This window comes from Nelumbo lutea, chromosome 7, assembly GCF_056320005.1.
Source record: "Nelumbo lutea isolate HS-2025 chromosome 7, American lotus-T2T, whole genome shotgun sequence".
Lineage (NCBI taxonomy): Eukaryota > Viridiplantae > Streptophyta > Magnoliopsida > Proteales > Nelumbonaceae > Nelumbo > Nelumbo lutea.
In genome coordinates this window covers 4,335,465-4,623,822 of record NC_142690.1, presented here as the reverse complement: position 1 = coordinate 4,623,822, position 288,358 = coordinate 4,335,465, and the positions used below count along the sequence as shown (strand labels likewise).

Here is a 288,358-nt window from a genome sequence, read left to right as displayed (position 1 = left end):
ATTGCTGAAATCTCCCCTTAAGTTTTTTACTGTTGCTGAAACTACTCCTGAAAGGGTGGTATTTGCAATCACCTCCCTTAAATTTCTAATAAGTTGCAAGTAGGTCCATTATGTTAGAGTTTTCTAACAAGAGGCATGAAAGTGTCTAAAATACCCCTACAGTTACTATTGAGGCTGGTTTCTACAAAAAAAAACAATACAAACTTCATGAATAACAACAAGAGAGAGAGAGAGAGAGAGAATTTAAAGTTGCAATTTGACCTTGAGGCTGAGTTTGGAAGGAGTACAAATGCAAATATGTAGAGTGTAAAACTTTATATTTTGTATGTATTTACGCTGTATATATTTGCATTTGTACTGCTTCCAAAGTAAGCCTGAGCAATTGATATGAAAGGCAATTTTGGGGTAACAATTCATATGAAGAGAAAATTTGAAAAATAAACATTTTGGCCAAAAATATCCATGTGAATATTTTGGAGATTTTTATACATCTTTATAGAAGATTCTAATAGAGAAGGTCTACTTGCAATTATACCAAGAAGTTTTAGGGCGCTGATTGCAATTATTAAACTTGAAGAGTGGTTTCAGCAATTTACCCAAAAACAACCCTCCACTTCAAGGAGGCATAAATTTAATTAGGTTGTATTTGGTACCAAATTGCAATTTCTTCATGGAACGTTTTGAGATTGATCAATAAAAAATTAAAAAGTTGATGAAAAATATAAATTGTCATGTTAACAATGTAGTCACTTCAACCGAAAAAGGTAAATTGGGGACTAATCATTGTTGTTTAGAGTTAAAACATCAAGCGTCTGTTTGGAAAAAATGGTGCTTCATAAAAAGTCAATATGTTTGGAATCGTTTTTCCATAAAAATTGTGCTCCAAGCTATGCCTTTGAAATTGAGAAAGTGTGGTTTGGAGCAACACCGAATATACATTTTTTCATATTAGATATTGTTGCCGCCAACAAGAACATGATGTGACAATGACGTTGACTTCCCATAATGGGTACCAGTGCTGAAAACACATATGGAGCACTGGTACCAAACAGAAGATGTTGTTGTTGCTCTAGGAAACGTCCAACCTAGCAGCAATGTTTCCAAACAAAAGAAAGACGTTGTTTTTTCATTGTTTCTACAGCACCGATGCCAAACATAGATCAAATTTGATATTTCAAGTAACAACAACAATTTGTATTGATAACCCAAAACATTTTTTGTTGTGTGACATGACTAATGTTTTCGAGCTGTCATTGACCTGGACAATTGGATCGGGAACTATTTAGACAACCGGTTCCGTTTTACCCCAAATTTAGTCCCCAACCAAAAACCGTTAAATTGATCAACAACCCGTTGGCCAAAACAATTCCAGTTCTGACGGTTTTTATAACATTGGACATGACAACTCATATTTTAACTCTTATTTCTATTAATCAACCTCAAACATTTTATAAAAAAACAACAATCATACCAAATACAACCTTAAATTAGCATATAAGGATCGGATGAGCTCTCTAGGTCAGTGGGCTAATACATTACATGATATATCCCCGCTACTATCAATACAGTAATACACTAACCTTCCCAACTTCTCTAGCATATGGCACCCCATCACTATGAGGACCGAAGCGCATCACATATTCACATGTAGCTAAAAAAGCCTGATTAAAACTTTTGTGGGATGCTATGTGTCCACGTAGGAGAGATTTTTTTCCATTTTTTTTATAATTCATTTAGGAGGAATTTCAAAGCAGAGGCTTCTGGTTCTGGCTTTTCAAGGTGGGGCTCCTATGAAAAGCCCATAAGCTATATCTGATAAAAAACCTGATTGAAACTTTAATTTAAGTAGCTTCTTCAAAGCAAGCTTATCTCCCGAACGGGGCTTTATTCTTAGGAACTTTGAGGCTTTATAAATGGTAGGTTTTAATAAAATCGACACGGTTTACTTGGGCTGATCTGGTCTAATTGGTGCAACTGGATTTATTTATTTAATTGCCTCTTTTAACAAGGTAGAACTAAATTTGGGTAATTAGGTTTGGCCCAGATCTTGCATATTATTAATTAAAAAAAATGAGACAATCCTTGGTTGGGCCACGGTTGACCCATTTAGAATCTGGTCCAAGTACATATGGTCATGAGATCACAAAACTTTACTGGTGAAGGGTCCCACTCCTTCCCCACCTATGAGCTCACAGAACTGGACTCCCACAGTTCCGAGTGACCGAGGCATAATCCTTCAACAGTTCATCCATATCCCAAAATACATGCATCCTGCATACAGTCTTAATTAAGTGCCAACCCGATTTTTTGGAGTCTAGAGTTGACAACAGCGACGACTGGAAGCTGATTTGATATACAAAACATTATACAATAAAAACCGGTCTAATGGTTCCAAATCCGCCAGCGTCAACAGTTTTTGGAACGTTGAGTGCAAAGACCACGGTCGCGAGAATCATTCTTCAATATTTTATCCCGTTGGAATTCGAATCAGCGCCCAACTTGCGCCCAGCATCTCATCACAACCGTCTATTGAGAACATCTATGAGACTGTGAACCCTCCACGGAATCATTGACGTTATCATGTGAATGACATTTCCAACCATGTCTATCCCACAGTAGACCCGAGTCATCAGCAATCAATTTCACAATAAATGCCGAGTATTTTTTTCCCTTCTCTTCCCTTTCACCCGACTCATATACCCGCCCGTCACCTATCTTTTCTCTTCTCATGGAGCAAGTTGGCTATGTTTGATTTGGAGGAGAAAGGAAGGAAAAAATATGAAAACTTATACAACGTTTATAAAGGTTTCTTTGACTTTCCCTTTTTTTTCTCTAATTTTTCCTTCAAATCAAACACAACCTGAGTCTATTTAGTTCGGAGGGATAGGGATTGGAATGAGAAGCGAAATGGTGCCATTTAGTTGGGAGAATGGAAAATCAGATCCCATTGTGCGCCCAATTATAAGAATTCCATTCCAATTACCGAAAAAAAAAAATCCTTCCTCCCTCCACCTTTGTACACGCCTCCCTCCTCCCACGAGGTAAATCGCCATCGAGCCACCAAATATAATCTCATTTGATTTTCAATTTCAATTCCAATTTCTGTATAGGCCAAACAGGTGAAAGAATAGATCATATCGATTTTAATTTCATGGGATTTTGATTCTAATTTCCAATCTAACTGCAAAACCAAACAGACCCTTGAAAAACATATATCTTTGACATATGGTAGGATATGGATATCCTTCTATCCATCCAGTTAGGATTTCCTATCCACACCTATTTAAGTGTCACAGCAAATGTACATTAAGAATATCTCCCATATTTACATATTATTGGGGAGTTCGGCTTTAATCAGTGTAATAACCATTGGGTATATCTCTCCATACTTATGTACTTCATTAAGAAATATTCTCAATGCAAAATTGTAAGAAACTGTTCCAACTGTATAAATATAGATTTGCACTGAAAAAACCATGGGTAGGATTATTGTGGATAGGATCTGAATTCATATCCATATGCCCACCCGTCCATAACCAATATTTTCTCCTTTCTTCCCAAACTATTTGGCATTGCTCTTTTCGAGTTTGACCCTAATTCATCTTTAAAATCCGATTACCGATCACGACCCATGTAATACCCACCTTACATTGAAAATGAAAATTACGCAAATTTTAATAGTAAAAAATTGCCACTGTTAATTCTATTTTACTGCACAAGTGTCACTCTTAATCTTTCTTTGAACAGCACAAACCTCACTCTTAAATTCTAAAAAACTACACAAATACTCAAAATAGTATAAAGACGACTTTAACAAATTACCATAAACACCCGACTTGTCTTTCTTGTTCAACGATAGCCCTATTAATTAAAAAAAATTATGAAGGGGGGCAACTATTCTTTTATATGAATTTGCTGTCTTTGATTCTGTTTTTCACGTGCATGCAAACCCTCTTTTTGGTCTGTCGTCTGCTCACTCTACACGTCACGACATAGTTTTTAAATCTATTACAGTTAACTATTACATAACACAGAGAGGTAGCTAATAGCTTCCAACCGAAACCGATACCGGTACCAATATTTACTTTTCCGTGTGCTGGGCGAAACATCAGCAGGGTTTGAGCGGAGACCCGCAGAGACAGTCGTTGTTAACAAATGAAGCTGCTTCAAGGTGGTCGAACGGAGCACCTGACGGAATTCTGCCGCACAGGTGGTTGTGACTGAGATCCATGTGGCCGATGTAAGCCGCAGACGTTATGGATTTCGGTATCGGGCCTCTCAAGTTGTTGAACGACAGGTCAAGCGCCGTGAAGTACGATCTCGGCCCGAAAGCATCCGGTATGTACCCTTCGAGCAAGTTTCGGCTCAAGTTCAGAATATTTAAGCCCGAACCACTCAACAGGCTCGTCGGGATTTCGCCGGATATTTTGTTGCCGTCTAGATTCAGCGTCGAGAGGACCGGCATTCTCCCGATGGATTCCGGGATCGTGCCGGAGATCTGGTTCATTGACAGATCCAAGTCCGCGAGACGGTAAATTTTAGAGATAGAACTGGGGATGGGGCCGTAAATCTGGTTACGGCTCAGAAGAGCTCTACTGAGCATTCGAAGCTTGCCAAAGTCACTAGGGATCTCACCGGTTATACGGTTGTTGCGGAGGTCGAGATGCATAAGAGTGGCAAGGTTCACGATAGATGCTGGAATCCTCCCTGTGATTTGATTATCGGCGACGTTCAAAACGGTGAGGTGCTTGAGCTTGCCTATACCAGAAGGAATACTGCCAGAGAGCTTGTTACCAATGAGATCGAGGACTCGAAGGTATGGTATCGAAGTGATGCAAGCAGGAATCGGGCCGGTGATTCCTTTCCAGTCGGCAATAATAAGGTTGGTGAGTCGGTCGAGCTTACAGATTGCCGGCGAGATAGTTCCGGTCATGTAACCGGTCCGCCCTGCTTTCTCGAAGATGGGGTCTTCCGACTCGCCGCGCAGTGTTAGATCGGCGACTCGGTGGACGGTTGGGTCGCAGTGAACGCCGTACCAGTTGTTGCAACAGTCGGTTCCCTTCCAAGTGTTGAAGATGCCCAAGTAAGACTCGTTGAGTGCAGCTTTGAAGGCGAGAAGAGCTGCCCGGTCTGACGGTGGGCAGGAGTTAACGGAAGAAGTAACGGCCAGTAGGAGGACTGAGACGAAGAAGACGATGCCCATCTTCTCTCTCTCGCTCGCTCTCAGTACTGTTCCTCTTTCTCTGTAAAACTGAAACGTTATCTACTCCTACGTTGGGGACTCAGCCGAGCTCTGAATAATGACGACTGGCACTGCATTTATACATCTTTTCTGACATTTATGTCCCTAAATTAGTTCGTAATTTACAAATATCATAAATTATTGGGGACAAAGCTTGTGGAATTTGATGTGATCTTTGGACCGTTCATCTGGGATATACCTACGAGGAATGAGAGACGATAAAGTGTTTACAAGGGAGACATGGGGCTACGGGCTACGGCGTGGCAGATTTATATCCAGATTCTTCTACTCAGGCTCCCTTTGGGAAGCCAGTACAAAAATGCTGAAATTGTTTGCTTTTGCACTCTTGCCCAACCTAAGTTGGGTTTAGTAAAAGTGCAAACACAAATCCAAGCAAATTTGTACTCTCATTCATTTTTACTGTGTTTTGATAAAAATATTCCCGGTAAATTAAAAAGTAAGGCAAAAGATAACAAATACAAATTTGTAGAGTACAAAACTTTATATTTTGTATATTTTGTATGAATTTGCACTGTATATATTTATATTTGTACTCCTTCCAAATTGAGCATAAGACTCAGATTAGAAGGAGGCCAAATACAAATATGTAGAACTGAAAATCTTGTATTTTGTATTATTTTGTAGGGATGTTCAAATTCGGTTATCAAATAAAAAATTAAGTCAAATTGAACCAATTAAGTCAATTCAGCTTCATTGTTTCAGTTTTTTATTTATTCGATTTTAAGATTTTAGAAATTTTGGATTTCAATTTGGTTATTCAAATTACAATGCATTCATTAATATTGACTACATGTTTAATTCAGATCTCAACCAATCACATTAAGTATAATTAAGTTTCACTGGTTCACATTTCATAAAATATACTTTTATATTTAATAATATGTATTTACCACCATGTTCAATCGATCATATCGTTTGATGCATAGAGGAGCAAATGCACCATAGATTTGTATAAAGTTCTATTTACATTTTTAAAATTTTTATAAATATTTCAAATAAGTATATTTATAAAGTAATTTTTATTCTATTAATTTGAATTGAAACTTCAATTGAAAGTACAAGAAATTTAAGGGTAGTTTCAAAATCTTTTCAATTCGAAACCAGATTTTTAGTTTTCATCTACCTAATAAAGGAAAAAGTCATAAAATTATTCATGAGATTCAATGAAATTAAAAATCTTGGCCATTTGATGCTTGTATGTATACCAATATTTAATTTCATTGGATGTGGTTTTGATGATTTAACATGATTTATGTAGATCAAATCAAATTTGATATCTGAATATGTAATAGAATCAAATTCAGATATATATGTTTCAAATATCCATTAAATCAAATTGAATTTAGATGTCTCGAATTCTTATTGGATTGAATTCAAATACACCCCTATACTATCCAAATTCAATCTATTTGTACCCTAAATACATTAAATTCGTTCTGCTATAGCTTGTGAACTCGGTCAAGTTGAATTACCCAACTCATGCTATGCATGGGCTGGTGTTAAAAGATGCCCCTATTAGAAGGGATGCATTACATTCAGTTCTCGAGACTAATAAAAAGTAAACTGATTCAGTTACCCCTGTTTGATTTTTTTTTTATTAATTCAACAAAAAACCACAAAATTCTGAAGAGGTTGGAAAGGAAAAAGAAAGTGAACTGACGTTGGTAATTACATTTTTGAATATATATCTGTTAATTTAGAGTCGGCCAGAATTTCTACCCACGGCAACTCTACCCAAACTTACCACATGAGATTGCAGTCATACAGGAGGAACATCTCATGTTATTACATGTTATTATGCATGGAAAATGTTGGCACGACATGGAGGTAGTGATTTGTGGGTAGGGATGGATAGAGTTCTTCTGGATAAGAGATCTGGAGTTATTAATTTATTGACTTTCAAATTTTAGGGTCCACCCTATAGTATAGGGTAGGTGTCAGTTCGGAATTGATGCTAATTCACAGATAAATATGAGTGTTATAATTGAAGCTATTTATAATTTTGAATTATTGTAGGTCTACAGTTCAAATTAGAATTGGAGTACAATCTAAAAATCCCTAAAATAATATTTCCTAATGCATTGTATGTAAGGATAATGAATTATTCACGTCTCATCTTATTTTTATGAGCAAGAGTTCATTGCTCATTGAAAAGATAGAGTTTAGGGCTTCGTTTATAGCTTTTGATTTGTTTTATTATATGATGCCGATATTGCCTTGGCTGGCTTTACGTCCAGACGACCATGTGCGAAAGAAGCCAAGTAAAGGGGGCCTAGGGTTGGCAAGTCGAATCCATTTGTTCAAATTTGGATAGGGGCCGGCCGGGCACAACTTGGGTCGAGTTGGGTTAAGCATTTGTCAAAGTTTTGAATGGGTCTGAGCCTCAACATGAGCACGACGAGATCTGGTTGAATATTTTCAATTTGGACAACTCAACTTAAAAAAGCAATCACCTAATATGCCAATATTGATACCAGCTATTTGGGATCTTTGTGATGAGGAATAAATTTGGGACGTTCTTCATAATCTTTCGAATCGGGATTACTCCTCATACAAGGCGCCTCACGACGACCTCATCACAGTCACATTCCACCATGTATTGAGAATATCTATCGTAAATAATAATACATAATTTTAAGTATGGGAGATGTTCTTAACAAGGTTTAAAATTTTGATATAATACAACCGATGCAAGGTGTATTGTATCATATCTTTTAAAAATAGATACAGAATATGCATAGAAATCGTGTGTATCGTATTCTTTTTATACGTATCAGACCTGTATCAGGGGCATATCGAAAGCGTATCAGAGGTGTATTGGGGGCGTATCAGTAGCATATCGATAAAAAAGATACGGCCAAAAACTGAAAAAATATAAAGGAGAAAATTAAGCTTCTTTCCCCTAAAATAAGCATTCTTTCACCCCCCAAATGACTCTAAAACTCAAAACCTCATTCCTAGAGTACTAGATTTGAAAAAAAAAATTGCAAGAAACAAGTGTGAATCGTTTATATTTTTTAAAGATTTTCAAAATTTTGAAAAAAAAAGTAAAAATAGGTAAAATTTTTCAATATTTTTATAATATCTTATAATTTATTTTTTTCTTGAATGTATAAATTTATGTTAATCTACATTTCTTACATTCCAAATCATATTTTTTTTGTGTGTTATTGGTAGATTTATGGAAATTTCATGAAGATATTTGGGGAAAATATAAATTAACAAAAAAATTGAAAATGTAATTTTTTCTTTGCCTATAAAGACTAAATATGTTTTATATCTATGGATTTATCTATCATATCCATAGAGCAATTGAAATTTCTTCTTTAATATATATATATATATATATATATATATATTTAGAATTAAAAAATAAAGAATAATTAATTATATTTTATCATTTGATCACAATAACTGAATATATTATAATTCTATGGATGATTTATCATATCCAAATACCAATTGAAATTTCTTCTTTAATAATTACTATTTTTTATTTTTATATTTATAGAATTAATAAATAAATAATTATATTATATCATTTGATTACAATGATTGAATATATTATAATTCTATGGATAATCTATCATATCCACAAAGAAATTGAAATTTCTTCTTTAATAACTATTTTTTGAATATATTATATAATGTTTATTTATTTTATTTATTTTTTGAAAATAAATAATTATTATTTAAATAATAATTTTTTATTAATTATATTTTCACTTAGAAGTTGTGCCAATGCATATTTTATGGTTGGATAGGAGAGTTGGGTTTTTCCCATACCATAAAACATTAAAACTTAAGAATTATAATTTATAAATTATAGTAAAGCATACGATTTTCAATAAAATTATAATTAACTACAATATATGTCTTCATAAAACTATTAAAATATATTAATTTAATGAATATACACCTCATTGAAGTCTTATATTTAGTGTTGTTGATGTATTTTTATGATTTATTAAAGTATTTATAGTGTTTCCAAGTGTATCTATGCGTATCTTAGTTTTTCTCTAATACACACGCATATCCAAGGCATAACTCAATACATCTCTTAAATTGTTTTTCCCGATACACTTGGCATTTCCGATACTTTGAATCTTGGTTCTCAATACATGGTGGGATGTGTCTGTACGGTCGGTGTGAGATGCCATATGTAAGGAACAGATCCGGTCTCTAATCTTTGGCATTTTTTTTTATGAAGTAATTGCTGTCAGATGAATCAGTATTCTCACATTTATCGTCATGAGATTTTACTTGGTACACCCCAATGTGCTGGAAGGGATTGGTGCATTGATACTTTGAACCTTGTACATGGAGCATTTTTTTATGTTATTTAATCATTATAAAAAAGACCTTAATAATACCTTAAAATTGATGCACCACTAAGCAAAAGATATGATACAATACATCCGATACAAAGTATAGTGTATCCAAATTTTAAACCTTGCACCACTAAATTCGAGTCTAATCCAACACATATGATTCAAATTCAAGCTGTTTAAGTGTTTATTAATTGGACCAAATATGGAACATGGAGCTACCCCAATTCAATCCACTAAAAAATAACCATCAAACTAACTTGTATTTATTTTTAAATCAAGTTCAATGATACCGGAAAGGCATGATGATGTCTAAAACAAACTTATTCATGAGGTGGGGTTTGATTGGTCAAAGTTCTTCCAATATCATATATTTTTCCAAAAATGATAGCATGTTTTTTTCATGATATATAATAAGGTTTTAAAAATCAATTCAGAACCAAAACCACTTTGACCACTGGTTTCTAGGTCAACAGTTCAATTTTATAGTTAAAACGGATGGCCCATTCAAATTTAAAAAATAATAAAATAATTAATGGTCAAAACCATTATCTGAGTTGAACGAGTCAATAGTTCGACCACTTGGGTCAATTGGTCACTGATCAAGTCAACAATTTTTTACCAAAGATCAAGTTCTGGGTAAAACAGAACCGGTTGCCTGAACAGTTCCTAAGCCAAATAATCTGACTATTTGGATCAATAACGGCTCAAAAACACTAATATACAATATATACAAAATCATTTTCAATTGATTGTTTTTTTACAATATCCAAATATAATTGAATCCCACCGATAAGATTGGATTGAAATGTGAATATCAACAGATCATATTCGGATCTAGTAGGTATGCCATAAGTGTGAGTCTAAATGGGACATCTCAATGAGATCTTGCTGGTTATCTGCATGGGGCTGCTAGAGTGACAGGGACCCTAGCTAGAAAGGAGAAGGTGATATGTTTGTTAAGGTGTCAGTCAGTCGCCCATGGATATCCATATCCATTGATCCATCCCCTCTTCGCACACCCATCACGAGTCACGACTCCTTTGAAAACTCTTCTTTGGCCATATCTGCAACATCCCATTAATTATTTCCAATTGCTAACATGTGCAGAGCTGTTGCTCAAGGGAAGCACTGGTCTAAATCACATCGGAAATGAACAGCTAACTAGCTTAGCTAGCTATACTAATTACTATAGAAGGGGATGTGATGTAATGCCTTTATATATGTAGTAGAATCAATAACAGAGATATCACAAACTCATCATTTGCAAATTGGGTGAGTTTTTTTACGACCATCATCATCATGGATACATGAATAGATGCTCACATGCAGGGGGTTATATATACGATACACCAAATCATTTTGGTTTTGACCGGTTTGACTTTTGTATTTTAAAATTTATTTTTAAATGTTTTCTTTTTTTTTTGTGTCTCTTTGAATAGGTGCATTGTTCTGAAGAAATATCTCTCTGAAAGGATATTTTTGTGTTCATTCGGGTGACTAAGAACATACGATAAAAGAAGTGTTGGTCGACCAAGAAACATAAATCAATGCACACAACACAGCTTTCTCTCTCTGTCGAATGTCGATTTTCTGAGCATCATCCTTGGTGGTTCGCGGAGGTCTGGTAAGCAAGTGCATGCTTACCAGTTGCCTATGGGCTATTTTATCTTGACAACTGATTTACAATCATGTGACTGCACTATAGGGGGCAAATGCGATTATAAGGAGAGTGACCAAGTGGCACGACTCAACTTTCATTCTCTTTGCAATTTATCAGTTTTACAGTTCTACAACACTATAGTTCCGCAAGTGGTCGGTTTGAAAAGCAATTACCGATAAATTCCATTATATCTATTGTTTGTATTCAATTCTTGTTGATTGTAATTGAGATTTGAGATCGAATTCCTCCTGCACTTGGATTGGGGGTTATGGGTTGGGATGGACTACCCGTGATGTATAGCCCTTCAAAATAAATTATAATAAAGAAAACATTTCCATTTTAAGCGAATAAGCATTAGTAAAGAGAAAGTCTCTATCACTTGTTCACATCTTGACAGCTCCTCTCCCACCACCCTTTCCGGGTTAAGGCAAATTCTAGCATCTTCTACTGAGTACTGGAATAGAAAACACGTGCCCACAGTACATGCACATGGATACATACCAAAATCTTTATAGGTGCCCAGCTTGACAAGGGTGAAAGGAGTTCACTGTAGCTCTTCTCCACAAAGACTCATGGATCATCCATGTTATCATGTCATCGATTCGACGCCGATAGCAGGCTTTTCTCTATTTGTTTGTTCGATTTTTGACATGATTGAGAATTTTTCCTTTTTTTCGATATTTCTTCAAAATTGAAAAAACTTTTTCCCCTTTTCCAAGGGTTGCCGATCTATTATGTCGCAAGAACTTCCAACTATAAATAAAAAACAGATTGGAGCAGTTAGATCTCTACAGAACAAAAGATTCTCTTAAATATGACAGCTTCGCTTTGATATGCACCGCCAGAAATAGAAATAGGAATGGCAACGGGACGGGGCGGGGCGGATTCGGGAGGCCTCGCCCCATCCCCGTCTTTGCAAAAATCTTCATCCCCGTACCGTTTCCATCCTCGCTAACGGGGACAACGTTATCCCCATGCCCATGGGGATCTTTTTCCCCGTAGGAACCCTCATTCCCTATGATTCTTTATAATGCTAAATGTTTTGTTTTTGTTTTTTATTTTATTTAAAAAAATAAAAATAAAATAATTAATATTTATAATTGTATTAGAAAATATTCAAATATATTTTTAAAAATATTAATAGATAGATGTATGTTTATATATTTACATATATAACGTATGCATATATATATACATATATATTAGTGGGGATCCCACGAAGCAGGGATTGGGGTCTCTGCGGGGCGGGGAGTGCTCTCCCCTTCTCCACCTCGTCTCCACTAACGGAGATAAACACAGGGGGAAAATCATCCCCATCTTTGCCCCATTCGGAGCGAATCCCCACGGAGATCGAAGAAATGGAGAAAATTGCCATCCCTAGCAAGAAAAGAGCCTACCTTGAAGAAAAAACATTTGTTGGATTACAGGTTTTTGATGAGTGGGGGTCGAGCAGGTGGCCTACAATAAGTCCAAGATCCTATCAACTGAGCCACCATTAGTTTGTGCACAATCAGATAGACATTAATTAAGCAAAATTTGGTTGAACATGATGGCCTATTCTTAGGGTCTATTTGGTTTGCAGTCGAAATCGGAATCGGAATTAAAATTCTTTGAAATTGGAATCGGAATGATCTATTTTCATAGTCTATTTGGTTTGGACAGGAATGAAAATGAAAATTGGAATAGTATAAATAAGATTTCATCCCAAACCCATTCCCTCAAATGGAGGAATGCCATTCCAATAGGAATCGGAATGGGATTCCGACTCCGCCCAACCAAACAATTGGAATTGGAATAGCCCATTTCGATTCCAATTCTGAACCCCTATTCCTGCAAAACAAACGAGCCTTAGTCTTTTAGTGAATAATTATATATGGATGAAACTGAAGTTGGGTTGATTACTTCACACTTGAATATCATTTTATTATTTAACTATATCATCTACTTAAAAACAATTCAATAAGTCATTCAGTTTAAGTACTTCAGTTGTTATGAGACAACCTCAATTTGCTTCCGTTTCACATTCAGTTTTTAACTGAATTAGTTGTGGGTGAGTTTAAATAGCCACATATTTAATTTTTTTATTTTAAAATTCAAACACACACACACACTCAATTGTAAAGGGGCGAGGAAGAAATTTGAGGAATCTGGCGTGGATGACTGCATTATAGTATTGATAAATTTCTTTGAAGGTTTAGAGGAAATTTCATTCGTAAAAAATTATTGGTATAAAAATTCTGGCTTAAAACATTTTGCAAGAATAAATCAGATGTCATTAACCACATAAAAACTCTTAGGCTATGTTTTAGTTAGATAGAAAATAGGAGAGAAACAGAAAGTTGAGGGAAAGTTTTTTAAGGAATTTTGTGAAATTTTGTAAAATTTTTTAAGAATCTTCCCTCAACTTAACTTTTTCTCTCATATCTTCTATCAAACCAAACACAACATTTGGGAAGAAAAACAGATTTTCCCAAAGAGTGAGCAGCCATGCAATTACTCATTTGTGGATTGGATTTTTCTAATGATTTGCAATTTTCCACCAACAAGAGAGATGTGATGACACACATATCATCAGGTCATGGCTTCTTCAGTGAGAACTCCTTTTGTTTGACCCATAAGTAAGTGATCATAAAGCTTTGTAACCTGAATTGCCCGAATTCACAAACTAAAGTTGTGTTTGGATGTGCTTCAAAATTTATGCTCTTAAAGCCTATAAACATAACACCCTATTTTTAGACTTTGTATTTATACCATAATGCTTTTGGAATATATATATATATATTTCAGACTGCATTCTGTTTGAGCCCAGATTTACTACTCACTTTTCCTACCCACTCTCTACCCACCGTGAATTACAGCCACACCTCTATCCAAGTGATTTCGTTTCTCATAGCCCAAGCTCAAAAGCAAAATCTTATCCACACAAAGTCTAAAAGACAACCAATAATTATCAGACTTTGTATTCTGCTTTGTTTATATTGATAAGATGGTGAAGGAAAATGACAACAACACAATACACATTTGACAAACCTTATTCCTCTATTTTTCTCCTCTTTACTCTCCTTGATCATGGGCCGAGTGAAAACCCTATGAATCTGGGGCGGCTGAATGCTATCGAACCTGTGTAACCCTAGTTGTCTTGGATGGTGTGATCCTGTTGATGTGTTATGACAACTGTAGGTCATAACAATCTGGTTAGCGGCTGTTATTACCTCAGTTTTGTCTAGAATTTGGTACGGTTTGTGCACAATCTGGTTGGTAAACCCTTGTGTGTGGGTGTGAACTGAGTGGAGCATTGCTTTGTGGAGTAAGGAGGGGTCCTAAATCCGGTGTGTGGGACTGAGTAACTGCTTGACCATGTCGACTGAGAATTCTGCTACTTCAGAAATCTCAGGGAGCCACAATGGAGTAAGTGGGGGAATGGATATGAGCTTTCCCATGGCTGTCATTCCCTTTGATGGTCTGAATTACCTTGAGTGGTCTAGGGGGATAAAACTCTACATCACTGCTAGGGGGCGAATAGGATACATCAATGGGAGAGTAAAGGAACCGAAGTATGGAAGTGTTGAGCATGATAGGTGGGACCAAGAGAACAGTATGGTGATGTCTTGGCTCTTGGTTTCAATGCTGCCACAAGTAAGGAAGACCTTTATGTGGGCTGAAACTGCTTGTGAGATATGGGAACAAGCGAAGTCCACTTATTCAGAACAGAAACACTATGCCAAGATATATCAACTACAAGCAGAATCTTCTACTTGCAAGCAGAGGGAGAGGAGTCTCTCAATGTACTATTCTGATTTGACATCAATATGGAAAGAACTTGATCACTATCAGAATGTGAATTGGAAGTGTGATGAAGATGCAAAAGCCTATAAGTCACTTGTATCACAGCAACGTGTGTTTACCTTTCTCCTAGGGCTGAATCAGTCATATGAGTCCATCAGGGTACAGATCTTGGGTAGTAAAGACTTGCCATCAGTCCAGGAGGTGTATGCCTTGGTGCAATCAGAAGAAAGCAGAAGAAGTGTGATGAATGGTGTAGAAGGGGAGTCAGTAGCCCTAGCGGTCCGGGGAAATTCAAATACAAATGTCGGAGGTGGTTTTAAAAGGGGTGACACTCAGAAAAAAACAGAAGATAAAAGCAAATTTTGGTGCACTCACTGCCAGAAGACACGACACACTAAAGATACATGCTGGAATCTCCATGGAAAACCTAAATGGGCACAGGTATTGGGTAAGAAGTCAGCACCGGATCAGGGCAAGAAACCAGGCCAACAGAATCAAAGAAGGTATAACTCAGCTAATCTGGCATCGACAGAGACTAGTCCTTTCGTAACTCAGGAGAGACATCCCGGTTCTGACCCTAAGGAAGATATTATCAATTCCTTCCGTGAACATTTGGAATTGTATGGTAGGACTCTCCGCCAGGTGGATTCTGGGCCTACTCCTTCTACCTCATTTGCATCTACATCAGGTAATGCCACAGCCTTCCATGTGTCATCTCATACTACTGATTCACCTTGGATTATTGACTCCGGAGCCTCAAATCACATGACCGGTAAGTCAAATTTGTTCCAGACATATAACATTCTCTCTAGGAGAGATAAGGTAAGACTGGCTGATGGTTCCTTTTCTACCATAGTTGGTCGAGGCACCATATCTCTCCCACTTGGCCTTACTCTACCAAATGTCCTGCATGTTCCGAAATTACCTATTAATTTGTTGTCCATTAGTAGTATTACTCACTCTTTGAACTGCTCAGTCACCTTTTTTCCGTCTTCATGTGTATTTCAGGATTTGACCTCGGGGAAGACAATTGGTAGAGGAAGCATGGTGGATGGTCTCTATGTGTTGGAGAATAATGCTGGTCTAGTGGCAACTGAGTCCACAAGTTCGGTGAGAGTCAGGCCTATTTATGGCATAGTTGTTTAGGTCATCTTTCATTTGAGTCGTTAAAAGTTGTGTTCCCAAAGATTTTTGAGTCATTGTTAGTGAGTCAATTACAGTGTCAAACTTGTCAGTTGAGTAAGCATTGTAGAAGCTCTTTACCTTTAAGAAATAAAAGATCTGAATTTCCATTTCATATTGCTTATTTTGATGTTTGGGGCCCTGTTACTCTACCTACTGCGGCTGTCTATAAGTATTTTGTTACGTTGATTGATGATTATTCTCGATACACTTGGATTTATCCTATGCGATCTCGAGATGAAGTGCCACAAATTGTGAAAGATTTCCAACGCATGGTGTTCACTCAGTTCCAAACGGAAATTCATATTTTCCAGCCGGACAATGCAAATGAATATTTCCATAGTGATCTCACGAAGTTCTTTGCTTCGAGTGGGTCACTTCAGCGAAGCTCTTGTGCCAAGACACCCCAACAAAATGGTGTGGCTGAACGGAAAAATCGTCATTTACTCGAAGTTGCTCGTGGCTTGCTGATTGATATGAATGTGCCGAAACAGTTCTGGATGGATGCAGTATTGTGTGCGACATATATCATCAATCGCATGCTCTCTCGGCTACTAGAGTATAAGGCCCCACATCAGCTCCTGTTCCCTACAGCCCCGCTGTCCACCATTCCGATGCGTGTCTTTGGGTGTCGTTGTTTTGTCCACAACCTATCACCTACTCGTGGTAAATTTGACCATCGGGCTATTCTTTGTGTTTTTCTTGGTTACCCTTCATCTCAAAAGGGATATCGTTGCTATGATCTCATTGCCCGTAAGTACTATGTTTCCATTGATGTCTCATTCTTTGAGAGTCAACCGTTCTTCTCGGTTTCTCCTCAGGAGGAGAGTAGGGTTGAGGAGAAACAGGCGATGACTCAGATTCAACTACCTCCTTTACCCGATCCTCCTCCATTCTGGGTTTTCCATCGTCGTCATAAGAGCCAGTAGAGTTCAAGAGCCGTGGAGCCGGACACTATGCAACCAACATCATCGGATTCACCCGAGGCAAATCCGTCTCATCAGCCAGGTACACTTGCTCCCATTGCTCATTTAAATGTTGATTCACATGTCCCCAATGATCTTAATATTCCTATTGCTAAGAGAAAGGGTGTTAGATCTTGTACAACTAATCATCTTATCTCTAACTTTGTGTCCTATGAGCATGTTTCACCCTCGTACCGTGCCTTCCTCTCCTCTATGGACAGTGTTCCCATCCCTAAGACCGTGGTAGAAGCTTTGTCAAAACCTGAATGGACAGATGCAATGCGGGAAGAAATTGATGCCTTACATAAAAATGGTACGTGGGAGTTGGTAGATCTTCCTGAGGGGAAGGAACCAGTGGGGTGCAAGTGGGTGTTCACAGTGAAACACAAAGCTGATGGAACTATTGAAAGGTACAAGGCTAGACTGGTAGCAAGAGGCTTCACACAGGTATATGAAGTGGACTATGTAGAGACTTTTGCCCCTGTAGCGAAGATGAACTCCATCCGGATTCTCCTTTCCTTGGCAGCAAATCTTGACTGAGATCTTCACCAATTGGACATCAAGAATGCCTTCTTGAATGGTGACTTGGAAGAGGAGGTGTACATGACCCAACCCCTAGGGTTCTGTGCCATAGGCAATGAACAAAAGGTGTGCAGGTTGAAAAAGTCCCTATATGGATTGAAACAATCACCTCGGGCTTGGTTTAGTAAGTTCCATGTAGCAGTCAAACAAATGGGATTCAAACAATGCCAATCAGATCATACCTTGTTTGTAAAAAGAGTGTGAAGGTAAAATTGTAGCTCTTATTGTGTATGTGGATGACATAGTGATCACAGGAGATTGGGAGGCTGAAATCCAAAGACTAAAAAAATTATTAGCCACTAAATTTGAGGTGAAGGATCTAGGCTCCTTACGGTACTTCCTTGGAATTGAAGTTGCCCGCTCTCACAAGGGCATCTTTATTTCCCAACGGAAGTATGTACTAGATCTACTAGAAGATACAGGCAAGTTGGGGGTAAAACCATCTGATTCACCTATTGAACCTAATCACCATCTGGGAGACAGTCAGGGAGAGTTTTTGAAAGATGTAAAGATGTTCCAGAGACTTGTGGGGAGACTTCTGTATTTGTCTATGACTAGGCCTGATATTGCCTATGCAGTGGGTGTCCTTAGTCAATTCATGCACAACCCGATGACAACTCACTTTGAAGCTGCAGAGAGGATCTTGATATATCTCAAGAAGTTTCCTGGGGCTGGTTTGTTGTTCCAGAAACACAGTCACTTAAAAGTGGAAGTATATACTGATGCAGATTGGGCAGGAGCAGTCAATGACCGAAAGTCCACCAGTGGTTATTGTGCCTTTGCAGGAGGAAACCTTATCACATGGAGAAGCAAAAAACAAAGTGTGGTGGCTAGTTCCAGTGCTGAAGCAGAATATAGAGCGATGGCTCATGGGGTTGCGGAAATCATGTGGATAAGAAATCTGCTAGGTGAACTGGGTTTTGCAGTAAACAATCCTACTTCACTCTACTGTGACAATAAAGCAGCCATCAATATTGCTGCTAATCCAGTTCTGCATGATAGGACGAAACACATTGAAGTGGACAAACATTTTATCAGAGAGAAACTTGAAAGTGGAGAAGTGTGCACACCATATGTCAACTCGGAAGAACAACTTGCAGATATCTTCACCAAAGGTCTTCATCATGTGTGGCACAAAGATTTGTGTGACAAGTTGGGCATGATTGACATCTATGCTCCAACTTGAGGGGGAGTGTTGGAATAATGTTAGAATAACTTAGTTGCAGTTGTTATGTCTGTTATTGTACTCAGGGGCACAAGGGTCTTTTCCCTTGTTATTTCTGTCGCCCTATATATATTAAATAAACACTGGCGCCGCCAGCACTGTTGCATTGCAAATTCTCTCTTTTCTCTTCTCTTCTCTCCTCTTCCACCTATCTCTGGCCGGCTACACTGCCAAGACCCTTCACGTTGTTAAGAATTCAGAATGTGTCCAAACGTTAGTTTCACAAAGAAGATTTTCTATACCATTCCAACCCTATCATTTTCAATGTTTCACTCCTTTTTCTTCTCTATGACTTCCTCGAGAGCCCAGTAATACAGCATACTATGTAAGGAGGTCGGCCAATTTTGTTATTACTAAATACAGATTAATGTCAAAAGGAAAAAACCTAGATATTGATTTCAAAGACAAAATTGCTAAGCGAATTTTCCTGCATCTTTTTACTTCTCTTAAAAAACCAAATATATTAAGGCCCCATTTGGTTCACGGGAATAGGAGTCTGGAATTGGAATTGAAATGGGTTATTCAGATTCCAACTATTTGGTTGGACAGAATCGGAATTCAATTCCTGCTGATACCAATTCTTATTTTCATTACTGTCTGAACCAAACAGACTGAAAATAGACCATTATGATTTTGATTCTAATTCCAATGGCAAACCAAATTGATCCTAAGTTCTGATTCTGAAGTACTACTACCACTCCAAATAATTATTTTCTTTGCAACACATTTATATACATGAAGAATATGACAAATAAAGTTTGGCACCATAAAAGTGACAAAAAAATCTAAGAAGAAAGAGAACAGATACATTTTTATTAAATAAAAAATAAAATAGGATCTAGAATTACCTAATAAACAGCATATAGGCTGTGGTATATATTGCAGTCCGCATCTCCTACATTTAGGGTTTTATGTTAAGTCATGCACTAACCAATGAGCATTAATTCATCAAAATTCACGAGGATGGTTTTGATTGGGAGTCTGGATCTGCTGCTCACAGTGGCTCCAAGTCGCATATCTGGAACATCTCTCGTATTTTATATTATTATTCATAGGAAGATATTTCCAATACATGGTAGGATAGGATTGTGAGGTCAGTGTGAAGTATGTTATGTGAGGAACAAATCCCTATTCTTTGATTGATTAAACTCTGGAGTGTGAGAGTGGATGGGTATCTCACCTTGGAAATTTAAATGGACCCCCGAGTTGAAACACACAAGTTTGCTCCTTGTTTAAAGTTTAAACCCAACTAACGTCTGGATTGAAGGAGACTCCAAGGTCACAATCGACTGCTTAAAGGGGACTGATCAAGCGCTGTAGAGACGTTGAAGGCTTAATTCAAGAGTGTCTTGCCGTTGGTCAGGACTCGAACGTGTGGAGAGAAGCAAACAGAACCGCAGATTGAGTAGCCAGTGCAGGGTCACTCCATCGCTTTGTCCCAAGACAGATTTTCCTTGGGCCTTGCTTTTTGGCTGTGTTTGGTTTGAAGAAAAAAAAGTAAAGAAAGAGAAAAAGTAAAAAAACCTTTACAAATCTTGTATAAGTTTCCCTACTTTTCCTTTCTTTTTCTTACTTTTTCCTTCAAACCAAACATAGCCTTCTTTTGCCTTACTTGGAAGATATTTTATTTTGAAAAGTAAAGCCCATTTGACTAGTTTTCACCATGAAAACTGTCAATTGTCAATAACCGGAACCCAGAATGGTTATTGCAGTAGATCACCGGTTCAACCATCTGGTCTGATAGTCTAACAACACTGGGGCAAGTCAAGAATTACCTTATTTTATTCTAATAATATGATATTAACATTTATCTATATCTATATTTTATTTATAACCCAGATGCTTGCCTTGGTTTCTGTGGAGACCATAAGAGCTAAATCACAATGTTTGCATTTATACAGTAAAATCAAAACGTGGAGAAACATGGAAGTCTTGTTAATTATTAGTTGATAGAAATCATTTTACTTATTTATTGTCACTTGACTAAAGATATATTCATATATCTCACATCAGCACCTCATAATTACATTCCATCATGTATTAAAAACATTTCCCATGAATAATGACATATAAGTACAAGAGATGTTCCTGATGTGTGGCTGGAACATGCTGTGAGGTTAGTGTAAAGAACAGATCTGGAATGATGGGCTACCCCTTGTATAGTCCAAATAAAAGAAAAAAGGTATAACATACGTAGAATAGTTCTCATTCTCTATAGCAGCCCCAAATTCAACACACCAAGTGTGGTAGATTTTGAAGCAAAACCAGGGAAACAACCATGTGCAGTTAGCAACGATATTTTACTGTTAAGACATACTAGTTCAGACCAAAATTCAGATGGAATTATGGTGTAAGATATAGGGGGTGTTTTACAATGTGAATTACTTTTCTTGTTGCCAGTTCTTAAAACAAATTGAAACAATTTTGTTTGAATTAAAACAAATTGTTTCTTGAAACAAAAACACAAGAAATATGTTATTGGTTGTGTACATGTTTTTTGCTTTCAAGACTGGAAGCAAAAACATGTTTTCATTTGATTATTCAACATCATGTTCTACAAACAATACATCTTCTATACTAGAAATTTTGTTTTTGTTTTAAAAACCAACATTTTGTTGGTTTCAAAAACATGTATTATTTTTTGAAACAAAACAAATTTGTTTTTCGCTTTGAAAACAAAAACAAGGTTTAATATATTTTTGTTTTTTTGCTGATGTGACAATTCCGAAGACAAATGAAAACAAAAGCATTCATTTTGTAGAAGCCCTCATAAATTATCATTAATAAGGTACCTGCTGATCAATCTAAATCTAGAGCTATTGGTCATTTCCAACAACTTTAAGAGGAACTATTTCTTGGGAGGTGGTGGGTTTTGCAGCCTTTAGAGTCGTGAGTCGTTCAGACAATGCATCTTAGATCCACCCTTTTTTCTCTTTTCTGGTTTTTTATTCATGGCTTTCTGCTTTAATTTGGTGATTTGGGGAGGAGCTACTAGATGCAAGAGGTACCTCAAATCTAATTCACAAAAATCACCAAACGATACTCAAAGTAATAGGGGGTGCAAGTCGGATATTCAATTTGATGATTTTATATACAGTCATTGGTCCTGGTCTTCTAGGTCGGATCGATTCAAATTTTCATAAAAGTCCAACCCATATCTGCCCAAGTTGCTATGCTAGCAAGGAAAGTCCTCGGCCAAAATTGGGTGGGATTACACCGATGATCCAGTAGTTAGATTAGGGGTGCCAATGGATAGGTTTTTGGTTGAACCTGTTCAAATCAAAATCAATTTGGATGAATTGAACGGACCAAAAAGACATATTGAAGTTGATCAATCCAGACTTAATGGTCTAAAGTATTTATTGGATTGGACTCGACCTGACCTATCTATAATAGATTTATATTGCATCGGGTCAGATTAAACTAATATTCAGTCCATTGATAGAAGATAAAAATACAAGTGTCAATGGACTAAATTAAAACCAATTTAAATATATTAGATAATCCAAACATTAAATTGGACTGATCCAAAATGGTCCAAATATTCATCTGATTGGATTGGACCAGGTCCATCTGTAATAATATCATATTGGACCGGTGGTCCAATTGACACCCCTAATTGAGTTGGTTATCATTTTTCATCACTCCAAAAGACGAGACATAAGATCAATATCTTACATAATAGAGATGTGTGACTCCATTTCACGGTGAGAGAGTGGATAAGAAATCCCGAGTGCTTTATCAGTCCCTCTATTGTAATTAAAAAATAAATAAATTCGAGTGGGTTGGGGTTCCAACAATGAGCTAAGTATGCTAGCCAACTAAATAGGTGCTTAATTAGCCATAGTATGAATGCATTTAAAATCCAGGTTGGAGGACTATACAATGATGGCGAAAGTACTTTTGCTAAGGTCAAGAAATTTGCCCTTGAATCGCTTGGATTACGATTAAAAGAACCATGCTTGATGATGCCTTGTTTTGCTCTACACTTTTCTTAACCTTATTAACTCATCTTATACCACACTTTTGACATCTTTATAAAATCATTCAATCTAAAAACTTAAGCTATTAGATGAGATTCATTGTTGGGAAGTGGGGTCATTGTAACTTTGGAAGATAAGCTTTGAGGCACGTCTGAAGACATTGTCTTTAAAACGTTATTTGTCCTCACTCTGTTTTACTGAGTTTGTTGTTGAGTTACAAGCAAATCCATTCCTAGGATACAACAGAGTATTGGGCAAGAATCTACAACCAGTAAAGTTGAAGAATCTCTGAAGAAACCTTCTGCGAAACTGTAGTAGACCAGACTGAGAGAGAGAGAGAAAGTGAATTTTGAAAAAATGTGTGTTTTTTGAAGTCTAATTCATGCTCCTTAAATAGTTTATGAAGAGGTATGAAGAAAATGTAAGTGATGGTTTAGAGAAGACACATTGAACTGTCACAATTTCAAACATTATGACTATTTAAAAGGTAGTTAACAGTTAATGACTGTTAACTTTGAATTATGCCTTTTGATCACACCCGATCGAATGGTGACTGTTGATCTCATCAACGGTGATCAACGATCAACATTGCACCAAAACCAAAGTCGCCTTTCGCGAGCCATGTAGGTGCGAGTAAAGTGCGTCTCATTGCACCGCACACACACATGCGAGCGTTGCACAGTATCAAACCCCCATTCTCCTCTACTATTTTTAAAAAGTGTAAATCAACTCCTATTAAAATATTGAAAACAAAGCTTATAATTTTTCAATGTGGGACAAATTCAAAACTGAGTTTTATAAAAGAAAAGCTAATTTTCCAAACAAGTGTGCAGGTGCAATTTCTCATGTAATTGACCGATCAAACCCATTAGATTTAATCTCTTATGAGATTAAAATCCAACATTCATGACAAGATTTTATTCTTTAACATGCCCTCTTATACAAATTCATCAAAACTTGAAGAGTGGACAAGCACAAGTACATTCAGACCTTATGCTGAATTTAATTGAACTATAATATAGGCAATAAAGATGGAATACTAAACCACTTGATAAAATGCTAAAGGTCTAATACCATTTCAAGAAACCATTCAACCTAAAGCTTAAGCCATTAGGTAAGGTCCATGACTATGTTTTTATTCTATAATAGAGATATTATATGGTGTACTGTGAATTTGTATGATTTCCATGAAAACAAATTTACATGCTTAATCTGCATTTGACATTCTTTATTTTAAGGATTTATCTCTTTTTTATAGTTAAAAACTTAGTGTTTATAGCAACATTTTAACTGCACAATATAGAAAAAAATTGTCATTCATCTTTAACAAGTATCTGCCATGCCACATCTGTTTGATGCTATTTTCTACCTTCATACTGTGTCAGTGTGTCTTCTTGCCACTTAAACAGAACAGCTAATGAAGTAATTAATGCATACTATTTCGCAGCAATCAAAGACTTTTTCTTATGGATTATTATTACCCACAAAATTGATCACCAAAGGCTATGTTGATGCATCTATGTATTACATTTATCATGGTATGTATTTTCAGAACTGAAGAATGAAGCAGTAGTTTATGTTAATTTGCATAGACAGAAAAGCAAAAAAAGGAACCACACAACAACACTCAATGTCATCAACCTCTTAATAAACCTACCCATTTCGGTTTTACATTTTCTGATTCATTTTTAAATATTTGCTACAGGTTGAAGAAGCTAAAAGACGTAGGGACAGAGATGATTCTCTGATTCTCTTTTTTCTTATTTTATGTTTATTAATTCCTTGAGAGAATTATTTGATATTGATGAGCTCATGAGAGGCACAATTATTAACCCACTACAGCTCCTCTGGGGCTCACCATATTCAATTACAAGGGTCCATAACTCCATATATATTGACTCTGGTCTCCACCTTCCATTAATTTGCTGTATAATCCTTCCCCAGATGAAAACGTTGCTGACAATAAGTATTTGTATTATTTTTCTATTTAATAGATTCAATTGATAAATGTTTCCAAGGCAGAAAGATCGATCGAGTAATGCGGAGGAAACATGGGACCTGTAATTTCGATTAGAGTTAGAGGCAGACTGGATAAGCTCCCCACCATGGGCGTGAAAATCAAAGGCTCGCCCCACCCTCAAAAGAGAAACAAAAGAAAATATTGCCAGGTGGCAAGATGTGAAGTTATGACGGTCCAACCACCGACACTCCTTCTGATCTCAGTCCTCAAGAACGTGGGGGTTTGTTCATTCGAAGACATCGTTCAAACTCCTCACGTGGGAGCCCCATGAAATGGAATTTCATGAATGACACAGCTGCTGCCACGAGGAAATACATGGCATTATCTCATGTCGAGTGTAAGCATCTATCCGTTGCTTTCAATTATTTAATTCTTTATAGAGCTACGCAGATAATCTGAACGCACAAGGATGTTTGACCCCTATTCCCCGTGAACCAAACGAGGCCTTAAGTGAAAAGTTTATTGCTTTGTATTTTAGTGAATAAGATTTCTTCAAGGAGGTTGTAGGTTTTTTTTGGTAATCGGTGCTATGCACCATTAATAACTTCTCCTGACCCTTTTTCCACAAGATTGCAGGATTTGATTTCGCGTCAATACTGGAATAAACCGATTAATATACTAACGAGCCAGCCCTCAATTGGTTACAGCATCACAAATTGAGAAAAGTGAAGTGGTTGAGAAAAAAATTATGATTTTCAAAATTGGAATGGACCGGATAGTTGGATCAGAAAACCGGGAACTGGTCCATTTTTCCCCCAAAATCATTGACTTTGGTCAGCAAACCGCTGAACTGACTGATTAACCACTCCAACGGTTTTGACCGTTGTTCAAAATTTGTAATTTTTTTGTCAGAACGGACCGGCCATTCAGGTCAAACGGTCAGATCGTTTGAACCGGTAACCGGATCCCTGACTGGTTCAATTTTAAAAACCATGGACAAAATAGAACAAGAAAAGGAAATAAATATTAGAGAATTGGGCTCTTTTGCTTTCTTGTTGTCTATTATTTTCTTTTATTTTCTCTACTCTTTTTGAAGAGAAGACAGAAATCATCAAATAGAAAATCCACGTTCTTAAATTCTTTTCCCACTTCTCTTTTGTTGAATATGAATCATAATATCTCCAGCATTTCAGTACTCCTTGATAGAAAATACTTTGCCTAGGCTCTGTTTGGCTTGATAGAAAATAAGTTAGAAACAGATATAAAGTTGAGGAAAAGCTCTCATGAGGACTTTTGTGAGAGTTCATAACAATTTTTCCCTTTGACCTTTTTCTCTCTCTTATTTTCTATAAAATCAAACATAGCCCAAGTGTTTCCTTGATTCACAGTCAGAAAAGGAATTTGAATGATCTATTTCATAGTCTGTTTGATTTAAATAGAAATCGAAATTGGAATCAGTTGGAATGGGATTTCATTCCCAAAAGAAGGAGAGGGAATGACTATGCACTCAAATGGGGGAATGCCTTCCACCAGGAATTGAAACAGGATTCTGATTTCACCCAACCAGACAGTTGGAATCAGAATTGCCCATTCCAATTCCAATTCCAGACCCCGGTGAACTAAAAAGACCCTTAAGATTACTTTATTTTGAGAAAACATACACTAAAAAACACTCTTTTTTTAAAGTGTCATTAAAAAAAACAAGAAAACATAAACATAAACATTCGAGTTGGAGAACAACCCTGAGAAGTTGTGGAAAAGAGATGCTTTGAGGGAATCCAGCATTAGCACCAACCGTTACTAAGAGAACCTATATTGCTATAGGTCCAGCCTCCAGATGATACAGCCAATGAAAAAACCAGAAAATGAGAGACAGGCAAAGATTCAATTAATAAGAAAAGATGAATTAACTTGGTTGTTAGAAGAATTCATGGTCTTTAATTTCTATTGTTCAAAGAAAATAAAAGAAAGAATTTATTATCTCTGAAGAGCAGTATCTGCATTACCAACTCTTGAAAGTTGTCCAATCCAATCCAATAAAAAGAAGAAATATTTCTTTGGATAATAATAGGCCCATAATTTCATCCCAGTGGATCAATGGAAAACCCAATCCAGATCACATACTGATGACACAAACAATCCTCTGGATTACCTTTGGAAAACAAAAATAGTTCACAAACCTAATATTTAAAGCCAGAAGACACCCCTAGATGACCATATCCCAAGAACATTCGTTTCACCAAACATAACTCCAAGTCAGGCTGGTTTCCCCAAGTCTCAACTGATGGTAATCTCATTATTTTTCACTCTAAGAAAGCCCAGTCATGAGACTATGGGCCTTACAGTCCATATTTGTGTCTCGCATTCAATTGGGCGCATTCTATCAATTTTAACTAATTCAAGTGGAGCCTGTGGGAAGTTCTCTCAATCAAATCAATCAAAGATTTTGGTAAGAGATTGAGAAAAAATTTCAGATTTATATATGTTTCAATATTTCATAAAAACTCTTTCTAGAATTAATGGATGAATGAAAGTTGAATTCTTATGGATGCTCCCTTCTAGAGAAACCTAATGGTGTTGATTCCATTAGGACTTATTTTTAATTTACTACAAGTAGCTCATTCATTTGTTTAAGACTTGTTTATTGAATCACTAAGTTATTTTTTTAGGTTTATTTTTCTTAATCTTCTATTTTCTTTGTACATTTTTAAATTATATATCTTCAAGTTCTTCATTGCTCTTATTATCTTTCTATCCCTTTTCCTTGTCTCTCCATTCACATTTCTTACCACCAATTTTGTTAATCCTAAGTAGTATACAACCATCCCAATCATCCCTCTCTATTACTCAATAAACCCCTTATGCTGTATGAAAGCTCATATGTACACCTGGCTACCCGAGGCCTTAGGAGTAGGGCTATCAATGGAGCCCAAATCCGATTCAATTATTTTAGATTATCTGTTTTCCTAATTCTATTTGAACTAATTTGCATTCAATTTTTTGCACTCTTACCAAACACGACCTAAATTGCGGGGTTTAATTGAAGATTAGGGTTTCCATATTAGGTTAACTCTTCAATCTTCATTATCTTTCCTTTTTTTAGCTTCTCTAATTTTCTTTGAAATTTAAAAGCAAAAGTAAAACTAACCTAAGTGGCTTGTTAAAAACCCAAGAAATCTGAAGGAATTCGAATTCAATTTTTTTTTTTTTTTTTGTTTTGGTTATAGAATTCGAATTCAATTTGATACCTCATAAGTCTGATTGAATTTTGATTGAATTCAGTAGGGTTCTTTCCCTCATCATATTCAGCTCAAATATTCAAATCTAAATCCAATTGAATTACAGCCCCTACCTGAGAGGGGTGGATTAGATTGAACCCAATTTCCTTGCAAAGAGGCTGTCTCGGACCTGAATTTATGTTCTTATGCTTGTCAGCCCAAGAATTTAATATTGGACCAAGCAGTGGGCCCTCACCCCAGAACCTTAGCCCCTGCCATGGTCAGACGAAGCGTCAGACCACCTCCTGAAGCACTAAACCTTAGAATTAAACTCTAAGCTCTTAATCCTAAACCCTAAATCATGAAATCAATGGCTATCTTAGAATGCATGTCATCCTAACCTGTAGGAGCCAAGTATTTGGACACCTAATACTAATAGATTTGAAGCCCATAAAAGCCTATAACACAAGTTCAATTTTGTTTCTGTTTCTCGGCCCATATCAAAGGTCAAGCCCAACCCGAACTTAGGCCCGTGCATTATATATACCCCTGGTTCCCTACTAACAGATTGGAATCGGGTTGAATGGTCTAATAAGTTGTATTGAATTAGACCTGATGGAGCGCAATTCGGCCGGTCTTAGCTGTCAACGATTTTGTCTCTAACTAGAGCAACGGGGAGTCTGAAATGGAGAAGATGAGAGAACTCCGAGGGGAACCTGGTGAGATAACTCCGAAGCTCAAGTTAGTATTCTCTCAAAGGAAAAGTAAAGACCAGATGGTGCAAAGTTCACATACCTTGTTGTTGGGGGTAGGGAGCCTTTTATAACCACTTCGCGCACTCACTCCAAGTCCTCTGTCAGGTCGGGTATGATTATCTCTATTTTTTCCAGTTCGGGTGTCATCCTTTCTACTGGAACAGAACCGCCACTACTCCTTATCGGAGCCGTCTCTGTAACTAGAGATGGCGGTGTCAGGTGGCGGTGGCAAGTGGCCGTTTGAAGTGCGGCCGTCAAGCATCAGATCCCAAGTCAGTCAGGTGCGCCACCCTTGGGTACGAACTTCCTTGGTATCAGGCATGGTACGGTTTGTTCAGTTTGGCGTCCTGGAGGTGAAGTATTGGAGTGGTGAGTGAGGTGAAGTCTTGAGTTCGGAAGTATGTTTAGTGAGGTGAGTCTTGAACTGTTATAGGGCAGGCCAGTTCGGTGAGGTGTGTCCCGAACTGCTATAAGGTAGGCCTGTTTGGTGGTGTGTCCCCACTGCTATAAGGTAGGCCAGGTCGGTGAGGTGTGTCCCGAACTGCTATAAGGCAGGCCAGTTCGGTGAGGTGTTCCGAACTGCTATAAGGCAGGCCAGTTCGGTGATGTGTGTCCTGAACTGCAATAAGGCAGGCCAGTTCGGGTTACTATCCTTTGAGTGGCTTGGGGCCCAAGAGAGAGTTCGGGCTCCTAGTAGGGAGTTCGGACTGCTGGTAGGGAGTTCGGACTACTGGTTCCTCCCCTTGGTGCTCGCGCCTTAGGCGTGCTTTTGTGTCGAGCTATTGCCTTTGCCATGTGTTGTGTAATTACGAGGTCAGGCCAAATCTTCCTTCATCAATTGCCCCCCACTCCTCGTGCCAAGGGTCCTACCCTGGCGCGGGGAGTTTCGCGAGGTGGTAGGTGGATTTGTGCCATACTTTGGATCTTGATAGCGTGAGGTGCGTTGCCGGGGCTCTTCGATTTTCTCGAGTGTCCCAAAAGGTGGGAGATGCGCCTACCTGCTTACGAATGCTGATAGACGTGGCGGTGCGCACTTATTTCAAATTTCAAAAAAGTGCGCCATTAGGTCTTTTGCTTTTGAAAAAAGCATGCCGTTGCCATTTGAAAGGCAAGGAGATGTGCGCTGGCAGTTGTTAGTTACAGAAAGACGTGCGCGGTGCATCATCAGTTTTGGAAAGACGTGCGTCGGTGCATCGTTAGTTTTAGAAAGACATGCGCCGACGTTTCGTCAATTTCAGAAAGACGTGCACCAATCACGTCTCGATCTCAGGGGACGTGCGGTCAGCGCGAATGCGGGCCGTCAGATTGGCTCTGATCCGCATTGTTGATTCTCGGTTACTGTGGGTATAAATAGTAGGGGACCTCAGTCGATTTGTCACTTCTACGTTTTGCTTCTTGAGCTCGCATCCAACTTTTCAGCTCGCGTCCAAGCCTTTCAGTTCGTGTCTAGGCTTGTTATTTCGCCTTCAAGGTTTTTTGCTTGTTCCAGTTTCTGAAGCCTTCAAAACTTTTTTCGGGTGAGTACTTTCCTGAATCCACTTATTCTCCACGATGTCTAACTTGGATAGCTCAGACAATTCTTCAAGTAGGTCCGATGTAGGTTCTATGAACCGAGTTGCATCCTCCGATGGCCTTAGTGATCCTGAGGTGGAACTTGAGGACGACTTCGAACCCGTAGGTCGAACCGCTTCGGGCAATTTGGCGTCTACCTCTCGTCGAGGTCGGATGCTAGATAGGTTTGGTCCTTCGACCATGACGCCCGAGGGGCTCCAATCTCTTACAATTTTCCTGGGGGGTACGCCTATTTCATTCATTCGGGTAGCTTTCCTTGGGAACACGGTCTTGAAGAGATCGTGATATTTCGGGAGCAGCTCGCTGCGGGGCTGCAATTACCTTTCCACCCCCTTCTATCGAGGTCATAAACCACTTTGGCGTTACTGTTGGCCAGTTTCATCCGAACTCTATTCGTAACTTGGTGGGGACAATCTCCCTTTTTTGCGAACAGGGCTTCCCTTTAGAGTTGGAGATATTCTCCTCCATTTTAATGCTCAAGAAACAAGCGGGTTCTCTTCCCGGGGGTAGGCGGGCATATTACCTGTCTCATCGCCCCGGTTTTAAGCTCTTGCATGAACTTCCCAACAAGGTCCCAACATGGAAGCGGGACTACTTCGGGGTGGGAAGTGCACAAGGGTGGCCTTTTTAGACCGGGTGGGGGAAGGCCGCCCCTGATTCTGGTGTCACTCTCGATAAAGAGACGGTGAAGGGCCTCCAGCAATGGGCATGGCTAAGGCTAAAATGCCATCAGTATCTAACGGAGGGCAAGCTTATTGCGGCCGGCCTGAGTTCGGGTAGGTTCCTTGCTCAGAGGTTTCTTGTTCGCTTTGTTCTTTCATCTTTTCTTATGCCAAACTCTTTTTTGCAGGTGTGATGGACTTAGAGAGGACTCGCGGCGGGCGCCTGTTCCAAGGCATGAAGAGGAGGAAGCGGGTCGCCAAGCGCACTCGTACCGTGCTGCCCCAGGATGCGGAGTCTCAAGTTCCAGACTACATGTCATATGCCCCAGGATGCGGAGCCTCAATCTTCATTATGTCGAGACAACTCACACGGTGCTCCCGCCTACTCTAGTGCTCCTGCTTACTTAGGGTCCGCTCATATGCGAGCTGGGCCCTCGGGCTTAGGAGCTCAAGGGGAGTTCAGGAGCATGCTGTCGCCGAACTACGCTCCTCAGAAGAGTAGGGAGGCCACTTTCCCCGAGGAGATCACGGCATGGACCGATCTTCCCTTGAACCAGATCGCCTGTCGTGCCGCAACTCATGCTATGGTGGTGAGTCAAAATTTCTTGTCGGTCCTCTTTGATTTTATCCTTCTTTGTTGTCGTTCTCTTGATCACTTGTCCTTTTGGTAGGTGAACTCTTCTATTCACGCCTTAGCGGCCCAGGTGGAGAGGAGCTCGAGGTAGGCGTGAGCTGCTGAAGAGGCTTTTTGTGTCATCGAGGCAAATACCCGAGCTGCTGAGGCAGCGACTCATGCTGCCGAGGAGGCTGCTTGTGTTGCTATGGCCAGGCAGGCGAGGTCTCAGAGGGATGCCGATGTCATGGGGGTGGTTTTGAAGCATATGGCGGACCTGAGGCTGGATCTGCAGCATCAGGTCGAATACCTTTAAGAGGACATAAGGGAGAAAACGCAGATCTTTTCCCAAGGCATCGAAGATGCTAAGAAGAAGGTTGTTGATGACTACATCGCCTCACCGCGCTTTGACGACTTGATGGTGGATTCTTACAGAAGGGGATTCAAACTGAGCCGGTGGATGATTCGGAACACGTACCCCGAGCTCGATATTAGTGCAATATCCACTTCGCGTATAACTCAGGAGATGGCCAACGCTGCTGACGGCGAGCCGGATTCCGAGGGCAAGGCAGGACCTTCGGGTGTCATTGAAGTGCCTTCTGATGAGGAAGAAGTAGCTCTGAGCTTGTGAATATCTCTTTTTTTTATGTACTCTTCCTTATCTTGCAATGGAATAGACAATCTTTTGGTTAAGTGTTGTTCTTTCTCCCGAACTGATAATATGCCCGATCTGTTTCTTGCCCGGGTTATGGCACTTGTGCAACTTGTTTCGGTGTTTAATAATTGGTCTCCGCTTCGCCTTAGTCTTTTGGCTCTTTTCTTTGCTTACCTATGTCGGGGTTCCTCCATTAGCTCGGCATCCTGGCCCTTAGGCTCTTGTAGTGATTTCGTCCACTTCGCTTAGCGGTCTATAGGTAGTATCACCTTAAGTTAATGATGTTCCATGCTCAGGGCACTTGTTTGCCTTCTAAGGTTTCGAGCTCGTATGCCCCTTCGAGTGCTCTCTTTACTATGTAAGGCCCTTCCCAATTTGGTCCAAGTTTGCCCACGTCGGGTTCGGGCACCATAATCTTACGGAGAACCAGGTCATCGACTCGGAAGCTTCGCTTCTTTACTCTAGCATTGTAGTACCGAGCTACTTGTTGCTGGTAGGCTGCTGTCCGAATGTGCGCGAGGTCTCTTACCTCATCCAATAGGTCGAGGTTGGTATGTAACTCATCTCCGTTTGTCTTATCGCCATATGCTTCTAGTCGTAGTGTAGGTATTTCGATTTCCGTTGGGATTACCGTTTCAGTGCCGTAGGTGAGGTTGAAGGAGGTCTCTCCCATGGCAGTTTTTTCTGTAGTCTGGTGAGCCCATAAAACACTTGGCAGCTCGTCCGCCCACAACCCTTTAGCTCGGTCTAGGCATGCTTTCAGTCCGCACAGGATGGCTCTGTTCAATACTTCTGTCTGACCGTTTGCCTGCGGGTGTGCGACCGATGTGAAGTTCTGACGAATTCCCATATTTTGGCACCATTCTTGGAACTTGATATCCTTGAACTGCTTGCCGTTGTCGAAGATCAGTACCCTAGGTAACCCGAAGCGACATACTATGTTCTTCCAAAAGAAGTTTTGTATGCTTCGGGCCGTAACTATTGCCAAAGGTTCAGCTTCTATCCACTTTATGAAGTAATCTACTGCCACCACTAGGAACTCTCCCACCTGTTGTCATGTCGGTGTAGTCGACGCACATGCGTCACTTGCCGTTTGCTTTTTTCACCAGCACTGGGTTGGCTACCCAACTCGGGTAATGAACTTCCCTTATGAAGTTCGTTGCGAGGAGCTTTTCGACTTCTTCGTCGACCGCCCTCCAGTGCTCCGGGGCTATGTTGCGTTTCTTCTGTCTAATGGGTCTGACTACAGGGTCAGTGTTAAGTTTGTGAGTTATAAGGCCAGGGTCAATACCGGGCATATCGGCCGTGGACCATGCAAAAATATCTAAATTTTGAAATAAGAAACTCACCGGTTCAGTTCGAAGAGGCTCCTTGACGGAAGCACCGATCTGTAGCGTTCGTGCCGGATCTGTAGCCGAAGTCGGGATCACAACCATTTCCTCAGTGGGCGAAGCTCGTTCCTCGCCCTGCTCGGTAGGCCGCTCCAGTTCAAGGTCGTCGGCTGCCTTGGTTTTTCCCTTTAGGGCGGCAACATAACATTTGCGAGACTCAAGCTGGTCGCCCCACGCTACCCCCACACCGAAGTCCGTGGGGAACTTCATTGCCAGATAGTAGGTGGAGACCACTGCTCGTAGAATATGCATAATTGGCCGCCCTATTATGGCATTGTATGGGGAGGGGGTCGCGACCACCAACAAATCGTGGTTGAGTCTTACCGCGTAAGACCATGTGCTGACTTCCACATGTACTGTTATCTTCCCTAGGGACCTGACTTCCTCTCCGCTGAAGCCCACCAGAGGAGTGTGTGCGGACTTCAACTCGCTTGTCTGCAACTGTAGTTGGTCGAACACCGATTTGAAGAGGATGTCCGCCGAACTACCTGAGTCCACAAGTACGCACCGGACTTCGAAGTCGCTGATCCTTAGTTTTATGACAAGCGTGTCATCGTGGGGATAGTGAAACCTCGCGCGTCGTCTTCTGTGAAAAAGATTGGTACTTCCGTCTTCGGCCTCTTTGGAGGGTTCTGCTCTTCTCAGGCCACCTCGCGAACTGACGTTCGTGTTGCTGCCGAAGTGCAACCTGCTACCACCGAACCACCCACTATCACGTTTATGGTTCCCCGAACTGGCCTCTCTTCTGGAGGAGGTCGCTGCAAGGCTTTGGTTGGTCTGCTACTGGACTCGGGGGCATCCTTTTCGTGCTCCCCTTTCTGACCCGCTTTATTATTATTGTCATTATGTACAAAATTTCTCAAGTATCCGTGATGGATGAGTCCCTCTATCTCGTCCCGGAGATTATTACATTGTTCGGTACTATGATCGTGATTTTTATGAAAACTACAATATAGATTTTTATTTCTCTCGTTTGGATTACTCTTTAGGCGAGGTGACCACTTTATGTAGGGGGCGCCCTTGATCGTCATCAAGATCTCGGTCCGCCTTGTGTTCAATGGCGTGTAATCCGTCCAAACTGCTAAGGGAGCTCGGGACGGCTGGCTTGGCTTCGCCTCTCGGGCCTGGCTTCTTCTGTCGCCTGGGTTGGAGGGCTCACCTTCTTTTTTTCTTTTCTCGACCCCGCCTTCGGTTCTTTGGTTGATTTCTTCCTCTATTCTCATGAAATTATCTGCGAGCTTGAGGAAATCGGCTACGGTTGCTGGCTAGCTGGCCACCATGTGCCATTTGAACTCTTTGTGCATTACCCCTCTTTTGGCTACCGTGAGCTGTACCGTGGGGTCTAATCGCGGTATCTGCAAGTATGCTTCATTGAATCGCTTGATGTAGCTCCGGATGGATTCTCCTTCCCTCTGGATTACCCCGAAGATACTTTCCTCAGTTCTGGGGCACCATTTGCTGGTAACAAAGTGTGCGGTGAAGATCTGCACGAACTGGGCCCAGCTTCTTATTGACCCGGGAGCTAGGTTTCGGTACCAGGTGCGGGCCACCCCCTTGAAGGTGGTGGTGAAGGCCACACACATGCATGACTCACTAACCCTAGTGAGGTGCATTTGTGACTGGAAAGCGTCAACGTGGTCGTTGGGGTCAAAGGACCCATCATACTTGTCTAGAGATGGAAGTTTGAAGTCTTTGGGCATGGGGACTGCCAGAAGTTCTGGTGTGAGGGGGGAAGGAACTGAGAGAATTGGGACAATTTTTGCCTCGTCCGAGCTCATCTCTTCCTTTCCTCTGAGCTCGGGTAGGACACGGGTAGCAGTTCGGCGACTTCGCCGGTGCCTTCGTTGAGTGGGCCTGGTGCTGGCGCTGCTGGCCTCCGTGTTGCCGAGCTCGATGGGCCCAAAATGTTGGTCAGCTGCTAGGGCGCTAGTCTTGTTTTCCGTGAGTGGGAACTTAGACTTGGAGCGCCAAAGTGACTTTGTGGGCGAGGTTCCCGACCCACCTGCGAGCTGCGAGGCGGGGGTAATTTTTCTTTTCTTTTGACCTGGGGATGAGGCCTGACTATTAGGGGGGTTCTGGAGTTGGGAAGTTTCTCCTCGATGAGGGCGTTCACCTTGAGGGGAGGCCTTAACTGGCTTCGAAACAGGGTGCCGGGGGGGAAGCAGTGACTGGTTTAGGAGTAGCTGAGGGAACTGCTGCTGATAATGGTGTTGGGAGAGGTGGTGCAGTACCTGGTGCTGCTGGAATTGTTGCATTTGGGATTACATTGCCCCTTGCATTGCATTAGGTCGTCCAACTGGTTCTGGCGGGTCACCAGTGGGACAGCATTTGGTTCAGTGAAAGTTGTTTCGATAGGGAGTGGAAGAGGGGTGTTCAATGCAGGAAGGTTCAGGGGTGCCACTACTTGTGGCGCATTCAAACTGGGGATTCTATCCATTGAAAGAGGGATGGTGAACTGCCCAATGCACACCACGGGAACTTGGAGCTGCTCTCCGGTGGTGGTCGTTTCTGTGCCACGTCCGGCATTGTTGGAGGAAGCCATGGGTGTTGGACTTTTTTTTGGAAGAAGAGTAGGTAAGAGAGGTAAGAGAGATTTAGAGGGAGGCTTTTAGAAGTGATCCCACAGACGATGCCAATTGATGGAGCGCAATCCAGCCGGTCTTAGCTATCAACGATTTTGCCTCTTACTAGAGCAACGAGGAGCCTGAAATGGAGAAGATGAGGGAACTCCGGGGGGAACCCGATGAGATAACTCCGAAGCTCAAGTTAGTATTCTCTCAAAGGCAAAGTAAAGACCAGATGGCGCAAAGTTCACATACCTTGTTGTTGGTGGTAGGGGGCCTTTTATAACCACTTCACGCACTCACTCTGAGACCTCTGTCAGGTCGGGTATGATTATTTCTGTTTCTGCCAGTTCGGGTGTCATCCTTTCTGCTGGGACAGGATCCCCACTGCTCCTTGTCGGTGGTAGGTGGCCGTTTGAAGTGCGGCCGTCAAGCGTCAGATCCCAAGTCAGTCAGGTGCGCCGCCCTTGGGTACGAACTTCCTCGGTATTAGGCATGGTACAGTTTGTTCAGTTTGACGTCCTAGAGGCGAAGTGCTGGAGTGGTGAGCGAGGTGAAGTCTTGAGTTCGGAGGTATGTTCGGTAAGGTGAGTCCCGAACTACTATAGGGCATGCCAGTTCGATGAAATGTGTCCTGAACTGCTATAAGGCATGCCAGTTCGGTGGTGTGTCCCCACTGCTATAAGGCATGCCAGGTCGGTGAGGTGTGTCCCGAACTGCTATAAGGCAGGCCAGTTCGGTGAGGTGTTCCGAACTACTATAAGGTAGGCCAGTTCGGTGATGTGTGTCCCGAACTGCTATAAGGCAGGCCAGTTCGGGTTACTGTCCTTTGAGTGGCTTGGGGCCTAAGGGAGAGTTCAGGCTCCTAGTAGGGAGTTCGGACTGCTGGTAGGGAGTTCGGACCACTGGTTCCTCCCCTTGGTGCTCGCGCCTTAAGTGTGCTTTTGTGCTGAGCTGTTACCTTTGCCACGTGTTGCATAATTACAAGGTTGAGCCAAATCTTCCTTCATCAGGACCCGTCCAAATTTTTTGGTCCGATATAATTGAGACTTATATGGACACGTCCAATAAACCATAAAACCAATTGAAACTATCAAATTATATTATCAAGTAAAACTTCTACTTTAGTACCCTAAACTTTGGGGTACTGTTAAGTTAATACCCAACTTTCAAACGTGTAGTTGCATTATCAAGATTTCAACAAGTGTCAAAACTGTTAAGGAACATTAATCATAATGTAAGAAGACAAAAATGGCCTTCATCAATTTTCTTATGATTGGTATCAATTCAATTAGTTCCCCGGAAAGAAAAATGACTCAAACCCAGTATTCCAAACCATGACTTGAGAATTGGTGCATCAGTAATGTATGCTGTCAAGGATTCCACGAAAATTTTCTTTGTTTAAATGAAAGTGAGATGGGTGACGATGTGACTTATCTGACGTCTAAAGGTGGTGCCACTGGGAGTTTCATTCAGCAATGGGAACGGTACTCTCTTTTCTCATTTATTACAGGAGGAAGCATGGTGGAGAGATACGGGAAAACAGGGGAATCGTGCATAGAAGATGGAGGGGCAGAAAGGTGATGGAGGAAGAAGAGATGGTGAGAAATGGAGAAAATCTTCAGAAACGGTGAGAAAAGTAAGAAGAGACATCTTCGTGGAGTCGGTCCACCACACGCTACAATGCCTGCAGAGCCCAAAGATCTCTAGGCTAGACGTCTGATTTGGTTACAGTCTTACAGAACCAGGTATTGTGACTTCGTAAATGAGTGGATCAGCCTCTGCTTGCGAAAGAACATCGAGGAGCTCCACTTTGACTTCTCGGTTGGAGCTTTCCATCGGCTTGACTTCGATCCTTTCAACGAAAGACTCTTCTGTCTGTGTGATTCCGTCCATGCAACGGGCTCCAAATCTCTACGGGTGTTGAGCTTGAGCTTCTGCAATTTGGGTTCCCCCAGTTTCCATGGATTTCCTGCTCTAAAGAACGTATCACTCGCGCGACTCGGATTACAGAAGCAACTAAGGAAGTGGTCGAGAATCTGGTAAACAACTGTCTGCTTCTTGAAACTCTGAGTGGAGTGCCGATATTTGGATCACATCAAAATTTCTCACCCACGCTTGCGGCTTAGAAGGCTGATTGTGAGAGACTGTCAACCACTCGCCAAGGGGATACATCTCTATCCTCCTTGTCTTCAATATTTCGAATACTTTGGGCCTGTGGTGTTCTTCCATCTGTACAGGCTAACAAGCCTGGTCGAGGCTGTGTTGGATTTTGGGCTCCAGAGAGGATTTCACAGCATCGCTATGAAGCTAAGCGATCTTCTTCTTGTCGATCTCTACCGAGCGAAGTCTCTGACAGTGTGCGATTATCTTCTTAGGTAGATATCTTGTTGTATGACTATTTCTTTTGCAGCTTATGAAAGTATTCAGGCATGTTTTGGTATGTAGATTCTGCCCGCAGAGGATGCGACGTTGTTCCACCAACTTCGTCGGCCACTCCCCCATCTTAATCACTTAACAATGGTGAGATGAGAGAACGAGAGATTGAGAAGAGATCAGGGAAGAAGGAGCTGCAGCTGGCGCTGGGTTCAGTCAGTGTCTAGTTTTGACATTTTCAAAATTTTTAAGAAATTGCACATCAGATAATTGACGGTGGATTAATGGCAGGGACCAACTAAACATTTTTTAAAATTTGGGTACTGCTACGACACATTTGAAAGTTCAAAGTACTAACTTGACGCTACCCAAAATTTAAGGTACTAAACTGGAGGGTACCATGGGTCGAGGGTTTCAGTAACAGTAAGGGTCTGTTCAGGGTTCGAAAGTTCAGGTCGAGGGTTTCTTCCTGCCATTCTCTGCCATTCTTCACCATTCTCAGGGTCGAAGGTTTCTCTACCATTCTTCTCCATTCTCAGGGTCGAAGGTTTCTCCGCCATTATTTTTCCTCCTCTCTTCTTCGTCTTCTTCCTCCCCCTCGATTACCTTTCTCTTCAGGAAAAAAAAAAACAGTGTAGACCTCTATTATTGTTCTTTTTATCGGCAAAGACCCTGTATTATTTTTGTGATATTTAGGTAATTAAAAGCTCCGAACCAGGAATTCTCCAGTTAGATGTTTCATGTTTCTTTTCTGATCTAGAATGTGAATTTTGTAAGTTTTAATTTTTGCTGGCAGTCTTGAACGCTTGGATAAATATTTCATTCATTACAAGAATTAAGAGGCATGCGGTTTCATTACTTTTTCTACTTATTCTAGTTTTCAATCCTTTACCCTTTTGATAAACAGAGAAACAAAATTCCTGTCTCCACATTCTTTATATGTATGATCAAGAATATGCATATTCGGTGCTGCTTCCTGGTGATGATTAATGATTCGGGAAATTGATGATCTGAATTTCTATTTACTTACAGATTCGATAATGTAGTATTATTTATTAGGTGAGAGGCATTGTTATTTAGTGAAATTATTGACGTTTGCTAACTCTGTTACATTGTGGACGCTATTCTGACTAGGAAAATAGTTTGGGAGTTCTGAGTTGCTTTTGTCAAATTTCATCATCTAGGCTTTTCTCAACCTCGTTACACCTTGGCAACCATTGTGCGCCAATATACAGACTTTAGGTTAATACAGGATGGTACGAAGCACAAGTCCTTCTAACAGTATGGACAGAACCCAGCACCTCCCATAGAGCCAAGAAGTTGACCTTACTCCAATGTCTCCTGCTAATACACTCCACACCCCACGGGTTATGGTTAAGTTGTGGTGGAGGTAAGTGCTTGACTATTATTGGGTGGACATCTAGATAGCTTGGGTGACTCTGGTGTTTATATGATCAGTGATTACATTAGAGAGAGCTTCCAAAGTGAATATCTTGTTTAGATGGGTTTCAAGGTTTTGCTAGTTTGTTGCTGAAAGTCTTCCTTCCTTTTTCTTTTTTTTTTCTTTTTTTTATTTTGGGGAATAACTCATGTTTTTAATTAATGAAATTTCCACCATTGGTAATAAAGGTCCTCCAGCTTCTTGTCAGCAAGAGGCTATACTTCCTTTTTCTTTCTTTTCCTATATATATATATATATATATATATATATATATATATATATATATATTTATTTCCAATAAAGAAAAATCGGTTGCTCTTTGGAAGTCCTGGTTCGTCAATTATTTGTAAGTTATTACTTGAAAGATATAGTTACAAGGTATTATGCTTGTCCCTTTGAGGCTAGTTGGAAATCTAACCAGAGTTGCACCTAGAACCCCTTTCTAGGTGCTGACTTCACAATTAAAGCATCAATTTAGGCTTTAGCATCTTTGAGTTTAGGCTGAACATGAAAGTTGACTGATAGAATGCCATTTGGTTGAGACGTTGAGTGAACTTCTAAAGGGGGGCTTACAGAGATTAGCTAACATCTATGTCACCTGACAAGGTTTGTCAAGCATGAAACTTAATAAAATAGAAGTTCTTAACATGGATAGGAGCCTCTGTATGTATATATATAGTAATTTCATAAAAAAACAAAAAAAGAACTTTGACTTGTATAAAAGAACAGGGAGAAATAGGACAATATGAACTTCCAACACCCAAGAGAGCTTTCATGCAGTGTCAATGTGATGAGGCAATGACTAGTTGTTTTGGCCTATGCAGGCGATGCAATGACTATTTGGTGCCTTGGTGTTGGTTAGTTGATGAAGTAAGTTAATTTAGACAATGTCCATGCAAGAAAAGAATGATATGAATATTTAGTTTACAGTGTTTCTTTTGCAACCTTGCCTACCAAATGCATCTGCTAGGAAAAATATACACATATCAAACTTAAAAACCTCTACATTAAGGATATTAGACCTTTGGCAATAGAAAATCAACATAACAACGTATAAATAACTATATCAGAAACACTAGTTTGAAAATGAGGGCTTACTTTTATACGAAGAATTCCATGTTCAGTTTCCAAACCAATGATCATACTCTATATGGGGATGGGATTATGGGAATCAAAAAAGGGAAAATGATCAAACCACTTCAGATCTTCAACTGAATCAGAAATCACCCGGAATCAATGGTAGTGGAAAGAATGAAGCATAAAGAGTGTAACCCGTGATGCATAGGAAATGGAGGCTAAGGGATTTGAGACCAAAATCTATCCTTATTCCCTTTCTCAGTTATCACAACAAAAACCAAAAAATCTCACTGTATTGCTGTATCTACTCCTGGGAGTCTGGGACTTAATGGGATTTGAGACTGAAATGAGGCTAAGGGAATGTGAAAGTTCACTTGCTTTAGACCTTATTCAGTCTCTTGAGAGTGTCTCCTTTGGCCCATCTGTTCCAGACCAACAAGTGTGGTATCCAATTTCTGTAATTTCTGAATTTTCTGCAATTTTTCTGGTATTTTCTGCAGTTTTCTGAAAGTTCTGCATTTTTTTTTGCAAAATTTCTGCAATTCTGCTATTTTCTGCAAAATTTCTGTATTGTTTTTTTGCAAATTTCTGTAATTTTTTGCAACATTATTGCATTGTTTGCAATTTTTTTTTTGCAAAGTTTCTGCATTTTCTGCAATTCATTTGCAAAGTTTCTGCATTTTTGTATTTTTTCTTTTATTTTTATGCGTTTTTTACAATTTTTGGACATACAGGTTGACCCTACCCGTATCTGTCACATGACAGTCACAAGAGCTAGATGGTTCTCTTAAAATTGTTTTTCAGGAATATGGGTTGATTGGCCCGTATCTGTCACGTGACAGTCATGAGAGCGAGATGATTATCTTAAAATTGATTTTCGAGTAACGGGTTGACCCAACCTTTATTTGTCATGTGCCGGTTTCAAGAGTGAGGCATTTCTCTTAAAATTGGTTTTTACAGATATATGGGTTGACCCAACCCATTTTTTGTCACATGGCAGTTGTGAGAGAGATGATTCTCTTAAAAAATGGTTTTCAGGTATACGGGTTTATCCAGCCCGTTTCTGTCATATAGCAGTCTTGAGAGAGATAGTCCTCTAAAAGATTTTTTTTGGGTATACGGTTTGACCTGACCCGTTTCTGCATTTATAGGTGAGGGTGGGACCGGTGGGTAAGGGTCAGTATGGATGGGTCAGGGTAGGTCTAGTGATTTAAAAGGCGCACCTAGGTGCAAAGGCGAGGCGCATTTTGGGGGGTGCACCTCGCCCAAGTCCTAGGCACACCCCTTTCAAAAGGCGCATGCCTGGTGTGCCTTAGGCCTCAGCCCAGGCATGCACCTTTTTAAAATTTTGTGCTTTTTGCTTTTTTTTTTTTTTGAGTCTAACGGCTAGGCCAGGGTCTCTACCCCCAGACCCCCGACCACACCCCTTGAGGCAAGCCCGAACAAGTCTATGTTAGGGTCTGAAATTCTTATTTCTCACATAAAAAATAATGATTTTATAACTTTCATTCCCTTTTAAGAAGATTTATTGCAATTAATGAATGAACAACATTAGCAAATAGGGTAATCTCAAGTCATAGTTACAGGTGCTATAGGAGAAAAATTGCTTGTAATATGGCAGCATTCTCATGCTTTTCCAGCTTATATCCCCATTCTTAATATTATTCCTGACATCCCAAAAGGAGAACAAATCATGTCAACAATTGGGTTTCTTCTTTTTTTTTTTTTTTTATTGATCATCAGTAACAGAATATTTGTTAATAAAACATAGAGGATTGGGTTTCTTCTTCTTCATGGTTGCTATGGAAACTTAACAGTTTATTGATGGAATGTTTTCATTAGTATAACTTGGAACCCTAACCATACATCATCGGCATATTTCTGTTTGTAGAAATTCTTTCATATCAGAGAGTAGCCTAAAAAAGCTTCTTAAATTGTTATTACTAGAAGCAAGTAAAAGAAGCAATGAGCAACTTTGGTACTGGAAGTAGATATGAACCCAAAAACACCACTAATGGTGAGGAGAGACAATTGACTGGTGAAGGTGAAGAAGAAGATGAGGATGAGGAGGGAAATGGAAGAGGTATGGCTGCATGGGAGAGAGCTTATGCTGACGAGAGATCATGGGAGAACTTGCAAGAAGATGAGTCTGGCATCCTTCATGCCATTGATAACAAGGTCCTCCATCATGCTCAGTACCGCCGCCGCATCCGCTCCCTCTTCTCTTCTGCTACCACTTCCAGAATTCAGAAAGGCCTCATTCGATACTTCTATATTGTCATTGATCTCTCCAGGGTAATCTCTTGATTCATCTATATCTTCTTTGCTCTTTCTACTATTAGAATTCTTATCTGCAATCTGGTTTTTGGTGGACTATTGTTAGTAGGTTGGAAGTTAGTTGCCACGAGTTTGATTAGCCATAAATTGTTTTGTAGTTTTTTTTATTGGTAATAACTGTCATTCTTTGTTAATTCGTAGAGAGAATGATATATTTTTAATATGCCAAAACATCTCACATCATAAACTGAACAAACTCCACCTATCCCTCTTTAACAATAGTACAATACATATCAAACAAGCCTCCTCCCAGCAAAAAAAAGTTCTGTATTCACTCCTTTCTTTTCCAATTTATTGTCTAAAGCATTTTCTGTTCTTCAAACCCAATGGATTATTACCTCTATTTCTATTACTAGACAACTAACTTATCTCATAGCATGCCTATATTGCCATATTGCCAGCTGTTATTCGCCATCCAGCTCACCACTACTTTTGAATTTCCCTCTATCACTAGCTTCCTGTAGTTTATTGACCTTGCTAGTCTTAAACTTTGTAAAATAGCTATTATTCAGCCCTCAAGGAATTTCCATAACCAGCTGGACCTGAATATCACTGGTATGTTGCCATCCCCTTTTCTAAAATCTCCATCTACCTGTAAGATCTTGGATTTCTAATGCAATTACCATCAAAGTTTAGCTTAATTAGATCATTGCTAGGCAGTTCCCATTGCATACAAACCACAGTTCTCGTAATTGAGGAATCCGTCACCATTTGCCAACCTTGAGAGAGGTCATCTATAGAGTAAAGAGCAAATAAACTAGGACTTTATTCTTGAACTTTTAAAATTACACTGCAAATTTCTTTTTTTTTTTCAAGAGCACTTGAAGGTTGACAGAGTCACAGTACTAGGACTTTATTCATAGTACTTAGTAACAGGAAGAAAAAAAGACTTATAAAGAAGCATTTTAGGTTGAAAGGCCAATACTCAGCTAACGTGAAAACCAGACTTCATTGCTATGAACATGACAAGAATGAGCTGAATATAGCATGTAGGCAAGAAAAGGAAAGCACGAGTTCATATAGGGAAAACATAGGAATTTTCCTGTAGTATGATCTTTTTTTTTTTTTTCAAGAGCACTTGAAGGTTGACAGAGTCACAGTACTAGGACTTTATTCATAGTACTTAGTAACAGGAAGAAAAAAAGACTTATAAAGAAGCATTTTAGGTTGAAAGGTCAATACTCAGCTAACGTGAAAACCAGACTTCATTGCTATGAACATGACAAGAATGAGCTGAATATAGCATGTAGGCAAGAAAAGGAAAGCACGAGTTCATATAGGGAAAACATAGGAATTTTCCTGTAGTATGCCTCTGGTTCTGCAACACTTGAGAAAAAGGGAAATTTAGTTCTTTCAGGTGTAATATGATGATCTTGTCCTACCCCTACACACTACATTGGGTTCTTTAGTGTAATCTAAAGCCAGATTAACCCATGTCCGATCCTTGTCCATCTACACTTTACCCATTTCCTTCGCAATTCAATTTATAAGACATAATCTACTTCGATCGGTAACTTGATGTGGAGGCAGATCAGGTAGAGACGTATTTATTCCGTTGTATCTTTTTTTCCCTCTCATCTGTAATTTGTCTTTTTAGCTCAACAGATATGATCATTAATCAATAGTACCTAAGCTTCATGGAGGCTTTAATCTGATCAATTGTCATACTTCCATGACCATCTACCATATCACAATCTGAATGAAGATGCTAAAGTTGTACAAGCGCTTAAGAATGAAAGGACCTATCTGATCAATATCAATAGCTTAGTAGTTGAGCAGTAAAACCTTTTCCTACAGGTTATTGTTGGTTGAACATTGAGCATCACTTCTAAGTCTATGTCTATCTTGTAAAATACTAATTGGGCTCACCTCAATAATGGATGCATGGATCAATAATTGCATCCATCATTTATGCATTGTGAGGAAATCATATGCTGATATCATTTCATTCAAATTCTTTCTGTAGTTTGAATGTTCAAGTTGTCATCTTTAAATGAAGTGACTACAAGAATGTTTTAGGCCCTGTTTGGATAAACTTTTATAAAGTACATTCATACTTTTGAAAGTACGATATAGTGTTTGTATTGTATACTTTGTGCTTCTACTTTCATACTTCTAAGTACGAAAACCCCCAAAAGCACGAAGTTGACTTTTTATACTTCGTGCTTTTGGCGGAATAGTACTTCCGTTTTTGTGCGAACGGGTGGTCACATGTGACCACCCTCCGGTACAACTCTTGGCCCTACCTCCGCTCGCTGCTACTGGAGTTAGACTGCTGTCGCCGATCTCAGCCACCAAACCACTGGAAACCGTCATCAGAAGCATGAATGAACGTGCTTTTACCACAGGAAATAGTTCTTTTGTTTCCGAAAGCATACTTTACAAAATTTTTTACCCAAATGGTTTTCAAAGCAAAAATACCAAAGTAAAAGCATTTTATGTACTTCGTACTTTGGTACTATTAAAAGTAGAAAAGTAGAAGTCTATCCAAACAGCGCCTTATATGTGAAATATATAAAATAGCTTTTAAGCCCTGGCATGGCATCTTGCTTATTATTGAAAACCTTTTGTCCTTAAGCTTCAGTTATCAATATTAACCGAACTGTTTGAATGGAAGTTATCTGGAATTTGGCAATAAAAAAAATCATCATATGACTTTTTTTTAATCAGTAAAAAGAAATTACAGGGGTTACAGTTTATGAGTAGCCTCGGCTACCCCACTACAATGTTATGTATCCACTATTAAATTGATTTTTACTCTTACAGTTGAGCCCAGAAAAAGAGATCCCTGTTCACCCCTTATTTGGCTGGCTGGTCTGCAAATCCATTTGCTACTCTATGGGTCCACTGAATTGAAAGCTGCATGTCCTTGGAAAGACTTTTAATCTTCTTGATGTCATTTCTGAATATCCAGGGTGTGCTGTCATGTTGTTTTAGCCCAACTGATGGTAACTTTGGAATTCCCTTCCACAACCAGCCTTTCCATCCCCATCTCCTTATTTTTTTGTATCCATATCCCATATACCATTGCCTTCAGTTCATCTGTAGTGGAATTTCCAATTCCAATGGGACTCAATACAGCCCCAACACATTTCCTCTATTTCCAATTTCCAAATCATCATAGGACTTCAAGAAATAAATCTATTTCTGATGTCAGCTTGGTGAGCCCTTTCTTCAAAGATGAACTGTTCAAACACTTAAGAACATATATATTTAATTGGAAGTGTAATGAAGTGATTCTCCCACATGACTTTCAAAACATATTTATGAAAATGATAAATTGGAACCTTGTAAAGTTGTAATCTAATACCTGAATCAAGGTTCTTTATTTTTTAAAGGTTCACTTTCTTTTCTTTCTTTTTTCCTATTTCATCTTACTTGTAATGAATCTAGGTTTTATTGACCATGAGCAGGCAGCTTCGGAGATGGATTTCCGACCAAGTAGAATGGCTGTAGTTGCAAAACATGTGGAGGCTTTCATTAGAGAGTTCTTTGACCAGAATCCACTTAGTCATATTGGCCTTGTAACTATCAAAGATGGGGTTGCCCAATGCTTAACAGATCTAGGTGGCAGTCCCGATTCCCATATAAAGGCATTGATGGATAAGCTGGAATGCTCAGGTGATTCCTCCCTACAGAATGCTTTAGATCTCGTTCATGGCTATCTGAACCAAATTCCGTCATACGGTCACCGTGAAGTCTTAATCTTATATTCTGCTCTCAGTACCTGTGACCCAGGAGATATAATGGAGACTATTCAGAAATGCAAGAAATCCAAAATAAGGTGTTCAGTTGTTGGTCTCTCAGCTGAAATCTATATATGTAAACATCTCTGCCAAGAAACTGGAGGATCATATACTGTAGCATTGGATGAGGTGAGCCAACTTCCTACATATAGATACCTTATCTTTTGAAATATTTTTTGAATGTGTTTTTATTTTTGCTCTTCCCTGCAGTCTCATTTTAAGGAGTTATTGCTAGAGCATGCCCCCCCACCCCCAGCAATAGCAGAGTTTGCTATAGCCAATTTAATCAAAATGGGCTTCCCTCAAAGAGCAGCAGAGGGTGTTGTCTCCATTTGTTCCTGTCACAAGGAAGCTAAGGTTGGTGGTGGCTACACATGTCCAAGGTGCAAAGCACGTGTGTGTGAGCTGCCTATCGAATGCCAGATCTGTGGGTTGACGCTCGTTTCTTCTCCCCATTTGGCAAGGTCGTACCATCATCTTTTCCCAATCACACCATTTGTTGAGGTCTCTTCTTCACTTGTGAATAACCCACATCACAGATTGCCAAAAACTTGCTTTGGTTGCCGGCAGGCTTTTCTTGCGCCTGGTGAGTGATGATTTAGAAGCTTCAGATTGCAGTGATACATGGCTATAATTCTAGGATATTGTTTTTTTAATTGTGATTCACACAGTAATGTTGTAACATCATTTGATATTTTCCATCCTAATTCTAGTTGCCAATGGCCACTATATAATTTTGAATCCACTTGTTTAATTATCTGTAGTGTTCCCTTGCCATTCTTGCTCCTCACTTGTCATTGCTGGTCCTGAACGCAGGAAACAAGTCCAGCTTTCATGTCGCATGCTCCAAGTGCAATCAGCATTTCTGCCTTGACTGTGACATTTATATTCATGAGAGTTTACACAACTGCCCTGGTTGTGAGAGCCGCCGATTTCAAAGCAAGTAAACACCACTGAAGAATGATATTGTAGCAGCAGAGATTTGAATTTGTCTTTGCCTTGGCAGTTAATTCTGAATTCTGCCATAAAAAGTCAAGGAAAGATTTGCAGGAAGGTAAAGGTTGGATGCACAAGCTCATAAAATTTATGGCTGTCAGAAGAGACAAACTTCCAAATTAAGTGTGCACCCCTACATGTCTGAGACTCCTATTATTAGTACACATTTGGTCCAGACCAGAATGTAGCTCCACCAAGAAAGAAATGGAAAGTGAGGTGATTTTGTCTTTCAATTGATAACTTCATAGCCCCTTACATCCTGAGGTTTTGTTGGATGTTGATTTTGAGGCACTAGTAATAGCTACTGGTATGTGTTAATGGAGTATGAAATGTTCTTTATATCCCTTTTGTGTGCTTTCTTTTGGTTTACACTTCTACAACATTGAAAAGTGGAATTGCGTACCTGTAAATCCATTTTTTTGTTTACTGCTAAACAAAGAAGAAAATGCATACTCGTCAATTTGAAACTCATTTTCTCAGTGGTTGAAGATTCCAAAGAATTGAAATGAATACTTGAATAGGACTGGGACCTTAGCTCTAGGGAAGTATTAGATTGGTACTTTGGTATGTTCATGTAGATACTGTTGTATGCCTAGTTAGTTGTTACTGTTGTGGCCTCCCAAGTGAAAATCATAAGCACATGATCCACAGGCATCATCAGCTATTCATGTAATGTGCTACAAAATTGGATCATCCTTCTAAGTAAGATATGAGCCACAATTTATAGAATGTTTGGATGGTTATCTAACGATTTTAAAATATGTTCCGAGTGGTTGTTGCAATTTTATGTTGGAAAATGGAAACCAAGAGAGCTTAGATTTTTATCCTGGTTGCAATAGTGTTCACATCTATTTGCTTACTAAGTTTTAAGATAAAATCTAATTTTGGTCATTCTTTTGTTGTTTTTTGTTGTTTATTAACTATCGATTGGAAGTCCTTTCTCAAGCTATTCTGAAAATGCTAACTAGGTCCATACAAGGGGCTGTAAACCATTCTTTCCTATAAGTGCATTTTAGGCCTATACCCTAGGTATAGGTTCATCTTTTCATTGTAGAAGTATTTTTTTTCATATTTTTATTGTAGAATTGTTAGGCTCTTTTTCATCTATTCACTGTAGAAATTGAAATAGTTACTTCAAAACTCAGGCAACTTTCAGGCAGAGGGATGTCTGACACCTTCCGACTGTAGTTTTAACCTTTTTTTTTTTCTATAAAATACATATTTTATGCGTCATTTGATTTTCTTATTACGTTAGTCTTGAAAAGTAGGGGTGTCCATGAAAAACTGAACCAAACCGAGAAAACTGAATCAGAAAACGTGGTGGTATTTTTGAAAAATCAAAGAATCGGTTTGGTTTTTGATTAACCTACAAACTGGTGGTTAATCGAACTGACTGATATATATATATATATAATAATCTATTTATATGTATATTATATATATTTATAATAATCTATTTATAAATATATTATATATGTTATATATTTTTATAATATTTATAATATATTATATATCATTTATTATTCATAATATAATATTATACATATATTATAAATAAAAAAACCAAAAAACCAAAGAACAAAAGAACCGAACCGGTCAAAAACCAAAACCAGCAGACCAATTAACTTGTACCGATTCGGTTTGCAAAAATCGCCCAAACCCCTACTTGAAAGGGTTGAGTATTTTTTTTTTCCATCTCGGGTCTGAGCTCGATAAACCAGTAACCACATAATGAGTGGCAATATATTTACATCAAGGTCGAGGCTTATGCTGAAATGCGATATAACTAAAATATTAGAATAGATTATGTAAGAGATCTGAGACCTTGTTGTCCATTCAAGATCATCATGCCTCTAAAAATGTCTTACTAATTTGATTTGAAGCATAATTTAATAATCAATTAACTTTGCATCTCGGATTTAAAGCATGACACCTCTGCTCAACTTCATGGAGCCTAGAAAATGGTTTTGGTGGCTTCTGCTGCATTAAAAACATGGTTCTTGTCTTCTTGATTTAAAAAGCACTATAGTGTTTGGGGTCTATTAGACACCATGCCACCATCTATGTATATGCATATCAACGAAAAAAATGTCATTAGATGTATTTGGGGCATGGTGAACGTTGTACATGTATTTGGTATTCTGGAATGAAAAACCATTACGAGGCACTGTTTTCAAAACTACGGTTGAACGCGGGTTCCACGTTTTGGATGGTTTGAAGTTTGAACATCACTTTACGTCTTCACCCAGCAAACTGCCTGGTTAAACCATTCAAGTATTCAACATGCCGCCCGAGCTGCCTTTTCGGTTATCATCTAAGTATTCAACATTTTTATCAGGAACAGAACTATATCTTCAATCAGCTTCCTCGGGTAGAAGGTGCTAACCGGCTCAGTTGGTATGGTCTCTGATCGGTAATTGGCTGTTGGGGGAGACATGAGACTGATTCCCACCTTCACCATTGCATTGCATGAGCCCGACATTTGTAATGAAAAAAAAAAAAAAACAGATGATCTAAAACACCTAATTTGTTCTGGAAGGTCCAAGTTGCATTGATTTGTACTATTTTTACCCAAAGGAATCTCAATTCTCAGTCAGGTAATCCTCACATCAGGCACCGTATATTAATGTATAACAAGAGAGTATACCAAGATGATAACGAGAGTATCAGAGGAACAGGCAGGTCCACGAACTTCTTCCGTAGCTTTTAGTTTTAGGCTACATAGTTGCACTAGCTAGATCCACCTTGTTCGAGCCAGCAAACCATCCATGACCCAGTGCCAATGGGCAAGTTCAGATGAATCAAGGTCAAATGGGCTTTAATGAATCAATCAAAAGTCCAGCTGCTCAGCATTTAGTACTTTATACAACATTTGATTAATTAGTTCGGCAATTGTTCTCCTCTCAATGACCCTCAAAGCAAAAAGAATCACACCAATAACAGCCATGGCATAAAATGCTTTGTAAGAGCCAACTCAAGGCCAGAAATGTAGCAATAATACCCAGCGAGCAGATACACAAAGCTCAGACCAATGTCCGGACCAAACAAATGAAGGAATGGGAATGAAAGGGAGTTCACTCCAGGCTTTGAGCCACAAAGCTCATGTAGACTGACACCAATGCAAAGAGCAGAGTCTATGAACCATGGAAAGATTTTACCCATCCCAATTCTCTGCATGAACAAGGAAGATTAAGGGAATGAAATTAATTAATATAAAAGACAATCCAGAGGCTGTGTGCTCCCACTAAAAGCACATAGAAACATGTCACTAGAATAATCTAAAAACGTGAAGAAAGCAGAGAAGAGAAAATTGATTATGGTTTATTAACCCCACTCTAGAGACTCCAAGAATTTTTTTTTGGGGGGGGAGGGGGGGTTATGAGTTACTAAATGTAATTGATTTTTTATAGGAAACGGTAACTTTCATTAACTAGAACAACAGAATTACAAGTGTCACCTACAGAAGGAAAAGGTGACCCCTGAACATTAATTTAAATTACAATACAGCCTAAAACAAAGAGTCTCTGTTCACCCCTGCTTTGGCTAGTAAGTCAGCTAAAGCATTCGCTGACCTCCTAATCCAATTAACAACCATACCCAGCTCCCTTGTAAGGCTCAGAACTTCCCTTACAGCTTCTCTTAGAGGCCAAGTTCCCAAACTATTTGTTTGCAACCAACGTGCTACTAACTTTGAGTCTCCCTCCACTTCTAGCTGTTGCATACCCAATTGCTTAGCCAATCTAAGCCCCTAGAGGAGGGCAAGTACTTCTGCTCTATGCGAATCCCCCCACACCTATTGGGCCATAATACATATCTAGGATTCTTCCTCTCTCAACTTTAAAGACACCCCCAATTCCAGAAGGTCCAGGGTTCCCCAACGAGCTGCCAAGTAAAAATTACAACGGCAAATTGGTTTCAATAGGCATGTCCGAGTCATTCATCACCAATTAAAATGTAAGTTTATTCTAAGAAAAACAAACATCATATGATATAAGTACTGGTATTTTACATTCCCCAAGGATGCCACTGTTCTAATATAAACAATTTTATATCCCCAATTTTAAAGTCCACTAGATTTTCTTTGTTTCATGGTAATCCATAATGTCCTTAACCATGCAGGCAAGTACTTTGCTTGGATTATCATTACTATAGTCTTTCCTTTTAGACAAAGAAAGAGAAATTCATACCTGTAAACAAGCCACAAGTGATGGAAAGAACATGAAAGCAGCAAGAAGATGCAATATTAGCATGCTATGGCGGAAGTAAAACATTTCCAATTTTGTGTCAGAAAATCTTTTCCCTGAATTCGAGGTATTAGGACAATTTTCATACACAGGAAGAATTTAATTGAATCCACCACCAGATTTGAGATTGGACAAGTCAGATCCTCCCATTCACAATCAAGTAACTCCTTTTTTCCACACGGCCGCGAAATGAAGCCACCAAAAAACTGTTACAGAAAGCAGGAGTGGCATGATTGTTAGGATCGATGCAGTACACTGGAATAAATATTTCACATGATTATTTAATATCCAAACCTCAAATATTAAGGTATGTTTGTAAAACTTTCAGAAGATAATACAATCAAGAATGCTATACATAATTTGTCTTTTGATGAAAGAAGAAAGGCAGTGGAAACATTTATACGTCATTTTCATCAAGTTAACCGGATAAACTAATATTTTCAACATTCATCTATTTCATTTAGATAAAAGTGCAGAGACAAGGGTCAGAGTACAACCCCTCATTCTTCATTTTTCTTTTTCTTTTTCCATTATTCATTCCTCTGAAGTTTTCTATTTAATAATAGTTTTTCAATTATTAAATTTGGCACCATATGTAGACAAAAAAACGATGTCGTCTGCTCAAATTTAATCCTCAGAATCACCAGGCTTTACAAATTATGTCAACCATAAGCCTTTTCACATGCCTATTTTTGATAAACCATTAGATCCATCTATATAAAACATGACCTGAAGCCGCACCTTGTAAAAGTAAAAAATTACAAATGTATTTGAAAATTTCAGCCTACAAATTCCAGCTTTGTATTAGTCATTGGCACAAGTAGACTTCCATCTCAAGAACGACTGGAAATGGCAAAATAGACAGAAGGGAAAGCTGACATTTTCCTTGCAACATTTTCTTAAAATGAGTCTCTAACTAGTCGAAAGGGAAAAAAGCCTGGAAGAAAACAGGAATATTAATACGAACCTGCAGAGAGCAGTATGACAGCATAAAGCATGAGATAGGAGCAGTACAAAGAGACCTTGTGCTCGATGAACAAAACACACCAAATTAATGCAACAAATGCGGTAGCAAGAGTTGAATTGCCTCTGAGAATCCTTGGTGCCTGTTTCATGAATGGATCGAGTTAGAGTGAAATCAAGCTGTACACACACACACATACAGATGTGCAAAAGAGAGGGAAGATGAAGAGCAGAAGAGTTTGAAGAAGAAACCATCTGGAAAGAAATGGATAAATGTTAGACTTCAAGATGAGAAGAAAAAATATTATAACTTTAGTTTTTTTTTTTGTGGGAAAACTGAAGTAAGTTTTGCTCAAGAGCATCTTAACGGAGAGTTTACCTTAAATGAAAATAAACTGGAGAAAAGATCAATGAACCAATGGATAAAGCAAAAATTTTCCACCCACAATTGCCACCTGCAAAAAATTAGCCCCCATCAATACTTATTACTGACAATTTCTGCCAATGAATATGAAGAATAAAATCATCCCCAGCTTTAGATTCTGAAGCAGCTGAGTGATCAAGCAAATTTTGAAAGAAGATAGGACTTCAAAAGCCCATTTATGAAAATGATAAATTGCAACCATGTAAAGTTATTATAATCTAATTAAAATTTTCCATTGCTGGTACTGAACAGGAAACAAGTCCACAGCTTCCATGTTGCACGTCCCAAGAGCAATCAGCACTTCTGCCTTGACTGTGACATTTATATTCATGAGAGTTTACACAACTGCCCTGGTTGTGAAAGCCACCAATTTTCACAGCCAGTAAACACCACTGAAGAATGATTCTGTATAAAGCTGGCCTGCACCGGCAGTCATGACCGCCAGCATAGGAAAACAGTTTTAAATGAAATATGCCTACAGAGATAAATTCAAGCAAATTTCAAGAGAAGAGTCAATAAAGATAATCTGTCCACAAAATTTAGCTTGAAATCTCCATAAGAATGAACTTTTTCAATTCGAAAAGAAGCAGTTAATAGATGAATTATTAAGACTGCAAGAACTCCACTAAATTTATTCGACTAACCTCAAGATTGATGAAGCGGTTTACTGCCCCTCATATCTTTGCACCTTGCTCCATAGGGGTGCGCAATCACAGACTCTAGCAATCTAACTTTTTCTGTTAGCCATACAACTAATTCACTATGGTCCATTGACTGAGATGGAGCATTAGATGTTTTGGAAGAAGAGGTATACTTTCCCGGACAACGGACTCTTCCCTTCTTTTCTGGTCCTCTTTGTACCCCATCATTTGCTTGGGTCTAACATCATAGTGAAATCAATTAAATAATAAAATTTTCACAAAATTGCTTTAATTGAAAAAAGAGGAACAAAATAAACTTTAATGCACATATCACCTCCTCCTCAATGGACCTTCTTTGCATCTTGCTCCATAGGGCTACAATCAAAGACTCTAGCACTCTAACTTTTTCTGTTAGCCCTACAACTAATTCGCCATGATCCATAGACTGAGATGGAGCATTAGATGTTTTGGAAGAAGAGGGATACTTTCCCGGGCAACGGACTCTTCCCTTCTTTTCTGGTCCTCTTCGCACCCCATTATTTGCTTGGGTCTAACATCATAGTGAAATCAATTAAATAATAAATTTGTAAAATTTGTCACAAAATTGCTTTAATTAAAAAAAGAGGAACAAAATAAAACTTTAATGCACATATCACCTCCTCCTCAATGGACCTTGGAAACGATTTTGTTCCCATGCAGTGAGGCTCGTCTGGTTTTGCCCGATTTTCCTTGTTTATCTTGCTAATTCTCTACAACAATAAAAGAGAGCAAATTAAATGAAGCAAATATAACAAGTGAAAGCACACAATAAGATCTAGTCTATACCTTTCCTTTGTCAGAGTTCCAGTAATCAACTAAACGACCTCATTGATCTTTATCTACATGGGAATCTGGAACGTAGGCCTTTATTTCTTCTACAGAAGTGTCGGCATCATAACCTCTAGACTTAATTTCATTCTTCCACTGCCTCCACTTAGTAGACATCTCATAGTTTATTAGCTTTTTAGTCTTTTCAGCACAGGATGGCAGAAATACAAATTTAGACTGCATTTTAAAGCATTATATTAGTATGTTGTTGTATAAAAGGTGGTGACATGTAAGTAGGATTCAAATTAAACTGGAAATAAACAATATTAAATACACTACAAGAGAAGGGGTCTCTAGAATTTTGTTCCATAAATCCAAAGTGACATTTTGTTGTTTCATGATCTAAGCAAGACATAATGTGATAAGTAGTAAGACAACAACATTCAAAGAGATTGAGATGGGAATGCCATTATGAGGTATGCAATTGGCTACTAGAATTCAATGTGTCATTTTAGAGATTGAAGAGTATGCTCTAGTTTATTTGCTTCTACTGCTCCTACCAAATGAACATTTCCTTTGTTTAATTATTAAGAAACCAAATCTAGTGGGTTCCTCAATGGATGATTTACTAATTTATTTGCAGTCCATATGAGATCATATTCATGGTTTCAAAAACCAAACAGCATCTATTTATCTGTCCATTGTAAAACATGTCCAATTTTAAAGGTCCCAGGAAGAACAACACCACCAGTAGCTTCATTTGCCATTGACCCAAATTCAAACCTATTAGGTTTAGTGTTTCAACATATATACATGTCCACATGCTACTTGTGGTTGTCAACAAGTTCGGCTCAGATCCTAATTGAATTTTATCTGTCAGATTCAGATCAGACTTTGATAAAAAAATTGGGGATTGCAAGGGAATGCTGCTACCAGGCATTCCCCTACTTTACCAATCAGTCATTCAATTTGTAGACAATTTTGGAGGATTGGGTACATCCCACTCATTCAAAGATGAGGAAGACAAATAGCTCCATTTCAATGAACTTCAGAAAAATCTAGAATTATATTACTTTTAATCCATATGTTGGTTCAAAACAAATCATACTATTGGGAAGGTCTTTTTCAATATATCCTTCTTTCGAAGAGTAAGCTATCCAAATATGAAGAGCAAGCTTTTGTAGACAATTTTGAAGAGTAAGCTTTTTTCAGTATATCAAATATGAAAAAATAGAACCCCCAAATGAAATTTGCTAAGTGGAAGGAGACAAACAAGTGGAGTACAGATTCCTCGTCTTAGCTAGCCAAGCAACCCCCCCCTCCTTTTAGATGGTCTTTAGTGTGGCTACTGTCCATTGCAGTAAGCCAAGCAAAAGCTTCAAATTCTAAGGGGAACTGGATTTCCCTGTAATTCATTTATCTGACTATCGGAGGCACAGTCCTTACTAAGGACCTGGTAAAATGATTTCACTGTGAACCTTCCATCTCTGCACTCCTTCCACCACAGACCATCTTCATTAGATGTAGAGATTCTGGAAAGCTCCAATTTGTCTAGCAAAATGAGGCATTCCTACAACTCTTGGTCACGCGAAGGTCTTCTAAACTTAGGACTCCAGATCACCTTCTCACTGCTGACTTCATAATATTGGGCTACAGAGACACAATTATCAGTCAGCTACAATATTGGGCACCAATCGCACAACTTCCCAATCCCACTCCAATCATCCTCCCAAAACCTTACTTTGAACCCAGCCCCTACATTAAAACTAACCAGGCCTCTAAAATCCTGGTTAAAACTCATTATACCCTTCCCTTGGCTCCCACCCAAATCTCACCACCCCATATTTCCCTACCACCACTCTTCTCCATAATGAATACCTTTCCCTCTCTATCCCAAACCTCCATATTTATATAATGTAGATTGGAATGTGCCAATCTCAAATCATGTTGTTTGCTAATTTTAAGTTAGCTTATATGGTTAAAAAAAATAGATTTTGTAGAGGAGATGGGCCGAATGGCCCATAGACTGTTATTTCATGTTATGTTTATATTTCCCTCTGTAATGGGCCTTATTCTGGACCCATACTCTGTAATGTTCTGTTTTTGTAATTTCTTGCCATCTCAAGGGCCTCTCTGTAATATTTCAAAGATTAACTTAATAAAATGTTTAGAGTGTTAGAGGGAGGATTAGTTTTGAACCTCTCACTCTCTAACTCTCATTGCTGCCAGCTCTCTCTCTCTCTCAACTTCTTAATCTTCTCTTGTTCATTTTTCTGGTTTTGCATCTAATCTCAAGCAGTCCTATACTTCAAGATGATTGTTTTCAACTTGGTATCAGAGCGGGCCAAAGCTTGGCGTGACCCTCATGTGGTTCTAGTCCAGCCAACTGCATGAGGATGTTCTAGGGCTGGAAGTTTAAAGTCATTCACCTGGTTCTTGGAGGTCATTGGAGGGTGCCCAAATCTCTACACACTTGGAGAATAGTTCGGTGACCAGGAAGAATCAGAGAGCAAGGTGTTCGGCCTGATTTGAAATCAAAGAGAATGGTGTTCGGCCTAGTTTGAAGTTCAAATCAGAGATTCACTTACTGTAAGTTATCTCAATTATTGTTGGGTTATTTTCGTTGCTTGGGAGGGCTGTTAAAGTATTTGAAACCCTCTTCTACTCTGCCCTACTGTTCGGCCGTTGCTGGACTGATTCAACTCAGAGATTTCTGGGTTGTTTTGGAGTGCAGTTCGGCTGTTGTTGGACTGTCAAGTTGCTGAAACTGATTTGGACTCGGTGGTACTAGTCCAAAAACCTGTCCAGCCTTGTTTTGGACCTATACAAAACATTATTGAAGTGGTTCCTACTAGTTAACAGTAGGGTGTTAACTACTGCACACAGAGTGTTTGTCAAAAGGCTTCTTAAGGACTGTAGACTGTTATTTCTTCTCTTTGGGACAACGGTTGTTGGGGACCTGAAATACTTTGTGTTTGGAGGTCTGTTGGTTGTCACTTGAAGGCTGGAATAGTATTTCTTACTCTAGAAAGTGCTGTCACCGAGCTAGAATGTCACGGTTATCAAGACTGAACTGTTTTTTGTGAGCTGGTTATTGTTGTCGATTCAGCTCAAACTAAGTTTATCAAGATTCCCTGTACCTTGGAAAACTTATTAAAACCCTAATTGGAGTCTTTGCATGATGGATTCCTCGGACCTTGAAAGCAAGAGTGTTGCTGAATATGGATAGACTTTGGGAACCCCAGCCGATTCTATATTGGTTGTAATTACAGTTAAACTTGATGGGACCAACTACTTGGCATGGTCACAGTCAGTGAAAATCCATATTTGTAGCAGAGGAAAATGGGGGTTTATTTTTGCACCAATGATCATTTTGCAAATATGGGGGTTAAACCCAAAGGGATTATAGGATCTCCCAGTGGCACAGAAAAGAAGGAGGTGGTCTGTGAATATTGCAAGAAGCCGAAACACACCAAGGACAAGTGCTAGAAATTGCATCCCAGTCTTGTCCCTATCCGACTCCATAAGAAAAATGATAGTAGAAAGACAAGAAGTGCACATGCAACCACAGGTACAGATACAGAGGTTGAGTCTGTCTATGCACAGTTGACAGCCATGAAAGCTGAGTATGAGAAGTTTGGAAAGATGATCAACCAGCTTGAAGGTGTAACTTCATCATCCAACCCTTCTGGAAGTTCAGCCACCACTGCATTTGCTCACTCAGGTATAAGAGCTTCTGTTAACCATGCATCCACCTTAGGTAAACCTAAGACCCCTTGGATCATAGATTCAGGTGCTTCTGATCACATGACCAACATTTCCACTCTGTTTGTTTCGTATGATTTGCTTCCTGGTTGTGACAAAATCACCTTAGCTGATGGTTCTCTTGCCTCTATTTCTGGCAAGGGAACCATCAAGCCTACAGACTCCTTACTCCTATCTTCCACTCTTCATGTACCTAAATTGAATATCAATTTATTATCTGTTAGTAGACCAAGTCATTGAATTGTTGTGTAACCTTTTTTCCTTCTCACTATGTGTTTCAGGATCTGGAATCTCAGAAGGTGATTGGGAGTGGCTATGAAGCGAATGAATATACTTGCTCGACACTTTTGGCCAATGCCTTAATCATCCCAAGAATGCTGCCTTTGGTTCTACTTCTTCAGGGTCTGTCAGTCAAATTATGTTGAGTCATTGTCGTTTTGGTCATTTACCTTTTTTCTACTTTGAGTCATTTACTTCCCGAATTGTTTAAGGGAGTCGGTGTGTCCAGTCTCAATTATGAGTCATGTCATTTGTCAAAGCATTGTAGAAACAATTACCCTGTAAGAAATAAAAGAGTTTCTTTTCCTTTTTATATTGTGCACTCTAATGTGTGGGGGCCTTACCACTTATCTTCTATGGAGGGCTACAGATATTTCATCCTGTTTATTGATGACTTTTCTAGATTCAGTTGGATATACTTAATGAAATCCCGTGATGAAGTCCCAAAACTTGTGAGGCAATTTCATGAGCTTGTTTTAACCAAATTTAATACCAGAATTAAAGTTTTCAGATCTGACAATGCAAAAGAATACTTTGAGAAGAGCATATCCTTGTATCTCTCTGACATGGGGGTTATTCATCAAAGCTCTTGTGTTAGAGCCCCTGAACAAAATGGAGTTGCTGAAAGGAAAAATAGACATATTGTTGAAGTTGCAAGAAACCTTTTGTTTGCCTCGCATGTTCCTACAAGATTTTGGGGTGATGTTGTTCTTACTACTACCTATCTTATAAACTGTATGCCATCCAGGGTTTTAGGGTTTAAATCCCCCTTCAGTCTTCTTCATCCAGACAGGGATCTTTTTCTTATTCATCTTCGTGTGTTTGGTTGTACTTGTTATGTTCACATTCCAAGTGCCCAAAGGCATAAGTTTGAACCAAAATCCCACAAGTGCATCTTCCTTAGTTATTCCCCCACACAAAAGGGTTATTGTTGTTTTGATCCAAAGACTGGAACTCGACATGTCTCTATGGATGTTACCTTTGATGAGCTTTCTCCTTTTTATGGTTCCTCTCAGGAAGGACATTGTCAACAGGGGGAGAGTTTGTCACAAGTATTTTTTCTTCCTCTTCCTGTCCCGGTTGAGTCACTTGACAAGCCTATATCCTCACAAAATGAATCAAAGGAGGATCAACCACTTCATTCATCTTGCCCTAGTGCTCCTATTTCTTTACCTACTCGTCCTACCCATAATCCCAAGGTGTATCAAAGGCAAAGATCCAGGAATGAGCAAGTTGTTTCCCTTACAACAAATGAGGCTCATACACTCCCAATCACAGATGAGATAACAGGTACTACTTCAGCCCCTTTGGAACCATCATTCCAAGATCTTGATGTCTCCATTGCTGTTAGGAAAGGAAAGCAGAAGTGCATTGCACACTGCATTTCCAAACACCTTTCCTATGATATATTTTCTCCTTCATACTTTGCTTACCTCTCTTCAGTTGCTTCTAACCCATTCCTAGGTTTGTGTCAGAAGCTCTTGGGATTCCAGAATGGGGAGATGCCATGAAGTCTGAAATGGATGCTTTACACAAGAATGATACTTGGGAGGTGGTGGATTTGCCTGAAGGGGAGGATCCAGTTGGGTGCAAGTGGGTCATTACCATTAAATACAGGGTTGATGGGACTATTGAGAGGTACAAGGCCAGACTTGTTGCAAAAGGCTACACACAGACATATGGGATTGACTACCTGGAGACCTTTGCCCCTGTTGCCAAGATGACATCTGTGAGGGTTCTTTTATCTCTAGAAGCTCACTTTGATCGACCTCTTTATCAGTTAGATGTAAAGAATGCATTTCTGAATGGTGACTTACATGAGGAGGTCTACATGTGTCTCCCTTCGGGAATGTATGGGAAAGATATGCAAGGAAATGTATGCAAATTGAAGAAATCACTTTATGGCGTCAAACAATTTCCTAGAGCCTGGTTTGAGAGATTTAGAGTTGTACTTGTTAAATTCGGCTATGTTCAGACACAGTCAGATCATACTCTCTTTGTGAAGAAAAGTGAATCTCTAGCAGTGTATCTCATTGTGTATGTTAATGACATTATAGTGACTAGTGATGATGCCTCAGGCATTCGGGCCCTTCAAGTCTTTCCTCCGTACAGAAATTGAGATTAAGGATCTGGGGGAGTTGAGATACTTCCTTGGCATAGAAGTTGCTAGATCCAAGGATGAGATTCTTATTTCCCAGAGGAAATATGTCTTTGATTTGTTGTCTGAAACTGGAAAAATGGGTGCTAGACTAGCTGCAACTCCCATTGATATGAGTCACAAACTTTCAGCTTTAGATGAAACATTGTTGGAAGACAAAGGGGTCTTTCAGAGACTTCTTGAGAAGCTTCTGTACCTGTGCATGACTAGGCCAGATATTGTGTATGCTGTCAGTTGTATTAGTCAGTTCATGCATGCTCCTAGAGATACTCATATGGCAGCAACAAACGGATTTTGTGCTATCTGAAAGGCTCTCCAGGAAAAGGAATTCTATTCACCAAGCATGGTCATCTGAAACTTGAAGCCTATACTGATGTTGATTGGGCTGGAAATATTGATAATAGAAGATCTACTTCAGGGCATTGCAGTCTGGTGGCTGGTAATGTTGTCTCTTGGAGGAGTAAGAAACAATCAGTTGTGGCCCGATCCTCCGCAGAAACAGAGTATAGAGCCTTGGCACATGGAGTTTCGGAACTGTTGTGGCTAAGGTCCTTAATGGAAGAACTTGGGATTGATCATGACATTCCCATGATATTGTACTGTGATAATCAGGCTGCCATCAACATTGCTCGCAACCCAGTACAACATGATAGAACCAAACATATTGAGGTTGATAGACACTTTATTCGAGAAAAAGTCTCTTCCGGTGAAGTGTGTCTTCCATTCATTACTTCGAAAGGACAATTGGCAGATTTCCTCACCAAGGGTATTTCCAAGGCAAGGCTTCAGCATGACACTGGCAAGTTGGGCATGATTAACATCTATGCTCAGCTTGAGGGGGAGTGTAGAGGAGATGGGCCGAATGGCCCATAGACTGTTATTTCATGTTATGTTTATGTTTCCCTCTGTAATGGGCCTTATTCTGGGCCCGTACTCTGTAATGTTTTGTTTTTGTAATTTCTTACCCTCTCAAGGGCCTCTCTGTAATATTCAAAGATTAACTTAATAAAATGTTTAGAGTGTTACAGGGAGGTTTAGTTTTGAACCTCTCACTCTCAAACTCTCATTGCCGCTAGTTCTCTCTCTCTCTCTCAACTTCTTAATCTTCTCTTGTTCACTTTTCTGGTTTTGCATCTAATCTCAAGCAGCAGTCCTATACTAAAAGAGGACTGTTTTCAACTGATTTGATTCCAATGCAATGTCTGTCAGCTTCAATATTTAATCTTTTTGGATTCTTGAAGAATTAAGTTTTGTTTAGCCTAACCCATAAAAAACTAATCAGCATAAAGGTCTTCAAGTTGTTACATTTCAGTGGCTCCCATTCTTCTAGATAAAGTAAATTATCTAATTATAAATTATAATTAATTTAGGTTGTGTTTAGATAAGCTTAAGGATTTGTGGTTTCAAAGCTCAAAAGCATAAAACCCCAATTTTAGGCTTTGAGATTTGATGCTTGAAGGCAGTGGGGCTTTAGACTACTACATTTTTAAAGGCAACTCTTATCAACCCATCAAAACATTTTATGGCTCACTTTTCTTTTTCACAGCCCAAAGCTAAAAGCAAAAGCTTATCCAAACCGAGCTTGTCTCCTAAAAGAAGTAAAAAACTGAACTTGAATGCATCCAGATTTACAGATTGGATATGCATGGATCTCATAGTACAATGACATGCACTTTCCCGAGACCAAATTTGGGTTCATTAACTAGTACAAGAAATAGTTTTTATTGCTTATCATAGACTTCATAGTACATTAGCCAGCACATGGAAACAATAATCAGATGAGACCGTCCATACAGAGACCAATTCAGTGGATAACTATACTTGATTTGCATCATTTTAAATGGTAACCTTCTCCAATATAGTTTTCTCTAATAGTTTTAAAGGTTTGGAAGTTAATCCATCTTATTCTCTCTGCTGAAAAGAATCCTCTCTCTCTCTCTCCCTCCCTCAGATATGCTTGGTTTCATGAAAGGTGCGTTTGGTTTGGAAGTTAATCCATCTTAATTTGCTTCATAAGTACTGCAATCAAACAAAATAAGCTAAAATTTGAAACAACAATAGGCCAGAATTTACACTCAAATCATTTGCACTGCCATGGTTTTGCATCTGCAAATTTATTTGCATTGCAACCAAACAAAGCCTAAACTTCAGTTGTCAAAAAAAGAAAGGAAGTTATCTTAGGGTGTGTTTGATTTGAAAGAAAAGGTGCGGAAAGGAAGGGAATGGTAGGGAAACCCATAACCCATACAAGTTATCTAAGGCGTTCAATAAGCAGTAGGTCCAATACAAGGTGGGGATATGCTAAGGTTCTGGAAGGATGTCCAAATGAGCTCTGCTTGGTGAAAATTTTGGACTAGTCACCAATCACCATGTCTCTCCATCTGGTTGAAAGATAAAGGAGAATACAATAGTATTCTAAAACAAAATCCTTTTGTTTATAATTTGGCATATGTTCCTTCTATTCATTGATTTATGGTTATCCTCAACAAATGACAAGCCCAACATGCACACACAGATTTGGAGATCTAAACCAATTCAATTTTAGCCAAGAGTTGACAATTTACACTCTAAGCTGCTCAAAACATGCCTCGAGTTTTGAATCTCCAATACTAGCACAGAGAGAGAGAGAGAGAGAGAGAGATCCCAGATTATGCTTAGCTTCTGTGCACCCGCCAAGCACTTTCTTTTCTCCTTATCCAATACCAAATGTCCAAGAACGATGCTCCATCTCATTGAGATCAAGAACCAGCCCCTGAATCAAAACCATTCAATCCTTTGACTAGCTAGATTTTAATCGTAACCACCAATGGCCATGCAACATCTGCAAATCTGCAATGTCAGAGACTTAATCCGTTATGCATGCATTGCCCATGTGACATCATTTAACTATTTAAGGCTCCTCAGTCACAAACCTGGAATGTGTACAAGAGGAGAGTGACAATCAAGCTCTTTCTGAATCTAAAGAAAGAACAAACGAGTGAGTCATCTGGTGTCATCAAAGTCTTCAGCCCCATTTCTATATATTCCAGATGGTCACACTTAGCCTTATCTTTGGCCTGGGTAAGGGATTCTATCGAGATTAGACCAAGAATGGTGATTGGGTAGCAAAAAAAATTGAAGTAACAATAATTAATATTTATGAGATACAATTCCAAAGCTCTTGCCTGTCTCCCTAAAGAAGTACCATTTTGGTTACACAAGAAAAAAAAAAAAGCGAAGAGAAATGCTAGTGTTAGTCCTATGCACAAGTCTAATGTTCAGCTGGTTACTAATATAAGGGTGGCTTGAAAATAAGTGTTTGATGGTTTAGTCTTTCTATTAATGGTCAAAGAGAGTAGGCTTCCCTAATTTGAAGCTTGAGGTTATAGAACTCTGGAAAAACAACATAGTTAGAGAGTTTGCATCTAATATGCATATCATATAAGCACATAAATAAGTTCTTTTTTGAGAACAAAAAAAAATTAGCATTTTTGTATTCCAAAAAAAATGTGGAAAGAAATAAATTGTCAAATAAAAAGGTAGAAAACACAAATAATGTGGATATATTTATAATAAATAAAATTATTATTTTGGATAAATAACACAGACATATACATAAGTGCAAGTATTCTATAAACTAAACATATTTATCTATGAAGTATGAAAGATTTTCGTTCTCAATTTTACTTAAACCTAACAAACACAAAAACACCTTTATCCGTTCTTTTCAAGTAGGATGTTTGTTAGGCTGAACTCCTCACCATACACCAAAAGAAGCTACATCTTTCAAAAAACCACCATCAAAATTAGCTTTTAACTAGCCTGACTCCATTGGGATCCAAAAAGATTGATGGGGACTGGAACTGCCACTAGCAGTTACTGGGGTTGTAGAAGGAATACTCCAATAAATTGCAACCCTTCAAATCTTCAGAACTAAAGGAGTCAACCCAAACCCTCCATCAGTCCCTCAAATTACCAGAGTTACTAATGTCATCCACTCTCAAACCCAAATTACTAAACCAAGAGCACCTTGCATGTTACAGAGGAAAAGCACATCACGATTGTTTCTTGCTCATAACCACATAAAACATAGGAAGGACCACCAAACACCCCCTCTGTTATATCCAACTGGGCCCAAAAAACTAAGCAAACATTACCATTCAGTCATTTGCCTCTCTCACTATGCCCTCTACACCTGACTCCCCCCTGGAATCCCGAAACAGCACCCATCAAAGCTAAATTTGACCCTTCCAGCAGTTGGGAACCACTCCATCAGTCTTTGCTGTCTTGTAGCTTGAAAGCAGGATGTAAATTGCCACCCTCTTAGTAAATCATTCACTGAACCACTTTTGAGCTCCTCACATACCATTGTCCAATGTGTCACTCTTATCAAGGTAAGCTCGTAAAACTCCTCAATCCTCTTGTTCTTTTCTTCAGAAGTTTTAGCATTCCTCTCACACCACAGTCCCCATAAAACAGATCCCCTCAAATACTTCCACAATATTTTGTCTTTGAGAGAAGCACTTCAACCAATTTAGGGTGAACAGATCCAAGACAACGTTTCGGTTGGGGCTACCCAATCACTTCCTTCTAAGGAAAATGGTTTAAGCAGTGAAAATGTTATTAATAATTGTTTTTCAAAGAAAAGATAATAGACAAGGTTGAATTGCAGTGAAAATGTTTGATTTTGGAAAAAAACATCATTGTACAAGGATATGGTATTAAGCATGTGATTTTGTATTCATGATTCAGGCAAATCTAATCTGGTTCCATGGTTTAATTTTTGTTCAATTGGAGATCCAACACTTACCAAGCATGGAGCATAGTTGTCAAGGCGACGCCTAGGCGACAAGGCGCCCTTTGAGGCTCGCCTCACCTAATCGCCAAGAAGTTTTCTACTTCCTACTGTAAAATACTTTTTTATTCATTCTTTTGAGATTATAATTATAAAATAGACATTATTAAACTGAAATAATCATTTTATGTGTTTATATACTAATTTCTTTTTATTATTTTCTTATTTATTAGGGTTTAATCTACACAAACATTGTTAAATGCTGTATTGAACCCTCAAAGAATTAAAACCTGAACCAACAAGCAAGAACTTAAAATTTTATCTAATCAGCGCATTTTCTACTACTACTACTACTACTACTACTACTACTACTACTACTACTACTACCACCACCTAGCCTCGCCTTGGCACCTTGAAAACTATGGCATGGAGAATAGTTTTAGTGGTATTATTCATCTTCTTTCTTAAATAAGCAAACTAAAATGAACATAAAAAATAGTTCAAACCAGACTTAAGCCTCGAGCATTATAACTTATCATACCTCAACAACTTTTCTCATTGCTTCCTTGTGTGCATCTGGCATATCGCGCCAAGATATCTAGTCGATGGGTGCCATATACGACATCCTCACCATGGTTCTGATGAAGTGAGTGAAAGTGCTTGCTGCATCACCAATTGGTTTCCCATCTTCATTCAATTCGACGACGACTCGATAATCTTCGGGGAAATTCCACAAATCTTCCAACCGTGTCTGACCACGAGTCTTTCGAGGTTGCATGGAACCCTCTATAAAATTGTGTATAATGTTAAAATTTTAGTAGTTTATAAAGTTAGCAAGAATATGGTAAAAAAATTATGATTGCCGTCATATATATCTGGCATGGCTTGTGGTTCTGTTTGAGATTGTGATGATGTAGCAATCAGTGAGATCACAACCATTTGAGGCTGCTCACGTGGTTCAGGTTGGGTGTGATTGGAACTAGAACGAATGTTAATTCGTTTAGGTCTCGCCATTATACGGACAAAAAAATTATTACTGCAATAAGAAAAATAATTTAATTTAATATAACTTTAAAATAACCTAGCAATCAAAAATAAAATCAAATTTCAGCCAAGACCTATATACAAAATGGTGAAAGAGGCAAACAATTGTTCTACAACTTAATTAATTACCTTGTATCTCAACAAATGAACCAACAGAAATTAATTTTTTTTCTCCCTACTTGCTACAAATGAACAAGCAACAATAAAATCCTCAAAAGATACATGAATAAGGGGGAAAATCAATTAACCACTATAAGCATATAAATGGAAAAAACACACAAACTGAAAATTATAGATACACAAAAGGCAATTACCATTAACTTTAATTATTTAGAACTGAACAACATTTATTAACCATTAAGCACCAAAAGTAGTTTTAATACATAACTAGTGGAGACCTGGAACTAATTTTCTGGAGTTACACATCAAATATAGATAATTAAAACATTTCTTCCTCAATTTCAGCATCTTGGTTTTGCTTGATAAACTTTTGTAGGATAGCCCAACACTTTGTTCCTTCACTGATGGTAGGTAGGTCTTTCATTCATTTGGCTAGATCCATATGACTAGTTAGATGCCAAAAATTTTGCTATCATTTAAGGGCAGCACAATGTAAAATAGTTGTCCTTCGCAGAGCTGTGGATTAGAAAAGGTTCAAGCTTGCTTATTATAATGGGGTTAAATAATTGGTGTACAAATTGTAGGCTATAGGTCATGATTGTCCATGACTAGGCCCAAGGAGAAAGGGAATTAAAAATAGTAGCGAGTAGTATCAGAAAGTAAAATCTGACATCACAATACACCTTTACACTCCATGCATATTAAGAACAAAGAAAATATTAAACAAAGGAAAAGAAATGATAAAATAAAGCATGGTTTATAAGAACTATCTAGGAAAGCATTAGAATTCAAAGTGTGTTAGCTGGAAGTAATAGAACTTTTGCCAAACTCTTTATGGCCATGGATCCTATGGCAAAACAGGATTCATGTAGCTAACCCCATATAGTTGGGTTAAGGGTTAGATGATGATGATGGATTCTGTAAATGCAGTAACCATGACAATGTAAAGTTATCAAAAATTATTTAACTGAACTGAACAATTGAATTCCATCTTAGTAGGTGAACCAGATGCAGAGAGTGTTAGTGCAGTTTCCATGCTGTTGAAGTCACACAAGAGTATCAAGATACAAAGCAGCAACCAAAGAAGAGATGGGTTCAAGTCCAAAAGGATGGAGCAAAATCATAGACTGGAAATGGATATGCAGTTCTTAGAGCTCTGAAAACAGATTGTTTCGCAAAACAAAAACACAAAAAGTGATCGTTGAACTGTGGTGGTCATTGAGAGGGTGATGGAGATCTGATCGACAAAGAGTGACAGTGAGGAGGGGAGAGATTTGGAGATAGATGGTGCTGAAAAAGTTCTGTCTCAAGGGGAGGAGGAAGAAGATGGGGGACAGTAAGGAGGAGGAAGACTTGAGAACCATCACCCCCACCCAGACCACCAGAAAGAAACCAAAGTGAGGAAAAGGAGAAAACCTGAATTTTCCAACAACGGAAAAAGTGGAAATGAAGACAAGAAAGCTCAAGAGAATGGAGCAATCATTACTCTTGGACCTAATAGGACTTCTACGGGAAGCGCAACAATGCAGAAAATTTCAAATACGCCGGATGATGTGATGGTCAAAGATCTATCCACAGAAAGAGCCTCCCGTTCAGCTCCCGCCCAAAGGGTAACAAAGAAAAAACTCATTGGAATCCAAATGGCAACACAGTGGAGAAAGTCGAGAGAGGTGTAATCTCAAGGACTAAAAGGAATGAGAATGCAGAAGAGTATTTAAACTCAGATTCAAATTTAAATTGCCCCCTGAAAGTCATGAATGCAACGAAGGGAAAAAAAAAGTCCATCAAAAGCCTACAGCTATTGAAGGAGGGAATATCAAAATTCCGGCTAGAAGTTATTACCATCCAAGAAAAGAAGATACTTCAGACGATCAATTCAAACACACCTCACCTACCAATCTCTGGAAAAGGGCAAGAAGGGGTATAAATATGCACAGATGCGAGAAGACAACATACAAGCCTGGTGTTTACAAAATACGAAGAAAGAAAGAGGGAAGATGAGAGGAGAACAACGTAAATCCAGGAAATCACTATTGAGTCCTTCAATAGGGAAAAAGATGGGGGAAAGAAGGAGGTTTTCATAGACAACCTGAAAAGGGATTGGAGGTGCACTGCTGAAGGGGATCTTGAAGGTCAACAATGATCTGAGCAAATGGGCCCTGTGCTTGCAAACGAAAGTGCTTGGAAAAAAAGTGGCGATAAATGCCATCACCCAGAGAGCCAAGAACTCGTGGAATATCACCAGTAGACTATGCATTAAAACCCTAGGTAATGGATTTTTTTTACTTGCTTTTGCTGAGAGAGAGGACTATGAGTACGCCCTAAATGGGAATTATTTAATTCTCACAAAATGGAAAGTGGGCCTTAATCCCTACACTTCCCAACAAAGTTTGGCCACCATCACACTGACAGGTCAACAATAAAGCGCGGGGAAAGAAACACTAAATTCTTTCACACTACTACATTAACGAGAAGAAGCAGGAATCGAATATGGGGTCTGAAAGACAAGAACAATAACTGGATTATAGACCCCGGCAGCGTTAAAAAAAAATGCTAACTGAAAGCTTCTCTGAAAGACTATATAATGGAGGAACCCAAGAACGTAGTTTGTTTTTAAGCATTATAAACCCTTCAATTTCAGAAGAAGACAAATGTACCCTCATAAAAGATATTGAGGATAAATAAATTTGGGATGCCCTCACCTCCACTGGAGACTTAAAAGCTCGTGGACCTGATGGCTTAAACGCAGGCTTTTTCATAAAATCTGGAAAATTACCAGAGAATGAACCATAAATACAGTCAAAGCCTTCTTTCATGATAGCAGAATGACTAAGGAACTGAATAATATTTTTCTAGCTCTCATCCCCCAAAGAAAAGGAATGTTTGACTTCTCTGGTAATTCTACAGATGTTGCGCCGAAAAACAGTTTACATGGATTGGATAGGTGATGGAATGTTTGACTTCTGTAAGTTACCAAATCCTAGTAAATGGTGTGACGACAAACAACTTCAAGCCAAGTAGAGGACTCATTCAGGGAAACCTCCTGTCCCCCTGTCATTTTGTAATTTGCAATGAGGCCAGATATCTATAGAGAAAAGCACATGAAAAAACCTCTCATCTAGGAATCAACATAACAAGAGAAGGCCCTAAAATTCCTAGATTACATCTTGCAGATGACTGCCTAATTTTTGCGAAAGAAAACCTTGACACTTGCTATGAAATTAAAGATATACTGGGAAAATTCACACTGGCCTCAGGGAAAAAGCCAAACTTCCAAAAATCCTCGATGATCTTCTCAAAAAATGTGCCCCAATGATTTCAAAGATTACTAGCTCGAGCGGCGAGGATACCTTGACAATAGAAAGGAAACCTACCTGAGTGCCCCTATCATTAATAAAAGGGTCACAAAGAGCACCTTCAAAGATCTTCTGGAAAGAATTAAGAAAAAGCTGGAGAGGTGGAAGAGCAAAATGTTATCCTTAGGAGGAAAAGTTACACTCCTCAAATCGGTAGTGGGCAGTATGGCCCAATACCGGCTGACCATGTTCGGGATCCCCTTATAAACTACAAAAGAGATGGACAAACCCCAAAGAAATTTCCTATGGGGAACAAAGCAAAACAACAAACTTTTGCTATAATAAATTGGGACTCGGTATGTGCAAAAAAGAATAATAGAGGGCTAGGAATTAGAAGGTTTAAACAAATAAATCAAACCAACTGCCAACCGAATGAAATTGACATGGACAATTCTAGCCAACCAAGACAACCTTTGGGTCCAAGTAGTTAAAAACAAATACCTAAGACAAACGGACTTCCTAAATCACAAAGCCCCAAAAGCAAGCTGTTGGGTTTGGAAAAAAATTAACCAAGCTAAAGAACCAGTGAAGAAGGGAACCAGATGGTTCATAGGAAATGGATCACGTTGCAATTTTTTGTCAGACAACTGGGTATTGGACAAACCTCTAAGAGATGTAATCCTAAATAGGGACTGGACTGAAGAGAACTTTAACCTAAAAGTAGGGGAAGTCATAAACCTAATCACTAAGCAATGGCACATAAATAAGATATCAAGACTAGTGCCCTTGGACATAATGGAAAAAATCAAGGCAATACATATTCCAACTCGTAAGTAGAAGATAGAATGATATGGGGAAATAGCCCGAATGTATAAGATCAGCATACAATCTCATGAGAAATGACATGATTCCCAACCAAACAAGAAATATGATATGTCTGGAAAAGATCAAAATATTCATGTGGCTTCTGGTGAGAAACAATATCCCAACTACGAAAAATCTTAACAAAAGAGGTAGAAATACCCCCTGGACTGTGCTTTCTGTGGGGAGGAGGACAGAGATCATATTTTAACAAGATGCCAATTGGCACACCAGGTCTGGACCTTATGGGATTCGAATAACTCATTTAAGTTAAGGGATAACCAATGGAATTTAATTGACTGGTGGAAGGACATGATGGAGGAAAAAGTAGAGGAAAGAGTACTTTGGTTTTGGGAGAAGGTCTTGACCATCTTCTAGCACTTACGGAAAAACAGAAATGACAAAATACTTAACAATAAATTCCTTCCTTCATTGGAAATATTAAAAATAATTTGGGCCTATACAAAGGAGTTCATCGATGCAAATGTACCCAACCGGCCAATCGAAAGGATGACAAAAACAATAAGTTGGATCACATGTGTGAGCGTCGGAAAACCGGCTCCTTGACACTTGGGTTGGGAATGGAGTCGCCACCCATCACCTATGGAAATGGAGGTGAAGGGACCTATGAGAATGGCATCAAAAATATTTTGGTTCGATAGTGACTACAAGACCCAATGCACTAACTAAACCAGTCCAAGTAAGACTCGGATGGGAGAGGGAAGGGGTTAGGCACCCCTCTCCCGGGTCCAATAGGTGGGGCCCACATGAAAAACCCAAACAAGCATAAAGCGAAAAGGCAAATAATCAATCAACAATCAAGATAATGATAGAGAAAGCAACCAATCAACAAAAGAAAACCACATATTTTATTTATTATTATTCTTTTAATGTCTTGTATCCATCACATTTTTTTATTTCATCCTGCTGTTTATTTATTTATTTTGATTATATATTTTACCTTTTATTCTTTATATTTTCTATTTTTTTGTTTTTATTTATTTATTTATTTATATTTTATTTTTCTTTTTTTTTTGTTAATTTTCTTATGCAACCCAATTTGTTTATTTGCTTTATTATTATTTTTTAGTATATTTTTTTAATCTTTTATATTTCCATATATTTTTATTCTATTTTATTGTTTATTATTATTATTATTATTATTATTATTATTATTATTATTATTATTATTTTGACTTTTCCTTTTTCTTTTTGCTTTTTTATGACTCTTTTTTTACCTTATTTTATTATTATCTTCATTCCAAATATACTCTAATCTATCATGCCCAAACACCAAGTTCTGTAGCATCCCCCTTAATTTTCTCGATCAGCATAGAGATCTAATCCCCTCTAACGTCTTCCTTGTTCTTCTCCATCTTTTTTATTCTTTCTTATAACCCTTTTTTTATTTCTTTTAGTGACAAATCATTTATTCACTTAACCCTTAACTTTCGACTAAACACTATCCACCCAAGGGTTCAGATTAGTCACATTCTCCAACTCTGGTGTCCTAGCATTTACCAACTAAACAACAACCTCTCAGGGTGCAAAAACAAATAATTACCATTCCAAATAACTAAATAATAAAAACCGAACTACCCAGCAATCACTTCATCAAATTAGAGTCAAAGCAACACCATCGGAAATATTCATCAAATCGGAGATTCAAATTAGAGATTCAGAAGTTGATTTCACGAAATAGCGATGGTTCTATCTCCAAGAAAATATAACTTAACTTCTTTGTACATTGGCCTGAATCCAAGGGACGACACAAGGGAAACACCGAGTTGTTGTAATTTGTAACCAATAGCTTAAATGAGGAATGCGTCAAGAGGAGGAACACAGGCAGTGGAAGGAATTGAGATCGGCGACGAGGATGATGCCAAGATCCGTGAAAATGATGAGAAAATCACCGAAGATTTGATGGGAGGTTGATTCAGATGCTGCTGGTATGAGAAACTTCGACTAATCGATCTACCGCCGCCGCTGGAAATTTAAATACAAATTAGAAGATTCAAAACTCAGAACAGCAAGAGAAGCCAACAGCAAATACCGGAAGAGCAAGAGGCAGAAATCTGGACAGAAATGAAAAACATTGCTACTAAATTGTTTTCGGATCTGTTCAAAGAAAGTTGGGTCACAAGACCTGTGCCAGAAAATCTTAATTAAGAGACTTTCAGCTGATCATCAAAGGGAAGCTGGAAGCCCCCTTCTCAGAGGATGAAATCTGGCAAGTGGTAAAAAATCTGGGAATAGATAAATCTCCAGGTCTGGATGGACTCAACAACATTTTATACAAACAATGTTTGGAGGTAGTGAAAGGGGATTTACTGAAGGTTTTCCAAGATTTCCATCAAAGTTCCTCGCTGGAAAGACGTCGGAATAACAAATTTATCTCCCTCATCCCAAAGGTGGTCTGAATAACCAACATTAAGGGTTTCAGACCAATCAGTTTACTAAGTAGTTTCTACAAAATCCTATAAAGGTCCTAGAAGAGAGGCTCAAGAAGGTGCTAAATGTTGTAATAGAAAAGAATGGGTTTGCATTTTTGTCAGGTAGGCAAATGCTAGACAGTGTGCTAGCAGCAAATGAATCGATAGACTCTAAGAAAAGGTAAGGCAGGCCAGGGCTATTATGTAAGCTTAACTTGGAAAAGGCCTACGGTCATGTTAACCGGAAATGTTTGGATTTCTTTTCGGGAAAGAATAAATTTCGGCCAAAAATGGAGAAATTGGATAAAGGTTTGTATCACTTCCCCAAAATTCTGTCTTTATGAATGGACAATCGGTGGGTTTCTTCAAAAGTTTCAAAGGATTAAGACAAAGGGACCCCCTTTCCCCTCTTCTTTTCATCTATGTGATGGAAATTTTAGCCCTTTTTATCCATAGAGTGGATGAAGAGAGCTTGTGGAATGGATTTGAAGTCACTACCGGTGGGAAGGGGTCCAGCTCCTTCGATTTGCCAATGATAGCCTTTGCTTCATTGATGCTGATGTGGATCAGCTTGGTGTGCTGCTAGGGTTCTTAGCTGGTTTGAAGTAGTGTCGGGTTTGAAAGTTAATTGGTCGAAAAGCAGATTAATCCCCGTGGGAAGGGTCGAGAATTTAGAAGAACTAGGAGAGGTGTTAGCCTACCGGATTGGTTTTCCACCTACTATTTATTTAGGTCTCCCTCTGGGAGCTAAATGTACATCCTCTTTGGTGTGAGATCCTGTGGTGGAGCGTGTGAAAAGGAAGCTTACTTCTTGGAAAGCCAAATATCTTTTCCTGGTGGGAAAATTCACCCTCCTAAAGAGTTTCCTAGCCAACCTTCCCCCCTACTTCCTCTCATTGACCCCAATTCCGTCAAAGGTGGCTCACAGAATTGAAATGTTACAAAGACACTTCCTTTGGAGAGGGTGGGAGGAGGAGAAAGAGATCCACCATGTCCATTAGAACTAAGTTTGTGCTCCCAGGGAGAACAGGCGCAAGGGGTCAAGAAATTGAAGTTATTTAATGTGGATCTTTTGGGAAAGTGGAACTGGAGGTTTGAAAAAGTTCATCATCAACCAGTCCTTTTTGTTTCTTCTGTTTCTTCATGGAATGATGGAAATTAATTAGTTAATTTGAAGAGCGGTACCTACAACATTTGATCAAAATTATAGGTGCAATTACAGTATAATTTTTGTTGTTAAAACAAAAGTAAAGGAATGTCATGTCTACACTTTAACAAGTTAGGCTTTTCCTTTCTAGGTTCATACAATTACCTTATAATATGTTGTCATAGTTGAAAAGAACACTTTGAGTTCAAAAAGAAAAAAAAAATATACTCTGTGGAAGCTTCACAATATTTATAAGTTTTGAGTTAAGAAAATAACATATGAAATCTTCACAATATTTATAAGCTTTTAATTAAAAAAAATAGCATATGAAAGCTTCACAATATTTATAACCTTCTGCTCAAAATATGGAACACAATACTATTAGTAAGTAGGTTACAAAACTTCTAATAAACTCTGCTTCTCTGCGCAAACTCCTAATAAACTCAGCACTAACCTTGCATTTTATCATTATTATTTTTCTCTTTTCTCTTTTTTTTTTTGTTTTTATATACTTTTTTACTTCATTCATTTTTTTATATATTATTATATTATTTCTCCTTTCAATTGCTTTTCTTCCTCTCTTTCTCCTAGTTCTATTGCTGCACCCTATTTGCAAAATGTGTACATATTTATTTATTATATTTTTTTGGTCAAACAATCCAACCCTATTCTGTCCTCTCTCATTTCGGATCTGTAATGGGAGAAACTCCTGAGCTCTTCCCGGACTTCTTCATAGTCACCCTTCCCTCCCACTTTCTTTTACTGTGTTAATTTCATTTAGAAACCTGCAACTTATTGATGAAAAAGGGATCCAGTGACTAGGATAGAATAATATACATCTCCAATTCCGGTTTTATTTAATAAGTGAATGATAGATCCAATTTCAGATAAACCCCAACACAGACACAAAAGGAAGCAAATGCGCTCGGTACAGCCGAGACAAGAAGAGTCAAAATGTATAAATAGATTACTAGTACCGAAACATAAGAGTTTTCATGCCCACCAATCTTAAATTCAAAGAACAACTAACCCAAATAAACACATCGATACCAAAGGATAACAGCGATAAGAGAAGAGATAACAATCATATTACGAAAATAACTACTGAATGAGCATCAACAAAAACCGGGAAATGGGGTCACTGTAATTTTAGAGGAGAAGCTTTGAGGCGCGTCTGAAGACACTGTCTTTAGAATGTTATTTGCCCCCACTCAGTTTCTCTGAGTTTGTTGTTGGGTTATAAGTAAATTCGTTCCCAAGATACAATATAATCTTGGGCGAGAATCTGCAACCAACAAAGTTGAAGAATCTCCGAAGAAACCTTTTGTAAAACTGTAACAGACCAGACTGAGAGAGAGAGAAAGTGAATTTCAAAAATGTGTATTTTTTAAGTCTGATTCATGCTCTTAAATAGTTTATGAAAAGGTATGAAGAAAATGTAGGTGTTGGTTCAGAAAAGGCAACTTGAACGGTCACAATGTTTGATTTGTGAATATTTAAAAGGTAGTTAATTTTGAATTGTGCCTCTTTATGACACCTGATCGAATGGTGACTTATGGTGATTAACAGTCAGCATCGCACCAAAACCAAAACCGTCATTCATGAGCCACGCGGGTGCGAGCAAAGTGCGCCTCATTGCGCCGCACACACGCGCTTTGAGTGGTATCAAACCCCATACTCTCCTGAGGAGTGTAAAAAACTCCTATTAAAATAGTGAAAACAAAGCTTATAATTTTCCATCGTGAGACAAACCGATACTCTCCTGAATCAAGTGTGCAGGTGCAATTTCTCATATAATTGACCAATCAAACCCATTATCCAACAAAAGCAATGACAAGTCATGATGGAGACGAGATCATCCAAAAACCTGCTGAGAGAGCGATTCTGTAGTAGATCGTCTCTACCTCCACCGATAGTAGTAGAGAAGAAAGAAAAATAAAATAAAATAAAATAGACTAAAAACAAAGATGTAAATTAGAAAAAAACTTACCTGGTTTATTTTATAGCATGCAATAGCAAATTCACTTCGTTTCGAGTTGACCCCTCGGACAGCAACGATGAGATTCGATCTTGTTCAACCGGACCGTGGGAACAGGGAGGTTTCAGATGCTATCGTCAGGAGTTTGAACGTTCGAAACTCCTAGTTTGGCCGTGACTGATGCCGGTGAACAGAATTTCAGCTCGCCTGGGTGGGGGTTTTGTACGAGACTGGGGAAGAAGGCAGCTGTTAGGAAAGACAAAAATTTGTAACTGATTTTGCCCACGTGACAATCAAATTGACATGTTATCATACCACCGACCGTGTAATGAAAGAGACCGGATCTGCTCCTTACACTTGACGCCTCACCGGCTCCTCACACTCACATCCTACCATGCCTTGGTAACATCTTCTGTACTTATTAGTTATTAATCACGGGAGATGTTTCCAATGCATGGTGGATGTGCATGTGAGGCGCCCATTTGTGAGGAGCAGATCCCGTCTTGCATCGGGAATGTCTCATTTATAAATTATATTATTGATGCCTAATGTACGATGGATGTGCCTGTGAGGTGCCCATGTGTGAGGAGTAGATCCAGTTCTCGATGCCGGTGAACATAGTTTCAGCTTAAAACAACCATCTCTTGGGTGGAGACGAGATCTGCTCCTGAGTGCCTCACATGCACGTCCACCGTGCATTTCGAACATCTCCTGTAAATAATAACTAATAAGTGCGGGAAATGTTCCCAATGCATGGTAGGGTGTGTATGTGAGGCGCCAGGTGTGAAGAGCAAATTCTGTCTCGCTTGGGTGGGTTTTGGTGTGATTGGGAAGAAGGCAACCACAAGCAACGGGTTGATTGTTTATGGAAAGCCTTGAATGATGGAGAGGGGAAGAGAGGTGGCACAAGAAGATGGAATTGGGCTACGGTTGAGATATAGGTCGGAGCTGAGTGAGAATGCTAGGAAAGTACCACCACTGGAAATTCCTTGTTCTCATAGAGAAGGTGATGAACAGGACCGGCCAAATGTGGAAGAAGAAGAAGGAGAGGAAAAAGGGGGAGGAGAGAGAAAGAAAGATAGATATATATATATATAGAGAGAGAGATCTATGTAGGGAGGGTTTGTTGTCGAATTGCCGCCGGTCTAATTTTGCGCTCAAATGGAGAAGATGTTGGAATGGAATCTTTGTTTGATGGAAGGACAAATGGGGGAATCCAGGGTTGAAACTTTATTGCTTTGTGTTTTAATATATCTGGAGTTTAATGGTGTGGTTTGATTGGTTCGGATGTGTTAATATGAAGGGGATCTAGGTTCTAAATGTTTAGGCTAACGAGAGGTGTCGGAATGGAATCTTATAAAGGGGTAGACGGGGGGATTTTGGGTTGAAATTTCATGGGTAGGTGTTTTAGAGGTCTTGGGTCTAATGGTTGTATCGGATCTAGTGGTCGAGGTATTGATAGGGATTGACCAAGGCCACCGGACCAGTTTCGGGCAGGTTTAATAGTGAATATGAGGGCCCTCTAGGCAAAATTCAGGCTTTTTGGGTGTTTTAGAGAGATTGGGAGCAGCTGATCAAGAATCTGGGGGAATTGGGGTTTAGATGACGTACCGAACAAAATTCGGTTGCTAACATTAGGGAACCCCAAATTAGCTCCTTTGGTTGTGCAGTAGGTTTCAAGGCCAAATCGTCTGATTGTCCCAGTCAATGATGGTTTGCAAAACCATGCTCCCCCTCCCCTACCCTGATTCTTGTTAGGGAAAAAAATTTAACCTCCATCTCTAGTCCGCGACGAAGATGAGTTCTCTATCTCTATCCTCGTCCCAGGGGCCGAATGGTACATTGTGTAATTATTTCGGCCAACAATTTTATTTTGTCCTACCCCTAAATGCTACATTAAGTTCTTTAATGTAATCTAAAGCCAGATTAACCCATGTCTGATCCTTGTCCATCTACACTTCCCCGTTTCCTTTGCAATTTAATTTATAAGACATAATCCACTTCAATCACTAACTTGACGTGGAGGCAGATCAGGTAGTTATTCCGTTGTATCGTTTTTGCCCTTCCATTTGTAATTTGTCATCTTAGCTCGAAAGATATGATCATTAATCAATATTACCTATGCTTCATGGGAGTGTAAATGTATAAAAAGCAAATTCTGGTTTAATTTCGTCTTGGATTTTATTTTATTCTGCTTCATGTCTTAATTTACTTCATTTGTACTGAAATCAAATAAAATAAGTTAAAATTTGAAACAAAAATATACCAGAATTTACACTCAAATCATTTGCACTACCATAATTTTGCATCAGTACAAATTTATTTGCATTGCGCTTCCATTGTCAAAATTAAATAATTATCTGAACCGTTTGAATGGAAGTTATATGGAATGTGGCAAAAAAAAGAAAAAAATAATTATCATAGGATTTCAAGAGCCCATTTATGAAAATGATAAATTGGGACCATGTAAAGTTGCATGCCCCAAATGTAATCAGCATTCCTGCCTTGACTGTGACATTTATATTCATGAGAGTTTACACAACTGCCTGGTTGTGAGAGCCGCCGGTTTCAAAGCCAGTAAACACCATTGAAGAATGATTTTGTAGCAGATGAGATTTGAATTTGAAACACAAAGCCCATGTAGAATGACACCAATGCAAAGAGCAGAGTCTATGAACCATGGAAAGCTTTCACCCATCCCAATTCTCTTCATGAACAAGGGAGATTAAGGGTGTGGAATTAATTAATACAAAGGACTATCCAGAGGCTGTGTGCTTCCATCAAAAGCACATAGCAACATGGCAGAGAGGAGAAAAATGATTATGGTTTACTAACCCTGCTTTAGAGACTCAAAGCTTATTTCTTTCTTTCTTTTTTTTTTTTTTTTTTTGTGTGTGTGGGGTGGGGGGTCATGAGTTACATTTTGCCAAGTAAAGATGTATGAGCAAGAGGGGAGAACATGAATCAAAATTTCCACATGATATATGATTGATGTATGTATGGAATGCACATATGAGCAAAGAAACTGATACAAAGCCCCAAACATAAAGAATTCACCTAGTTATTATTAAATGTAGGCTGCGTTTGGCAAGTCTTTCCACATGGGCTTCGAGCTGTTTAGAAGTCCGGAAGCCTGAATTCTTGGCTTTTTCCATTTGGCAATAGAATGATTTATTCGGGAAAAATTACAGCCCACAAAAGACGTCAAAAGTCCAAATTTGAGCTTTTTCATGAAGCTTCAAATGAAGCTTTTACAGTCTTTTAGCGCCCGTCTTCTTCAAACATGTGGTATGATGCGTATGCTTGGAAGAAAATGAGTTATCTTTCCAAAAAAACTATTTGAATGTGTAAGTGGGACCTACCAATGGTATGTGGGGCCCACCTTGAAAATGTATGTGGGGCCCACATACATATCCACACATGGACCCACATGCATATCCACCAATGGCATGTGGGGCCCACCTTGTAAAATGCATGTGGACCCCACATACATGTCCACACATGGACCTAATGCATATCCACCAATGGCATGTGGGGCTCACCTTGTAAAATGCATGTGGGACCCACATACATGTCCACACATGGACCCTACATGTGCGTCCACCAATGGTATGTGGGGCCCACCTTATAAAATATGAATTGTTTTCTTTAGCTATAAAAAGAAAATTCTTAATGTTGTGAAAACCATTACATCCCAAGTGCTATCCCCATCTCCACCTCGATTCTATTATTACAAAACTCCCGTATGTTTATTCGCACCTCTACAACAATACTACAATTCTTTTCCATCTCAATCCAGATCAAAATTTTAATTTTAAAATCTAGGGTCATGGGGCTAAGCTTGAAATTACACCTCAAGCCTGAAAATGCACGCATTTGCATTGAAAATGCTAGAATCTCATCCAAAGTCACATGTTCCTCATTTACATTCCAAATACCTATTGCAAATCTCTTTTCTTACCTGTACTCATTGTAATTGCCATGGATTTTAATGCAACAATGGCATGAGCAACACTTGACCTAGCACCTTGTTTATTCCTCCCATGGATGATTGCTAAAGCAGTGTCTTGAAAAGCTACCTGTTCTGCAGTTTTACCAATGAATTCATCCATTTGCATTAAATATAAGGTTTTAAAGCTTGGTTCATCAACACAAATAGTTGCCATTTTGCAAAATACCTCAAACCCACTCAAGGATTTTCGCGAGGGAAGAATCATTGGTTTTGAGATCTGCATTGCAAGTTTTGGGTTTTTTTTTTTCTTGAGACTTCAATGTATAGAGGGTTCAAGACAGCTAAGTAACCACTATCTCTTATTGTCAACACTCAATTTTTGCTCAGTTCACTACATGAATCTCTGATTTACCCCAAACACCTGATCAGACCCATACAGCATCTTTGAAACGCCCCAAAACCCAACTTTCAACCCAAAAGCCCTTGAATCCACTGTTAAACCTATATGATACTAATCCGATGGCCTCGACCAACCCCTCGTTTACACCTCGACCATTACATCAGACACAATTGTCAGACCCAAAAGGCCAAAACTTTCTAAAGTACCTACTAGAAAATCTCAAATCAAAATTCCTCTGTTTACCCTATCATCAAGCAAAGATTCCATTTTGACCCATTTCCTCAGCCTAAAACACCTACAATCCAAATCCTCTTGATACAAACACATCTGAGCCAATCAAACCATATGATTGAGCCATAGACACACCAAAACACCTGCCCATAATGTTTCAACCCAAGATTCTCCCGTTTACCCTTCCATCAAACCAAGATTTTGTTCCTAATCCTATAATTGACTCAAACTCTCACAATCTTGACACCTCCAAACCGATCAGACATTACTACCAAATCACCAATACTCTAAAATACCCACTTGTAAAACTTCATCCCAAAATACCCACATTTACCACTATATCACAACAAGATTCTATTTCGAAGCTTTAAATTGACTGAATTAAGACCTTTCCAAATGCACTTAATATGGGTCCAATTGGGCCAATCTAACCCCACCTTTCAACCTAGAATGCTCAGAAACTCATTCTGTCAAATTTCAACCAAAAGTACCCTTGTTTACCCATCCATCTAAAAATATTCCATTTTGGTCAATCTCGTTAGCCCACACACGCAAAACCACCCTATGCACTCAGACCCATCTCAACCCTTCACATTTTGACCCAAAATCTCAGTCATCCATCTAGAATCTTGGTTTGACCTCCCTTAGACCCTGTTTGGCCAAACTTTCTCAAAAATACAAAAATGCCCTTAGATTTCCTTAAATTTACCAAAATACCATTAACCCTACATATAAAACCCAACCTAACTCTTATTCGGATACACTATTCTATGTTAAACAATCTGGTTGCCAATAGGGTTATCTTTACATGTCATGTTACTTCACCCAACAATACATTAAGTATGACCAATAATTTCGTTACCTAGTGAGAACCTTGTCACGACCCGTAAGAGAAGTGAAGGAAAGGTTGGAGCCTCATTATGACTGTCGTTCTTCCCTTGTGGAGAAACCAATGGTAGCTCTGATAAATCTTATTTGTCATCATCTTTTACCCTTTGCACAGGCCAACTTTGTTGGTTTGCTTGTGGTCGACCCATTTTAAGCAACAACCAATCCAACGATGAGGATGATGACTATTATAGAAGTTATCTTCTATAACTTCGGTTGAGAAAACATTTTCCAACAGGAGAAGTGAGGGATGGTGGGAAGAAAAGAAAAGAAAGAAAAAAAAGAAGACTAAAATGTGGGTTTGACACATGAAGGTAGGTTTAAGAGAAAAGGGCAATGAAAAGAAAATAAAGAATGTTTAAATGGGTATTTTGGTAATTTAACACATTCCGTTATCTGACTTAACGACTAAGGGGTCTTTGTCTAACGACCAAGGTTTACGGGGGTCTTTATCACAAAAAAAAAAGTATAGAGGGGGGGTCTTTATCACTGACCCCGTAGTACAAGGGAAAACAGTCAAAACTATTGTTCTGGTTGAACGAGGTCAGCAGTTTGACTATCTGGGTTAGCGGGTCATTGACCATGCCAACAATTTTTGGAAAAACAATGGTTATGGGGTAAAACGGAACTGGTTGCATGGTAGGTTTCGAGGCTGAATGGTCTGATTGTCCCAGCCAATGATGGTTTGCAAAGCCATGCTCCCCCTCCCTAACCTGATTCTTGTTGGGGAAAAAAAAAAATTAACCTCCATCCCCGGTCTGCGACAAAAATGGGTTCTCCATCTCCATCCTCATCCCAAGGGCCGAAAGGTACATTGTCTCGTTATTTTTGCCAAAAGAACTTTTTTGTCCTACCCCTAAATGCTACATTGCGTTCTTTAGTGTAATCTAAAGCCAGATTAATCCATGTCTGATCCCTGTCCATCTACACTTTCCCCGTTTCCTTTGCATTTTAATTTATAAGACCTAATCCACTTCAATTCAATCGATAACTTGACATGGAAGCAGATCAGGTAGTTATTCCATTGTATCGTTTTTGACCTCTCATTTGTAATTTGTCATTTTAGCTCGACACATATGATCATTAATCAGTAGTACCAATGCTTCATGGAGGCTTTAGTCTGATCAATCGTCATACTTCCATGACCATCTAACATATCACATTCTGAAAGCGCTTAAAACCTTTTCTTATAGATTATTGTTGGTTGAACATTGAGCATCACTTGTAAGTCTGTCTATCTTGTCAAATACTAATAGGGCTCACCTCAAATAGATGCATGGCTCAACAATTGCATCCATCATATATGCATTGCAAGGAAATAATGTGCTAATATCATTTCATTCAAGTTAAGCTAAAATTGTCATCTTTAAATGAAATGACTAAAAGAATATTTCATATGTGAAATAAATAATATAACTTTCAATCCCTGGCATGGCATCCTTTTATAATTGTTATCCTTAAAACTTCAGTTGTCAAAATTAAGTAATTAACTGAACCGTTTGAATGGAAGTTATCTCATCTGGAATGTGGCAAAAAAAAAAGAAACAAACAATTATCATAGGATTTCAAGAGCCCATTTATGAAAATGATAAATTAGAACCATGTAAAGTTATAAAATAATTACAACTTGTCATTGCTGGTCCTGAACGCAGGAAACAAGTCCAGCTTTCAAGTTGCATGCCCCAAATGTAATCAGCATTTCTGCCTTGACCGTGACATTTATATTTATGAGAATTTACACAACTGCCCTGGTTGTGAGAGCCGCCGATTTCAAAGCCAGTAAACACCACTGAAGAATGATTTTGTAGCAGCGGAGTTTTGAATTTGTCATTGCCATGGCAGTTAATTCTGATTACCGCCATCAAAAGTCAAGGCAAGATTTGCAGGAAGGTAAAGGTTGGGTGGTTTGAACATTTCACTTTACGTCTTGGCCCTGCAAACTGCCTGGTTTAACCACTCAACATGCTGCCCGAGCTGCCTTTTAGGTTATCATCCAAGTTTTTTAAACATTTTTATCAGGAACAGAACTATATCTTCAATCAGCTTCCTCGGGTAGCAGGTGCTAACCGGCTCAGTTGGTATGGTCTCTGATCGGTAATTGGTTGTTGGGGGAGACATGAGACCGATTCCCACCTTCACCATTGCATTGCATGAGTCCAACATTTATCATAATAAAAAAATAACAGATGATCTAAAACACCTAATTTGTTCTGGAAGGTCCAAGTTGCATTGATTTGTACTACTTTTACCCAAAGGAATCTCAATTCTCAGTCACAGGTAATCCTCACATCAGGCATCGTATATTAATGTATAACAAGAGAGTATACCAAGATGATAACAAGAGAGTATCAGAGGAACAGGCAGGTCCACGAACTTCTTCCGTAGCTTTTAGTTTTAGGCTACATTGTTGCACTAGCTAGATCCACCTTGTTCCAGCCAGCAAACCATCCATGATCCAGTGCCAATGGGCAAGTTCAGATGAATCAAAGTCAAATGAGCTTTAAGGAATCAATCAAAAGTCCAGCTGCTCAGCATTTAGTACTTTATACAACATTTGATTAATTAGTTCGGCAATTGTTATAGAGATTCACCAAACTGATTAAAACAATTAAACAGCTTTTCTGCTTCCCATTTTCCCTCATCAATAAACAAGAGTCTAAAATCTAAATTGTGTCAAGGACAAATCTGAGCCGCAAAACCGCTGGAAACCAGGCCATGTCCATTGTTCCCGTTACTGTATCAGCAAATAACTTGACAAAAACATGTACAAGAGAATGTTTACCCACTTCTGTTCTTCAGTGTGCATAGCTATCTGAGGGAAAGCTTCCTCAATGTTTGTGAGAGTGCTTTCGGTTGCCAAAATAGCTATCTGAGGGAAAGCCCTTCCTCTCAATGACCCTCAAAGCAAAAAGAATCACACCAACAGCAGCCATGGCATAAAATGCTCTGTAAGGAGCCAACTCAAGGCCAGAAATGTAGCAATAATACCCAGCGAGCAGATACACAAAGCTCAGACCAATGTCCGGACCAAACAAATGAAGGAATGGGAATGAAAGGGAGTTCACTCCAGGCTTTGAGCCACAAAGCCCATGTAGAATGACACCAATGCAAAGAGCAGAGTCTATGAACCATGGAAAGCTTTCACCCATCCCAATTCTCTGCATGAACAAGGAAGGTTAAGGGTATGAAGTTAATTAATATAAAGGACTATCCAGAGGCTGTGTGCTTCCGTCAAAAGCCCATAGCAACATGGCACTAGAAGAATCTAGAAAAGTGAAGCAAGCAGAGAGGATAAAATTGATTATGATTTATTAACCCTGCTTTAGACACTCCAAGATTTTTTTATTTTTTTGGAGGGGGTAGGGGGGGGGGGGGGGTCATGAGTTACAATTTGCCAAGTAAAGATGCATGAGCAAGAGAAGGGAGAACATGAATCAAATTTTCCACTTGATATACAATTGATGTATGCATGGAATGCACAGATGAGCAAAGAAATGGATACAAAGCCAAAAACGTAAAGAATTCGCCTAGTTATTACTAAATGTAATTGAATTTATCAAAGAAAACCAGAATATACCTCATCAAATCATACGCTAAGAGGACAAAGAACTCATATCCGATCTTACAAGAGCTAAACAATCAGCCAAGTAAAATTACAAAGGCAAACTGGTTTCAATAGGGTTGTCTGAGTCATCCACCACCAATTAAAATGTAAGTTTATTCTAAGAAAAATAAACAAAATTATATGATATTCATCTACCTTAATATAAACAATTTTATATCCACAATTGTCAAGTCCACTAAATTCTCTTTGTTTCATGGTATTTCATTGTCCTTAATCATGCAGGCAAGTACTTTGCTTGGATTATCATTACTAAAATATTTCCTTTTAGACAAAGAAAGAGAAATCCATACCTGCAACCAAGCTACAAGTGATGGAAAGAACATGAAAGCCGCAAGAAGATGCAATATTAGCATGCCATGGAGGTAATGAAACATTTCCAATTGTGTGTCAGAAAAGCTTTTCCCTGAATTCGGGGTATTAGGACAATTTTCATCCACAGGAAGAATTTGATTGAATCCACCACCAGATTTGAATTTGGACTCATCAGATCCATCCTCACCCTCCCGTTTGCAATCAACTAACTCCTTTTTCCATGCATGACTGCGAAATGAAGCCGCCAAAAAACTGTTACAGAAAGCAGGAGTGGCACTTAGGATTGATGCAGTACACTGGAATAAACGCTTCACATGATTATTTAATATCCAAGCATCAAATATTAAGGTAAATTTGTAAAACTTCTTTCAGAAGATAATGCAACCAATAATGTAGATAATTTGCCTTTTCATGAAAGAAGAAATGCAGAGGAAACATTTATGAGTCATATGGTCCAATAATCACAGATAGAAAAGGAAAAATGCTTTCAAACTTTTAATCAAGTTAACCGGATAAACTAATATTTTCAGCATTCATCTTTTTCATTTAGATAAAGTGCACAGATAAGGGTCAGAAGACTACCCTTCATTCTTCATATTTGTTTTTCTTTTTCCATTATTTTTTCCTCTGCAGTTTTCTCTTTAGTCAGAGTTTCTAGTTCTCTAATTATTAAATTTGGCACCAGATGTGAACAAAATAAAAGATGTCATCTGCTCAAATTTAATCCTCAGAATCACCAGTCTGTACAAATTATATCAACCACAAGCCTTTTCACATGCTTATCTTTCATGCACCATTAGATCCATCTATATAAAACATGACCTAGAGGCATGCCTTGTAAAAGAAAAACATTACAAATATATATGAAAAATTCAGCCTACAAATTCAAGCTTTGTATTACTTAATGGCACAAGTAAGCTTCCATCTGGAGAACCACTGGAAATGGAAAAATAGACAGATGGGGAAGCAGACATTTTCCTGACAGCATTTTCTTAAAATGAGTCTCTAACTAGTGGAAAGGGAAAAATGCCTGGAAGAAAGCAGGAATATTAAAACAAACCTGCAGAGAGCAGTATGACAGCATAAAGAATGAGATAGCAGCAGTATAAAGAGACCTAACGCTGGATGAACAAAACACACCAAAATAACTGCTACAAATGCTATAACAAAAGTTGAATTGCCTCTGAGAATTCTTAGTGCCTGTTTCATGAATGGATCAAGTTAGAGTGGAATCAAGCTGTATACACACACAGACGTGCATAAGATGGTACATAGGTTTTGAGCAGAAAAATATTATAACTTAACTTTTTTTGTGGGAAAGCTGAGGTAAGTTTTACTCAAGAACATCTTAACTGAGAGTTTACCTTAAATGAAAACAAACTGGAGAAAAGATCAAGGAACCAATGGATGAAGCGGAACTTTTCCTCCCACAATTGCCACCTGCAAAAAATTACCCGACATGAATACTTTTTACTGAAAATTTCTGCCAATAAAAGTTATCCCCGGTTTTAGATTCTGAAGCAGCTGAGTGATCAAGCACATTTTGAAAGATTCTAGCCAGAGTCTCTTTCTTGTTGCCTCTGAAGCTTCTGTTCATTTAAGTTGAATGGCAAGGGTTTGGAGTCGAGTGATGAGAGTTTTGTTGTCATTTTGTTAGCAGTGTGATGAGATATACTGTGTAGTATTTATTTGGTTTTTTTTTTTTTTTTCTATTTCAGTTTAATGGGTCTTGCCAATGTGCTTTATGTTGAGCTTTCGTAGGAGTGCTTGGGGGTGTCATTGGTTGAAGAGGTTGTATTTGTTTCATGGATGATATCTTATAATCTGTTTGTATCCTTCTTCATTCTTTTGATTTTTGATGAATTATCTCCTTCTTCATTCTTCTTAATAAAATTTCATTTTTATTTATTACCCAAAAAAATCTGCCAATGAATTAAGCATGCACACTAGCTGCAAACCCAGACTAAGCTCAATTTTGCTTCATGAACCATCTCTAAGCACTTTTACCAAAAAAAATACCATCTCTAAGTCAGTTCCCTTGGGGTACATTTGGTTTGGTTGTACACCTATTTTACTAATAAAACAGATGTTTTGGGGAAGTTGGTGATGCATACCTAACTTTGTATAAATTGATGAGGAACATAGGGTAAGATAGCAATGCCTAGCAATCTAAAGACATATAGGGTGCTTAGAACATTAACATTGTAAATATGCCACATTTATTTTTTCCATCAACCAATAAAATAGAAAAGAAAAAGTAATTATATAGCACAACATAGATTAGGTAGCATGGGGTAGCCTATCAAAAGGAGTGCTTAGCATTTATTGTGTTTTGTACATTCTTTTTAAACAAATCAATGAAATTCCATTCTAGGTCCAAATGCAATTGAAACTAAAAACAAGATGACTCAATTTCACATCGAGGCACATGAAGAAATTCCATTAGCTGCTAAAAAGGAAAACCTGAGATTTCAGAGATAATCTTTTGGCAACACAATGCAAAGCTTTCACTTTCTTCTTTCATTGTTTCTTTTCTGAGTGTGTGTGTGGTGGGGGACTAGAAACAAATAAAATTTTCCATAATGAAAAAGAACACTCTAACTAACCGTGTCTTGATGAAAACATGTACAATAGCAGCCACATAGAAGATGAATTGGGTGATCAAAATCAGAACAATCACCGATCCATTTGCAAATGAATAGCAAACTATGGAAATGATAATGAAGCTGGCAAGTGGAGGAAATTTCTGGGATGTTAGCAAAGAAAGGACCAAAGACACCAAAATGGGTACTACAGATAGAAGGAGATATGGCAGAGGCATTCTCAAATTGGATTCCACAGCTGCCAGCATGGAAGGTAGAGGCAGATCAAGCTCCCAAGCACGTGCTTGTCGCATCAAAGCAAATAAGATGATGGCTAAGGAGAAACCAATTATCTGCACAAAAGCAATCAAATAGCATGAAAAGACTGGAAACAGTCTCATAAATATTCAAGAATCATCTAATCACATCTGAAATAAGCAATCAAAGTACAAATATGCAAACAAAAATAACCTAAGCCAAGTTGCTATTCAACCAAAATGGCATCATCTAAAACTTTACAGCAAAAGCTGAACATGCCTTGTGGTTCAACTTTCCCATCAATCACAAGGCCACAAATGCACCAAGTACCACCACAATGAACAGACCACCACCTACCATAGAAAATACAAAAGTTTCCCCTCCCTCGCAAAACACAACTAAGAAGGTGATATAAAAGAAATATACAAGGCAGTCCACCAATTCCATCTTACAAATAGTCAACACAATCCCCACCCAAATAACACAAAAAGTTGCCACAACCCCATGCAAACAAAAGGATGCAGCCACTCTTCAAAATTCCATCTCCTCAAAGGCATCCTATAATGACTCAACCCAGAAGCGGGCTACCAACTTTTTGTTGAAGCTCTACATCTCTAATAGCACTTTTCCCCCAAAAGGAAGTCCATTAAATTGCCATAAATTCTTACTGATCAACAATTTTGTATCCACATCTATTTTCTATAAGCAAAGAGGTGGCTTTGTTTGTTTTTTTGTTTTTTGTTTTTTTTAAGGATCAAAAGGAAACTTTATTAAAATTGAAAAAGAAAGCAGTACATCTCCGAAAAATGGTTGTCTAGATGACAAACCGGCTACTTAAGAAATTACATTGTAAATGACTCCAAATTACAGGTATTCAACTCTATGGTACTCCAGAAATTCTCTATCAGATCTGACTTGTTCACTTGATCGAGCTCTGGAAGACTGAGAACCCAGGCTGCAAACGAATTGCTCACCCCAGCTAAAAAGTATTCGACATTCCGGTTTTTCTTCTTGAAGTAATACCCCCTCTGGTTTGATACTTCTAAAAAAAATTCTATCTCCCTCACTTTCCATCTAAGAATCCTCATCTTCCCCCCTCCTCCCCCTGTCTCCCCCGACCCCTAAATTTCACTCAATCTCGTCCAGCCCCTCCTCCTCTCCCCCTTCCTCGTCCCACCCCTTATTTTTTTCAAGGTATTCTTCCCTTTTTTTCCTCTTCTCTTTTCTTTTTTTTTTTTTTTTTTTTCAAATTTCTCAAAAGCTATTCTTGCAAAACCTTCCCCTCCCCAGAAGACCAAGCCTAGAGACTAACCTATCTCAACCTCCCTCTCCACGAGTTTGTTAATATTCACCTTCACGTTCTGTACTATCTCCGAAGCTTCTTGATCCCCTTGGGTCTGATCAGCTCTTCCTCTTTCTCTATTCTTGTCCCCCGACTCTAAGGCCTCTCCCTCTTCCCCTTGCTTCTCTCCTTCTGGCCTCTGATTGGAAATTAAAAGCCTTCCCTTTCTATTATATACCTTATCTCAGATTCCACTTTCCCCCTCCTCCCAAGACTTTCTTTCTTTCTTTCTTTTTGTTATCTTCTCCCCCGCCTCTTCCTCTGAGCTCCTTTCTTCCCCTCTCTCCCTGTTTGTGACTTCCAAGGCAAAACCACTTGGTGAACAAGATTGACTCACCTCGTCATTTCTGTACGGAGGTACCAGGATATCCTCATCGCGTCTTACTTGTGTTTCTTTCTTGGTTACTTCTAGTAACACTGATGTTTTTTCTATGGTGCTTGAAATCTGGTTGCCAAAACATCTTTTCTTCTCTGGAACAATCAGCCTCCCGGGCAACCCTTCTCTTCTGTGCCCCTTTCCGCCCCTGACCATAACTCCCTTTCTTTCAGCCTATTTGAGAAATCTTTGTTTCTCTGGTTTATTGTTCTTTTGCTTCTTATTGAATCTCCAGACTCTTCTTCTGCTACAGATTTCTGTGAATCTACTTCCACCATCAAACTTGTAAATCTCTTCTCTTTTACCTCGCCTCCCAAGAATTTGATCTTTTTTTCTGTTTTCATACTTGGTCACCACCCAAATCCAGCTATCTTCTTCCTTTTTCTTGTGATCTCTGCGAATGGTTTTCCTGGAACTCGAACGGTCAGACCTGGTCTTCTTCAGTTTTTCCATGTCTGCCCCTCCCGGTCACTGACTTTTTAACTCTCGAAACCTTTTTGCAGTTTATTGCTAACTTACTAAAGTGGTAAACCTTTTTTAGGCCTACCTTCTTATTACCAGCTATCACCTTTTCCTCTCCCCTTCTATTAATCTCCTCCTTTTTAAAACCATCTCCCCCTAAAGGCCCAGGCCCATCAACGTCCATTTCTCCCCCTTCTCAATCTGCCATCTCACTCCCTCCTCAAAATGCCACAAACTCATCATCATCATCTTCTTCTCCCCTTGGTCTCTTCAACTCCCTCTTCTTCTCCAACTCCTCTCCCCTGTGTTTCCACCTGCCCCTTCTCCTCCCTCCATCCTCCTTCCTCCTTCCTCTTTACTCTTCTCGTTCAAGTTCTTCTTTGTTCATTCTTCCTTATCTGCACTGTGATATGTGCCATCTGTTCCCTCAAAAAACAGCCTCAGAACATATTGTTCTCCTGCAAATAACAGACTCATCTGCTTTGGTTTACCTGGCATATGTTTTACTTTGGCTAGTAACCTCACCATGTCCATTTTCTCCCATTTTCTCCCATTTTCGATTCCTATCATCCAATCGAATGAGTCTTCAATAAGATGCTGCTATTTCCTCGAACGTATTGATGCACCATGCCTGCAATGGAATCCCCACTATATCTATCCATGCCGCACAAGTCCGTCTGCCTTCTACCAGTTCTCTGACTGTCAGCAACCACCAATCCAGCCTTAAGTCGAAATCTCTTTCCTTTGATTTCTCCTCCTCCAGAACCTGTTCTGCAAATTCTCTATTCTGGAACATTATTAGTAAAAGCTCTGCTTGCAGTTTCCTTACTCCCAGGAACTTTTCTCTTCCCCATTCTAAGATCGTCCAACTTTCAAACTCCTTTATTTCAACTTCTCTCCCAACTATTCTGCCTATCAAACTTGCTCGAAGAACATTCAATCTCTCCTCCAACTTCCCTGCTTTTCTTACTTCCACTAAAGGCATTTTCTTCTACAGATCTACTCCGCCATTAGAAGATTTCTTACTTCCACTAAAGGACAAATCTGCTAATGTGATGTTAAACATTATGCATTCCCGATTCTACAAGCCACCTTTGTACCAAGCTCCTCAAGACAAGCCCAAACAAGAAGGAGATATGAACTACATCCTTAAGAAGTAGTTCATATTTTTCGTTTCCCTCTAGGAGAAGTTTATACTACATTCTTAAGAAATTTCTCAAATGACCATCTTTCTATATTGATATCAAAGCCAAAATATTTTGGGGTGCCGTTACTTTCACCGTTTGTTAGGGGATATAAAGAGAGAACAGAAGGATCTTTTAGACTTCTGCCTGCAAATGTAGGTTATTCTTGACTGAATTTGGTCCTTCCAGAATTTGAAGATGTAGATAGTATATCCTTAGGAGGGATTTTTTTTAGCACCTGAGATTTTTTCAATGATGTTTCATAATAAATTTGTCTATATGTATAAACATTTGCTAGCAATGTCTTGAGGGGCATCTTTCAGTAAACCTTGGTTTCATATCAACACCTCATACCATGTACATTCTTTAGATGAGATGACATCACATAACCCTCTACAGCACTTGGGATTAGCCCTTGATGACCAGAGCTTGCTCCACTCATTGCTAAGCATATCTACTAGTTTAAAAAGTGAAGACAAAAAAAGAATCAACCAGAAGCAGCAGTTGGAGGGATTTCTGAATTGGTAGAATTACTAGGCACCCTTATCAGGTTCTCGGAGGGTGATAAGGACTGTTAAGGAGAATGGAACGGAAGGAGAGAAACTTCCGGTCGGTGGAGAAGTGGAGGTTGGAGCTGGGCATTGAAGCTAAACACTTTCTGTTTGAACAGGGAGGGACAAGAGGTAAGGCTTATCCGAAAATCAGGGAAGGTTGTAAGGCCACCTTACTTTTACCAGAGGAGGCTTGCTAATGGCCGAAAGGCTTTGTTGATGGAACAGTAAACTCTATCAAGGTAGAAGGGTGGAAAAACTCAGTGGTATGTTGTGGGAAAAGTTATGAATCGGTTCTGAGAAGGAATGAGAGAGGATGGTTTATCATGGTAACAGAATACTTTGGTACTAACAAGAAACAAGTATTATGCATACCGGAAGGTCTGAGGGGTCAAGGCTGGACTTCCTTCGCCAATAATATCCAGGCCTTTCTCTTGGAATTTGAAAGGAAGGCTGTAGGAGGATCGGTTAACAGATCCGTTGAAGATGTGGTACCCCGGAGCAGAGCAAGAAGCAAAGTCCCTGCTGTCAAGAGACTTTGATAGCAAGTTCATTTGGTATCCGAAAGTTAGCACTTGAAGAAGGGAGAGGCAAATGGGAATACAGAATGGTGTTAATGGCTGATAGGGTTGTAAGGGATTGGACAAAAGTGCTAGATGCAGTTGCAGAAAGACTGGGTTTAGAAGGTGATGCAGTAGTTCTACCGTTTGATGAGAAGAAAGCCATCCTCGATACAGGTGATGAAAAACTGAGTTTCGATCAGTCCAAGTAGATGGAGGACTGATACAAATACAAACATGGGTTCGGTTATGCAACGAAGTTGTGCTAAAGGACTGCAACTTCTGGATCAAATTCTTAGGACTTCCTTTTAATCTCTGGAATGAACAGACCTTAGGAAGAATCGTTAGATTCCTAGGGGGTGTTCTTCTGGAGCTGAACTTGAGAAGCTTGCGTGCTGCGGAGATCAGAGTTGCAGGGCTGAAGCCGGAGAGCTTGCCTCGTGCTCCCGAAATTCTTTCAGATGGAGCCTGGTATAAGATTTGGCTGGCGACAGAAGTTGAGGCGTCTCTTTGGGGGAGACGACCAGAGGTAGGGGATGATGACGTGGCAGTGGGATGGAGCACACGTGGCACCCAAGGAGTAGAGAAGCAACCTTCTGCGCGTCACAGAGTAATTAGAGAAAATGAACAGTCACAGGGTTTTCCCACCTCTCGCAGCCTTCCTTTAAAAGCAATTAATTCAATTTTTTTTTAATTAAATTCAAGAGTTTTGGGTGGCCCTTCCTATGCTGACGTGGTCAGAAGAGATTGTAACTCGGCAGGTCTTAACAGGGTCACCACTTCTGAACCGGGTGTAAGATTGGCCGAGCCATCTATTGGTCCACTCACCACTTCTGAACCGACTTAAGTCGTCACATGGGGGGGGACAAGCTCTATTCGACTGTAGACGGAAACGTCCGTCTATCTTCTTCCAGAAAAGAGGAGCCCGATCTGTTTGCTTCTCAGGGCTATCAGAAATCGCGAACAGGCGGAGGAAGGTGCCCCCTAAGCTGGAATCTTCGTCCAGACTGTGGCGAGCAGGCTTCCAGTGTAGAAGGTCGCCCAAACCCACACTACAGTAGAGGTAAAATAGAAGAGAGAGAGGAGGAAGATAGAGGTTGGATAAGTTGCAGCAAGGAGAGTGATGAAGAGGGGATTTCAGATGACTGTGCAAGTTTGGATGGCTCTACACAGGAAGATTCCCAGGCAGGACAGATCAGAGATGAGTTAGAGCAGCTCTTTCTTGAAAATCCGATGGGTGTACAGAAGACAAATTTGGAGACTCCGGTAAACTTGAACAGGGTAGACCAAAGCTCAATTTCGAAGAAGCCTCTACCAAGGTTCGGCCCCTTGCAAGTAGCCGTTAAGGTGGTAGGTCATGCTTACCCAGATCTGAACAAGAGTACATCACAGAGAGGTGGACAACTGGGTAGACAAAAAGGTATTTGTGTAAACCAGTTGACGGGGAATAATTCCCTCCAACCCGAGGAGAAAAAAAGCTCCAATTGTTCTTTACAGGGTTTGAAAACCAACCACCCTCCTCTGCCCCTTTCCTACAACCCTCAGTTGGAACCAGGTAACTCTGACAACTCTGTTAATTCAGTTTGTGCTACTGATGAGTGTTCTATGTCCATTGTTCCAGATTCCTTTTCCAACCAAGAGTCAAAGGCCCATGGACAGGAAGCCGCAATAAGATTACAAGGGGAGGAGGGGGAGACAATAATAGGATTACAGGGCAGGGATAAAAGGATATGGGGTATCATTGAGGGGATAATGGGTGAAGTGGAGAGGAATGATTTGCAAAGGGAGGGTAGAAATGGGACAGAAAGATTGCCTAGTGGAGAGAAAGAGAAAAGGAATGAGGAGAGGGGTAGACGTGGAGAGCTTGGAAAGCTAGATAAAAAGGAGAATTGTAGGGAAGATTCAGTGGTAGAATTTGTGGGAAAGCTAGGGTGTAAACTAAAAAACTCAAATGATTTAAAAGCATTTCTACGAAAAAAGGAGGATAGAAAGTTCAAAAAAAGAAAATTGAGTGAGGTTGAGAGATTAAAAAGAGATATTGAGGTGGATAAGAAGTTTGGGGCCAGAGGGAACAGAAGGAAAGGGCCCAAGTAGATTTTGGTGGTGATAGGGTAGATTCTTGCAAAATTGTGATGAGAATCATAAGTTGGAATATGAGGGGGCTAGGTAGTGTTAGAAAGAGAGCAACAATCAAAGAGGCACTTAAGAAGTTCAATCCAGATGTGGTATTACTTCAGGAATCCAAAAGAATGGATTTTGACTATAGGTGGGCGAGAAGTGTCTGGAGAGCTAAGGGGATTAAGCAGCTGGCTGCTCCGTCGTGGGGGTCCTCAGGTGGTATTGTGACTTTGTGGAAAGATGTGCTTATAGGACCGGAGGAGTTGATAGGGGATCATTCTGTTTCTTTGAAGTTTAGGCAGGTGGAAGATGGTTTGAATGGGTTCTAACAAATGTTTATGGGTCCAATGACTATAGGCAGAGAAAGAAACTGTGGGAAGAGTTTAGTGATATTAGGGGCCTTTGGGAATGACCATGGTGTTTGGGAGGGCATTTTAATGTAGTGAGACTCATAGAGGAAACCAACAACCCTAGACAGAGAGTCACAACAAGTATGAGGAGCTTCAATCAATTTGTGGATTCATTTGAGCTTAAAGAACTCCCAATGCTTAACAATACCTTCACCTGGTCCAACCTCCAATCAAGCCCAATTTGCTTTAAGCTGGATAGGTTTCTCTTTTCTACAGATTGGGAGGCACATTGGGGTAACTTAACATCTAGGGTGCTCCTGAGGCTTACCTCAAACCACTGGCCTATAGTAATGTGTAAGGAGGATTTGAGAGGTGATGGTCCTGCCCCGTTTAGGTTTGAAAACATGTGGTTGACCCACCCGGGCTTCATTGAGAAAATCAAGGAATGGTGGCAGTACTATAATCCGCCAGTACAATGGAAAGGAATGAGGTTCCATAAAAAGCTTTAGTTCTTAAAATCCCAAATAAAGGAGTGGAACAGGTTGGAGTTTGGGAGAGTTGAGGAAAGGAAACAGGTGTTGGTAGAGAAGATAGAAGAGCTGGATATGAAGGAAGGAAGGGGTCTTTTTGGTGAAGAAGACAGAGAAAGGAGATGGAGTGTAAAGAAGCAATTGGAGGATCTTTTGATTAAGGAGGAAATAAGCTGGAGGCAAAAATCTAGGTGCAAGTGGTTGAAGGAGGGGGATAGAAACACCGGGTTCTTTCACTCAATGGCAAATGGAAAACGGTAGAAGAAGGAAGAATTTCATTTCAAAGTTGGAAGTCGAAGGAACAATTATTTCCCACCCGGTAGAAATAGCAAAAACCTTTGTTGGTCATTTCAAATCTATTTTCAGAAGACCTTTAAATGAAAGGATCCGGTTGGAGGGTTTAGATTGGCCGACTCTAAGTCCAGAAAACAGAGAGTGGTTAGAAAGGAGATTTGATTTGGAGGAGATAAAGGAAGCAATCTTTTCAATGGATAGAACAAAAGCTCCAGGTCCAGACGGGTTCACAATGGCTTTTTATCAAGATTGTTGGGGTATTGTGGAGGAAGATATTGGGTCAGTGTTTGTGGAGTTCCACAGAAGGGGAATAATCAACCTGGGCTTGAACTCCACTTTCATTGCTCTGGTTCCTAAGAAGAAAGTGGCTTCACAACCAAGGGACTTCAGACCTATTAGTTTAGTGAACAGTTTGTACAAAATAATCGCAAAAGTGTTGTCTCTAAGGTTAAAGAAGGTTCTTCCTTCTATAATTGCACCTAACCAAGGTGCTTTTGTGATGGGAAGACAAATTACTGATCAAATCCTGATTGCAAATGAGAGTCTGGAGAGTTTTAAGAAATCCAAGAAGAAAGGAGTGGTGTGTAAACTAGACTTGGAGAAGGCTTATGACTTGGTTGATTGGTCCTTCTTGTTGGAGGTGTTGAAAAGTTTTGGCTTTGGAGACAGTTGGTGTAATTGGATTTGGGGTTGTATTAGAAGTTGCCACTACTCAATCTTGGTGAATGGAACTGTGGTGGATTTCTTCCCTGCCTCGAGAGGAATAAGACAAGGTGATCCACTATCCCCTTTCCTATTCACTTTGATTGCTGATGTACTTGGGAGATTGATTCAGAGAGCAGATTCAAGGAATTTAATAAAAGGATGGAGAGTAGGAAGGGAGGAGATACCTCTTACTCATCTACAGTTCGCAGATGACACTATCCTTTTCTGTGAAGGTGGGGACATTGAGTGGATTCGGAACCTAAAGTTGGCAATACAACTCTTTGAGCGGGTATCCAATCTCAAGGTGAATTTGGATAAAAGTAGTTTGGCGGGTGTGAATCTGGAGGAAAGGGAGCTTAGAGAGTATGCAGATGTCTTAGGGTGTGCAACCTCGAATTGGCCGATGGCTTACTTAGGCCGCCCCCTGGGGGATAACCCTAAGAAGGTAAGCTTTTGGAACCCGATGGTGGAGAGATTTGGGAAAAGGCTTGCCTCTTGGAGGAAAAATTATCTTTCCTTGGGGGGGGGAATCACTTTGATTAGATCAACCCTAGCTAATCTTCCTGTGTACTTCCTATTTGTGTTTAAGATCCCCACAAAGGTCTCTAACACTTTGGAAAAGCTTATAAGGGATTCTTTGTGGGAGCTTGGAGAGGAGTAGCGGGACCATAGGGTGAGTTGGGAGGTGGTAACTAGAGGTAAAAAGCTAAGAGGTCTTGGGGTTGGGAATCTTACGAAGAGGAACATGGCATTGTTGGGGAAATGGCTATGGAGGTTTCCGTTGGAAATAGACAAGTTGTGGACAACGATTGTAGCTAGTATACATGGGTTGGAAGACAATGGTTGGGAACCTGAAATCTTGGCAAGGACTACAACAACTTCTCCTTGGTCAGCCATACACAAACTGCTTCCAGTATTCTCCCCTTGTATTAGGTATGGTCTTAACTCCGGTAATAAAATAAAATTTTGGGAACAACTTTGGGTCGGGGACTCACCTCTAATGGACCAATTCCCCCTTTTGTATGCTCTTTCTAATTTGAAAAATGAACCCATTTCTTTCTTCTTAACCCCCTCAGACTCTCCTTCAGGGTTTGGGTGGAACCTAGGGCTGAGAAGGGCAATTAGGGACATAGACTTGGACCACATTTTGTCTTTGTTAGCCATCCTTGAAAATGTCTTCTTGGATCCCATTAAGGAGGACACCAGATTTTGGGTTCCCTCCTCTTCAGGTGTTTTCTCTTGTGCCTCATTTTTTGAGACTTTAACTCAGCCTTATGATCCCATTGGGTTGTCTTTCCCGGTTAAAGAAATTTGGAGTAGGCCCATTCCTCCTCGGGTTGGTAGTTTTTGTTGGGAAACCTTCTTGGAAAGAATTCACACAAATGACCTACTTCAGAAAAAGAGACCCAACTATTGTTTACTTCCTAATAGATGTACTCTCTGTAAAGCTGATGGGGAAACTGGTTACCACCTTATGGTCACTTGTTTGGTTGCTAAATCAGTTTGGGAGTGAGTCTTTTCCCTTTTTGGGTGTGTTTGGATTCCCCCTGGGAGTGTCCAAAGCTTGTTCTCTCCATCTTTTTTCAGATGGCCGAAGAAGAGAGGGAAGACTATGTGGAGAAGCATTAGGGCTGTAGTGCGTTGGTCTCTATGGGAAGAAAGAAACTCACGGATATTTTTAGATAAGGAAAGAACCATTGGAAACTTATTAGATCTAATCCTGTTAAGGGTGGCACATTGGTTGAAAACTATGGAATTGTTCTCAGATTATTAAGTGGCTGATGTGGTGAGAAATTGGAAGGAGATAGCCTCCTTTGCCCTCTGTAAGAGGACCTATAGTCCTTCGTGGTCCCCTCCTCCTTCTGGGTTCATAAAAATGAATTTTGATGGTAGCTGTATAAGGAACCCAGGGCCTTCTGGGATTGGGGGAGTATTCGGGAATGAGGCGGGGGCTATTATTGCTATGTTCTCAGGCCCAATTGGGGAAGGAGACTCTTAGGGCTGAGATCCTCGCAGCCCTAGAAGGTATCCAAAGAGCAAGGGAGTTGAACATCAGATGTTTGGTTCTTGAAGGTGACTCGGAGTGGTGATTAGGTGGCTAAAGGGGGGAGGCAGCGGATTATCGAGTTATAACAATGAGAAGAATAAATTTAACTGGCTGGGTAGGGATATTGTGGTTCATTACAACTGGGTGAAAAGGACTGCTAATTCTTTTGTTGATGGGTTAGCAAAGCAAGGGGTGGATAGGGTTTCGACTTTTTGGGCTAATTTTTTAATTTTCCTTGTATTCTTTGGTGGGGAGTTAAGTCTTTTTACCTCCCCTTTGTACCTAAGCTTCACATAGTTTCATATCTTTAATAAAGTTTCTTGTTATTGATGAAAAAAAGAAGAAGCAGTTGGAGGGCACGAGTCAATGAATCTCAAACAAGGATATTTGTGCACTAATTGCCAATCATTTTAGGGAATGAACATGTGTTAGCATGCATCATCATCATCATCATCATCAATGTTGCATGCAATAAATATGTTTGAACAGATAATGAAAATCACATTTTCCTCTCCCAGTCAATAGCATGACTCTGAGTCCACATAGATGATTGCTCACTAGAAAGAAAATTGTAAGTTACGAAAATCTAACAGTTTTTGAAAACCTACCAGTTCAAAAAAAAAGAAACCCTCAGTATACACAACAAACCCTATAAATGATCACCTGTGAACAGTATAAGAGAAAAAATCTACTGGCAGCAGCAGTGACAGATACAATAGCACTAATCTTATACGAGCAATGTGGATCTACCTGCACAAGAACACAAAATTTAAAGAATTTAATGGACTGAAAGAAAAATGCAAAGACATTGATAGAATCCCTATTGATTTGATACAAGTACATAGTCTGATGAATAACCAATAACTTGGCATCATACCAGTAACAAAAGTGTGGTCTTATCTGACCCTTGAGTTGAATCCCAAAGTGCTGGTGCAGAATCAACCATAATTGTTTCAGAATACAAATTTGGAATTATTTGAAGGCCTGATATAGTATCCCAAGCAATGGCAACAGGTGGGAAACAACGCAGTTTGCAAAGCCCTGAGATACAAGATGTGAAGTAAATAGGTAAAGAAAACGAGCATTGTCCAATCTTTTGAAAGGTAAGCATCAGTTGGTGAAATAAAATCAGCATTTTTTTTAGGAAAAATTCAATCCTTCATAAAAACTAAAGAAAAAAATAAATTAATTAAACAAGTCCTATATGAGAATGATACAGAAGACAAGAAACCATCTAGGAAGATGGAATTTCAGTTGTTTAGCAATATGAATCAACACTTACTTTACAAGTGAAAAGTATCACAACTAACATGCCTTTGGCATCTAATTATCATCAATCAAAACAAAAACATCTAATTATAAATGAATCCAAATGGAAGATAGGAAAAACCACTTGATCCTTCTTTTTGTGGACTTTTTTAAATGGACAATTCTTAAGGGTCCATTTAGAAAGCCTTTCCCTGTAAATGGACCACAATGGCGCATAGAATTCTTCCCTAGATGATCTCACTTACAACAACCATGTGGAGGGATGATATGGCAAATTCAAACAATTCATCAGATAGAAAGCCCTCTGGATTGGCCTTTTCTTCACCTTCCCGGTTTACATCGGTTTATGACTCCATTATTAGGTCATTGTCTAATAGGATAATAGACCCAAATTTCTAAATTTAATAAAAAAATGTCCATAGAAAGGACCTTTTGTCACATGATAGATCTGCTCAAGCAAAACCATGGTTTAAAATGTCCATATATTTCTTAATATTTCCACGATATATTTCCAATTCCATGGGTACCAACACTTAATATTACTAGAATCAATATACTCCCCAGTTAAAATTAATGTGGAGAACAAGAGATTGTACTACAACATAAGTTGGGTACAATACTGTGGATATGTGGACTAGGCGACTAGCAGTCTTATTGCCCACCTTATTGGAATATCATTGGATACATAGACAATTCCAAGGTTGTCAAGATTTCTCTAATCTTTACTAGATAACTCCTTTAGAAAACCCACCCCCTTACAATTCTTTCAATCATACATTAACTTATGGTTAAGTTAGCATGAGATTATGAGCATTGAAATTAAAAACAAGAAAAAGTGATAGGTTCTAGCATTGCTTGAGCACTGCAGTTTCCACACACACACAAAAAAAAAAAAAGATCTTTGGAAATAAAATTACTCTGGCCTTAATTGATCAAGGAGATACTTGCATTGCTTATTAAAGTATGATCAGGAATTTCCAAAATAATGCTATAAACTTATAGTCCAATGAGATACTTCCAGTGCCCCAATTCTCCCATTTCAACTTCAAGTATGAGAATACACATGCCTTTTGGTTAATTTTGATAGTTGTCCATGAAACAGATAAGCAGAAAAGAAAAATAAACAAGAAATTCTTACTGCTATGCTCCACATCTCCAGCTTCTTCAACAGGGAGCCCAGAATTTTTTATTCCACAGCCTGCTGTTTTTACAGACAAAGTAATAGGCAAAAGGCCTAAGCTTATAGAGAATGATAGATTCAACACAAGAGGATGATCCTCCTTCAATAGTATTTCCTGCATGAAATCCAAAGCATGCAATGAGGAAAATATGGTCCTCATATGGGTAACAAGTGAAACTAAAACATACTGATTGCATCGTATGCTTACAAAATTTTAAATCCCAGCAAACAAACTGATTAGTTCTTGAAAATATTAACCTCTTGAGCATAAGGTGAAAGTAGCAATGACAAAGGAGAGAATTCTATCTCCCCTTCCTCTGGATTAAAGAACTGTCCAACTCCCATTGAAGCTGCTGGCGGGGGCCTACCTGAGACAGTCTGACCAGCAAAAGGCCATGTCACATGTACATTCCTCAACTTAAATCACTTCTAAAAAGGCAAGATGATGATCATCAGATTCACCAAGAAAATAGCAACATTAAATAGTTCTAGGGAAGGCAGGTTGACATGTTAATAATAAAGTCTATAAAAGAGATGAATCAATTTTTCATCGATCCAAATTTCAACAAATTTTAGTAAGGAAATGTGCCAGAAATTTCCATAATCATTGAGGGCTCTACCATGAATGTCAACAATAAATCACAAAGTATACAAAGTGAGATGTTTCTTTCAATCAGATCAGAATAGAAAATTGAGGAACAAATTCACAATCTTCAAAAAGTTCACAACAAAAGGCTTATAAGTGCTGGCACACACTACTTACTACAATGACAAAGATTAATATCAAAGACTCATAAAGAATATTAAAGAAAACTGTACCGGACGAGGTGCAACTGAGATGGTCAGGAATCTGAAACCACGCATATCCTCAGGACCTAACCAAAATACAGCAGATGGAGGTGCTTGTTCAGTTTGGCTACCTGGTTCAATCTGGTCAATAAGCAGAATACCAAGAAGATCAGCAATAAGCACAAGCAATGAGAGAATCCTTTTTTTTTTTTTGAAGGATAAAGAAAAAAATAAATACAACAGAGAGGTGATAAGGCATCACCAGAAGAAAACAGCCTCAAGACCCCCAAACAGACCCGCAAACCTCACACTTTACAAACATGAGGTAACCCCTCCCAATCCAAGCTAAGATCAAATCGAAGTCCCCCAACAAGAGAAACAGACCCCAAACAGACCCGCAAGCCTCACGCTTTACAAGCATGAGGTAACCCCTCCCAATCCAAGCTAAGACCAAAGCAAAGTCTCCCAACAAGAGAAACCCAAAAATACAAAGGCCCTTAACCCAACCACTGACCCTGATCTAAACCCCTGCCCAACCAAGCCTTCAGTCTTCATCTGTGAATGGATCTTCCTGGTCTGAAAATCCCTCATCCAACGACTTAGCCTCTCTTTCCTTTAGTTTTTGGATATTCACTTCACCTAAATCCCCCTTATTTTCATCATTATTTTTCTGCAAACAGTTCATATCAGGCTCAGGACCCACACCACTTAACTTGTCTTCCTGTCGTTCTTTCTCTGAGAGAGAGACCGAAGGCTGCACTTGCATCAATGTCCCCCTACAATCAGAGGCAGGTGTCCTGTTTCCTCTAAAACTTTTCCTCCTGTAGATCCATTTGTAATTTTTTTGTAGGTCCTACCCCTGCCAAGCCGAGTTTAAGCCTAGAGAAAATCTTTATGATGTGCACAATATTTTGATTTCTTGAGCTGCACAGTTTCCTACTGCCTGTCCCAGCAATTTGTTCCCCTTCTATCTCTTCAGGGTTATGTCTACGACCCAAATCTACACCCAACCTTCCGATCCTCACCTCTTCGAAGCGTGGTACATTCCCTACGTAGTCAGCCTGTTCACTGGTGACTTTCCTGGCACCTGAAGCCTCCTTGTCTTTATTTGCAACCTCAGCCTCGTCACTGCTACTCCTTTTTCCAACTTCCTCCCCCCCCCCCACCCCCCCCCTTCCATCCTCTCTGGACCAACTGAAACATCCTTGTCCAAAGTCAGAAGCCCTGCGTTTTCACTACCACAGTTGGAAGTAACAGAGTCCACAGACTTGGAGGAGACGAAAATCCCATCTGTGCTATTTCTTTCTTGCCCTTCACCTAAAACACCCCCAGTCTCCAAAGCAGGCAAGCAAATGTCGAAGCTCACTCCTGAACCACCAACAATCCTCTTCTTGCCACCATTATCAAACTATGCATTCACTTCATCGCCCATATCCATCTATCTCCCTTTCTATCCCTAATCTCCGTCAAGGCACTCCTACCTGCAGTTCCGCTTCTCTTAAAATCAAAAGGTAGATTTTAAATTCTTTTTAAATATTATGTCCTTTTATTTCACAAGGTTCATTATGCAATAGTGTTGTTGTTTTAACATGCACTTGAATTTTGTTGCAAGTTTACCTGATATGTCATTTTCTTTCATTGAATGTATGGAACACTGCACTCCATAAATGAAGGTACAAGATCTCTTTAAGAATTTATAAACTATTCAACATGTAGGGAGGGGGGAAAAAGGCTGAATCTTTGTTGCTAACCAGCCTAACTTATTATCCACCTATGCTAAAACTTTCTTCTGCATCATTTCCATTTGGCACTTAGGAGCCTGAGGCTCTGATGTCCATTTGAAGTTCATAGATCCTAAATTCCATCCAAATATTCCTATTGATAAGAACCATCAAGAAATTAAAAGAACCCCTATTTCCAATTTTGATCTCCTATTTTCTCTCCATTTACTTTTTCCTCTTTATATTTGTATTATTTCCTTCTCATCTTTGGTGTACCAAGTCGAGAGTGGGCATCCCTTGTTGATTACATCAGAGCCATGTTTACATCTATCTGCAACCAAATTAGGAGGAATTTTACATGCAATCATTCATTTATTAGGACAAGTCAGATTACTTTCTTAGGCCCATATGATCTGATATGGATTTCTTACACTACACAACGAAGGTTTTAGTATGTTCACCAAAAATTACATCTATAGTTAAATCCATTAAATCATAGGAACAGTTTCTGGCCTTAGACTATATTTTATAGATAAAAATTACTTCTCATCTAAGTTATAATATACGATAACTTTTTTTATTAGTAACTGTAAATTTTATTCATTCTCAAAAAGAACATACCATACAAAATGCCATAGCATCCCTTTAGGGGCCAACTAGAACCCAACCCTCTAATTTCTTTTACCATAGTGCCGAGTACAATTGTACCCTATGGACCCATGTTTGGCCAATGCATCAGCCAAACCATTAGATGATCTTTTAACCCACTGAAACATCACATTCATCTCCCTTGCCTGCCTGATTTCCCACATAGCATGTCTGTATTTCCACAACGCTTCACTGTTATTGGTACTATTTTTTTGAAAAGTAAATATAAAATTTTATTAATAAGAAAAACGGATACAAGCTGTTCAGGTGTCAAGATGACACCTATCTCAAAGCAAAAACATACATCAAGAGTTTCAGTTTAGACTAAACTGATTCATATTACAGCTTTGAAATTGAATCTCTAAGGTATTCCAGAGATTATCCACAAAATCTGAGGGAGTAGATTGTTCAAATTCTGGGAGACATAAAACCCAGCTCGTGATGAGTTTGCCAACTGAAGCCACAATCACTTCAGTGCTCCTTTCCTTTCCTTCAAACAGCATCCTATTTCTTTCCCCCCACAGAGTCCAACATGCTGCAAAAGGAATGCAGCTCCAGACAATTTTAGCCTTCAATCTTCCTCTGAATTTTGGCCATAAGGAAAAGATTTCTGCTGAGGATGAAGGCTGAAAAATGGGCATCCCAAACAGGAAGCAATAGAAACCCCAGATGAAGTTTGTTAAGTGGCAGGAAAAAAACAAATGGTGAACAGTTTCCTCCTCCAGCTTGCACATGTAGCAGTAGCTAGCCAAGCAAAACCCTCTTCTTTTTAGGTGATCTGATGTGAGGATACTATCCATTGCAACCAACCATGCAAAAGCTTCAATTCTTGGTGGAACTGGATTTCCCCAAACTCCACACAGTCGATCACTAACTACCCAATCCTTAACAAGGGCCATGTAAAATGATTTCTGTAAATTTCCCATTCCTGCACTCCTTCCACCACTGACCATCTTCACACAAAGTAGAAATATTGATCTGCTCCAATCTGTTCAATAACATAACACATTCCTCCAGCTCTTGATCCTGCAGAGGTCTTCTAAACTTGGGGCTCCAAACCACCTTGTCACCTCTAACTTCATAGCATTGAACCACTGTAACCTGATGATCTGTCAGCCTGTACAATCTTGGGCACACATCACATAACTTCCCAACCCCGCTCCATTCATTTTCCCAAAACCTCACTCTAGATCCAGCCCCTACATTAAAGATGACCAGCCCTCTGAAATCCTGGTTAAAGCTCATTATCCCTTTCCACACACCCACCCCATAGGAATTGGATACCTCCCTTGGTTCCCACCCTAATCTCACCACCCTGTACTTCCCTGCCACCACTCTTCTCCATAATGATTCTCTTTCCTTTTCTAGCCCAAACCTCCATAACCACTTCCCCATCAAAGCTTTATTGAATAATTTTATCCTTTTGAAACCCAAACCCCCTAAAGCTTTCAGCCTACAAACCTTCACTGTTATTGGTACTATAACAACATGGTATAAGATACTATAACTTAATACCATTTCATATAAAGAAAAAATAGAATAAACCAGCAAAAGAAGTTGTACAGATAGGAATATATGTTAAAAGCAATTCATATTAAGCTTAGTGCCTGACCACCTTTTACGAACAACAAACTAATTTACAACAATGTCTAGTACCTGCCTTGGTGCTGGTCCTGCAGGAATATTCACCATCTTGGATGTCACCTCTAAAACTCTTTCACTTGGTGGCACATCAGAAGCACTTTTTCCCTTCTCAGGCCAGAGATGAAGTCTAACACCAGAACATGGAGCAAGATTTGTAACGAACATAAAATGGCTTTTTCCATTTGACCCCTAAACACACAGGTCAAACTGTTAACTACAAAATATTGGCTAGCAGTCCACACACAAAAGCATTACAAACAAATATATCAGAAAATCAGATTGTATGCACATTTGATGCAAAATCCTGAATAGCTGACCAAGCAGTGAATTAATCATGAAGGAAATATCTTAAGAGTGATAACTGATAAAAGAGAAATTAATGGTGTTTTAAGCATCCATAATAACAACGACAATGATAAGATAATATAATACAACAGAACTAGAGAATGAAGATGATGATAACAGCTTCAGCAAGCCTACCAGTTTATGTATGTCCATCCACCGCCTTCTACCATCCATTGCTAAAACAGAAACAGTATTAGTCTGAATGTATAGGTCCCTCTCAAGGGTATCATCACTCCAATGAACATATCGGGGGCAAGGATTCTGTACAGAAGATTCTGCAAGCATTACATAAAGAGTTTGAATGTTACCTTAACTTTTCCAGTTCAAAAGGTAATAAAAGACAATTAATTTCATGTGGAGAGCTGGACTGAAAAGACTGAAGATATTCCTATTCTTCTATGTTTCATATTGAATGCTAGTGGAACTGAATTGAACAAATTTCCATGTTTCAAAGGGTAATAAAAGACAGCTAATTTCATGCGGAGAGCTGGACTGAAAAGACTGAAGATATTTCCATTCTATGTTTCATACAGAATGTTTGTGGAACTGAATAGAAGAAATTCCATGTTTCATACTGAAGCCAGCTAACTTCATGTGGAGAAACTGTAAATTCTGAAAAGGTCAATGCAATTGCAATTGCAAATTGAGATAGCCAATTCTAGCAAAATAGTTTTTCTTCCAGGTCACAAATGCAGGTAATAAAGGTCAAAGCAATTGCAACTTCAAATTTTTGCAAGCAATGGATTCTTTTATAGTAAAATAATTGTTTTTGTTAAGAAAACAAAAACGTATGCAAAGTATACATATCCAAATTGTGTGGTCAATGGCTCAGGTCAGGTCAGGTCAGGGTAGACCAGGTCCCAACCTGATAAGTAAATGTGCAAAACCAGTTTTGAACCAAACCCTATAGTCTGTTGTTGGGACTGTCAGGTCGGACCTGATAAGACTAATTGACTATACTCTTAACCTGTAATTTGGCAATAAACCTACTTATTTATAAATTGACACATTTGGACATTCTAACATGATAATATTACAAGTATATCATGAGAAAAATAGGTATTAGACTGGGAGTATCCTTGTAATATGCCAATATATATGTAGATATATATATATATATATATATATATATAAATACACACACACACACATATTATTGATATGTGTAATTATAAATACAATTATACAGATAGTCAGTTTGAGCCTTAATTGGTTTGGAGCAACCAAAGCTAATACTGATCCAATTGTAATCCGGACATGTAATGCATAACCAGACCCTATATAATAGGGTCAGGTCAGCTTTAGTTTGTCAGGTCTGCCCCCTAGGTCCAAAGACCCAATAGCAATTTCATGTGTATTAATCAGTGTTTTAAAAGGTGTGGGTAGCATACACCTGGAGGTGTGCCTCCAGGCGAGCCGCCTCCTTCCACCTCATCCCCATCCTCTTAAGGTGTGTTCGGGAGGTACGTTCTGAACACGCCTCTAGGTAGTGGAACGCCTCACGTCACACGTCCATATTTTAAAACATTGGTATTAATGCATCCTCTCATATTACTTGTGCTTTGTTTTAGGATTTTAATATAGAAACATAAAAGACAAAAGTGTTCCCAGAAGAGAAAAAGAATGAGTGAATGATAAAAAAATTGTTTCTACTTTTTTCTATAATTACCCTCTTGCATTAAATAGAAAAGAGGCTCCAACCCTTCTTTTTCTCTTTCAGTTACACTCTTAACAAATTTTTTTATTAATATAAAATTATAACCCTCTTTTTGTTGTTAATAATCACTTTACATGCAATTGTTCTAACCCTCATTGGATCACAAGTTAGACATTAATTCTCTTCTTTTTTGAATTTTAGCCATTTCCATCATTAATAACAATAACTTTTATTTCCTATACATAATTTTGTTAAATATGAAAAATGTATTATACTCGAGACATGCCCAATTTTCTACAAATTTTATGGAATTTTCTATATTTTCTATATGTTCTCTATTTTTATTATTTAATTTATGACATCACAGTTTTGACTTGTTTGACCCAGATGGCTGAATAGCTAACCTGCCACCTAGGGAAATGTAGATCCAATTATTTTTTAAACATTGTTTTTTATGTCATTTCAACCCATGATCAAATCAAATGATCAGACTGGACGACTTCTCATCAACTAGGATCTAGGTCCATTTCACCACCAAACAGCTTGCTCTACAAAAATATGTTGATTTGGTCAACAACTTAATGATGAACTGTTTAACCCAATTGGCAAGGTTAGGTTAGATATTAATTCTTTTTTTAAAGATAAGGTAATTATCATTTATCACACTTTGTTTAATATAGTGAGTATATAATATTAGATTAGCACCAAAATTTTCTATAACTTGTTTATATTTTTTATGTTTGTATTTTATCTATTTTAATTTATAGTATTTAATTATGACATCATGGGTTGATTCATTTGACTCAAATGATTGGACTGCTGACCCACCACCCGGACTGAAAAACAACTTCACTTCTGGGTTGGTTTTTATACCATTAAATTTATAGGGTATAGAGTTTCTTAGTGGAATTTAATGGTGAGAAAAATAAAAGCTTTAAATATAGGAGTTAATGAGAAAGAATGGGAATTAACACATTAAATATAAGAGTTATGAGAGAGAGGGTAGGATGAATTGAAAAGTAGTAGTTCAAAATAGAGAAGAGCCAAATTCAGAAATAAGAGTATTTTGGTCAAGCAAAAGTCTAGAAACACTTAAGGTTCATTCTCACTTCTTATAGTGGAATAGATATGGATTATAATGTTTTATTTGAAATGCTAAAAGTAACAGATTTGAACTACCATTTTCTCCTTAGGAATGATAACTTTCATTAAATTAACATAAAAAGCACAACGATCAACCACCCAATGAAAGGATGTTGATCCCTCAAAGTATCTCAAAATTACAACCAGCCCCAGAACAGTTCCACCCTGGTAACCCCTCGCTTTGCTAGAGATACCCCAATCTCCCTTGCCAGGCACCTGATTTCTCCTATAACAAAGGGTCCAGATTCCCAAGTTGTTTGTTTGCATCCACCTTATTATCAACTTGGAACCCCCTCCACCTAAATTTGTTGTACACCTACCTGCTTAGCCAATCTCAGTCCTTGGAGTAGGGCCAATGCTTTGGCTCTTAGTGAATCACTCACCCCTATTGGTCCTGAAAATAGAGCCAATATTCTTCCTTCTTCACGTCTTAACACACCCCCTAAGACCAGAAGGACTTAGATTTCCAACGGAACTTCCATCAATATTTAATTTCACCCTTTGCCATTCCAATGGGAGACAAAGACAACTTTCTTGAAAAGCAGGTTTTGAGGACGACAAGCCAGCAACTGCAGTCCAACCTCTAGTTATGTAATCAACTGAAAAATCCTTGAAAAAATCAAGTGTTTTCAACCAATGTACAACCTTGATGGTCATGCCTTCAATAACTACCTTTGGATTTTTCCCGTCCTTGAAAAATTCTGTTTTTTCTTTCTTCCCAAACTGACCACAAAATAGCTGCTCTTGTAATTCTCCACATTATTCTTCCCCTCTTCTTCAGTTGTCTAAAGAAGCTTGAGTCAAAAAGCTCACCATATCTATGAGATGTGTCCATCTACAACCAAAGAAAGAGGAGAACTAATCCCAAAAATAAGACACAAAACAACAGGAGATTAATAGGCATATTCCTGTTTCACCACAACCCAAGCAAAGGTTACAAATATGAGGTGAAAGCAGTGTTTTAAAAGTGCAAGGCGCAAAAAAAGCGCAAGGTCCAATTTGCACCTGAGGTGCAAGGCAAGGTGTGCACCTTTTTTAAGAAAGGTGCAAAATTACAAAAAAAAAAAAAAGGTAAACAATAAAAAAAATGTCAGAAAATTAAAAAAAAAACTGCCAAAATTTTTAAAAAAATGCAAAAATTCAAAAAATATTAAGCATAATGTTAATAAAAATATAAACTTAAATTTTAAAATAAATGTTTTAAAAAAACTATTATCTAAAATTAAAATACATAAACATAACATGTAAAGCCTATTCAAATGAAAATTCAAAAATAAAGGCAAACATATAAAGCATTTTCAAGTATGTAAAACCCACAATCTCTTTTTCTCCCTAATTGCATTGCTTCAAGTAGCTAATGTGATGTAAAACATATTGCATTCTTGCTTCTATGAGTCGCCTTTGTACCACGCCCCTTGAGGCAAGCCCGAACAAGTCTAAGTTAGGGTCTAAAATTCTTATTTCTCACATAAAAAAATAATGACGTTATAACTTTCATTGCCTTTTAAGAAGATATTTTATTGCAATGAATGAATGAACAACATTAGCAAAAAAGCACAAAAATTTAAAAAGGCACACACCTAGGCTGAGGCGCAAGGCGCATCAGGCGCACGCCTAGGCACACCAGGCATGCGCCTTTTGAAAGGGGTGTGCCTAGGACCTGGGTGAGGCGCATACTCCAAAATGCTTCTCGCCTATCCACCTAGGCGCGCCTTTTAAATCATTGGGTGAAAGAAACCAATTTCGCCTTCTTTTTTGAAGCACATCCATGATGTTGATTTTTTAAAGAGCCACCTCCTAGCAGAAGGCCCAAATCTTTGGAGGCACAAGATTGCGCCACACTTCATTCACTGGAAAGGACCCTACTAGGTTACCTAAAAGAAGAACATTGGGAAAGAACAAGTCAAAGAACTTGAAAGGGGACTGGCCAAATTCTATTATCCAACCAAGAATAATCCAAAAACACTGTGTTTAGTAGAGAAATGAGTTCATCAGCAGCACTCATTTCAGTTTCCCTCAGTCCTCTCAGCCCCAAGTCTCAAGAATCCCCATTAACACAGATAGAGGAAATGACTTTGAACTTATTTAATAAATGGGGAATAGATAGTACTTAACAGAGGTTTCCCCAAGCCAAACATCATCCCAAAAAAGCACTTTGTTACCCAAACAGCTTTCCAAGGAGAGGGCCAATGCATCCTAGGGTCAAGACCAGCATCCCATTCATTAGCTGCCAAACCATGTATGTTAACTATCACCTTGTACCACAAACTATCCTACTCCAAAGGTAGAGGTAGTATCCATAACCACTTCCCCTACAAGGCTAAGTTTCTTACTTTTATATTTCCAATGCCCAGTCCCCCTTGATCTCTAGTTCTCTACTCCCACCAAATGAGACTCCCTACATTAGGCTTCATGTTTGCAAAGGAAAATTATTTTTTTACCAATAAGTGCACATTTCATTAATACTAAAGACAGATTACATAAAAATCAAAGAACAAAGGAGGAAAATCTCTTAACTCGCCTCAAAGTCTAAAAGAAGTTACAATTGAACCCAAAATAATTGATTTCTACCCACCCCTTGCTTTGCAAAAGCAACGGCAGAGGCATTTGCAGTTCTTTAATCAAATTTAATCTCACATCTGTGCCTCATGTCAACCATTTGAATTTCTTTCCTTCACTATTGTAATTCCAAAATCCAATTTCTTCCTTTTGCATTCATCCCACTGCCAGCTTTGAGACACCCTTTATGACCAACTTGCTAATGTTCATGTCCTTGCCCTTTGCACATCTTCCATTACAGCCATAATTTCAGCCCTCAAAGGATCCCCTTCACCTATTGTCCCTAAAAATAAACCAATAATTCTGCCTTCCTCATTACTGAAAACATCTCTAATACCTGATGGACCTTCATTAATCATTACTTGCACTATTGCCATCAAAATTAATCTTAATGAAGCCAAGAACTGGTGAAGACCATATGAGGCTTGTATTAGACTTAATATCAATTTGAACAAGCCACCTCCTTCTAATTTCTCATAATTTCACATGTTGAAAAATTAGCAAAGAACTCCAAAAGATTAATCCACTGAACCACCCTAACCGTAATGGTCTCAATAATTGCCTCTCTACTCCTTTCCTTATCTAAGAATATTATTGAGTTCCTCCCCTCCCAAATGGTCCAACTCAAAGCAGCCCTTAGGCATCTCCACATTGTTCTTCCCTTCTTTTTTAACCAACTAAAAAATGTAGAGGCAAACAAGCTTTACACATTTGGCAGTGTATTCCACCTATGATTACCAATTAAACTTTTTCTTTGGAATAAATCACAAGCATTTATTTTTTCCAGGAACACCTCCCAGCAGAAACCTCCAATCATGGGAGGGATAGGTTTACTCCAAACCACCTTAGCAGGGAAAGGCTGCCCCAAAGGCCCAAACTATTGGACAATTGAATTAAGGCCTTAAAGAAAGCCCCTTCAAGGATATAAAGGAACAAGGAACAAGAAAACCCCTTGGAAGGATCCAAATTTGACTGTCAGACTTTGAAGGTACCAGTGGGGGAAAGAGTTCAAATTGAATATCAAACTTGGAAGGGTCCAAGAAAACCCCTTCAAGGATATGAAACAAAGCCAAGACATTGTTTAGTTCTGAATACCTTAGTCCCCTTCTTAAACCCAAATCCCAATCAAAACCAATTCTTGAACTAGAAGGAACAAGGAAAGTGTAGATGGGCTCATCTTTATACCTTGAGAGGGCAAACAAAGAAGGGGATTGATCTTTCAAAGCAAGGTCACCCACCCAGACATGTTCCCAAAATCTTTCAAATTTCTAGACCACAAGCCATACCTAATAAACTATAGGAAACAGGGTAAAATAGCACGGATGGCCTTCCAATTAAAATCTCTTCTAGCCCTAGTCAATAAAGATGAGCCCATTTGCTGCAAGCCCTTGAATACTTACAACTACCTTTGCCCATAATTTGTCTCCACCTGCAGGTAGTCTCCAAAGCAATTTGCCCAATAAAGCCACATTTCTCTCCTGCAAATCCTTGCTTCTGCTAACTGCCTCCCAAATAACTCTATGATCGCTTTTCTCCTCACTTTTTTTTATCAATAACAATAAACTTTATTAATGATGTTGAAGCTTTGTGAAACTTTAATTACAAAAGGGGGAGGTAAAATGTCTTAACTCCCCACCAACAGAATACAATGGAAGAAAATTAAAAATTAGCCCAAAACAGAGATTCCCTATTCACCCCTTGCTTGGTTAACCCATCTACAAAGGAGTTAGCAATCCTCTTCACCCAGCTGTATTGCACCTCAATGTCCCTACTCAGCCAATTGAATTTTTTCCTTTCATTGTTGTAGCTCCACAAACCAATGTTATCTTCCTTTAGCCATCTAACCACCACCTCCGAGTCACCTTCAAGGACCAAACGTCTAATGTTCAGTTCTCTTGCTCTTTGGATTCCTTCTAGAACTGCAAAAATCTCAGCCTCAGCCCTAAGAGAGTCTCCTTCTCCAATTGGGCCTGAAAACATGGCAGTAATAACCCCATCCTCATTCCTGAACACTCCCCCATTCCCAGAAGACCCTGGATTCCATAAGCTACTACCATCAAAATTGAGTTTTATGAATCCAGAGGGAGGAGGGGACCAAGAGGGGCTAAGAGTCCTCATACATTGGGCAGAGGTAACTATCTCTTTCCAATTTCTTAACAAGTCAGCCATGGAATAAACTGAGAACAGCTCCATAGATTTCAGCCAGCAGGCTACCGTTAAGAGTATCAGATTTAATAAGTTTTCCAGGGTTCTTTCCTTGTCTGAAAAAATTTGTGAGTTTCTTTCTTCCCACAGGGACCAACACACTGCTGCCCTAATGCTTCTCCACATAGTCTTCCCTCTCTTCTTAGGCCATCTAAAAAACAGAGAGAACAAACTTTGCACACTCATAGGGGGATTCCAAATACACCCAAAAAGGGAGAAAGCCCACTCTCATACAGTTTTAGCAACCGAACATGTAACCATAAGGTGATAACCAGTTTCCCCATCAACTTTTTAGAGAGTACACCTATTAGGAAGTAAACAAGAATTGGGTCTCTTTTTCTGAAGCAGATCATTTGTGTTAATTCTTTCTAGGAAAGTTTCCCAACAAAAACTACCACTCGAGGAGGAATGGGCTTGCTCCAAATTTCTTTAACTAGGAAGGACAACCCACGAGGAATAGGATGCTGAACTAAAGTTTCAAAAAACGAAGCACAAGCGAAAGTACATGAAGAAGGGGTCCAAAATCTAGTGTCCTCCTTATTAGGGTACAAGAAAACATTTTCAAGGATAGCTAACAGAGACAAAATATAGACCAAGTTAGTATCCCTAATAGCCCTTCTCAGGCCTAGGTTCCACTCAAAACTAGAAGTAGATACTAAAGGACCAAAGAAAGATGAGATAGGTTCATTTTTCAGTCTAACAGGGCATACAATGAGGGAACTTGGTCCATCAGAGGTGAGTCCCCAACCCAATGTTGTTCCCGAAACTTTAATCTATCACCTAAGTTAAGGCCATACTTGATCCAAGGGGAGAAAACTGGAAGCAGATCATGAATGGCTTTCCAAGGAGAAGCAGTTGTAGACCTTGCCATAATTCCAAGATCCCAACTGTTGTCTTCCAGCCCATGTATGCTAGCCACAATCTTTGTCCACAATTTGTCTCTTTCTAAGGGAAACCTCCACAACCATTTCCCCAGCAATGCCATGTTCCTTTTCCTGATATTCCCAATCCCAAGACCTCCTAGCTTCTTACATCTAGTTACCACCTCCCAACTAACCCTATGATCCCTCTTCTCCTCTCTTGGCTCCCACAAAAAATCCCTCATTAACTTTCCCAAAATGTTAGAGACCTTTGTGGGGATCTTAAACACTGACAGGAAGTAAATAGGTAGGTTAGATAGGGTAGACCTAATCTTCCCCCCCAAGGAAAGATAATTTTTCCTCCAAGAAGCAAGCCTTTTCTCAAATCTCTCCATTACCGGGTCCAGAAGCTTTCATTCTTGGGATTATCTCCTAAGGGCAGGCCTAAGTAAATCAAACACCAATCCGAGATTGCACAGCCCAACACACCTACATATTTACTTAATTCTCTCTCCTCCAAATTCACTCCCACCATATAACTCTTATCAAAGTTCACCTTGAGGTTAGACATCTGCTCAAAGAGTTATTTTTCCAATTTTAAATTCCCGATCCAATTTATGTCCCCACCTTCACAGAACAAGATTGTGTCATCTGCAAACTACAGATGTGTAAGTGGTACCTCCTCCCTTCCTACTCTCCACCCTTTTTTTAAATTCCTCGAATCAGCTCTATGGATCAATCTCCCAAGGACATCTGCAATCAGAGTGAATAGAAAGGGGGAAAGTGGGTCTCCTTGTCTTATTCCTCTCAAGGTGGGAAAGAAGTCGACCACAATTCCATTCACCAAGATAGAATAGTGGCAACTCCTAACATAGCCCCAAATCCATTTATACCAACTATCTCCAAAGCCAAAACTTCTCAACAACTCCAACAAGAAAGACCAATCAACTAGGTCATAAGCCCTCTCTAAGTCTAGTTTGCATACCACTCCCTTCTTGAATTTCCTAAAGCTCTCCAGACTCTCATTTGCAATCAAGATTTGATCGGTGATCTATCTACCCTTTACAAAAGCTCCTTGGTTGGGTGCAATGGTAGGAAGAACCTTCTTTATCCTTAGAGACAACACTTTGGAAATTATTTTATACAAACTATTCACCAAGCTGATAAGTTTAAAATCCCTTGGTTGTGATGCCTCATTCTTCTTTGGGACCAAAGCAATGAATGTGGAGTTAAAACCTAGATTAACTATTCCCCTTCTGTGAAACTCCTCAAAACTGACCCAAGATCCTTCTCCATTGTGAAACTAACCCAATGAATGTGAAACTATTCCCCATTGTGAAGACTACTTCCTTTATCTCCTCTAGATCAAATCTCTTTTCTAACCACTCTTCGTTCACTACACTTAGAGTTGGCCACTCCAAACCCTCTCATTTAAAGGCCTTCTAAAAATAGATTTGAAATGATTTACAAAGGCCTCTGCTATTTCTGCTGGATGGGATATGACTACTCCCACTTCCAATTTTGATACGAAATTCTTTTTTCTCCTACCATTTGCCACTAGATGGAAAAACCTAGTGTTTTTATCTCCCTCCTTTGACCATTCACACCTAGATTTCGGTCTCCAGCTTATTTCCTCCTTACGCAAGAGATCCTCCATCTGCCTCCTCAAACTCCATCTCGTCTCCCTATCTTCCTCTCCAAAGGATCCCCTTTCTTCCTTCAAATCTAATTCCTCTATCTACTCCAACAAGATTTGTTTTCTTTCCTCCACTCTTCCAAACTCCAACCTGCTCCACTCCTTTATTTGGGATTTTAGGAATTGAAGCTTCTTGTAGAATCCCATACCCTCCCACTCTACTGACGGGTTAAATTGCTCCCACCACTCTGATTTTCTCAATAAAGCATGGATGGATCAACCACATGTTCTCAAACCTGAAAGGGGCAGGTCCATCACCTCTCATTTCCACCTTACACATCACTATAGGCTACTGATCTGAAGTAAGTCTAGGAAGTCCCCTAGATGTTAGATTACCCCAATGTTCCTCCCAATCTGTTGGAAACAAAAACATGTCCAACTTAGAGCATATTGGACTTGATTGAAGGTTGGACCAGGTGGAGTTATTATTTAGGAGTGGAAATTCTTTAAGCTCAAAAGTATCCACAAACTGGTTGAATTCTCATACTGGTTGTCACTCTCTATCTAGGGTTGTTGGTTTCCTCTGTGAATCTCACTACATTGAAATCCCCTTTTCTCCTCACTTGACTCCCATAAGAAATCCCTCATCATCTTTTTCAATTTCTTTCCCACCCCCTCTGACATCTTAAATACAGATATATATAAATAATACACAAGTAGGTTAGCTAGGGCGGATCTGATCAAAGTAATCCTACCTCGTAAGGAGAGGTAACTTTTCTTACATTTGCAAAGGAAAGTTAATGTAATTAGTAAAAAGCATAGCTATTTTTTCAATTTATATCCATATTGTTTGGTAATATAAAAATAGAGAGCTAAACAAGAATTTAGTTTTTTTTTTCTTTGTAAGTTTGTATTGCCTAGGTCACCTAGGCAACCAGGCATTTAGCCTAGAATTTCCTATATGCCTTGACAGCCATGATAGTTAATCCAAGCAGCAAAGGGAAAAGGGAAAACAGAAAATACCTGAAGCAATTTTTCCATTTTCACTTGTCAAAATCTTAGATGGTTGTAACTGCCCCACCCATTTAAAACTCTGTGGTATTCCACTTCGAAGCATTTTGGTGAATACAGCTAGTCTTTTTCCTGTGCTATGAAAAGGATAACCCGTTTCGGAATCTATCAAGCTAAGAAGAGTATGGGACACCTGCAAAAGGAATGTAAGCAATTCACCAGCATCTCCACTAAACTAAAGCATAGATTAGGAAACCTTTTGCCAACCTGTACAACTAATTGATTACACCATAAAATTGCCTGGTGTTCCATTGAAACCCACACATTCTTCATACTTGTGCTCCCTATCATAAAGCCATGAGTTGGGGGCACAATACCATCAAGGGTTTCCAACTTTGACCGAACCTGGAATTGAAAAAAAATGAGTCAACATACACAAAATACATTTGTTTTAGTTTGCAAAAGAAACCAATCAGGAAATGTAACATCTATGATCTACTGACACAGCTCTAGAAAATTGACTTTGTGAAGTTAAAATATAAAATATATACATCACTGGTCAATGTTTGCTACATCAACTACGTTTTATTTTAAGTTCTGTACAGATGGGGAGAATTCTCACTCTGATTGATTGGACTAATAGTATGGTGAAAGGGTTGTGAGGTCTTCACATCATCTTAGAAACACTTGGGACTTTGGCTTCCATGGGGAACATCTCATTCTAATGGGTCCCTAGTTAAGCTAATGGACTAGCTCAATCCTTGGCTAAAGGTGTAAGGAGGAGCAAATTGTTTTGGGTTTGGCCCTTCCAGAAAATAATTGTAGTGCAGACCAAACAAAATTAACCTGATAATCACGGATGCCGCCAGAAATGGAGATAACAGCAACATGAGATAGTGTTGGATTAGAAACCAAGTGACCTGTGCTGGTGGTTTGGACCTCATATCCCTTCCTCCAATCTTCATTTACACGTGAGAAGTAATGACCTAAGGATGGTTGCAATGCCACAGGAGGTGACCTGCATGAAGTAGTTCAATGTCATCAAGCAATAGATAGATGCATAATAGTTGAGAATTACAAAGTTTTGTTCAAGAAACAAAAATGCTTACTGATGTGGGCTTGAAAGAGTTACTACAGTTTCAACGGCTGACTTCCTCAAATTTGGGTGGACAACTGCAGCTCTGGCAACAAAACCACCCATGGAGTGTCCAACCAATATGACACTTCTAGGCAAGCTTCGAGAGCTTTCTGCACCTTCTTTCAACCGGGCATCATGAGATTCTTTATATTGATCTAAAACCTACAAGAACAATAACATAAGCAACAAATTTGATGAATAGAAGGAAGAACAATTAAAAAAATATATGGAACAAGAAATCAACAAGGTGAGACAGCTAAAACATTGTAGAGCATATAGCATCAAGAGATAAGTGGTTCAGTATTGATAAATTGTAAGAAAAATTCATATTCAAATATTCAGCATCTTATCAAAGGATGAAGTACCATGTTCTTTATAAATCTTTAGATTTGTAAAAGTAACGAAAGGGCAGAAGCACAAATTACAAAAAGATGTACATGGTTAATAAGAGCAAGTACTATGCACAAACATATACAACAATTCCTTTCATACATAAAAACAAGAATCAATCAGTGTATTTCCCCATTGGTTCCTAATTGCTCATGAGAGAACTGAGAAGCCTTTAAAAGATACAGCGACTGGTCTGAAGACGAAGGAAGTGATGTATCAGGTTCTGATGACACAGTCAGTTTGGGTAGTGTTGATCTGCATCAAAAAGTGAAGTCCATGGAAAAGGAAAGCTTTAATACAGAAACTTTATTTCTGGAAGAAGATAGAGGGGATGGAGATAGAGAGTGTGGATCGATTGCCTGGGTCTGACGCTGCGCACTCCATTTCTCCTTCCATCGAGGGGGCTGTTCCAACCTCTCAGTTTTGTCAAGAAGTTAGCAAAGGGGAGCAGGACACTATAAAGGAAATCTGCAAGGATAGCCCAGAAAGGACAATACAGGGACAGACGTTTTCAGCAAATAGACTAGCCGAGGGAGACTACTTGTCCTTACACACTTCTCAGCAAACTCAAACGAGGGGAATGGCAGCTACGTCCTCTTGTTCTAATCCCCATCTAAAAAGCTTATGTACTCCTCAGTCAGCCCCTGCCTCTCCAGGTATTGTTTTCCCTTTGGTTTTTGGTACTGACATGTGTGTTGAGCCTGTTGCAGATACTCCAGCATCCCATTTTGTAAGGGGTAGAGGTGGTATGTGGAAAAGGAAAGTGGGGGGATCTGAAAAGGTTAAAGAAAAGAATGGAGCAGCAGTATGCAAGGAGCAGGAAGAGGAGGTGGAAAGGTTCTGGAGATTGATTTGTGAAGAATTGGAGGAGCTTAGGAGAAGGGAAGGATGTGGGGAAGATAGTGTTCAGAGGGAGGACTTGAGTAGTAAACAGGAAGAGGAGGTGGAAAAAGGAGATAGTGAGGGGACTGGTCTACTTCCAAAACCTGAAGGTAGAAACCGAACTGGTGGATTAGGTAAAGAAGAGGGTGGAGAGGAAATGTTTCAGAGGAAGGTGGAGGAAAAAAAGAAAAAGAAAAGAAGTCTGAAGTGGAAAGGTTAATCTTTGACATTGAAGGTGATCTAGAGTTTAGTGGGAGGGGAGAGAGGAGGAAGAACATCAGGTAAGAAATGGTAAGGGCAGGCATAGGGGGTGTGATTAGAAATCATCAGGGTGTGGTGGTGGCACTCTTCTCAGGACCAATAGGTATTGGTGACTCAATACAGGCTGAATCTCTAGCCCTACTTCAAGGTCTAAAGATGGCTGAGCAGATAGGAATAACAGACTTAGAAATAGAAGGAGACTCACTACTGGTCATTTCTTGGGCTAAAAACATCGCTTCAGTACCTTGGAAGCTCAAATTTATCTTTAGAGAAATTGACATACTTACAAGGAGGATCAACTCTCAGTTTGGTTGGGTCAAACGGAGCACAAATGGGATGGCAGATACCCTAGTAATACAAGGGGCAAATAGATCTACATTGTAGTGGGCAGAACTGTAACTGATTCTGATTGTTTGTGGGTGCATATTAGATTAATGCTTTTCTGCTACCTATAACTTTTGTAACTGATTGTAACCTTTGCTAGTTTATTAATAAAATTTCTTGCTGATCAAAAAAAAAAAACATCAGGTAAGAAATGGGGTCAAGTAGTGTCATTGATTTAAAATGTATCTATGAAAAAAATTATAAGTTGGAATATGAGAGGGTTGGGGTGTGCAAGAAAGAGGAGAACTATAAAGGACTTACTGAAGAGGGAAAAACCTGAAATTGTGATGTTGCAAGAGACAAAATTGTCAGAAATGGAGGGAAGTTGGGTTAGAAGTTTTTGGAGATCAAGGGGAGTAAGCTGGTCTTCAGCTCCATCATGGGGAGCATCAGGGGGTATTGTCACAGCGTGGAATGATGAGGTAGTGGAACCAGTGGAACAAATGATAGGTAGGTTCTCGGTCTCAATCAAATTTAAGAATATGAAGGATGGATTCATTTGGGTGTTAACTAATGTTTATGGCCCTAACAATTATAGAGAAAAAAATGAACTGTGGGAGGAGTTGTCTGCTATACAAGGTTTACGGGATGGTCCTTGGTGCCTGGGAGGGGATTTTAATGTCATAAGATTCTCTGAGGAAACAAGTAACCCTTCTCAGTCAACTACAACAAGCATGAGGAAGTTCAATGGTCTTGTAGAAGAGTGTGAACAAGGATATCCCTCTGTTGCAAGCTAGGTTCACTTGGTCTAACTTTCAAGAAAACCCCTTATGCTTAAAATTGGACAGATTCCTTTTCAACCTAGCTTGGGAAGGTCACTGGGGAACCTTGGTGTCCAGATCCCTGCCTAGGGTCACTTCTGACCATTGCCCTATTAAGATAGGTGTGGAGTCATTTGTTAATGGGCCTAGGCCATTTAGATTTGAAAACATGTGGTTAAGATTTCATAAGAAGCTACAAAGGTTAAGATCCAAACTGAAGGAGTGGAATAGGGACCATTTTGGTAGAATTGAGGAACAGAAATTGAGTCTAATATCTCGGATTGACAAATTGGATGAGAAGGAAGCTCAAAGGATAATGAATGCACATGGCAGGGAGATAAGAAGTCAATTGAAATAGGACTTAGAGGTTGTCTTGCTTAGAGAGGAAATTTGTTGGAGGCAAAAGTCAAGACACCGGTGGATTAAGGAAGGTGATGGAAACACTAGATTCTTCCATGATCTGGCAAGTGGAAGAATGCGGAAAAACTTTGTGGCCAAATTAGAGGTAGAAGGGGAGGTGATTACAAATCAGGACAAAATAGTCAGAACCTTTGTGACCCACTTTAAGTCCATTAATAAAAGGCCTTTGAATGAAAGATTGTCTATGGAAGGGTTGGATTGGCCATGTTTGGGAGAAGAGAAAGTGAGGTGGTTGGAAAGAAGCTTTGAAGAAGCTGAAATCAAGAAGGCAGTGTTCCTGATGGATAGATCTAAGGCACCTGGACCAGATGGATTTACTATGGCATTTTACCAAGATTATTGGGAAGTACTAAATGATGATTTGGTTGAGGCTTTTAAGGAATTTGCAGATAATCACATGGTGAGCAGGGGTGTCAATGCCACATTTTTGGCCCTAGTCCCTAAGAAACCTGATGCTATTCATCCGAAGGATTTCAGACCAATTAGCTTGGTGATGAGCATTTACAAAATCCTAGCTTAAGGTTCTATCTCTGAGGCTTAAAGAAGTTAACCCCCTCCTTAGTAAGCCAAACCCAAGGGCCTATTAAAAAACTGTTAATTCTTTAAGTATAGTACCACAGGGGTACTATTGTAACTTTCTCCTTTTATTTTTTATATTCTATCGCCCTAGTATAAATACTAATAGTTGGCGCTGCCAACACCACTTTTGGCTCTCAAATATCTCTTCTTCTCTCTCTCTCTCTCTCTCCTCTCTTCCTCCCTTCTTCTCTCCTGCGTAACATGGTATCAGAGTGGGAATATCAGATCTGAAAGGAGAGATCGAGTGAACTGTTTCCTTTGCACCAGATTTCTAGATCTGCAGTCCTCATCTACTGTTCGGGTGACTGAAGATCCAGTTTTCTCATGCACTGAAGTAATCTTTCTCCTTCTCTTTCTTTCTGGTCATGCGCCAGAGCAGAACCTGTACTAGGTCTGCTAGTTGGATGTGAGGTGATCAGCACCTCTTTCTTTCCTTTTTTGTGGGGTCGACTGATCCCTGTAAAAAACTGTAGGTCAGTGAAGACCTTTTGTGTGCTGCAATAGCAGCTTTTATGGTGAACCTGAAGGTCAGAGAGTGACCTGTACATGCTTTAACAGCATCTCTGTTTGATGTGTAGGTCACGAGATGACCTGTATGCACTGTGACAGCAACCAGTTTTGATTCTGTAGGTCAAGGGATGACCTGTTAGTGCTGTAACAGCACCTGTGTTTAACAAAAAAAAGGGGTTCCTTTCTCCCTTGGTGTTAGACTTTTTTAAAGGCTTTGTGCCCACTTTAAGAGCCTTTTGAATCCGTAACCATGAGCGGTGAAGATTATGCTACATCTGGTGTTTCTTCAAAGCAGAATGGAATGAGTGGGGGTGTGGACCTATCCTTTCCCATGGCTGTTATTCCCCTCAATGGCTTAAATTATTTACAGTGGTCAAGAGGGATCAAGTTATACATTACTGCAAGGGGAAAGATAGGATATATAAATGAGAGAATCAAAGAACCCAAATCTGGGAGTGCTGAATATGACAAATGGAACCAAAAAAACAGCATGGTCATGTCCTGGCTTTTAGTGTCTATGCAACCTCAAATAACAAGGAATCCTATGTGGGCTGAAATGGCAAATGAGATATGGGAACAAGCAAAATCAACCTATTATGAGTTGCGTCACTATGCAAAAATTTACCAGTTACAGGCAGAATTGTCCACTTGTAAACAAGGGGAGAGGTGCTTTTCTGTGTACTATTCAGACTTGACCTCTACCCGGAAGGAGTTAGATCATTATCAGAGTGTGGACTGGAAGTGTGATGAAGATGCAAAACTGTACAAGAAACTTGTTTCCCAGCAAAGAGTGTTTGCTTTCCTCCATAGCTTGAATCCTGCAAATGAATCTATCAGAGTCCAAATCCCAAGTAGCAAGGATCTTCCATTTGTCCAGCAAGTTTATGCTCTACTACAATAAGAAGAAAGTAGAAGGAATTTGATGAGCAATTCTGGAGGGGATGCAGTTGTGTTGGCAATGAAATGGAGTGTTACTACAGGTGGGGGAAATACCTTTAAGAATGGGGACTTTCAGAAAATGGTGGATGACAAAGACAAAGTGTGGTGTACTCATTGCTAGAAACCCCGACACACCTGAGATATATGTTGGGATCTTCATGGGAAGACGAAATGGGCTCAAGATTTGAGTAAGAAGCAAGGTTCAGATCTAAATAAAAAGTCAAGACAGCAAGGTACAAGAAAGCACACTATGGCAAACATGACTACTCAAGAGGATCAGCCCCCCATTACTACTATGACTCAGATACATGTCTCTGGATCTGACCCAAGGGAGGATATTATTAATTCCTTCCATGACCATTTAGAGCTCTATGGTAGAGCAATTCGTTAGATGAATGCTCCTCCCTCAACTTCATTTGTGTCTACATCAGGTAACTCTACCACAGCTTTCCATGTAGCATCCCATTCCCCTGACACTCCTTGGATCATTGATTCTGGAGCGTCTAAACACATGACTGGTAAGTCCTTTTACTTTCAAACCTATCACCTCCTTTTTGAAAGAGACAAGGTGAGACTAGCTGATGGATCATATTCTACACTAGCTGGTCAAGGAGCCATTTCTCTTCCTTTTGGCTTTACCCTGTCTAACATTTTGCATGTCCTGAAATTTACCATTAATTTGCTCTCTGTTGGTAATATTACTAATTCCTTAAACTGCTCAATGACCTTTTTCCCTTCTTACTATGTGATCCAGGATCTGGCCTCAGGAAAGACAATTGGTAGAGGAAGTATGGTGGATGGGCTTTACATGCTAGAGAATAAGATTGGTCTTACAACCACCGAGTCTAAGAGTTAGTCTTGTAAGATTCTGGTCTATTTATAGCATAGTCGTCTTGGTCATTTATCTTTTGAGTCTTTAAAAATGGTATTTTCAAAGTTGTTTAAGTCAGTGTCAGTGTCAGTGTCAGTGTCAGAATTTACTTGTCAATTGAGTAAGCAGTGTAAAACTCACTTTTCTTCAAAGAATAATAAATCTGAATTTCCTTTCCACATTGTTCATTCTGATGCTTGGGGCTCTGTTATTTTACCAACTGAGAGTGGCTACAAGTATTTTATTACCATTATCGATGATTACTCCAAATATACATGGATATATCCTATGCGAACCAGGGATGAAGTACCCAAAATTATTCAAGATTTTTAGCAGATGATCTTCATCCGATTTCAAACTAAAATCCAAATTTTTCAATTAGATAATGCCAAAGAATATTTTCATAGTGATCTCACGGAATTTTTTGCTTTGCATGGTTCACTTCACCATAGCTCTTGTGCCCGAACACCACAACAAAATGGTGTTGTTGAAAGAAAGAACTGACACCTCCTTGAAGTGGACCGAGGGTTAATAATTCATATGAATGTCCTGAAACATTTTTGGCTTGAGATTGTCCTTTGTGCTACCTATCTCATCAATCATATACCCTCTCGTTGGTTAGAGTGCAAAGCCCCACATCAGCTTCTTTTTCCTAAGGCTCCCCTTCTTTCCATTCCTCCTCGTGTGTTTGGTTGTCGTTGTTTTGCTCAAAATTTGTCACCCACTCGTGGCAAATTGGATCCTCGTGCTATTCCTTGCATCTTCATGGGGTACTCTCTCACTCAAAAGGGATACTAGTGCTTTGATCCTGTCTCTCGGAGGTTTTATGTTTCTATGGATGTCTCTTTTTTTTAGAGTGAGCCTTTCTTCCCTGTTTCTCCTCAGGGGGAGTATAGGAATGAGGAGAAACTAGTGATTCAACTCCCTCCTCTTTCTGATCCTCCTCCCTTTCGTGTCTTCTTTCATTGTCACAAAGGCCAACCATGTTCAAGAGTTGTGGAGCACCTAAAAGCTATACCACCAATGCCATCAAACTCTCCGAGGGCAGATCATACCCAATCAGGTACCTTGGTTCCTATTGATGTTTGACCCTATTGCTATTGACACTTCTATTGCTAATGACCTTGACCTTCCTATTGCTCACCAGAAGGGTGTTAGATCTTGCACCACTAAACAGCCCATTTCCCACTTTGTTTCCTATGAAAACATTTCACCCTCCTTTTGGGCCTTTCTCTCTTCCATTGACAGTGTTCTTATCCCTAAGAATGTGGTAGAAGCTCTTTCGATGCTTGAATGGACAGATGCTATGAAGGAAGAAATTAATGATTTACATAAAAATGGTACATGGGGGCTAGTAGATCTTCCTGAAGGGAAATATCCAGTGGGATGTAAATGGTTTTTCACAGTAAAACATCGGGTTGATGGCACAGTGGAGCGGCATAAAGCTCGTTTAGTGGCAAAGGGGTTTACACAAGTGTATGGAGTAGATTATGCAAAAACTTTTGCACCGGTTGCTAAGATGAACTCTATTAGGGTCCTTTCTACCTAGCTACTAATCTTGACTGGGATCTTCATCAGCTTGACATCAAGAATTCCTTTCTAAATGGTGACCTTGAAGAAGAAGTATACATGGTACAACCCCCTGGTTTCCAGGCTCAACGTAATGAACAGAAAGTGTGCAAGTTAAGGAAATCATTATACGGGCTGAAACAATCACCGAGAGCCTGGTTCAGTAGGTTCCATGTAGCAGTTCAACAAAGAGGATATAAGCGGTGTCAATCTGATCACACATTGTTTGTGAAAAGAGGGGAAGGAAAAATTGCAGCACTGATAGTATATGTTGATGATATAGTTATCACTAGTGATTGGAAGGATGAAATACAAAAGTTGAAGAATTTTCTTGCTACCTAGTTTGAATGATCTAGGTCCTCGACGATACTTCCTTGGGATTGAAGTGGCCCGCTCACAAAAGGGTATCTTCATTTCCCAAAGAAAGTATGTCCTAGATCTACTCCAGGATACAGGAAAATTAGGAGTGAAACCAGTTGATTCCCCTATTAATCCTAACCACAAATTAGGTGATTGTCAAGGTGAACCCATCAAGGATGTGAAACAATTTCAGAGACTTGTAAGAAGATTGTTATATCTTTCTATGACTCGACCAGAAATTGCTTATGCAGTGGGTGTTCTTAGCTAGTTCATGCATGCCCCTAAGACCACCCACCTTGAAGCAACAAAAAGAGTTCTCAGATATCTCAAGAAGTTCCCAGGTGCAGGCTTGTTGTCTCAAAAGAACAGGCATTTGAAAGTTGGGCAGGATCCCTGAATGATGGAAGGTCAACTAGCAGCAATTGTACCTTTGTAGGAGGGAATCTAGTTACCTGGAGAAGTAAAAAGCAGAATGTGGTAGCTAGATCTAGTGTTGAAGCTGAATATCGAGCTATGTCTCATGGAGTGGCTGAAATTATGTGGCTAAAAAGTTTGTTAAGTGAGTTGGGCTTTCCAGTTGACGGACCCATGACCCTACCATGACCCTATTCTATGATAACAAAGCAGCCATAAACATTGCTGCTAATCTAGTGCTGCATGATAGAACTAAACACATCAAAGTCGACAAACACTTTATCAGAGAAAAGGTCGTCACAGGGGAAGTGTGTACTCCTTATGTTAGCTCTGAAGATCAACTTGCAGACATCTTAACAAAAGGGTTACATCACTCACAACATCATGATTTATGTGGCAAGTTGGGCACGATTGACATCTATGTCCCAACTTGAGGGGGAGTGTTAAAAAACTGTTAATTCTTTAAGTATAGTACCGCAGGGGTACTATTATAACTTTCTCCTTTTATTTTTTATATTTTGTCGCCCTAGTATAAATACTAACAGCTGGCACCGCCAGCAACACTTTTGGCTCTCAAATATCTCTTCTTTCTTCTTCTCTCCCTTCTCTCTTCCTCTCTTCTTCTCTCCTGCATAATAGGGTCTTTGTATAAGGAAGACAAATAACTGACCAAATATTGATTGCCAATGAAAGTGTGAAGGATTTGCGGAGATCTAATAGGAAAGGCTTTGTGTGTAAGTTGGATGTTGAAAAGGCTTACGATATGGTGGACTGGAAGTTCCTTAGTGAAGTCTTAAGAAACTGTGGTTTTGGTGAAAAGTGGTGTAATTGGATCCTAGGTTGTGTTAGTTCCTATCGCTATTCAATCCTGGTGAACGGAGTGGTGAAGGATTTTTTCTCAGCTAGCAAGGGGACCCTCTCTCACCTTTTCGGTTCACCTTAGTTGCTGATGTGCTTAGTCATTTAATTTCTAAGGCTGATAGAGAAGGTGTAGTTAGAGGGTGGAGAGTGGGTAGAAATGAGACCCCAGTTACCCATCTCCAGTTCGCGGATGACATATTAATCTTTTGTGAGGGGGCTGAGATTGAGAGGATGAGAAGTTTAAAGGTGCTGATTAGAAACTTTAAAAATATTTCCAACTTGAAAATAAACTTTGAAAAGAGTTGTGTTGCAGGGGTTAATTTGGAGTCAAGAGAAGTGGAGGCCATTGTTGAGTGCTTAGAGTGTTCTATCTCTACTTGGCCTTTGACCTATTTGGGGCTTCCTTTAGGAGAAAATCCTCGGGAGAGTAGGTTCTGGTGCCCAGTTGTGGAGAAGTTTGAGAAGAGATTGGCTTCACAGAAAAAGAACTACATCTCTCTAAGGGGAAGAATCACCTTAATAAGAGCTACACTTGCAAACCTTCCAACTTACTATCTCTTTGTCTTTAGGATCCCAACTAGGGAAGCTAAGAAATTGGAAAAATTAATGAGAGACTTTCATTGGGAGCCAGGGAAAATAGGAAAGGCCATTTAATTAAGTGGAAGGTGGTGTGTAGGAGTAAAGAGGAAGGGGGCTTGGGACTAGGGAACTTAATTCAGAAAAAGACAGCCTTTCTAGGGAAGTGATTGTGGAGGTGGCTGTTAGAGAGAGTCATGTTGTGGCATGAGGTGATCGAAAGCATACATGGATGTTCAAGGAATAGATGGGGTGCTGGTGTATCAAGGCAGGCAACTTCGGAAACTCCTTGGAAGGCAGTGCACAATACTCTCCCTCAGTTCCTCAGTCATATCAGGTATGATGTGTGTGAAGGCAACTCCGTCCACTTTTGGGAGGACATTTGGGTTGGAGATGTTCCCCTGAAACCCCTTTTCCCCTCTCTGTTCTCAGTTTCTCGATACAAAAAAGAGGTTGTTTCCAAATTTTGCTCCTCATTGGAAACCCCTTGGGCTCCTACTTGGGATTTTGGGTTATGTAGAGGCTTAAGGGATGAGGAGATTGAGTGCTTAGTCAGTTTACTCTGCCTCCTTGAAAAAGTTTGTTTGAACCCCTTTGAACCTGACAAAAGAATTTGGATACCTCGATCGGAAGGGTCTTTCTCTTGTGCTTCTTTTTTCAAATCCCTTTGCTGTTCTAATCCTCAGCAGGCTTTCCCTGTTAAAGAAGTTTGGTGCAGACCTGTTCCCCCTAGGATTTTGGCATTCTGTTGGGAAGTGTACTATGGGAAAGTAAATACCTTGGATAATCTACAAAAGAGAAGACCTCTTCTCTGTATTTCCCCCAACTGGTGCATCCTGTGCAGATCTCAGAGTGAGGACTGCTATCATTTGTTAATTTCTTGCTCATTTACTGCAGAGTTATGGGATTGGCTTCTCTCTTTGTTCGGGAGCAATTGGAACTTGCCAGTAGATTTAAGACTGCTTTTTGATCCATCTACTTTTGTTTGGCAATAGAAAAAGGATAAAACCATGTGGAGGTGTGCAAGAGCTGCATTGATATGGACAATCTGGAAGAAAGGAATGCTATAACTTTTTTGGAGAAGGAAAGGAACCTTCAAGAGATAAAGGACTGCGTCTTGGTTAGGGTGATTCATTGGCTGAAATCTTTGGACTTGTTCCACCAATTTTCCTTTAATGACATTTGGAGGAATTGGGCAGTAGTGGCAAGTTGTTCCTTTTCCAAGACTAAAGTGCGAACAAACTGGTCATCACCTCCTGCAGGCTTCTTGAAGTTGAATTTTGACAGAAGCAGTCTAGGAAACCCAGGTCCTTCTGGGTTAGGTGGGGTATTGAGGAATAAAGTCGGGAATGTGATACTTATCTTCTCTGGTCCTATAGGAGTGGGAGACTCTACTAGAGCAGAAATGTTTGCTGTCCTGCAAGGCGTACAGTTTGCAGCTCAATTAGGGGTGAACCAGCTAATAGTTGAAGGTGACTCAAAGGTTGTAATAAGTTGGTTGCAGGACCCAGAGTCAGTAGTGTGGTGCTTCATGAATGAAATTAAAAAGTTTAAGGTTCTGACAAGAAACATAGACCTAAGAATACAATGGGTGGGGAGATCAGCAAATGATATGGCAGACTGTCTAGCCAAGCAAGGGGAAGCTAGGGAAGTTTTGTATTGGGCACAACTGTAACTTATTACTTTTGTTTTCTTCTTTAGTGGAGAAATCGCAGCTCGCGCCTCTCCAAGGGTTGCTTGTATGTGCTAACATTTCCAAATTAATAAAAAGTTCATTTATTTATCAAAAAAAATGTTTAAAAGATACAAAGGCCAACCCTTTTTAACAAGGGATTTCAACCCCAACAGTATACAATTACAATTCAGACCAAAACAATTCTCTCCTGTTTGTCCCTTGTTTTGCTAGAGAGTCAGCCAAACCATTTGCTGATCTTCTAGCCCATCAAGCCATCACACAAATCTCTCTTAAAAGGCTTGTAATCTCCCTCATGCTGTCTATGAATCCAAATCCCCAAGTTACCGGTTTGCAACCACCCTATCACCAATTTCGAGTCCCCTTCCACTTCCATCTGTTGAAACCCCAACCGTTTCACCAGTCTCAGCCCTTGAAGGAGGGTTAATACTTCTGCCCTTAGGGAGTCTCCCATTCCTATTGGTCAAAAGAACATTGCCACAATCTTTCCTTCCCCATCTCTCACCACCCCACCTATGTTTTTCTCCTTTTTCTTTACTACATAAATATTGTTTTTAAGCAAATACCTTAGAACTTTTATTAGCAAGTGTACTGTGTACTGTGATTTAAAAAAAAAAAAACAAAAAAGAAAAATCTAGCAGCAAGTATTTTCCGTCCATCTACTTAAAAAAAAAATAAAAAAAAAAAAAAAAAAAAAAAAAACTCCAATACTTAAACCTTGAACAGAACAAAATTCCACAATAGTAGAGTTCTTTGGGATATCCCATCATGTTTTAGTGGCGATTTTGATGTAATGTAGTTTTCTGAAGAGAACAAAAGGGGCAATTCCAGAATTACCATAAGCATGAGGAAATTTAGCAAAATTGTGAATGACCTCCTGTTGCTTAGTGTGAATTCCACATGGTCAAAAATGCAGCAAACCAAATTTGTGCAAGGTCGGACAGATTCCTTATTACAACTAGCTAGGAAGATCACCTTAGAGGGGTCAATCAAATTCTGAAATTCTGATAATTATCAAAAGATCACTTTATAGGGACCCATCGAAAAACTTTAGTCAAGTCTTATCTGACTACTACTCAGTGATTTAAAAGGCACGCCTGAGCGCACAGGCGAGGCGCATTTCAGGGTATGCACCTCGCCTTGGTCCTAGGCGCAGTCCTTTCAAAAGGAACAGGCCTGATGCGCCTTGCGCCTCAGCCCAGGCGTGCGCCTTTTGAAAATTTGACACTTTTTTGCTTTTTTTGAACATAGCAGTTGGGCCGGGGGCAGAGCCCCCAGACACCCATGCCACACCCCTCGAGGCAAGCCCAAACAAGTCCACATTAGGTCTTAAATTTCGCTCGCTTTGCTTTCTCACCGAAGCTCCAAGAACCCCCAATTTGGTAATGTTGTTCATTCATTCATCCTAATAAAATATCTTCTTAAAAAGCAATTAAAACTATAAAATCATTGTTTTTTGTGTGAAGAGTAAGAACTTAAGACCTAATGTGGACTCGTTTGGGCTTTCCTCGAGGGGCGTGGCACAAAGGCGACTCATAGAATCAGGAATGTAATATGTTTTACATTACATTAGCTACTTGAAGTAATGCATTTGAGTGAAAAAAGAGATTAGAGGTTTTACATGCTTGAAAATGTTTTATATGTTTGATTTTATTTTTAAATTCTCATTTGAATATGCTTTACATGCTTGAAAATGTTTTGTATGTTTGATTTTCTTTTTTTTTTTTTTAATTTTTGGCATTTTTTGAGTTTTCTGACTTTTTTTATTTTTTTAGCATTTTTGTTTTGTATTTTTGCGCCTTGCTTCAAAAAGGCGCACGCCTCACCTTGCGCCTCAGATGCAAATTGACCCATGCACCTGGCGCTTTTAAAACACTGCTACTACTCAGTACTTTTTTTTGATAATTGAATGGAATCTATTAATCAGCAAAGATAAATAGTACAACGTCCCCAAGGAGAGGCACGAGATGCAACCTCTCCAAGCTAATTAAGTACAGCTTTCCAATTTACTAGAACAAGTTACAATGTAGCACAAAAAAGACCTTCCCTGGAAACCCCCTGTTTGGCCAAAGAATCAACCATAGTATTAGCCACCAGATTACCCATTTAACCTCAACTCTCATTTTACTAGTTAACCACTTCACTTTTTTTAGGAGGTCTTTGTAGCCCCAAATGCCAGCATCCAGTCCTTATTCTAAGGACCGGTGGGAGTGGGGGACTCTACAAGGGCAGAAATACTAGCTGCTGTACAAGGGATCCAGATTGCCAACCAGCTTCATGTGGAACATCTCCTAATTGAAGGACTACTACTCAGTACTTCTTAACACAGAATACTTTAGAAGCAACTGACCCACCCACCCACCCGTTTTTTGATGAATGAATATAATTTATTAAAACAGAAATATGAGGCAATACAGGAGACCCAAGAGGAGGCACGAGTTGTTACCTCTTCTAGCAAGTATTACATCAAATTAAAAAACAGAAATAGCCAGAAATAAAATTACAGAGCATCCCAAAATAAATGTTCCCTTGAAGCCCCTTGCTTAGCTAACCCATCCGCTTTGCTGATCTTCCCACCCAAAGAGAGGTAACAGTCATGTTTCTTGTGAGCCAGTTGACTTTCCTTAACAGGTCTCTGTGTCGCCACATAGCTGAAGCTGGGTCTATCAGCCATCCCACAACAATCTTAGAGTCCCCTTCAACTACCAAGTGCTGAACTCCTAATTGTTCTGCAATCTGAATACCTTGTACCGCCGCTAACATCTCAGCTCTATTGGAGTCTCCTATTCCCATGGGGCCTTAAAACAATGCTAATATGTTGCTCTCCTTATCTCTCAGCACCCCTCCTATCCCCGATGGGCCTGGGTTTCCTTGGCTGCTTCCATCAAAGTTCATCTTTACCCATCCTTTAGGTGGAGGCATCCACACTATAGATTCCCTATCATTCCTTGTATGGCTGTTAGCCACCGCTATCCAGTTTCTCCAAATATCATAAAAGGAGAATGTGTGAAATAAGTCCATAGTTCTTAACCAATGAATAGCCCTAGTCAAGATACAGTCCTCAACAGCCTGAATGCTTCTTTCCTTTTCCTTGAATACCCTTGCATTCCTTTCTTCCCAAATTCTCCACAAGGCGGCTGCTCTAATACATCTCCACATCATTTTTCCTTTTTTTGTAGGCCACACAAAAAAGGAAGGATCGAACAGGTGACTTAAATCTGTGGACAGATTCCACCTGCACAAACAAAGAAAAAATCCAACTCCAAATAGCACTAGAAAAGGAACAAGATACAAGTAAGTGAGAGCAATCGTCACCACTAGCCCTGCAAAGTACACACTAGTTAGATGACAAATACAAAGAAGGCATTTTCTTCCGCAAGCAGTCCATGGTATTAATCTTTCTATAAAACACCTCCCAGCAGAAAATAATAACTTTAGGTGGAACTGGTCTAGGCCATATCTCCTTGGTTGGAAAACCCCACTGTCCCTGGGAAGAGCAAAGGGATTTAAAAAAAGAAGCACAAGTGAAGTAGCCTTTTGAGTAAGGGGACCATAATCTCATATCCAAACTAAGAGGGTCCAAAAAGACACTGCCAAGAAGGAACAATAGATCTGAAACACTGTTAAGTTCATCATCCCTCAAACCTCTCCAAAAGCCAAAGTCCCAACTTAAGGAGGGGGGTGAATTAGGAGATGGGAGAAAATGAAAGATAGCTTTTTCCTTATAAAGGGAAATAGAATAGAGAGACGGGAATTGGTCCTTAAGGGCAACGATACCCACCCAAGTGTCTTCCCAGAATAAAACAAAGATACCAGAATTGACATCATACCTGACAAAGTTGAGAAACTGAGGGAGGATACTTTGGATTACTTTCCAATGAGATGCCAACTAGGGGTGTAAATGGAGCGAATTCGAATCGGATAAGGCAATATCAGAATTCGAATCCAATTAATATTTGAATATTCGATTCAAATTCGATTATTAATTATTTTAGATAATTAATGAATATATAAAATAAATAATTTATTGATATAAAGTATATAAATATATAAGTTATTTATATAACTTAATTATTATATATAAATTATATAAAATGTTTTATATATTATATATAAGAATTAAATAATCGGTTGAATTCAGATATTTATCAAATCGAATCAGGTCATATCCGAATTCGAATCTGATTAACAATTCGGTAAGAATAGGATATCCGAATTCGATCGATTATATATTCAAATTATCTGAATTCGATACGTGATACACCCGCATCCCATCCATTTTCCAGTCTACCATGTATACTAGCTATCACTTCATGGCACAACCTCTCCCTTTCTCTAGGCCATCACCATAACCATTTTCCTAAGAGAGCTTTATTCTTGAGAGTTAACCTTCCTAATCCCAAGCCACCTTCCTCTTTACTCTTACAAACTATTTCCCAGTTGATTTGGTGGTCTTTCTTTTCCTCCCTTGGCTCCCAAAGGAAATTTCACATTAATCTCTCCAACTTCTTAGCTTCCCTATTAGGAATCCTATAAACGGAGAGAAAATAGACCGGTAGGTTTGCTAGGATAGCTCTCAATAAAGTCACTCTATCCCCTATAGAAATGTAGTTCTTTTTCCGAGAAATTAATCTTTTCTCAAACTTCTCCAAAACAGGGGTCCAAAAACTACTCTCTTTTGGGTTAGGCCCTAGAAGGAGACCTAGGTACTACAATGGCCAAGAAGAGACGGAACAACCTGAACAATCAACCACAGACTGAATAATCCCCTCATTCATATTAACACCTACCACACAACTCTTATCCAGGTTTATCTTCAAATTGGAGACCTCAAAATGTTGTAGCAATGCTATGAGATTCCCCACTTTTTGTCTGTCACCCCCTTCACAAAATATTATGATATCATCAGCAAACTATAGGTGGGTTACCTAAATATTGTTCCTTCCTGTCCTCCAGCCACTCACTTCCACTTCCCTATCTACCTTAGAGATTAATCTACTGAAGACGTCTACAACTAAGGTGAAAAGAAACGGGGAGGGTGGGTCACCTTGTCTAAGGACTCTACAAGCTGGGAAAAAATCTTTGACCACCCCATTCACCATGACTGAGTAATGATAGGAGCTAATACAGCCCTTTACCCAGTTGCACCATCGATCTCCAAAACCACAGCACCCAAGGACCTCTAGTAAAAAACTCCAATCCACAAGATCATAAGCCTTCTCTAAGTCTAACTTACATACAAAACCTTGATTCCCCGACTTTCTAATGTCCTCCACACACTCATTTGCTATTAGGATCTGATCTGTTATTTGCCTTCTTTGCACGAAAGCACCTTCTGCTTGACTAATGATGGATCTGACCCACCCCCTTTTTAAGTGTTTGTAGTTGACACATCCTTCATTCCAAAATAATATGGCTAAGTTGACCCAGGTCAATGAACAAGAAGCTAAATTACTTGTGAATTGTGATCAGCTAAGTAATAAGAGAGGGAGAAAATACAGTTGTGTAGGGACATTGAGATACAATACAGCTGGGTGAAGAGGAGTGCCAACTCATTTGCGGATGGGTTGTCCAAGCAAGCAGTGAATAGGGAGTCGATCTTTTGGGCTAATTTGTAATTTTTTCACTTTGTAATCTGTTAATGGGGAGCTAAGATATTTTATCTCCCCTCTTGTATTGATATTCTCTTTTTTCTCTTAATATTAATGAAGTTGTTATTGATCAAAAAAAAATAAGAGGAGAAAAGATGAAGAAGAAGAAAGAAGTGGAGGAGAATTGGTTGTCAACTAGAAAATTTTGCCTTAGTCAACTAGTTGTCCTCTTTTGTATAAATAACAGTAGAAAATTTGTTATGCCCTTGGTTATATAGAAAACATGTAATTGACCACCCCCCCTCCTTCAAGCTCACCATATATGTTAGCCATGCCCAACTTGATAAATACACCCATAAGTTCCATCTTAGAAACTCTCATTGTAAATACATCACCAAGTTAAAACTTAAGACTTTAGAAAAGGAAAACAAACTTCTCCCAACAAGACCTTTTCCTTGCCAATGTCCATCCACTTCTATATATTTAATGTGGCCAAGTTTGACAGGATCATGTGCTATATTAGTAACTGCTTGACTATCAAAATAGAATTTCAAAGGTCCTTCAAACTGTACTCCAAGATCATACAGAACAATCTTCATACGAAGTAGCTTGGACACTCCATATTCCACGACACCATATTATGCCTCAATACTAGAACATGCTACGATAAATTGTTTCTTGATCCCCTAGGGTATTAGATTACCTCCCATAAAGGTACAACACCCTAAAGATTAGCATATGGTATACCTTTTCCGATATATATTTATTTGATTATACCCACCAATTGCTTCTAAGCGAGGAGTACAAGGTTGGTGCATGTACTAATTCAGAACACTCACTACATATGAAATATACAGCCTAGTCAATCACAAATAGAGTAGCTTCCCTATGAATCTGTGGAACATACCTTTGTCCTCTAAGAATCAACCATCATTTGCTATTAGACAATGATTAGGATCAATTGGAGTATCCATTGGCCTGACACCTAACTTTCATGTTTCCTTCAAAAGATCCAAGGTATACTTGCATTGAAAAATAAATATGCCTTTATTTGATCTAGCTATTTCAATTCCCAAAATATACTTCAAGATATGCAAGTCCTTGAAGATGATCCTTGAAACTATGGAAAAAGTTTAGTGATTGAGAACAATCCTCTCAAAGTGTAGCAAATAAAGGGATTAACATGGACCACCAAGAATTGGAAAGATGCACTACAGCACTAGCGTAGAATGGAAATTTTATTACACTAGATAATGGGAACCAGGAGATTCCAGAAAGGAGCACCTTCTATATTTGGAGATTGTTTTTATTGGTGCTAAATTGAGAGTGTTTCTAGAAGGAAAGAACATAGAGGCTAGGAGTTAAGGAGTGTGAAGGGCAAAAACTTTACACTGCTGACAGCTCAGCAACTAACTGTGGAGATTCCAAATTGAATCTCAAGCCCTTTGGCATTTTATCATTAAAAGAAAATACAAGAAGCACCCATCTAGAAGGGTGACTATATTGGACCTAGGAAAGCACTGTAGTGATCTACATCTTTCCTCAAACACATTAGGTATAACTTGGCCTCAGGAAACAATGTAAAATTTTGGAAAGACACTTGATCAGAGGATAGCCCATTATGCCTTAAATTTCCTAAATTCGTCCATTTCTTGTCAGCAGAGAACAGATATTTCAAAACTGGTTTCTTTCTCTAACTCAGGCATTGCGCATTGCTTGGGGTTTCAGGTTTAAGAGAGGTTTTCAGGGATCGTGAGTGTTAATGTGATTTTTTTAACTGCCTGCAAGATCTTTTCTTACTCCAAAAAGAGTTCACCCAATGGGTTTGGTCCCTTGATATCCATTGGGATGCTTCTCTTGTGTAGAGAAGATGGGGCGAATGCCCCATAAGCCACAGCTTATGTTTTATTTTTATGTTTATATTTTGTTTTCTTTATGGGCCTGCTAACATTAGTTTATGTTTATGTTTATGTTTAGTTAGCTAGCCGCCCAACTAAGGGCTTACTTGTAATTTTCTAATTATTAGTGATTAACCTCTAATGAAAAGGATTAGGGATAGGAGAAGCTGTACGAACAAACTCTTCTCTTTCACCCTTTCTTCTCAATCGTGTTTTTTTTTTTTATCGATAACATCAACTTCATTATATTAAGAGAAGAGAGGGAAAAGAATACAAGGGGAGATAAAATAACTTAGCTCCCCAAAAACAGAAAACACAGGGAATGCAAAGAAAATTAAAAACTAGCCCAAAAAACAGCCTCCCTATTCACTCCTTGCTTGGCCAACCCATCTGCAAATGAATTGGCACTCCTCTTCACCCAGCTGTACTGAATCTCAATGTCCCTACCCAGCCATAAGAACTGTTTTTTCTCATTGTTAAAGTTCCACAAACCACTGCCCTCTGTCTTCAACCAATTAACCACCACCTTCGAGTCACCTTCCAGAATCAAACGGCTAATATTTAGATCTTTTGCTCTTCGAATTCCTTCAAGCGCAGCAAGAATCTCAGCCCTAAGAGAGTCACCTTCTCCAATAGGGCCAGAGAATAAAGCAGTAACAATCCCTTCCTCATTCCTGAAGACTCCTCCAATCCCAAAGGGCCCTGGATTCCTTACACTGCTGCCATCAAAATCCAGCTTTGGGGGGGGGGGGGGCAAGAACGGACAAAGAGTCCTCTTGCATCTAGCAGTGAAAGCAATCTCTTTCCATTTTCTTAGCAAGTCATCCATAGGACAATCTGAAAACAACTCCAAAGATTTAAGCCAGTGGACCGCTCTTATGAGGATTCGATCAAACAAATCTTCCAGGGCTGAGATCCTTTCTTCTCAATCGTTCTCTTTCTCTCCTCTCTTCTTGCTGTCTCCTTTCATTCTTCCTTCTTTTAATCAGTTTATTAACTCTTTTGGGACTGTTTTCATTCTTCTTGCAACTCTTTTTGTAATCTGTAAAGCCCTTGATGAATTCCCCCTAGTCCCATTCATTTCCTGTCAAAACCTTTAGGAAAGGTCCCTCTCCTCCTCAAGTCAAAGTATTTCTCCAGGAAGCTTCATGGAAAATCATTAACACTAGTGAGATGATTTAATAAAGACGATCAACACAATTATTTAAGCTCAAGGATGAAGAGAATGCAAATCACTTATTCCTTCATTGCTCATTCACATCTAAGGTATGGAACCAGTATTCCCCTCTTCTTGGTTTTGTTTAGAATGTATCATTGAATAAATTTGATTTATTTCCCTCTCAATTGATTCTTTGCTCACTAAGAGAGGGAAGACCATGTGGGAATGCACCAGAGCAGCTATATTTTGGAGTATTTGGTGCCAGAGGGGCTAGATGTTAACATTCTCATAGATAGTGAGAGTAGCAAATTGAGTGTTGACAAAAGAAAGTTTCAAAGGGGTCTTAATGGATTCTATATTGAAAGGATGGCTTATGGTGATTGGCCATCTCAATGGGCCATTACTTGGTGTAATGGTAAAATTCGAGGCTGCCAAGTGTGAGAACACAGGTTCAATCATGAGAGGTGCCACTTTGTGTGGAAAAAAAAAATCCCAAATATTAGGAACATATCCAGTCTACCCCTCCCAAGACCCCCAAGGTAGCTGGGACCAACATTGGATAATGGCCTTTTAGTGGCCTATAGTGACTGGCGCCACCCCATTAAAACAGCAGGCTAATAGCATTATGGACAGCACAAGCCATAGGAAGGAATACAACTTAATTCTGATGGGTGTGGACTTTCAGGGATTAGAGCATCTGTAAAAACCGGGCTGGAAGCACCATACTTTGCTACTATGGTTCAGCAGGTGAGGGAACCTCTTTGAGGGTTGAAATGATTTTTATGATAAAAAACTGGCCTATTCATTAGACAAACAATTGATTTGGAAGGGTGATTGCCAGGTTGTTATGGAAGCACCATACTTTGCTACTATGGTTCAGCAGGTGAAGAAACCTCATTGATTTTGAAGGATAGTCATCCTCAAGCTACTTGATAAAGGCAGCAAAGGCATTGGCAGCCCACATGAACTGTTCATTCAATTGGGCCCTTAAACCTGCCAATAGCATTGCAAATTCTCCAGCAAGGGCAGAGGTTAATAGCAATGAATTGGTTTGGAGGACAACAGAACTGGGAAAGAACATTTCAGTTATATGATAATATGACTGTTTATGCATGTTTGTGTGAGCCTTTGGCTGTTCTCCATTAGTCTCCTTTCCAACTTTCCTGGAATGGAGGACTTTATCTCTATTGTACTAAAATCCTCACACTTAATGTTGCCGATAAAGAAACTCTTGAACAAAATATAACCAAGAAAGAAATACTTACAGTAAATTGCCCAGCCCCCTAGAGATGACAAAAGATCATCTTCAAAATAGATCCACCATACTTAGTAAACGAAGACAGCAAGTTGCAAGATGGACAGGGATTCTTCTCTTTAAGATAAATTTTGCAAGTAGATTTAAAATTCATGGTAAGTTGTAGAGATTGAAACTATTACTGGACTTACAAGACCCTCCCACCACTGGTTGCAGAGCTGAAGCCTGAAACTCATTTTCAAGCAGCCCAGCAGGAAAATAAAACGAAAAGGAATATTGTTCTCTGTGGTTGTGGTTTCATAGAAAGGGAGAAAAAACAAATAAAGACTCATTAGTCAATGTCCTAATGTTGTTGAGGTTTTTTTAAGCTACAAACAAAATTTATTTCTATGGAATATTTCCAAGTAACGTAAGAGGAGTAAAGATATATCAAACCCCATTTATTGATTAAAAAAAAAAAAAGATATACCATACCCTATGGATAGCATATACAACATAGTCAGTATGTTCTTCAAGAATCCGGCCATCCATCGCAGAGTGTTCCCCCTCAAGATCCACAGCAAACCAGTCCAACATGTAAGTGTACTGATTGGGTACTTTAAATCCATCCACATCCATATTCCCCCCTCCCTCCTCAGGAGTAAGAAAAGCATCCTGATAAAACATACGCTCAAGTGGACCTCCTTGATATGCCCTATCAGATTCTGCTGCCAAGGAGCGTACCTGAAGGGGACAACAGAAAATAATATATGGCAGGAAAGAAATAAGAGACTTTAAGATATTGCAGATTATCAGCTATACTGGATAAAAGAATAGTATATGATGGTATATTTACAAGCATTACAATCAGGAAATCATTTTTCTCTTAGGCTAGCATCTGCTACCTACTAGTTACAACTTACAATTTCAGCCTTCATACCTGTTCACCCCCTGCTTAGCCAAGGCATCAGCCAAGCTGTTTGCTCATATGTAAACCTACTTGAAGCCAGTCTTTACCTCTCTTATCAATTGTCTACAGTGTGTGTTTTAAAAACACAAGGTGCAAGGGACAAGGCAAGGCTCTTTTTTTTTTTTTTGAAGCAAGGTGCAAAATGTTTAAAAAGTTCAAAAAATAGAAATGTAAAAAAAAATAAATCAAGAAAATATTAAAAATAATGATAATTGAAAAATGCAAACTTTAATTTTAAATTAAATGTTTTGAAAAGCCTATTAGCCCAAATTAAAATACATAAACATAACGTATAAAACATATTCAAAGTGAAAATGCAAAAACAAAACCAAACACTAGCATATAAACATATCCAAGCATTCAAACTTTCAATTTTCTTTATTTCTTTCTCAATCGCATTATTTCAAATAGCTAATGTGATGTTAAACATCTTTCATTTCCAAGTCTACGAGCCGCCTTTGTACCAAGCCCCTTGAGGCAAACCTAAACAAGTCCATTTTAGGGTCTTAAATTCTTAATCCCTACAAAAAATGGTTTTATAATTAAATTATCTTTTAAAAACTGTCTTGTATTAAGAAGAATGAATGAACAACATTAGCAAAATAGTCTCTATATGTTATGCTTCATATGCTATGTTTTCATATATTGATCTAGCAAAATACAACAATAGTATTGACTGTAAGGTTTTCCTGTTTATTTTTTTGAAACTGCAAGTAATTCATTAATCAAAAGGTCAAAATGCAAAAGAGTCCCTTTACAATGAGAAACTGAACAGAGGATGTACAATCTGCCTAATACAGCCAAACCCACAAACAAAAGGAAAAACTCTCCGCTCCTTACAAAAAGGAAATCAAAATCAAAAAAAGAACAAGTATGTCTTTTTCTGAATAAAGGGTGATTTTCCAACCATGAGTGAACCATCCCCAGAATTCTGCTAGGGACCTCTTCCTATGAAGTCTGACTCCCTTCGAAAATTCTACTATTTCTTTCACACCATATTGGCCAGAAGATTGCTGAGGGGAGGATGCTCCACACTACCTTTCCAGCCCTGCATAAGCCTCCTAGGAACCATGCCCCTATGAATCCCTGCACATCAGATGGGATGCATAGTTTAACACCAAACAAGCCCAACAGTCTTGCCAAAACCCAGTAAGTAAACTCACAGTGTATCAGCAAATAGCTAGATGACTCCACATTTCCATTACATGAAGGACAAGCCATATCCGCCACCTCTAAGCTTCTTTTGGTTAGATTGACCTTGGTTAGGATCTTGTCCAGCACAGATGACCAGACAAAAAAAAAAAACAGTCTGATCCATATCCTGACACTTGGAAAGGGAGAGGTATCCTCCCTTGACAAGCATATAAAGAAAGATTTCACAGAAAAAGAACCCGGTTTCTCAATTAGCCATGTACTCAGGTCCTATTCAGCATGGTGATGTGGTGAGATCAGAACTGATGGCAGCAGTGTGTGGTGTTGAAAAAGTTAAAGAAATGGGGATAAACAGGCTGATTATTGAAGGGGACTCAAAGATTGTTGTAAACTGGCTAAAGAAGGGGAAAGGAGTAATATGGAAGCTAAGGAATGAGCTCAGGCACTTCGAGCAGATATCTAAAGACTTTGTTTTCTATGAATGAATAGGTAGTATTATTAAAGAGAACAAAAGAGAGTAATATCAGAATTGGAGGAGGCGTGAGGTGCTACCTCCCCTTTAGGGAGAGTACAGACCCAAGTCTTAACAAAAACAAAACAGAACTATAGATAAGCTGGAGACAAAAATCAAAATGCAAGTGGTAATACAAGATTTTTCCATAGCTTGGCAAATGGAAGAAAGAGAAGAACATAATGGAAAGTTTGGAATGGAATGGGGCAAAGTTGACAAGAGAGGAAAAGATAGCAAAAGCTTTTGTGGAGCATTTTAAATCCATTTATGGCAGCCCCAGTAGAGTAAGAGAGACTCTAACCAACTTTGAGTGGCATGTTGGAGAAAGGGAATTGTTGGAACCCCTGGAAAGACCATTTGAGGCTCAAGAAATAAAGGAGGTAGTTTTCTCTATAGAAAGATCAAAAGCCCCGGGCCCGAATGGATTCACTATGGCTTTTTATCAAGACTGTTGGGACACCTTAGGTGATGACCTAGTGGAGGTCTTCTTGGAATTCTTTGAAAGAGGAAAAATAAATGTGGGTGCATGCTACTTTCATAGCTTTGATCCCTAAGAAGGTGCCTACAGTTCAGCCCAAGGATTTTAGACCGATCAGTCTGATTGGGAGTCTATATAAGATCATTTCTAAAGTTCTTGCACTAAGACTCAAGAAGGTCCTTCCTTCCTTAATCTCACCGAATCAAGGGGCCTTTGTGAAAGGGAGACAAATTTTTTATCAGATTTTAATACCCAATGAATGTGTGGATTACAAAAAAAAAAGAAGAAAGAAAAGGAGAAAAGGGTATGACCTGTAATTTGACTTAGAAAAGGCTTATGATTTAGTGGATTGGAATTTCTTGCTAGAAGTTTTGAAAAATAGAGGCTTTGGGGAGAAATTGTGTAAGTGGATGAAGGGTTGTATTACCTCTTGTCACGTCTCAATCTTAGTGAATGGAGTAGCTAGGGACTTCTTTCCTGCAAAGAGGGGCCTTAGACAAGGAGACCCTTTGTAACCTTTCCTCTCACCGTAGTAGTGGATGTCCCAAGTGTCTTGATTTCTAGGGCTGATTCAAGAAATCCGCTGAAAGGTTGGAGAGTTGGGAGGCAACAAGTGATTGTCACTCACCTACAATTTGCGAATGATATCATTCTCTTTTATGAAGGGGGAATTGAGGAGACCGATAATTTGAGATTGGTGGTGATGCATTTTCAGAGAGTCTTCAATCTAAAAATCAATTAGAACAAGAGTTGTGTAGCAGGGGTGAATTTACGGAATGATGAAGTGCAGTTGGTGGCTAGGCTTTAGGTTAGTTTTAGAAAGATTCACTAAGAAGCTAGCAGGGTGGAAGAGAAATTATATCTCACTAGGGGGTAGAATCACTTTAATCAAGTCCACTTTGGCCAACCTTCCGGTGTATTTTCTGTCTACCTTTAAGCTTCCTGCCAAGGTTGCCAGCTCATGAGAGATTTTCTATGGGAACCGGGTGACTCAAAAAAGGACCATTTAGTGAAGTGGGAAGTAGTTTCTAGGAAAAAGGAAGCAAGGGGTCTAGGATTGGCAATATCAGATTAAGAAATGTAGCTCTGTTAGGAAAGTGGTTGTGGAGATTTTCTTTGGAGCAGGACAGCTTGTGGCACTTGGTGGTGGAAAGTATTCATGGGATGGCAGCTAATGGATGGGATGTTGGCATCAACCCTAGGGCTTCTCATTTCTCCCCTTGGAAAGCAATTGTTGGAGTCTTGTCTTCCTTTCAGCCTTTCATCAGATTTGATGTGTGCTCAGGTAATAAAATTTTGTTTTGTGAGGACCTTTGGCTTGGGAACACCCCCCTTAAGGATAGATTCCCGGCAATGTATTCTCTTTCCCTAAATAAATTCAAACATCTCCTCACTTCGTGTATCTGAGGGGACTTGGGATTTGGGTTTGAGAAGAGGGTTGAGAGATTCAGAATTGGCTTCTATAGATGAGTTATTCACTGTGTTGAATTCATTTTTCCTAGATCTTTCCTGCTCATATAGTAGAATTTGAAAAGAGTCCTCTTCAGGGACTTCCTCTTGTTCATCTTTTTTCAATGCCTTAGTTCAGTCTTCTTCTATGTCTGTCTCTTTTCCCGCTAAAGAAATCTGGTATTCTCCTATGTCACCAAAGGTTAGGGCTTTTTGCTAGGAAGTGGCTCTTCAAAAGATCAATACTATGGATGTACTTCAAAGAAAAAGGCCAAACTAGAGCCTTTCCCCACATGTCTGTTACCTTTGCTTAAGAAATGGTGAGATGGCAACTCATCTTTTGATTTCTTGTCCTTTTGCCTATTATTTGTGGGATTGGTTCTCTTCTTTGTTTGGTTACAGATGGAAACCCCCTCGGGTGTGCTGAACCTTTTTGACTCTAGCTTCTTTCGACAATCAAGGAAAAGGGGCAGGGTAATGTGGAGAATAACAAGAGCTTCCATCCTATGGTCAATTTGGGAAGAGAGAAACAATAGGATCTTCCTAGGGCAAGAAAAATCAAAGGAAGCACTTGTGGAGGTTGTCACTATCAAGGTTATGCCGTTATGCACTAGCTGAAAGTACATCATCTCTTCAAGGATTTCTCCTTAGTGGACTTAATTAGAAATTGGAGTGCTATAACTATTTCCTCGCCTTCCTCCCTTGTGGTACAAGATTGTTGGGTACCACCGCCTCAATTCATGGTGAAGCTAAACTTTGATGGAAGCTCCTTGGGTAATCCAGGTCAGTCGGGAGTTGGGGGTGTGTATAGAAACGAGGGAGGAAAAGTCTTGGCCCTTTACTTGGGCCCAATTGGGGTGGGAGATTCATTAAGGGTAGAAGTAATGGCCTTACTTCAAGGTTTGAAAGTGGCGAAACAATGGGGAATACAGCAATTAGAAGTGGAAGGAGACTCCAAACTGGTAATAGGGTGGATGCATACTAGAAACCCTGGGAGTGTGGTCTCTTAGACAGCATCTAAGAGAGATTATTAGCTTAGCAAAGGAGATTGGGGTGCATTTTAATTGGGTAAGAAGGTCAGCAAATGGAATGGCTGACACTTTAGCTAAGCAAGGAGTTACTAGGGGGGCTTTGTTTTGGGCCGATTTGTAAGTTTTTTATTTTCTTTTCCATCCATTTTGTGGGTGGTAAGCCTGTAATCTTTTCAATTATCTAACAAAAGTTACCGTTTCCTATCAAAAAAAAAAAAAAAAAGAAGCCTGAGAAACCCTTTTTTGACTAGAGAGTCTGCCAAAGCATTTGCTGATCTGCCAGGAAATTGACTGACATATCCCTTGTAACCCATTTTACTTGTTTCAGGAGATCTCTGTAGCCCCAAACAGCACTAATCGGATTCAGCAGCCAGCCCACTACCACCTTGGAGTCATCTTCTACCAATAGGTTCTGCACCCCAAGTTGGTTAGCAATTTATAGGCCTTGTACAGCTGCAAGTATTTCAGCCCTTGTTGAATCTCCAATTCCCACTGGACCTGAGAATAAAGAGAGAATGTTTTTTTTTTAAAGAAGGTAAGGTAACTTTTTTTGATGAAAGAACAGCATACAAATTACAAAGGGCCTTTTCACTGAAGCCCAAAACCAAGAGTACAAAGAAAGTTAGATCTCCCCAGCCAGCAGCTGGGCTCCTAAAGCCCTTGGTTGAAGACTTTTCACAGCAGCAGTCCAAGATATTAGTTTTCCAAACGTATAAGAGATAAGCTGGTCCACTTCATTATATTTGTTTTGGAAAATTCTGTTGTTCCTTTCGGCCCAAATAGTGCTTAAAACCGCAGCTGGGATGGAAGACCAAACACTTTTTGTGATCTTGGACTGTCCCTTAAGCTCCCAACACCATAAAAGATCACACAGTCACTGCAATGACCCAGTGGAGCTGCCAAAGAGACAAGAAATGGCTCCAGATCGCATAAGACACAGAGCAGTGCAGAAAAAGGTGGTTGTTCTCCTCTTCCACTTGATTGCAGGTTCTGGAGCTGGATTCCTCTCCTTACCAGATTCTTTTTGGTGAAACATTTGTCTAAAGCCACAGCCCAGAGTAGATTGTTTATCTTTGAAGGGAGAACCTGGTTCCAGACTTCCTCTGCAGGAAAATCAGCTTGAGGGCCTGTAGCTAACTTACTAGCAAAAGAACTCACAGAGAAAACTCCAGCTCCATGTGTCCTCATCCAGTAAATCCAGGTTTTGATTAGACAACAGCTCCAATAGATTAGAAATCAATTCTATTTCCCAGTCCAGAAAATGTCTCCTGAAAGAAGGGCACCAAATCTGTAAATTGTCTCAAAACTCACAGCAGTTAGCCACCATGGCCTCTTGATTCTCTGCAATCTGATAAAGCTGAGGGAATAACTCTGCTAAAGGCAAGTTGCTGCACCAAATATCTTTCCACAAACTTACCCTTTGACCATTTCCCAATTTCACCAAAAGGCCCCTCCTTATCAGAGGGAAAATCTCCATGATTTTCTTCCAGATAGACCATCCCAATGAGGTAACAGAAGTGGTTGTCACTCCTACCAGTGTTGTATTTGGCTGCAATCAAGCTTCTCCACCAGTTACCTCTCTCTTTGCCAAATCTCCAGATCCATTTCCCCAGGAGAACCTTACTAAAGTCTCTCATTTTCCTGACCCCAAGGCCTCCCTTTTGTTTAGGAGCACAAACTTGATCCCAGCTAACCAAGTGAATCTTCTTCTCTTCTTCCCATCCTCTCCACAAGAAATCTCTTTGCAGCTTTTCCACTTTTAGAGCCACTTTCCTAGGCATTGGGAATAGTGACAGGAAGTAGGATGGTAGACTCGATAAGGAACTTTTTAACAGAGTAATTCTGCCTCCAAAGGAAAGATATTTTGACTTCCGGGAAGCCAACTTCTTTTCTAACCTCTCCATTACCGAATCCCATATTGCTGAATAAGTACATCTAGCTCCCAAAGGGAGCCCCAGATAGGTGGTTGGTAGGAAACCAACTTGACAGGCCAAATTTTCAGCTAAGTCATCTATATTCTCTACTTTTTCCACAGGAATTAATCTGTTTTTAGCCCAATTGACTTTCAGCCCTGTAACTATCTCAAACCAGCAAAGGACCCCAAAAAGCACTTCCAATTGATTTCTATCAGCATTAATGAAACAAATTGTAACATCAGTAAATTGTAGCAATTGGACTTTTTCTCCCCCGGAGTGGTTTCAAAGCATTGCCACATACCTTCACTTCCTACCCTATTCACAAAGGCTGTTAATAACTCGATTACACAGATGAAGAGGAGAAGAGAGAGGGGGTCACCTTGCCAGAGACCTCTAGAGCTCTTGAAGAAGCCAGCCGATTGTCCATTTACTAGGACTGAGAATTTAGGAGAAGTACAGACCTTTATCCAGTTCCTCCATCTTTGCCCAAAATCCATTCTATATAAGACAAAGTTCTAGCATCTCCAGTTAATATGGTCATAGGCCTTTTCCAAGTCCAGTTTACAGATCAGCCCAGGTTTTCCTTCCCTCTGCCTTGAATCAATCAGTTCATTCGCCACCAAAACACTATCTAACATTTGTCTGTTTGGCACAAAAGCAAACTGATTTTTTGCAATCACTGAACTCAGGACCTTCTTCATTCTCTCTGTTAAGACCTTGGCAAGGATCTTGTAGAAGCTATTTAGCAGACTTATTGGTCTGAAATCTCTTATATTTGTTGCTCCCTCGACCTTAGGAATTGAAGAGATGAATGTAGCATTTAGAATTCTTTCAAGGGCAGCAATAGAGTGGAAATCCTGAAACACCTTCATCAGATCCACCTTGATCACCTCCCAGCACTTTTTATAGAAGATGTTTGTGAGTCCATTTGGCCCTGGGGATTTGTCCATTTCCAAGTTTTTTATCACATGCCACACCTCTTCCTCAATGAAAGGGACTTCTAGATCTCTTTGTTGGGCCACTGAATTCCTCTTCAACTCCAAGTTAATAGGGAGGGGTCTCCTCTTTCACCTCTCCTTGAACAGATTGGAAAAGTATTGGGTTGCTATGCTTTTCAAATCAGTCCAAGTGTCACCCACCTGGCCATCAAGCTCCAATCTTTCTATTTGATTCACCCTTCATCTAGCATTTGCCATCCTGTGAAAAAAGCCAGAGTTTTTGTCACCTACTTTCAACCAATTTACTTTTGCTCTTTGTCTCCATTTTAGTCCATCCCTATAGGCTAGCTTATCTAGAATCAGCTTAGCTTCCAGCCTCTTTTTCCTCTCTTCTTCTGAAATAGAACCAACCTCTTCGGCCAAGTTACTTTCTTTAATTAAATTCAGACAGTTCCTTTTTTCTAATTCCGGCTGTTCTTTAAAACCTTGCTTCCAAGATTTTATGAAATCATTGAACAAACTAAGTTTCTTATCAAGGATATGAGAGCTAGAACCCAGAAAATCAGATTCTGACCACACTGAAGATAACAACGGTCCCAGGCTGTCTTCATCAAGCCAGGCATTCTCCATTTTCAATGGGCATTTTCTTGATTCCTGCATCCCACACAAGAGCTGAATAGGGGCACAATCTGAAACAGGTATTGGGAGAATGACCTGCTTCACTTGTTGGAAGGCTTCTTCCCAATGCCTAAGGGCCCTGGGTTGCCTTGGTTGCTACCATCAAAGTTCAGCTTTACAACCCCTTCTAGAGGGGGTGACCACCTTATTTGTGTCGTAATCTTCTTAGAGACTACAGAAGCCACCATTACCCAACCCCTCCAAAAGATGGTCCTTGTTAAAATACCCTCCTTAACTTCCTCAAGACTCCTTTCTTTTCCTTAGAATATTCTGGCATTCCATTCTTCCCAAATAGTCCATACCGTAGCTGCTCTTATGCATTTCTACATCAGTTTTTCTCTCTTCGTTGGCCACCGAAAAGTTAACGGATAAAAGAGCATTTTTACTTCAGAAAGCAAGTTCCACCTACACCCAAGTAAAGAGAAGGCTCAAGTTCAAATATCTGCAGCAAGAGAACAAGATAGTAGCAAATGGTAACAGTCCTCATTTTGCACTTTACACATTGGGCACCAGTTTGGGGATATACACAAATAAGGTCTCTTCTTTTGCAGGTTATCCAAAGTATCAATCTTCCCATGATAAATCTCCCAACAAAAGGGAGTTATTGTGGTGGGGTAGGCCTAGACCAAATTTCTTTCACCGGGAAAACCCAATGAGAAGAAAAAAAACAAAGGAACTTAAAAAAGGAAGCAAAAATAAAGGAGTCATTCGATACCATGATCCAAATTCTTTTATCTGGATTTAGGGGGTCCAAGCAAGCAAAATCCAACAATAATAAAAGCTTAGAGACACAAGCAAATTCCTCATCATTTAGGCCTCTATGGAATCTGAGATCCCAGGCAAGAGACAAAGGGAGAGCTTGGGGATGAAGAAACCTCGAAACAAGCTCCTTCTTAAAGAGGGAGATAGAATAAAGAAAGGGAAAAAGATCTTTTAGAGGTTGATTACCCACCCAAACATCTTCCCAAAAAAGAACAGAGTTACTTGAGCAAATATCATACCTTACAAACTTGAGGAATTTAGGGAGAATGCTAGAAATTGCTTTCCAAGGAGTAATGAGTCGAGCCCGTCGAGATATCCCAGCATCCCATCCAGTTTCAGAGCAGCCATGGACACTAGCCACCAGTTCATGCCAAGCCTCTCTCTTTCCACAGGCCACCTCAAGAGCCATTTGCCTAAAAGAGCTTCTTTCTGTTAACTAATTTCCCTAATCCTAATCCCCCTTCTTCCTTACAATGGCTAACTACCTCCCATCTGATCAAGTAACCTTTTTTCTCATCTCTTGGTTCCCAAAAGACAAACTATGTTCTGGGCTGGTTTGTAATTAGTGGGATATTTCTTTTGGGCTTCTTTTCTGTCCACAACTTCTTGTTGTATATGCTTCTTTAATCCAGTGAATAAGTTCTGAGTTGCTGATCAAAAAAAAAAAAACTCAAAAAGCCATTTCCTTTTATCCTTCCCTACTCCAGTTGTCTTTAAGTCATATAGAATCTGAAGCAAGCTGATTAAAGAAGCCACCTCCCAGTCATTTAAGTTCCTCCTGAATTGAGGGTTCCAAATACAATGTCCATTTTGCCTTTCCAAACAATCAGCACTGTTGCATTCTTGTTTATGGCAATTTCAAATAGATCAGGGAATAAGTTCGTCAGAGGACCCTCCCCACACCAGTTGTCCTTCCAAATAAACACCCTCTGACCATTGCCCACTTCATATTTTATGCCCTTCAAAAATTGAGGCTGTATTTTCTGAATTGCCTTCCGATTTGAATACCCGTAGGAAGATCTTACTTCTTCTGTTTCCCAATCCCTGCTGCGGGATCCATATTTTGCTAATGGCCTCCATAGGTTCTTTTGCACTTTCCCTGCCAATGGTGCCTGTGCTTGTTCTTCTTTCTTTCTCATTTTTCTCTAACATGTTCATATCTATTGATAAAAATAAAAAAGGCTAGATAGCACCAATTCTGCAAATAAGACCAAAAAGGAGTAAAAGTTCAATTTTCTTTTCATACTTCTCTGGTTAGTTAATTGACCAATTTAAAGGGCATCAGCAACCCCACTACAAAAATTTGAGATGGAATTTGAATACTGGAAGAGTAGAAATCTGCTGAATTAAAAATATGAAAGAAAAGTAGTTTCTTGAAGAGAGAAGGAGAAGAAGAGAAGTTGAAAAGAAAAGAGAGCAATAATCTGGCCACCCCCTTCACTTATTATTTATACTAAAAATAATAGAGCAGTACAAAAACAACTATGCCCTTATGGGGTGGCAAAACATAAAATAGCATATATAAGACTCGAAAACATAATAAAATTTGGACTCACATAACTACTGTGGTCCCCACCTCCTATCTAACAACTAACATAAAACATCTACTCAGAAAAACATCATAAAACTGATTAATCTTCAACAGGAAGAACCACACTAAGTATTCATACGTGCAACTTTATACTTTCTTTCTTCTTAGTTTCTCATGTTAATCGTGTTTTTCTTTATAGTTCCATAATGCTTCAACCTGACAGTACATGGCTTCCCCAGACACAATAAAGATCATGGGAGAGCGAACACATCTCAAAACTAAAAATACTCCAACAATCTTCCAACTCCTAGCTTCCCATTTAAAAGGAGTTGGCACACCTATGGTTCTGTAACAACACACAGGAACAATGCCAAATGGGGCCTTATATGACTTACCTTTCCTGCCTAGGACTGAGAAGCACAGTTTAGGTGCTTCAATTTCAAGTACACCTTCAAACTCCAATGCTATACAGTCTAAAATTCCTAGTGGAACATCTATCAAAACTAAGTTTGATTTTGTTGTCAGGAAGATCACTGCTCACAACCTCATATATAGACAGCTGGCTTACTAAGACCCGTCTTTTTTTTGGAGGATAACAATAAAAATTTTATTAAAATATAAAAAAAAAAGTAAATCTCAACAAATGGTTGTCAAGTTGACAAACCACATACAGATCAGATCAAACTGAAAAAGAATCAAAGCTATATGGATTCAGCTCCAAAGTGCCCCAGAAATTCTCAATCAAATAAGATTCAAATTCCTCACTAACTCCCTCCTCCTCCCTTCCCTCAAACCCCTCACGTTCCATCTAAGTATCCTCATCTTCTCCCCCTCCCCCTCGCTTTCCCCAACCCCCAAAAATCACTCAATATCGTCCAGACCCTCCTCTTCTTCCCCTTCCTCGTCCCACCCCTTATTTTTCTCTCGAATTTCTTCCCTTCTCTTCTTCTCTTCTCTTTTTCTCAAACTTTTCAAAAGCTATTTCGCAAAGCCTTCCCCTTCCCATCTCTAGGATAGTAATCAAAAGAAAAGCCCCTGGAAATCGCAAAGATGAACACTGATCTGTCATTTATTTATCCTCCTTTCCAGGCCTCCTACTAACTACCGTCTATCTGTCTTCTAGCAGGGGTACGATGGAAAAATCTCATGATCTTAAACTCCTAACTTAGCACCAAAAAAAAAAAAGACTTTTTATAGATGCCTTTCAAAAGAAAATAGTTTATACCAGTGAATTTTTCCCAATCTAGCAATTTACTGTTTTGAGTTTTCTCTGCTGCTTAGATGACCATTATTGTTTTACCAAATAAAAAAATTTAAAAAAAAAAAGATGACCATTATTGCATAACCAATCTTTCTCATTTCCCCTTCCATTGAGGCGGTCAATTTCATTATATAAATATAGTTCATTCACTGTGATTTCCATCTGACCAAACACCTTATTCCTCCAGAATATCGAGACCTTCGTGAACGGATTTGGACAGTAATTGAAAAAAGATTGCTACCAGGCATTCAAATGAACCTTATCTTCGGATTTAAAGCAGTGTCTTTAAATCTCTTTCCCACACAAAATGATAATAAAGTATCCAGACAACACACTAATTGGTCTTTAAATCTGCAAGCTCTTCATAGACACCATCATTCAGTTCCCACCCAACCTCTCGCCAAGGAAACATTATCAAGTTTTTTTTTTTTTGGAGGGAGGTGCCAAGGAATATCAATATCTCAATTGCTTAAGTTATCTTAATCAAAATTCTTATGTTTGCATCCTTGTGTTTAAGTTTGCGTCTTACGCATGCATATCAACTATTGTATGCCGTTATCTATTAAGGTCTAAGGAAAGCAATTCTAGAAAATCGACAAGGGAACATATCTAAGTACAGGTCACAAATTATTGCATAAGACACGAACAATTTTCAAACAACTGGAGAAATAAAAAAGAGACATTGCCTGTTTGTAGCTACCACCATTGCCCGGGATGAAAAGCACGGGAACGCCATTGAGCTTCTTTAGATGCTCCGTGTAATCAATCTTTTTCCATCCTTCATGGTACAAGAACAAGCCGTATTTTGCAGAGGAGACATTCTCTGGTGTAGAAATGGGAATATATGTAGGATACATGTATGTCATGATACAACCATTTGGAACGGGTTTTAATAGCCCGTACAGAGCAGCAAGACCAAGACATAACGAAAGAATAACCACGATTGCAACTCTACAATTAGCTTTAAAACCCTGCATTGTCGAATCCAACTTGCACCGCAGAGCTCTCACTTAGCAAAAACGAGTATTTCCTCTTTAGTTTACTTGTCTTCAAATCAATAAGCGTATAACAGCAAATCCAGTACGATTTGGGAAAACGTCGAGATCATTGGACAGTAGAATTCCAAATACTAGATTGAATGACAAACCCCGTAAACGCTGAACAGCCTAATTTACAGATTCAAAGAACCAGATGAACGAACACCTCCAGCCCCGATTATTGAATTGAACATGGAACTTGAAAAATGAAATCTTCCTAAAAGCAGTCGATGCACAGCCTACGTACGATCACATCTGGAACATTTACGGCAAAAATACACTGAACCTCGATCAAAATCCTCCTTAACCCAAGCTCTTTCAGAGTCGAGCAGCAGTTCCAAATCGACCAAATGGCCTCGGCCTCAAAGAAACTCTATCCTTCCCACCTACTTGACAATCAACAAAAATCTCTGCAAACCGTTGGCGGGATCTGAAGTTGAGCCGACTGTGTTACAAACTAATTTGACGGAGAATTTCAATTTTAGATCAAGCAAAAACGCTCGTTAGGATCCAACCAGCTTTATTTACGATGAAATCAATGGATCTCAAGCTCGTTCAGATGATGAGGGATACAGAACCGGTAGCCTATTGTTTTCGACATATAAAAAGGAGGAGACAGAACGCTGAATCCCGGCAGAAACGAGAAGACCAGAAGTAATTAAGCGGTATTTGTCTTGTTTATTTTTATTCTTTCGTTTTTCCCTCTTAATTGGACCGGATGTGCACTGTATGATCCTACCATCAAAACGGAGATTTGATATTTCGGTATTTCCTCATCGAATAGGAGAGTTCCACACTTCCCACTGGTGGCCCACTTCTACAATTGAAGCCAGATCTAGACCCTCCGATGCGAGGACGCAGCAAAAAAACTTATTGATGAAAGATTTCTGCTTATGGATGTTAATGGGACGGGTTAAACAGTAATCCAGCTTAGGGTTACGCTTATTTCAGGTGTAGGTGCAGGGTCGAATTAGGGTTTTGGTTCTTTAACCCGACTCTGGTTTGGGTTTAGCAGCTTTGGCTGATTGATTGACCTGCCCGAGAGGTCATGATACCACGATATGTAAATATGATATTCTTTGTAATTTGAAATGGTTTCTCACTGTATAGTTTTTGTGCTTGGTTTGAATGAAAAGGGTAGGGAAAGATACGAAAATTTATACATGTTTTTTTACATTTTCCTTTTTTTCATTGTATTTTTCTTTAAGGTCTTGTTCGCTTTTTGTTAAGTTACTTATCTGGGTAAATGCACTTACTCGGGTAAGTTTTTATTATTTCCCATGCAAACAAGGCAATGATCATTTTAGCCATAAAAATCTATTATTACAAGGGGCATTTTTGTTCCATTCAAGTGTTGGCAACTTTCCTCCTGGGTGGGAAATTTATTTACCCACGTAGGAGATAGGTATCACTCAACTAAGAAAATAAACTTTCCCTAGTCCCCACATAAATCTGGAAAAATAAAAAGAACAAGGAATTTTTTGTCAATGGAAATCAAAAACCCATTGATCGGCTTTCCCCCTTCTCAAAATCCAGAAAAAGAATGCCCCCTAAATCAAACATAGCAAGGCTCGCTTGGAAATAGCACAAATATATATATATATATATATATATATTATACAAGGTTTTGCATTCTACAAATCTGTATTTGTGCTTTCTCAAATTAAGCCTAGAGTTTAAGAGTTTGTTTTTTTCATAATTAATTTTGTTTCTTATTTTTTTGCTAGTAGTAACACCTCAAAACCAAAAACTTAAAATCCAACTTAAATCCAAATCTTTTAGACTTTCAAAATGTATCATGGGAAATTTTATGATGTCGGAAACACTAGTTTGGTTAACATGTTTATAGACTCGAAAGTGTTGAGCTCAGAGACAGGGGGAGAGTTTGACGTCAATTCAACCTTTATTTTGTGTTTGGTTTGAAGGAAAAAAGTATGGAAGTGAAGGAAATGTTAGGAAAACATTTGCAAACCTTATATAGATTTCACTATATTTGCCTTCTATTCGCTACCTTTTCCTTCAAATCAAACATGGCATTAGGGTAAATCAAGTGGGAACATTGGAAGGTGGGGACAAAGTTGCGCTATACTTGACCTGACCTGTTCACATTCCTAATTTTGACAACTTGCTATTGGTAGAGCACAATAGTACAATACCACTGGTGAGGATTAATTGAAGGTATATATAAATAGATAGAGAGAGAGAGACGCCATGGACGACCCAACTAGTCTCATTCTATTTGGATAGACAATACGGGTGAGCAGCATTCCTCCAACGGCCTACTGGGTAATCTCAAATATTGGATATTTGGAAAATGGTACATTGAGGCCCACTACACTACAAAGCCCAATAAGTGTTGTTTGGGTTCACGTTGGTGCTCCACATGCATATCTCAGTGTGTATTGGGAACATCTCTCATATTTGTCATTGGGAGATGATCTCAATTTATGGTTGGAATATGCCATGGGGTGCAGATGTGAATTCGGATTAGGGGTTCTACTACGTGCTTGACGAGTTGCGACCCATAAAACGACACTAAGAGCATGGCAAGTGTTATGTATATTTTCTTTGTTCTTTATTTTTTTTCTTGAAAATTTGAGAGATGGTTGGGTTGGGGTTATCCACGGGTCAATTCTATCCGGTTGATTGAATTGAATTGATTATATCAGTCTTGGTTATGTGATTTTGTCCCAATTAATTATTGGGTTGGTCCAGGTTTTTGCATGTTCCAAATCAATATAGTTGCCACCCAACTGATTTGTTAATAACCATATTATCGAAAATAACACTATATTTTCATTTTTTAATTTATTATATATTTTGTGACTAACGAGGTGAATCCATAAATAATATATAAGATAATTTTAGTTAAAAAACTCTTGATTTGTCAACATATAAACAATTTACTAATTTATTACCATTTTTATTACAGCCATATTATAAAACAAAATTTTCAAGTTATTATATAAATAAATTTAGATGCAAGTATATATATATATATATATATAAAGATATATATTCCACGTCATCTTACTTCTCCTTGTTCCATTACCCCAACCCTTCATTCTTCCTGACTCTCTCTTATTTCCCTCCATTCCCACCAATCCCAATTTTCCACCTCAACACCATTTCTCTTCATTCCACTCCCTTCCTAATGGGTTGTCTCTCTCTCCCCCACAACTCATGTCTCTCACTTTCCATAACAACCTAATTTATCTCCTTAATTATCTCAATCTATGTTTTATCCTCCACTTCTATCTCTAATTCCCATAAAATCTCTCAACTTTCTCATAAAAAGAGGGCCATAGTTTATTATCAAATAATATTTATATATAGATGTGATCTATAGCAAAGAGAGGGCAGAAAGGGAAATTCGGTGTTTCTTATATGTTCGTGGCATCTTCCATTATTGTTAAATAATCCATTAGTTATGAAAATTATTAAAAAATATATGGAAAATATTATACCAACAAATTATGAAATATTTATTTCAGAAAAATCCATTATTTAACAAATATTAAATAATTTAATAATCTACCAAAAATTAATAAACAATCAACTATTTAATAATGTTTGGTTATTAATAAATGTTCAAATTTTCAACATTTAGTGTAATTTAAATTAATCATTGTAATTTAATAAATTTTCATTAGATTTTTACAATAATAATTTATTGATAAACTAGATTACTAATTAGCGCAATTTACTAATTTATATAAAATCAATAATTATAGATAACAATTATCTAATAATTTAGGGAAGCTCTTTAACCAATAATTCATAATTATTTCTTAAACAAGTAATTAAAAAATAAGAAAGTAATCCATGAAAAAATCTCCAAAACTATTTAAATAATGATCCATTATCGTTATTCAACTAAATAATTATTAAAAATTATAGGAAAATTAGATTATAAATTTAATATATAAAAAATTGTTTCATAATTATTTAAATAACAATCCATTGTTTTTACTTCGATAAATAATTATTAAACAATTTAGAAAATTTATTAAGTCTATCCACACTGATCCAGACTACTTAGTTGACTTCGGTCATACCTGATTTTACTTTAATTAACAATAAATGGTTTATTTTTAATTAAAACTAATGTAATTTACCATAATTACATTAATTTACTGTAATTACATTTACTTGATTAATGGTAAATAATTTAGGCCTAAAAAGTAAGTAACTTATATTAATTTATTGTTACTATAAATAATTAATTTACTATGCATTACTACTAACCAATAACCATCTCAATAAGTTTTTTTTTGGAAGTTATCACAAAATGTTGTAATTTATTATTAGTTATAGAAAATTATTAGAATTATATGGATGGTAAATTTTCCTATCAAATTGGGGCCTTATCCTACCCCGCCCCGAACGGGCCGAATTTTCTCAAATCTTAAACGTGGATGGGGTAGAGAAGGGTAGGGGTTAATTGAACCATGGGCTAATTTTTGAAACCGAACCGGGCTTACCGATTTTTTGAAAACTGGTAATCGAAACTGAACCAAAGTCGATCAGTTAACTAGTTGACCGGTTTGATTCATCGATTTTTTATTATTTACAATGTTTATTATAGAAAAATATATAAATATATAATAAAATACTATAAATATATATGATATTATATTTTAAATAATAAATAATTTATTATATATTAGAAATATATATTTATATAATGCATATTTATTAATTTATAATGTACAATAAATATAATATAAATATATGTATACTAGCCGATTCGATTAACCACTGATTTTATATTTTTGTTAACTAAAACTGAACCGACCAATTTGGTTAACTGATTTTTCGGTTCGATTTTAGTTAGTTTTTTGGTTTTATTTGCTCACCCCTATAGAAAGGGTGGGGATAGGGAAAAAATTTTTCTACCCCAAATTAGGGATGGGGTTTGCATATAATCCCCTTAACTCAATGGTACATTATAAAATATATAGAGATTTTATATTGATTTTTAAAATATCTATAAGTTTTCTTCGTATTCTTATGATAGGATCCCATAATTTCATTTATAAAATACTCCCAAATTGTCATAATCCAATTCCTAAAATACCCCAAAATTCCCATAATCCTATATTATAAAATATTCGTAAACTATATTATTTTAGGCAATTGCCTTCGGGTGGGAAAAATTTGGGATTCCCCATCCTCGACAAGGAATGGGTGCCTCGCCCTAAACCTACCTCACCACTAGGGTCGAGGTGGGGATGGAGCAGAGTGTCTTGAGTCTTAACTTATGGGTACAAGGGACAAGGAGGGGTGCCCCATCCCGTGCATCACATGGCCCTCACTAATGAGAGTATAAAACATTACACATTGTTTCAAAACCAACCATTGACAACTCTAGCCATCGGGTTATAATTAATATAAAAAATAACGGTTAGATATTGTTCTATTTTTATCTTTAAAATTATTTTTCATATAGCTCACTCACTTTTTATTCGGATTGAATGGGTAGAATTATATGGGATCCGAATATTAAACGGGTACACCTTTTTCAAACTCCAATTATGTAAATAGCTCATTCAAAACTCATGTTATTAATTTTATTTTAGGGAAAAATATAACATATCCAGCCCATTTAAATGAGCTCGGCTTCTATGAGGGTAGAGTTCATATGCGCACCGCTCGTGCAGCATGAGAACGTGCCACGCATCCTTGAAATGTGTGAGATGGATTAAACGCTTTAGCTCCTCATTTCTTTCATTCTACTTCCCGCTCCCTTCTCTCACCAGATTTATTTCAGTCTCTTGCCACACACCCACACCGACCCAAACCCTTTTCGCTCTCACTCTCAAACCGGTGGCGACCAATAATTATCGCCAATGATTATTAACTACATTTAGATTTTTTTTTTCTGTTACAATTGTTCCTAATTTTGCAGCGTTTGGGTTTTCTGAATTAATGGAAGGGTTAAAGAAAAAAAAAACAAGGACAAAGTAACACATTACCAAATAGAAAAGGGTCTCTAGCTAAGAGAAATTCTGCGCAAAATCAATAACCATAATCAAATGTCCGATAAGAAACCATCAATTTTCAACATTCGTAAAAATGAAAAGTGATTATTCTTCTCATTTATCTTAAGTCATGTTTGAGAGTTCCTAAGTTAAAAATAAGTGCTTATTTGAATAAACACTTTTGTATTTGACACCCAATTTTTTCAAGTGGTACTTATTTTATATCGGAGGTCTAGTAGTATTTTTCTCTGATAAGCACATAAATAATCATTCGTGACTATTTTGTCATTTATTTTCTTTCAAAATTTTAAAATATACCATTTGAAAGCATTTTTATTAAATTACTTTTATGAATGCACTTTTTTTTTATAAATAACATCAATTCCACTCAAATAATGAATAGATACATTACAGGCGCGAAGAGCAGCCTCTCCAAACAGCAAATACACAAACTACAACAAAGAAAACATGAATGTTGAAATTAAAACAATAGTTACAATTGTGCCCAAAACAATGTTTCCCTATTTATCCATTGTTTTGCCAAGACATCAACAAAAACATTAGTTGATCTCCCAACCCATTGTATTGTTATAGACATATTTCTTATCAGCCATTTGAATTTCTTTAACTCATTTTTGTAGCCTCAAGTGACATCCTCCGGTTTATTTAACCAGTCCACCACTACCTTAGAGTCTCCTTCAATCAGAATCTGCTCCACGCCCACTTCTTTTGCAAGAAGTATTCCTTGTATTGCAACTAGCAGTTCTGCCTGGATAGAGTTCCCAACTCCTAAAGGGCCAGAGTAGATTAAGACAACATCTCCAGCCTCATTCCTCAGTACACCTCCCATCCTAGAGGGACCCAGGTTACCCTGGCTACTCCCATCAAAATTCAGCTTCAAAGAACCAAGAGGAGGGGGGACCCAGCTAGTCAATGCCCTTCCATTGTAGGAGGAACAACTTGCTACCAACTTCCAATCTTTTCAACAATAAGCAAAAGTAAAATGGTTAAATAATTCTAGAGTCATTAACCAATGTAAAGACCTGGACAAAATGCAATCCTTTAAGGTTTGACTATTTCTTCATTTTTATTGGAAGATTCCAGCATTCCTTTCTTCCCATACTGTCCATAACAATGCTACTCGTGAGCATCTCCACATTTTCCTTCATCTTTTATGGGGCCAAGAGAAGAAAGAATGGTTAAAGATTGTGCTTACTTCTGCTGGCATATCCCAACTAGACCCAAACAAAGATAGAAGCCAAGCCCAGAGCTCTACAACAACACTACAAGATAAAAATAGATGATTACAATCCTCACCATGAGATCTACAAAGAATGCACAAGTTTGGTGAAATACAAAGGACGGGTCTTCTCTTTTGTAGGTTGTCCATCGTGTTTACTTTACCATGCCACACTTCCCAACACAAAGCCATAACTTTGGGGGGGACCGGCCTACACCAGACTTCTTTGAAAGGGAAACTTTCATGAGAGGGAGATTGGTAGGGGAACTTGAAAAATGAACCACAAGAAAAAGACCCTTTGGGGTGAATGGCCAAAATCCTTTTATCAGGTTTCGAGGAATCCAACCAAACCTTATAAAGGAAACATAGAAGAGTAGACAAACACTCAATTTCCTCATCCCTTAATCCTCTACGAAAATCAAAATCCCAAGACAAAGTTGGTAAGGATAAATTCGACGAAAGGAATTTTGAGATCACCTCATTTTTATACAAGGAAACATGGTACAATGAAGGAAAAATGTATTTCAAAGGGAGATCTCCAACCCAAATGTCCTCCCAAAACCGAATAGAATTACCTGAACAAGCATCATACCTGACACATCTAAGGAACTGCGGAAAAACTTTGTGCATTGCTTTCCAAGGTGTGGCTAGGTTAGTCGTCCTTGATGCACCGACATCCCAACCACTCTCTGAACATCCATCAAAGGCCATCTCCACACTCACTTCCCTAAGAAAGCTGAGTTCTTTTTAAGCACATTCCCGAGCCCTAATCCTCCCTCCTCTTTGCTTCTACCCATAACCCCCACTAAATTAAATGGTCTTTTTTACCTTCTCCCGGTTCCCACAGAAAATCTCTCATCAATTTTTCCAACTTCTTCGCTTCCCTAGACGGTATCATAAAGACAGAGAGATAATAGGTAGGTAGATTCATGGTGGTAGCTTTTATCAAAGTGATCATCCCACCCAAAGAGATACAATTTTTATCCCAAACAGCTAGTCTTTTTTCTAACTTCTCCAAGACTGGGGTCCAGAACCTACTCTCCCTAGGGTTTGCTCCCAACGGAAGCCCTAAGTAAGATAAAGGCGAGGAGGAAATGGAACACTCAAGACAGTCTGCAATCGCCTCAACCTCCTAAAAAACTAAATTTGCTCTAGCTATGCAGCTTTTTCCTATATTGATTTTCAAATTAGAGAGTCATTCAAAAACTGTAATCAATTCTTTCAAAATTTCCACTTTCTCACTGAAACCTCCCTCATAGAAGATCATCAAGTCATCTGCAAACTGAAGGTGAGTGACTAAAATTCGGTTTGTGCCTATTCTCCAACCCCTTATCACATTTTTCCTATCAGCCCTAGTGATAATTTGACTAAACACATCAGCTACCAAGGTAAAGAGGAAGGGTGAAAGTGGGTCCCCTTGTCTGATTCCCCTACTAGCTGGAAAAAAATCCCTCACCACCCCGTTTACTAGGATGGAATAGTGACAATAGTTAACACAACCAGCCATCCAACTACACCATCTTTCCCCAAACCCACACTTCCTCAAAACCTCTAGTAGGAACTGCCAGTCCACCAAATCATAGGCTTTCTCCAGATCAAGCTTACAAACAAAGCCTCTCTGCTTTGACTTCTTCATCTCTTCCAAACATTAATTGACAATCAGAATCTGATCAATTATCTGATGCCCTTGGATGAAAGCCCCTTGAGCCTAACTAATAATGGAGGTGAGGATTTCTTTAATCCTTAAAGACAATACCTTGGCCAAGATTTTATAAATACTAGTCACCAAACTAATTGGCCTAAAATCTTTAGGATGGAGAGCATCAACTTTCTTTGGAACTAGGGCCAATAATGTGGAATTAATGCCTCAACTGACAATATGTTTCTCTGTGAACTCATTAAAAACCTCACAAAGTTCATCTTTTATCACCTCCTAACAATCTTGGTAAAAAACCATCGTAATGAGGTCTGGAGTTCTTCTCTAACAGGGTCATCCCCTTTCTTTCCCCTATCCATGACCACTTCCTTTAACCCATCCATATATTCTTCATTCTGTTTGAGTAACTCAAACTCTACGCAAATCAGTATCCAAGCTTCATCTAATTCTTTACTACTTTCTTCAAAATTGCCTTCCCCAACTCTCCCTTCTTCCACCTCTAAGCATACTTTTGTCGTACATTCTGGACGGGATGTTGGTACATCTATTTCAAGCATATCACACCGGTTAGTATCCACAAATAAATTGAAAATCATACCTAGTTGGTTAAGGAGAGTATTCGAGAAGTTAGGACTGGACTGTTTGCCAAAGACGACTGAGTCTGGTGTCATTTCCTTACAAGGGAACGTTTGTAAAGTGTTCATGGTAAAGTTAACAGCAACATCTAACTTACTCCCTTGAAGACCTAACCACAGTACTCCCTTTTCTGGTTCATTCTTATCCAAGTTCAATAGAAAGGGTTGAGTTTTTCCATTTAAATCCCGAGAGCCCTGAGAGATTACGTTGACTTCCTTAGCTTGAGATAGAAGGAGTTGTCCAGCATTTGCAATGCCTCCTGAACTTCTTTCTTCCTTGGAATAGTTTGCAACAGTCCCCTCTTCTTCTAAGAACAGAACCTCTGTATTCAAACTTCCTATTTCTATAAAGTTTTGTCTTGTGCATGGATCGAGACTACCCAGACTCGAGGCTCCATCCGACTCAAAGTCCTCATCACTGCTGCTTTCTTTTATAGGTCAAACACCAGATTCTAGCCTTTCTAACACAGACCGCTTGATGCTTCTTGGGTTCCACCTCTCAGGCAACAGCCGATTCGGGTTCTTCGCTGGGATCAATTGCAGGGAGCAACTTGAGTGTTGACTCTGCCCTCCCTTTCGAGAACGAACAGAAGAACTCGATGATGAAGAAGATAGACGGTTAACGTCGTCTATCAAAGGTTCCCTCCCACTGTTCGTGTGCTGCATTAAGTGATCATGTGACCTCCTTGTCACATGTGGACTTAAGTAACCATGTGACCTACCTGTGGTCACGTGTGGACTTAAGTGATCATGTGACCTCCCTATGGTCACGTGTGGACTTAAGTGATCATGTGACCTTGGCTTCTTAGAAATGGGCTCAAAACTAGGCCCAACTGAATAAGATTTTCTCTCCCTTGGTCTAGGAGAAATAAGAGGGTCCATAGGCTCAGCATTCTTGTCCGTTCTTGTTCGACCCCACCTGAATATTAGGCCCACCATTTCGACCCACTCCCAATCCACCCAGTTTCTTTGTTGGCCCAAAAGCTGGCTTCTTAAAACTTGCCTCTTCTTTATTCCCCTCCCCAACCTTAAAACTTTTCATGGCATTGTTCCCAACCACCTGTGAAAAAGACATGTTGCATGTTAGAGGGGTTACTTGTGTTTTAAGTCTCTGACTTTCCCAAAAACCCTAATTTTTATGACTCCCATTTTAGTGTAAGACCCAGATTTTTTTGAGACTTCCAATCTGCTTCCTCCACTTGTTCTCCTCCCTCCATTCTTGCTTCCTTCCACAAGCTTGCTTCAATGGAGGAAGCCAACCAGACTGACATGAAAACTCCCTCCACTCTAACTCAACCTTTCTTGGTATATCTTCAGGCCTCACTCCATTGAGAAGAATAGCCGCATAGTGGAGGTCCACCCAGTAAGCACCATCCAATCTCCCTTCACACATCACTGCAATGGCCTCTGCAACTTCTTGTCTCCATAGATGGAATGGCAGCCCTATTATCCTTATTAGAACCCCATATTCAATCGAGAAGTTATTGGCATTAGAGAGGGGATTCCATTTGAATGCTGTGATAGTCCCCAGATCAGTCTGAAAGTTGACAACCAAGAGGTCTACTCTGTTCTCCCCAAAATCAACTACAACTTTACATTTATCAAAGGGAGTCACAATAAATTCATGCTTCAATTTCAGGTTCAATATTAAATAATCTGCAACTCTCCTCCATTCAACATTCTTCGTCCCTGCCTCTACTATAAATTTGTTCTCCCACTCTTCCTTCTTCGAGTGATCCAAAACCCTGCATTGACCATTGGCTTTTGCTAAGATTACAAATCCCTGCTCCATGCTTCCAGTTAAGTATCTCTCTCAACCACCCCATCTTCTTTTCTTGAACTCTCCTTTGTTCTTGTTACTCCATGGAGCAAAAATTCCTGAAGCACCTTACTCACATCCCTCCACCCCTGGTTTTGTTTTCCTATTGTGAAACAAATTAGCTGTTTATTTCCTCCACCGAAGAACTTAGCCAGAGCTATGTAGCACCCTTTCACATTCTTTCTGCTCTCAATAGTATATTTCTTACCTTCATCAACTGCAAGCTCTTGGCTATTATTTTGCTTACCTTTCAAACTAGCCCATTCCACAAACTTCTACAACCATTCTACTACTTTTGCAACAGAACCATAGCCTTCATTGCTTCCCTTATCTCCAGACTTAGCTTTCCTCTACCTTTATCTTCCTCAATAGAAAAACCTTAGCTTCAACCTTCAGATTTCTTTTCCATCTTCTTGCCTTCATGAACATTTTCTCCATTCTCAACCTTTTCTCCATTCCCAAGGCCAGAGGAATATTACGAAAGCACTTTTATAAAGGCACTTTTATGAAAGTACTTTATTTTTATGAAATGATTTCACAAAAGTGCTTTCATAAAAGTGAATGAAGGGTTAGGATCCATCATATGGATGGCCGAACCATGCTAGATGGTTGGTGAATTTTAAAAAATTTCCTAATCATTTCGGGAATAAAATTTCATATGTTTTGAAGAAAATGCATTTTTCATTACCAGTATTGCATTAGATTTGAAACTAACCAAAAAGGGAGATGTATACCTGATATGGATACCACAAATGCAGATCCCAAGGTGGAAGTTCACGCTGAAATCAGTTATAAAACCAGTTTCCACTAAAGATGGTGCAGTGTATTATTGAAGTTGGTTCAACAACGCAGTTTTCAGTAAAACTGCAATCAAACTGATTGGATGGAATTAGGGAGGTGAGCAAGAAATTCCTCTGGATTTTTCTTGCAAAAAGCAAATGAACAACTGATCTATATCAGTCCCAAATATATGAGGTCGAACTGGAAAAAAACTAGGAGATAAGATGATGCAAAGAGGACCAGAAACTGCAAAAATGTGAAACTATCTTGGACTGGTTCGCCCCATCATCTTTTATAATATCTTATGGAGTTATTTATTAATCCATATACAAATCAGATATGGACTCTAATTATAGATATACCTTATCTTTTTATAAGATTAGGTGCTCCATACCCAGATCCAAACCCAGATTCGCTCCGTATCACATGACAACTTAATTAATCATATGAATTATGGGCTTTAGGCCCACTAGCTACAAGGGTCATGACTAGACCAGTTCATGGGCCGGGCCGGGCTCGGGTCGGGTTTTCACTTGTCACTAATGAAAATATACTAGGCCCGAGCCCGAGCCCGACCTGACCAATGGGCCTATAACTTGGGCTTGAGCCTAGCCTTGGTAAAAAGCCTGAAACCCGACCTAATTGGAAAAAAAAAACAAATTTCCCTATTCAAATTAGAATTAAAAATTTAGATAGTATTATTTTTTTAATTTAAATGAACAATGGGCCTACAAGATGGTATTTTTCCTTTTCTTTTATATTTTAAAACACAAATTTACATTTTAAATCAAAAAATTTATTCAAATGGACATAATCACATAACTAATTTTAAGTTTAATATTAGGTCAGGCCGGACTATTTTGACAAAACCCGAGCCCGACTCCAATTTATTGCAAATTGGGGTTTTTGGCCCGAATTTAAGCCCGCGGGCCTATAAGCATGAAACAGGTTTAGTCATGACCCAAGAGTGTTGCATGGCCAACTTGGGCCTGATTTATATGACGTAGGACCCCACAATGACCTCACATAAGTCCACATGAATTTGGCATAGCCTATGTGAAAAGTCCTGGCCGAATTTACTCATAGACACAATGAACCCCTAAGCACATCACTATGGGCTCAAAATGGATACAACATTTACACTTGAATGATCATTGAATTTAGCCATCATATGAAGAATTAAAGATAATAGACTTAAGTAAGATAAAGTCCATTAGGTAATCAACCCTGTAATTATCTCTTATACTTAACATCTTGGCCCATAATGATTAAACACTAACTGATAGATAATGACATCTCCCATAACTGCAAGGTACAGTGTCACACCCTCTATTCGGATGGATATCGGGAATTAAAACTTTTTGCAAACAATTTTCATATATATATATATATATGGTAAAATCAAATCTCAAATACATATGAAATCCACTCCTGACAGTTTAGGTTTTTATTAGAGAAAATGTAAACCCTATCATTCAATTTGTCTGACAAAGGGGCCGATCATATCACTATGATCACACACACAGATGAATTTTTATACTGTCCCAACATACCCATGTTTTGACCCTCAATGGATTTCACTGATTGACATATAAAAGACAATCAAATCTAACACTTAGTACAATAACATAATCAAGCCTAAGGGTTATGTGTAACTTTATAGTTTTGCCCATCAATTTCTAAGGTTTAGGGCATAACTGAAAAATGGTTCGGGTTTAGTCTTTCAATCAAATACACATTGCATGTGCTTTGAGTCTAATTCTATCAATTAAGACAAGCTGCCCCAACTTCTTTGACAGCACATCAATGTTAAATTTGGTAGGATAAACTCTCAAAGTCTATCAAACAGCTGAAAACATTATAAACTAACACGAGTCTCATAAGTTTCCAGTTTAAAGGGTAATTTCACAAAAACATACAAATATCAACATGAAACAATAAATGTATATGTACATCAATCTGTTGGAACTAATGGCATACACTGTCTAATAAAAAATACTTTTATAAAAGTGTTTTTGTAAATGCTATTATAAAAATGCTTTCACCAAAATACTTTTATAAAATTCAACTATGAATAGTTTTATAAGTGGTATTTTAAAATTCAATCAGAGATAATTTTGGAAGAAAAGAATTGAATAAATGCTTATTATATAATCATTTAAAAAATGTTGAAAATTTGGGCTAAATACTAATAAGTGCTTAATGGCCCAAATAATCACTTATTTCCCAAATACTAATAAGTGCTTAATGCCCCAAATAATCACTTATTTTTAAAGACTCCCAAACATGGACTTATTTCCAAAAACAACGGAAGCCAAAATAGATGCCAGCTCGCTCATACATTAATTATGTCTAAAATCCACAAGCAATTTATATACTAGATTTCCCAATTTCTACTTTCTCCACCGATTTAATGAAAGAGAGAGAGAGAGTAAAGCGAATTGAAGGAACAATTGACCTGCTTGCTTCTTCTCCGTGGAGGTTTCACTTATCTAAAGGATTTTCCTTGGCCGAGAGACATCAAACCCTGGCATGAGTCTAGACATGATCCCTCCAAAGAGAACGAGAATGCATGGGATTCTAGCGTATGTGAACCAACAGAACGATATGAAGGTGATACCATTGCTTTCCAAGAGGAAACCTTTCGTTGACATGCGAGCTAGGGCTAAAGTATTTATGAGCTGCATTGATCGCTTCTTCGAGGTATAGAGCATAGAGGAGTGGGGTTTTGATAATCACCACTTCTTATTTCTGAGATGAGATAGGGGTTATGTTAATCTCACCTTCGTTTATGCCGTTTATTCTTTTGCCGAAGGATGAAGTGAGTCTGGCTTGCCCCAAGAGGATTGCGAAGGATGAATCTGCCAGTAAAGTGAAGTCCGCTTCAGGCATGATGGAGTGAACAATGTATCACACGTTTCAACTTTCAAGCATGTTTCAAGACACGCGTCTCATGCTGCGCAAAGTGTGCGCGCAGAAACTCCACCCTAATTAAAGTCGACTCCATTTTTTTTTATAATAGAAAGGGCTAAACAAGACGAGGGACAAATCAGTAAAGCAAACTGGATTCCATTTAAAATATTCAATTGCGCATCGGGCTCGCATATGCGAATTCACATCCGCCCCATTAGTGCCTCGTAACACATTCCAACCACGTATGCGAAACATGGTTCCGTAACATCTTCCGTATTTGCCATTAGTTGTTTCTTCCAATAAACGATTGGGATGTGATGTGGGCCGCAGATGTGAATTCCGCGGGCGCTCTTCGTGGGGAGCCTATGCGTTTTCCTCAAAAATCCAGATTGCCCATCTGTCCCATCATTTCTGACAATTTTACGGGCTACGTTACTTTCCCGCCCTAGAATTTCAGTTTCTCTGAAAGTGCAATGCAGCAGTCCAGTCTGTGATTTTGGTGAAATGAGCGCTCAATTGATTACATTCGGACACCAATCCCTAGCTCCAACGAGGACTCCTATTCCTGCAAAGCCCACTTTGCGCCATGGGAGGATACAGTCTTGTTCTTGTATACAAGACCTTCAAGGCAAAACTGTTGTTGTGAGTATCTTATTTATTCGTTTTTTTTTTTTATTATTATCGTATTTCAACTCGAGGTCTGCACACATACGTGTTACATGTATATATATTTGAATAATCATCCATTTCAATATAGAACTGTGGCAATGCTCTCAATTACAAATAATTTCAAGCTTCTCGTTCATTTCATTTGCTTTGATGAATTGGAGTTGTCTAACTTAAGTGGAATTATGATTCCAACTGTAAGAATATGACCACGAATTTTTAATTTCATCTACGCTTCAGTAGTAGTAATTGAAACTATTGAGATCCTACTTAAATTGTAATTGACTGGTCCATGTATTATTTTGTATTGTTTGTATACAAGGATGTGATATAAATGCTTTATTGTTATTACTATTATATGTCTACCATGCATGTGAAATTGTGGAAGTTGTCATGTACAAGAATGCATTTGAGAGTGATTATTGGTGAAATGATTGGTTATTCTTCAATTGTATGCAGGTTGTAGGTCTAGGTGTATCTGGAAGAGCTGCGGCAAGGCTTGCTCTTGTTAGAGGTGCTACTGTCATAGCTATTGATCAGAATAAGAAATTGGGACCATTGGAAGTATGTTATGACCCTAGCTTTCAATTTGGGTTACTGCATTTTATTTTGAATTATTTTTTAACCTGTCATTATACAGTAAAAGCTTTATAAATTGCAGAGAGATCCTCTATTTGAAAAGTGCAATGACCTGAGAACAATTCTTGGACATTGTGATAAAGAGCTTCTGGAAAAAGCAGACAGGGTGGTCATCTCCCCTGGGGTTCCTCTTGAGAATTATGGTCTTTCCTTTCTATTGCAATCAGTAAGCCAAGAGATATAATGCACTTCTTTCTAAACATACAATATCTTTTTTTGTCCCATCCATAATTACACTATAATGCTTTAGTAGTTTGTACATAGAAAAGGAAACGTTTGGTTGCCATGGCACCATGCACATTGGTCATACTTATTTTTATATGGTAATTTTGTCAAATATTTCATGCCATTGTTTAAATGCTATTCTTTTTACACTTGTCATGGCACCACACACATATTTTATATTTTTTACCATCCTTGCCTACTAACCTTTATGTATGTGTATTTGTACACTATACACATTAATAAAGATGGTGCCTCCAAGTTGCATAAATTATGAAAAATTCACAATGAATAATTGATCCATCTAGGCATTTGCCTTTAGAAATGTCTAAAAAGTTGCCTTGTTAGTTTCTCAATTATAAATATTTAGCTTTGGACTTGAGAGGTCTTGCAGTGGTTGCGTTATCTTGTTTAGTGTTGGATTGCAGGGAAGGCAAGTGGTTTCTGAATTGGACTTTGCAGCAGAGGTTCTTCCAAAAAGCGCAAAGATTTTAGCTGTCACAGGAACCAATGGAAAATCTACAGTTACTACTTTTGCTGGACAGGTTTTCATATTGTTCTTTTATTCTTCAAGGTGTTAAAATTTCTTGCTTTTTATTTGAATTGTCATCTTGTCACTGAGATTCACAAATATTAAAGGCTTATCTGCAATTGGATTGTGAGAAGCTACTCTATCATAGGCGACCAACAAGAGAGAATGCTATCTGTTGAGGGAAATGAAAAAAATAACTAGAAGGGAGCACTACCATTTGCTTAAGCGGTCATAACAGTTTCTGCAATGGATAATCTAATGAGCATAAAAATAGAACGATCTTCTGACTTGCTGGACCAACATGATTAATTTTCATATGAAAAATTGTTTCCAAAACTTAAAGCAAATTATCTTAAGAATAATAGGATTTTGAACTGCAAGGTTCTCATTATGTTTTAGTGGATTTGACATTTAAGGTTTTGTTAACATAGCTTCAGTTTTCCATCGTTGGCATTGCTTTTCCTGCTATCACGTGGAGTAGCAGCATGCTTTTATTTATTACATATGGTCTTATCTGGATACTGTTTGATGCAGATGCTTTCTAATTTGGGTTCTAAGGTTTTCATTGGAGGAAACCTTGGGAATCCACTCTCTGATGCTGCCATTAAAGGCCTAAGTTCATCTTTTTTGGAGCCATTTGAGGCAAGCTTTCTTTTTATTTGATTTTCCATTTTTTTCTTTCCATCTATGCCATTATAGTTTACTTTTTGCCTTGTCCATCTGCTTCTAATTCCAATTAAATAGTACTATCTCTTTCAACTCCTTTTTTTTCCTTTCATTGATTTCTTAGCACTATGATCCTAAAAAGTTGCTTATTTTCCATGATGTGTCTAGGTTTGTACTTGGTATTGATTATAATATATTCTGCAGTATATATTATTAATCTCGATATCCACCATTACATGCTTCAGGTTGCAGTGGTGGAGGTTAGCAGCTATCAAATGGAAATTCCTCATAAGCATTTCTGTCCTTCAGTAAGTAGGTTAGGATGTTTGACTGTGATGGTTAGAGAATTACTCTTCTATCCATCTTCATAACATTAAGGGCACCATTCAGGTTGCCGTGCTTTTAAACCTCACACCAGATCATCTAGAGAGGCACAAGACAATGAGGAATTATGCAATGACCAAGTGCCGTTTGTTTTCTCACATGAATGGCAGCAAGCTTGCCGTCCTTCCAATTGGTATGTGTTTTTCTTAAATATTCCATGATATCAATTTGGTTTAAGTTCATGCTCATGTAAAAGAGAAAATTATATACTCAGCATTGAGGGAGGATGTGGCTGAGCTGTGATATACAGGATGTATACCCAGTTTGAGATGTTCTGATGTGAGAAAGGCAGGTGAACTCACAGGTACAACATAAGGGCTGATCCCATAAGAGAAATAATCCACGAAGCCAGAAGGTGACAAAGGGGTTGAGGTGTGAGCTGTAGTGTCTGTTACTTGAAGATATCTTCTCTCTGCCAGTTGATAGAAGAAAAAGGAAACTTTCATATTTCCTGAGGACTTGACAATGGGAGTTCATGGTGGCATAGAATCCAAGGCCCCGGCACGTAGCTACACATTAGCCTTGGTTTAGTGCTTGGTCAGTGTAAGGGCAGTTGATGGAAGGGTGGGGTGTATGATGAACCCTTGCATACAAATCATACAGTTAAATAACCTCTCCATGGGATGCCAGTTGGAATGGCAATTGCCATCTATACCTTGTGATGGAGGCAAAGGTTAGTGTGGTCCATGAAAAGTGCTTTGCTCATGGTTCCCTTCAAAGCCCCAAGCAGGCAAATGGTCTTTGCTCCTTTTTGGCTACAAAACTAAAGTGTTGCTGAATGCATAAATTGAGCTTCACCTCTTATGACATGACATAACTAGGCAACTGAGGTTTTAGTTGCTGTGTTTAGGAGGATGGAAATATTTGGGATTCAGCTAGTCTTTTGAACAATTGCATTTGCATGTAGGATTCCTGAATGCATAAAAATTCAACTAATATTTAACATGCATTCTTTACTCTTAAGCTTTTAGCTAATGGGTTCAGGAAAACCCATAAATAACAGTGTTTGTGTATTTTCAGAAAACACTCAAGCAAAAGCAATGTCAGATTTTCTTATCTTGTCACTACTCCTGCCAGATTTGGAACTACTTCTTCAGCCTGTTTGGTAAGTCTTGGAATGCCCCTCGAAATGCTATAGAGTTGTTTCCTCAAGACCTGCTTGGTTGTAGCACCAAGAGAATGAAGCTGCTGTGGCCTTGTATTAGAAAAGCAATCTTGTGGAGCATATTCGGGGAGAGAAATGCAAGGGTGTTTGATGACAAAGAGATGGGGGTTGGTGTTTACCTAATCAAGGCGAGGGTGGCTGATTGGGTTTTAGCATGTGAAGAATTTAAAAATATAGCAATGGATGATCTTTTAAGAGGATGGCAAACTATTGCTGATATGCCAATGGGAAGATCAAGGATAATCATTGATTGGCAGCCACATCAAGTTTAACTTTGATGGTTGCTGTCTAGGCAACCTAGGTGATTCTTGGATTTTTAGTGTGGTAAGGGATGAGATGGGTTCCATCAAATTAAGCTTCTGTGGTGCTGCTGGGTTGGTTTTTCTTTGAAGGCTGAACTGTTGGTGGTGATTCAAGGGCTTAAACTGCTGGTCTTGCAGAACTGGTTGGGGGTCACCCTTGAAGGCGATTTATAGTTGCCATTTCATGGATCAATTCTGATGCAGAACCAGCTTGGAAGTTTAGAGTCCTGGTTAGGGAGGCCAAAAGTTTAGGAAGAAACCTGAATTGTTCATTCAAGCGGGTCCCAAGATCAGCTAACTCCCTAGCTGATAGTTTATGGCTAGGGTGACCTGTCAGGGGTGTCTATGGAATGCCAAGGCCAGGGGTCCACCTGTATTACTGACCTGTTCATGGTCCGGGACCGGTCTTGGCTTTTGCCAAAATTTGAATGGGTCCAGCCCAAAGCCTGGGCCAGATGCAGTGTAAAGTTAGGCCCGAAGCCCAGCCCGTGAACAGGTCTTGTATTGTATATTGTCTGTGTGATCAACTTACTGCTGCTTTGTACTCCCACAGTTGTCTTCTTTGGCCATATCTGTGTTTCTTTTCATTTTATTAATACAATGTTGTTAATTATAAAAAAAAAGAATCCCAAATCCAACAATCAAATCATGAACATTGATAAAAGAGAGCCAAAACTGAACCAAAGGAAGAACTTTATCATCTTCAGCTTCTAGGTACACTGTGCACCATCCTCCAATCTGACTAAACTTCTTGAACAAGAAGAATGCCAAATGAATTTCTTCTCATAACTCTGCGCTTGGTTTCTTGACAATGAAAAACAATAACAACAAAAATCAAGAACCACAACTTCTCTCCTCCATTCTTCACCCTATGTGATTTCAACCCTTTGTTCCATGCCCCTTTGTTAATTTCTCTGTCTCCCCATTTCATCAATTCTTCCAACTCCATACTCTCTTCCCTCATCTCCTCACTTCTAATAACTCCATTCTCCACATCCTAATCCCTCCATCGCCCTCTCTCCCAATACATTCATACCACTAGCTTCCTCCAACCCAGCAAATGCAACCCTTGTTCATGCAAAAAGAACCTTCAACCCCATTATGATCCTTGATTTCTCTTTGGGATTTTTCCAATCCTCTATGCCCCTCTCTCTTCCAACTCCAAGGAAACATTTTCTTTCAAAATTGTCCCCCCTACCCCCCCCCCCCCAAAAAAAAAAAAAAGCCTAAACTTTTAGCAACCTGTACTTCTCCATAGAAACTAGGATCCTTTGATTCTTTTCTTTAAACTTTTCCAAAAGAATTCCTTGTCTAGTTGTCTTACAATACTTGCCATTAATTTCATTCCTAACTAGAAGACTAGAAATTAAGTTAGGTTGTAACTAGGATAGAGACAACTTAGTTAAGTAGGAACTAAGTAGGTTGTAACTACTAAGTCGGTTCGGTTTTCACACATGAAAACCGAAACCGACCTGAACCATCGGTTTATGATTTTTTACAACCCGAAACCGACCGGTGCTGAAGAAAACCCGACTGACTCGGGTTGGGTTGGTCCGGTTTGGTCGGGTTGGGTCTTCTTATGAACAGCCCTAGTCAGTCCTAGGGGGAGGTAACACCTCGTGCCTCTTCCTAGGCTGAATGTACTACTATTTTTTGAATTAATAAAACTACTCTCATTTATAAAAAAAAATCATGACTTATTACCTACTTCTGTCTCGATATTTTGATTTCTATAAATATAGCCATCCCTACCTTGTATTCAACCTAGTCTCTTGCACCTGGAATCTCTTTGCTTTTCTAGGTGAATGAATCATGTGATTTAATAGTCATAATTAGTGATATAAAAGGCGCGCCTAGGCGCATTTTAGGGTAGGCACCTCACCCAGGCCCTAGGTGCAGCCCTTTCAAAAGGCGCACACTTGGTGTTCTTGTGCCTCAGCCCAAGTGTGCACCATTTGAAAATTTGACGCTTTTTTTGCGTTTTTTTGAGTCTAATCGAAGTTTTGAGAACCCCCTATTTGGTAATGTTGTTCATTCACTCATCCTAATAAAATATCTTCTTAAAAAGCAATTAAAATTATAAAATCATTATTTTTTGTATGAGAACTAAGAATTTATTAATTTAAGACCCTAACATGGACTTTGGCTTCAGAAGGGGGCTAAGGGAAAATGAATGTGAATCCCTATTGCTTTTGCTTTCAACCCTCGAGAAGGTCTATTTAGACCAAACTACAACTGATAGTAGAGTATGGTCCCCAACTCCTGATGGTTTATTTTCTTGTGCCTCTTTCTTCGGTTTGCTCACTCATTCTAATCCTTTGGGGGTGAACTTTCCAGTGAGAGAAATCTGGTGTAAACTGATCCCTCCTAAAGTGCAAGCCTTCTGTTGGGAAGTGTTCCTAGGGAAGGTTAACACTTGTGATGTGCTATAGAAAAGAAGGCCAAATAAATGCCTCTCTCTTCATGTGTGTGTCCTTTGTATGGATTGTGGTGAAACCCTACCCCACTTACTCTTATCCTGCTCTTTTGTTTCTTGTATTTGGGAAATTGTTTGTTCTCTCTTTGGAGGCAGATGGGCTCCCCCACAGGATGTGGTAAGTCTATTCAGCCCCTCCTTCCTGAGGCAACAGAAGAAAAGAGGAAAGTGCTTATGGAAGGCAGCAAGAGCTTCTGTGGTTTGGACTATATGGGAGGAAAGAAACCAAAGAATCTTCTCTGGAAAAAGTAAATCAAAGGAGGAAGTCATTGAAACCATAAAAATCAGAACTGCACATTGGGTGATGACCATGGATCTATTCAAAAACTTCTCCACGAATGAGATTCTAGAAGCTGAACTGAAGTAGCACAGACAGATGTTCCTAAAGAAGTTGTGAGAGCGGAGTGGAAGCCACCTGCACTGAACAAATTAAAACTAAACTTTGATGGGAGCTCCTTTGGCAACCTGGGAAGGGTAGGTATAGGAGGTGTTATTAGAAATCATCTAGGTGAAGTTGTGGCACTCTTCTCAGGTCCAATAGGTTTTGGTGACTTAATACAGGCCGAATCATTGGCTCTACTTCAAGGCTTAAAGATGGCTGAGCAGATTGGTACAACAAACTTAGAAATAGAAGGAGACTTACTGCTGGTCATTTCTTGGGCTAAAAAAATTACATCAGCACCTTGGATGCTCAAATTTATATGCCGAGAAATTGACATAATTGCAAGGAAGTTCAACACTCAGTTTGGATGGATCAAAAGGACTGCAAATGGGTAGGCGGACACTCTAGCAAAACAGGGGGCAAATAGATCTACCTTGTACTGGGCAGAACTGTAAATGCTTTGTAGTGTTTGCAGATTGGGTTAATGCTTTTTGCAACCTATATCTATTGTATTTCAATATTTCTCTGTTATTAATAAAATCTTTTTGCTGATAAAAAAAGACCCTAACATGGACTTGTTTGGGCTTGCCTTGAGGGGCATGGCACAAAGGCGGCTTGTAGAATCAGGAATGTAATATGTTTTACATCACATTAGCTACTTGAAGTAATGCAATTGAGAAAAAAAAAGAGATTGTGGGTTTTACATGCTTGAAAATGTTTTATATGTTTGATTTTATTTTTAAATTCTCATTCGAATATGCTTTACATGTTATGTTTATGTATTTTAATTTTAGATAATAGGTTTTTTAAAACATTTATTTTAAAATTTAAGTTTATGTTTTTATTAATATCATGTTTAATAATTTTTTGATTTTTTTTGCCATTTTTTTTATTTTTGATTTTTCTGACACTTTGTTAATATTTTAGCATTTGTTTTTTATTTTCAAACCATGCTTTACTCAAAGCAAGAAAACTATCAAGAGACCTTTAGAAATGAAATCTCTCCCTTGGTCCCATGACTTCACTCAGCAACTCTATTTAGTTCCTGCCATTTAGAATTAAATCATCCCTGCCCTTCAATCCTCCATTATGAGGGGAATGCCTTTCTTTCAATTCTAAAATATCAGAGATGCTCCTTACTCCCTCTACCTCATTGCCCCCAAACTCTTGACCCTCCCTATTATGTAACTTTGATCTTTCTTACTTTGGCTCTTTAAATTCCCCTTCCAATGTTCATTCTTACAACCTATGCTATCTTGGACACACTCATATCTTCCCTTTATACAGTCTTCCTAGATGATGACTCTTGTTAGTTGTTACTGCCAAATGACAGTGGAACTTGCATAACAGTAACTTTATGAAACTATGCAGGAAACCAACATTTGAATGAAGCACTAAAGGATCACGTGAGCAAATGTAATGTGGTTTGGATTGGAGATTTCCCAGGTGTCAAAGTAAGAAAGACATGTACTTCCTTTTATGTGGTTTATTTCACTTAGATTTGTTTATTTGGGAACCATAGTTGATATTGTCAACTTATTATAGGTTGACATGGTGAAGAAGGTTGCCAACTTTAGGCTTCCCACCATTGGAGTTGCTTCTCAGATACAACTGGGAGCACTGAAGGCAATAGGAAACCACAACTATTACAATGCTGCAGTGGCTGCATTTTGTGTTCTTGCGTTGGATGTTGGAATTGATGGTGAAGCCATTAGTGCTATAATGGGGACACTGCATGCTCCACCTCATCGGATGCAAATTGGTTAGTGGGATTGTTAGCACGTCATCTTGGTTATGCTAATGAACTTTCTTTCTTGTTCACCTTTGGAACTCTTATTTTGATAATCTTGAAGCCTATGGATATGTAATTATTTCTCATAAAAAAGTATTTTTTTTTCATGCTTTACACTAGTATGCTAGAGCTCTAGTGTATATTAAACGATTCCGGATCTCCTTCCTACTAGTACTCTACCCATACGTACCCACAGAACACTACCTCCGTGAACATCTCCCCATGCATAATAACATGTAAGAGATCTGGACTCATATTAAACTGCATCTGGTATTTGTTAAAACTTAGTGTAATTACAAATAAGTTAGAGAGGGTATCTAGTCTTAGCTAACCTCCTTTAGAAATCTCAATTACAATTCCCCCTTGAGGTACTAGACCCCAAAACATCTGCTCTCTGCCTGCCCCCTAGTTTGCTAGTCCATCTACTAGGCTGCTTGCAAATCAATAAATCCATTTGACATTTGTTCTCAATTGTTTCATCATCCTTTAAACCTCCCTTTGCATATGTAGACCAAAAAATTTTTGGCTTATTTGCCTTATTTATCCCTCTAGGAATCCACTTATGCATTGTTTGCATTAAACCAACAATGTCTTTGGCTCTAACAAAAAGTGAGACAACCTCTAATGGCCACCCCTCCTCCCTCAACCAAATGATGTTGTTTTTCGAGTTGTCTTCTAAGTTAGAGATGATAGATCCAACTGTTTAGCAATTTGAAGCTCAGTTAAGGCATCCACAGCTTCTGCTTTTGTGGAGCCAACTGCCTAAATTGTCCCACTAAAAGCCTAAATGATAATATCATTCCTCCTTGGGGGATGCACTGCCGATACCTGCATCGCTAGGGTTGCCAAGAGAGCTTCCATGTGTTTGATTTTGTAGCCTCAAGTTTGCAATAGAGATGGCCATTTTATGGACAACCACTTGAGTTCAACATTTAGTGTTGTAATATTAGGTGCATAGTATAAGTCCTCTTACCATGAGTTTAAGAGGATATCTTAAGGATATTGGGATAGTGTCACAGTGGACCAAATCCAACACACCGGAAATAAATGGTTTTTCAAAGAGGAGGAATCATCTTCTAATTGATATCATTTGCTCAATTATGAGTCATGTGGAGTTACCTATTGCTCTTTTGGGGATATGCCCTTTAGGCTGCTATATACATACTCCTTATAAGTTTTGGGTTGGGAAAAAACCATCATTGCAACACTTACATGCATGAGGCTCATCTGCACATGTTAGGAAGTTGCAAGTGACTAAATCAGAACCTAGGACCCTAATGGGTTGCACTTTCTATGACACTAAGAGCAAAATGTGTTTGTAAGTTACGGGGCAATATTCTTGGAGGATAAGATCCTCCTAAGAAGGAAGTGTAATGATTTTCCCCCTTTTTTTATGAACCATGGAGCAAGACCAGTAACCCTGATGATCACCATATGAGGTTGAGTTTTATAATGCTATCGCTTAGACCATTTGCTAAGGTGAGACCTTAGTACACTACACTAGTAGCTGTAGAGGAAGTACTCCAAGATGTTGAAATTGCAGTTGAAGAGGTTGCACCTCAAGAAGCTACACCTACAGTTAAGTCTTTTTACCTCCCCTGTTGTATCTAAATCTTCTTAAATTTTCACATTATTAATAAAGTTTTACTGTTATTTATAAAAAAAAAGGCTACACCTACAGTTGTAGAGGATGAATTTCAAGATGCCACACATGTGGTTATAGAAGATGCACTTAGTAAGCTGTACCTTCTACACCTGGGAACTAGTTTTTTAATACCCTGGTTTTTTATATTTCTAAAAAACCGGTAAAACTGGTCAAAACCCAGTGGTATTGTTGAAATCTGGCCAGGCTTCAATGAGCCATCTAGGTTTCATGACCCACCCAGATCACTAAATCACTACAAACTTTAAAATGCCAATAAGAAGACTTGCACTTATGACCTCTTGGTAATGTATGCTAACATACTACAATTAATCTATGTTAAGTTAACATACTGTCCTTTTACAAGTGAAATATGGCCAGGCTTCAATGAGCCATCTGGGTTTCATGACCCACCCAAGTCACTAAGTCACTACAAACTAAGAAGACTTGTACTTATGATCTCTTGGTAATGTATGTTAGCATGGTACAATTAATCTATATTAAGTTAACATACTGCCCTTTTACTTCTTCGATTTGGGTATGGTTCTTTCTTTGTTTGGGTGTAAGTGGAACCCTCCACCAAATGTACAAAGCCCGTTTTCTTCTACTTTTGTTAGCTGGCCAAAGAAGAGGGGAACAATACTATGGAGGTGTACAAGGGTAACTGTGTGTTGGACAATTTGGGAAGAAAGGAAGCGGAGAATCTTCTTAGAAAAAGAGAGTAGGGATGCTCTTATTGAAGCTATCACCATTAGAGTGGTCCATTGGATGAAATCCTTGGAACTCTTTGAGGACATTTCTGCGGGTGACTTGATGACGGCGTGGAGAGAGGTGGCTAATTCTTCTCTTCTAAAGGATATTGGTCATCTTGGTTCCCACCCTTGGGAGGTTTTATAAAGCTGAATTTTGATGGCAGCAGTGAAGGAAATCCAAGTCCTTCGGGCATTGGAGGAGTTTTCAGAAACAAGGAAGAGTTATTGCTCTCTACTCAGGCCAATTGGAGTAGGTGACTCGTTGAAGGCTGAAATATTGGTTGTAATGGAAGGAATTCAAAAGGCTAAGGAGCTGAATATCTAAAAGCTGTCAATTGAAGGAGATCCAAAGCTAGTGATAAGTTGGCTACAAAGGGAAGAGGAGGCTGGGTGGTGGGGCTCTACACTAATGAGAAAAGGAAAATTTTGAGGCTGTTACAAGGAATGGAGGTGACTTTTCATTGGGTGAAAAGAGATGCCAATTTTGCTTATACATTGGCTAAACAAGGGGTGGGAAGAAACTGACTGTTTTGTGCTTTGTTGTAACATGTTTCTTAATAGGGGAGGGCTAAGAGAGTTTATCTCTCCCCTTCTACATCTTTGTTCTTAATTGTTTTTATGTAATAAATCTGTTTTCAGTTATTGACCTCTCTCTCTCTCTCTCTCTTATATATATAATCACCTGTGACCTGATAAATATTTCTGTTTTGTGTCCCGTCTGAGTCTTACAACACTGAGAGAAAATTACTAGGACTTCTGCTTCACCAGTTTCTCATTGTTGTGGGAGAGTCTGTAGACGTCCATGGTGATGGACAAATTGTTCGTTAATTTATTAGGTGCATTTTGTAACTTACATTTTCCGAACAAAATAAGTTGCACCTTGGTAAAGTCCTCAAACCTTGAGGGTTTTTGTGCCTTGACACTGCATGTTAATATGTTGATGATATTCACATGCTCCAGAACTCGGGCGGAGCCAGGAATTTTTTACAAGGGGGGCCAAAACCTGAAGTGGATTGGGGGGGGGGGATAAATATGGATGGGCCCATAAGTGGGGCCAGCCATTGGGGTGGGGAGTGGGAGGAGGGTGAAAATTTACATGAAATACCATATTACAGTGGGGATTTGTGGACCATAGGGGGGGCATGGCTCCCCTGGGTCCCCCCATGGCTCCATCCCTGCCAGAACTTGCCACATAACACTCAGTCATGTCAAGCAATGTTAATGCCAAATTGGATCTCCTGAAGAATCAATCATTTTTTGAATGCATGTTCTGTTTCTCTCCAGAGAAAATAAATTTTGGGTATTGTGATGTTCTACTTAAGGAATTGGTCCACTGTGTGGTGACGTGCTTATATATAATTCTTTTCTGATTTCATGTTTTGACTGCAGTATATAGAGATACCCGTGGGATAACATGGGTGGATGACAGCAAGGCGACAAATGTTGAAGCAACATATACAGCACTTACAGGTCTCAATAAACAAAAGTCCGTTGTTCTACTTGGTGGTCTTGCAAAGGTTAACCTTCTTTTCTGTATTGCATTATTTTTCTGGCATTCATGTTTTTGCAAGGTTGCTGGTATTTTCATTATATATAGCAGGAAGGGGAATCCTCTTCCCCCTCCTTTTTCAGCATTATAAATTCTGTTAGACATAAAAGATTTTTTATTCAGAACAAGGAGACAGTTTGGAGATGTATACTCTCACTTCTGCAGGATGTTTAATCTTAACTGGTGCTTCCCAGACAGTTTGGAGAACCATCTGAAATCTTGGAAAAGTATTAACAAGAGAGGGAGGATGCTTTGGAGTACTATTCCTGTGGCCATAGTACTCCAACTGAGTGTCGTTTAAAGTACTCATACGTCTCTGCTGATGCACAAAGGTGTATCGATACTTTGAACCTTGCATCAATCCTTGACAAGGAAATTATGTCATGGTTGAAGTTGGAATGTTGACTAACTTTTTTTTTTTTTTTTTTTTCTGAAAACAAAAAATTGGATTCTATATTATTTTCTAAGAGTAACAAATGCATATTAAATTTCAAATTATGTTGGACAGCGTTAATTTCTATGCAGTTTTAAACTATTATAGCTGTTGTTATTTCTTCAACGAGTAACTGAATGGTTGTTTATATTTAACATAATCTAAGGGATGCTTTTTTGGGTTGACAGCTTAGATAAACAAGGGGCTAGTAGGGAGGAGCTTTCTTGGCCTGCTTTGTAATTTGTTTTTCAGCAATTGTTACATTGGATGTTGGACTGTTGTAGCGTTTTTAAATTCAATTGAAGGTTACTGTTTTCCAATAAAAAATATATCCAGAAAAAGTAAAAACAAAACAGAATAAATATGTGATTAGTGCAAAACATAACTGATGATTGTGCAGGTACCTCCCTAGATTGTTTCAGTTATTGAATTGCTTATTGTATGTTGGATGGCCATTTTTGGAATGGTTCATTGACCTTAGTTGTGCTGAGTTGGGGAAGAGTTAGTCTTTCATTTTGGTAGATTATGTTCACCTGTAAAATATCTTATCTTCATGTATTTTAGGAACACTTAATCCTTTTTCTTTCAAATTTTATTTTATTTTACTTTTTATTTTCATATGCTATTTTGTTCTTTAGGCTGTGTTTGGTTGCAATGCCAATAAATTTGTACTGATGCAAAACCATGGCAGTGCAAATGATTTGAGCGTAAACACTGACCTATTTTTGTTTAAAATTTTAGCTTATTTTGTTTGATTGCAGTACAAATGAAGTAAATTAAGACATGAAGAAGAATAAAATAAAATCCAAAACAAAAGTTAACAGGAAACTTGTCTAGTAGAGACTGTGATCAGTCCTACTCAAGATGAGAATTCAACAAGAAAAATAGAGAATAGAAGAAGAAGAAGAAGAAGAAGAAGAAGAAGAAGAAGAAGAAGAAGAGAGAGAGAGAGAGAGAGAAGTCGAAGAGAAAGAATTCAGAAAAGAGTGTGGGTTATCACTTACATTGCCGCCCCATTCAGCTATTTATATTAAAGATTTAAAAAATAGCTAACTTACAATATTGCCCTTACTAACATAACTTATCAGCAACTAAAGAAAGAAACTGAAATCACTAACTTGCTGACACTACCAACATGCTAATAGCAACATAAATAAAGACATTATTGCCCTACAATTCTACACTCCCCCCCAAGTTGGGAGTAGATATCAATCATTCCCAACTTGCGTAAGTCTGTCTTCAACTTGGTCTTTGGAACTGCCTTAGTGAAGAGATTAACAAGCTGCATGTCAGAGGCAATATATGGAAGACACACTTCTTGAGAGGCAACTCTCTCTGATAAAGTGTCGATCCACTTCGATATGCTTAGTTCTTTCATGTTGAACCGAGTTATGGGCAATATTAATAGCGGCTTGATTATCACAATACGACATCAGGGGCTTCTCATAAGGAATGCCCAGTTCTTCAAATAAAGATCTCAACCATAGGACTTCGGCCACACCATTAGTCATAGATCTGTATTCAACTTCAACACTTGAATGAGCAACAACGTTTCTGTTTTTTACTTCTCCAAGAGACAAGTTTTCCTCCTACAAAGGCACAATACACGGAGGTGGATCTCCTGTCATCAACACACCCACCCCAATCAACATCTGTGTAGACCCCTATTTTCATGTGACCATTATCTTTGAAGAGTATGTCTCTGCCTGGACATCTCTTCAGATAAGCAAAAATCCTCTCTACTGCAATAAGATGAGTGGTTCTGGGGGAGTGCATGTACTGGCTAACAACATTGACCGCATAAGAAATGTCCGGTCGTGCGAGGCAAAGATAAAGGAGTTTCCCAACCAATCGTTGAAACATAACATTGTCTTCAAGGGGCTCTCCACGTTTTGCATTTATCCTGTGATTTGTTCAATAGGTGTGCTAGCAGGTTTAACACTTAGCTTCCCAGTTTCTTCCGAAAGATTGAGAACGTACTTCCTTTGGGAGACAAGAATCCCATTTTTGGACCGTGCTACCTCAATTCCCAAGAAATATCGTAATTCTCCCAAGTCTTTGACCTCAAACTCTTGGTGAAGCAACTGCTTAAGAGAGTCTATTTCACGGGTATCACTACCTGTCACAACAATATCATCGACATATACAACAAGTAGAGTCAAGGAGGAATCCATCTTCTTAATGAAAAGAGTGTGATCTGATTGGGCCTATACCTAGCCAATTTTTTCAAGGGCTTGTCTGAATCTATCAAACCTTGCTCTAGGAGATTGTTTTAGTTCATATAAGGCCTTATTCAGTCAACAAACCTTCCCTGCTTATGCATTATAGAATTCGGGAGGTAATTCCATATACACCTCTTGCAAATCATCATTGAGGAAGGCATTTTTGACATCCATCTGAAATAATGGCCTTGAGAAATTTGCTGCGATGGATAGTAGAACTTTGATAGTATTCATCTTGGCTACCGGTGCAAAAGTCTCCAAATAGTCTATGCCATATGTCTATGTAAATGTTGAGGGCCCGGGAATAGGATCTCGTCACGGGTCGGTCCACGGGGAAAACCTCCTGTTTTCCCTTGTTCCTTCCTGCTCTTGATGAACCTATCTTGGCGCCTCTAGTGATTTGTTCAAGAGATCACCAACTCTCCTAACTCACTTCTTCAACTAAATATTCGATATCTCATTCAATAATGGGGTCTCCTTAAATAGGAGATTACAAGAGTCCTAATCAAAGGGAGTCTCCTTGCTGAATAGGGAGACTTCCAGTTCTATCTTGCTAAGGATAAGATAAGCTACTAACAAGATAAGATAAGAGCAGTAGAATAAGATAAGAACAAGCAAGATGATCTAATCTAATCTAGATAAGGCTGCTGTTGCCGATCTGGGTAGGATGAGAATCATTGAATCACTGTTGCTGCTGGCGGTGGGTCAGGTGCCTGTTGCTGCCGGTGGTGACGGTACGTCTTCCCGAGGAGTGTGTCCATAACAGTAAACCCCTTTGCAACTAATCTAGCCTTATATCTTTCAACGGAGCCATCAACATTATGTTTCAATATAAACACCCATCTGCACCCAACCGGTTTCTTCCCTTTAGATGGATCAACTAACTCCCATGTATTGTTTTTTAGAAGAGCATCCATCTCCACCCAGTGATTTAAAAGGCGCTCAGGCGAGGCGCATTTTAGGGTAGGCGCCTCGCCCAGGTCCTAGGCGCAGCCCATTCAAAAGGTGCACGCCTGGTGCGCCTTGCGCCTTAGCCTAGGCGTGCGCCTTTTGAAAATTTGCTGCTTTTTCCCTTTTTTTGAGTTTGGCCGCTGGGTCGGGGGTCGAGGGGTGTGGCACAAAGGCAGCTCGTAGAATTAGGAATGTAATATATCACATTAGCTACTTAATGCAATTGAGAAAAAAAAAGAGATTGTGGGTTTTATATGCTTGAAAATGTTTTATATGTTTGATTTCATTTTTAAATTCTCATTTGAATATGCTTTACATATTATATTTATGTATTTTAATTTTATATAATAGGTTTTTTTAAAACATTTATTTTAAAACTTAAGTTAATGTTTTTATTAATATTATGTTTTATAATTTTTTTGATTTTTTTTGCATTTTTTTCAATTTTTTTTAAATTGTGCGCCTTGCCTCAAAAAGGCGCGCGCCTCAGGCGCAAAATGGCCCTTGCGCCTTGCACTTTTAAAACATTGTCTCCCCCTTCGTTGCACCCTTCCACTTAGTTGTTGACAACTTGGGAATGGTAATAGCAGCAATAGATGTCAAAAAGGACTTATAGGATGGAGACAAATGATCATAAGACAGAAACTGAGAAATACAATGGCTTATAGATGATGTACAACAACACTTCCCCTTACGAACTGCAATTGGAAGATCAAGATCATCCAAAGGACGAGGGGAAGGCTCAACAATGGGAGGCATGGAAGGTATCTCATTTGTAGCAAGGGATAAAGGGACTGTGGTTTTGAATCTAGAGTCGTAGAGGGAATTGGAGTTGGCATGAACTGTTGATGATCAAATTCAACTTGCCTCCACTGCCTGTGGTACACCCTCAAATCCTGACATCTTTGACAACCCTCCTCAGTACACTCCCCTTCAGTGGTTGGGACAGGTAATGGAATTTCTGATGAATGAGGTTTCATCTCGCTACTCTCCCCTTGGGAAGAAACTCTATGATAATGGGGTACTTCCTCAAAGAATGTGACATCTATAGAAACAAGCCGTTTCTTATAAACATGCTCATAGTAGCAATGCCCTTTTTGATTTTGTGCATTACCAAGAAAGATACATTTCAAAGCTTTAGGGTCAAATTTACAACGATGAGGTCCATGAATCCGAACAAAGCAGGTGCATCCAAAGTTTTTAAGAGGAATGGCAAACAAGTTTTATCAAGATATAATATGTTATATGGAGTTCTCATGTCAAGGAGCTGTGAAGGAACTCAGTTAATGAGGTGCACAATAGTGTCGATAGCATCTCCCCAGAAACATATGGGAACATTGGAATTTGCATAATGCTTTTGGCCACCTCCAATATATGTCTATTTTTCCTCTCAACAACCCCATTTTTCTGAGGTGTATGAGGAGATATGAAGCCAATGGTTTTGCAAAGTACTCTTTAGCATTGTCGGATCTGAAAGCTTTGATTTTGACCCCAAATTAGGTCAAAACCATCTGATGAAAAATCCGAGTTAGGGTAGGGACCTCATCTCGAGAGCGCATAAGATACACCCATGAGAAATGAGTGTAGTCATCAACAAACAACAAAATATATCTGTATCCCCCCATAGCAGTGATGTGATATGGTCCCCAAACATCAATATGCACAATTTCAAAAGGAATACTACTTCTTTTATTGCTCAAGGAATATGTTGTTCTACAGTGCTTTGCAAGTTCACAACTTTCACATTCTAAACTAGACATTTGAACTGACTCAAACAAACTGGAAAATAAACTCTTCAAAGACAAATGACCTAGCCGATTATGCCAAAGCATAACTTGGCTTATAGGCTGGGAAACTAATGACCTCCCCATTTCTCTATCTTCCCCATGTGAATGCCCTTCAAGCAGGTAGATTCCATTCGTCTCATGGCCAATCCCAATCACCTTCCTTGTCTCCAGATCTTGAAAAACACACCGGTCAGGAAAGAAAGTCACTAAACAATTTTGATTTTTAGTGATACTACTATCTAAAAGCATGTTAGTACTAAGTTTAGGAACCTGCAAAATTGAGGACAAGGAGATGGCATCAGACAATCTAATGTCTTGCCAGAAATGGGAATAAGGGAGCCATCAACAATGGACACTTTGTCTTTGCCAAAGGATAAGCAATATGTATTAAACAATGAGGATAAGCCAGTCATATGATCAGATGCACATGAATCTACAACCCAGCAAGGTTCATTGTTACCTGGGGCTGAAGCATGATATGCTGAAGACCTTGTACCTGAATGAGCAAATGCAGGAGTGGGAGAAGCAGATGTAGCTGGTGGCTGAGATGAAGGTGCCGGAGTGCCAACTTCACTTTCCAATTGAGTCGGGGCAGCTCGAACAACAGCTAAGGTGTCTAGGGATGTGGTTCTTGTGTTAGAGGATGAAACACCATCATTAGTAATTGCAACATTGGCATTCCCCTTTTAATTTCTGAGTTTTGCTGGAATTAGATGAGGATGAAACTTCCAACATGTGTCCTTGGTATGTTTTAGTTTCTTGCAATGATCACAAACTAACTACCTCTTGTGCTTTTTCTTCATATCCCTTTCCTTGTCACCCCCAAATTTTGGTTTTACTGCTGCTAGGGCTGATTCCATGGGCTGATACTATAGCATAACCTTTCTCCTACTTTCTTTATTGTGCACTAAGGAATAGGCCTGGGACAAGGTCACACTCTCCTTGGTGAGAAGTTTCTGTCTCACAATGTCATATTCTGTATTCAGACCAACTAGGAATTCAAAAACCTTATTGGTTTCAACCTGTTTTTTGTATGTCTGTGCATCCTCCCGACTTCCCACTCAATTGTCTCTAGGTGATCAATTTCATGCCACAAAGACTTCAAAGTAGAGAAGTCAACTGAGACTGGTTCTCTCATTGCTTAAGATTATTGACTTCACATTTCAGTTCATAGGCCCTAGCAACATTACGTGGCTGAGAATAGGTTTCTCTCATGATGTCCCAAATTTCTTTGGCAGTTTTGGCCCACAAGTAATTTCGGATGATATGGGGCTGCATAGAATTGCACAGCCAAGTCATGACCAAATAGTTCTCTAGAACCCATTTTCTGGTTTCTTTACATCCCCCATCACATAGCCTAATTTCCCTCTCCCTCCAATAGCCACCATAGCTGATTGGGCCCACTCCAAGTAATTCGATCCATCAAATTTCACTGTGGTAACCTGAAAGATATTTTCAATCATGTTTCCTACCCTCAAAACACCTTCCCCTTGAGCTTTTAACTCAGTACCTGCCATCTCTACCAAGAATTTATCACAAAGAACTGTTCTTTATGTTGAAACAAAGGTAATTAACACCCTGAAACTGCTAACAGCCAACTTGATATACTGAAAACAGGTCTAGCAAACACCAAGAAATTCTGAAACAGGCCTAAAAATCCTCAAAAAAAATTATTACCAACCAATCTGGAATTCAAAAAACTGATCAACTGTCACCTAGAAACTGGTAACAGTCAGATTAATAGGGTCTAAAACAGAGGACTGATCGTGGGTTTGGGAAAACCCCTAAAAAAGTCAGGAGAAATCAGAAAAAAAAAGTAGCTCCTTCCAGATCACTCTGATCAGTCTCTGATTGGTGTCAATCTCAAAAAAAGTTTGAAACTTACCCAGAAAAGACTGGCCGCCACTTCCAATCCTCAGCCTGAACCCTAATCTTGAATTTCTTTCCTTCCCTCTGATTCTTCCTGATCACCGTACTCTTTCCAAGGCTCTATAATCTCTTGAAAAGCTGCTGCACCCTACTAATGATCTCCAAGAACTAGCCGATTGAGAAATCTTGCTAAAATTTCCAACCCTAGGAAGTTCCAATCCTCAGTCTGAACCCTAATCTTGAATTTCTTTCCTTCCCTCTGATTCTTCCTGATCACCAAACTCTTTCCAAGGCACTATAATCTCTTGAAAAGCTGCTGCACCCTACCAATGATCGCCAAGAACCAGCCGCTGGAGAAATCTTGCTAAAACTTCCAACCCTAGGAAGTTCTCATGTAGTCGGCCTGATTAGACTCGCATGAGAAACCCTAGGTTGGCTCTGATACCAACTTGTCTAGTAGAGACTGTGATCAGTCCTACTCTAGATGAGAATTCAACAAGAAAAATAGAGAATAGAAGAAGAAGAAGAGAGAGAAAGAGAAGAAGAAAGAAGAAAGAAGTCGAAGTGAAAGAATTCAGAAAAGAGTTTGGGTTGTCACTTACATTGCCGCCCCACTCAACTATTTATATTAAAGATTTAAAAAATAGCTAACTTACAATATTGCCCTTACTAACATAACTTATCAGCAACTGAAGAAAGAAACTGAAATAACTAGCTGACACTACTAACATGCTAGCAGCAACATAAATAACGACATTATTGCCCTACAACTCTACAAAGAATTTGTATTTTTTACATTTGCACTCCCATGCATTTGTACTAGTGCAAATAAATTTGCACTGTAACCAAACACAGCCTTATGAAAAAGAAGTGATGCCACTTTCTATAAAATTGCTCCATTTCAAATCTTTAAGGTCCTGAATGAGATATGGCCATAATAGGGGCTAACTTACATTTGAATTTATAGTTTTGTTTATTTTAATATGATATTTTATTCCTTATGAAAGAATAACCAATGCCACTTCTATAAATTTTATCCATTTCAAGTCTTTAAAGTCCAGATAAGAGATTTCTTAAATAGGGGACAGCCTAAAACTGTCATTACCCAATGTTGGTTCCTGGATTGGGTAGCTCCATGGGGAGCATGGGAATGACAGGTATTGGAGGAGTATTTAGATATAGTATAGGAAAGGTTTTGGCTATGTTTTCAGGACCCTTGGGGATGGGAGATTCACTGAAGGCTGAGCTGATGGCATTACTACAAGGGCTATGAATTGCCAAGCAATCGAATTTTCAGCAATTGGAAATAGAGGGAGATTCAACGATGATCATTTCTTGGGCTAGGAGTAAGCAACTTGTGTCATGGATCTATAGGCATGAATTCAGGGAAATAGAAAGCATCAAGCAGGAGCTGGATGTATCTTTCAAGTGGGTTAGAAGGGACAGCAAATAGGATGGCCGATACTTTAGCAAAACAAGGGGTATATAGACAACAATTGTTTTGGGCATGATTTTAATCTTGTAAAGTTGTTGGGTCTGGATTTACCCTTTCATTGTACTAACCAGTTTCAAAATTTAATATAATCCTGAATTTTTTGCTGATCAAAAAAAAAAAAAAAAGGTTCCAGCTATCTGGGGTCTTGGGAGGGTAGACTGGATATTGTAGAGAAGATGGGCTGAATGGCCCATAGGCTGTTACTGTATGTTATCTTTATGTTCTTCTCTGTAATGGGCCTTATTCTGGGCCCATACTCTTTTATGTTCATTTTTTTGTAATTTCTTGTCCAACCAAAGACATCTCTTGTAATTACTAAAAGATTAACTTAATAAAAGTGTATTAGAGAGTTAGAGGGAGGTTAGGTTCGAATCTCTAATCCTCTAACTCTTCTTGCCGTAGTTGTCTCTTTTTCTCTAATCTTCTCTTGCTAGTTTTCTTTGTTTCAAACACAGTCCCTACTTCTAGGACTGTTTTTCAAATTGGTATCAGAGCAGGCCACTGCTTGGCGTGTCCCTCATGTGGTTCTATTCCAGCCAACTATATGAGGAGGTTCTAGGGCTGAGAGTTTACAGTCATCCGCCTGATTCTTGGAGGTCATTGGAGGGTTCCCAAGCTTCTACACACTTGGAGAAGGGTTTGGTGACTGGGAAGAATCAGAGAACAAGTTGCTTTGCCTGATTTAGAATCAGAGAAAAAGGGTTTTCGAAGTCATCCTAGAGGACAAGTGTTCGGCCTGGTTTATTGTACAAACCAGAGACTCTCTTACTGTAAGTCTTTGCTCAGTTGTTTCTGGGTTAATTTTTTACTGTTCTGGACTGTTAAAAGGGCCGAAGTTTCCTTGGAAACAGTGCTACTATTCGGCTATCCTCTGGTCTGACTTAATCCAAAGATTTCTGGGTTGTTTTTATCTCTTTTCTGGACTGTCAAGTAGCCGAAACACCCCTGGAATCACTGCTGCTGAGACTGCTTCATTCAGCCACTGTTGCTGGACTGCTCCTACCCAGAAATTTCTGGGTTGTTTTTGGAGGTCCTATTCGGCTGATTATTGGGTTGGGAAGTTGCTGAGACTGTTAAAACTAAGTGGTACTAGTCTCATCTTCATTCCAGCCCCTTCTTGAAGGCTGAAACAGTAAACAATGCCCTATACTTTGAAGGTTGAAACAGTAAACAGTGGGCTGTTAAGTATTGCACACTGAGTGTTCGACAGAAGGTCTCTCAAGGACTGTATTTCTTTTGTCTTCCTCTTGGGACATCAGTTGTTAGAATCAGAAATATCTTGTGTTTGGAGGTTGCTGGGTGTCTTTTGGAGGCTGAAACAGAAAAGAAAAGAACTATCACCGAACTTTGCATGATGGATTTCTCAAACTTTGAAAACAAGAATACTGCTGAATATGGGCAGATGTTGGGAACCCCAACCGATTCTATGCTAGCTGTAACTACAGTCAAGCTTGATGGGACCAATTACTTAGCTTGATGGGACCAATTACTTAGCTTGGTCACAATCAGTGAAAATCCATATTTGTAGCAAAGGAAAATGGGGTTTTATTTCTGGGAGCAAGAAAGCTCCTCCAGAGGATGATCCATCTTATGAGAGATGGGTACAAGAAAACTACACTGTGATTGGGTGGCTTGTGAACTCGATGCAGCCACAGACCAGTCAACATTATCTGTGGATGAATTCGGCTAAAGAGATCTGGGATAATGTTGCAGAGACTTATTCCCAGAAGTTGAATGTTGCTAGAGCTTACAAACTGAGAAGTGATGTGAAAAATCTAAGACAGGGGGAGAAGTCATTTGCAGCATACTTCTCAATCTTAAAATCTATATGGGCAAGAGATTGATTTGATAGAGGCTGTGACTTGGGATACTCCTAAGGATACTAAAACATACAGGAGATTGGTTGAACGGAATAGGGTGTTTGAGTTCTTGACAGGGCTGAATTCTGAATATGATTTTACAAAGCAAAACATCTTGTCCAAGGAAGATGTTTCATTGTCACAAGCATATACTCTGGTCAGCAGTGAGGAAAATAGAAGGCAAGTGCAGGTTCAAGGAGTTGGTATTAATGATCATTTTGCAAATATGGAAATTAAACCCAAAGGGGTTACAGAAGCTCACAGTGGCTCAGGAAGGAAAGAAGTGGTGTGTGAATATTGTAAGAAGCCGAAACATTCAAAGGACAAGTGCTGGAAGTTGCATCCCAATCTTGTACCTATCAGATTCCAGAAGAAGAATGATAGTAGAAAAACAGGAAGTGCACATGCAGCCACAGGCACAGATACAGAGGTTGAATCTACTAGTGCACAGTTGGCAGCCATGAAAACTGAATATGAGAAGTTTGGAAAGATGATCAGTTAGCTTGAAGGTGCATCTTCATCATGCATCCCTTCTGGAAGTTCAGCCACCATTGCCTTTGCTCACTCAGGTATAAGGGCTTCCTCTAACCATGCATCCACCTCAGGTAAACACAAAACCCCTTGGATCATAGACTCAGGTGCTTCTGATCATATGACCAACCTTTCCACTTTATTTGTTTCATATGATTTACTTCCTGGCCGTGACAAAATCACCTTAATTGATGGTTCTCTTGCCCCTATTTTCGGCAAGGGAACTGTCAAGGCTACAGACTCCTTACTCTTACCTTCCACTCTTCATGTGCCTAAATTAAATACCAATTTGTTATCTGTAAGTAGCCTGACTAAATCATTGAATTGTTGTGTAACGTTTTTCCCTTCTCACTGTGTATTTCAGGACCTGAAGTCTCAGAAGGTGATTGGGAGTGACCATGAAGCGAATGGAATATACTTGCTCGACACCCCTGGCCAATGCTTTGATCATCCCAAGAATGTTGCTTTTGGTTCTACTTTTTCATAGTCTGTTAGTCAAATTATGTTGAGTCATTGTCGGTTGGGTCATTTACCTTTTTCTGCTTTAAGCCATTTGTTTCCAAAACTGTTTAAGGGAGTCAGTGTGTCCAGTCTCAATTGTGAGTCCTGTCAGTTGTCAAAGCATTGTAGAAAAAATTACCCTATGAGCAATAAAAGATCCTATTTTCTTTTTCATATTGTGCACTTTGATGTGTGGGGGCCATACCATTTATCCTCTATGGGGGGTTACAAATATTTTATCTTGTTCATTGATGACTTCTCTAGATTCACCTGGATATACTTAATGAAATCCCGGGATGAAGTCCCAAGACTTGTGAGGCAATTTCATGAGCTTGTTCTAACTCAATTTGGTACCAGAATTAAGGTTTTCAGATCTGACAATGCAAAAGAGTACTTTGAAAAGAGTTTATCCTTGTATCTTTCAGACATGGGGGTTATTCATCAAAGCTCTTGTGTTAGAACCCCTGAACAAAATGGAGTTGTTGAGAGGAAAAATAGACATGTTGTTGAAGTTGCAAGGAGCCTTTTGTTTGCCTCACATGTTCCCACAAGATTTTGGGGTGATGTTGTACTTACTGCTACCTATCTCATAAACCGTGTGCCATCCAGGGTTCTAGGGTTTAAATCCCCCTTCAGTCTTTTTCATCCAGACAAGGATCTCTTCCCAATTCCTCTTCGTGTGTTTGGCTGTACCTGCTATGTTCACATTCCAAGTGTGCAAAGACACAAGTTTGAACCGAAAGCCCACAAATGTATCTTCCTTGGTTTCTCCCCCACACAAAAGGGTTATTGCTGTTTTGATCCAAAGACTGGCACCCGACATGTCTCTATGGATGTTACCTTTAATGAACTTTCTCCTTTTTATAGTTCCTCTCAGGATGGACTTTGTCCACAGGGGGAGAGTCTGTCACAAGTTTTTGCTCTTCCTCTTCCTGTCTAAGTTGAGTCTCTTGACAAACCTGTATCCTCACCAAATGAGTCAAAGGAGGATCAATCACTTCATACCTCTTGTCCAGGGGACCCTATTTCTTTTCCCCCTCGCCCTATCCATAATCCCAAAGTGTATCAAAGACAGAGATCCAGGAATGAGCAAGTGGTTTCCTTTACAACAGATGAAGCTCATACATTCCCAATCACAGATGAGATAACAGGTACTGCTTCAACTCCTTTGGAATTATCTTTTCCAGACCTTGATGTCCCCATTGCTGTTAGGAAAGGGAAGCGGAAATGTACTGCACATTGCATTTCCAAACACCTTTCTTATGACATGCTTTCTCCTTCATACTTTGCCTATCTCTCTTCTGTTGCTTCTAACCCCATTCCTAGGTCTGTCTCAAAAGCTCTTGGGATTCTAGAATGGAGAGATGCCATGGAAACCGAAATGGATGCTCTACATGCAAATGGTACTTGGGAGGTGGTGGATTTGCCTGAAGGGAAGGATCCGGTTGGGTGCAAGTGGGTTTTCACCATTAAATACAGGGCTGATGGAACTATTGAGAGGTACAAGACTAGGCTTGTTGCAAAAGGGTATACATAGATATATGGGATTGACTACCTGGAGACTTTTGCCCCTGTTGCCAAGATGACATCTGTGAGGGTTCTTTTATCTCTGGCAGCTCACTTTGATTGGCCTCTCTATCAGTTGGATGTAAAGAATGCATTCCTGAATGGTGACTTACATGAGGAAGCCTACACGTGCCTTCCCCCAGGGATGTATGGGAAAGATATGCAAGGAAAGGTATGCAGATTGAAGAAATCTCTTTATGGTCTCAAAACAATCTCCTAGAGCCTGGTTTGAGAGATTTAGAGCTGCACTTGTTAAATTCGGCTATATTCAGACATAGTCGGATCATACTCTGTTTGTGAAGAAAAGTAGATCTTTGGCAGTGTATCTCATTGTGTATGTTGATGACATTATAGTGACTGGTGATGATGCCTCAGGCATTCTGGCTCTTAAGTCTTTCCTCGTACAGAATTTGAGATTAAGGATCCGGGGGAGTTGAGATACTTCCTTAGCATAGAAGTTGCCAGATCCAAGGATGGGATCCTTATTTCCCAAAGGAAATATGTTCTTGATTTATTGTCTGAAACTAGAAAACTGGGTGCAAGACCAGCTGCAACTCCCATTGATATGAGTCACAAACTTTCAGCTACAGATGGAACTCTGTTGGAAGACAAAGGGGTTTTTTAGAGACTTCTTGGGAAGCTCCTGTACCTGTGCATGACTAGACCAGATATTGCGTATGCTGTCAGTTGCATTAGCCAATTCATGCATGCTCCTAGAGATACTCATATGGCAGTAGCAGAGCGGATTTTGTGCTATCTGAAAGGCTCTCTAGGGAAAGGAATCCTATTTACCAAGCATGACCACTTGAAACTTGAAGCCTATACTGATGCTGATTGGGCTGGAAATATGGATGACAAAAGATCTACTTCAGGATATTGCAGTCTGGTGGCTGGTAATGTTGTCTCTTGGAGGAGTAAGAAACAATTTGTTGTGGTCAGATCTTCTGCAGAAGCAGAGTATAGGGCCATGGCACATGGGGTCTCGGAATTGTTGTGGCTAAGGTCCTTAATGGAAGAACTTGGGATTGATCATGACAGACCCATGATGTTGTACTGTGATAATCAGGCTGCCATCAACATTGCTCACAACCCGGTACGATATGATCGAACCAAACATATTGAAGTTGATAGACATTTTATTCGAGAAAGAGTCTCCTCTGGAGAAATGTGCCTTCCATTCGTTACCTCTGAAGGCCAATTAGCAGACTTTCTCACCAAAGGCATCTCCAAGGCAAGACTTCATCATGACATTGGCAAGCTGGGCATGATTGACATCTATGCTCAGCTTGAGGGGGAGTGTAGAGAAGATGGGCCGAATGGCCCATAGGCTGTTACTGTATGTTATCTTTATGTTCTTCTCTGTAATGGGCCTTATTTTGGGCCCATACTCTTTTATGTTCCTTTTTTTATAATTTCTTGTCCAATTAAGGACCTCTCTTGTAATTACTAAAAGATTAACTTAATAAAAGTGTATTAGAGAGTTAGAGGGAGGTTAGGTTCGAATCTCTCATCCTCTAACTCTTCTTGCCGCAACTCTCTCTTCTTCTCTAATCTTCTCTTGCTAGTTTTCTTTGTTTCAAACACAGTCCCTATTTCTAGGACTGTTTTTCAACTGATATTGACCTAATTTTTGGTTTTTTCGTATACAAAGTGACCGCTCAAGATTCAAACCTCATGTTCTCATGCTTGTCATCACAGAATTTTTCCACTGCACTAACCAAAGAGGAGCTAGCATGTATAAATCTTTGTGTGTGTGTGTAACAATCATGTATATGATCATATATTTCAAAAACCACATGACCATTCACGTGTGAACACTGCATAACTTGCATGGTTTCTTTTTTATTTCCTTTTTTGGTAATAATGCTTATTTTTATATTAGTTTATTGAATGCAATATCCTTATTTTTTTTAAGCAGAAAGAGCATTTTATTCAATTAAGAGAAATAAAACTGAGTTACAGCATATAAACAAAGACAGTTCGACATAGAAATTTTACAATACAGCCCAAAAAAGCTGTTGCCTTTGAACTCCCTGTTTAGCAAGGGAATCGGCCATTCCATTTGCAGTTCTCCTAACCCATGTAAACAAGGCATTAAGTTCCCTTGCTATGGTTACTATCTCCCTTAGCTGATGCCTGTAGTACCAAGGAACATTACTGCTTGAATTGGTCCAAGATATCACTGTTTTTGAATCCCCTTCTATTTCCAACTTTCCAAGTTCTTAAAATCAGTTTGCTTGGCGATCTTTAGCCCTTGAAGTAGAGCTAACAGTTTAGCTTTTAAAGAGTCACCTTCCCCTAAAGGTCTTGAGTACATAGCCAACACTTTGTTTGAGGAGTCTCTGATCACACCACCAATGCCAGCCATACCCGGATTTCCTATAGAGCTCCCATCATAGTTCAGCTTCAGCTTGTAGGGACCTGACAGCTTCCACTCCATCACTTTTCTTTCCTTCACCTCTGCAGTGTACGCCACTTCATTCCAAGCTCTTACAATATCTGTAATTGAAATGTTTTGGAAGAACTGGAGTGATTTCACCCAATGTGCAACTTTTATCTTCATGGCCTCCACAATGGCCTCTTTTGGCCTATGCTTTTCATTGAAGATTCTCGCATTCCTTTCCTCCCATATTGTCCACACCACTGTTGCCCTTGCTGATTTCCATATCACCCTCCTTTTTGTTGGCTGCCTTAGAAAGCTTGGATCAAAGAGGCTTATTACATTATGGGGAGCCCTCCACCTGCAACCAAAGAGAGAGCAAAGAGATTTCCAAACAAACAAAACAAAGGAGCAACAGATCAATAAATGGGGTAGGGATTCACCATCTGCACAGCAAAAAGAGCACATATGAGGAGAGGCATTTATTTGGCCTCCTTTTTTGAAGCATGTCACAAGTATTTACCTTCCCTGAAAACACCTCCCAACACAAAGCTTGAATTTTTGGTGGAATGGGCTTGCTCCAAATCTCTTTCATCGGGAAATTATCACCCCCAACAGTAGTTTGAACAAGAGTATTAAAAAAAGTCACAGGTAAAGGTGCCATTAGAAGAAGCAGACCAAACTCAAGTGTCCTCCAAGGATTGAACAAAGAAAACTGATTTGAGAGTATCAAGCAAGCATTTTAGAGACTCACACTCATTGTCCCCCAAACCTCTTTTGAAACCAAAATCCCAACTCAATCCGGAATGAGAAAAGTGACAAAGTTTGAGATGGGTTTTAACTTGTAGTTAGAGACTGAATATAGATCTGTGAAAATGAAGCAGAAAAGAGCACCACCCAGCCAAAGATATTCCCAAAAAAGCACCCTAGAGTCACAACCCACATCAAATCTTATGAGATTGAGAAAAATAGGATATACCTCTTGTATTGCTTTCCACGGAGAGCTCGGGGAAGATGTAGGGTCTAACTTTGCATCCTAGCCATTGTTCATCAGCCCCCATGAATGCTTTCTATCACCTTATGCCACAACCTATCCTCCAAAGCCATTTTCCTAGTAGGGAAGTATTCCTGTATACTAGGTTCCCTAGTCCTAAGCCTTCCTTCTCCTTTGTCTTGCAGACTTGTTCCCACTTCACTAGATGATCCCTCTTTTCTTCCCTAGGCACCCAAAGAAAGTCCCTCGTGAGTTTTTCTAAGAGTTCTGCCACTCTATCAGAGATTCTAAAGGTTGAAAGGAAATGGGTTGGTAGGTTTGCTAGGGTTGCTCTAGTCAAGGTTATTTTTCCACCTATGGATAAATAGTTCCTCTTCCAAAGTGCCAGCTTCCTTGTAAACCTCTCCACCATTGGCTTCCAAAAATCTTAGATCTTGGATTCCCTTCCAATGGTAACCCTAAGTACTCCAATGGTCAATTTTTGACTTCACAGTTCACACCCTAGGATCTCTGCTAGTCCTCTCAAACTTTCATCTTCCAAGTTAATCCCTACTATGCAACTTTTCCCCCAATTTACCTTTAGTCTAGAAATTGATTCAAAGGAAGTGATAAGCTCACATAGATTTCTTATGCTCTCCTGGTTTCCTTCCTCACAAAATAGAATGATGTCATTTGCAAATTGCAAATGTGTGACTACCAACCCAAGTCTTCCTACTCTCCATCCTCTAAATAGATTTCTCTGATCAACCTCCATAACCATCCTACTTAGGACATCAACAATTAAAGTGAACATAAATGGTGAAAGGGTATTCCTTGTCTCAACCCTCTTTTTGCTGGAAGTAGTCTCTAGCCGCACATTGATCATGATTGAATACTGCACTGAACTAAGGCATCCCTTCATCCACATTCTCCACCGATCCCCTAGCCCTATTTTCCCCATAATTTCTAGAAGAAAAGACCAGTCCACAAAGTCATAAGCCTTCTCTAAATCCAACTTGTAGACCACACCCCTCCCTTTCTTCCTCCTCTTCTCTGATGCACATTCATTTGTTACTAACACCTGGCCAATGATCTGTCTCCCTTTAACAAAGGCACCTTGCTGTTGTGAGACCACCAAAGGTAGTACCTTTTTAAGTCTCCTAGCGAGAACCTTTGCAATGATCTTATAGAGGCTCCCCACTAAACTTATTGGTCTGAAGTCCTTTGGAGCTTTTGCTTCCTTCTTTTTTGGGATGAGGGTGATGAAAGTTGAATTTATACCTTCAGAGATTTTCCCTTATGTGTAAAACTCGTTGAAAACTTCCATCAAATATCCTTTGATAAGGTCCCAAAACTCCTGATAAAACGCTAAAGTGAAACCATACGGACCAGGAGCTTTAGACCTCTCCATTGAGAAAACTGCCTCTCTTATTTCTTTTGAAGAAAACTCCCTTTCTAAGGTTGCCACCTTATCTTGAGGCACTCGAAACCATTGAACATCTGGGGGAGAAAAACTTCTCTCACCTTGATTTTTGAAAATCCTCTTAAAATGGTGCACAAACACCTTTATAATCTCCTCCTCCCCGGTTATCTTCTGTCCATCCACTTCTAGCTTGACAATTTGATTTTTCCTTCTTCTCCCATTTGCTATGGAGTGCAAAAATTTAGTATTTCCATCCCCCTTCAACAGCCACTTGCATCTAGATTTTTGCCTCCATGAAACCTCTTCCTTCCTAAGGACTTCTTCTAGTTCTAACTCACATTTTAATTTCCACCTTTCCTCTCTTTCCTCACTGCTCATAGATCTAAAAGCTTCTTTCTTATCAAGCTCCTCAATTTGATAATACATTTATAAAGGACAATTTGATATATTGTATTTGATGCCATAATCTGTCATCTAAATTTATATCCCTCTTTAGGTTTCATTAAGCATTTCACCATGTGCAAATGGCAGAATTTTGGGGAAATTTTGTTCAGATATTCGGAAAGTCTGGGAAAATTAGAAAAACAATGAAATGTTAGAAAGAACATGAAATTTATTTGTGAAGCTTTGGAAAATGTTAAAAAGGTGTTTTTTTATTTATGTTAACCTCAAAACCTAAAAATATAACCTGCTAGATATCACAAAATGGGAATTGATGGGAATATCTAATTATCGTCATGTAGGATGGACATTCTTAAAAATTAAATACAACTCTGTTATCCTAATTTCTTCACTTAAAGATTCTTTTAGGATCAAATTTTACAAGATAACCATGAATTACTCTGATATTTTAAGAGTTGTATGCTACAGTACAATGCATGATGTATAAAGTACTTTATAAATTTTTCTAGTTTTGGTCTCAAAAGCGCATATTGACCTGTAGTGGCTATTGCTTCTTACCCACATCGTAAATATGCAGATGCTTTCTTATATCTATCCACAATTTAGCTTATACATGGAGATGTGAATGTTGAGATGGGTGAGTGGCAAAACCAGAAAGAATAGGATAAGAAATGAGCCTATTTGTGGGAATCTAGATATAGCATCTTGGAATAGGTAATGGCATGATGGAAAGTAGACAAAATGGTCTGGCATGTTTGTGGGACTACTGTAATTTTAAAATGTGATCTAATGCAAGTTGAAAGGTCTATAATAACTAGGGGCAGGCTAAAGGGGCATTAGTTGAGGTAGTGAGAAATGATTTGGAAGCTAAAAATTTAACAATGAATATGGCCCTTAATTAGTGGAATGGAGAAACAGGATGCATTTAGCCAACTTATATGGTTGGTATGTGGGCTTTGTTGAGTTGAAGGTTGAGTATACCATGTGTTCAATTTGCTTAGTTCCCATATATGTGTCCATTTTCACATGTTAGATGCAGTAGACCAATGGCCATAGAAACAGATATAGCATGTCTTTCATGTGCGACATGGCCACAGAAACAGATAGTGAACGTTTTAAAACGCGGAGGCGTGACTTGAGGTGTTCCACTACCTAGAGGTGTGAGGCGTAGTTCAGAATGCAAGAGGCATAAGCCTCTCGAACACAACTTAAGAGGAGGGGGGTTGGGAGAATGAAGAGGAAGGGGGGATCTCACTTTTTTCTTTATTTTTAATAAAAATCTTTTATATTAAGAAGAATAAAGATGCATAACATTAGTTGAAAGTGGGGTCTTGTCGAAGCGGAGGCGAGCGAGCAAGCGAAGCGAACTCAAAAAAACAAATTGGGCTGCATCGAAAAGGGGCAAACCACTTTCTTTCCCCTTATCTTTTCTTCCCTTCCCTTCTCTTTTCCTTTCTTTCCTTTTCTCTTTTTTTCTTCTCTTTCCTTTCCTTTTCTTTCCCTTCCCTTTCTTTTCTTTTCTTTTCCTTTCCTTTCCTTTTTTTTTTTCTTTTTTCTTTTTTTTTTCTGCCTTTTTATATAAGATGTGCATGAGGCGTACGCCTCTAGCACACCTCATGAAAAAAGCGCATGAGGTGTAAGGCTCTTGCACCTGAGGCATACACCTCAGAGGTATCAGTACCTCTGGGTGTTTTGGGAGCGCCTGGCCTGGAGGCGTGCCTCCAGGCATACGCCTCCCACGCCTTTTAAAACACTGATAGCACATGTACTTGACATCCGGCAAGAGGTTAATTGGTACCCGTTTGATATTTCATAGCATTTATAAGTTATAACTAGGTTGGTGGCATCATTTATTTGGCATTTTAAGCCACATCAGCTTCCTGCAATCAGTCATTTTTCTTATGAATTGTCTTGCTTTGCAGGTCCTGGATATACAAGGATCTTGTGGTTTTGAACGGCTTGTAGACCCTCTCAAGTACCACAGATGTGTCATCACCGTAAGTGATCCTTCCGTTATTGCACAGGATCTTAGATGTGATTATGTAACACTGATACATGTCTGTTGATGTTCCTGAAGTTATTTTCTATGTCAAAATTTGTGATTTGTACTTTCTACTTTCATGCATCTTTCCTGGATAAACTTGCGATAATATTTTTGGATCTTTGTCTTAGTTCGGCTCTTCAGGATCAATGATTCAGAAGACATTATGGGCTGCTGGACTTAGCATTCCTTGTATTAAAGCTACAAATCTAGAGGATGCTGTGAAAGTTGCAAGGAATGTTGCAAGACTTGGTTTGTCTTCTTTCCATGCCAAAAATCTGCAACAGGAAAAAGCTATATATGCATCAAATAGTATTGCAAAAGATTGTGGATACACATACAAAATCTAAAAGCTATATATACCTTAAATATATGGGGCCTTTGCATGTGATATTGAAGAATGGATTAAAGTTAAATCTGCATGTTGGTTTCCCAAACTTTTATAAGAGGTGGAATTCATTAGGTGCAAGATCTATCTGATGAAATGACAATTAACCATGATTTGTTTTATCTCCCCCTTGTTCCTTATGGATACATCCTTATATTCCTAGGGATACTAGATTAAAGGTAGGGACTAAGATGCTTTGTCACCATCTTACATTGATGACATTGTTTTAATAACAGATTTGGCATGGAGATAAACTTGTTAGTTGCTTACTGTAAACATGTTCACTAGGTTGGTTAGTTATGCACATTTTGCAAATAATGATATGTAGTTTTGTTTTATGTTATCTATGAGAGACTGATATATCTCCAAACTTTGGAAGGGTATGATTTCAGTTACCTATGTGCTAACCCTGTTCAAAAAGTGCTTTAAGCAACTGGAGCCCAACATTATGTTCGAAGGAGGGATTGGTTGTGATCCTGGTCTGTTTCTGCTGAGATCAGTGACTCAATTGTAGATGCAAATTGAGATATGACCTTCAGCCTCACTGGTTGTTTGTGCGTCAGTTAATTTTGTGATTCATGATGATTAAGTTGATATTTCAATTTTGTCATTTTTTCAAAATTTTTCAAATTTTTTCCCATTGGTTCTTTTGTGAAGGATAAGCACATCCTTGATTTTCTGTCATGGTCTTTTTGCAACCATACTTATAGGTTAACTTGCAAGATGTTATGGTGCAGAAGTGCAATGGGTACAAAAGCTGCTTGACCTGGAAAAGCTAGGGGTTGACTACATAAATCCTGTTTGACCATTCTGTTCTGTATAGTGCCATATCCATTGTTAAATTATGAGGGCTTAAATCATTTCATACTTTCGGCCCATGTCATTTTTGGTCTGCTCCTAGCTTCTAGTCCCTTCATCTTGCAACAGATTGCTTCTTCTTACGAGTACTGTAGATGCTTCTGTGCGGGTAGTCTACTTTCTGATCCTATGCTTTCTAGTTTTTTCACTCATCCATATCAGCATCCACATTTCAGCTACTCATTTTTGGACATGTTGGAAATTAATCGTATTTCATCTATGTAAAATGACTTAACTGCTGACTGCCGTTCATTGTTTTTCTAAATTTAATCAATTCTTAACTTCCTGTGAATGCAGGGGATACAGTCATATTAAGTCCGGGTTGTGCAAGCTTTGACGAATTTAGCAATTTTGAACATAGGGGGAGGGTATTTCAGGAACTGGTGCTTTCATCACAGTAGTTTTGTCTCGGCTAAATTGTATCTTTTCCTAACATTTAAGTCTGTTGCAGCAGGTAAGTAATTTGGTAACTATGAGATGCTGCTTCCATAAAAATTTGAAGGTGAATAGACCTTCAAGAATTACTGAACCAATCTATCATTTTCAGTTATAATTGAAAAAATCAGCTAGATAATTAGGATAAATAAATTGATGTTAGATATTTTTGTATTCAAATGTTTTAGTATTATCCTCCTCCCTCCTAAGCGACAGAATACAATGTTCTCTTTCTTTACAGAATCTGGGGCACCTAAACGATGGGTAACAAGGCAAGTGTTGTCTAACATCTCATGTCGGTTCATCTGTACTTGCAGAGCAGGGGGTGACCTGACATTTAATTCGCCTGATCTTTATGTTCATACAGAGAAAATGAACTGTTGAACTAGTTCATTCCATTTCATAATTGATACATTATCTGTTCTTTTGGATCAGCATTCAACTGACAAGAAGTGTTTCATTGACTTTTCCCTTGGAAAGCTAGACTCCCATGTCAAACATGTCATCTGATCACCAGTAGTTTGTTTGAGCAATGGTCTTTGCATGCCACGTTAACATTACATTGCGACAATATGGTCTTTGCACGATGTCAAGGGTTTTATCAGAAAGGTGCACTTCTGTCGTTTGACAGGTTGGAACTTGGGCTAGAACAGAGGAGTAGAGGTTGATACTGAAGAGTTTAACTGATATAAGTAAACTTTAATGCAAGTTTCGAGTCTTACCATCTTAACAACTTTATTTGTTGAATAATGAATGTGGGAAACCGGAAACATCTGTAATTAGGCATTTCTATACGACATTTGATTAATTTGCAGGCTGAGCAAAGGATATCTTTTTGGATGAATTTCTTACTTTCCTTTCTCAAGAGAGAACATATGTTAAAACTAAAAACAAGCTTTAAATAGTCTGGTATTTTGCGTAGTTTTACTAAAACAAAACAGAACTTTTTTTGCAGGCTTCAATTATTCATTTGAAGGATATTATGGATGACAAATTTCATAAATGTTGCAGATGCAACATTGCAATTTTGAGTTGATATTTTGTGGGGGGTAGATGTTTTACGGTAGCTTCCACGGTGAAAGGGGATTTCCTACCGATGGTCTCCCATATTTTTTGTTGATGGTTATTTGATTGACTCTCCCCCACCCTTGACGTATAAGGGAGATATCCCCACCGCACAGCTATGGTGTCCTGGGTAGGCTGAGTGTAGGGGTGTCAATTGGACTGGATTTGGTCCAATCTGATCCTGTCCAATGTGTGTCCATTATAAATGGAGGTCCAATCCAATTTAATGAATGTTTTGGATCAATTTGGACCGGTCCAATTCAATGCCTGGACGGTCTAATCTGTTCAAATTCATTTTGATTTGGATCGGTTTCAACCCAAACCCGGTTCATTGGCACATATATTCTTATTTTATATCAATGGATTAGGTATTGGCTTAATCCAACCCAATCCAATATAAATTTGTTATGGAAGGATCGGGTCCAATCCGATCTAATAAATATTTTGGATTGGATTGGTCCAATCCAATATGTTTTGTTGGTCCATCCAATTTGTCCAAATTGATTTTGGACTGGTCAGGGTCCAATCCAAAATCGGTCCAGTGACACTCTTAACTGAGTGCCTTTGAAGTATTGTTTCATTTTATTTGTGTGGCTGTATTTGTCTAAAAGAAAATGTGTATAAAGGAAAGGAAAGGTAGGGATGGAAATCAAACACAGCCTTATATTATGGGGCTTGGGAGCACTATTGTAAAATGTAAGAAAAGGGCATGATTATTTTTTTTTCTCATCTTTTTAATATCATTAATATGTAAGCTTTCTTTTTTTATGTGTGAAGTACACGACACACCCTGCAGAAACTATGCTTGTTCAAATTGCATTTACAAAAAGGGGACATGCAATAAAATATGTTATTAAACAGAACAGAATGGGGAAAACAGGATTTATGTAGCAAACCCCATGTAATAAAATGTCATTAAACAGAGCAGAATGGGGAAAACAGGATTTATGTAGCCAACCCCATATAGTTGCGATAAAACTTGGATGACGATTTCCTTCACCTTGCCCACAAATAGAACATTCAGGGCTTAAGTCTATTCTTTTATTGACTAGATAATTTTTTTATTGGTAATTTTTAATGAAAAACCAAAGAAATTTTTTAATTCTGCATATTTTTCTCAATGCTATAGTTTGCATAGTTGATTTTGCTCGAGGTTTGTTACAATTCTACAGTCGGAATAGAAATTCTTCTTTCTTCGTATGGATGGGGATTGCCACTAATCTGCTTGTGTCGACATTTGAGTTTGAAGTTCAAATTTCTATTCCGACTCTGGTTTTCGGGAATTCTGTTAATAAGTGATTCATTTACATTTTACGGCCCAATTGTCTAACTAGAAGAAAATCTTTTCTCCATTTCCAACCGTCCATTTGTTTACCCTCTCCTCCCCCTCCCCCACCCTCCGAAAAAGAAATAGAAAAAGGGAAAATTGTATTTTATGTATTTTAGGCTGTGTTTGATTGCAATACAAATAAATTTGTATTAATGCAAAATTATGGCAGTGAAAATGATATAAATTTTGACCCATTTTTATTTTAAACTTCAGTTTATTTTATTTGATTGCAGTATAAATAAAGTAAATTAAGACATGAAACAAAATAAAATTAAACTAGAATTTGTATTTATTTCATTTGCACTATCATGCATTTATACTAGTGCAAATAAAATTTCACTGTATGTAAACACCACCTTACGAGTTTTCCATTCGGTCACGGTTTAAGCTTTGAAATATCATTACACACAATACCCAAAAAATGGAGTTCACATCATGGGGAAGCGTGAACCCACCAATAAAAAATGAACACGTCGGCAATATAGAAAGGCACAAATGTTAACGGGAATTTACACATTAGCCGAAGAAATCCGGTTGAGCCGCACACAAAAGAACAAAATCACACTTCTTTCTGTCATCTGGGATTTTTGAACTCCCACCCATTTTCTCCTCTCATCCACCGAGCCCCAATCAAGAAGCATCTCCCACCGGCGACGTAAAATCGGCATTTGTGAATGTGAAATCTACCGTCGGCGATAAATTTTCCAACTCCCCCTCCCCAAACTAGACTCCATCCCTCTGCCTTTTCTTCTTCAACCCAAAACCAAAGGGGAAGACATTTCTTTTGTGGGTCTTGGTTTGCGCTTCTACGGTTCTACCTTCCTCTCTCTTCCTCCTCTGGGCGTCTGGCCTTCAAGGCTTATGAGACCATGGGCATTAAGTTCTTCAACTTCCACATGATCCCTTGTGCTTTCATTTGATGGGGAACTACATCTCCTGCGTGCAGCTCCCGTCCGAAACACCGGTCGAGACCATCAAGCTCATCAAGTCAGACGGCCTCGTCAAGATCTACCACCGACCCATCAACGCTTCCGAGCTCATGCTTGAGTTCCCAAAACACGTTGTCTACCACTCTGATTCCTTCTACATAGCTCAGAAGATTCTGACTCTCTCCGAGAACGCTGAGCTCAAGCTTGGCCACAAGTACACTTCTCCTTCCAAAACATTTATTTTCAATCCGTCCTATCCTTTGTCACCGTTGCTTCATTCGCTCCCTTCCCGTCTCAATCCTCTTCATCGTGTAATATCTCTAAGCACGAGTTTTTGAAGAAGGCTGCAAATTGTCAACTTTTCTATATTCAAAAAACTCCATCCGGATCTCTTCAGATTCGAGTATGGATGAGTTAGGGGGAAGATAAAAGACGACCAAGGAGAGGACGATAATCACAACAAATCCAAAAATAGAGTCTGCACTACGCCTCAATTGCAGAAGGATTATACGCAACTTGTTGGGTCTCGAGCTCGGCAATGGAAACCGAAGCTTGAGCCGATACGAGAGTCTGAAAGGAGGAAGCTAGCTTTCAAAGCATTCTTAATTTGAACCTCTTTACATTTTTGTAAAAATTCATTTTAATTTGTTTGATACATGTACATATCATTCAGATTCTCTTGAATACTAGTCATCAATAGATTCATTTTACATATTTCACATAAACAAAGTTCCATCTCTCTCTCTCTCTCTCTCTCTCTCTCTCTCTCTCCATATTGTAAAACTACAACTCGTTGAAACATGTTTTTCTTCGGTCATAGTGGATTTTATCTCAATTTTGAATTAGAACTATTCGTGGGTAGAATAAATGGTGTGATCCAACAAGAAAGTTGTGATCAATTTATTGGGGTGTGGTGTCTGATCAAGAACAAGATGTTTTTGGTTGTGCCTGGCGGTTGATTCCTTGTTACCGCCGGTAGATTTCACGTCACGAACGCCGGTTTGCAGTGAAGTCTCCGGTGAGATGCTCAATGGAGAAGAGGAGAAAATGGGAGGGAGTTTGAAAATCTCAAATGACCGAAGGAAATACTAAATATTTTCACCAGGCAACCCTAACAAGGGCTAAAAATAGAATTGTCACCCTCAAGGACACCAATGGGATCTGAGTATTAGGGCAAGATCGAATTAGTAAAATTCTGGTCAACCATTTTGAAGATTTATTTAAATCCTCAAACCTGAGAGATTGGTTTGAATTTCTCAGACATGTGGAAGGCTGTGTTTGATTTCCATCCCTATATGATTTGTGGAAATCATAGCAAAACTTGTGTTTCACAGCCTTGATTTCCACAGCCTCTGTGAAAATCAAACACAGCGTTTTGTCTGAAATCAAACGCAGCCTTGATTTCCACATACCTGGTCATCAATAGGTAGGGATGGAAACCATAACAAAGCTTGTGTAACACATTTTGCGCCCCACAAATGCCCTACATGACTTCAGGAGATGTTTTAGATACACAGTTGGGCGCAGATGTAAATTGATAATAAATATTCGAACAATTGTATTAAAAGTTGTTTTTAATCTTTTTTTTAAGGGTATAGGCTGGGGGTATTTTAAGGGATAAGGGTAAAAAAAAATTTCTAGGGCTCGTTTGATTTGTTTGAATAGGGGTTTGGAATCAGAATCAGAATGGGCTATTCCAATTCTAACTGTTTGGTTGAATGAAATTAGAATCTCATTTCCATTTTTGCTGTAATAGTATTCTCCCATTTGATGGAATAGCCTTAATGAAATTTCATTCTTACTAATTTCAATTTTTATTTTCATTCTTGTCTGAACCAAACAAACCCTAAGTATTTACACAATATTCACTATTGTGTGCCTACCAAATAAGTGGCCATATCAATACTTCGATCTTGCGTCCGAGATAAAAATTCAAAGCCAGTGATTTTTGCTTGAAGTCTAGAGGGGAGCTATTTTAGTAGGATCATTGCCCAGAGGCTATTGTCATCAATCTTGAGAGTAGAAATAGGGAAAAAGAATTACAGAATCCATGTCCAGAAACTCGGCAGCAATCGATGAGAAACGGAGGAAAGGGGAGGGGGAGTTAGATTGGCCAAGAGTAGTTGCAGCAAAAGTGATTGCTGTGCTTAAGGGGATGCCAATAAGAAACAATGGTGTTGAAACTTGCTACGATGGCGGAATAGAGAAACCCTAACAGCTTTAATGGTGATTTGGCGATCACCGAAACAGAGAGGAATTTTCAATTGATTGTTTTGATCTTTTCCTCCATCCAATCGACTTTGATCCACCCAATGGTCCCAATCCCACCCTGACTAATGATTAATGAATTTCACCAATAATGACTGGCTTTTGGAATGAGTGGATTGGGTGGATCAAACGGATTGGGATCAACATTACCAATTTGCTATTCATCAGAATGGAAGAATAGAAAAACAACACACAAACATGTGCAACTTTTTTCGAATTGTGAAAACATTTCCTCCAACTTTGGTTGCATGATGTGGCAAATACTGGCGTGTTTACATTTCATTGGGTGCTGCATGCAATCATGGTCATAGGAACAAAGATCAGTTTCAGTCGGTGCAAAGCTTGTTCAAATAACCTTTACAATCTTGCATTAGGAATATCTCTATACCTATGTATTTTGTTTTATGGGAAGATATTCCTAACACAAGGCTATAAAGGTTGTTTGAATAGGCCTAGCATTGACCAAAACTGAATTCATAGAAACAAGGTAAGCATTCCTCACGGTATTATCTCGATAGTCCATAAATTTGGATTTATTCCGCAGAGTGCACCTTACACCAACCTCACGGTACCCCCTACGAATTATGAAAATGTTCTAGATGTGGGGCTCCACGTGGTGTGATGTTGGGTGAGATTATAGATTTAAAATCTCCTATCAACAAAACACCATGTTCCAACACCCAACCAACCAGAGACAGGACCTACTATAAAATTGGGATCCTGTATGATGTGCGGTGCTGGATGTTGGAACGTGTTTGTAGTCCACGGCTCTATTCATCGAGTCAACACAGGTCTGAATTGGGTTTTAAGTACATTGCCAACAATTGGATTCTACTCCTCAGATAGCGCTATTCACACCGATCTCACAGCTACATCGCACCATGAATTCGAAACATGTCTGGATATTAAACACAAATACGGGAGATATTCCCAATGTGCGACCAACACATTCTGTAAGGTCGGAGTGAGGAGCGGCCCATAAGGTGCAGACTTCGACTCATTGACCAGCCAGCTAACGTCCACTCGAGAAACCTCGAAGGAAATTCACCGATACCGATACCGATATTTACCTAATTCGAGTCCATCACACGCCCACGACGCGTACAGCGGTACAGGGGAATTCCGAACGAGGAAGCATACCTGAAGCCCACCTGAATCTACTATCTATCTTCTTTAGCAAAACAACTCGAAGCACGAAACAGAGAAAAAGACTTTCTCGAGAATCCCAAACCAAGAGGGACAATAAGAAGCTTTCTTCTGTGGTCATTTGGTTTTCGAATCGTCAAGGAGAACTGTAAGATTGAGGTATTCCTTTCTTCAATTCCGTTCTTTCTTTTCTGGAATCTGTAACTTTTCGTGGTAGATCTCTATCTTGTGTGCTTTCATTGTTGGGGTTTTAGCTCGTTTAATTTGTAGCTTCGGCTCTGTTTCTCACCATTTCCCCTGTTATTATTTGGACTCGACAGGTTTTATCTCCTTTTTTTTCATTTTTTTCCTCTAGTTTTGTTTGAATTCTTTCAATTAATTGTGCATTGTTCTTGGGATTTCATGAATGCTAGTAAAAATGCTAACTTCCTAATAGGATGCTTAAGATTTTTATATTATTTTAACATGGGCGAAATTTTGAAAATATTCATTTTTTATTAATTTATACATGCATTTTTTTTCTTTTGTCATGTTTCCGTTTTCATGAGAATTGAAACTTTCTTATTATACTGTCAAAAAATATGTTTAATTATGCCTCCGTGTCTTTATGCTGAAAAGAACATACCAAATAATTCTGTCTGTTCATTTGGGAGTCCATCACTCCATCCGGTGATTTTGATGATCCTAACCATCAGAACAATCACATTGGTTTTGATGGACCATTAAACGCACTACCAAAAAAGGATTATTAATTGCACAATTGATGTTTTAGAGTCTGTTTGATCAGTACTTTATGTATACCTTTATCTTGAAGCTAGGCTGATTAGTTGTACAATTGCCTAATTGCTATAGAAGTTCTAGTAGAAAAACAATTTCCCTTCTTTCTCTGTGTATTCACAATTTTGTAGATGTCATTCAGGATAGTAGATGTAAAGGCTTTAACCCCGCATAGATTTCACTGCTCTTGTGCGATTTGTTTGGTGTTACACATCCGGGCGCCTTATTTGTGTTTACAAATGAAGGGGATATATTTTCCTTTCTCATTTTCTTTCCTTGTTAACAATTTTTCCTTCATTGTGTTACTGCTAAAAAAATTACTTCAAAAGTGGAATTTGTGACACTTTTGGTTTTTGGGAGAGAGGGAGAGAGTAAGAAGGGGAAGAGAGTGCTGTAAAAGGATTATATGTAAATAAAAAAATTTAATATATGACTCTTGGTCATCTTAAGTGACAAATTCAGTTTAGTTAGCTTATCCACTTAATACTTATACGAAGGGGCATGTTTGTCGTTTGCAGTGCTTGTTAGTGGCCAATCTGAATAGGTCCAAACAGATTGTGTTTGTACATTCTGCTATGTGAACATGACAAATTTCTCTCCCGTCATTACTTGCACAAAAAACGTACTCTGCCTCAGTGGATGTGTTGGGAAGCAAATGAGTGGCCAAGTCATTAATGTGGTGTCTCAATCTCCACCCAGTTCACGCTGTTTTCGTTTCCAATCTAGTCGATCTCAACTGAGTTATGCTCGTCTGACAATCTCCAAGACATTTTCCTGTTCAGCTCTTGTTAGCTCTCTAACATTCCGAGGAAGTTGTTTTGGTTCCGGCTTCTCCAAACAGAGGAGAAACTGGCATCCATTAACAGAGAAAAACTTAGAGATTTCTATGGGGCATCAAGTGACATGTCTTGGGATTTCATTGCCATCTCAAAGAATGAGTTTGAGGTTTTTGACACCAAAACGAGAAACATGTACCAAAGTCAGGTGGAATGTCAGACCTGCCTCCAGGCTACAAGGAGGTGCTTCTGCAAGCCTGATTTTTGGACTGTTTGTTTGCTTTTCAAGTTCCAAACCAGCATATGCTGAAGCACCAAAGAAGAAGGATGAGGATGATTGTGACTCATCCTTGGTCAACTCTTCACATGGAAAGAAAGTTTACAGGGATTATTATGTAACTGGTGAGCAGCAGTACTTTGTGAAGAATTTCAACTCTATGTAGTTCTTTTTAAAAAGTAAAAATATATCAGTTGATAGTTTTGGTTTGCAGATTTTTTTTTTTTTATTTGGAATATGTTAAAGACAACTTCCATTAAATTTATTCTTAATATAAGCAGCTACTCTATATCATGCAGCTATTCCTGGAGATGGGAGATGCTTGTTTCGCTCTGTGGCTCATGGGGCTTGTATTCGATCTGGAAAACCACCTCCAAGTGAGAGTGTCCAGAGAGAATTAGCAGATGAGTTACGGTCCAGAGTATGTTTCTTTATGTCCTTTACAATTATTATGACAAGTTGGATTAGTTCACACTTTTCATGGTCAGAAAATGGGCAATCACTGGATGAAAGGTTTTAGGCCAAGTTTATGGTATTAACATGTGCAGACTTGCTTCCTTTAAAATGTCTTTGCCAAATGTGCAAAGGGACCTGAACCGATATTTCTCACTCAACTATAGAGGTATTATCATTAGAGACAAGTAGATTTTGACTTACTTTTAGTGTTGTCACTCGTCACAAGGTTAGCTATCAGTGGAATTAGTGAATGTACAAATGAATTGATTCTGAGAAGAAAAAGATGCAAACCATAAAACTACTAAGAGATACTCTGAGTTTAAGAATAAAGAATCTGGCATCATCTAAATTTTGGTCTTGCATAGCTTGAGTTCCTTCAACAAGTCAATCTACTAAAAGGTGCAAAATAATTTTATTAATTAGTATTGATAAAAAGTAATTTTATTAATTAGAAAAATAAAAAACAGCAAATGGTTTTAATAATTTGAAAAAAAAAATTGCAAAGCCATTTTGAACATAAGACAAGACATGCCTCTAAATGAAACAACTTTTAGGCATTTTCTCAACTGCTTGCTTTTGCATCAGGAAAGCCTGTCTTTAAAGGGATACTAACTCAAAAGCTTCAGACTGGCTTGTGTCCATGACCAATATCTCGATGTAGAAGACCCTCACTAGCTCACCACAGATACGCTAAGTCTTATGCCCACTAGATACTCTTGATTTTGGTGAGTTCAGTAACTCAGACATGCAAATGAGGTTTCAAACAAAGATAATGACACTCTTCATGCAACAGAGGTTTTTTGTTGGCATGAATAACTATGCATTTACCAAACAGGTGATTTAACTATGTATACGAGTGTTCCACTTTCTGAAATCTATGTGTGTCAAACAGTGTGCAGTTTTGACTTGTCTTTGAATAACCTGACCTTTTATTTTGTTGTATGCTTGACTTTGAATAGTTCCTATATGGTATGTTTTAACTGACCATGCAAATCTTCTAACATTGGCAGGTTGCTGATGAGTTTGTTAAAAGACGAGAAGAGACAGAATGGTGAGTTTTCTAAGTTGTATATCATTTTACAAAATTTGATGAACTTATACTTTTGTAGGCAATAATTGCTTATGTGATTGATAAGTTAAATTGCTATGCTATCTGTCTTGCTTCTGGACCTACCTTCACAACTGAGATTTTATTGGCCAAGAACTCTGACATTGATTTTGTGCAAGGAAGCTGAATGTTGTCCTTTACATAGATATCTAAATTATTCTGGGTGAAAACTCATTTCAACAAAAAATTTATACAGGTTTATTGAGGGAGATTTCGACACATATGTTTCGCAGATCAGGAAGCCATATGTATGGGGTGGGGAGCCTGAGTTGTTCATGGCCTCACATGTTCTCCAGTGAGTCTTTTATCATGCTTGCTCACCTTCTTTCTTCCATGGTGAATATACTAAAATACGTAGCATATGTCACTATAGTAGGGTATATTATCTTTTAGTCTGTTTGGTATTTTGCATCCACTTTTTTTATAGTAAAATAAAGTTCATTAAATAAAAGAAAGTACAAGAGAAAGTGATTAGACATCTCCCGAAAGAGATAGAAAAGTGCAATAACAATAGTAAAATAACTTACCAAAAAAATAACAATAGTAAAATAAAATTTAGTATTTGTGTACACTTAGGATTGGAGATCAAGAGATAATGCAGTGTGACCTTTTCCAGTACTTTGGTTTGATAATTCATAACAAGGGAGAGATAGAATTAGATCAGGATGGGCATAATGGAGGGGTGAATCCAGAGTCTTTTGTGATAGATGTCAGATGAGTACCACTTACATTGAAAGGAAAATTTAAATTTTATAAAACAGTTGTAAGGCCAGCCATGTTTGGAGCAGAATGTTGGGTAGTCAAGAAACAGCATTTACAAAAAAAAAAAAAAAAAATCAGTGTGGTAGAAATGTGTACGTTGAAATGGAGGGTCAGAAATGAAGTCATTTGAAAGAACCTAGGAGTAGATCCAATAGGTGATAAAATGAGAGAAAGTAGATTGAGATGGTTTGGTCACATGCATAGAAGACCACCAAAACACCTGTAAGAATATATATATATATTTTATCAGCGACACAGATGAATTTATTAATCAATAGAGAACAAAGTTACAACAAGAGGTTGTGAAAACCAGAAAAACCCAATACAAACCATAAACACCCAGCACCCTATTACAACTGTGCCCAATACATTTGCTGTTTTTTACTCCTTGTTTGGCCAAGCCATCTGCTAGGCTATTAGCCAATCTGCTAACCCATCTAATTTGAACGAACATGCCTTTAGAAAGAAGAATTCATCTGTTGCAAATTGAAGGGGCTAGAAGCAGCACTAGGGGTAGATCAAAATGGGCATGGGTCAAAGTAGTTAGAAATGATCTAAGTGCCCATAATTTAACAATCAATATGGAATTAAACAGAATGGAATGGTGAAACAGGATTCGTGTTGCTGATCCCATGTAGTTGGGATAAGTCTTGGGTGATGATTCACTTCATTAAACCGCTGAGTCTCATTTGTGATAATCCACTCTATTAACTTCACTATTACATGTTAAGAAAGCTGAACTGTTCATTCAGATGGGTTCCAAGAAGTTCTAATGAAACTGCTAAAGAGATTATCTAAACATGGTTTAAAATGTCAACATATTTCCATGACATCTCCATTTCCATGTGTATTGAAATGAAATATTCCTAGAATTATGTCTTCCCTAGTGAAGACTACAAACACTATATAGAGTGCATAAGATGGTATTATAACATGATGAGTTGGCAACACTGATTAAAAAAAACATGATGAGTTGGCAACGCTGATAAAAAAACATGACGAGTTGGCAATAATATTGCAAAAATGTGGAGTAACAATGTTATCACCTGCTTGATGGAGATGATGACCACTTTGAGCCAGTTTCAAATTCTTTTTGGATAATTTAGATTATTTAGTTGAACTATTAGAATCATTTGCACATTTTCTGAATCTAAATTTTGTTTGAACTTACTTTATTATGTAGTTTTAACTATGGAAGTCTACAGGACAACTTCACAATGTATTATTTTGTCTATTAACCTTAATTTCTTGGTTTTGTTTGATGACTTGTGATGAGATAACAATCTAAAAGGGTGTATGCATGCTTCTTTTATCATTTCATAAAACATCATTGTTATGTTTCCTCGTATTTTATAATGTTTTCACCATGCCTATAGTTTTCACAAGATTTCCATGTAACATTGTATGTCGTGACAAGATAATAATCTAAAAGGGTGTACACATGTTCTTTTATCCTTTCATAGAACATAATTGTTTATTTCCTCATTTTTTAATGTTTCCACCATGTCTATAATTTTCACAAGATTTCCATACAACATTCCATCAACACCAACATTTTTAACCTTTATGAGGGCCCATGGGTTTGGCTTGCTGCAGGATGCCAATCACAGTCTACATGTATGATGAAGATGCTAGTGGCCTGATAGCCATTGCTGAATATGGCCAAGAATATGGAAAGGATGATCCAATTAGAGTGCTATACCATGGATATGGCCATTATGAAGCATTGCAGATTACAGGGAAAAAGGGTGGTAGGTCAAGAATGTAGTGTATATACAAGGGAGAAAAGGTGAAAAAGGAGACTTGGTGAGTGAAGCAATTGTAATGAGCTATCTAGCTTCTTGGGCTTGTGTTTGTGCTTACTGATATAAACAAAGAGCTTAATTTTTTCAAATTTTTTGATACAATTATACTACCATCAATGATGCTCTGCAAATCGATCTTTGGAAGGATCTGACAGCATAGTTTGGTGCAATTATCATAGAAGTTTCATATACGACTTTAAGGGTTGTCCGGGACCTTTATAGAATTTTATTTAATAGAAATAATGGTTGATATCTACAACTTTTTAACTACTACTTTTCTTCTTATTATGGATATTGGGGAGGGTGAACGGAACTCTTTTTTGGATAAATAGAGAACATGGTCTTTTCACAATATATTACCTCTGATATGCTTTAGGCCCGTGATTATATAATTATCTAAATCTGAAGTACATATCGGAGTTCTACCCCGATACCGTTTCTCCATTGTACGTAAAAACAAAATTGAAACATGATTTATCTGTAAGGCTCTGGATGTTTGCAGTGTAATTTCATTTGCACTAATACAAATGCATGGGTGTGCAAATGAAAAAAGTGTGAATTCTGATTCAATTTTTCTTCATTTGTATTGCAAACAAAAAAAAGTAAGGTAAAAGTTAAAACAAAAAACAAAATTTGCTTTCAAGGCTCAGTTTGGAAAGAATATAAATACAAATATGTACGGTACAAATATATAAAATATTACAAAATGTATGGTTTTGCATTCTACATATTTGTATTTTTACTCCTTCCAAACTGAGCCCAACTCATTTGCACTTCCATACCAAGAATGCACTTCAAACAAATGAAGCCCAAGATTCAAAGTATTGGCATTGCAAAGAGCATTGGAAAGACAATGTATTTGATAATTTAAATATGTTTTGAAAACGTATGAATACAGCAAATAATTTAAGATATACAATGAAACATCTAGAAAACTCGTGTCCAGATGTGCTATAAACTTTTTTGGAACCAAATGGAGTTGGCTGCACGAATTCTGTTTTACCATACTGCTCTGTTCAGTGCCATAACTTGTCATGTGAATACTATATAAAAAAATAAATAAATTGTTTTTTGATCAATAAAATAAATTGTTAATACAGCAAAGGAGAGTTCGGATCTTTACCCAACAACCAGTCCCAAATATTCATTGCATCCATACATTGGAAACATATTGGTGGGATATTCTTCCCATTGCACAGGTTGCAATGGCTGTTGGGACCAGTACACATAATTTGGGAGTCCGGATCTGGTCCCAACAGCCATTGCAGCTGTGCATCCGAATCACCATTTGGTATGTACATACCACGTCATCCATGGCATCATGGCGAACCTGCTCATTAGTTGGTGCTGTTATTCAAAGTTTATACAGAGTTTGGCACAACTGCACAAGAGGCTACTGAAGCCAGAAGCAAACGACCTACTTGAAGGAATTTCTTGGGCCAAAGATCTAGGTATGACTATATAGACCTATCTCACGTTGATAGTGATCCTTCCTGGTGTATTTGCGGCATCATATCTGTTTCCAGAGCCCTTCTTTCGTAGTTCAAGTTTCTTTTGTTTAGAGGTTATTAGGAAATCATCCTATTTAGGGGTGCTCATGGTTCTGTTAATTAAAGCGGTATTATTGGTTTTTGAAAAATTGGTAACTTAAATCAAACCGAAGTCGATCAATTAACCAGCAGTTTGGTTCATAAGTTTTTTTTTATGTTTACAATATATATTATAAAAAAATACATAAATATGTAATAAAAAACTAAAATATATATAATATTATATTTTAAATAATAAATGATAAATTATATATTGTAAATATATATAATGTATATTTATTAATTTATAATATATATATATATATAATACATAAATACATACGAAATATATAGAAATATATGTATAGCAGTTATTCGGTTAACCAGATTTTTTATTTGGTTTTGATCAGTTTTTGGGGATTTCTTGCTCACCCCTAATCCTATTCACATAGTTGATAAGCTTTCCTTAGTATTGACTCATGATGTAACCTTGATTCAATACCAGAATTTTTGGTGAGTTTTATGTGTGAAGATATGTAATGAGACGTTTTGTTGAATGGAATTTACTTTCTTTGGCTTTCAAATGAAACAATTATTAATTTGAGTTTTATGTATCAATTAATCGAATCCTCCTACCAAAGTTCAAAATATTAGTATGCATATTGTATTTATGAGCTTAGATATAAATATGTATATTCATGGATACAGTAGAAAGATAAAATGCTTGGATACATTAAGAAAATTCTTATAAATTTTACAAATCCATTAGATAAATATGTATATTAAATATTAGAATATATTTCCTACATAAATTAACTATACACATAAAATATATAATATAATAATATTGTACTATTAATTTAAAAAATAACAATTAAAAATATTAAAGTACAAAGAAATTACTTGGAAAATACATTTTAATTGATTTTTGAACCTCATCCATGTTAATTCCTTGGAAGTTGAAATGACCAAAGTAATAAATAGGTGAAGGACTCTAAATTTCCCTAAGGTGGATTGAACTCTAATTAGGTGTTGGGCACTGGAGCATTTCACAAGCATTTCATTTTTGCTGATGTATCATTCACGCTAGCATAGCAAATAGACAGAATCGGTAAGAAAATTGCACTTTGGTGGTCTATCTGAATTTTCTGCACTAGAATGGTGTGTGCTAGGGTGTCACAAGTGACCACATTAGCCCCGTGACAAGGGGGCACTTCCATTCATAGTCGAACACATCATACAGTTCACATGGGCAACTGGTTTACATGTGTAGGAAAACTAAGGTGGCATTCGGTAGTGTGTTCATCTCATGGATGGACCATTTCGGTCCACACCACGGGATGAATTCACTGTTCTGTTGGTCGTGGATAGGACTAGTCTACAATATATCGTGGACTGTCTACGTCTACAACCCAAAATCTCAACCACACTTATATCTCGTGAATGTGGTCGGTCTGCAACATTTTCACATTGTATTTTGATACATTACATCTCTTCTACATACTTTTCTTTCTTTTTAGTTTTTAAATTTTAAAAGGGAAATTGTCTAAAACTCACCATAAGTTTTCAACATTTCTCTTAAACTCACCACAACTTTTCAAAATGTCTAAAACTCACTATGTCACTAACTTGACGTTAAACAAACAAACAATGTTAATATGTTATCATTTTAGCCTTCATAGAAAAATATAAAATATATACATATATATTTTTTAATATTTAGACATGAAAAAAGGGAAAAAGTTCAAAAAAATATTTTCAAATATAAAACATAAAAACACAAAAACTACAAAAAATATAAAAAAATATATAGAAATTGAAAACAAAATAAAAAATTATTTTCAAATTATAGAAACTATAGAAATTGAAAAACAAGATTAGAAAATAAAAATTGTAGAAAAAACACCAAAATTTATAAAATAACACAGAAATTGCAAATAAATAACAAAAAATACAGGAAAATTTATAGATAATATAAAATAGAAAATGGAAAAAAAACATAAATTATAAAAAGCATTATAAATTATAACAAAACACTAAAAATGCAAAAAGAGAAGAAATTGAAAACTGAAAAGACCTTTTTCCTCTAACTCTCTATTCAAGGGTAATTTGGTCATGAAATTTGTTATTTATGCTGATGTGGACACCCCTATTAAGAGGAATTAACAGTGCACTAACGGAATGTGAGTTTTGGAAAATAAAAACTTACTAACATGGTGAGTTTTAGACTTTTTGAAAAAAGTTGTGGTGAGTTTAAAGAAATGTTGAAAACTCATGGTGAGTTTTAGACAATTTCCCATTTTAAAATAATATTTTTTAATATTTTTAATGTTAATTCTAGCATAAGCCCGATGGTGCTCCTTTTTCACTCTTTTTTTAATTTATTTAAATATTATTATTTTAAAGTTTTTATCAACAAAATAATATTTTTAAATATTTAAATTATTTTTTAATTATTCTACTATCATTTTTATTAAAGTCAATATTTATTGATTAATATTACTTTACTAGTGCCTCTTTTCAATACATTTATCATATAAAATGGAAAAATTAGACATTTATGATCAATTGTGTAGATCATTCATAAAATGTATATGAGATACATGGAATGAAAAACTATCCACACCACACCTACAAAACGCCACTGTGGGTGTGGATTGGTCCAATCCACATAGTTTGTCCACAGTTCGGAACAATTGTGAACTATGGTGTGGTGTGGATTGGTCCCTGCCATAAGGTGTGGTGTGGACCACCAATTCTCGTCCACACTATAGAACACCCCCTAAATGGCAAGCTTTCCCATTATGTTTACATGATGTAATTTTTTAAACTAAAAAAACAAGAAAAAGTGAAATAAAAAGGAAACCTATATCGAGTCTTCAAGAGTTTGGACTCGAAGGAAAAGAGAAACTCAATCAAATTCTAGAGTTGGATGGATGCCATTAATGATTGTAGAGTTCTCTTTCTTCTTCAAGCTTTAGCTAGGGGCAAAATCCATTAATGATTACAACTTCATAACAGAAGTTTTACAAAGAAAGATTGGTTTTTTCTCTAATCTTCAACCAAGAGCGGACGACATATGCAAATAGGCTTGTGTTTTTGTCTTCAACCTTTGTTTAAAGCTAATTTTTTCAGCTTCAGTCAAGGACAATTTACAGGTATTCTTCAGTTTGGGGTCCGACCAAAGCAATCCAACATTTGCTGTTGAAAACCACTTCCATTAACAAATGATGATGAGCTCATTGTTAGGGCTAAAGGAGTGTCTAGTGAAATGCTTGAGTTTGAGAGCTGTTATTTCTCTGTTTTTTTTTTTTTTGATAGATATGGCGTTTAATAATGGTTTGAGAATTAACACTAAGTTATTTTTCACATTTATTTTTCTAATCTCAAGTTTTTTCTATTTATTTTGCTTTTGACTTTTTTCCATCGACTAGATAATCCAAATTATCTTTATTTACTTTTTTAAGCTTTATTTTTATTTTAAAATATAGAATATAAAACATTAATAGAGGGCATTATCAGGCCCTCATACCCAACTTAAGTGTTGATGAGGGGTAATCCTGACTTGTTAGCATGCAGACACGTGGAACGATCTGATGACTAGATGACGACTTAGCATTTCCTACCACCTCAGCAGACCAGGTCAGTTTGGGTACTTCGGGCACCTCGGCCAAGATCGAGGTCCGAGCAACTTGTGATGGCCCAACCTGCTAAGGTGACACATAGCCCACTTCTAGAAGCTATCCAGCTATCTTCGACCTATCTGGGATCACACCACACGTCTGCGAGCTTTATCCTCATCTCGCCCGGATTGGACGGACTCAATAAGGCTTATCAGCTCACATGAAGTCCATCTTTGGGTGCGAAATGGACTCTTGGTAATGCGGGTCAGAGATCTCGGAGGTGTTTTGTGAGACCTACGACAACGCCTATATAAGGGCTTAAACCCCACCATTACAAGGTATGTGCGATATTAGTTCACTAGCTCTCTTGCTTACAAAGCTTTTCAGCTCGCAAACTCTATCCGCTAACTTAGGGGGTGTTCTATAGTGTGGATGAGAAATTGGTGTGTGTGGACTGATCCACACCACACCATAGTCCACAGCTGTTTTGAACTGTGGACAAACTGTGTGGACAGGACCAGTCCACATCCATAGTGGCATTCTGTAGTGTGGTGTGGACCAGTTAATCATAAATATGTACTTTTTGCGTTTTGTATGATAAATATTTTAAAAAATGCATCAATGAATTAATATTAATAAAAAAATATCAATTTTTTTTATAAACAATAGTAAAATAATTAAAAAATATAAAATATATATTAAATATTTTAAAAAAATATTGAGACTACCACCCACAAGGATCCAACATTAGACCATTTCATCAAATAGCTTAAAGCTATTGAACCTAAAAGCTTAAGCTAATAGGTGAGTTCTCTGCATAAAATTCTGTTCTCTAACAATTGGACTAGTTCACACTTAAAAAGCTTGAATAACCACACAAACACAAGTGGTGAAGGTTCTTATCCAACTCCACCAAACAAATAACAACAGTATTATTAGAGAGGAGTTAAAACAAGGTTTCTAGTTTTTGTCTGCTAACATCTATATATGTACATAATTCAGTTAATTGTAATATTATAATATTAAAATACAAGGGTAAGACTAGGCTCAAGACCATGTAAAAGATTTGAGTATTTATGCCTAGAGCTGCTACCAAGTTTACTTGTTGCTTCTGGCAAGCAAAGCAGTAAGGGAATGAATAAGAGTCAAAGTAGGCCAGCTTAGTACTCTAAAGGTACAATACTAAACACCAAAGAGAACCCAAAGCAAACAGATAACAGCAAGCATCTATATATCTACATAAGAGTGAGTAACCCATTGGACAATAACCTTCAATGAAAATTTTCTTCTTGTGTTGCAGTAAAAAAAAAATCAAAATGGTGTAAGCATTAAGCCTCTAACATCTATATATGTACATAAGAGTGAGTACAGTCTTCTTTAAATGGTGTATGCTACCAAGTTTACTTGCTACTAATGGCAAGCAAAGGGAAGGAATAAGAGCGAGTACAGTCAATATTACTCTGTAAATAGTCAATAGTGCTTTGAGCACAATCCTCTGTAAATAGTACTCTAAACACAAAAGAGAAACCATTAGTTCAACCACTTTGTCTTCCCCCCAATAGTTCAACCACTATTTGAAAAAAGTACAGTGTTATTTTCTCTATAAATAGTACTCTAAACACCCAACTCACTGTTCTTTTTTTTCTATAAATAGTACTCTAAACACCAAACCCACTATTCTTATTCTTCTTCTTCTTCTTCTTCTTCTTCTTCTTCTTCTTATCAGTATTTTGTTTTTGATCTGTTATTGTTTATCAATAGAAACAGAGAGACAAAGAAATAGTAAGCAGAGAGATACTTACCAGTGGAGAGTTGCAGCGGCGGAGAAGCTTCAGCTGGCAGGGTGGGCGGGCGGCGAGCTCAACGGTAATGTGAAACAAACGAGGGTTTCAAAAATATTTGTGAAGCATAGGATCAAAAGTCTATCGTGGAAGGGACCAAACCATGATATTTTACTGTTTACGGTATTTTGGGGTGTGGACGGGATGGTGTGGACCGGTCCCATTCACACCCAACCGAATGGGACCAAAACTCGTGGATATAAACAGTTCCGAACACCACTTCAAGCATTAGAGTGCCCACACCGGGTAAGCCACCCTGGGTTCTCTAACCACATTCTCTTGTAGTTTGACCGACCACCTAAGCAAACCAGCATCTGAACTACCATCTAGCTAGGAGTGGCCAGATTGTGCACCATCAAGTGTCATCAAATGAATGGAAATGCACATCCACATACACCAATCGGAGTTTAGGGAATCCAAACTCGTTGTCCAAAGAAATGTTTTTACAATGATTAGCTTCAGGATAGGGGGAAGGATGGGTTTCTTGAATTGTTAAATTATAGTTTCTTGAATCAACTTGGTGATCTTGAATCAGTAAGGTGCTGTGACACATTGAAATTTGAAAAGCCTTCTTTTTTGAGATATCATATAGTTGTCATTATAAACAATTAAATATATTATAAAAACAAGTCAGATCTATATCTACACTACTATAAAAAGTTCGAATAGGGTCTAAGATTTCTGATTTTTTTTGGACTAAAATACCCCTATTTTGAAATAGGGTCCCTATCTATTATGAGCGTAAAAATGTAATTTGAATACTTATTCATTGCATTCAATTCCCTCTCATTAAATTCCATTTAAGGTATTAACTCTCATTTAACCATACATTTAAGGCATTTTTGTTTCTTTTAATTACTAAGTTCCACTAATTAAATCCATTCATAAATAATTCTAATAACATAAAACTTGTACTTCTAAAATTGACTTGGAAAAGTAGTATTTTTATGTGGTGGTAAGAAATTAAACAACTTTGGGTCAAAATTTAAAACCAATTGGAAATACTTTTGTTAATGATGAAAATGTAATATAATTTTAAAGCCAATTGGAAATAAAATTGTTTCCTGTTCTCTCTCATTAAGTCTCATATCTAAGGTATATTCTCTCATTAAATCCTATATTTAAGACATATTTTCTCATCATTAAATTCTATTAATTAAATCCACAACATTGATTTTAACAGTATAAAAATAAATATTTTGAAATAAAACCATTTTCTTCCCTTCCAATGGTGGGTAAGGAATTTGGGTCAAATAGGTGAACCGATAATTCCATAATCAAATAATAAAAATCAAAATAAATAATATATAAAAAAAAAGAATTGAGCATATCTCTAATATTGTATATTGATTATACTAAATAAAATTAAGTGTGAAATATAAGAAATATTTTTATTAACGATGAAAATGGAATTACAAATTTAAAATAAACCTTGAAATTAAATTAAATGGTGTCATAGTCAAATAATACAAAATTTAAAATATAAACAAAAAATCACAAAAAAGAGAACAATTTGGGCACATATATGATGTTATATATTTATAAATAAAATAAAATATTGGGTCCATCTATAAGACTATACATTCACTATATTGAACAAAAATAAGCATTATACATAATCTTATCAATGATGGAAATGCAATAATAAATGGTTTGGGCGGTGGTTTAGTGGTTTGGATCAAATGGATTAAACAATGATGTTATAGTAAAATAATAAATAAAAAAAAAATAAAAAAGTACAAAGAATAAAAAAGTACAAGTCTATTTTCCTATTTAGATGGTGGGTCAATGGTCAAACTTTTCAAATAAACTTATGGTGATGTCATTATTGAATACTAGGTATTTAAAAAAAAAGATAGAACACAAAAAATGAAAAGTATATAATTTTGTCGAAAACATTTGGAGACATTTCTAATGTTATATATTCATCATATTAAATAAAAATTACTTTTATTCATGATGAAAATGGAATACAAAATTAAATAATAACAATAATTGTGTTTTTAGACAAATAAGTGAAAGGAAACACTTGTTAATTTCCCAAGAAAGAATCCACACCTTATTAGAAATAAAGGGTTTTTTCTTTTGATATCAGGAAAGCTAAAGTAATATTTAGGCATTTAAAAAAAGTAACTATTTATGAAACATCATGTGAGATTTACATACTATTTATTTGCAATTAACAATCTCTTTATTAGCCTCTTATATTCATAAAAGTTAGTGATTATTTAAAAAAATCTAAAATTTAGGACTGTTCATTTTATTATCAATGTTTAGATGTTTGATAAAAAGAATTAGATGTTGACTTTTTAAATATCACTTAATCGTTAATTAAGAAACTGATGCTGGATTTTAACATTTTGAAAATTCGAATACTCAATTGTAAAATTTTAAAAATTCGGATATTGAATTGTCGCATTTTAAAGTAGGAAATCAAATTGTCCACTCGAGCCCAAGTACAGGTACCGATAAGGAATTCCCTTATTGTTATCCAAAGTCACCGACAGCTTTCCTCCGGTCCAGACTCCAGAGTCACTGGCACTGTGGGTGGCGGCACCTCCAGACACGAAGATTCCAGTTCTTCTCCTTCGAGCTCGGACTCCTTTTTTTGGTTTTTGTTTCTTTTTAATGTGAAAATTAAATAAGATTGGGAAAAGAACGAAGAAATAGTCGGTGATTGCTTGCTTATATGTTCAACCGCGTCATCAAATGGTGGGGTGCTTCCCGTCAACGCCGAAGCAGTTGGCAATGACCATCGGCTGCTTCGCGGTCGGTGCTTCCCTCTTCGCTATCGGGGTACATCTCTCCTACCGAAACATCGCTCCTCAACAAGCTCGAATCAAGGCTCGTAACGACTTCGTCAAAGAGCGTCTCAAGAAGAAATTCGGGAAGTAGTAGTGGTAGACTGGTAGTGGTACTAGCTCAGTCCAACTGTTTGTCTTTTTGCTTCTTTCACTCAGCTCTTCAGTTAGCCCCACATACGCTATCCTTCATTTATCCACCACCGAAGCAATTCAAGGGATAATAGGAATAATGGCTTTAATTCCATCTCCGATCAATGGTGGATCCGTCATTGCTGAAGTCGATATGGGTTCGGACTCCTCTGCTCCATCGGTTCGAGCCACCGTCGTTCAGGCATCGACCATCTTCTATGACACTCCCGCCACTTTAGGTACAACAACAATTCCTTTTTGTTGTTTTTCCTTTTTTTTTTACTTATTTCACATATTAAAGATTTTTTCTTTTTCTTTTTCTTTTTTTGTGGGGGTTTTCTAGATTATGAGCTTTGCACTTTGTTACTTCAATTACGTTATTTTATTTACAATTGACAATAGATTTCTATAAGAAAATCATAAATGGGTAAACCCAAAGAACAATAACGAAGAAACGTATACACTTTTGATTCTTCTTGTGCGAGCAGACAAGGCAGAAAAGCTAATCGCAGAGGCTGCGGGTATGGGGTCGCAATTAATTGTATTTCCAGAAGCGTTTATTGGTGGTTATCCGCGCGGTTCCACTTTTGGTTTTGGTGTTACTATTGACGGTGGCACATCCAAGGGTAGAGATGAATTCCGAAAGTATCATGCAGCTGCAATTGGTGTACCTGGTAAAGTTTCTTTCTCTTTTGACGATTGCAAATAGTTCTGGAAGTATCACACGATATCAACTTATGTGCTTGGTGAAATTTCTGCTCCTTCCATGGATGGTTTAATAACAGTTTCGATCATTTTGACAATATAGAGATTATGTTTTGGATAAATATTAGATGAAAACATTTTGTGACATTCATGTCAATGTGAACTATTAGGGTGTGTTTGGTTTGAAGGAAAAAGTAGGGAAAGGAAGGGAAATATAGGTTTCCCTGCCTTTCCCTTCCTCTCCATACCTTTTCCTTCAAACCAAACATAGTCTTAATGAATTTAGCATTCACATGTTTTAAATTTGCACTTCTTGTACAGGTCCTGAAGTTGAGCGATTAGCAGCAATGGCCAGAAAGTATAAGGTTTTCCTAGTGATGGGGGTGATAGAGAGAGATGGATATACACTCTACTGCACAGTCCTTTTTTTTGATTTACAGGGCCATTACATGGGTAAACACCGAAAACTCATGCCAACAGCTTTGGAGCGTATAATATGGGGGTTTGGAGATGGATCAACAATTCCTGTGTATGAGACTCCAATTGGAAAAATAGGTGCCCTCATTTGCTGGGAAAGTAGAATGCCCCTATTAAGGACAGCATTGTATGGTAAAGGTAAACATTTCAACTTTTTCCCCTTTTTTGTAAGACGTAATTTTTATATTAACTGGTTTTAGTTGCCAGATTCACTTATCTGCTTTTCCTCAACTTGCTGGGTAAGTTCTTATTATATAGTTAGTACCTTGAGAGTTGAATCTGAGTTGCACATTCAGAGGATCAAGATTCATCATTGAATAGGTTCCAACTTCTTGTTGTTGGTAAGGGTTTTGAGCCCAATGGTTAGAAGGTTGGTATGGCATCATGAGGTTGACATGGTCAGTGTTATATCAGCCCTAAAAGTAAGCCCGTAACAAATGATGGCATGGTTAGACCTGTCACTAAGTTCATTAATGCAGGATGGGGTACATCTGAAGGTATGCCATGTGGGCCCTGATCCTAGTTGCCAGAATGGACTGTTACCTGCATGAAAGTGAACTTCACCCTTAATTTGAGGGGGGGGGGTCTTCATCCTCAAGCACTTTAGTTCAGGTGCAAGTCCTTAGTGGCCTGGCTTTTCGGTACAGGACATCCCTTGTGGTGCAGATTGAGATTCTCCTGATCATGCGGCTGCCTTCCCATGGTCCCCATGGGGAAGGGAATTGATTGTTCTTGTCTACTTAGGTCTAATCATTTGAAATTCGAGATAACTGGAGTGAGAAGCTCAAGGGGTAGTAGTAGTGAAATGTAGCAAAAGAGGAAGTTGTAGCACTCGTGGTAGGGGAAGAGGAGGAAGGGGTAAATCTGCCAGTGCTTGACGTTAATTTCCTACATATTGGTTCTTGCAGCTGGTTTGGATTTTGTGTTTTAGTATGTTTTTAAGTGATTTTGTTTTGTTTGAGGGGGCTAAGGTGTAGGGTTTTGCATTGGGCTTGTAGTTTTGGTTCTGTTTTTTGGGTTTGTTTTGCGATCCTGAGCCTGTTGGGCTTTGTAGGGCTTTCTTTGGGTTCTTGTTGTTTGTGGGTCAGAGCCTCTTTGGTGCTTTGTTGGTTTTAGGTCCAATTTCCTGGCCTTGGCGCTCATGTTGTGCTAGGATTTGTAATACAATTTTTCTTCTTTTCTTTATTTAGTCTTACCTTACCTTTTTCAAAAAAAAAAAAAAAGAAGCTAAAGGGCTGAAGGGTTGTATTAATCATGTACTCTCAGTGAGGCAAAGGGAACCATGAGATCATAATCTGCCTAGGCAGGATGCCCTAATAAATGGCATGAACCCTTAACATTAACCAAGGGGTTTAGTATGAGAGATGAATGGGCTCGGTGAGACAAAGGGAACTGATACTGCTGATGGATGGCAGGAGTTGCAGAGATATGATCTGAAATCACCTATGAAACCGTTGGGAACTGATACTACCCCCTTCTCTTCACACTGTCATTCCTACTACAAGTAGAACCGGTTGTAATGTGGGCTAAAACTAAAAGCTACTTCTTTACCTGGTTTTGGCTAGCTTAGTTGTATGACTCAGTAAGGAAAGTGGCTTGAAGACCATTATGGTGTATGTGTCTCCTTTGATATACTCTGTTAAAGAATTTATCACACACATGCGCGCACGCAATCAGGGGTTTATATAAATGAGGACTTGGGCAATGGGATAGGAGTTTGGACTTTGGCATCTTCTTCGTTCTCCCTTTCTGCTGCAAACTTATATAGTTTCACCTGTTCCTCAGGAAAACCAAACTCTAGGTCTCTTTCCTAGTGCTTGAGGGTCTTGAATGGAAGATCACATTGACATCAATTCTAACAAAATTAACCACAATACCACATTAAAAGAATTTGTTACCAAAAGTCGGCATTGTAAAAATTATAATAATCTAATTTATGAATTATCTCTTTAATCTTTCAAAGAGTTTTTGCACGTCTTTCCATTATCAAGTGTCATGGGCTGGAAAGCATGCAACACATATATAAGACACTTTTTGGCCCAGCTAATCTCCAATGATGGAGCTCATTCAACAGTTGGTCCTGGTCCTCCAAGTAAAGGAAAAATAGCAAATAGTTGTGCCTTAAAGTTTGGCCCCAGATCAAAGATTTTGCCTTTTATACCATTGGGGTGAAAAAGATTTTTAATCGAGGAGTTTAGGTGTATGACAAACATGTTTTATTCAGGATGTGCCCCATTTTGACAGACATGTTTGACATTACAAATCCTAATGCACAAAAGTAAGGAGCTTAGGATAATCTTTCAATAGCTTACTTTTGTGAGATCTCCTAGTCTAAAATTTGAACATGCATTGATTCGAATTTTCTGCTATGCTTACATTTTTTAGCATTAAGAGATATGAATCTAAATATCCAAAAATGAAAGACGAAAATGAAAATGTTTGATCAATTCTAATTTTGGCTAATGTGGTATTTGAATTGGATCCATTGACAGCTTCTCTGTGTGTGCAGTGTAATGAAAACTAGCTCTAGTTGGAACAGGACATCCGGATGCCATTACCTAAATAACTGTGCCAGTTTTGATATCCATCCATGGATGATTAACTAGAATTTGTAAGCTTAAGCTAAATTGTTAGATAATATCCATTAGGTGCATTGGGAGTTTAAAGGACTTGAATTCCTATGTGTTGGTATTTATGGACTTGATCATGCGCATGACTCTGATATAGGTGTTTCTGCATACTGCAACTACAGTTCTTGTTTTCTTTATTCCCATTATATAATATAATCTTTTCTGTTCTTTTAAGTCTTATTTATTTATTTATTTTTGGTGAGTCTTTGTTGCCATCTATCTTACAGAGCCCCTAATTTTTCTAGGCATTGAGATATATTGTGCGCCTACAGCTGATGCCAGAGATGTGTGGCAGGCATCCATGACCCACATTGCTCTTGAGGGAGGGTGCTTTGTTCTATCTGCAAACCAGTTCTGCTTAAGAAAGGATTACCCACCTCCACCAGAATACATATTTGAAGATCCTTCTCCAGATTCTGTTGTGTGTGCTGGAGGTAGTGTCATCATTTCACCACTAGGGACGGTTCTGGCAGGACCAAATTATGATGGAGAGGCTCTCATCACAGCTGATCTAGGTATATTTATGGTTTTCCTTCTGTAATATATGGAAATAATTTCAATTTATGTGACAGAAATAATCTTTGTTTGTCAAAAAAACTAGAATCCCCTGTTTATTTGTGAAAAAAAACTTCACAGTAACCTATGTGGTATAGGTGCTGTTTGGACTAGTTCTGCCGTATTAGAATCTTGCCCTTATTTGAGAAGGCAACAAATATATATATTTTATCAAAAAGAAGGCTATACATGAGAGGATACATAAGGTATGCACAATCAGCCCACCCTTATAAAGAGTTTCTGGGGAAGAGATTTGTTACCATATAAAAAGACCCTCCTTTAACTCATCTGCTACGGTGCTCAGGTCCTTTGGGATCCAATGGGTCCAACCATTATTACTCTCATCTCATTTAAAAAGTGTGCAAGTCTCTATTTGCTGCTGCCACACTCTTTAGCTCCATCTAATATCTTATCTTAGTAACCCTCAATGGCTAATGAATTTAGCCATGGTTGCTTTGCCATGTGGTTCCCCATAAGAAAGGATCTCACCTTGGATTCCTTGGGATCAGTGCCAGTGGCAGGTTTGCTGAAGGCCCATAAGATGCTAAAGTCCAGCATTAAGTAAACACCCCCAATCCCAGCTGGTCCGGGATTCTTCTATATATAATACCATATTCATTGTTAAGCTATGGGCCTTTAAATCATTTCTTACTACTACAATCTACACCAGTAGATGGTTTTGTTTACATGCCTAATCCATTTGTCCACTTTCTCTCATTTTATCACTCATTGGAGCTACTCCTAGGAGGAGGTTCCTTTGAATAAGTTCATTTCAGATCCTATCTTTTCTACTTTTTCTCACTCAGCCATCTTAACATTTTCTGCCAATTGTTTTTTGGGCATGTTATTTCTTGACTGTCTGACATTCTGTTCCATCCAACATTGCTGACCTTGTAACCGTTTTATAAAATTTTCCCTGTAGGCTAAATGCTATTCTCCTATCACACAAGGCTATGGAAACACACCTCCATTTTGCCCATCCTGCTCTAATTCTATGGGTAACATCCTCCTCAATCTATCCCTTATTGTGGATTATCAAACCAAGGTAAGAGGTCACATTTAGATATCCATTTTGCCCATACTACTACTACTTTTGTTGCATGTATTTTATTGTACTCGTACTTGTTTTAAAGCCTCTTCTTCAGTTTCATCGATTAATACTTTTGTTGAGTTGCTTTCTTGAGTTGTCATCTTGACACCTCAGATTGTAATATTCTTTTTGTTTAATGAAATCTTTTCTTTTACTCTTAAAAAATGTCATTAGCAAACAGCATGCACCGTGTGACTTCCTTCAAAATAAACTTGGCCAATTTTCCATGATTAGTGCAAATAAATAATGGTCAAGTACTGAGCTTTTGTGAAGTTCCATTGTAACTGAAAGCTCTGATGTCTCTTCCATAGTTGTTCTAACATTGGTTTTGGCCCCATCAGACATGTTCTTAGTTAAGTCTACATATCTAGTTGGCACTCCTTTTCCAAAACCCAGCTGAGTTAGGGAGGTATGTAACTTAGGATCTCAACTAGGGGTGCAAGTCAAGCTGGGTTAGGTTGGGTTGAGGTTAACCCTAACCTAATCCGAGCTGTGGAACCCCTAACCCGACCTGAAAACTTTGGGTTGGGCCAACTTCTGAACTTCCTTATGCCAAATGTTCTTATTTCCTAGACTCAAGGTTTGAGGTCAATACAGTTTTAACATTGTTATATGTAAAAGAACATTTTTTTTATCAATAACAAATTCATTAGTTCAATAAATGAATAATTACAAAGAGGAAGACAAACTTTCTTATCTTCCAATGTCAATTTGAGCTCCCAAGAAAAGAAAAGAAAAAAGAGAAACAATAAAATTACATCTGAGCCCAAAACATTGATTCCCTCTCCACCCCTTGTTTAGCTAATCCATCAGCAAAAGAATTAGCTGATCTTTTCACCCAACTAATCTTAACTTCCATCTCTCGCACCAGCCACTTAAATCTCCTCCTCACATTGCTGTAATTCCATAAGCCACTGTTGTCTTTGTTCAGCCACCCTACCACCATCTCCGAGTCCCCTTCAATTATGAGTTCTCTAATATTCATCTCCCTAGCTTTCTGGACACCTTCCAACACTGCATAGATCTCAGCTCTAAGAGAGTCACTTCAACATGTTATCATGCTTTTGAAAAATTTTGCTTTTAAACTTAAAATTGTTGAGATACATACATATAGATAGATAAATAGATACACAAGTACTTACATGCATAAAATGCTTATTATTACTTAGAAAAAGGGCATTTACATACATAAATACATACAAATATGAAGCTAAGTTGGGTTTGGGTTGGGTTGGGTTAGCCAAGGCCTTAATCCCAACCCAACCTGAAGTTAATTCGGGTTCATACTTTTCAACTCTTAACCCTAACCCAAACTTCAACATGAACCAACTTTTTTGCATTGGGTTTGAGCTAACCCGGCCCGAGTTGCAGTCCTAATCTCAATAGCCATAGGCTAACAAATATCAATTAGTCAAATAAAAATTAAATTACAGATGTTACCACTTTGTCGGGGTATTTTTTTTTTCTTGACAGGTAAAGGTTATTTTATTACAGATTTTACCACTTTGCCCATTTTGTTAGCATTGTCTTATAATTGAAACTCTACCTCTACTATAAGGAAATGTTTAGGTTAAGAGTAGGATAGTAGAAATGGGAAATCCATTACATTGTGCAAAATAGAGGGCAGAATTCATTGTTTTAATGACTCTTCTACATCCGGTTTTTTTTATTATCTCCCAGTGCCTCATCCTTATTTGCTGGATAATCCAAACCTTTGCATTTGGAATGTGATTAGGGAAATGGTCCATAAGGTCTCTGTTTAGTGCATATAATAACATGATGAAGATGATCTTGCATTGAGAAAGATCTTATTTCAGCCCATGAAATTATGCATCTTGGCTGCTTTCTATTGGGTGGTGGGTGGCAGTGAAGAGGACATCTTCCTTCCACTTGCTCTGCTTCTAGTGTTTTTCTTCAAATGCCGTGCTCTTCCGCTCTTGTTGGTTATGATGAATGCTGTTTCATGTTTGGTTTTTAAATGCTATGTAGATCTTGGAGAAATAACACGAGCAAAGTTTGATTTTGATGTGGTTGGACACTATGCGAGGCCTGATGTGCTTAGCTTGACGGTGAGGGATGACCCAACTAATCCAGTTATTTACACCTCTGTAGCAGAAACAGAAGGCTCCCAGAAATCGTAAGGTTTATATTGGTGAACGTCCTGTCATTCCTGGCTTTAGGACCTAGTCACATGGTTTTCTAACCATCTTGCTGAGTCTGAAATATGAAGAAAGTCTTTGGAAGGTGATTTGCAGAACATAATTAGCAGGAGCTTGTGTTCTAATGCTTTTTTGTGTTCATGCCCGGCAATATATCCAGCCATTCTTTAACAACATTCTTTGACTTGTTACCTTTGGTTTGAGACCTTTCAATGTCCTAAGCTCTCTTTTACCATTATAATATATAATAAATTTAGTATTATGTTCAACAACATAATAAGCCCAAGCATTTAATTTATGTATGAGAAAGCCAAATTTCTGAAACGGCAACAGGATCTTGTTTCTACTCAACTTCGAAGAAATTATAATCATTTGCTTAATGGGGTTGCTTTGTTCTTATTTACATAAACTAGTTTCCACTTTTCCAGTGGAGATGAGTTGATTGTGTCAGAAGATGGCTTGAAGGAGAAGCTAGAAAGAGTAATGAAGTGGTGCAATGGGTATAATGGGTCTAAGGTTCATCATTTAAAACCACTTTATACAGTCATTGCAATTTTTCCATTTATGATCAGTTTGGAAGGACTATAAATACAAATATATGAGTGCAAAATCTTGCATTTTATATTATTTTTATGTATTTAAATTGTACATATTTGTATTTGTACTCTTTCCAAATTGAGCTTACGGGTAAGGCAATAGAACTCCACCTTGTGATTCAACCATGAACCAAAGATCAACTTACAGAATGCGAGCCAATCCCTTAATCTGTACGAGAAAAGCATTTCAGCACCACTGGCAAATGTATAGTTTTGACAATAATTTCAGTGTCCTATTACCCCAAAGCAACCATCTTCCAAGCATTAAAGGCTATAGCTACAGTTTGCAACTGGAAGCACCAGGTTAGGATGGTGTTTGACACATGCAAGTCCAAATTTACTGCCACTTTTTGTTTGAATTTGCAAATTAGTATACAAATAGATGAACAAATGAGATTGGCAAAAATGGAAAAAAGGGGAAAAGCCAAGAGAATGAATCAAATTGGATACATCCTGCGTAGTTTTGGATCATCTACCTGAAATCCTAATGACAGAAAAAGAAAAAGAAGCAGAATTATCAAGATCATAGAATAAAACCACAAAGAACAAATCAAGTATTGCAGTAGATAATAATCTTACTGATCATATAGGTTTCAGAAAATTGAGATGGACCTTATTTGGTCACTACTGCGGTTTGAAAGGGATTGATTTAGCCATGTGACAAGGGGGCCCAACAGCATACACCGTTAAGACAGTTTCTGGGCTGGGCACGTTCTGGGCAGTTCACCGCCCATGCTTTGGTTTTCAGTAAAAATAAATTAATATGTAATTATTAATTTACCCATTCTCATGGTAACGTGGCATTTCCAGAAATCCACTCAACAGCATAGGCTGTTGGAAGCATGGTAATGAATAGGTGAACTGCCCAGAATGTGCCCAGTCCAGAAACCATTTCAACAGCATATGCTATTGGGCCCTAAGATGTAATTACTAATTTACCCATTCTCATGGTAACATGGTATTTTCAGAAATTCTCTCAACAGCATAGGCTGTTGGCCCCCAACAGCTAAAGTTTTTTCATAAACATATGGTGATCCGATTAGTATGCGATGTATTCATTTCCATGATATTACGGTTATTGGATCCCTATTCCCATGAATACATCAAAATGAGAAGAATATGTCGACCCTTTTGGGCCTCAAGCTATCTTTCAGACAAGCAAAAAATCCTAGGTCATTTAGGCTTCTTTGTTATATGACCCCACTGGCAAATTCTCCCCCTAATCATATACTTACAATGCTTTTTTCCTTTTTTCCTTTTCAGAAATTAAATGCCATTTATATTGCTGCCATAAACCCTAACTGAGCTTCCAAAGATCTTAGGCCATGTTTGGTTCCATTTTGCAGTCTCACAGATATGATGAAACGGGGTTTCTCTAACAAAATTCTAAATGACATTGGGAGGCTAAGCATCTCAAGCATGCAGGATAGAAGTGGGAATGGAACTCATATCCTTTTCTGCTTTTACAATCCAAATAAAGCATCAGCTTTTTACCAAGAGGGGTGTTTTAGCTTTTGAATACGAGCCCTAATATGATTTAAAAAGTTAAAGATGTGCATTTGTAAATGTGAATGATTTTATTTTCTAAAACAAAAACAACTGCTCTATCAGCAAAATAGGCATCAGACTTACAGTTTCAAGTTCACCAGGAGGGTTTTTCAACTATGTGCCATATAATCGGATTTAAACGCTACATTTTGCATTATGTATGGGGAGCTGGACGAAGCTGACAAGTGGCAACTCTAATATACACCATTGTTCTAGATTTTTTTTTCCTTTTTTTTTCATTTTTATAAACATGACAACTATCTTACAAGTTACTGACATGCAGCAAGATTGCCATGTTAAAAGCTTGTTAACACGCTTTTGCTGGCAGCAGATCTAGGCTATTGCTTTATTGTTGTGAGTTCCAAAAATAAATGGAAACAAATTGATTCTTAGAACAAAGACAAGGAAAAACATGTTCTTGATTGTATATGCATTTCCAAAACTGAAACAAAAGTGTTCTTCAATTTAATTTCTTGTTTTAAAAACATGTTTCCATCTAATGATTTCATAAATCATACACTATATCTATGTAAATGATATAATATCTGAACTCTAAAATTTGTTTTTGTATTAAAAACCATCCCTTGTTTGTGCTTCTCAAAATGAAAACACAGTTTTAAGAGCATGCTTTTTTTTTATCTGACAATTTTAAAAACAAATGAAAACTAGAACATTTACCTTTTAGAAAACCCCCATTAGGGGGTGTTTGCTTTTGGATTTTGAGGGGGGGGGGGGGGGTTGGCACAATCCCATTGACCAAGAAACCTATAGTCTTTTTTCAGATTTATGTGGGAACCAAAGAAAGTTTATTTTCCTAAGTGATACTCATCTCCTAGGTGGGTAAATAACTTTTCCACCTGTGGGAAAGTTGTCAACACTTTGATAGGACAAAAATGCCCCTTTTTATAATTGATTTTTATGACCAAAACGGTCATTGTTTTATTTACTTGGGAAATAAAAGAACGTGGATAATGCACTTACTTGGGTAGTTGGGTTACCTGGGTAAATAACTACCGACAAGCGAACAAGGCCTTACTGATGCTTGAGTTTCCTTAACATTCCCCCTCCTAATAAATATTGATATTATCATTTTATACAGATACTCTTGATGTGCAAGAGAGCATCCATATATAATGCTCTCAGTGAGCATAATGGCATGGTAGGATTCTTGTCATGGTTTTAACAAATAAAGATTAAGAAACTATGAGAGGCAAAAGTTGGTTGAGATTGAAATGGAAATTTGGAAAGCAGTCTTCTGAATTCAATTGTTAGAGCCAAAGAGCACAAACAATCTTGTATACTGACCACAACAAACAAGATATTTAGAGTCATACCCCTCACTCTAATATACTTTCTTGGCATAAATTCCAATAAAAAAGCATTTTAATGTTTGGTAAGGTAAATATAATGGATGGTCCAATATAAATTGAATGATTAATTTACCAAAATAATATACAGAACAATATAATATTATTCTTATAATAATTACTAATTATGGTAACAAATAATTATTATTTAAAATTAATAATTTTTATTTTATTCTTTTTTCCTATCAATTTTACTCCCCACTATTATGTTATGCTTCGATGGGAAAGGTATAAAAATGGTTGGTTTAATTTGATACAACAACGCCATGGTTGATTTCATTTGATATAGCCACACCACATTTTGTATCTCATTATGTGTATGGGTATTGATGGAAAACATGAAGAAGACTTTATTATTGAGGTAGGGCTGCAAAGGGATGATAGGTAGACCCAACTTTGATTTGTTGATATTCAAAATTGAACAGGATTTTATATATTATAGTATGCATTGTCCACGTCACCCTACTCTCTATTGTTTCCTTATTCTCTTAGAATTTTGTGGTTTTTTAATTTAAAAAATAAAATATGGACTATTCACAACAGGTTCAATTTCCCTTTATTATGAAACCTGTAATCACTCCCCTGTAAAATATTGTTATTATCTTTGCTCTAACAGCAGAGTCGAACTCGAACACCCCTTTAATGGGCTTATAAAAAAAACACCCCTTCAATGGGCCAGTTCTGGTCTTTAACGAGCTAAGCCCAATTCGGAACTGATATGAACAATGGGTCGGGCCAAGTCTCTTAGCCCGTTTTAGCCGTAGGCTGGGCCGGCTGGAGCTTAGCGTGACAACGGCCCACCTGTGAACGATGTCGATCCATTGAATACGAGGAATCCGCCTATATATGTCCGGTAAAAGAAACTCGCGGTTATATCTACTTCTATACCTTCGTTGGTTATCTGGCGGATAGACGGTGCAGACTGTGACCATCCTTAATCATGTCTGTGTTTATATTTATCAATTTATCATCTCTAAGATTTATGATTCCTTGTGGGTTTCATGGATGGATTACGATTTTGTTGTCGTCGGTTGGTTTTTGACATTGTTGTTCCGTTAAATTTTGTTCAACCAATTGTAACCTATTTTACCCTTGTCTTTGTGCGAGTATCTGAGTTATTATATTTGAAGCGGGATTATATTTTTTATTTTCCTTAAAAGAGGGAATTTGATTTCCTTAGTCGGTTCATTCCATAATCTCTATTTCGCACACAGTACGGGAAGAACACATGGTTGATGCGTTGCGGCTTTTAGTTAGGAAAACTTGCATAATCTACCTCTTCCTGGTTTTAGTCATATTAGATAATTGGTAATATAAGACGCGGTAACTTTTTTTTTTTCGGTTTTTTATTCGGGTATTGTAAATATCATTATTCTGATGCCTGGGAGTTAGTCTTTTTTTCTGATTTGAAGCTTGAGGAATGCAGTACGTTCTCAATCTCAAAGGTCAGCATATGAAGTTGCATTTTGAGGCTTAGATCACTTGGAGAATTTTCTTCTTCGAAAACAGTGGATATCCATAGACTGGATTAAACAGACTTGGTTTTTCCTGCATGGATAAAAGTGTGCCTCCTAGCTTATTTGTTAATGATGGATCATTTATGGAAAGGTTTAGGCAGCTCCAACAAGAGAAAGAGAAGGAAGCTGCATTGGAGCAATGTAAATCAACAAAAAATGTGTCTGGGGCTTTGAAGCCCAATCCTGTCATCACTAAAACAGTTTTGGATTCTAAATCAAATGAATCACGCAAAGTCACCCCTTCTGCTTCTGGTGGGAAACTTGCATTTAGCTTGAAACAGAAGTCAAAGCTTGCGGTGGCCCCTGTTAAGTTGGGTGCAGATGAGGATGAAGAGGAAGGAGATTCAGGAAATGGTTTCAGTGATGGTTCAGCAAAACGACAAAAATTGGATCAATCAAATTCCTTTGAGCAACCAGCCGAACAAGGGGATGTTGGTAATTACTGTTTGTATTCCTATGCTCTTATCTGAGTTTGTTGGCAGAAATGTTTATAATCTCTTTCTTTGTTTCTTAAGAATGAAATGCTTAACTGCCTTGTTACTGATCAAAAAATAGTTTAACCGCCTTGAACAAATAAGCAACAACAGACAGATATGCACTTAAATCACTTGTTTTATAATCTCTTTCTTTGTTTCTTAAGAATGAAATGCTTAACTGCCTTGTTACTGATCAAAAAATAGTTTAACTGCCTTGAACAAATAAGCAACAACAGACAGATATGCACTTAAGTCACTTGTTTTATAATCTCTTTCTTTGTTTCTTAAGAATGAAATGCTTAACTGCCTTGTTACTGATCAAAAAATAGTTTAACTGCCTTGAACAAATAAGCAACAACAGACAGATATGCACTTAAATCACTTGTTTTATAATCTCTTTCCTTGTTTCTTAAGAATGAAATGCTTAACTGCCTTGTTACTGATCAAAAAATAGTATAACTGCCTTGAACAAATAAGCAACAACAGACAGATATGCATTTAAATCACTTGTCTTATCTAGTTCATTGACAAGATAAAAACAAGATTTGTTGATTTTCAATGCTTTATTTTTCCACTTTATTTTTGTTTTTTTTTTCCTCACTTTGAAGCTTTTTTTCAAGCCTTTTTTAACTACACATCATAGACAACTGATTTTCAATGCTTTATTTCCACTTAAAGTTTTATAACTACACAAGTTCCTGCTTTACATTGTGGACCATCTCAATTCAAACTCTGCCTTAACCTCAACTATTTGGGATTGGCTATACAAATTCTGTTCAGCCTATATGCTCTATCAAGAGCTACATTTTTTTAAATAAATATCAAGAGCTACATTCTGTCAATCTAAGTCCCTACATCATTTTTTTGCCACTTCTTACCATGTTTTCTTTGGTCTTCCATTTACACTTTTAGGGCCTTCTGGTTGCACCAAGTCACCCATCATTGTTCGAGTCATCGGTTGTCTATGCAAATGAAAAGGTCATCTCCATTGTTTCCCCTCATCTTATCACTAATTGGAGCTACTCCTAAGTCCTCTCTAGTGCATTCATTTCTGTTTCTTACCATTATAGTCTTTCTATTCTTCCATTCAATATTCTCATTTTAGCTACACTTATTTTTTTAACATGTTTCTTGATTGCCAACACTTTACCCCATGTAGCAATACTGGTCTTATAGAATTTTCATTTCAGCCTCGTTGATATATGCTAGTCACACAGCACACTGGATGCATCTCTAAACCTCAACCACCCTTCTCTAGTTCCATGGACAAAATCCTATTTGATTTCTCCTTCATTATGGATGTTTGATTCAAAATACTGAAAGTATTCTCGTTAACATTTCTACCAAAATTGCAATACATCTATTCTGTCTTGATTTTTCTTTTTTGAGAAAATTTTAACCAGATTTCATTAAAATAAAAAGGGAGTACATGAGAGGATGTACAAAGCAGGGGAGAACACCAAAGATCTATTCTGTCTTGATTTGACTCATCCTGAAACCCTTTGATTCTAAGCTTCTTTCCATTGTTCTCTATCTTTGCAGTGGTGATGCAATATAGACCATATGCCTGAAAATTAGATAGTTTATAGTTAAGTAGTGGCTAGGTCTTTTTTCCCCTTTGCTAGTAATGAGCAACATGGCTGTAAAAGTATGCTTTCTTATTTTGGGTGAAGTTCACATGTTTTCTTCTTCTCTGATATGCCTATGTCTGAATTGAACCTAGAGGCTAGAATCCTGATAGCTGAGCTATGTGACCATAGGCTAATTACGTGCATATGCAAAGGAACTCTAGTGATTTATGGTAAACTTTTTTACCACAAGCTTGTTTTCTCTTATCTATTTCATTGCTATGGGAATATCTTTCCATGCTGGCGATTCAAATCCTCTTCAATTCATCTTGGTGATGTGACCATAGGCTAATTGCATGCATATGCAAAGGAATTCTAGTGATTTATGGTAAACTTTTTTACCGCAAGCTTCTTTTCTCTTATCCATTTCATTGCTATGGGAATCTTTCCATGCTGGCGATTCGGATCCTCTTCAATTCATCTTGGTTTCATGCATTCTCTAAGCCTGGGGAGGATAGGAACTAGACATTCTTGAAAGTTTCTTGTCTCATGAATGCAGCTTATGTTTTAAGTCTCTATCGACCATGGTGGAAAGGGATGTTGAATGAAAGATTTGGAAAATGTGGCACGGCTGCTACAAGAGTAATTTGCATTCCCTTGTTCATGCTCTTGGTATTAATCAGTTCTTTAAGTGACATGCAGCACCACCTTCCCCGAGTGATCCTGCTGTGAAGAAAGTTGCCGACAAATTAGCAAGTTTTGTGGCAAAAAATGGAAGGCAGTTTGAGCACATTACACGTCAAAGAAATCCTGGAGATACACCTTTTAAGTATGTTACTAGATCTTTAATCTCGATGGCTGTTGCAAAATAACAGTTATTTGTTTCATTATTAGTTCCTTTTGTATTTTTGCTTGATAATAACTCTTATGTTGTTTATTTATTTGATATATCATGTCTTTTGCAGGTTTCTGTTTGATAGTAGCTGTTCGGATTACAAGTATTATGAGTATCGGCTTATGGAGGAGGAAAAAGCTCTTGCACAGACTGGGGACTCACAACCATTATGCAGTGGTTGGTACTTTAAACCCTATTCTCTTTAATTTTTCATTATGCCAAGTTGTTTCCTTTTAATGACAATGTGCATTGATATTGAGGTTGTAATGTAGAGCTGCCTCAGTGGAAAACAATTTTAAATGGGGAAGAATTATAACTTAGCTGTACTATATCCACAATTCTATGTGAGGAAGCAAATGCTATATGCTCAAGACCTCTAGCTTTGTTGAAATGCTTTCTCCAAAATGCTTATTTTGAAACTTGAAATATACTTGGTAGGATTGTCAATGGAAGGGTTTTCCTGGCAGACCCAATTCAATACAACTCTATTACATGGGTCTGCAATAGATCCTATTTGGCTAGTTCTAAATGGTTTTTATATTTTATTTTTATTTTTTTTGGGGGTGGGATTACTAACTGTGAATTTCATTGATGGAGAAATGCAATCAGTGAGTACAATTTGAGAACACAGTCAAAGAGATAAATCCTCTTATCTCTCCTCCAAAAAACTTATTTTTTTTTTCCTTACAACTGTGTCCAAAAAAATTGATCTCTCCCCACCCCTTGTTTGGCTAAAGCATCGATTCTAAATGGTTATTTTGGGTCCAACTTTTTAGGACTGATAATAATTGTTGGAACCAGGTTCAGTTATCTGAAATGATAAGGATTCAAACTAATTAGCTTTGTGTATTCAAATGTATGTATATAATATAGGGTTTAAACAATCTGCGCTTATATGGGTTTTATTAATGGTAATTTGGTAGTATATTCAGTAGTCCGTCAAAAAAGTGGAATCTTGAAATGGTCATTGTTGGTGAGACTAAGGTATATTCCCATGCACAAGGACATATGCTTTATTGATAAAATACCTGCTTTCCTGGATCCTTCCCCAAGCATGGCATATGATGATGCCAAGAGGCGGTGGCATCTAGTCTTAATGTTTTTCATTTATTATTTCAGTTTTGCTACAACATTATAGATGTTTTTTTATTCGAGTTTTGGCATCTTTACTATGTTGTTAGATTTGATTTCTTTTTAGATTCAGGCAGTACAAGCACCTCAGCTCCTAGAGCTTCAAGTTCTCAAAGGCCACACCAGCAACACTCTAATTATCAAATTCCAGCATCAGCTTTATATGAATCCAATGAGGACAAACTATCGCCTGCGACACCAATTCGGTCAGCTTCAGCAGGAAGAACCTCTTATGGTACGTGGCATTCATTTCTTAGAACTTAATGAGTTTGCCAAATTATTCTCTTAGAGTTTCAATATGTCCTGTCGACAGTTGGCTTTATATAGTGTTTTAAAAGGTATGCCTCAGGCACACTTAGGTTCACTGGGGAGGCTCATTTTATGGGGTGTGTTTCCTCTGAATCCAAGTTGTCTGACCTTGCTTGTTGCTAATTTTTTTGATGGATTACTCAACTTTGAATTTTATGTTGAATGCATAGTTTGCCATATTGTAGTATATAACAGTGATGCTTAGAGTTTAAACAGTTTAGCATGTAGGACTTGAACCTAGAATATTACAACTTTCATATTAATAACACAAGCACAGCAATTAGTTAATAGACTTATTGGAATGCCTTATTTCTTATACAATTTTGGTTTGCATGTTTTTTGTATTTAAGTTGTTCATTTTCAAAAGTGGCACCTTGCTTCATTCAGGCCTATGCTTTGCCTTGCACCTCAGGCTTTAGGAATGGCTTGTCTTTAGTTGCACTCTTGCTTTTAGAACATTGAGTTTACAGAACATCATTGTATCTCATTTTTTTCTGTGGTCATGCATCATTTGAACATTGTCTTTGAATACACTGTACATTGCTTGAGGGATGTTGCATCTGGTAGGTTCTCCAGTTTCCTAATTGCATGTCTTTCAGGTGGTTGATAGCAGTGGTGGGTTGTATTTTAAACTTGTGGTGGTTTTTGTATTTCATCTGTTTTAACCATTCTGCTGTATTATATAGATAGAGATCTAGTTTGCCCCCTAGCTGCACTAGAAGATGGATAGTGTGGTTGGCCCTAGTTAAACAGTTGTTTCTCCCACTCTAGGAATTCTCAGAGTCCTTGGTCCCAGATTTCGCTGTGGGGTTCTATCCATGGACCCTAGTAGGGTTTGTGACATAAAATGGATTCTTTCAATGCCATTATTACATTTGGATTTTACTTGCAGGGGAATCCAGTGCCCCATCAGCTGCGGATTCTATAGCAATGATGGAATTCTACATGAAGAAGGCTGCACAGGAAGAGCGGAGAAAGCAACCTAAGCAATCAAAAGATGAGATGCCTCCACCTGCTTCTCTTCAAGGTCTAGATCGGCTATACATTTTTATTTAGAACTTTTTGTGTTGTATTTTTTATTGTTATATTTTGTTATATTATTATTGGAAAAGAGCATGACTGGTTTGCTGCTAGGTTATGGTAATCATTCTTTCAATGGATTCTTTCAATGCCAATATTACATTTGGTTTTTACTTGCAGGGGAATCCAGTGCCCCATCAGCTGCGGATTCTATAGCAATGATGGAATTCTACATGAAGAAGGCTGCACAGGAAGAGCGGAGAAAGCAACCTAAGCAATCAAAAGATGAGATGCCTCCACCTGCTTCTCTTCAAGGTCTAGATCGGCTATACATTTTTATTTAGAACTTTTTGTGTTGTATTTTTTATTGTTATATTTTGTTATATTATTATTGGAAAAGAGCATGACTGGTTTGCTGCTAGGTTATGGTAATCATTCTTTCAATGGATTCTTTCAATGCCAATATTACATTTGGTTTTTACTTGCAGGGGAATCCAGTGCCCCATCAGCTGCGGATTCTATAGCAATGATGGAATTCTACATGAAGAAGGCTGCACAGGAAGAGCGGAGAAAGCAACCTAAGCAATCAAAAGATGAGATGCCTCCACCTGCTTCTCTTCAAGGTCTAGATCGGCTATACATTTTTATTTAGAACTTTTTGTGTTGTATTTTTTATTGTTATATTTTGTTATATTATTATTGGAAAAGAGCATGACTGGTTTGCTGCTAGGTTATGGTAATCATTCTAGCTTAAGCTTATTTACATGCTTTGCTAATTTTCTTTGATTATAATGTCTTCTGTTATTTTTTTTTTCTACAAAGCCTTTGCCTCTGAGGTATTTTCTTGTTTATTATGGCAGGTCCAGTTAAAAGAGGCCATCACATGGGTGATTACATACCACCAGAAGAGCTGGAAAAGTTCTTGTCTAGCTGCAATGATGCTGCTGCACAAAGAGCTGCTAGAGAGGCTGCGGAAAAGGCTAAAATCCAAGCTGACAATGTAGGGCATAAGCTTTTATCCAAAATGGGGTGGAAAGAAGGTATTCTTCATGGTTGCTTTCCCTGCTGTGAATCTTCGCCAGAAATATTTATACACCTCTATTCATTCAAGTTAAGGAATGCAAAGCTTATAATAGTTGTTGATTCTGCTATTTTATATATTGACTCAGGTTAGTCTTAGAAGGACACCTCTATTAGGTATTTAATGTGCAAGTAGACATTTATTCCAAGTTGACTCCCTCTAGATTTCTTAAATCCCAGGTCTGTCTTGTTATCCAGATAAGTCAATGGAATTACTTATTTATTAGAGAGTCAACTCATCAAAATGTCAAACTTTACGGATTGAGGATGGATGGCATAGGGAGAGGATTTCTATGTTGGATGATTTCTAGAGAAAGAAGTTCTAGTTGGTTTTTCGTAGAAACTCAATAAAAGTTGAAGGGTCGAAGAACATTACTTAAAGCTTGAAGACGGATTAAATTAAAGAAACTGACATCTTACTAATAGAAGAGAAGAAAAACTAGAGGATCGACCTTCTCTACATGCGGTGACACACTTGTGTTTAGGACCTCTATTAACATCAATGCGAAGAAAACGTGCCTGCGAATCCTTATTTTCCAAGCTTGCCATGTAGACACCAGGACATGAGTCTGACTCCTAATGTAGTGTGTGAGTCCGTGCAACACTGACTCTGATGGATCACTTAAAATGATTGATATTGGTCCTACTAGGGGTGAGCACAAAAAAAAAACCCGAAAAACCAAACCGACCAAAACTGAACCGGAAAGTTGGTTAACCGAACCGGCCAGTTTGGTTTTGGTTCGGTGTTTTTAAAAAACCGAAGGTACTGGTTCAGTTTAAGCTAACCAATATAGAAAACCGGTGGTTAACTGAACCGTCTGGTATACATATATTTCTATATTTATATATATTTATGTATATTATAAATTATAAATTAATAAATATGCATTATTTATTATTTAAAATATAATATTATATATATTTATAAAATTTTATTATATATATATTTTTATAATATATATTATAAAAATTAAAAAAACTGACAAATCGAACCAGTGGTTAACCGATTGGCTTTGGTTTGGTTTCGGTTACCAGTTTCCCAAAAACTGGTAGTACTGGTTTGGTTACCAAAAAAGGCCCACGGTTAACCGAGTAATCATCCTTCAGACTTGGCCCAATTATGCAAGTGCTAAAGATTAGTATTGTACTATTTTTAGTTAACTTTGTATAAAGTGGACATGAACATAAATCCGAGTGGCAATTGGCAACATTCAGATGGAATGTTACCAAATAGCCTCCTTTTCTGATAAAAAAATGTTACCAAATAGGCCCTCATTCAGATGTGCATGCTTTCACCCTGCTAGTGTTGAGGAAGTTTGTTTGTTCTTTCAACTTTTTTAACAATTTGTTGGAGCAAACATAAGATTCTTTACAAGAAAAGGCTGATGCACACAAAGATGGGTAAGAGTCTCACTCTCTTTTAGGTTAATGTGATCTCCCAAGGACAATTTTTCTTGAGATTCAATCAGTTTTACTAGGGCCAAATCCAAGAAGGCAAGTAACCTGCTACAACAGAATACATCTTGAGATGTGAGCATGCTATAAATAGTGCTCTGACGACAATGGTGCTATTTATGTAATCATATTATAAAGAATCTAACTGTAGTCATGTTTTCAACCCTTTGATTTAGTTTATAATATTAAGGGATGCTATTAGGTTATGATGTATGGGGCCTATGGGCTCATCTGGTGCTTCTGTCGTTGACTTGAATGTGTTAACTGTAGGTGAGGGTCTGGGGAGTTCCAAAAATGGTATTGCAGATCCAATCATGGCAGGTAATGTGAAATTGAACAACTTGGGGGTTGGAGCGTCACAACCTGGTGAGGTAACCCCTGATGATGACATTTATGAGCAGTACAAGAAGAGGATGATGCTTGGTTACCGCTACAGGCCTAACCCTCTGGTAAGGTTTACCTTTGCCTTGCCATAATTTCTGTTCATCCTTTTCTCAATCTCTGATTATTTTAGCTTGTTGGGGAGATAACTGAGTAGATTTTTTACAATGTTCACTTCCTAGCTAGTTAGTCGAACCTGTGTTTGCTCAAGTTTTTCACCCCTGAAAAATTATGCCAACTAAGTATCATCACCATCCAAATGCCAATTTTTCGTCCATAATGTATTGCTGTACCATTAAAATAGAAAATGAAACTAAAAACTGTAGATGCAAACAACCGGAGTTCCCCACCCATCAAAGAAAACGATGCCAGGTGTGCATCCTCTGTGGATTTATGACTTACAAAGACCCCCCCTGTATTATGGGGTCTGTGACAAAGACCTCCCTGTACTTTGTTTTGCGACAAAGACCCCCCTGTACTATGACCATGAGACAAAGACTTCCTTCCGTTAGCCTTTCCTCTAAAAAGGCTGTTACAATATTTCTTAATCCCCATACTACCCTTGTAATAACTATTTGGACAAGAAAAACACTGTTCATCTTCCCCGATCTCACGATACACTAACAGCAACGGCAGACCGGTGGCAATCCCCTCTACCTCAGATTCCTTCACATTTCTCTCTCTCCTTCTCTCTTCTTTCTCTCTCTCCCCCAATCTCTCTTCTTCCTCTTCCCCTTAACAGCGTCGGGATTGAAACCATTTAATTTAATCCTGCTCCGTTTCACTTACAGTATTCTGATCTGCAAGCGATCGATTCAGATCGATTGAGAGAGATGATTGAGAAAGCTTGAACTCGTGACAACCACAACACCATAAGTGGCTGAGCTAATAATTCTATCAACCATCTCATGGCTCGGGGTATTTGAATATTTAGCTGCGTCTGTAACAAAACAAGCTATTCCCTGGAGCTCAAGCTCTGATTTAAGCCACCTTACGTAAGCGTATCAAATTGGTATTCTGGCCATGGAAGCCTATATAAACATCACAGCTCCTGAGTTTTGCATTAGGAGAGTTAGAAACTGAGGTTTTCGCAAAGGAAATCCGAGGGACGAAAGGTAAATGAGATTCGGGGAGGTGCAGTATCAGGAACCGGAGTACAGGTCACAAATTTAAGCTTTTGGTCAGATGGGTCATAGCAGAAATCCAAACTTTCTAGTGGAGGGGTGTAGGAAGAGCTTGGGATGTCATCAGACGCAGAGCCACAGTAAGAAACTGGAGGAGATGGATGTGTTGCTGGAGTTGGGTTTTCTGGCGTAGTAGATGGAGTCACGTTTTCTGGTGTAGTAGATGGAGTTGCGTTTTCGGGGGGTGGTGGAAGCAAGGCCCTTGGAGATATGTAAGGTGATTGTAAAGCTGAAACGATTGCTGATGATGGTGGGGAGACGAGGGATGGGAATTCAATGGGGATGGGTGATTCAATTGAGCTCTTTATGCATGGTGAAAGCAAATCGAAAGGAGATAAAGGGAGAGATTTCTTACTACTCGATTGGCTGCTGCAGGAATTTGATGTCCTGATGGTCAGAGGCTTAGTTGGAGCTGCAGATAGCTTGTGGGCCTCTCAGATTCAAAAGTTCAAAGCCAAAAACTTTTTCAGCCACGGAAGAAGATCTGAGTGGAGAAACAAAAACAAAGCACATTTCCCAAATGGGGCATACACCAGTGACCAACCCGATACTCTTCCTCTACATCCACATCTCAAAGACTCAAGTTGACATAAGGATGACGGTCACAAGTTCGTGGAAATCTAGTTTCAAGGAAGAAAGAAATGACCAATGGTTTCTCTACTTGATCCCCATAATGCAGAAGCAAAGATGATAAACAAGAATACATCATAAAAGGTCCATCATCAGACAAACCAAAATATTACAGTATCTACCTGCAACTTTCTTCCAGTTCAGGCATAAGGATAAAAGAGAGAACCCTTCTCTTCAGCAGCCTTACAAAACTATTCTCTCTTTCTCCGTCACTCTCTCTCTCTCCAGTTAAACTGTAAAATTTTCTCGGGAGAGGGAATCTAATTCCTGGGCTCGATCCATTAGTATTTGAAATATAAAATAATGAAGCAGTGCTTGGAAAGGAGTAGCAGAGGGGTAAGATGTAGTCTTGAGTTTCGTGGGATAAGAAGTCGTAGACTATCGAACGGACGAGCATCACCGACGCAGCCAGAGAGGCAGCCGTGGATAAAATTGTTTTGGATGAGACTGCACTGTTTTCAGAAAACATCGTTTCGACTTTTGAATCACGAGCTGGGGCTTGAGGTATTTGAAGATCACTTCAAAATTAACTCAAATAACGAAACACCTCTCTCTCTCTCTCTCTCTCTCTCAATCGATCACTTATGGATCGGAATACCGTAAGTGAAATGGAGCAGGATTAAATTAAATGAGTTCAATCCCGAGGCTGTTAAGGGGAATGGGAAGAAGAGAGATTGGGGGGGAGAGAGAGAGATGTGAAGGAATCTCAGGTAGAGGGGACTATCGCCGGTCTGCCGCTGCTGTTAGTGTATCGTGAGGTCGGGGAAGATGAAGTGTTTTTGTCCAAATAGTTATTATAAGGGTAGTATGGGGATTAAAAAATATTGTAATGGCCTTTTTAGATGGAAGACTAATGGAAGGGGGTCTTTGTCAGAGGGGTCTTTAAGGCAAAACAAGGTACAGGGGGTCTTTGTCACAGACCCCATAGTAGGGGGGGGTCTGTAATTTACCCAAAAAATGAACAGTACTAAAGAAGGGGTAGCGAGGGTTCTTTTTCCCCGTGTTTTTATGTATTAGCAGGACAATAATTTTTGCGATGGCAGGGGATGTTTAAAGATAAGATATGGTGATCATACACTTAGATCCCCCTCCCTCTACCTGGCATAACAAATAAAACACACCGTTGTCTGTAATTTTCCCTAGTTTGTTCGTTTATTTATTTACTTACCTCTGTTGCAGAATAATCCTCGGAAAGCATATTACTAAGGGCAACTTCTCTAGCAAGGCTCGCCTTGTCAAGATGACTGCTGATGTTGAGATTGACATATTGTAAGATCATCTTTTGGGAATGTTCAGGAGAAAGAAAAGAAAATTCTATTAGCACCATTGTAAGGAGATCAGATTTATATATATATATTTATATTTATGGTTTTGATGCAAAGCTGAAGCTTCAATTTTGTGTAATTTGTCTGTTTTGTTAGGCATTTTTCATTCTATAGTAACGCGGGAGGAATTAATATGAAATTCAATTAGATTGCGTATTTGATCTGACGGGGTTAGTTGCAAGTTGCAACCTTTACAATTTCGGTTGTTTTAGGTAGCATTGTAGCAAACCATGATGATAGTTAGACACGTACAACCTCTTCAATGGACAAAATAACTTGATATGCTGCTGAAAAGTTGAAACCTTGAAGACTTGGCGCTGTTTGGATAGATTTCTACTTTTATGTTTTCAAAAGTATGCAACATCCCGTTTCATGTGAAATGTGTTTGGCTAAACGAGCTTCGAAAGCATGATTTTCAAAATCGAAGTAAAATCCAAAAGGTGGCCTTTGGATTTGTTGCACACACGTTATGCTATTTATCTCATACGGTCAAACCCCAAAAACTGAACCCATATACTATTGTGTAGGGCTGTTCACGGATTGGGTTGGATTGGTTTATTAGATTTTTTTAACCGACTCAACCTGGTCGGGTTGCCTAAAGATTAAATTGAAACAGATCTCCCATTAAGCAAAGCCGACCTGGTTGGTTTAGGTCGGTTTTGGTTTAAATATATATATTTCCAAAATATATATTTTCAGCTTTATATATATATACATATATTTTGGAAATATATATTATATATAATATTTCAGAACATATTTTCTGGAAATATATTTAAAGCTGAAATATGGATTTCAGAAATATATATATTTAAAACCAAAAAGTATATATTATATAATATTTCAGTGAGAATATATTTATAGATAACTCAGTTCAGTTTTGGTTTTCATGTGTAAAAACTGAAACTAAACCGAATTACCGGTTTACCCATCTTTTCAACCTGTAACTGACCGGTGGTGAAGAAAAATCTGTCAAATTGGGTTGGGTCAGGCCGGGTTGGTCAGTTTGAATTTATTTGTGAACAGTCCTACTATTGTGTAGTCAAAATAGTATTAAATGACATTCATATATATTAAACAATTAATAAGAAGTATCAAATGTCACCTGATGTGTATAAATATGAATAAAATCATGTTTAATTATATTTTACATGCTATATTTATACTATATTATAAAATCAGGTATGAGGCTGTTCAAGCGCCTACCCACATGAGATCGCAGCCCGGCCACACATGGAGAAAATCAGGTATGAGGCTGTTCAAGCGAGTCTAGATTTCCTACACATGAGATCGCGGCTCAGCCACACATGGAGAGATGTTCCTAATGCATCAAAATAGTGTTTTTGTGGGTAGGTACGGGTAAAGTTCTTGTGGGTAAGAGATCCGGTGTCTCTTTGAGCTCATCCACAACCAATTTAATTAACATGGACAATTTTTTTTTACACTAGACCCTACATCCCACAGGTCTCTTTTAAGTTATATTCTAAAATGCAGTTTTCCCCTTTAAACATGGTCACCAAAATCATCAAAGCCAAGTGCTGGACTTATAAGGGTTGGATGGTATTTTTAATCTACAAGCGTGAGGTGTTACCATTAGGTTGATTATTAGTTTTTAATTTACAAGAGTTGGATAGTAATTTTTATGTCCCTTGTCTCTTTTATCCTTTTCTAATGTGGGACATATCCACTGACATATGCATCCTAACAAAAAGTTGGGTGATGATTTAAACCTTGATAACAATTACTGAGGCAAGGGTAATTAAGTTTAATAAATGGTAGTTCGCATTGTCCATGCATTATTGTTCCTTTACATCCTCCATAGAAATGAACATGATGACACTATGATGGTAGATTATTATATAAGAAGTATGACCTAGCCTCCATACGTTACTGCCCATGTCATTCAATGCTGATCTGAAGTTTTCAATTCGTAGGTCCCATCTTAAAATTTTTTGATACGATTTGTTAATCGTGTCTTTACCACTGAGTTGTTTTCTATCAACAGAATTAAATCAAAATGATTTTTCATCAACAGGTGACAGTATTAAATTATAAATTAATTTACTCTATTTATTTTGCTTATTGATTAAAAATACTTACGTGTTTTCATGTAATTACAAACTTGAAGAACATCAACCTTAATAGAATAATAATGCTAGGACTGTTCATAAGAATGCCCAACCCGATCAAACCGATCAATCCGGACCGACTCAACCAGAGTTGGCCGGGTTTTCATCAGTATTGGTCGGTTTCGGGTTTCTTATATAAAAACCGAAACCAACCCAACCCGAACCGAACTAGTCTTCTACTAGTTCGGTTGTTCCTAGTTTGAGTAGTTTCCTACTTAACTATAACTGGTCTTCTACTAGAACTAGAAGGCCCATTAGGCAATTACAATTAGAAGGCCCATTGGCCTATCAGTGGGTTGGTTTTGGTTTCCACCTCAGGTAACCCAACCAAGTCGGGTCAGTTGGAAAAACCCCAATAAACCGACCCAACCCAACCCGACCCTGAACACCCCTAAATAGCGCTCTCTCTCTCTCTCTCTTCATTTTTTTCTTGGGAGGGGCCGTTAGGACTATCTTGAGGCATTCAATTCAAGATCACGGCTTGGACAAGCTGGATGAACTGGCCAGGCATGAACCTTCGCTTGCCCAGAGATCCTAGACAGCTCAAGGTCCGCCAGTGTCAACTACAAACATTCAGTAGCCCCATTACGCCAATGAGCTGTTGTGCCATTCTAAGCCTCAACCCCATACCATCAAATTCCTTGCTTTCCCAAGAAAGAAAAACTACTATAGATAAATTACTTAGAGTTCTGATCAAATACTTATTATTAACAAGGTATTGGCAAGGTTCAAAATATGGATAAAGTCGATACATTGGAAGGGATGTATTATTACTTCAAACCTCATGTATTGTTTTCTTAGATTTTTTTCAAAGTTTAATAGGAAAAGCCTTCTAATACTATTTAACTATATGATACGTCTGGGCATATTGTCCTTACTTATTAGGACTCTTGGATTTACTTAATGACTTGTATTTCTTTTGACTACAAAACTACAGAATTAGGTATTTTATCAAATTCCCTTAAAAACATCATCATTTATATGCACTTAATACTGTTTTACCTTGTCAAAATTTTATTTTATTTTATCTCTTTAGCCTATTTTCAACTTTTCCTTCAAACCTTAGCCTATTTTCACTTTTCCCTTCCTTTGACTACATTTTCTTTCAATCTAAATACACCTCTACTGTCATGGTAGAAAGTGTTTGTTCCCTTAAAAAAGTATAATATACAGAAAGCAATTATATGATATATAAACTTGTTTGGCGATATATTACTAGAAAAGCACTGAGATGCTATGAATTTTGAATACTTGAGTTGTATTTGTTCCCTTACAAACAAAATAATGTAAAATCTGAAGGCAAAAGTAAACCGCGATTTACACAGTTCCATGGTTTTAAAAATGACCTAAAAATGAAACCATTCTGGTTACCGGTTTTTGGGTTGACGGTTCGACTGGATGGTCGATTCTGACAAAAAAAAAGATCAAAAACCGTTGAACGAATCGACGGAACGACCATCGAGATCAACGAATCGTTGACTGATTCAATGATTTTTGGTCAGGAACTAGGTTTGGAGTAAAACAAAACCGATTGCCTAAATAGTTTCCGAGCTAAATGGTTCAACCGTCTGAATCAACAGTGGTTCAAAAACCATGCTCAGTTCATTTGCACTCCTATGCACTTAAACCAGTGCAAAAGAGAATATCCAAACAGAGTTGTAGGATCATTGTAAACTTCAGACTGTAAATCTTGGAGTACTATCTCAATCATTCGAAACCTCTATGTGCAACATTTACAGCCTACAGTACTTTTTACAACACTGATTACTATTACCATGAAGCATGTGTCTATACCGAAAAACCATCAATGAAGCATAACCCACACGCTTTTTCTAATTAACCATCATTTTTCTATTTGGGTTTCTCACAAAATGATCATTCTTTAAAAGTTAAAGCTTCAAACAATAAATGGGTAGATAGAAAACAAAGAAATATTGAAGTAACATAAAATTGTGTTTATGCTAGATTTACAACTTGGTGAGCATTATTACTCTAGAAAGGAAGAAAAATTAAAGTAAAGAACTTCCTGCGCTGTACCTAATTGGGATAGAAAGCTAATGTCGTTTTCCACACTGTACGAACTAGAAAAACTTTTAAAACCTGCAATGCAATTTGAGTCTCAAAGTCCAAAGCTGGGCTAAATTTCCAACGTGAAAAACAAAAGAAGGGCGAATTAGAACTGGGTCCCATTTCAATCACCAAATTAAGCCCAGTTGGGCCAATTTCTGGCTCCCAGAACAAAAGAAGGGGAACCCAGAACTGGGTCCCATTTCTATTACCAAATTAAGTCCAGCTGGGCCAAGCAGGCGTCCAAAACAAAAGAAGGGGAACCCCGAACTGGGCCCCATTTATATTAGCAAATCAAGTCCAACTAGGCCAATTGCTGGTGCTCAGAACAAAAGAAGGGCAACCCAGAATTGGGTCTCAATTCTATTACCAAATTAAGTCCAGCTGGGCCAATTGCTGGCGCCCAGAACAAAAGAAGGGCAATCCAGAATTGGGTCCCATTCCTATTACCAAATTAAGTCCAGCTGGGCCAAATCCTGGACCTCAGAACAAAAGAAGGGAGGTTCAGAACTGAGTCCCATTGAGTTACCAAAATCAGGTCCAAGGGGGCAGCACCTTAGAGACCTTTGCTGGCACTTTTCTGGATTCTTCACGTAGCTCCCTTAGTACAAAAAAACTAGTAAATCAATAACTCCCTCCCTCGAGCAAGGTTTAACTGAACGCTTTAATTGTGGAACTGATGATAAGGTTTCATATCAGTAATAAAATACACGGGCCCGCACTTTTTACAGAATTTATATACTGGCCTGGAATGCGTGGAATTTCATCATTGGTTTCACAAGAGTTCAGCTAATCCGAACTCCCCTCAAAACAGGCATTCATCGGATCTTAGCTAAAGCAATTTCTAATTTGAAAAAAAAAAAAAAAAGACCAACAAAGCATTCATTCTCTCTTTTTCCTTTTTGAGGCAAGCATAATAATTCATAAAAAGGGAATGAGTCTTATGTGAGGAACTCCTTGATATACTCCTCTGCAGCTAAACAGATTAGCTGAAGACTCTAAAAGTCTTTACTAAGAATAAAAATTCATTCTTATTATTTGAATTTCATAAAGACCAACATTCACTCTTTCCAAATACTAAAAACCAAAATGTTTTGAATTTCATAAAACTCCAAAAGACTACAACTCCACCAAGACACTAAATTATTAATTGTACTAAAATGAAACTTAAAAGTGTTTTTTTTTTTGTATAACTGATCATCTTGTAAAAATTATTTCTCCCATAAAAACGAATTTATTTTAATTTTTTAATAAGTCAAAAGAGAAAATTTGTAGTTATAATTTTCTAATGTGTTTTTTAAATTACCGCAGTGGTCTATAATTGGCAAATCATTTTTGTATTTTGTGGAAATTATTTTATATAGTTGTCAACTATAATACATGTATCTTGTTGTTAAGCTACTGATTTTTATAGTTCTATATTAAATTTTCGTTTTGTGATCTATTGTTGCAAGTTGAAGGGGCTAGATGAGTCAGAGGTAAATTAAAAAAATGGATTAAATAGTAAGAAATTATTTAGGCACTCATAGTCTAACAATGGATATGCCATTAAACAAATCAAAATTATAAAATGGGATTCATGTAATTGGCCCCATATAGTTGGGATAAAGCTTGGATGATGATGATGATAAAATCTTCATTTTAAGGGCAACAATATAATAAATGTCAATTAAGAGATAAGTTTTGAGTTAATGAAACAAATTTATTTATTTATTTTTAAATTTATAAGGAAACTATAAAGTATAGATTTTGACCTTGAGCTGGGGTTCCAGTGGGCCTACCCAACCACAGAAACTAGTAACACTTTTCTGGCGACCCAAACAATACCTGCCATCCTTTTATCAGTATAAAAACAAAGAAATTGACCCCAAGATTTTCAACTAGGCCCATTCCATGTTAGGCCTCTTTTGACAGATTCAGGCATGCAATAGCAATCCAAATCTTCTAACCACAGGACACCACGGCTGTACATCAAAAACATCTCCCCATGAATGATAATATACAAATATGGGAGATATTTCCCATGTGTAGCTATGGTGACCTGTGGGTAGGAGATCTGAATGAGTAATAGTGCATTAATCTTTTGCTTCGAGTGCTGAATGGACTATGAATCAGGGTTAAAAGTTAACTCACTGTAAGTTGGTTCTGGACACTGATGGAAAGGGATCATTTGATAATGGCTGACTTATAAAATGATTAAATAATGAAGCATTCTATTTATTTCCAATTTTTTAAATGAAATAATTATAATTTATAATCCTATCAAATTAGATTAAAATATATCCATTCATATTTTTAAAAATATTAATATAAATCCAAAGCGGGAATTCCCATTGGAGCAGGAATTAGAGACCCCATGGGGTCGGGGGTGCTCTCGTGGTCCCTGCTCCATCCCTATCAATAAGAATTTTTCATTTTCCATCTTTATCCCTATCATTCCCATCCCCACCCTATTTACATGTGGCAATTAGATCTCTACAGAGAAGCGACTATGATACCGAAACCCAAAAAACTGAAATTAAAGTAACCAATGACACAGGGATGTCAGTAGGACCCACACCAAAATCTGAGCTCCAGGTAGATCAAACGGTTTTGATTGGTGGTCAGAGGAAGTACCTATAACTATGGCTTCAGGAGATTTTGAAGGGCCTATTTCAACATTCCAAGCTCAGATATGCATTCATGGTATTTGTCGCTTTCCAAATTGTAGGTAAATGAAGAAGCTAGAAATTTATTAATTGGGTTTTGGTGGGCATGGGCTCATCTGAAAGAAGATAGGTAAAGCTTGCCCCAACCACGAACCACCGAATCCTTATCATGATTGACAATTTGAGATGAATGAAGAATCCAACAAAAGCTGTGGAGTGTGATAGATCCATAAGGAACCCTAGAAATGAAGAATACTGCTACTTCTAGGTTTTTCCCTCCTGTGCCCACACCTTTCTTCTTCTCTTTTATGCATTTTCTCCAAAAACACTAGAAAATAAATAAGACATCAATTTCACACTTTTTTTCGATGCATGAAAACCCCAGGTACCTATTTGTATAAAAATGCAATCTCACGTGTCCTTTCTTTTGATCCACACAAACAACCACTTTAATCAGATTTTTGGAAGCTTTCTTTTTCTCCTCCCTTCTCTTTGTTTCAACAAGGAGAAGTGTATGAAAATATTATATTTCTTGGAATGATTCCTCTAACTATTAACCAAGGAAATCTCACATGGCACACACCAGAGAGAGATGTCTTTTTAGTGGTGGTTAGAACTTAATAGTATCAGATCACATGAACAAATGTGCAGCTGCAACCTCAAAGCCCATAATAATTCCTGAATAAATTAAGCAACTCTGAGTCCAGCAAATTGATTAAAGCAATGGCAAAGACAAGGTACAGTTGACTTATTATTTGTAACATGTGAAGAGTTGAGTTGGGAAACTAATGCCCCCAGAAAGTAAGTTACGGTAGAAAGAACAATGGGCTAATTAATTCTTGGAGAATGACTGTTCAGTACAATTAAGAATTTTTAGTCCCACCATACACTTGCGGGTAGATGCCAATTTGAAATTGATGTCAATACACGAGCGAGTATAGTTGGGGTAGGTGCCAACCGGTCAGCTCGTTTTTCCCCCAAATAAATGAGCTTAACTGAAGTGCTGCCTCAAATAAGTGAACTTAACATGACTTCTAATTAATTAATTGTAATCACAGTATTCAATTCATTCTTAACTGAGTTGCTCTGGTACAGGAAACCCACATGGGAATGAATCCTGAGAGAAAAATAGAAAGATCTCAGAAAAAAAAAAAAAAACCATCATCCATAGCATGGTTTTTAAACTGGACCGGATGGTCGGATTAGAAAAATCGGGAACCAGTTAGGTTGTTTTTTCTTAAAATCGGATTTTTTCAAAAAATCATTGATTTTGGTCAACAAATCACTGACTCGGACGGTTAACTGTTCAAACGGTTTTGATTGTTTTTAATTATTTTTATTTCTTTGTCAGAATGGGCCGACCGTTCGGACCATTCGACCCGAGAACTGGACCCCTGACCGATTCGTTCTCCGGGTTAGTTTTACCATGATCCATAGAACCCATTTATTATTTAATCTGATGCAATCAGGTTGCATCACTAACGTGAGTGATTCCAACTTCTTTGTTTTCAAAAGTTGGAATGATTCACAAAAGATTGAAATGATGTATTTTTGAAGGAGGAATGATAATTCAGCCCAATGTGAAAATGCTTGAAATTAACGTGCATTGATGCATAGAATGAGAGTAATTAACATTTTGAAATATGTACATCTGCAGTGAAAATAAAAATTCTGCAGTGGGCCTATCCTTACTTTTCCGTTTTTAATATATGCAACACATTTCCTAAAAATAGGATTCTATTTCAGAAGTCATGTGGGCTGTGGGCCTGTGGCCAATTTAAGAATTTTTTTTTTTTTCTGAAACGATGGGCATCTCAAGAAATTCATAATCAAAAGATAGAACGTACAAGATATGTCGTGTTTGTTCGAAATAATTCGTCATTCCAATTGCCCGCGAAGTGCGAACTGCAGCAGCATTTCTATATAAAAAATTGAATTAAAAACAAATGAAATCTGATTTTTTTTTTCGAAAACGGGTCAACCAAGGAGATATTCTCATTTGTTGGTTAGCACAAATTGAGAAAGGAAGGATTTATTATAATAATTAGATACATAGTCTATTAACGACGCTACCACAGCTGATTATTTCTTACTTATTTTTCGACCGAATTGTATCGATGCAAATCAATAATGAGCCGTTGGATAGTTACCCATCTACCTAGGAGACATTATAACTGTGCATTAAAAATATATTCTGCTTGTCATTCAGGAGAGATATTTTTAATACATAGCTGTGGTGTTTTCTCGGTAAGAATGTGACCTAAGTGTGATGATGTAATCCTCCAATGTCTGAAAATATATATAATACAACAGCTAGGAGTAGGATACACGTTTAATTTTTAACATCATCATATTTAAACCACCAATCAAGAGGCGATACGTAACCCTAAACCGGGGCAAAATGGAGAAATAAAAAGGAGCTAAGTTGAGAGGTCCAACCATCAAGGAAACCGCAACGAATAGGAAAACAATGCCCAATCAGAAAATTGAACCGAACAAGGAAATTTAGCCATTTTAGGTTAAGTGCAATCAACACAAGGTATTCACTAGGAATGGCAACGGGGCGGGTTCGGGTGGGGACTATATTCCCCATCTCCGACCCTGACCCCAAATCACCTCCCATCCCTGATCCCTGACGAGGAAAGGAATTCCCCCTCCATCCCCAACTTAATGGGGAATTCGTCCCTATCGAAGACCCGAATCCCCGATGAACTGGAGATTGAGAGAGAGAGAGAGAGAGGACCATTGCGAGAGCTGAGGTCGGCGATGAGAGAGAATCTGAAGGGTGGCGACGGCGGTCGGCAACGATGACGAAGGTTGAAGGAAGATTAAAGAACTGAAACACTTCTTTGAGTATCTCTTTTTTGTCCTCTGTTGAGACTCGAGTATCTCTGTCCTTTGTTCGATGTTTGACGGTGACGGGCGAGTGGCAATAGTTAGCGACAACGGTCGGCGAATCGGCAATGAACTAACGAAGGAAGACAAACCTAGGGTTCTGTTGAAGACTCGAAGACAAAGACGAAGACGAACTGACAAGCCTTTTACTGTTTAAGTGTTTTTTAAGCTTTAATCTTTTAAAAAATGAATAATAAGTATTATAATATATAATAATTATATTATATTATATTAAATATATTAATTGGGGACGGGTTGGGGTGGGGATTGCATTTCCCATCCTCGATCGGGGATTTAGGGGTAGCCTCATCCCTAAATTTCCATCCCTAGTATTCACAAAAACAAGGTTCAAAGTATCAATACAATATTTCTTATATTGAGTGTATTATATCGTATAAAACTAAAAAAAAAGTGCAGCTCGAAACAGATGAATATGCCTTGTCCTGTATTGATGCAAAACACAATTTCTCTGGTAAAGCTATATCTTTCCCCAATTCTTTATCTCTTCCTCGTCTAACTTGAGCATCCGAGAATCTTCCTCAAGAAATGACTCTGGCAGCCTTTGACATTTTGGTCCTCTTCACTTTTTGGTAAGTTACTTATTGAAAAGTGTTTCTCATGATAGACTTACCCGAGTAAGTGCACTTACCCATATTTTTTTATTTCTCATGTAAAAGGCATTGTCCATTTTAGCTATAAAAATCCATTATTAAAAGGAACATTTTGATCCCATTGAATTGTTTCCAACTTTTCCACATGGGGAAAAGTTGTTTATCTCCTAGGAGATGGGTAAGTGATACCTAAGGCTGTATTGGTTTGAAGGAAAAAATAGGAAAAGGTGAAAACATTTATAAACCTTGTATAAGTTTTCTCACATTTCCCTTCCTTTTCCTACCTTTTCTTACCTTCAAAGCAAACATAGCCTAAGGAAATAAACTTTCTTTTATCTCCACATATATCTGATAAAATAACATTTAATCAATAAGAATCAAAATACCATCGACTAACTTTTTTCCCCAATTGCAAAGAATCGCCGGAGACTAACGCTCTGGATCCCCATTTCATTGCAGATATTGACCGCAACAAGTTTCAATTAGTTGTACAGCAACAGTTTGTTAGCTGTTGAGGACAGGAGGCAGTGGCTGAACCAACTCTGCCAGGTCAGATTCAAATTTCCACGGTGAAAGCTTTGAGGCGGAGAGCTATCAGCTCAGCTCTGGCCCGTGGGATTGGAACTGGCACCCTTTGTTTTTCACTTTTTCTTTCCTTCCCGGCACCACCATTCTTCTCTTGTCAATATCACAATGGACCAAACCTGTTTGGGTTTAAATAGAAAATCTGGCTCTTCTGATCTTCTCTCAATATTATCACGCCCAACACTCTCACCTCCTCTCTCTATGAATATTCCAATTTTGTGGTGTAAGTCGCATTTCATTATCTTACGTGGCCAAATGGATGACCACCATCTTGTAAGCCACGTCACTAAGAATAGATTCTGTCGATTGAAAATTTTGAACACACAGATTTCCGAAACTTTCATGAGAGAAATAGAGAATCTCCGTCAGTTAGCCCTAACTTGACAGGTGGCCATTCAGGGAACGTGGCTTTTCGTTTCAAATTTCAATGACTCTCATCTGCCATGCAGGCATGCATCCGGCCATACAATTAGCCACGTCAGAGCACAGCTTAACAAATTCCGTTGGCAAATACGGCATGCAAAGAAACACAGGAGGAATTCAGGGTTCACCGCCAACGGTGGCGGCAGCACGTGCCTAAGAAGACCACCGAATTTCGCTGTCCCAAGGTCAATAGTCAGTACCTATTAAAGCAGCATCTCAGGCTGTCGGGTTGGTTCTTTTGGTATTTAACGGTTTCTGACACTTCTCCATTTTTCCGTTTGAGGGAAGAAATATCTGCTTAAGAGGCGGTGAAAATATTCAGTGCCCATGCTCTTACCGGGTTTGGGTTGATCCACGAAACAGACCCGCCAACTTTTGTGACAAAAAAGTGACGTAGGATTAATTTTAGGGGTGTCAATTAGACCGGATTCATCCCAATCCGATCTGGTTCAATATGAATCCATTACAGATGAATCAGGTCTAATTCAATCTCATGAATACATTAGATCATTTTGAAACAGTTCAATTTAATGTCTGGACCATTCAATTTGTTCAAATTGATTTTAATTCAGATTGGTTCTAATATAAACCTGATCCATTGACACCTGTATTCTTATTTTCTATCAATAGACTTAATATAAATATTACAGATGTATTAAATCCAATTCAATCTAATAAATATTAAAGAGAATGACTGATCAGCCCAACTCAGAATTCTCTAACCCTATCATACAGGGGGATGAATCCTAACTATGGATTAATGCCAAATTCATAAGCATAATGCGGTTTATAGGAGACTACTAGTAAAATATGGGAGGCTGTAATTCAGAATTCTACAATGAACTACAGAATTTCCCTTAACATTTTGGACCATTAAATATGAATTGATCCAATTCAAAATGTGTTATTAATCTATATAATCCGTCCAGATTGATTTTGATTAGATAGATTCAACTCAAAACTGTTTCATTGATTCCCTTACATAAGATATTTTTATCATTTTATGATTGGGTCGGGGTTCAAACTCACCCATATCCGACTTAAGTCGATATATTGCCAGCATGACTGCCTTAAATTCAAATTCATGAATCATTTGCATCTAATTTCTTCCCCTTAATGTGATGGTAAAGTCAATCATTTGCATCTAATTTTTTCCAATTCAAATGGCAGTCGGTGGTAAAGTCAGGAAAATCTATGATGCCGAAAAGACATGCTATTCGAGGAGCTTTGACCATTCAAAATTTATTAGTGAATATTTGTTCATTCGTAAAAAGTTTTTTCAATATTATATTTGGAGGTTTTTAAAATTGAAGTGAACAAGGCACAGTTGCACTATTCCTGGTTCTTCTTAGTGCACTCTCTGTGTATTAAAAAATGTCTATTGACTCAGCAGGGTCGAATCTATGCCTTTTCCAAAAAAAAAAAAAAAGCCCTAAAGAAAAGAAAATAAGAGAAGCAAAAAAGTTGAAAGAACATTTAAACTTGCCCATGTAAATTAATAAATTGCATTTGTAGTAAAGTTCAATCCAAATTTATATTTAAAACTGTAGGAAGTATAGTGCTTATTACATATATATTTCAGGCCAGGACAGGCAGCGTGAGATAGTAAGAACCGATTTAAGGACTGAGGTGCTACATCATACATGCCAGCTAGTTCTTTGGTAAAGTTGAAGCTGGTTGTAGCAAAAACCTGGCTTTAAATCCTGCATTTATTAGGGTTGAGTGGGGTGTAGGGGCTTTCAGAAAGGACTTTGGATTTCAGTGTTTTCAAAACCTGATCAGATCGGATGGCCGGATTGGAAAAATGGAACTGATCACTTGTTTCACCCCAAAATCGTTTTTTTAACCAAAAATTGTTGATTTAGTCAATAAATCGTTGACTTGTTTTTGGCCGTGCTTTGTTTATTTTTTATTAGAATGGGCTATGTGTTTGGATCGAATGATTGAACCATTCAACCCAGGAACTGGTCCTTAGAACGGTTCTCTGTCTGATTCGTTTTAAAAACCTTTCTGGATTTTCTTTTTATGGAATACCCTCACAGTAATCTCACAGCACATTGCAACAATACATTAAGAATATCTTTATGTGAATGGCAACATACAAGCATGAAAAATGTTTCTGATGTATGACTACAAATATTGTATGGCTGGTGTGAGGAGCGTTTTGCACGAGGATCATATAACGATATGGCTGTAGATAGAACAAGATGGCAGGACAGGATTCATATGGCTGAGCCCTAAATACAAGGGCAGAGCTAGGGGAGTTCAGATCTGCGCCCCACAGTGTCTCACAACACATTCCCGCCATGTATTAGGAACATCTCCTGATGATGACAACATTACTATCATCGGGAGATATTTCTAATGCATAGCAGGGATGTGCTGTAGAACGTTGTGGGGCGCAGATGTGAGCTCGAACTAGGGATGGTGAAGCGGCTTTTAAAATCCCCCACAATCCCTATTTATAATCCATTTATATTTTGGCCCATCCATGTTTATTAGCTTTTGATCCTCTAAATAATTGGGAATTGGGATTAAAGTTGGGGTTTATAATATAGGGATAGTGTTGAATAGAACAAAACAGACCTCAATAAAATTATGATGCTTTTTTTTTTTCTCTCCTTAATTCAAAATTTAGAAACCTTACTATATAACAATCTTCTAATCTTTTTCACTAATAATTGTGGTGTCCCCTCTCGATTATTGGTTAACATACTGTTTAGAGAAACACAGTACTGATTGATTTAAAAGGTTGAAACAACGATCAAAATCAACACAGTATTGATTGATTTAAAAGGTTGAAACAGCCATCAGACTCAACTGGACATAAAGTTGGAAGGATGCAGCTGGAAGCATTGTTTCGCCTGTACAGAATGCAGTATGAGTGATACATGGAGATGTTGGTTGCCGAGCAAAAATACAACGTTGTGGTTGCAACTTGCAAGTGGGAGATAACTACAAACAGCATGCATGCAATGTTATGGCATGAATCATGCTTGTCAATCAACTAATGGCATGATTTGTTTTGCCACATCATGCACAGGTTGTCAGCCTAGAATTTGCCTCATGAATGTTCCATGAATTGGGAACACATATATGGAGCCCCTTTTGTGCTTTCTTGATGATTGATCTCAAGATGCGAATCTGGGTCCTATGGACCACTAACCAGAGCATCTACCTTGGTCTACCATGACAAGAGAGCACATATTGGTATTGTATTGAAATTTGAATTGCTTAATTATTGAGAGAAAATACAAGAGAAACAAAAGATTCAACACAAAATTTGTTAACAACATTTTCTCAGCTTTTTGTTTCTCTTATATTCTTCATTAAAGCATTATTGTTTGTTTGTAATGGTAAAACCACCCATTAGGAATAAACCCTATTTTTTTCAGTCTAGAATCTAGATGAATCTAATATTTCACTCTTGATTAGTTTCGTAACCCAATGTGTCCTGTTTATTATTTTCCTTTATCAATGGTTTGAAGGAAAATGTAGGGAAATGTAGGGAAACCTTTACAAACCTTGTATTGGTTTCTCTATCTTTCCCTTCTTTTCCCTAGTCCTACTTTTTCCTTCAAACCAAATATAGCCTTAAGGTTCGGCTTAAAAGGAGTATAAATACAAATAAGTAGTGTGCAAAGCCTTATATTTTGTATTGTTTTGTATGTATTTGTATTTGTATTCTTTTCAAACTAAGCCTAAGTCTGTGTTTGATTGCAATGCAAATAAATTTATATTTACATTGATGCAAAAATGTGGCAGTGCAAATGATTTGATTGTAAATTCTGACCTATTCTTTGTTTCAGATTTTAGCATGGTTTTCAAAACCGGATTGGACCAGAAAAACCAAGAACTGGTAAGGTGACTGGTTCCATTTTTCCCTAAAACCGGATTTTCTCAAAAAACCATTGATTTTGGTCAGCAAACCATTGACCCAGGCGGTTAACCTTTCGAACGGTTTTGACCATTTATTATTATTATTTTTTTTATTTTTTGTCAGAACGGGCCAACCGTTCGACCCAATAACTAGACCCCTGACCGATTCGATCTCCGCTTGGTTTAAAAAACCATGGATTTTAGTTTACTTTGTTTGATTGCATTAAAAATGAAGTAAATTAAGACATGAAGCAAAATAAAGCAAAACCCAAAACAAAATTAAATGAGAAATTGCATTTTTTTTTTGCACTCATGCATTTGTATTAGTGCAAATAAAATTGCACTGCAACCAAACACAGCCTAAGGTTCAGTTTGGAACAAATATGTACAGTGAAATTACATGTATATAGTATTTTGAAACCTTCTATTTGCATTATACGTATTTGTGTTTGTACTCTTTCCAAACGGAGCTTAAGGTTAATTCAATTTGGAGAGAGTATGAAGGAATTTAAGACATGAAGTAGAATAAAGCAAAATCCAAAACAAAATTAAATGAGAATTTGCATTATTTTTTTATTTTGCACTTCCATGCATTTGTACTAGTGCAAATAAAATTGCACTGCAACCAAACACAGCCTAAGGTTCAGTTTGGAACAAATATGTACAGTGAAATTACATGTATATAGTATTTTGAAACCTTCTATTTGCATTATACATATTTCTGTTTGTACTATTTCCAAACGGAGCTTAAGTTTAATTCAATTTGGAGAGAGTGTATGAAGTAAATTAAGACATGAAGTAGAATAAAGCAAAACCCAAAACAAAATTAAATGAGAATTTGCATTATTTTTTATTTTGCACACCCATGCATTTGTACAAGTGCAAATAAAATTGCACTGCAACCAAACACAGTTTAAGGTTCAGTTTGGAGAGAGTGTAAATACAAATGTGTACAGTGCAATTACATGTATGTAATATTTTTAAACCTTCTATTTATATTATACATATTTGTATTTGTACTCTTTCCAGATGGAGCTTAAGGTTCAGTTTGTAGAATGTAAATACAAATATATATAGTGCAATTACATGTATATAACATTTTTTAACTTTCATTTGCATTATACATATTTGTGTTTGTTTGTAGGTTCATTTGCATTATACATAAGTAACAAATAGCTATGACTTATTGCTTTGCTTTTTTAGTAAATGATATTCAACTCAGCCACTTGAGACATTGAATAGAGTAATTGGAAAAAAAAAATTAAAGCATGCATCCAAAAATAAAGGATGTAATATGGCAAGTTGTGTCAAATTATTAAGGCCATATGTTTGGGAGTGTTTTTCCAATGGTCTTTTTGTTCTCATCACATTGAAGAAGATAAAAGCTAGTCAAAAAAATGTTTGATGAGAAAGCTCTAAAAGGGCTTTTTGCATAAAGACATCCCTTTAACAAGTGTAACAGAATTTTTTATTTTATTTTTTACATTTGCACGAAGCTATTTATTCTACCTATAAAGGAGCGAATGCCTTTTCTTTTTGGAATTTGCATTAGACATTTTCTATTCCTTTTGTTTAAGCATATAATGAGCATAAAGATGGTATATATATTTTTACTCTCAGTTTAGGAACTGTCCACTTATAAATGTTCAAAAACTGTTCATGAATTATAAATAATTTTATCTTAGAGATACTGTCACATGCAAATGCACATATATGCTTACAAGTGCCTTTTTTACAAACTTGTTTAGTCAAAAAAAAAAAAAAAACTCCTAAATATGGCATAAATCTCCACCAACTCTTTTTGGGGTTAGATCAACACCTGAATCGATCAGACCAGATGAACCAGAATGTTTTGTATAAATCGAACTAGATCATACTAATCAGACCACTCTGGCCTGATCTTATCACAGTCATCCAACCGAGGGGTCCATCTGATAAGCTTTATTCGGTAGCGTCTTGTAATCTTGTCAATGAAGGAACACAAGGCAGATCCAAAGAGTGAAAGTGAACAAAAGTGAGGGATCTAGTCACATTATACTCCATAATAGAATTACTATTCCTTCTTTGACCTAAATTAGAGTCCCAAAAAAGAGCTTGCAAAAAGCAACTACCAATAGCCATCTGGAGATCCACCAACCAAAATTCCTCAAAGCATTTGGCTTATATTTGATTTTGGGAATAATCTATTCTTTTTTTCTTAGCAAAAACCGTAGATCCTTTGCCATGACTTTGCTATTATGACTATTGACTGATGATTCTTCTTCCTTTTTTTTTTTTTTCTTCTTTCATCGATTATCTCAAAGAAAATGTATGAAGGAATTTTTTTTCTTCAACCACAAACAAGCAGAAATAATATCAAAGTGATTCCACTTTTTACTTTTTTTTTTTTTTTCTTGTACTTGTTCCTCAATGTGCCACCCAAGAGGGTGACAAACAGAAACATGTAGCATTATTTTCAATTTCCATCTCAATTGTTAAATTTTGGATCATTATACTTAAATTTATTTGCACTGATGCAAAAGTATGCTAATACAAATGGATTAAATACAAATTCTGATCTATTTTTGTTCCAAATCGTACTCTGTAAAAATCAATTTTTACTCGTAGTGAGTAGAAATGGAGCACCACACATGCTAGTAGAACATAACGGGCTATATAGAATAACCTTAGGGAAATTTATGATTTACTCCACTTTAAAAATTTTTATTGTTTTCTGAATGAATTATCCCAAACCCGAACCTATGTTAGAGTATCCCCTTGAATTGTAATAGATTCTTCATGTTCCCAATTGTATAAATTCATAAAATTTTATAAAGTGGAGGAAACAAATTTCAAAAATTTAATGGCCCTTTGATTTAAGGGAATAGAGGTATGGAATTAAAATTGAAATGGGCCATTCGGATTCCGACTGTTTAGTTTTCATTCCTGATAAGAATGAAATTCTCATTCTTTATGTTCCCATTCTCTGTTCCATCCGTTGAAAATAAAATTCCGTTTCAGCTGATTTCAATTTCCATTCATATTCTTATTTGAACCAAATGGACTATATCATTTTGATTCCCATTTCAGTTCCAACTGTGAATCAAACCGAATTTTAAGTTTTTTCCGCTGCATTGAGACCGGCAAGTATGGTGGTCATGCTCATTCATATCTGCTGTCTTTGTAAGGAAGCCCCTTTCTCACATAGTCACATCAAGCTTTTTTTCTTTTATTTTTATTTATTTTTCTCTCACTTGTAAATTTGATTATCGCCCATCTCAGTCAGATCTGTTACGAATACAGGTTCAACACGATCTGTAACCGTACATCTCAATCCTTTGGCAAAAACAGTCTAATTATCAATGATACAGATAAAAAATGTTAATCCAATGGTTCTAAATTAGGGAGCACAGAGTGCGTTGTACACAGAGGCCTAGGGAAGACAGCACCTGCAGCGATAGTTGATAGCTTGATGCTTCCGCCTATGGTGTCAACTGGCAAGAGCACGTTGGGCAAAGGGAATAAGTTCCATTTAGAACTGATTCGCAAGTCCCATCAGTCATAATTTATGGTGGAGCTTGACGTACCGAATCCCCACGAGATTGCTACAAAAAAAAAAAGAAAAAAAAAAATTTCCCCACAGATATCGCCTGAAGGGTGCTATTTCCTGTAAATTTATCAGAGTTGAAGGGTATTAATGCACTTCGACGTTTACTTTAGCAACCCGCTAACGTGACCTACACGAGAAAAAATTGGCTGCTCAGTGCTCACCATGTGGGAAATGAAAACGGAATGGAATCCAATACTCCGTACGGGATTTTAACGGTGTAGTTAATCTATGGCGGCAGGCGCTATTTGTGATTAAATTCGCCGTTAGTGTCGTCAGACTGCTCTTTTGGGTTTTTATAATTCATTCCACCATTTAGGCTAGAATTTTCAATTCCACCACTTTGGCAATTTTGACAAAATTTTGCACAAAATTACTGAAATGCCACCTTAATGAAAAAACCCAAAATAACTATCGACACTCGGGCACTGTTTAATCCAAACCCGAGCCCGAACCTTGAACCAAATAAAAAGCAGGTCATGTCAAGTGCCCAGGTCCGCCATACCGAATAGCACTCTTCACTCTTTAGTGGTGTCAATCAGCAATGGAATTAATTTTAGGGTAAATTGCTGAAACCTTCCATAAAACTTTCGTAGAATCTTTAAACGGCATAAAAATATAAATACCCATATAGTTATTATCTAAGATGTTTTTTATGAAAAAAAAGGATTATAACAAATAAGGGCAATTTTTGGATCCTAATATCAATAGAAATGATATTTAAAAAAAATTAAAAATATTTTAACTTTTTAAAAATAATATCAATTAAAGGCAAAATACTATTCATCTTCTTTCTCTTGCAATTTATTCACCAACACCGTCGTCTCCAACAATACCTCCACTTATCTCTACCTCTTATCCCCACCTCTACCTCTACCTCCGACAACGTTGTCGGAGGTGGGTGGAGGCAGAGGTGGCGACGGTGTTGGTGGGCGGAGGTGGTGGCATTGGGCAGAGGAATGACCACCAATGCCATTGCCACCTCTGCCTCTGCCCACCTATGGCAATGTTGCTGGAGGTGGAGGCGTTGATGAATGGATTGCAAGAGGAAGAAGATGAATAGTGTTTTTACCCTTAACTGGTATTATTTTTAAAAAGTTAACTTATTTTGATTTTTTTTAAGTATTACTTTTATTGATATTAGGGCCCTAAAGTTGCCCTTATCTGTTATAATCCCCCCCCCCCCCCAAAAAAAAAAAAAAAAAAAAAACAGATATAAATTTTATGAACAACAAAAACAAAGATATAACTTTACCTTTGAGTGATTGATATGAAAGGAAAATTTGAAAAATAAATCAATTTCAGAAAAGAGATTGAATGGATTTGGGATAATCATTCATATGAAGAGATAATTGCATGGGTATTTTGGACATATTCATGCCTCTTTCTAGAAGATTATATCAAAAAGGATTTACTTGCAACCATATAAAAAAAACTAGTGGAGGTAATTACAATTACGAAACTTCAAGAGAGATTTGAGCAACCTTAATTTTACTATTTAAGGTTTGTTGACATGTCTAATCTTTGTTTAACAAATTTCCTAATTAGCGATTTACGCCAAATATACTCTCACTAACATTCTAATTTAAGGTATATTTGGATGCATGGTGAGGTTTTTCTATTTCCTTTATCTAGGCATTTTGACTTTACAAAGTGAAAATTATGCTTGTTTGGGCTGATTAAAATAGTGTCATCATCATTCACTTATATTTATGTGAAAGTGATTTTTAGAAGAAATACTTTTTAATGTTTCTAGTTTTATTGTTTAAGATGTGCTCCTAACTCAAATGTCTTATCTTGCACGTATACATGTTTTAAACAATAATAAATAATGCATTGTATTATATGTGGAAATACTCTACTTAATTTGTGATACTCAAAACCAAAAACAAACTATGAAAGCTAAGTACCCATGATATCGAAGATTATCTTAGAGTTTTTTTTTTTGGAAAGATGTTAAACCTAAGATTTGAACATATTTGTTCGGACGTTTGGAATTGGAACGTGTACAGGAAATAGCCAAACCCAAGTTCTAATGGATGAGGATAGACTTTGGAAGTAGAGTCAAACCAAAAAAGAATATCATTGGGCTACTTAGGTTATCCCTTAATTTAAAAGATTAAATTGAGCATTAGTCGGATCAAATAGCAACTCAATCATGGCCTTTCTTTTTGGTTGGACGGCCACGATCATCTCTTAACTTTGGCTGAATTTTTGTTTTGTGTGGTCAGCCATGGTCCGAGAGTTTCAAATTTGCTGTTTTGTTCATTTTCTTCTTACCTTTCTAGTTGAAGCATCCATAGAAAGAAATGATGGGATTCTTTTTCTTTGGGCGTACCTGGTTTGAATGTGTGAATCGTGTGGCATCAGTAATAATTAGGGTTTCCTTTTTGGATTTAGGCGAGTTTTCGGAGTGCTTAAAAATAATTTTGGGGCAGGACGACATTAATAAGCATTTATTTGTATTTGGGAAGTAAGTCCATATAAGGGTTTGTTTAGTCTGTATTTGAAATTGGAATTAGAATCAGAATCCAATTTTTTTGGAATTTGAATCGGAATGGTTCATTCCCTTTCTGTTTGGTTCAGATAGGAATGAGAATGAAAATGGGAATCACTATGAATGAGATTTCAATCCTAAGGGAGAGGTAGAGAATAGCCATTCCCTCAGATGGGGGAATGTCATTCTAACGGGAATATGAATGAGATTCTAATTCCGCCCAACTAAACATTTGGAATTAGAATAGCCCATTCCTATTCCAATCTAAACCCTTATTCTAACAAACCAAACAAGGCCTAAGTGTTTATTTTGAGAATAAGTGTTTAAAATTTGGGCTTCTTTTTAAGTACTTTTTTCCTTTCTTGTCTATTTTGGCCTGTCATGTCATTTTAAAAATATCTATACTAGCCCTATTTAAAATAAATACTTTTTTTTACCAAATGTTCATAAATACTTATTAGAATAAACACTTATTTTTTAAATAATCACTCTCAAACTTGGCCTTAGCTAAGCTTGGATGTGCTTAAAAATAAGTACTTATTTAAATAACATTTATTTTATACCAAGATCACACCGGTAAACAATTATTCATGTTAAAAAATAAGCTCGAAATAAACTGTTTATTCAAATATGAATAACTGTCATGTGTAAGCCCATGAATATGAATAACTGTTTATTCAAATATGAGAATTTCATATAATCCAAATCGTTTGGACTTTGGACCATCTTCAATTCCCATTGCTGTCATGTGTAAGCCACTGTTCAATATTGATTGGAAGAAAAACAATACATCCAAGCCCAAACCCAGTTCATTTGCAAAGAGGGATGCATGATTTGAATGAGACAAATGGGTTTGACTTGCCATTACTAATCTCTTAATTAGGTTTCAATTCACCTCGCTTAGTCCCATACAAATTTAGTTCCTCTTGGGTCTTAGTCTTAATGTTTCTCTAAAAAACCTCACCAACCTCATAATTCAAAGGGATTGATTTCTTTATATTCCTCCACACGTGAACACGTTTTCTAGTCTTGTCCACAAGCAAGGGTTCAATGATCTCTACACCATAACCCCATTCGTCGCCTAGCCAAAACAAAAATTTTAAATCTTGATGCACACCCATACTTCCTCCTTAATTAATCATGTGGGGTTTTCTTTGTTTTTGGCGCTTACAAGTCACAAGTAGTAATTCTTTTTTTTAACAATGCATATCTGGTTCAAAGTATTGATATGTATCGATTTTCAAGGTCATTGATACGCTAAATACTCACATATTTAAACATTAATATCAATCTTAATATATTTATTTGTAAATGATCGAACTAAAAAGAAAAAGAAAAGAAAATAATATTAATTATTAAAACTTTAAGATATATAATTTTTGAATGTAGTTAAGCTTTTTTCTTTAAGTATTTCTTGTATTACGGGACACTCTAAGCATGACCCACTTATCCATTCCTATCAACAATTATTGGGCTCTTATATTCCTCTTGTTCTAAGCATTAATTATAATTAGAAGTTATTAATAACTCAAAGCAACGAAATAAATAAGTCAGAAATCTTCATTTAAATACTATTCAATGAATCTAGTTCACACTACACCTACCACAGATTTGGTCCAAAAGAACTACTCTTGAAACGAAGTCCTCCTCCCAATACGCTATCCGCAGCGTCGGCCCTCGGCCGACCTATTAACACCCTTCCGTCGCGCAGGACTTGGACGACTTTGGTGACTTCGATCTGAGTCGCTTCCCCTCGAAGCCAAGCAACTCGGTTTTCAACTTCTCAACTCGTTCACATTTCTGTTCAGAGTTGACACGGAACGCGAGAAAAAAAAATAAATAATAGAAGGACTTACGGAGATGTAAACTGCAGCCATTTGCACGATTTTAAAATTACAGCTTTCCATACATTTCGGATCTCCTGCCCACGCCTTCCCACAATGAATCACCCCCTGAATTGAGAATATCTATTCTTATATAATACTATAATTTGCCACGTGGTAAAGAAAAATCTCCATTATTAAATGTACTTTAAAGAAATTGACGGCTTTCATGGGCTCCGGAAACCGGATCCAGTTTTGGAGGGTACTTCAGTAAAAAAAATCCTAGATGACGTCAGACTGATCGGATTTCGAAAATCACTATGGTAATCTTGTAATTAAAGAGAAAGATTGAGCACTTTTGATAAATGGTGTTAATATATATACTTGATGGAGGGACGAGATTGGTGGCTTCCGCAGTTTTGCTGCTTCTCATTGAGTAGATTCGGACTTCGGAGAAAAGAGAAAAAAGAGAAGTACTTGCTTTCGCTCCATTTCTCGTCTATCTTTGGTCTTCACTCTCTATCATCTCTTACTGCCTGCGACACAGCAAAGAGGCCGTAACAGCGAGAACAGCAACATCGGCAGCGACTAGCTTTCTCTTTTTTATATTAAAAGCTTGAGACTGCGTTTTCCTTGATTTTGGTGCTTCCGAAGAGATAGAGAGATCGATATCTCTCTTTTCTTTCGCCTTCTTTTCCTTTTTCCTGTTTCTTCCAATCTGCTTTTCTGTTTCGGGAATTACAGAAAAAAAAAACACTCCCCGCTCTGGTGAGAGGAGATCTGAGATTTCTGTTGTCGCTCTACTAGTTGCTGATTCCGTCGCTTTATCTCAATTGATGTATAACACTGTAAATAGGATTTGTGGGGCTGTGTCAATGGCAAAGAGGCGGAAATGGGGAGGATTTTATGTTGAAGTTGGAGCAGTTGGTTTCGGTAGTTATTCCCGTTAGTTGCTTGCTCTGGTGTTGGATCCGTCTGAAGCAGCCGAAATCTGAATTTGTTGAAGTTTTCTTTTCGAGTTTCGCGGTTGTTGTTGATGGAAAAATGAAGAATAAATAAAGAAGCGGGAGTGGTGTTGGAATTGGAATTTCAATTGTTGGTGCTGCTTTTTTTCTTTACTGATCTAGGGTTTTGCTGTTGCTTCTCTTTCGCTTTTTTAGTTTCTACTTAGAAGATTTTGATTCGATCTGCTCGAGACTTAAAAAGGTAGAAAGGACTGGTTGGACTGAGCTGTGTGTGTGGAGATTCCGAAATTTCTACCCAGCGGTGGAAGATGATGTTTGGTGGCTCTCAAGCATTACCAAAGGACATGAATCTTTTGTTTCCTTCGAGCTTCAAATATCCAGAAGAACTGCAGTCTAAGAGCAGAGAGGCCATGGATTCAGATCTCCATCTTCAACAGCAACAGCAGCTGAGCTCAGGTCTTATGCGGTATCGCTCTGCACCAAGCTCATTCTTTGCGAATTTCATCGACGGTAGTGGCAGTGGCGTCGAAGAAGGATGTGAAGGTTTCCTCCATCATCGACCTTCAAGCCCGGAGGCAGAAAGCATGTTTGCGAGATTCATGTCTTCTGGAAGAGGAGGAGGCGGTGGCAGTGGTGGTGAACCTGCTCTTCCTGATCCCCGGGAGATCGGGGAGAGACCTTCAGCAGTAGCTCCTTCCAGCGCAGCTGTTAACCAGAGGAATTCTCAGTTCATGGCGCCAATGGAACGTGAGGGCGAGGTTGTTTCGCAGCAGAATGGGTATCCCTCTGATTCTCAGATGATGTACCAGTCTCAGACCCCGCCACCTGTGCCTAATCACAGTTCAGCCCCCACTGCGCCCACTGTGGACAACTCGTATAGGGCTGTGAATTCTATGACGATTGATCGCCCTCCGCAGGTTAAGTCAGATGGCGGTCCTTCCAATCTTATCAGGCATAGCAGCTCCCCTGCTGGGCTTTTTGCCAACTTAACTGTCGAAAACGGTATGGTTCTTCGCTCCTTATTTCTATCTCCTCTGACTATGCTTTGAAAGTTCCAGGGCATTTTTACTGTGTGACAACAAAATAACAGATTAATAAAGCTTTTTTTTTTTTTTTTTCTTAGAATGCCTCGCATTATCAAGGTCTGGTTTGCGTTCTGCAAAAATTTTCTTATCTGAATTAATCACCCATTATTTTCTGTTAAACTAATTATTTGCTGAATTCGAGTAAAGTTGAACAGAAAGAAATTGAGTTATATACGGAAAACCTTTAAAATATTTATTTGCTTAATTTCTAAGTATCTTAGAAATTGAGTTATATACAGAAAGCCTTTATTTTCTTTTAATTTCTGCATTAATTAAGTTATAGCTCTGATAATTTCCCTTCTGAACTTTGAAAGAATTATTTGAGAACAAGTGCTAAAAACTTCTAACAAAAAGCAGGCTTTGCTGTAATGAGGGGCATGGGGAATTTCCGAGCCGGGAATGGATGTAATGGAGAAACAGCTCCAGCGACTGGTAGGTTGAAGTGTCAGATAAGCTTCTCATCCGGGACCCATTCTTCCTCGGGGCCAATGCCTCAGATTGCTGAGGAGGGTATTGGGGGAAGTAGCTCTGATGATGGTAGCTTTGGAAACAGTAATGCTGGCAACCGAGGTTACATCCCAGGCTTTCCAATTGGTTCTTGGGACGACTCTGCACTTGTTTCTGAGAATTTAACGGGACTAAAAAGACTCAGAGATATCAATGGTGGCAATCAGGTAGTGTTTGCAGATTGGGTTCTTTTCTGCTTCTGTTGCATTTAGTCATCTGGTTTTGTTAACTGATCAGTGATAATGTTGTCCATTAGAATGGAGAAGCTGTCCACCGCCCTCCAATGCTGGCCCACCATTTTAGTTTGCCAAAAACTTCAACCGAGATGGCTGCCCTAGAAAAGTTTCTGCAATTCCAAGACTCTGTTCCTTGTAAAGTCAGAGCCAAAAGGGGCTGTGCGACTCATCCAAGAAGCATAGCAGAGAGGGTAAAGCTTTCCTGCATCTGAAAATTGTTTTTGTTTCCCTTTTTTGGGATTTACAATATGAATGAAGCAATGATCTTTCGTTTTAATTAAATCTATAAATATTCTTCCTTTCGTTCAGAATCAATTAATTACATCTGGGAACGCTCTAATCCATGACCTGTGGACTGAATTATTTTCAGGTAAGAAGAACCCGAATTAGTGAAAGAATGAGAAAACTACAAGAGCTGGTCCCTAACATGGACAAGGTATGTATTTATTTAATATCTTAAAAAAACTTTTCTTCAAATATTTTCCGCAGAGACTAAAGATATATTTTTGCTTCTTGGCAGCAAACTAATACAGCTGATATGTTAGACCTGTCAGTTGAATACATTAAAGATCTCCAGAAACAGGTCAAGGTAATAAAGGATGAAAGTAGCACGATACCCACACAGACCCTTCATGTAATTTCATCTTTCCTTGACAAATTTATCTTTTTTTTCTCTTGCAGACACTCACTGATAAACGGGCAAACTGTACCTGTTTTTCCAAGCAGAAGCCGTACACGAACCCCACAGTGTGACTTGCTTGTATACAGAAAAGAAACAAATGGGAAAATATATCAATGCAAAGCCGACTTGTGTTTTTGAGCACTGAAGAACCAAACAACAAAATGAGAGGTTTTCGATGTGGTTGTGGAGCAGAAAAGCTGCCAGAATCTTCACTTCAAGACCAGATCCAGTAGGTTAACAAAGCGCCGTAAAAAGAGGGAGAAAAAAATATAAAAAATGTATAGTATATGCTCATCTTATACCTTGTATGTAAAATTACCAGTCTAGTTGAAGAATGAAGATATCTACCACTCAAAAATTTCTTCTGCTCTCATAATTCAGTTGAGAGAGAGAGAGAGAGAGGAACTTAAATCTCCCAATCTAAATAATGGAATGCTTTCTTTATATTTTTTCGATAAGCCATGGACTTCAGATGTTGAAATAGTTAGTTGTTCTTTCTAGTATCTTTGATTTCTTCCCAATTTCCTATCAATGCGGAATGCTGTGGGTGAAATGTTAGATAGGTTTGCTTGTTTCCCATTTAGACTTCTGATCCCGAGGCGAGCTTTTCTTGTCTAATTTTTTGTAATTTCCAAGATGGGTAGCTTTTTTCTTTTCCGGTATCTTTGTCTATATGTTAATGAACATTGCAACAGTTTTAATATGTCGGAGTTGGTTCAAAGTTCAACCAACTGCTCAGCCTTGGTATTTCTCTTTCTGTACTCCATCAAGGGCCCACGGCCCACCCCCGCTTGGTCCCAAATTTCCCGATGCCAATCCCTTTAGAAAAGGACATAGCTCCTCCCTTCCCTCCCTTTTTTATCTCTAGAATGTGAGGTCGACCTTACATGAGCTCCACCACCAAGTCCTTGCTCTTTTTATGTTACCCTCTCTTACGAGTTGCAAACCTTTGGGCCCAACACCAAACCTTGAGCAAGTAAGTGGATTTCATGAAATAACTCCTTGGGCATCTCTACCTGGGCCTGGGGTAATCTAATGAAATTATCTGGAGGAAAGTTATCAAAATCAAGGGCGTGGCCCATCCAAGATATGCCGTCTCTTTGGATACTTTGGCTCAACGGATGCGAATGCTACGTTCAATGAATCTTCAGCATGGTAATGGTAATGTTGGGTATCCGGCTGACATGGACCCAGATGGATGATCAAAAGGGGCCCCTTCTGATGGTTGCTCTGGCTTTGGAAAGCCAATCACCTCTTCAGAGTTCAGATTGTAAACGAGGGTTGGACTGGCACTGGCTAGTTGAGAGCCATCCAGACAAGTCTACATCCTTCTGGAATCTTTTACATGTTAACCCTACCAAGTACCATCCTCTAATGGCGAAGAGGATTTCAACCTGGAATAAGAACATAACCAATCCAAAGATTTGTCATCAATGATCATCCGCCCTCATGACACACTCACTAGGGCTGTTCATAAAAAGACCCAACCCGATCAAACCGATTAACCTGGACCAATCCAATCTGAATCGGCCGGGTCTTCTTCAGCATCGATCGGTTACGGGTTGTAAAAAATCATAAAACGATGGTTTGGGTCGGTTTCGATTTTCATATGTGAAAACCAAAATCGACTCGAACCGAACCAACTTAGTAGTGAGTAGTTAGTTCCTAATTATTATTTACAACCTAACTTAATTTCTAGTCTTCTAGTTAGGAATGACATTAATGGCAAGTATTGTAAAACAACTAGGTAGGAATTTTTTTTTGAAAAAGTTTAAAGAAAAGAATCAAATGATCCTAGTTTTTATGGTCTTTTATGCCAAATAGGCAACCAATTACAATTAGAATTATGTGTCATTTTTTACTTAGATTAAAAGGTTTCTTGAAATATACAAAATTTCATCTTCTTTTTCTAATATAGCTTGACTTTCTATTTTCTTGATAATTTCCATTACAAATTTCCATCTTCTTTTTCTAATATAGTTTGACTTTCTATTTTCTTGATAATTTCCATTTTAACTTGGTCCGCCCTCTACCAATTTCAGTCTTCTTTCTCTAATAGAATTAGGTGTCATTTTTTACATCAAATTCCAGTCTTCTTTCTCCAATCTACCAATTTATTACCATAGTTGAACTTAGAGCCGAAATCGACTCAAATCGACCCAACCCAACTCAAATCGACCAGGTCGATTTTACTTAACACATGGTCGATTTCAATTTCAATTTCAGATAATCTGATTAGGTCAGATCAGTTAAAAAAATCTCAATAAATCGACCCAACTCGACCCATGAATAACCTAACACACACACAGAAGGTAGGACGTATAAAGAAAGGACCTAGTCGACCCGAACTGACCAGGAAACCTTTCCCATATAAAGACATATATGTAATTTATACAAACTACAAAGTAACAGTTGATGAGAATTGGATTTATGAATGATGATGTAGTTATGCGGTATAACCATTAAAAAAAGACGAAAACGAAGGGCATTTTGGGAAGTAATTGGTTTATTTAACATGGATGATAGGTGGGGCCGTGAGTCGTGAGGGACAGCTGGATCCAACTCACGAGTCACAGTCCTATTGGGTGCTACGATTGTGAATGCCATGTCATTGCTGATGTCATCATTCTTCCAATCTCTCTTCAAATGCTTTTTTTTTCTGATGAAAGTCGAAATGCTTTCTGGGCCTGTTGGGAGGGCACAATCCCTTATTGCTCTCATCAAAAGAGAGAGAGAGAGAGAGAGAGTCTGTTATTTCACAGTCACAGTCTCACAGATATAAAAGATGGATTGGATTGGGACGCATCTTTGATCCACAGACTGGGATAAAAAGCATCAAACCAAAAGGTAGGTGGAGAGAGAGAGAGGTTTGCGGTGGGGGTGGTACATCCCCCAAAGCATGCAAAGTTAATTCACTGAAAACCTAACACCCTTTCGTCTTATTGCAAGCAGGATTTGTCACCATCATGTGGGGGTCCAATGGATCGGGTTGCAATAATCCAACCCGAATCCGTTAAGCTGAATAGCTATAAGCCTATATATATATATATATATTTTTTTTTTTTTTTCTTTCTTTCTATCTTTTTTTTTTCTAAGAAGAAAAGGGACACCTCTGAATCCAACCTTCAACTTTTTAGAATTAATAGAACTTTGGAGACAGATTGGGAGGCAAGTTTGTGAGGAAAAAAGGCTGTTTAGACCCTTTTTCTTTATTTTTTCTTTGTGAAAGCAAGTTTTGAAGCTTAATTAACTATTTTGCTTTTTTAAGACTCCACATCAACAAAACATGGTGGGTGGGAGACCATTCTTTTCTATGAGAATATAACTTTACAAGAGAAAAAAAAAAAGAAAAGAACAATAGATATAATCAATCTTAAATTAAGTAGATAGAGTATCTATTAAATATATATCTCTTCAATTAAGCATTTAAGATTTGATTTATTCTGCTCTGTTAACATCAACCATCACCTCCTCATCTTACTGTTATTTGCTCTTATGCAATGTTAGGGATAAAGCAATAACAAACATTGGTTCCAATTCTTTAATCTGTATAAATTCTATTCCTCAGAATATCTCTGTCTGAATTAAACTATGGGTAAATTTTTTCTGGTTTTAATAATTTATATATTTTAATTCATATATAAGCCTTTTTTAGAACAAACTTTTGAGTCATTATCCTTGTAAGTTGTAACATAGAGCAATCCCTCAAACTCTTAAATTTTCTTATTTTTTCTTAAACCATTCCTATATTTCCTTAATCAAAATTTGTTTCCTAAACTAGAGTTAGGCTCCTTAGATTTCACCTAATAAATCACATCAGACATTATTGCGATCTCAATAATTCTCAAGTTATTACTATACTTGTCACAGTACCCTAACAGGAACATTGAATTTTGGTCTATATTACACTGAGCATGGACTGAAGTGACTCAAAACTAACCAAAATTTATTGAATTTTGACTTGTTAAAGAAAATTAGGTTGAATAATGTTATCAAACCTCACTACACACATTGATAGTGAAACAGTGTTGAAAATGTATTTTCTCTCTTTCTTTCTTCTTCCTGATTCTTTATATAGGGAACATTTAGCATTCAAATTTCTAAGGACAATTGAAATAGTCACTTCACATAAAACTATCTGGGGCTTATTATTTGTATGAATAAAAAATCAATAATATATAATTGACTTATCTATTAAAATTAAAGAAACAAAAAACAAAACAAGACATTTGCTATTCACAATCGATTCACTTTCCTTTTATTAAGAAACCTGTAATCGCTCCAAGTAAAACATGGTCATCTTTTGACACAAGCCCGTGCATCGTAGGGGCTTTTCTAGTAAATCCTAATTAACATTTATAGGTTTCATGCACTATAAAATTTTATGTCACTCCTTTATATTAAAAACATATTATCCTTCCTTGTATTTCTTCTCTGTATTCAGCTACATTTTCTTGAATCAGTAACCCAAATTTTCCTTTTTCCTTTTTTTCTCTAGTTTTGCTAATATGGGTATGCAGTATGCCATTTGTTTAAGTTTGAAAACTATAGAAGTAGGGGTGTCAATTGGACTAAATTTACTCTAATCTGATCCAGTCCAATATGAGTCCATTACGGATGGACCAAGTCTAGTCTAATCCAATGAATGCTCGGACCATTTTGGACTGGTCCAGTCTAATGTCTGAACTGTTCAATCTTTTCAAATTGGCTTTAATGTAGATTGGTTCTAACCCAAACTTAGTCTATTTGACACTTGTATTCTTATCTTTTATCAACGAACTAGATATTGGTTCAGTCTGACGCAATCTAATATAAATCTCTTACGGATGGACGAGATCTAATCCAATATCCAATAAATACTTTGGGCCATTAAGTCTGGACTGATTCAATTCACTATGTCTTACTGCTCTGTTCAATTTCAATCAGTCCAAATTGATTTTGATTTGAACTGGGTGCAACCTAAAATCGGTCCATTCCCTAATTATAAGTAATTGAAAAAAAATAAGGCTTTTTAGTTTTTGTTTCTCATTTTTCTGATTTGATTTTACTCATGTTGCATCAACAACTTATCGTTTGGTAATTTTGGTTAAGTAGCACGTGCCTTCTCAATAAAGGTGGTTTGCAAGTAGGGCTGTGGGAGTCATGAATTCAAAACCATGAAAGGGATGGTTTTGACAATTAGGTCCATTTGGTTCACTTTAGAACTGGAATCAGAATTAAAATCTCTTGGAACCAGAGTCAGAATTGTCTATTTCCATATTTTGTTTGGTTCAAATAGGAATTGAAATGAAAATTGGAATCAGATGGAATGATATATAATTCCCAAGGGGAAGGGAATGATTATTCCCTCAAATGGGAAAAAGCCTTTCTACCAGAAATGGGAATAGGATTCCAATTCCACCCAACCAAACATTTGGAAATTGAATGGCCTATTTCGATTCCAATTTTAGACCCTTATTAGTAACGTTTCCGACCATGTGCTGTGGGAGTGGGAGGTCATTAACTCATTGAGTAGTCCATACCTATGAAAGGGAGGCTTCGTTAGGGCTGCAAATCGGGCTGTCTGATATGAAAATTTTCAACCACATCAAGCTTGGATTAGGGTTTGGGGCACAAGCCGACCCAAGTTGCACTACTATGCTTCGCTGACTGGCACGGTTGTACCAAAAAGAGTCAAAAGTCTCCCTTTATCGTACTCTAGATTCCTGGTGGATGCATCGATCCAAAATCTTGAATAGTGATCGGATTGCTTAATGAATTGAAACAGACAAATAAGAGAAAAAAGGATAGAAAGGAAATGGGTCCATTTGTTTGAAGCCAGAGTTCTGATTGAAATGGATCAAAATATATGGTCAAGTTCTGGATCTTCTCCTCAGACTCTAGTGTTGAATCATGGTAGCTATCGGAGGTACAATTTTGGGTGATATAGGTTGTCTTTTTGTGTAAGAAGATATTTTATTTTCCTCCTGCTTTGCCTAATGAGGAGTTAGGTCGGCTGCATATGACAAAGAAGGAAATCCTTGCTGATCTTGCCTTTGAATTCAGTTTATACTGAAAGACTACAATCAAAGTCTTAGCTCTGAACTTCATAAATGCGATAGCTGTAATACACGCTATGTTATGAGCATATATAGTTTATGGGATTAGTTGAATTTGGTAGTTATTTTATCTTTTATAAGTTGTGGGATCAATCATGTTGCTCCACCCCAACCATAAAATGAATATAGTTTATAACCTCTCTCTCCTATCAAGTTCGGATAATCCATTCTCATGCATTTTATGATTGGTATGGAGCGTTGCACATCCCGTAATACAGCCATCACATTCAGCTAATCTGGATTGGGTGACAGTGATGGCCTTAGCTTTAAAAGTAATTGATCATTTATATTTAAATTCAAACTACCTTTTTGAGTGTTTCTTTTTCACTAATTAGTATGATGATGGTAGTGTATATTCCACTGAAATAAGTCTTAATACTGTGATGATGACAGATTATAGGAAGATTAATTAGAGATTAATGGGTGTTATCATATCTTGTTTCTTTCATGAAGTATATGGAAAAGAATCTTGATGGCCATCCAAGTTTACATTGACACCCCACAATGCGTGCCCCACGGGCGCTTCACATGCATGCACCTTATCGTGCATTGAGAATATCTCCCGTATTTTGAGAGATATTTCCAATGTACGGTTGAGATGTGCTGTAGGGCGCCCATGAGGTGCCAATGTGAATTCAGCTGATCCAGACTTCTATGAAAAAGAAAGATTAGTACAACAGATGTATTGGGGTGGCTCTATAAGCAGCGCTAGATCAACTATCAACACAGGGTGCCAACAATGCACCAATTAGCCATTGCAACCATACATTAGGAACATCTCCTCATGAATGACAAGGGAGATGTTCCCTATGTGCGGCTGCAGTGGCCTATTGAGAGTGTTTTGTTAGTAGCAGATCCCTACCCCGCTGAAACCAAGTGTAGGTCCAACCTGCTTTGCACCATCTAACTGGAGAGAATGAGGACATTTAGCGCTAACAGTGAAAGCATACAATGAGAGCAAGAGGAAGAAGAATAACACTGCTTGATAGCTGATTGACCGCCCAGTTATGTCTCAAGGCTTGAGCTCTACTTGCCAATTGTCTTGCCATTTACATACCAGTAGGGCTCTTCGTGAAACCGATCAAACAAACCAATTTGACCCAACTTGAATCGAGTTGGTTGGTTTTCAATTATTTTTGGTTGATTTCATTTTGGTCAATGTAAATTGGCCAAAATTCACTGAATTCAACAATATATATATACTATTTTTTATATTTAATTTTTTTTTTATATAAGAAAGTATGAAAACACTTTCTACAATGATATACAATAAATTGTTTTCATAATACTACTTCTGAGTTGTCTTTTAAACCATCGATATATGATTTTTATCTATTTTTTTGTAAAAGATTTTATTTATTGAAGATATATTGAAAAACTACTTCTGAGTTGTCTTTTAAACCAACTGATAAAACTGATGAACTGACTCAAACCGATTCTTTACAATAGGGTCGATTTTCACTAGTGGTCAATCAATTTTGAGTGACCAATTTTCTAATCCGACCATCCCATAAAGCAAAATATAGATTTGGGGTTATCAATTTTCATGGACGACTAGATGTTGGTAACTTGAGTAGCTGAAAAGGCGAAGAAAAAGATCTTACGATCAAGCCTAGGATTCCTAATAACACAGTACATGGCCCCCATTTGCGTTATCTCAGTGTCCTGTCATGTTTAATGAGGTCTCTTTTCAGTATTACCTTGGTTTGGTCCCGCTTGACTACACAAGAACAACTTTGGGTGTGGAGATTTTCATTTTCTATTTGTAATACATTGGTGTATATCGTATGATACATAATTTTAATCCCTGATACCTAAAATAGAAGGAAGTTAAAAGGGTTTAGACCCTTTGTAAACATTGATTTCATGTATGACTTGGGGATTTAAACCCTTCAAATAAGAGTAGTGTTGTGGACCTCTTTCCCTTGGATCAGGTCATCCAGGATGATTGATGTACTTAGTCAGTTCAGAATTTTAGCTTTTTTAATTTAAGGGTTGAATTTTTACGAAAGAAACATTCATAATCATTTAAGTCTTATCCTTATCTCAATTATATGGGGCCAGCTACACGAATCCTATTTCATCCATTTGTTTTGTTCAATGCTTTATCATGATCACAAAAAAACATATCAGTATCCATAACCATCATGGTTCTTGTGCCAACTGCCAAACTGACACAACTCTTACTCTCTTCTATTGTTTCAGTTTGAGGGTAGGGATGGAAATTTTCTCTATCCTCATCGGGTACTTGAATTCCCTGACCCTATGAGGTCAGTTATGGAGATGGGGATGAGAATTGATAGTGATACCCAACCAGGGATGGGGAAGTAAGATAATAGAGGGGAGTTGTGTTAGTTTAATATGGGTTACTGCTTTTTGGCTCATTACTTGTCTGAAAATCAAAGAAGCAGAAATGACTTCATAGAAAAATGGGGCATAAGCATGATTTTTAAAACTGACCCAGAGACTGAATCGGTCAGGGGTCCGGTTATTGGGTCAAATCCGTTCTGACAAAAAAATAAAAAAATATAAAACAGTCAAAACCATTTGAACGATTAACCGCCCGAGTCAGCAGTTTGCTAATCAAAATCAATGATTTTTGAAGAAAATCCAGATTTGAAGAAAACTGAAACCTGTCACCTGACCGGTTTCCGATTTTTCCGGTCTGACCATCCGGACAGGTCCGGTCCGGTTTTAAAAACCATAGGCATAAGTCGCATTCCTGAACAAAAGCTTTATGTCGACTTTTGAGTAGAAGGCTCTTGCTCCTACACTCAATTATGACATGAGCTAGCAAACACGTGAAATGTTAGCCTTCAGTTTTCCTTTGGAAACGAAATTAGATTTTGTTTGTAGATGGATGAAATTTGCTTCAATTCTTTAAAATTTGATTGGGAGGTTGAATAGTTTTTGCATCTGAGTGACGGCTCAACAGTTTGACCGTTTGTATTAGGCAGATTAGACCATGATATGTCAATTCATGTAATATATCAATTAAATAATGTATAATTTATTTTGCATGTGAGATATGTATATTAATGGTTTATATTAGGTTTAACTTATATTTTATATTTAGTTTTTAAAAATAATAGAAAATTGAGGCCAAAAGTGGATTTTTTGGGGCAAAAAATAGCAAGGCCTTGGAAAGCTTAGATCTCAATATCACCACAATTGAATAACTAAGTGTAAAAAGTTATGGCTTTTCAAATATAATAATATTTATATCAAAATATATTTAAAATATTTTTAAATTTAAAAAATCCCTTATTTTAAATAAATTTATTTTCTAAAAACTTTTAATTTAAAAATTTTGAAGATTTTGGTTCTCCATGAGGAATCCATTTATACAAGGGATCGGGGATGGAGGGTCATTTTTATCCTTGATGAAGATCAGAATTAGGGATGAAATTTGTTTCAAAATCAGGGTCAGGGATCCTTACCTCATTGTCATTCCTACTTGAGGGTTCACACTGGGATTATTGAGTGAATAAAGCAATTGATTAACACAAATAGCATTAAATGCTACTATATATGAAAGCATTTCCACCAAGTTTTGCTAATGTTTGTATAAAAAACACATGAATTTTCTATTTTCAGCTTTCCCGTTTATCAATACTTGTTTATATGCTTTTCTATCACATATTTTATATGTATAAAAAATTGACATGTGACAAAGTATATTATAAATTTAAAAATT

General features: G+C 38.1%; 9 protein-coding genes, 1 long non-coding RNA gene and 1 pseudogene across 40 annotated transcripts; 8 read left to right on the top strand and 3 right to left on the bottom strand.

Moving 5' to 3' along the window:
• Nucleotides 1–3,900: 3,900 nt before the first annotated feature.
• On the bottom strand, nucleotides 3,901–5,309 carry LOC148844751 (uncharacterized). Its single transcript, XM_088953639.1, has one exon. The coding sequence runs from the start codon at nucleotides 5,201–5,203 to the stop codon at nucleotides 4,109–4,111; it is 1,095 nt and encodes a 364-aa protein (XP_088809765.1). The 5' UTR covers nucleotides 5,204–5,309; the 3' UTR covers nucleotides 3,901–4,108.
• Nucleotides 5,310–37,798: 32,489 nt separating this feature from the next.
• On the top strand, nucleotides 37,799–39,028 carry LOC148844750 (putative FBD-associated F-box protein At1g61330; annotated as a pseudogene). The gene is made up of 2 exons (XR_016102605.1): nucleotides 37,799–38,745; nucleotides 38,816–39,028. The product of XR_016102605.1 is annotated as a putative FBD-associated F-box protein At1g61330 (transcript).
• Nucleotides 39,029–39,172: 144 nt separating this feature from the next.
• On the top strand, nucleotides 39,173–48,449 carry GTF2H2 (general transcription factor II H2). Its single transcript, XM_088956275.1, is given in 6 exon segments — nucleotides 39,173–39,290; nucleotides 43,209–43,556; nucleotides 47,012–47,473; nucleotides 47,555–47,930; nucleotides 48,161–48,274; nucleotides 48,277–48,449. Coding segments are annotated over 5 exon segments (1,314 nt in total). The 5' UTR covers nucleotides 39,173–39,290; nucleotides 43,209–43,226; the 3' UTR covers nucleotides 48,309–48,449.
• A 2,688-nt stretch (nucleotides 48,450–51,137) lies between these two features.
• On the bottom strand, nucleotides 51,138–74,847 carry LOC148844748 (uncharacterized). Of its 14 annotated transcripts, none has more exons than XR_016102428.1 (11): nucleotides 73,863–74,847; nucleotides 73,453–73,702; nucleotides 66,937–67,181; nucleotides 55,438–55,656; nucleotides 55,269–55,361; nucleotides 54,947–55,162; nucleotides 54,616–54,850; nucleotides 53,927–54,002; nucleotides 53,552–53,690; nucleotides 52,528–52,790; nucleotides 51,138–51,511 (listed from the first exon to the last, which is right to left on the bottom strand). It is a non-coding gene; the product is annotated as an uncharacterized LOC148844748 (long non-coding RNA). The 14 variants fall into 14 exon arrangements; XR_016102420.1 differs by having other exon boundaries at nucleotides 66,937–67,431; nucleotides 74,048–74,847; XR_016102424.1 differs by having other exon boundaries at nucleotides 66,937–67,431; nucleotides 74,647–74,847.
• Nucleotides 74,848–84,948: 10,101 nt separating this feature from the next.
• Nucleotides 84,949–155,571, bottom strand: LOC148844747 (phosphatidylinositol deacylase). 3 transcript variants are annotated; one of them, XM_088954033.1, is made up of 18 exons: nucleotides 154,561–155,571; nucleotides 141,693–141,941; nucleotides 119,817–120,007; nucleotides 119,554–119,725; nucleotides 118,975–119,112; nucleotides 118,720–118,900; nucleotides 107,772–107,911; nucleotides 107,304–107,480; nucleotides 103,309–103,419; nucleotides 102,748–102,867; nucleotides 102,448–102,604; nucleotides 100,918–101,081; nucleotides 100,704–100,790; nucleotides 89,288–89,616; nucleotides 88,046–88,121; nucleotides 87,742–87,881; nucleotides 86,660–86,933; nucleotides 84,949–85,902 (listed from the first exon to the last, which is right to left on the bottom strand). In XM_088954033.1, the coding sequence occupies exons 1-18, from the start codon at nucleotides 154,849–154,851 to the stop codon at nucleotides 85,573–85,575; spliced, it is 3,327 nt and encodes a 1,108-aa protein (XP_088810159.1). In that variant the 5' UTR covers nucleotides 154,852–155,571; the 3' UTR covers nucleotides 84,949–85,572. The 3 variants fall into 3 exon arrangements, with proteins under 3 accessions (XP_088810159.1, XP_088810160.1, XP_088810161.1); XM_088954034.1 differs by having other exon boundaries at nucleotides 86,660–86,909; nucleotides 154,561–155,567; XM_088954035.1 differs by lacking the exon at nucleotides 154,561–155,571 and adding an exon at nucleotides 151,322–151,341.
• Nucleotides 155,572–169,426: 13,855 nt separating this feature from the next.
• LOC148844746 (uncharacterized) lies at nucleotides 169,427–205,701 on the top strand. Of its 8 annotated transcripts, none has more exons than XR_016102093.1 (15): nucleotides 169,427–170,581; nucleotides 171,065–171,169; nucleotides 171,267–171,410; nucleotides 171,895–172,011; nucleotides 172,533–172,640; nucleotides 172,910–172,972; nucleotides 173,055–173,181; nucleotides 178,745–178,827; nucleotides 178,919–179,135; nucleotides 182,949–183,076; nucleotides 203,423–203,497; nucleotides 203,673–203,793; nucleotides 205,085–205,241; nucleotides 205,464–205,494; nucleotides 205,658–205,701. XR_016102093.1 is itself a non-coding variant. In XM_088954030.1 (14 exons), exons 2-14 carry the CDS (start codon nucleotides 170,444–170,446, stop codon nucleotides 205,186–205,188), a joined length of 1,530 nt encoding a protein of 509 aa, XP_088810156.1. In that variant the 5' UTR covers nucleotides 169,465–169,729; nucleotides 169,842–170,443; the 3' UTR covers nucleotides 205,189–205,402. The 8 variants fall into 8 exon arrangements, 3 of the variants coding, with proteins under 3 accessions (XP_088810157.1, XP_088810158.1, XP_088810156.1); XR_016102094.1 differs by having other exon boundaries at nucleotides 205,085–205,289; XR_016102092.1 differs by having other exon boundaries at nucleotides 205,464–205,701.
• A 6,064-nt stretch (nucleotides 205,702–211,765) lies between these two features.
• Nucleotides 211,766–218,038, top strand: LOC148844745 (OVARIAN TUMOR DOMAIN-containing deubiquitinating enzyme 4-like). 6 transcript variants are annotated; one of them, XM_088953830.1, is made up of 6 exons: nucleotides 211,766–212,119; nucleotides 213,256–213,915; nucleotides 214,090–214,211; nucleotides 215,257–215,297; nucleotides 215,551–215,649; nucleotides 217,713–218,038. In XM_088953830.1, exons 2-6 carry the CDS (start codon nucleotides 213,321–213,323, stop codon nucleotides 217,882–217,884), a joined length of 1,029 nt encoding a protein of 342 aa, XP_088809956.1. In that variant the 5' UTR covers nucleotides 211,766–212,119; nucleotides 213,256–213,320; the 3' UTR covers nucleotides 217,885–218,038. The 6 variants fall into 6 exon arrangements, with proteins under 6 accessions (XP_088809956.1, XP_088809955.1, XP_088809958.1 ...); XM_088953829.1 differs by having other exon boundaries at nucleotides 211,928–212,119; nucleotides 214,072–214,211; XM_088953832.1 differs by having other exon boundaries at nucleotides 211,929–212,119; nucleotides 213,374–213,915.
• Nucleotides 218,039–227,623: 9,585 nt separating this feature from the next.
• Nucleotides 227,624–227,809, top strand: LOC148844744 (bric-a-brac protein). Its single transcript, XM_088953827.1, has one exon. The coding sequence runs from the start codon at nucleotides 227,624–227,626 to the stop codon at nucleotides 227,807–227,809; it is 186 nt and encodes a 61-aa protein (XP_088809953.1).
• A 136-nt stretch (nucleotides 227,810–227,945) lies between these two features.
• Nucleotides 227,946–235,737, top strand: LOC148844743 (bifunctional nitrilase/nitrile hydratase NIT4B-like). 2 transcript variants are annotated; one of them, XR_016102033.1, is made up of 6 exons: nucleotides 227,946–228,086; nucleotides 228,336–228,521; nucleotides 228,874–229,167; nucleotides 231,905–232,174; nucleotides 233,137–233,259; nucleotides 235,294–235,737. XR_016102033.1 is itself a non-coding variant. In XM_088953826.1 (5 exons), the coding sequence occupies exons 1-5, from the start codon at nucleotides 227,948–227,950 to the stop codon at nucleotides 235,443–235,445; spliced, it is 1,041 nt and encodes a 346-aa protein (XP_088809952.1). In that variant the 5' UTR covers nucleotides 227,946–227,947; the 3' UTR covers nucleotides 235,446–235,737. The 2 variants fall into 2 exon arrangements, 1 of the variants encoding a protein (XP_088809952.1); XM_088953826.1 differs by lacking the exon at nucleotides 233,137–233,259.
• A 4,172-nt stretch (nucleotides 235,738–239,909) lies between these two features.
• Nucleotides 239,910–252,001, top strand: LOC148844742 (SURP and G-patch domain-containing protein 1-like protein). Of its 2 annotated transcripts, none has more exons than XM_088954393.1 (10): nucleotides 239,910–240,926; nucleotides 243,238–243,364; nucleotides 243,501–243,607; nucleotides 244,629–244,796; nucleotides 245,763–245,897; nucleotides 246,071–246,205; nucleotides 246,379–246,513; nucleotides 246,751–246,930; nucleotides 248,696–248,874; nucleotides 251,800–252,001. In XM_088954393.1, the coding sequence occupies exons 1-10, from the start codon at nucleotides 240,527–240,529 to the stop codon at nucleotides 251,824–251,826; spliced, it is 1,593 nt and encodes a 530-aa protein (XP_088810519.1). In that variant the 5' UTR covers nucleotides 239,910–240,526; the 3' UTR covers nucleotides 251,827–252,001. The 2 variants fall into 2 exon arrangements, with proteins under 2 accessions (XP_088810519.1, XP_088810520.1); XM_088954394.1 differs by having other exon boundaries at nucleotides 240,198–240,926; nucleotides 244,635–244,796.
• A 23,454-nt stretch (nucleotides 252,002–275,455) lies between these two features.
• LOC148844741 (transcription factor bHLH130-like) lies at nucleotides 275,456–279,021 on the top strand. Its single transcript, XM_088954873.1, has 6 exons — nucleotides 275,456–277,055; nucleotides 277,496–277,812; nucleotides 277,902–278,072; nucleotides 278,252–278,317; nucleotides 278,402–278,470; nucleotides 278,563–279,021. The coding sequence occupies exons 1-6, from the start codon at nucleotides 276,362–276,364 to the stop codon at nucleotides 278,632–278,634; spliced, it is 1,389 nt and encodes a 462-aa protein (XP_088810999.1). The 5' UTR covers nucleotides 275,456–276,361; the 3' UTR covers nucleotides 278,635–279,021.
• The last annotated feature ends 9,337 nt before the right edge of the window (nucleotides 279,022–288,358 follow it).

What these genes read in the sequence shown, in the direction of transcription:
- LOC148844747 (XM_088954033.1), bottom strand. Translation starts at nt 154,851, where the DNA reads ATGCAGGGTTTTAAAGCTAATTGTAGAGTTGCAATCGTGGTTATTCTT. An exon ending in AAATGGAAAAATTGCTTCAG is followed by an intron (nt 107,912 to 118,719) that starts GTATTTTCTGTT and finishes TAATGCTTGCAG; the next exon opens with AATCTTCTGTACAGAATCCT. An exon ending in TTTCACCTTATGCTCAAGAG is followed by an intron (nt 102,605 to 102,747) that starts GTTAATATTTTC and finishes GATTTCATGCAG; the next exon opens with GAAATACTATTGAAGGAGGA.
- LOC148844742 (XM_088954393.1), top strand. Translation starts at nt 240,527, where the DNA reads ATGGATAAAAGTGTGCCTCCTAGCTTATTTGTTAATGATGGATCATTT. An exon ending in TCCACCTGCTTCTCTTCAAG is followed by an intron (nt 246,514 to 246,750) that starts GTCTAGATCGGC and finishes TTATTATGGCAG; the next exon opens with GTCCAGTTAAAAGAGGCCAT. An exon ending in CAAAATGGGGTGGAAAGAAG is followed by an intron (nt 246,931 to 248,695) that starts GTATTCTTCATG and finishes TGTTAACTGTAG; the next exon opens with GTGAGGGTCTGGGGAGTTCC.
- LOC148844751 (XM_088953639.1), bottom strand. Translation starts at nt 5,203, where the DNA reads ATGGGCATCGTCTTCTTCGTCTCAGTCCTCCTACTGGCCGTTACTTCT.
- LOC148844741 (XM_088954873.1), top strand. Translation starts at nt 276,362, where the DNA reads ATGATGTTTGGTGGCTCTCAAGCATTACCAAAGGACATGAATCTTTTG. An exon ending in CAACTTAACTGTCGAAAACG is followed by an intron (nt 277,056 to 277,495) that starts GTATGGTTCTTC and finishes AACAAAAAGCAG; the next exon opens with GCTTTGCTGTAATGAGGGGC. An exon ending in TGGTCCCTAACATGGACAAG is followed by an intron (nt 278,318 to 278,401) that starts GTATGTATTTAT and finishes GCTTCTTGGCAG; the next exon opens with CAAACTAATACAGCTGATAT.
- LOC148844743 (XM_088953826.1), top strand. Translation starts at nt 227,948, where the DNA reads ATGGCTTTAATTCCATCTCCGATCAATGGTGGATCCGTCATTGCTGAA. An exon ending in TGACACTCCCGCCACTTTAG is followed by an intron (nt 228,087 to 228,335) that starts GTACAACAACAA and finishes TTGTGCGAGCAG; the next exon opens with ACAAGGCAGAAAAGCTAATC. An exon ending in TCTCATCACAGCTGATCTAG is followed by an intron (nt 232,175 to 235,293) that starts GTATATTTATGG and finishes AATGCTATGTAG; the next exon opens with ATCTTGGAGAAATAACACGA.
- LOC148844745 (XM_088953829.1), top strand. Translation starts at nt 213,321, where the DNA reads ATGACAAATTTCTCTCCCGTCATTACTTGCACAAAAAACGTACTCTGC. An exon ending in CAGGGATTATTATGTAACTG is followed by an intron (nt 213,916 to 214,071) that starts GTGAGCAGCAGT and finishes TAATATAAGCAG; the next exon opens with CTACTCTATATCATGCAGCT. An exon ending in AGACGAGAAGAGACAGAATG is followed by an intron (nt 215,298 to 215,550) that starts GTGAGTTTTCTA and finishes AAATTTATACAG; the next exon opens with GTTTATTGAGGGAGATTTCG.
- LOC148844746 (XM_088954030.1), top strand. Translation starts at nt 170,444, where the DNA reads ATGAGCGCTCAATTGATTACATTCGGACACCAATCCCTAGCTCCAACG. An exon ending in AGAAATTGGGACCATTGGAA is followed by an intron (nt 171,170 to 171,266) that starts GTATGTTATGAC and finishes TATAAATTGCAG; the next exon opens with AGAGATCCTCTATTTGAAAA. An exon ending in ATAAGCATTTCTGTCCTTCA is followed by an intron (nt 172,973 to 173,054) that starts GTAAGTAGGTTA and finishes GGCACCATTCAG; the next exon opens with GTTGCCGTGCTTTTAAACCT.
- LOC148844744 (XM_088953827.1), top strand. Translation starts at nt 227,624, where the DNA reads ATGGTGGGGTGCTTCCCGTCAACGCCGAAGCAGTTGGCAATGACCATC.